The sequence below is a fragment of the Myodes glareolus genome, chromosome 8, assembly GCF_982192425.1.
Source record: "Myodes glareolus chromosome 8, mMyoGla1.1, whole genome shotgun sequence".
Lineage (NCBI taxonomy): Eukaryota > Metazoa > Chordata > Mammalia > Rodentia > Cricetidae > Myodes > Myodes glareolus.
The window spans coordinates 38991540-39279897 of record NC_142033.1 but is presented as its reverse complement, the minus strand read 5'-3'; the positions used below and the strand labels follow the sequence as shown (position 1 = coordinate 39279897).

Genomic DNA, 288358 nt, shown 5'->3' with positions numbered 1-288358 from the left:
GTGCCCATGAACAGTCCCTTCTCTGCTATGTACTGGGGGTTGACCAATAAGATCAAAGTTGCTGAGTGAGGCATCCCAGAAATCCCTGGCTTCCTGGTATGAAAAGACATGTCTGATTCCATGTCCTTTTATGTGTGCCTTGCCTTCCCCGAGTCCCATTCTTCTGTCTGTGCAATGGGAGTTGAGAGATGAGTGAAGAGAGGAAGATCTACATGGCAGGGATGCTGGAGCTGAGAAAAACACCTGAATAAAAAGACTTCGTTCATATTATAGTTGCTCATATTTTCTTACTTACTCCTAAACTCATAAATGACAGAGAAAGAAATACAGAGTGCTCTTTTGAAGAACATATAACATTTCAGTTGAGGTCTTTAAATTATGAGAAATATTTAGCTTATAGCTTGCTTCTGACTTTTTAAAAATCAGTTCACTCTTACATAAACATTTCCTATTAATCCCTAGGATAATATCAGAAAACAAGTTTGAATGTCTATAACAGTAATTGCTTAAAATTCTTTTTAAATAAAGGACTCCATCCTATTCAAATTGCTTGCTGTGGATTTTTCTCCCTCATTTCTCCTCTCCTGTCTCGATGATCTCTGATGATTCTTTCCCTCTTTCTTCCCATAGTAGTATGTGTTCACATTTCTAACCTAGAAAAAGACTATGTTTATTGCGGTCACTGAACACACACATAAGCACACACACATACTCACACACACACACACACACACACACTTACTCATATACACACTCTTACACTATATATATATATATAGTTTCTTAATATAATTGAAAAAGATGAGTAAAACTTTTGATTTATAGGTCTTAATCCAATCTTATTCCAAAACTGTCAAGCTTTATCATTTTCTATGAGAACAGGTTCACTAGTATTTCAGGTTACTTCTATGACCTTCCCTCCCTACCTCTTCTCTTCCCTCCTATTCGCTTTCCTTGGAGAATCTCAAAAGAAAAAGCTGGTATCTCTTGACTGGCAATAGCCAAGGGCCTTATAATTTATTTTCTTGAACAATTACAAACAGAGAGATAGACACAGAATTTATTTTATGAAAGGTAGTGGAAACTTTCTTCTTTCCACTAAGTGATCCCACAGACTTGACTGGAGTTGTCACTACCTGATTCATTCAGCATACTAATTCAGAAGCTTTCATGTGAAAAGATCTACATGTTTCATTATTGCTCCCAAAGAAGAATTATGTAGGCAAGTAGTATATAAGGAAGCCTAATTATTTTTAATAATAATCAGCCCTAGGAACAAAACGTGTCTTCTGCCGCCAGGTGAGGTATGGCCTCACCAGAACCAAAGAGATAATGGATAGAGTGTGAGTTGGGTGGTTAGCTATGTTTTCCTCGATGGCACAAAGGGGTCAACTCGCCTGGGGTTTTCCTGAAAATACAAGATCTTTCCCATTAGTCAAGCTTTTAGTTTCTCGTCTTTACAGTACATACCTCTAAGAAGTTTTAACAGATTGAGACAAAGCTGAGGTAGTTAAGGTCAAAGTAGATGATGTTTAAAAAGAGTATGTGGCAGTGAAAGAGACAGTCAGGAGGCATACATAGCCCCTGAGGTCATGAGGAGGAAGCTTCTCTGAGACAAAGGTTGTATTGTGTAAGTATTCATGTTGTGTCTACTCATTCAGGGTATAGATGCCACATTTGGGCCCTTCAGGAGAATTTCAAAGAAATGCAACACAGTGAGTGATTGAGTTCCTAGAATCATTTGCTTTTCTACAAAGATGGGTAATAGTTCTAGAGCCTCTTCCAAGTTCTTGGCTTCAAACTTTCAAAGAGAGTGACGAGTTCAAGTTCAAGGTACAGCTTCAATATGAAATACAGAGCCTGGAGAGAGGGCTCAGAGTTAAGGCTGGTTGTTGCTCACTCCTGCATCCAGGATAGGTGGCTCACAACCTTTCATAACTCCACCTGCAAAGGTCTAGTGCCCTCTTCTGGCTTTCGCAGACATCTGTATATATGTGGAACATACTCATGCAGATAGACACACATAACAGATAAACACACATAAACACAAATAAAAATAAAATGGATACTTAAAATAAAAAACAATAGTTTCACCCTTGGATATAGAACAGAAAATTATTGTGAGCATATTTCAATAGGTAAGAAGGTTAATATTTATGTATGGATTTCCAAAAATATTTCTATCTCTTGGTAGACATTCTGTGTGAAGCTGCAATAACCAGCCAGATTGATGAACATTAGCAAAAATAGCTATACAGTGAAAGAAAGTTGCAAAATACAGAGAACCACTTTTTGTGAAGAGTTGTGTTGTAATTGTGATGGGGATGGCATTGAATGTGTAGACTGTGTTTGGTATATTGGTCATTTTTACAATATCAATTCTGCTAGTCCATGAGCCTGGGAGGTCTTTCTTTCTTCTGATGTCTTCCTCAATTTCTTTCTTCATTATTTTAAATATTTTATTTTACAGTATTTTATTACCTTGCTTAGGTTAATTCTGAGATACCATTTTTTGAGGCTATTATGAATGAGATTGTTTTCCTGATTTCTTTCTCAGTCACTTAGTATATAAAAAGGTTACTGACTTTTTACATGTTAATTTTTTATATGTCCAATTTTCTGCAAATGTTTATCAGCCATGTAAGCTTTCTGCTCTTGTTTTCAGTGTGTAGGATCACATCTTGCAAATTACCTCTATCTTTCTTATTTGTATCCATTTTATCTCGCCTTGTCTTATTGCTCTAGCTTAGATGTCAAATCTACTTTGTAATGTAGATCTTCACTGTGTTTTTCTAGGATCATAAACATAGGAACCCGCAGAAATAGTTTGGAACAAATTATTATTTCATAATTAGTCAAAACTGGATGGTGACAACTCTTTTATTATAAGTGCATCTTAGTTTTGGTGAAACTAAATACAGGATGTAATCATTCACGTATCTGGAAGCATTTGTCTGTGCTTCAAGTTATTGTTTGTGTATCTTTTAAACAGATGCCAGCCAGAGAAAGAAACCTACTTCTCAATTACTTTGGGAAAATCCTGTACTTAGATGGCTTGGATATTGAGTTCGTGAATCACATAATACAGTCTTAAATGGTAGAGAACCCCTTTGCACAATTACTTGAGGCTCTCTGGCAAGATAATCAGTATAATTTTCTGTAACAACTGAATGCCTTTAATTGAGTGTTGCTACTACTTCTATAGGCATCCTTTCTCTTATATGCGAACAGTCATAAAAATGAAAGCAGTAGTTTAAATTAATCTAGCTCCACAGGGTCCCTTTAGTCACATTGTTAAAGAGATAAACGTTTTATGAACTTAAATGATGATTTTTTTGTATATACTCAAGCCTTGGTTTCTCAAAACGAAAGACTTAAAACTATTTCCAGATGTATTTACTCACACACTATCATTTTTGAAACAGTCTCATGTAGTCCAGCATAGCCTCAAACTCACGGTTTTCCTGATCCAGCCTCTTGAATTGTGAGTCTACAGGTGCACAACACATCATTTAGCTGTTTTTAGATTTTAATTAGTTTTATTATTTTTGTAAATGTTATTATTTAATTTAAAAAATTAACTGCCAAAGATCAACATTTTTGTCTATATGCACTGAGAGACAAAGTGTATTTCTTTGAATTTGCCAAGCATTATTTTTATCTTACTTTAAATAAAAAACAATTAAAAAACTTATTAAGTATAAGAGAAACTCCTAGGAGTAAAGGTGTATAAAAACTAGGCTGTTTCTGAGGTTTCTTGGGAATAGTTAGAAACCTTGATTTAAAATAGGATCTCAGGGTTGGGAAAAATGTGTATAAAATTAGACAGAATAAAAATATCATAAATCACTCAGAATAGTTTATCTTTCATACTCATTTTAATTTATAAAATTTTAAAAACATCAAATGAGCATAAAAAGAAGTTTAATTATTATTTTGTGCAAGACTATAATTTCAATAGAAAGTTCATAAGGAAACAGTAAAATCTAACTAAAAATGCCACACTTCCTAAAGTGTGTTTAGGAAGGTTTCATTCTCTGTCTTGGGGAAAAGATAGTTCAAGATCTGGATAGAAATTTTTATTGCCAAAAAAAACAAGTACAGTTTGAAATGTTCTGATGTGGTGTTGACAGGTCTCAGGAGCCAACTTAAAAAGAGTTCCTGCTGGCCAAGCTATGACAATCTGAGCATCAGAGAGAAAGTTGAAGTTGCATTTCATTAAAACAGCAGAGCCGAGAAGAAGGCATTATGTGTAAAGAAAGGGAGCTTGTTTTTGAATCTCAAAAACAACAGTATACTCAAGCTAACTTCTTCAGTGGAAAATAATGTTCCCAAGTTTTATTCTCTCTCTGTCTCTCTGTCTGCTTGTCTGTCTGTCTCTCTCACACATACACATTTCAGAAGCACTTTGTTATCTCAAATATACAAAGACTTTAAAATTCTCAATGAATACATCCAAGAACTAAGATGACAGAGGACATTCTATGCCGCCTTTTTCATCCTCCTATTTTTCGAAGATGGTGGTTTGAAACTTCTAATTTGAGGAAAACTTGTACTTCATCAATTAATCTTCAAACTATTTGCCCAAATAGTCTTTATGTCTTTATGTATCAGAATTTAAGATATATAGAGTAATTGTAGATGGTATCTAATCTGTGTTAAATATGGTGTTTTATGGTTTCATTTGGCATATTCAACAAGATTAGAATACTAATATCACTCACAGAATCCTATGATGTTTCATAAGGTGGTCTTTCAGCTTAGAACAAAATACTGATTTAAACTCAATATGTCCTTAATGTACTCTGCTAAAATGTTTAAGACAAACTAACAAATTAGCAGCAAACTTTAAACCAAACCAACCAACTAAACAACAACACAATACGGAAGTAAAATAAATCAAACCTCAAAGGCTTAAACAGTGAACCAGAGGGATGAAGGAGTGTTCTAGCTCCCGGAGAGTTCTTCATGCAAACATTGGGTCTCTCTAGCTAAGAACTTGACTACTCAGCCACATCTCTAGACCATTTTTGTTTACATGCATAGGGAATTAAAATAAACTGTCATTAGCCCTAAGCGTATTTTCCCTGTGTGAAGTGGTTGTATTGCATTTAGTCTCTTTTGTCTAGCCATGCCAAGGGTGAATGACAGTATGAAAGACAGCAGTTTTAGCAAAAGGCAGGCCTCCTCTGGCTTCCCTCCCTTGCTCCCATATGGATTATGTGCCCATTCTTGCAACCTCTTTTCCTCAAAGCGTGGCTCTTAGTACCCAGATCACCCTGTTCCTTCTCACTTCCACTTGCACAATCAGAAAGGTGTCAAGAGGGAGTGAGAAAGTCATGTTCTCAAGCAGCAGATGAATATTCTTTTTTTTTTTTTAAATGAGGAGAGATGAAACTGCTCTGGATTATTCTTTCTGGAGAGCTTCTCACTCTTTGAAGTCCATGATGAACACAGACAAACCCATGAGCTCCTAGACCACCATGTCTCCCCAGCAGAGTATGGGTGTCTTTTGTTTATTGTTGGTTTTTTTGTTTTTTTTTTAATTTTGAAATAAGAAGTTCAGAAAGGTAAGTTTTGTCTCTGGTGCCTTATTTGCAGTTTCTATTTGTTAGAAACTGACCTCAGTGCACAACCTCTCCACAGTGTTGCTTCATGTATCAAAGGAAGAAGAAAGTGTAAGTCTCGTAGATGAAAATTTCTTCAAATATTTATGGCATTCTTATTTATGCTGTTAGGTGAAAGTGATTTCATAGATGCCAATGAGTTCTATAATTTAATTTCCCCAACTGGCTAGTTTACTTTAAATCCATGACTTTTGTAGGGAGTTTTAAATTATCACTTGAGAAATAATCTTCACATTCATTTTTAGAAGGCAGAAGTCATAGGACCTCAAAGGGCATTATGGACTCATATAATTGCAGGTTGGTGAAGAGATGCAGTGTACATCTTAACATTTGCTGTGTATGACCTCTTAGGAGCCAATGGCAGTTACTGGTTTGGTGCAAGAGCTTTGGATTGGGGGCTCTGTCTTTAATTACACAGAAATAAATATTGGATAGCAAGCAGAAAAGACATTTATCAGCAAGCTGTAAAGATTTAACAGTTTGAAGGTTGGGAAAATCATGTTTTAAAACAGGAAGAGATGTATGAGACCAGAAAACAGAAACGGAATGAAATATCTCAAGGGAGAAAGGATGAGCTGAGAATGACTCCTGAATGAATGGGGAGTGGTTTCTTTGGAAAGAGTTACAGCGTTTCCTCCCACTCTGGTAATTATGATGCCCGTTCCAATGTCAGCCTAGTGGAAGAGTCTGGTCTTTGAACTCTTATAAATACTATCTATCTATCTATCTATCTATCTATCTATCTATCTATCTATCTATCTATCTACCTATCTATCCATCCACATATGTATTTATTTACATATTCATTTGTTTTTCAAGAGCTGGGTGTTGAGCCCAGTACTTCATGTATGTTCTGAAAATTCTCTGACATTGAGTTATACCCAGAGACTATTATGTCACTCTAGTATGATTATTTTTAATTAATGAGATGTGACTCCTCAAGAGGAAATTGGAGCCCTTTAGGAATAGCCTTTTTAATATATGATGTGTGTTCAATGCAAAATGAGGTGTTCACATGCAGACACAAGAGCTAGGTCACTACCTCTCACATGCTACAATTCAGAAGGAATTAAGGTAGGGCTGGAACTATAAACCTATTAGAAGAAAATGAGGGGAAAATGCTTCATATTCTGGAATGAGCAAAGATGGACTAAAAGATTGCATTAAACAACAAAATTTCTGCATAGAAAAGGAAACTATTGACAGAATGAAGAAGAACTTTAAAGGATGGGGAAAATATTTTCAAATTATAGATTTAGCAAGAGGCCAGAGTTTACAATACAAAACGCTATACAGAATATAAAAGGGAATTCCAAAAGACAATTGTAGAACAAATAACAAACACAAATATATTGAAAGATGAACAACATATATGTCTAGATATTTCTTACAAGACACTCAGGTGGCCTAGTGAGGTATGAAAATCTCCCTAGTGCCGCTAATCTAAGAAAAGCAAATCAAAACCACATTGCGATCTCACCACACTTTTGATAAAAGAACTTTTTATCAAAAATGCTGAAGACAAATTCTGAAAAGGATGTTGAGCCAAGAAAACCCTTGAACACTGTGATTATAGAAAAATTATGGAATTTCCTTTAAAAATAGAGTCATTATATGACTAGCAACTCTGCTTCTGAGTAAGTAGTATCAAGGGAAGTGGAATCAGTCTGCTGCAGTGAGGTCTACATGTCCATGTTCAGTGAGGTACTATTGACAAGAGTTAAGAATTGGAAACCACCTAAATGCCCATGAGATAATTAACTTATAAAGAAAATGTGGCTTATGTATACATAATAGAATGCAATTCAGAGAGAAAAGAGGGAAATCCTGCCTTCTGTGATGGTGAGGATGTCAGTGAAGACCGTTATACTAAGTAAAACAAGCTAAACACAGAAAGATAAATATTGTATAGCTTCTCACTCATGTGTGCACCCTAAGGAAGTTTACTTCATAGAAACTAAGAATGCAAGAATGATTGTCAGAGGCTGCTGGTGGTAGAGATAGGCAAAGGGGGTTGGATATTAAGTTGTAGTTGAGTCAAAAGTTCTAGAATATTACTGTGTAGTAGGGTTGCTATAGACACTGACCACAATCTTTATGTTTCAGGAAGCTGAAAGAAAGGAATTATATTCGACAAGGAGACTGCTCTGTCTAGCTTAAATATATAATGTATGTATGTAGAAACATCATACAAAAGTACTAAGTGAACGCTTAACCCTAACTCTCACCTATAATCATAAAGATGTACCACTAAAAATATAGTTTTGAGAATTTTTTACTCGTCAGTTAAAAAGAATTTTTTTTAAAGATGGATTTTCATTAAGAAATGGACGATGGACATTGAAGCTCAAAAAATAACAATAGACTGTTAAGATGGCTTAACTGTTAGAGAAACTACTAAATACATCTGATGATATAAGTTTAACCTCTGGATCCTCAAGATGGCGGGAGAGAACCAACTCTCCTGAGAGGTGTTCTCTGACCTAAGACACATTTCACTGCATGTTCACACCAACACACACACACACACACACACACACACACACACACACACACACACACTATTATTAGCCTGCTTATTAACTGCAATTATTATTAACTGCAGTATGGTCATTGGCTAGTACTAGACCTTCCTTGTTCAAGTTTTCTTATTATAATATGATGATCCTATTTAGTTGAATTATTTTGAGGGCTGAATTAGTAGTGGAAAATTCCACATACATAAGATTATTCCATAAATATTGGTTATCACCAGCATCATTTTGCAACTTACACAAATCTTTTACAGACATCTGCTTCTTTAAATCATTACGATATCCTAGAAGATAACTGTAATCATTTTTGATTATCTGGGTAAAAATGTACCCTTCAGAAAAGTTGCCCAGAGTCTCGAGTCTGATGTCCTTTTGACTTCCTCATGCCCAATCTTTCTGCAGTGCAGACTGCCACTGTAACGGTTCTGAGAAACAGGCAAGGGTTGAGACTGAGAATTTTCTTTATGATAAGCAGATAGATCTCAGTAAAATCCAGAGGAGACTTCATCAACAAGGCTGTGCACATTTGTAAATGTAAATCTCCTGTATCCTGAAAAACAAATAAGAGCTATTAACCTTGTAGTCCAGTTTTGTGACCTCACATTTTCTTGCAACGATTTCCAAGCTCCTACACTGACATTTTGAGGGTATAACATTGGCATTGTTAATCTAGTAAGAGTCCAGAAAAACAACCTGTCACATGCCCAGGAATTTTCCAAAGCAGTTCACTGCTGATTGTGTGGGCAGAACTGCATTTGTCTTCCCCTGGCCTGACACCCAGACACCTACACATGCTGTTCTGGCTTGATAGTTTTACTACTATCAAGAGACATCCCTGCCATGGTGAAGAGCCTCCCAGTGTAAGAGAATGTTTGGGGAAACCAGGAGGAAGCTAGCGTTGTCTGGCTTCTTATCTATGAAGCGCATGTTTCTTTGCTGCTGTTGCTGCTACCAGGAAGCTGGTGTCTGCTGGTTGTCACTATCATTCTCCAACTGTGGCAAAAACAGGCAAGAGAAGAGCCAGAGAGTTGAGAGTGCACACTTAATTTGTTTTGGGATCTATTGATTGGTGCCTTGGCAAGCTTTCTGATTTTTATATTTCCTTTTTAAAGCCTCTAAAGTGAGATGCTGGCAATGGCTCACATAACTAATTGTCTGCCGTCTGCTGAGACCTTGGGGCAGCCTGCGTCTCCAGCCTCCTGTCCTGCACTCACTCTCTGCTGTGATATGAGTCATTAGCATCTATGTCCGTGTCCCCTGCAAGACTGTGCACTCCAGACAAGTTACAAATTGGATCTCTTTTGTTTGGATTCTTCAGTGTTTCTCAAAGTGAGCTCTGTGACCAACAGCATTGACATCACCAGGGACTCTTCCAGGCATGAAACATAACATTAGGTTCTGTTTCCTGTTTTACTCACTGAATGGATTATTCATCTCAAGAAGCCCCTCCCCTCTCACCAAGCAGCATGTGTGCATGTGTAACAAGAGATGCTGCACTCCCCAGTGACAGAGTCAATAACACTAAAAATAACTGCGAGATAGGTAATTGCAATTTAGGGAGCATTTTTCACTGGCCCTTCTTCCTGTCTGTCCTGCCATGCTCTGAAGGAACCTTGGAATCTTTGAAGTGTGGAGATTTTGTGCTTATAGAGATGTATGAAGTGGAAAGTTTCAGTATCTACTTGCTCAACTCAGAAAACTTAAATTAAAATTGTTGATGAGGAGAAAGGGGGTCACCTCACATCAAGTTCGGTACTTTATGGTTATCACGATAAGCTTCATAATTAATAAGGCATGAAGCCAGGTCCTCACACCTCACCACCTCCACCTCATCTAGTTCATTCACTTTTAATACTTTTAATACATTAGCCATGGAAGTTGGAAGTGAAACACTAAATTTCAGCAATGTATACACACACACACACACACACACACACACACACACACACACACAACATGTGCACCATAGAAATCATGCCATCTGAAATATAAAATGCAAAGTTAAAACACCCTTTCCTAAACTCATACATTGTGATATTATAAATGAACAATTAGTAACTATTAATGTGATACATATAAGGTAACTGATATTTATAATGCTTTATTTTTATTGTTTGAGTATTTTGTACATGCATATATGTTTTGAACAACATTCTCTTATCCCCTCTCTTTTAGTTTTTCCCCTCTGCTCCCATCACTTTCCCTCCTGATTTCATGCTCTTAGAAGAGAAAACCAATTGAGTCTCCTTAGTGTTATCTGAATGCTCATGGGTGTAGGAACACCTGCCAGGGTATGGATAACTTCTTAGGGGCCAAATCCCTGATGAAAACTGACTTTCCATCCCCAGCAGCCATTGGTTAACTAAATTACATTCACTTATCTTATTTCTGTGCACACACACACACACACACACACACACACACATGACATCACATGTTATAGGATGCATATGGAGGCCAGGGGACAACCTGAGGGAGTCAACTTTCTCCTTTCCCTATGTAGGTCCCAGAGTTCAAACACTGGTCACCAGACTTGAGCCAATTTCAATTTTTAGTTAACTAATAGGGCTGAGTTGTAGAGCAGGAGTGTGGGAAAGACCCTACCTCTTCTTGGGCCACCAGGCTATATCGTTAGCTACAGAGTTCATTCTACTGTGATTATGATTGTTAAAACTCAATGTCTCGTTCAGGAGGTCCTTTCAGTTGGGTTGGTTTTTGTGCAAATATTATGGATTGCATGCTCTTAGGCAACCAACGTGGTGGGCATGCCATGGGTTGGTCAGGGGAAATCATTCTCTGTTAGGAAAAAAAACAAAGGGCAGTGTCTAACATTCAAAAACAATTTTTCATTGTAGTTTGGAAAATTACAGAAAAATAAGTGAATATAAGTTTATTGCTAAGTTCAAGAGCAATAACATGGTCGCAAATCTACTGTGGCTCTGCTGATATGTATATCAGTTCTTTTTTTTTCCCTCAAAGTTTATTAAAATACAAAAGTCTCCATTTCTGCCCCTCCTCCCAACACCCTCCCACTCCTCCCACTCCCTCCCCTCCTCCATCTCCATCCCCAATAGCAGTCAGGGTCTCCCGCCCTGTGGGCAGTCCCAGCTCCTCCCCCCTCCCACCAGGTCCAGGAAGGTGAGCATCCAAACAGACTGGATCCCAAAAATCCAGTATATGCAGAGGAAACAAGTCCCAGTGTCATTGTCGATGGCTTTTCAGAAAGACTCCCGGCCAGCCACATTCAGAGAATTTGACCTCAATCAGAGAATCTGGCTGGATTACGTGCTCGCTCAGTCCCAGACAACTGGCCTTGGTGAACTCTCATTAGATCAGTCCCCTTGTATCAGTGGGTGATCGCTCCCCTCGCTGACCCGATCTCCTTCCTCGTGTTCTTCCTCCTTCTGCTCCTTGTTTGGACTCCGTCCGGTGCTCCAATGTGGGTCTCCGTCTGTATCGCCGTCCACGTTGGATGAAGGTTCCCTCTGATCTTGCCTTCCTTGCTCACGTTCTCTTTCCTTCTGCTTCTCGTTTGGACCTACGGAGTTCAGTTCAGTGTTCCAATGTGGGTCTCTGTCTCCATCTCCATCCATCGCCAGCTGAAGGATCTTTATAAGTTACTTGACCTTTTTCCTTTGCAGCTCTTAATATCCTTTCTTTAATGTGGATGCTTTGTGTTCTGATTATTATATGGCGAGGGGATGTTTTTTTCTGATCCAGTCTATCCGGCGTTCTGTATGCTTTTTGAACCTTCATAGAAATATCGTTTTTTAGGATGGGGAAGTTTTCTTCTATAATTTTGTTGAATATATTTTCTGGACATTTGATCTGCAGTTCTTCTCCTTCTTCTATTCCTATTATTCTTAGATTTGGTTTTTTTTATTATGTCCCATATTTCCTGAATGTTTTGTGATGAGAATTTGTTGGATTTGCTGTTTTCTTTGGTCAGAGCGTTTATTTTCTCTATGGTGTCTTCATAATCTGAGATTCGTTCTTCTATCTCTTGCATTCTATTGGTTATGCTTGTTCCTGAAGTCTCTGTTTGTTTACCTAGATTTTCCATATCCAGCAGCCCTCGGTTTGTGTTTTCTTCACTGCCTCCATTTCAGTTTTCAATTCTTGAATTGATTCCATTACCTGTTTGATTGTTTTTTCTTGGTTTCCCAGGGTATCATTTACGAATTTACTCATTTCTTCAAACTTTTTGTTATATTTCTCTTCCATTTCTTTACTCATTTCTTCCATCTTTTTTGTTATATTTCTCTTCTATTTCTTTAAGTGAGTTATTCATACCCTGTTTAAGAGACTCTATTGCTTTCATAATGACACTGTTTTCCACTTCTTCTGGAATATGGTGTTCAAGTCCTTCTCTAGTAAGATCGCTGGGATCTGGTGTTTTCATGTTGTTTTTCAGATTGTTGGAGGAATTCTTGCCTTGGCGCCTGCCCATCTCTTCCTTCAGATGCTCTCCAATGGCTCTTCCCTCTGCTGGGTCTTCTGCTACCGGATTATTGCCCCTTGCTATCCAGGAATCACTTTGCCTGCAGTCCTACTTTGCTGCAGGCAGGCTATTAAAACAAAGGAACTTCCTCCCGTTTGCACTCACTACCCGTCCTGGCCGCGGTGCCCACCCAGGCTGAGTTGGAGGAATTTAAGCCCCAAAAAAGGGAGAGAGGAAGGGTAGGGGTTCCAGGCAGAAAGCCGGGATGGTGTAGGAGGAGAGGGGGTTTAGCTGGGGGAAGCCGCCCCTTTGGAGTAGCCAGGGAGATAAGGATGGCGGGAAGATTGTGTGTTCCCTTTCCGGACTTGTGTGGCGGTCAGGAACACACTTACCCCTCCATTGTATCCTCTGCCACAGGATCAGAGCACTCGCTGGTCAGAAGTCTCCCTGCCTGCAGCGTATATCAGTTCTTGTAAGAACAGATCAATAGGCTGGAGGAGCCAAATAGTGGCCCCAGGTTGGATTCATGTGTACATGAACCAGAAGCGAATTTACTGTGGAGAAACGAAAACACTCAAAGAATTTAAAGGTATAATTTAGAGAGGAAAAATTTCTAAATATGTCATATTTCAGAATATTCCAACAACTGATAATTAGGGACTCAAAGAGAAATGAGACTTCTCTGGTGTCATTTCCACTCTAAACTATCTGGATAATGGTAATTGTGTGTAGGAGTGTGGGGGATTAGGGGGTCTTCAGGCCCTGGCAGGGGTGTACCCAGGATGTATTCATTTTGGAGATGTTGATATTTAATAAAAACTAAGTGGATTTCTTCCATATAGCCAGAGAAAAATGTTCTTGATTAAACAGTCCATGAAATTATCACATCTAAAAATATTAATTGTGCCATTGTTTCTGGTAAAGGGGAAGTGAAGTGAACTACCTGCCTGTTGTTAGGAGTGACATGGATTAAATGGAATAGAAATCAATTTCACAGCAATGCTATACACACAGAGTAGTGGGGTGCATGGGGGTGGGGTTGGTGATAATACTGGGCTAAGAGGAGCCAATTAGAAACAGAATAATCGTTTAAGCATGCAGACTGTAGTAAGGATTACATGCAAATATATGAAGGTATTTGCTGACAAACATCTTATATATTGCTGCAAGAACCTGAGAACACTAGGAAAGAATTAATAAACCAGTCTTCACTCTAGCTCTACTGTCCTTCCCTAAGCAGTTCTGACTCGCAGTCAGACACCTTTCTTACTAAGAGCTGATAAGGCTAAATCTGGTTTGGCTGTTTTCACATCCAGACTTCATCAATGGATGGAGAACATATAAAATCCTCACTAGGAAAGGACTTTCCGTATCCTAGCAACTATAAATGGCAATAATGCCCCTAGTTCTTTCTCAGTGAGGTTTACCATTGTTTATCTAGGTGACTGGGGAATTTGGTAATGAAGAATACCCCTGCTTTTAAAGACCAATGTAGATGTTACATGTGGGAAGTGCCAAATACCGTACCTAGAAACTTTGAAGTTGAACCCTAGAAACCAGAAGCGCCATGATGGCCTCATTTAGAACAGGAGTGACTGAGGGAATGACAAGAGAGCAAATAACTTAACAAATAGTTATTTTCTTTCTTTAAAATTTTTAATTTATGTGCATTGGTGTTTTGCTTGCATATATGTCTGTATGGAGATGTCACATCTACTGGATCTTGAGTTACAAGACAGTTGTGAGCTGTTATGTGAGTCCTGGGAATTGAACCTGGGTCCTCTGAAAGAACAGCTTGTGCTCTTAACCATTGAGCCATCTCTCCAGTCCCCACGTTATTTTTATAAAGCTGTGAAAAGAGGGTCATTAGATGGTCAGGGACAAAGGGTATGGGGCACAGGCACAGGGTGGTCCTGTGCTAATGAGCACTAAGTGAGGGAGGATGTTCATGTTCAATGTTAATGTTCACCCCAAAGTATTAACTGCAAAAGAGCCTCTGAGTAATTAAAGGAACAAGACTGGTATGCAGATGTTAGCTGGCTTCTATTCTTAATTCTTCCTGGATCTGAGCGAAGGGAAAATGAAACACACAGTTACAGTGGCAAAAAATAAGACTTAAACATGAGTTCAGCTGCAAGACTATATTTCTTGCTGAATGTTTAAATTGTCTCCAATGTTGTGCCTCTGAATTTGGATTCATTCTAGGTTGCTATCTTAGGGTTTCTACTGCCGCAGCAAAACTCCATGACAGAAAAGCAAGTTGGGGAGGAAGGTGTTTATTTGGCTTATGCTTCATTATTGCTGTTCATCATTGAAGGAAGTCCAGACAGGAACGCACACAGGGCAGGAACCTGGAGGCAGGAACTGATGGAGAGGTGCTGCTTCCTAGCTTGTTTCCCCTGGGTTGCTCAGCATGCTTTCTTATAGAACCCAGAACCACCAGTCCAGGAATGGCACCACCCACAATGGGCTGGGTCCTCTCACATTAATGACTAATTAAGAAAATGCCTTACAGCCAGATCTTATGGAGGCATTTTCTCAACGGAGGTTCCATCCTTTCAGATAACTCTAGTTTGTGTGTTAACATAGAACTAACCAGCACAGGGGCCAACCAGACACACAGTACCTAACTGATTACTTAAGTCCTTTCACTTTAGGAAGGGCAATGGCATAGCCTGATGGGATTGGTATGAATTCTGGGTGTGTATATTTTGCACTGCTTGACCACAATACCTCAGTCAGCACCACTATTAACGTTCAGTTATTGCTAATAACTGAATTTTTATAGCATGTTATTGTGAGGTAATGGAGAAGAAATACATAATTTGGCCTGTAGATTTGAACTGCTCCCATAAGAAGAGCTGTACAACACATGGCCAGCAGGTATTTAGAAGCTTAGCTAATTAATCAATTAACGGATTACTTTGTATGCTGCTTGTATGATGTAGAATGTGTCAAATGGGGGGAAACATGAGCCAAATCATCCCACGGTAACTCCGAATAGAGTATTCTAAGGTTTTTCTTTATTAAAAGGGGCCATGGGCTGAAGGAAGTTCCCCATCACATCTCCCTTTTGTCTAAATAAGAGAGTTCCAAACCTAATACAAAACTTTATACTATAAGAACAGATATCAGGTATAAAAATTAGAATTACAACCAGCATAAACAATATTAAGCAAGAAGTGCATGTGCTAAAAGTTTTAATAATTATTTTATCTTAAGGAATCTGAGTCTTGTATTAGAAATGGCTTGGCTAGATCATAAGAGGAAGGAACTACAACTATCTAATCTTCAATCCCAATTGAAGGCCTGAGAAGGGAGATAATATTACTTGAGTAGCCTGGAAGTGCAATCAAGCGGCTTCCAAAATGAGCAGTAGATGACAGAGACAACTGGCTGCTTAGGTAATCACCCAAAGTCTCATTTGTAATGTTGAAACAATCAACTTTGGCTAAGGCCTAGAGTAATGGACAGACAATTTTCAGAGGCAGGAAAAATTTTCAAAACTGTCTTACCCTGTCTTGGCAAGGTTTGTCAGTCTTCGAACTTGTATCCTGCTTGTCCATATTGGACACCGTGCACTTTGTCAGTGGTAGGCATGGGCAGTTTCTTGCCCAAAGACCAGTTGTGCCGAGAAGAAAACAAGCTCCAAGTGCTCAACATTCTCTCAGGAATAGATTGGTGCTGCCAGGAGAAATCGTGTCTCACATCAACAGAACTCTAAGTTATTTAAATGCTATGCTCTACAGATCTTTTAAGTGGTTGAAGATTACCTATTTATGCAGAATACAATCTCTACGTGTCTAAAGAATCTAATTAGTCTGACTATAAGTATGACAAACATGAATGACTATTGACCTATAATTCTTAATACTTATGTAACTTAAAGACTAAGACTTCACATCAGAATATTAAGCAATCTTTAAACAACTGTGCAGTAAATGAGAACAATGACCTCCAAATGTAAACAGTGTACAAGTATCCTGATCATAGGTAGAAATATATAATACAGCATGATAAATATATCCTAAAATTGTATCGCTATATAAAATGTCTTAAACATATATAGAAACATGCATGCATACAATCTGATAAAATAACTTTGCATAGGTGTACAAATATTGTAAACAGAAATAGAAACATATTCAATATAACAAATATAATTTTAATTTGTATGAATATATAAGAATCTATACCAATGTAAATTGTCCATAAATAATAGATCACAAGTATTTACTCTATTACTCACTATTATTACTATTCGTGTGAATCAGCTCACACTAATCTACCTATTATCCCATTTGTATATATGCACATGTGTGTATAGGTGTATGCAGCAAACCCCAGTGACCCTCCTGTCTCTGACCCCCACAGTGTGGGAGTTACTGACATTTGAAGCCATAGTTGATTTTTTATGTGGGTCCTGGTGTAAATGGAGATTGCTTGTTTGTTCCTGACTGCCCAGACCTTCATAATCACACAGAATTAATTACAATATTTTTTGGCCTATTATCTCAGCCTTCTTACTTTTTTGTTTTTGTTTTTTAATTTATTAGATTTTTTAAAAAAATACCAATCCAAGTTCCCACTCTCTCCTCTCCTCCCATCCTCTCCACATACACTCCCACCCCACAGCCATCTAATTCTCAGAGAGGGTAAGACACACTGCTTTGGGGAAGGTCCAAGGCCCTCCATACTATATCTAGGCTGAGCAAGGTATATATCCAAATAGAAGAGGATTCCAAAAAGCCAGTACATGTAGTACTTCCCTCTTTTTCTTCTATCAGGTTCAGTGTGGTCAGATTTATATTGAGGTCTTTGACCCATTTGAACTTTTTTGTGCATGGTGATAGATATGGATCTATTTCTAATTCTTCTACATGTTGACATTCAGTTATGCCAGCACCATTTGTTGAAGATGCTTTCTTTTTTTCCATTGTGTAATTTTAGCTTCTTTGTCAAAAATCGTGTGTTCATAGGTGTGTGGATTAATATCCGGGTCTTTGATTCAATTCCATTGGTCAACCTCTCTGTTTTTATGCCAATACCAAGCTGTTTTTATTACTGTAGCTCTGCAGTAGAGTTTGAAGTCAGGGATGGTGATGCCACCAAAAGATCCTGTATTGCACAGGATTGTTTTGGGGGGGGATCGTGGTCTTATTCTATTAGCCTATAAGGAATCCACAGGTTCTCATCTTCTGTGGAAACAAAAGCAGAACCTCTTTTCCAAAGCAACATATCCTCAGACACAAATTTTGTAGTCAAGATATCTTTATGTTGGTTTAACTTAGCAGCATCCAGAATCAAATGTCTTTCTGCAGTCAAAATTCAAAGAAAACACAATAATATCTATAATTCAAACTCTATGTGTGTATTTTCCATCTTTCTATGTTTTTACTACTCTATTTCTTTTTAATAACTAATTACCTTTACTCTTTACTATGTTAGGGTCAGGGTTAGAGTTAGGGGTTTGGGTTAGGAATAAATCTATGAGTTTCGGTATTCTTGCCTATACTCTTTTTTTTTCTCTTTCTCAAGCCTATGTACATTTTTTTTGCTAGTTGCTAATAGATATTTTATTTCTTTTTTTCCTTTTGTAATTTTATTAAATTATAAAAGTTTCCATTTACGCCCCTCTTCCCAACACCCTCCCACTCCCCCCCTCCCTCTCCTCCTCCCTCTTTGTCCCTAAGGGCAGTCAGGGTTTCCTGCCCTGTGGGAAGTTCAAGTTCCTCCCCCCTCCCTCCAGGTCCAGGAAGGTGAGTATCCAAACAGACTGGATCCCAAAAATCCAGTATATGCAGAGGAAACTAGTCCCAGTGTCATTGTCAATGGCTTCTCAGAAAGACTCCAGGCCAGCCACATTCAGAGAATCCGGCCACATTCAGAGAATCTGGTTGGATCACGTGCTCGTTCAGTCGCAGTCCAACTGGCCTTGGTAAACTCTCAGTAGATTCAACCCCTTGTATCAGTGGGTGATAGCATCCCTCGCAGTCCTTCGTCATTTTCTTCGTCCTTCTGCTCCTCATTTGGACCTTGGGGGGCTCAGTTCGGAGCTCCAATGTGGGTCTCCGTCTGTATCTCCATCCAACGCCAGATGAAGGATCTATGGTGATAAGCAAAATATTCATCAGTATGGTTATGGGCCAAGGTTGGTTCAGGCACCCTCTCCTCTGTCCAGAGAACAATCTGGGGATCTCTCCTTGGACCTGGGATCCCATATATAATCAAGTTTCCTGTAAACCCTAAAATGACTCCCTTAGTTGAAATATATTCTTCCCTGATCCCATATTCATCCTTCCTCCCTTCCCCCCATCCCGGTCAACCAAGCTTTCTCCATTCCTCCCCTATTCCCTTCTCTCTAACCCTCTCCCCTTCCATCAACCCTCCCACCCCCCCCCCATGCACCCAAGGTTACCTGGGACTCTTGTCTATTTCCTACCTCCTGGCGGATAGCTAAATAATCTTCATCAGGTTCATCTTCTTATTTAGCTTCTCTAGGATCACGAATAATAGGCTCAAAGACCTTTAATTATGGTTAGAATCCACTTATGAGTGAATACATACCGTGTTCCTCTTTTTGGGTCTGGTTTACCTCACTCAGTAAAGCGTTTTCTATGTCCATCCATTTGCATGCAAAATTCAAGATGTCATTATTTTTTACCGCTGAGTAAAACTCTAATGTATATATGTTCCACACCTTTTTTAACCATTCTTCTATTGAGGGGCACCTAGGCTGTTTCCAGGTTCTGGCTATTACAAATAGTGCTGCTATGAACATAGTTGAACAAATGCTTTTGTAGTATGTTAGGGAATCTCTAGGGTATATTCCCAAGAGAGGAATTGCTGGGTCCTGAGGGAGGTTGACTCCCAGTTTCCTGAGAAACCGCCACACTGATTTCTACAGTGGCTGCACAAGTTTGCATTCCCACCAACAATGGATGAGTGTTCCCCTCATTCCACATCCTCTCCAGCATAGGCTATCATTGGTGTTTTTGACTTTAGCTATTCTGACAGGTGTAAGATGGTATCTCAAAGTGGTTTTGATTTGCATTTCCCTGATCGCTAAGGAGGTTGAGCATGACCTTAAGTGTCTTCTGGCCATTCGAAGTTCATCTGTTGTGAATTCTCTGTTCAGATCAGTACCCCATTTTTTAATTGGGTTAATTAGAGTTTTAGTGTCTAGTTTCTTGAGTTGCCTATGTACATTTTTAATACACACTGCAACCTGTTCAGAGGTTTATTTTTGTCTGAATCTATCTTTGTTGAGTATCTGTAATCATTTTCTGACCAGGAGCACCTATTTTTTTCTAAATACTAAATGGTCATGGCTAGGACCGACCCTGTGGCCCTGCCTGTTGGTTTCACCCAACCTAATATGGTAGAGGTATGTTCACTGCCTTTGTTAGCCATAGCTCCAGGTATGCAGTGCAGTTATGTCACCATTAAGCAACTAGTAGCATGCTTCTCATAAACCCTAAAAGTGCAGGACCTCCCAAAAGAGCCAGATCCATTTGAACCATGAACCAGGAAGTTGTCTCTTAAAGAAGCCATGCAATTTTTGGTGCTAATGCTGAGTCAGGAAGCTTTCTCTTAAAGGAGTCATGCCTCTGCTCACTACCAGCAAACAGAGTGGCTACTAAGAAGCTGCACTTGGCTCCTGTTTTTGTAGGTCTAGAAGCCCTCGTTTTCTGTAAGCTTCTTTTGTCTTGTGTGGATCTATGCCCCAGACTGTGGGTGCCATTTGTTTATGGAGACTGATGTTCATTCCCAGCCATCTAGACCCAAATATTCACACAGAAACTGTATTAATTACAACACTGCTTGGTCTATTAGCTCAGGCTTCTTATTAACTGGCTCTTACATCTTAAATTAACCCATTTCTGTTAGTCTACATTTCACCAGAAGGCTGTGGCCTACCAGTAAGGTTCTGGCATTCTAGCATCTATCTTCTTCAGCAGCTACATGACATCTCCCTGACTCTACCTACTCTCTCTATAAATCTCTGATCAGATTTCCTGCTTGGCTGAAATAGCTTTATTCATCAATCAATAAAAGCAACATATATACAGAAGGACATTCCACATCATGCTGGAATTTGAACTCAGGTTTTAATGCTTGTGTAGTAAAAAGAATTCCTACCTACTGAGTCATATCTCTGTCCCCTGTCTAATACAAATTTAAAAGTTCTTGAAGATCAGGTTAAGAAGATCAGAATTTAAGAGTCTAAAGTAGAATATTATTGAGGGATTAAGGAAGATTAAGGAAAACATGACTGAAAGTTGAAAGAAAAGATTCTTCCTGCATCATATAGGAAATTTACGCAGCACTGTTTCATATTGCAATATGGAAAAGAGAAGATGGATCTAATGGGTCTACTGATTTAACTTATGAGGTTTTTAGACAGAATGCACTTGCCTTACTGCAAAATATTGCAAATACAAATGGATGAAAAGAGACACTTTCAGTTTTGAGCATAATTTAGAAGAAATGCTTGGGATGAAGACTTTTCTGGATTCGATATGAACCTTTTTTATTTCAAGACTCTCTTCCTGACAAAACAATCATCAAAATTAGAAAAGTTATATGACTGATATAAAATCTAAAGTAAGGGAGCTTGCTTCGGGCCGTGGCAGGGTCCCAGTGAGGAGGAGCTTGGGTGTCCCCCGACCCCATAGACGCCCAGGTCTCCCTGCAGTGCTGGCTACCCCCTCCCGCCTGCCATCCTAGCTCCCATCCAGGTACGAATTCCTATATTTCTCCCTTCCCCCTGGGGCCATAAAATTTCCCCAGCTCAGCTGCCTTGCGAGCTGGGCCTGGGCTGTAGGCGCTGCTCGGCTGGAGGCAGTTCCTGGGTCTTAAAGGCCTCCCTGAGGACAGGTGGACCAGGTGCCAGCTCAGCCACATTCCTGACCAGCAGGGGCCCTGACTTGTAGCAGAGGGCCATCTGTGGGGTGAGCTTGCTTCGGGCCGTGGCAGGGTCCCGGTGAGGAGGAGCTTGGGTGTCCCCCGACCCCATAGACGCCCAGGTCACCCTGCAGTGCTGGCTACCCCCTCCCGCCTGCCATCCCAGCTCCCATCCAGCAGGGGCCCTGACTTCTAGCAGAGGACCATCTGTGGGGTGAGTGTGCTTCGGGCCGTGGCAGGGTCCCGGTGAGGAGGAGCTTAGGTGTTCCCGACCCCATAGACGCCCAGGTCGCCCTGCAGTGCTGGCTACCCCCTCCCGCCTGCCATCCTAGCTCCCATCCAGGGGCCCTGACTTCTAGCAGAGGGCCATCGGAGGGTCGAGTTTGCTTCGGGCCTTGACAGGGTCATGGTGAGGAGGAGCTTTGGCGTTCCCCGACCCCACAGTCGCCCAGGTCGCCCTGCAGTGCTGGCTACCCCCTCCCGCCTGCCATCCCTGCTCCCATCCAGGTACGAATTCCTATATTTCTCCCTTCCCCCTGGGGCCATAAAATTTCCCCAGCTCAGCTGCCTTGCAAGCTGAGCCTGCATTGTAAGCACATCCCGGAAAGAGGGAGTGCCTGTGCTTCAATAGCCTGCCTGAGGAAAGGTGGGCATTCTGTCAGTGAAGTCCCTGCCCAAGAAGGGAACCTGACCCAGTAACAGAAGTTCCAATAGAGAACATTTGAAGTAAGAGATGGGCAGACGCCAAGGCAAGACCTCATCCAACAATCTGAAAAACAACATGAAAACACCAGATCCCAAGGACCCTACAACAGAAGGACTTGAACACCTTAACCCAGAAGAAGTGGAAAAAAGTGCCATTATGAAAGCAATAGAGTCCCTTAAACAGGCTATGAATAACTCCCTTAAAGAATTGGATGAGAAATATAACAAAAAGTTTGAAGAAATGAGTATAGAAATAGATGAGAAATATAACAAAAAGCTTGGATAAATAAGTAAATCCGTGAATGAGACCCTGAGAAACCAAGAAAAAACAATCAAACAAGTAAAGGAAACAGTGCAAGAATTGAAAACTGAAATGGAGGCAATGAAGAAAACACAAACCGAGAACCGGCTGGATATGGAAAACCTAGGTAAACGAATGGAGACTACAGAATCAAGCATAACCAATAGAATACAAGAGATAGAAGAACGAATCTCAGAATCTGAAGATACCATAGAGAAAATAAATGCTCTGGTCAAAGAAAATGGCAAATCCAACAAATTCTCTTCACAAAACATTCAGGAAATCTGGGACACAATAAAAAAACCAAATCTAAGAATAATAGGGATTGAAGAAGGAGAACTGCAGATCAAAGGCCCAGAAAATATATTCAACAAAATCATAGAAGAAAACTTTCCCAACCTAAAGAACGATATTCCTATGAAGGTTCAAGAAGCATACAGAACACTGAATAGACTGGATCAGAAAAAAACATCCCCTCGCCATATAATAATCAAAACACAAAACATACATATTAAAGAAAAAATTTTAAGAGCTGCAAAGGAAAAAGGTCAAGTAACTTATAAAGGTAAACCTATCAGGCTTACACCGGATTTCTCTATGGAAACTATAAAAGCCAGAAGATCCTGGATAGAGGTACTGCAGAAACTAAGAGACCATGGATGCAAACCCAGACTACTATACCCAGCCAAGCTATTGTTCACTATCAATGGAGAAAACAAAATATTCCAGGATAAAAACAAATTTAAACAATACGTAGCTACTAATCCAGCCTTACAGAGAATATTAGAAGGAAAATCACTGCCGAAGGAATCCAACATTCCCAACACGGCCTACAATAACTCGAACATCTAGCGACCATTCACAAGCACAAATCAAAGAAGAAAAACACATACACTCTACTACCTAAAAAAAAAAAAAAATGACCGGAGTCAACAACCACTGGTCATTAATATCACTTAATATCAATGGACTCAATTCACCTATAAAGAGGCACAGACTTAGAGATTGGATACGAAAACAGGATCCAACATTCTGCTGTTTACAAGAAACACACCTCAACCACAAAGACAGACACCTACTTAGAGTAAAGGGTTGGGAAATGGTTTTCCAAGCAAATGGACCTAAGAAACAAGCGGGTGTGGCCATTCTAATATCTAACAAAATCGACTTCAAACTAAAATCAATCAGAAGAAATGGAGATGGACATTTCATACTCATAACTGGAACAATTCATCAGGAGGAAGTCTCAATCCTGAATATCCATGCTCCTAATATAAAGGCACCCACATATGTAAAAGAAACTCTTCTAGAACTCAAGGCAGTCATCAAACCACACACACTAATAGTAGGAGACTTCAACACTCCTCTCTCACCAATGGACAGGTCAATCAGACAGAAACCAAACAGAGAATTGAGAGATTTATTGGAGGTATTTAATCAAATGGACTTAACAGACATCTATAGAACACTCCACCCAAATAGGAAAGAATATACCTTCTTCTCTGCAGCTCATGGAACCTTCTCGAAAATTTACCACATACTTGGTAACAAAGCAAACTTCCACAGATACAAAAAAATATTAGTAACTACCTGTGTCTTGTCAGATCACCATGGACTAAAATTAGAATTCAACAACAATGCTTCCCCCAGGAAGCATCAAACTCATGGAAACTGAACAGTCAACTACTAAATCACCCCTGGGTCAAGGAAGAAATAAAGAAAGAAATTAAACTCTTCCTTGAATTTAATGAAAACAAAGACACAACATACTCAAACCTATGGGACACTATGAAAGCAGTGCTAAGAGGAAAGTTCATAGCACTAAGTGCCCAATTAAAGAAAGCGGAGAAAGCACACATTGGAGACTTAACAGCACACTTGAAAGGTCTAGAAAAAAAAGAAGCTGATTCACCCAGGAGGTCTAGAAGACTGGAAATAATCAAACTGAGGGCTGAAATCAATAAAATAGAAACAGAGAAAACAATCCAAAGAATCAATGAATCAAAAAGCTGGTTCTTGGAGAAAATCAACAAGATTGACAAACCCTTATCCAAATTAATCAAATGGCAGAGAGAGAACATGCAAATTAATAAGATCAGAAATGAAAAAGGGGACATAACCACAGACACAGAGGAAATTCAGAGAATCATTAGATCTTACTATGAAAGTTTATATGCCACAAAGTTGGAAAATGTAAAAGAAATGGACATTTTTTTAGATAAGTACCATATACCAAAGTTTAACCAAGACCAGGAGAACAATCTAAATAGACCTGTTAGTCGCGAAGAATTAGAAGCTGTTATCAAAAATCTCCCTACCAAAAAAAGCCCAGGACCAGATGGTTTCAATGCAGAATTCTACCAGAACTTCCAGGAAGAGCTAATACCTATACTCAACGTATTCCACAATATAGAAACAGAAGAGTCATTGCCTAACTCCTTTTATGAAGCTACAGTTACCCTAATACCAAAACCACACAAAGACACAACCAAGAAAGAGAATTACAGGCCAATCTCACTCATGAACATCGACGCGAAAATTCTCAATAAAATACTGGCAAACCGAATCCAAGAGCACATTAGAAAAATTATCCATTATGATCAAGTCGGCTTCATTCCAGAGATGCAGGGCTGGTTCAACATATGCAAATCTATCAATGTAATCCATCACATGAATAAACTGAAAGAAAAAAACCATATGATCATCTCACTAGATGCTGAAAAAGCATTTGACAAAATTCAACACCCATTTATGATAAAGGTGTTGGAGAGACTGGGGATACAAGGATCATACCTAAATATAATAAAAACAATATACAGCAAGCCGACAGCTAACATCAAACTGAATGGAGAGAAACTCAAAGCCTTTCCACTAAAATCAGGAATGCGACAAGGCTGTCCACTCTCTCCATACCTCTTCAATATAGTGCTTGAAGTTCTAGCAATAGCAATAAGACAACATAAGGCGATCAAGGGGATTCGTATTGGAAAGGATGAAGTTAAACTTTTGTTATTTGCTGACGATATGATAGTTTACATAAGTGACCCCAAAAACTCTACCAAAGAACTCCTACAGCTGATAAACACCTTTAGTAACGTGGCAGGATACAAGATCAACTCCAAAAAATCAGTGGCCCTCCTATACACAAAGGATAAAGAAGCAGAGAGGGAAATCAGAGAAACATCACCTTTCATGATAGCCACAAATAGCATAAAATATCTTGGGGTTACTCTAACCAAGGAAGTGAAAGACCTATTTGACAAAAACTTTAAGCCTTTGAAAAGAGAAATTGAGGAGGATACCAGAAAATGGAAAGACCTCCCCTGCTCTTGGATTGGGAGAATCAACATAGTAAAAATGGCAATTCTACCAAAAGCAATCTATAGATTCAATGCAATCCCCATCAAAATCCCATCAAACTTCTTCACAGACCTTGAGAGAACAATAATCAAGTTTATATGGCAAAACAAAAAACCCAGGATAGCCAAAACAATCTTATACAATAAAAGAACTTCTGGAGGCATTACCATCCCTGACTTCAAACTCTATTATAGAGCTACAGTATTGAAAACAGCTTGGTTTTGGCATAAGAACAGGGAAGTCGACCTATGGAATCGAATAGAAGACCCAGATATTAACCCACAAACTTATGAACACCTAATTTTCGACAAGGGAGCTAAAGGTATACAATGGAAGAAGGAAAACATCTTTAACAAATGGTGCTGGCATAACTGGATGTCAACCTGTAGAAGAATGAAAATAGATCCATATCCATCACCATGCACAAAAATCAAGTCCAAATGGATTAAAGACCTCAACATTAATCCGTCCACTTTGAACCTGATAGAAGAGAAAGTGGGAAGTAGTCTACAAGACTTAGGCACAGGAGGCCTCTTCCTAAGTAGGACCCCAGTAGCACAGACAATAAGAGAAACAATGAAAAAATGGGATCTACTGAAACTGAGAAGCTTCTGTAAAGCAAAGGACACTGTCAGTAGGACAAAAAGGCTACCTTCTGACTGGGAGAAGATCTTCACCAACCCCTCATCAGACAAAGGTCTGATCTCCAAAATATACAAAGAACTCAAGAAACTAGACACTAAAACTCTAATTAACCCAATTAAAAAATGGGGTACTGAACTGAACAGAGAATTCACAACAGATGAATTTCGAATGGCCAGAAGACACTTAAGGTCATGCTCAACCTCCTTAGCGATCAGGGAAATGCAAATCAAAACCACTTTGAGATACCATCTTACACCTGTCAGAATAGCTAAAGTCAAAAACACCAATGATAGCCTATGCTGGAGAGGATGTGGAATGAGGGGAACACTCATCCATTGTTGGTGGGAATGCAAACTTGTGCAGCCACTGTGGAAATCAGTGTGGCGGTTTCTCAGGAAACTGGGAGTCAACCTCCCTCAGGACCCAGCAATTCCACTCTTGGGAATATACCCTAGAGATTCCCTAACATACTACAAAAGCATTTGTTCTACTATGTTCATAGCAGCACTATTTGTAATAGCCAGAACCTGGAAACAGCCTCGGTGCCCCTCAATAGAAGAATGGTTAAAAAAGGTGTGGAACATATACACATTAGAGTTTTACTCAGCGGTAAAAAACAATGACATCTTGAATTTTGCATGCAAATGGATGGACATAGAAAACGCTTTACTGAGTGAGGTAAGCCAGACCCAAAAAGAGGAACACGGTATGTATTCACTCATAAGTGGATTCTAACCATAATTAAAGGTCTTTGAGCCTATTATTCGTGAACCTCGAGAAGCTAAATAAGAAGATGAACCTGATGAAGATTATTTAGCTATCCGCCAGGAGGTAGGAAATAGACAAGAGTCCCAGGTAACCTCGGGTGCATGGGGGGGGTGGGAGGGTTGATGGAAGGGGAGAGGGTTAGAGAGAAGGAAGTAGGGGAGGAATGGGGAAAGCTCGGTGGCCTGGGATGGGGGAGGAGGGAGGAAGGATGAATATGGGATCAGGGAAGAATATATTTCAACTAAGGGAGTCATTTTAGGGTTTACAGGAGACTTGATTATATATGGGATCCCAGGTCCAAGGAGAGATCCCCCAGATTGTTCTCTGGACAGAGGAGAGGGTGCCTGAATCGGCCGTGGCCCATAACCATACTGATGTATATTTTGCTTATCACCATAGATCCTTCATCTGGCGAAGGACGGCGATACAGATGGAGACCCACACTGGAGCACCGGACTGAGCCCCCCGAGGTCCAAATGAGGAGCAGAAGGAGGAAGAACATGAAAAACGAAATCAGTACTGCGAGGGATGCTATCACCCACTGATACAAGGGAACGGATCTAATGAGAGTTCACCAAGGCCAGTTGGACTGGGACTGAACGAGGACGTGATCTAACCAGATTCTCTGAATGTGGCCGGATTCTCTGAATGTGGCTGGCCCGAAGTCTTTCTGAAAAACCATTGACTATGATACTGGGACCTGTTTCCTCTGCATATAGTGGATTTTGGGGATCCAGTCTGTTTGGCTTCTCACCTTCCAGGACCTGGAGGGAGGGGGGAGGAACTTGAACTTCCCACAGGGCAGGAAACCCTGACTGCCCTAAGGGAGGAAGAAGGAGGAGGAGAGGGAGTGGGGGGAGTGGGAGGGTGTTGGGAAGAGGGGCGGAAATGGAAACTTTTATAATTTAATAAAATTTACTTTAAAAAAAATCTAAATTAATGACAGACAAATGGCACGGTCAAAAGAAAAATATAAGGGTCTGGTCTATGTGTTTTCTCAACACAAATGAGATGCACATTTGACTTGAAATATTTTGAATTTTTATTGTAGATTTTAGTGACAGATAGAGAGAGTCAAGTAAGCAGGTACCTATAATTCAGTGTGACAAAGATAAGTGTGGAATTCTGTGGTAGTACTTAATAGACACACTGGTCTTCCTTGGGAAGGAGGAAGAGGCTAGGGTAAGGCTTTCTGCGAAGGAGTCTGCATAAACCAAGTGAACCTTAGGAAGTTCACAGGAGTCGTGGATCAGGTGAATGTGAGCTGAAGGAGGAGATGATTTTAAGTGCGAAGAGCAGGAGATGTTACAGGAAGCTCTCAGCAGTCTCCTATGGAAGTATGAAACACCCTGGGCATGACTTGTAGTGGTTCCTCTTTTGTAGGCCCAAATGGTATTAGCAGGCTGTAAAGATTCTATTTTTAAAGTTTTTTTTAAATAATAGAATGAAAGAAACAAATGAAGTGGAGAGACTATTACAGGAAACTTTTCATGTATTTACCTTAAAAATAATCAAGTTCGTGGCCAATCTTGTTTTATTTGCTTGCCCCCTTCTCTAATGTATTATTTTAAAGCAAATTATAGGCATAAATGATCTTTAAAACTAATTTAATTTTCTGTTTCCTTTTGAGGATTATAATGTAATTATAAGACTTATCCCTTTCCCTTTCATCCCTATAAACCTTTCCACACTCTTCCTCAAATTCATGCCTTTTTCCATTAATTGTTTCTGCATGCATATATATGTAAATGTATATTTATTCCTTAATATAACTTGCTTAGTTCATACAATGTTACTTTTATGCATATTTCTATGGTTAGCCATTGGCACTGGGCAACAAATTGGTGTGCTCTTCCCTGAGAAAAAACATCTTTTCTGCCTCCAGCTTTCCTCAGAAGTCTATAGATCTTTGTGTTGGGTTGAGGCCTTGTGGTTTCTTATCCATTCAATTTGGTATGTCCATTGGTGTCATCCTTGTTTAGTTCAAGCCTGGGTAGTCATATTGGAGAGAATTTATGGGCATAATTTCTGATATTACTAGGAAATACAATCTCATAGCAAATTCTCAGATCCTATGACTCTTAAAGTCTTTCTGCCTCCCCTTCTGAAATATTTTCTGAGCTTAAGGTATGAAAGTTTGGAGAGGTGTCCACTGGGATTGGGCTCCAAAACTACTCTGTGTTTTGATTGGTTGTGGTTTTCTGTAGTGGTCTTTGTCTGTTGCAAAGAGAAGTTTCCTTGATGAAGGATAAAGATTACACTTGTCTGTGAGTATACAGACAAATGTTTATAGATTGTTGTTAGGGACTATATTAATTTAATAAATTGGAGGTTGTAGATGCTCCTTAAATAGCAATGACTTTACTATTCCTGGGTAGTTCTCTAGCATTCCTGTACCAGGCATGGGTTCCCTTGTTGAGTGAGTTCTAAGCCCTTAGAGAGCTGTTGGTTACTACCAGACTAAGTATGCTACTACTGCACCCTTAGGGTTATTGTGCCATATTGGTTATTGGTGTGGTCCCTACATGTCATATCTGGGCAGGATTATTGGTTGCCTTTCTTCTTTGAAATTTTGTATAGTACCTTCTGATTTTAAAAGTTTTGTTTTTTTGGTTGTTTTTTTTGAATCATTGAATTAAATAAAAACAATTTAATAGAAGCAAACAAAACAGTGAGACTACTATAATGAATCTTAATGTACTTGGCTTCAGAATAATCAAGCTCATGGTCAGTCTTGTTTCATCTGCTTGCCTCCTCCCTGTTATATAAAAGTAAAGTATAGGCATACATGATTTTTTAAAAGATTTATTATTTAATTTTATGAATCTTTAAAACTTACTGAAGTTTTATATTTTAAAATATCTTTCTTCTACATCAGATCTTTCCAGATTCTCCCTCTTTCTCTTTGTCCCTCCCAGATCTTTGAACCCACCAGCTTTACATTCTTTCATTCTCTTAAAAACAAAAGAAAAAATTAGGCACACACACACATACATACACACACACATACACACACACACACACAAAGTGGGAGTACAATAGGTATTTGCTAATTACTCCTGAGTATAAATATTTTATTTATTTTTTAAATTTATGTGTGTGGGTTTGTACCTGATGATATGTGTATACACCATGTGCTTGCAGAAGCCTGTAGAAGTCAGAAAAGTATATGGAATCCCTTAGAACTGGTATTTCAGCTGTTGTGAGACATAGTGTTAGTGCTCTTAACTGCTGAGCCATCTCTCCAGCCCCACAGTTTTTAAAATTAATTAAAATATAATTGGTGTGGGAGAATTGTCTGTATTCTGTTAATCATATTTTAATAAAACGCTGATTGGCCAGGCAGGCAGTATAGGCGGGAAAGCCAGACAGGAAGTAGGGGTGGAGCAAAGAGACTGGGAGTATTCTGGAAGCAGAAGCTCCCTCTGCCACTCCTGTGCAGACCACTGACTGAAGAGGCAGTATGTAACTTGCCCAGCTGAGAAAGGTACTGAGCCATGTGGCTAACATAGATAATGATAATGGATTAATATAAGTTACAAAGACTAACAAGAAGCCTGACCTAATGGACCAATCAGCTTTATAACCTTATGGAGTCCTGTGTGTGATTTCTCTTTGGGATTTGCCGGTTGTAGGGTACCGGGCGGGATGGAAACCCCAACAAGCCGGCCCCCCATGTTACATATAATCATATAATTTTCTCTTCCAATCCTTCCCATCTCAGCTTTTCCCCCATTCATAGTGTCCTCTTCTTAAACCATTGTTGCATACACATACAAGTAAGCAAATTGACATATAAATACAACCTACTGGGTCTGTTCAGTTTTGCCTTCATGTATATGTTTCAAGACACAGTCACCTAATTATTATTTGTAGATACATTAGTGATATACCCATTGGAGGGAGAAAGGTTCATAATCACACATGTGGGTATTTATCCTATAGACATAGATTAACAAATTTCTCAATTTTGGTACTTGTTTTGGAAGTCACTAGTATAATATGCTGGGTTCCTTTTGGGGAACTAGATAGCCTAGAATAATTTAGTTCATTATAAAGTAAAGAGACTTAAGCTTTAGTTTCTGAGGACATAGGCTCAAAGTTTCTCCTTCTCATCATTATCCTTGTTGCCCGAGGTTTTCTGACCCACCAGGTCCTCCAGCTGTTTAGTCCCATAAAATCACACAGAAGTCTACATTAATCATAAACTGATTGGCCCATTAGCTCAGGCTTCTTATTAACTCTTATAACTTATATTAACCCATTATTCCTATCTATTTTAGCCACATGGCTCAGTACCTTTTTCAGCAAGGCAGTCACATCTTCCTTCTTCTGTGGCTGGGAAAAGACTGTGTCCTCTTCCCAGAATTTTCCTGTTCTCATTGACCTGCCTCTACTACTTGTCTGGTTGTCCCGCCTATACTTCCTGCCTGGCTACTGGCCAATCAGCATTTATTTAAAATATAATTGCAGAATATAGACTATAATCCCACATCATATCCTCATCTTTATTCTCACCCTCCTGGTCCTGAGTCCTTTCCCTTGTTTTTATTCTCATAGTCTTCCTCATCATCCTTATTTTCTCCCCCACTGGTCCTCCTGGTCCTGAGTCCTCTCCCTTGTTCTTATCCTCATAGTGTTTCTCATCCTCATCCTTATTCTCATCCCCCTGGCCCTCCTGGTCCTGAGTCCTCTCCCTTGTCCTTAACCTTGTAGTCCTCCTCATCCTCATTGTTGTCATTGTCCTCCATCTCCTATTTTTCTTCTTTTCCTCTCCATTTTCCTTCCCCCCTTCTTCTTCTTTCTCTTCTTTTTCTTACTGATTATGGTTGCTTCCTTTTTATATTGATATTTATTAGTGAATAAATGATAAATCCAATTTCAATGCTACAAGGAGGCTCAAATTGTAAAAAGTAGAACTTACCATGGCTCTTGATTTTTATTACTAAGTAAAGTAACATGGAGTATCAAGACATCCCATTAAGTCCTAAAAGACTACCAACTCCAGGAAGACAATCTATGCTCTGCCCTCAATATTAAATATTTCTTTCTCCTCAGGTTGAATCTCTGAGATGACCTGGGAGGATGAGACTCTACCATTAGGCAAAGGGAAAAAAATTCAGTATGGTTAGTAACCAACATTATAAATAACAAGAAGCTAAGAGTAAAGAAATATATATCAAATTTACTAGATTATGGATTAAGTAGACCTTCTCTTGCTTAGTCACATTTTAAATTGCTTTAAATTGAACATATATAACTTATATATAGTACATTTTATATATAATATTACTTATATATAATAAAATGAAATGGAGCAGGAAGGTACAGACTTCCTACTTCAGTGTCTTAGATAAGTGTAAGAGTCAGAGTCCGTCACTGCTCTGAACAGCACTGATTATCTGAGGAGTAGTGGTATGAGGTGAGCATTTTGGCTGGAGCATTAACTGGGGAGTGGGTCAGGCAATCTGCACTGGAACAAAATGATTATTGATCCCATTTGGCTTCCTGCCTGTGCAAGAAACATGTCCTGGTTCAATTAAGTTATTCACAGCTCTTAATACTTTGGTGTTAGTTACTCTCTCATTGAAACAAAGTTCCATTTGGTTTCTCCAAAGTCTAGAGACTACTTGATCAAGAATAATAAGAGACACAGTTTGATTCAAGTTTAAATAAATCATTTTCCCCAGGCAGGTAGGAATTTATGTGCTGGTCTCCAGTCTCTTAGCATCAATCCTTTATTAAAACCTGAAAATGATCTTTTATCATTCCCTGGGGAAATAAGCACAGCCTTTGAGCTGTTTGCCTTCAGGCTAAGCCAGAAAGAGTGATATGATATTTAATAAAAGATTGTTCTGAAGCCCAGCATTCCAACAGGCCTTATAAGGAGGCGCTCTGCTTCCCCATATGGACACGTGGGCAGACAGATGTGGAACAAGATATTTTATTCTCAGCATCATTTTCTCTGACATTAACAGAATTCAGATTTTTGTTTCTACTATCTATTTTTCCAAATAATATTCCCACCTATATAATACATATTATCCAAAACCTATTGCTGAGGTTACTCACTCAGGTAAGCTAGGTGAAGGTATCAGAATGTGTAGAGCAGTTGTCAAGGCAGTAGACACATTTTCTTCTCATATCCTAATTTGTCAACTCTCTTCTGTTCTTCAAATAACACAGAGCAGAGTTAACCATATATACAGGGTGAATCTACTGAGTGTCTAGTCCTGGGGCAAGCATTTAGTCACATTTTAATTTATCCAGTTATAACCGGAAGTGAAGCATTCCAGAATTGATTGCAGTCTAACTTGCTGAGTTCTGGCCCTGATGATTGATTCACTATTCTATCAGTTACTTAATTAGAATGAATTATTCATAGCATTTCTTGATGAATGACCTAATTATTATGCTAATCATAATGATCTAAGTCTTCAGTGTTTTCTAAAGCACATTCTGCCTAATGGGGTTATTAAATACGTGTGTTATTATGGTCTTAGAAACACTTGGAAGGGTGCTTAGACAGATTTTTTTTAGATTTATACTAAGACATTGAAAACAGCAAATGTGAGATATCTTTTGCTTTGAGCTTACTTATTTTCTTCAGTGTCCTTTTCTTTTCCTAATATAAAATTGTGACCCAAAGTAATAAAATAGCAACTAACTTAGTAAAAAATAAGAAGTGAAACAGAATTTCACTTCCTACCTTTCTTTTGAGGAGTTTTGGCTGTGAAAAATGCAATTTTTCATTTAGGAAGGCAAAAGGGTAAAGTGATGGGTATTTGGTGTTATGTTGTTATTCTTGGTTGTTCATGGGAGGAACAACTGTGTTGGGAAGGGCTAATGATTGCTTCATGCCAGGAGCATCTCTTCCTTGCTTCCCTATTTTGTTTAAAGTCAGACACAAATTATTATATTTGAAAGTATTTGTCTTACTTCATGGTATATTTAATATTTAAATTTTAGAAAATTTTTGTTATCTTCAATAATAATAACTATATTAATGATCAACTCTGAAGGATAGCAAAACTTGAACTTCAGAAACAAGATCAAGGAACTAGAAAGTGAAATGTATGTAGTGTTAGACCAAACAATAACAATTAGCTCATGAGCAGGTCTTGCTCATAAGGAGCATGCTAGAATTGAAACATACACTGTGCACAGTTTTGAGGGAACTGAGTCACAATACATTTTTGAGACGTAAATGCAAGAACATGGGTTTTCACAAAGTGTTAAGGTGAAGCTTTAGAAATAAGACTGACAGCATTTTGCGCATAACTGATTTCATCTTTGAGCCCACAGAAACAGATGATAAAAATGAACATTTCGCAAGTTTTATTTTCGTGCAGTTTTGATTCAACTCCCCCCCATCTAATAATCTTTAAATCATTGATTTTCATATCGCTCTCTGGAGGCCAATCATAGTGTCATTCCCAGACCACAAAGTGTCAGACATTCTGGGACTATGGAGCATTACTGGTTCTCTTTTCTCCATAGTCATTTTGAGACATCTGTGACCCAGGTGGACCGGAAGCAGATGTTATATGTCTGATTAAGAGGTTTCTCTTTTTCTGTAACTGTTGAGATTGTACACATTAGATAAAACCCAGGAATGAACTTAGTAGGTATGCATAACCACAGTTTGAACCCAGGACTTTACCCATGCTGAGCAAGCACTCGACCTCTGTTACCTCCAAACTACTGTCACCCTAGCCCTTGTTTTTGTTTGAGAACTCACTAGGTATTCTTGGATATCCTGGAGTTCACTGTATGTGACGAAATCCTGCTTTAACTTCTTGAATGTTGAGATTTCAGCCATGTATGCTGTGGTCAACTCAAAACACATTATATGTTTCTCCGGTTTTGCCTCTCTCTACATCTCTATCTTTCTCTCTCTATCTCTATCTCTCTCTATATTTTGGTACTAGAACCTTAAGATGCTTGGTGGGTATTCTATTTGTGAGCTACATCTTTAAGTCTTGACTCTCTATAAAAGGACTCAGTACCCTCTGCGCAATCTCAGGTTGCATAGTAGAAAGAGTCAGAAGAAAGCTTCCCATTAATTAGCCTTTGTTCTATTAGTTTTCAAATTTGAAATACAGTGAGCTCTAAGTAGAGAACACATTCACATGTACAGCTTCTGGTGGGTCATTCTGAGCTCTCCCTGGTCATGATTCCCATTTCCCATGGTAGTCCATAAAGAATAAGAACTGTAGTGACACTTCCTTCCAAGATTTTCCTTTATGGCTCAGACGTGGACTTTGGCTCTGCTTTGAGGAAGTGACATGATGTAGAAATGCATCCTCCTTGGCAAATGAGCTTTTTCTTTTCTCGTTGTTGTTGCTTCTTCTTCATTATGGTAGAAGGATAGAATGGGAAAGCTTTCATTAATTGCCCAACAGTGATGGCTTTTCCTAAGGCCTCTTTTTCTCTTAATGCCTTTACTCTATGTATTTCTGCTTTCAGTTCCTTATTGACTCTTCACAAGGTGCATGTGAGTTTCAGAAGGACTTTAGGATAACACCGCACTGTTTATGTTGTGTATGGAGGAACCAAAGACGGGGGCTAAGTCCATGGCTATCCTGATGTTTAATGAAAGAATCAGATATTATCTTCAGCTACTGCTAATATATATTTGATTTCATACCACCAGGCAACACAGAGTTGTTCTTTTAAGGTAATAAAGAGAAAGAGAATCAGGAAAGTTTTATCTTAGGTTATAACCACCAGTTCAGAGACATGAGGGAAAGCAATTGGAGATGCTGGCTTCCCAGTTTCGCCCCCCCCCCCACCGCCACATGCACATTCTTCAATTTATTTTCTCCTCAGTAGGGTTACTTGACCAGATGTGCCCATTTCAATAGTAATGGACTAGGTTATGATTATATCAGAACAATGTGGAAAGAGATGAGAGTCACTTAGATTTCCCCATGCTCTTGCAGCACTCAATCATCCACCTCACAAAGCAGTTATAGGGTTTTGGGACTCAGGATTTTCATGACTCTTTATCTTGTGTATGTTTCGGCCCTAAAGTCCATACCCTCCTTCTCTAGCTTCTGCATTCTGCTAAGACCAGGTCAAGGAATGCTGCAGCCTGCACTACTTCACCATCTGCCCTGTAGCTGGGAGGACCATAACTGCGCTCTCTGTGTTGGAATGTGCTGACTTGGCTCAGTGATAAAGCTATGCTCTGGGGCTGTTAGACTCAGAGAAGGACTTTCTGGTTCTGGCACATTCCCAATGTTCATTGTTCTGGTGGGATTTGATTGGGGGTCTTGTAGTTAACTTATGTCAAATAAAATGTTAAGAAAAAGATATTTTCGTGTAACATTAGGAAGTGGTATATGTTTACCTTTTTACCTGAGAGAGGATATGAAGTGTTCTGTGCTGTCGATGGCTCCCACAACATTTTGATGAAAGAAAAGCTGACCCTTCAAAGATTTTTGTCAATCTTAGGAGTTGAACCCATTATTTTTTTGGCCTGACTCAAATACATCCAGCAAGCTATTGTGTATAATAATATCAATTATATGAATAGATGTCACAGTAATCAGCCACTGAAATACATAAAGATATCTGTCTGAAAGTTGTCTGTTCTGTTTTGTTTCATCTAGGCATGAGAAACATAAAATATTGGCCAGAATAACCATAAGCAACTGTCAAATAAATTCAGGACATTATCTTAGAGGGTAGTAGACCTTGAGGTTTGTATGAAAGGGGAAAATGACACGTGCAATATGTTTGCTTCACCAGACCCAATCACTCTCACTTGCAAATACTGGGTCTTCCCTTTCATGTCCCTACTATTATTCAAGTGTGGCAAATTTCGTGTTCAGAATGGTTTGTGGTTGTAAGAGGGTGTGCCTATTCTTACATTCAGAGAAACTGAGGCAGTTCAGAATATTTTTAGTAAAGTGTTAATAACATATAGATATCACTAATGAGTAGTTTAATACAATGATTAAAATTGAATATGGTCACCAGGTGAAAATCTCACCAGATATCAAAAGGAATAGCTACTGTGGTTCTTCGACAGAGATGACATCAAAATATTCTACTAATTGTACTGATTTAATAATACATCAAGACTTACTGAGAATTTGACATGTGTTTTCTGGACTTAAGGATTACTATAATAAAGGAGACAAAGTTATGTCATTACAGACTAGGCTAAAATGAATAAAGTGTGAAGTTATAATAACTCTTGAAAGATAATAAGATAATAAAATAGGGTGGGTGGTGGAGAAATGACTGGGAGGGACTGTAGCTTAAATAATTAAGAAAATCCATGCTGTGAAAATGACATTTAAGGCGGTGCCAGAACACTAGCTGGAAGCAGAGTATTCCAGGCACATGGAGGAACCAACCTAAAGTCACAGCCATTTGAGAAGAGAAATATGGTCACTGTGTACTGAACAAGGTGATGGGAAGGAAAGGTGACATGAACTATGAGTCAAGAAGTAGACCAGGGTCAGCCCTTTCAGTGCCTGTGGGCATAGACAAGGAACTTGGTTCAAAGGCCATGAAAAATACATCCACTCAAACACCAGTCTTATCATCTACCCTTTAAACATATATTTAAGATATGATCCTTATTTTTTCTCTATAACAGCAACACTTTTATTTCTCAAAACCCCATCTCACGAAATTACTATTTTTTTTCCGCTGGTCATTCCTAGAAACAGAAAAATGACAATATCAAAACAGAACAAATTAAAAAACAAAAAAAAATCACCTAGAATGCTGACAGAGGAGATTGTGGACAGGTGAGTGGAGAAACTGAGGTCTCATCTCAGAGATGTGGGGCTGCGGTGACTGCCACAGTGCTGAAAAATGGACACAACTGAGGTATGTACTGGACGGCTAGTCCACACAACTCCTGCTGCATTGGACATGGGGAAAAGAAAGGAAAGAAAGATATGAAGGAAGGAAGATGGGGTTGTGACTTTTAGGTTGTAGGACAAGGAGAAGAATGATGGGGTCAGACCAAGGTGAGAAAGATTGGAGTAAGTGAAGCAATCAAAGTTTGCTACGTGATGTGTATTAAACCCCCAAATGAGGGTGTCAGGTAAGTTATGGATACATAACTCTGGGCTCACTGAGTTGAACCCCCCCCCACATCATATTTAAATCAATGTTAACGAATGACACGATCTAAGAGGATGCAGTTGACAAGTTGCGGAAGACTGACACCAAACCCTAAGAAGTAGAAGGATGAGGGCAATCTAAAAGAATTTGAAGAGAAAAACCAAAAAGAAAATTCCAGGAAGGGAAAAAATTCAGAAGAGTTCTGACTTGGATGTCAAAGAGGAAAGAATTATGAGAAGGCAGTAGTTGCCCAGGTAAATACTTCTGAGAAGTTATATAAACGAAGACCCAGAAGTGACTATTGGCCTTGGCAAGGTAGAAAACAGTATTTATGTTGACAAGAAGAAAAGATATACAATGAGAAAGAGAGGTTAGTTCCCATAGAAAAATCTTAGGAGCTGACTTCTGTAAAAGTTTAGGGGACGAGTTTTGTCTGTATTTCATTTTAAAGCCAGAGAATATCAGAATAAGTTTGGCACTGATCCAAGAGAAAGACAAGTATTTATTTTGTTCTGTCTGTCTCAGAGGATCATCCTAAAACAGAGGATGGATGATGGGAACTCTGTTAACCAATCACACCTAGTTAAGGCGTGGCTACCTGGAACTCAGGGAAGAAAAACTGTGAAGGATCAGGTATGCACTCTCTCTCTGGGTGACTCCTGCCGGATACAGAGGAACTCGGACTTCCCATTCTAGTGGCGTGAGTTTCCGCTTATAACAATTAAAATTATAATTGTTTCTCTTTAAGCTGGCCTGGTTATTTCCCGACTGGAGCTATTTTCTACAGATGGAAAGATTGTAAGAGCCAGTGGATATGGAAGAGTGCAGTAAGATCATGTCTTCTGGATCTGACAGGGCTGTGGTACCCATGAACTCCTGACAGCTTTGGCATATTGAACAGAGGAGCCATTTTCTGAGGGAAAGAAATAAGTGGAAGAATCAATTTAATTTTTGGATATGATCCCTGGTGGGAAGAATGGGAAGCGAGCAGAGGAGGCCTGGGACTGCACACAGTGAAGTCTAAGTTTTTCAAAGCAAGGGGAACATGTTGTGAAAAGTAGGGTGTGGTGTGAATGTGGGGTAAACATAGTATGGTTCAAGAAGAGGGCTGTAAGCACGATTAAATGTGCCTAAAGGTTTTGCTAAACAACAGAGAACACACAAAGGTATTCCACAGCGTGGGCAAACTTGAAGGAGCTAATACTTGGCTGGGGACAGGGAATGTTGGGTGGAAGCAGTAGGGGCTGAAGTCGTCATGGTGTGGGTGAAAATAGGAATGGAAATTGGAAAGCCAACCACATGGAAAATTATTCGAAGATTTTATTTAATCAACTAAAGGGAGAAAAGATGATTAACTCGATGTGAAATTAGAGGTACGTTTGTAAGAGAAGGCAGGTAGGAAAATATTGTTAAATGCTACTGAAAATGAGAAACCAAAGAAAAAAGTCTGAAGACAAAGAGGATGGAAGAACCTCAGATCTTGGGTGTGTATAGTATTTGGGCTCTTACTAGGAAGAATAGTATTTTCTTTACTGCAACACAGGGACTAAGAATATTATTGCTGGTGGTAACAATGACAGCTAGCATTTACTGAGGTCGTTGTGTGCCAAGCCTCTCTGATGGCTTATCCTACTTAACCTCCCCACTGCATCCCTGCCATCCATCAGCATAACACCCTTCATTGATTTCCCTGCTGTGCCTGAATAATAGTCCAACTCCTAATTAATCCTGGGCTCTTGTTCTCCTTTCGTTATTATTCCCAGTGGAGATATGAGAAAAGCCGGATAGACAAATTCAGGTGGGAGAGTTTTGAGCAACAGAATTCACTCAAGAGTTCCCACTGAGCAACCGTGCACAGCTCCTAATCTGAGCACATACATAGAAAAGGGAATTGTCATCCACAAAAGAACTGGCTGTTGTGTTAAAGGTTCAGGTCTGGCTTGATTGTAATGGAAGTGACCTCAAGCCGCGCAACATTCCACAGTTCCAGGCACCTGCCTATCATCCTGAAATGACAACTGCTTTTCCTTCATCTGCGCTTCTTTTATTGATTATCTATTTATAATCTGGGAAAAATGGTATAGATTAGAGTTTATGTATAAACCAGCTGGTCTGGTTCAGATGGGTTAGGCTGACCTTTGGGTCAGATTGAGCAACTAGGGATGTCTAAATTTGAATTGGATTTCCTCCTTAAGTGATGTTTTCCGGATCTGAAGGAAATGTGTTACCTAATCCAAGCCCCAGTCTTGTTTTCCAGACCAGTCATTGTTAGAATTTTCGAGAGCTGAAGGTACATTTTCAATAAAGGGTGTTGATTAGCAGAGGAAAGAAAACAAACAAAACCACAGGCTTGCCTGGCCTTGGTCGTACTGTTTATGGTCAGAACTTTATCCTTAGAATATCAGGGTAGCTCTGTTTGAACCAGCAGATGATTTCTGACCATGGTGGCAACCATAACCTGACCTACTGAGGTGTTTTCTTTTTAGTCATCTTGTTAACACTCACTCAACGCCTCCCTTCTTCTCAGAGAGGAGCATCATGGGAGAGGGGATAGGAAGACTGTGAGGGCCAGAGGACAGGAGAAGTGCTGCCCAATGATGTCTCCTGGACATTACACAGCTGTCACATCCATGAGCTCAGTACATCTATGTCTGTCTGGGAGAGAGAGGACGTTGGCATTTTCTGATGAAAAGAGGAGAAATAAATGAGAGAATTATTTGGAGTTTTGTTTGATCTAGGCAGGTAGATTTACTGTACTGTCTTTTCATCTCACGGCGTACCTCAAATAATTTGGTTCCTTTCTGTAGTTTTCAGAGGAATCACAAACACATAAATTTTCCTTCCATCTACCTTGGCTGTTCCTTTTGTCAAGAATAAGGGTTCTCATGTCAAGGTGAATGAGGAGGAGACGGAGAATCCCAGAGAGAGTGTAAGGAAATCGGAACAGTGCTGTGAAGTTTATCTCCACATAAAGACACTTCCCTTTAATGCTAACAAACTATACATAAGAAAACACAGTGAACTAACGCAACAACCAAGAGAGAGAAGAAAAGACAGTAGAAGTTAGAAAAAAAGGTAAGCTTTATTCCCAACAAACAAGCGTGGCTCGATTGTTTAGTAGCACAAGTGTGTCTCACCAACATCCTCTTAAACTTACCTTTTTTTTTAAATAAAAGTTTATTAATTTATAAAAGTTTCCATTTCCGCCCCTCCTCCCAAACACCCTCACACTCCCCCCACTCCCTCTCCTCCTCCCTCTCCATCCCTAAGAGCAGTCAGGGTTTCCTGCCCTGTGGGAAGTTCAAGTTCCTCCCCCCTCCCTCCAGGTCCAGGAAGGTGAGCGACCAAACAGATTGGATCCCAAAAATCCAGTATATGCAGAGGAAACAAGTCTCAGTGTCATTGTCAATGGCTTTTCAGAAAGACCCCGAACCAGCCACATTCAGAGAATCCGGTCACATTCAGAGAATCTGGTTGGATCACGTGCTCGTTCAGTCCCAGTCCAATTGGCCTTGGTGAACTCTCATTAGATCAGTCCCCTTGTATCAGTGGGTGAACGCATCCCTCGCGGTCCTCCCTTTCTTGTTCATGTTCTCCCTCCTTCTGCTCCTCATTTAGACCTTGGGGGCTCAGTCCAGTGCTCCAATGTGGGTCTCTGTCTCAATCTCCATCCATCAACAGGTGAAGGTTCCCTCTGGTCTTGCCTTCTTTGCTCACGTTCTCTTTCCTTCTGCTTCTCCTTTGGACCAAGGGAGTTAAGTCAGTGTTCCAATGTGGGGTCTCTGTCTCTATCTCCATCCATCGCCAAATGTAGGTTCTATGGTGATATGCAAAATATTCATCAGTATGGTTATGGGCCAAGGCCGGTTCAGGCACCCTCTCCTCTGTCCAGAGAACAATCTGGAGATCTCTCCTTGGACCTGGGATCCTCTTTATAATCAAGTCTCTTGTAAACCCTAAAATGACTCCCTTAGTTGAGAAACATACTTCCCTGATCCCATATCCATCCTTCCTCCCTCCCCCCATCCCAATCCCCCGAGCTTTCCCCATTCCTCCCCTACTGCCTTCTCTCTAACCCTCTCCCCTTCCAACAATCCTCCCACCCCCCCATGCACCCGAGGTTGCCTGGCACTGTTGTCTACTTCCAATCTCCAGAAGGATAACTACATGATTTTCTTCAGGTTCACCTTCTTATTTAGCTTCTGTAGGATCACGAATAATAGGCTCAAAGACCTTTAATTATGGCTAGAATCCACATATGAGTGAATACATACCATATTCCTCTTTTTGGGTCTGGGTTACCTCACTCAGTAAAGCGTTTTCTATGTCCATCTATTTGCATGCAAAATTCAAGATGTCATTGTTTTTTACTGCTGAGTAAAACTCTAATGTATATATGTTCCACACCTTTTTTAACCATTCTTCTATTGAGGGGCACCTAGGTTGTTTCCAGGTTCTGGCTATTACAAATAGTGCTGCTATGGACATAGTTGAACAAATGCTTTTGTTGTATGATAGGGCATCTCTTGGGTATTTTCTCAAGAGTGGAATTGCTGGGTTTTGAGGGAGGTTGACTCCCAGTTTCCTGAGAAACCGCCACACTGATTTCCACAGTGGCTGCACAAGTTTGCATTCCCACCAACAATGGATGAGAGTTCCCCTCTCTCCATATCCTCTCCAGCATAAGCTATCATTGGTGTTTTTGACTTTAGCTATTCTGACCGGTGTAAAATGGTATCTCATAGTTGTTTTGATTTGCATTTCCCTGATCGCTAAGGATGTTGAGCATGACCTTAAGTGTCTTTTGGCCATTCGAAGTTCTTCTGTTGAGAATTCTCTGTTCAGATCAGGACCCCATTTTTTAATTGGGTTAATTAGAGTTTTAGTGTCTAGCTTCTTGAGTTCTTTGTATATTTTGGAGATCAGGCCTTTGTCTGATGAGGGGTTGGTGAAGATCTTCTCCCAGTCCGAAGGTAGCTTTTTTGTCTTACTGACGGTGTCTTTTGCTTTACAGAAGCTTCTCAGTTTCAGGAGGTCCCATTTATTCACTGATTCTCTTATTGTCTGTGCTACTGGGGTTCTACCTAGGAAGTGGTCTCCTGTGCCTAAGTCTTGTAGACTACTTCCCACTTTCTCTTCTATCTGGTTCAAAGTGGTCAGATAAATGTTGATGTCTTTAATCCATTTGGACTTGATTTTTGTGCATGGTGATAGATAAGGATCTACTTTCATCCTTCTACAGGTTGACATCCAGTTATGCCAGCACCATTTGTTAAAGATGCTTTCCTTCTTCCATTCACACCTTTAGCTCCCTTGTCGAAAATCAAGTGTTCATAGGTTTGTGGGTTAATATCTGGGTCTTCTATTCGATTCCATAGGATGACTTCTCTGTTCTGATGCCAGTACCAAGCTGTTTTCAATACTGTAGCTGTGTAATAGAGTTTGAAGTTAGGAATGGTTATACCTCCAGAAGTTCCTTTATTATATAAGATTGTTTTGGCTATCCTGGGTTTTTTGTTTTTCCATATAAAATTGATTATTATTCTCTCAAGGTCTGTGAAGAAGTTTCATGGGATTTTTATGGGGATTACATTGAATCAATAGATTGCTTTTGGTAGAATTGTCATTTTTACTATGTTGATCCTCCCAATCCAAGAGCAGGGGAGATCTTTCCATTTTCTGGTATCCTCCTCAATTTCTTTCTTCAAAGACTTAAAGTTCTTGTCAAATAGGTCTTTCACTTCCTTGGTCAGGGTTATCCCAAGATATTTTATGCTATTTGTGGCTATCGTAAAAGGTGTAGTTTCTCTGATTTCCCTCCCTGCTTTTTTATCCTTTGTGTATAGGAGGGCAACTGATTTTTTGGAGTTGATCTTGTATCCTGCCACATTACTAAAGGTGTTTATCAGGTGTAGGAGTTCTTTGGTAGAGTTAAACTTACCTTTCATATAAACCCTAGCCATTCAGGAGCTCCAGTACCATGAATGGGAAAACCATAGTTGTGATATTTGTCCTGAGTTCAAGGCAGCTCTAAGAGATGAAAAGTCTGGTAAATGGGAAGTATATTTGAAGCCTGTATTGTGGTTGACATTGTCATCTACAGGAGCTGGGCTGTATTAATAGCTATTCTGGGACCCATGACCTATGGGCCACAGCTAGACAGTCCTAGTAGACTTTTGTGACTAGTACTCCAGTTTTGGAAGGAATAAAATAAATGCTTACAGACTTTAAGAAACAAAGAATATTGGAGATAAAACTGATAAATCCTGAGATGTATAACTGGTCAAAACGCAGAAAATGAGTGACATCTGTGTTACACCCTTCCTCAGTGTTCCTAGAACACAGTGGAAGAGGGAATGGGGCAACTGTTAGAAGCTGAAAACAAGGAAGAGTGTTGGGAAACAGTGTCTGCTGGGCACCGCAGGGTTATTGTATGCATAAACCCACAATCGCTGTGATTGTCTGTATAAGGCTTAACCAGCCAACACTCCAACATGAGGGTGAAGGGGCTCATGACACCTCCACCTGCAGCTGATAAGTCATGGGCAGTTGATGCCTTATGTGAGATGAAGAGTCACTTGTCTTTAGGGATGTGGCCTGTGGCAAGCTGGTCACATTTCAAGGGACAGTCATATACCCAGGCACATATAGGCTGTATTAGCTGTACTCAATGAGCTATTAAAAGGACAACATGAGGTTTATTAAGTGGGGGATGGGGAAGGGGAAGGGGGAGGGGAAGGGGAAGGGGAAGGGAGGGGTCTAGGAGAAGTAGAAGGGTGAGTGATGGATGGATAGTATCAAAATACATGGAAGTTTGAAATTCATAAATAATAAAACAATAATTTTAAGAGCAAAAAAATTATAATAATTTCAGTTCAAGTTGAGAACTTTGGTTTAAGAAGCTTGACATTGCATGTGATTTATAAATTTTTTTTGCAGTTTTCATATATGTTTATATAAGTATATATCACATACACACACACTCTCACACACACAGACATATATATCATCCACAACAGAACATGCCACTCTGTTTAATCCCTGTTCCGTGATAACAGTTGACTGAAGTCTCCAGTCTGAACACGTTGTCTCAGCAGCTCCATTAACATCAATGCTTCAGGTCCCAAGTCTCACCTGACCTTACAGCTAACTGTTGATACCAGTGCAACAGTAGGAAAACTCTGGTCATGTTTAAATAGCAAAAATAGATAGAAAAGAGTGTTATCATTGGTTCTGAGTAAGTAGTTTATATTTTCCGTGTTGAAGTAGAAAGAACTTTGGTGTTAGATGTTAGATTTTCCCAGTGGTAACATGTAGATTTCCTGAAACAAGCTAGGTGACCTTCAGCAAAGTCTTTGACCTTTGTCATTCTCAGTTTTAATGCATTTGTTTCAGAGATAAAATATATGCATTCTATGATACCATTTTTTTATTCAAGAATTATATAATGGGTAGTTAATGTATGCCTGTACTAATTTAAATGTTGGGACACACGGTAGAATAAAGTAGACAAAAAAACCCTCTCTTCTTTAGATTAACTACTTTTCCTTGTTTGTGTAGCAAAATTTTTGACAACTGCAACTCAGGAAAGGAAAGCTTGGTTTTGGCTCACCATTTAATAAGGGTACAGACCATCACGTTGGGGAGGGTATGGGAGCAAGAATATGAGCACATCTGCAGTCTAATACAACTTTAAAAACACTCCTAGTAACCCCACTTCTTGCTATGAGGCTTCACCATTGAAAGGTTCCACAACATTCCAAAATCGTTCTAGTCACTGGGCTTAAGTATTCGAATACATAATCCTATGAGAAACATTTCATATTCAAATCCTAACACTCACAGGTCTCAGCTGAGCAAATACAGGCAAATACAGATAATACAGGACTGGTGAGTCCTGATAGTTTAAAATCTGATGTACCTAGGAAACGAAACATGATTACTTGGTCCTAACCGGACAGGCATCAGGGAGTTAAGGGGTCAGGGCTGACTGATGAATGTTATCTGAATGGTCATAAGACACTGGCTTTATAAGGGATCAGAGAAGCATGTTCTATACAGGAGTAGCAAGTAGGAAGCATCTGGAGTAGGAAGGAGCTTGGGACTCTTCAAGAATAGAAAGAATCCTGGTGTTAGTAGCAGTCAGGGGCCCGCTCACATAGTATATATGTAACACAGGGAAGGTTCGGGTGGATGCTGGGGAATAGAATGGAAATAAACAGAGCCTTTAGGGACTTGCTGATTTGTGTATGAGAAGTCTAATTTTGTGGAAGAACAATCAGGAGGTAGATGCTGACTCTATTCCAAGTCAGAGAGAATACTATTCTGACTAGACACAGTGGAGGTGGATAATATGCTAGCTACTTTTCGTTGTCATTTGACACTGTAATTTAATTATACTTTTCCTTTCCCTTTCTTTCCTTGAAGCTCTCCTGTATATCCCTTTCAGCCCCTCTTCAAATTCGTGACCTCTTTTTCCATTAATTATTGAATTTCATTAGTTATTGCATCTATATGTGTGTATGTATATATACATATTTTTTTCCTACATGTAACCTGTTGACTTCATATAAGGAGTATGTATGTATGCTTTCATGGCTATTTGGCACTGGACATACAATTTATATGCTCCTTCTTGGGAAAGACCACCTCTCTCAATCTCAGCTTTGCTCAGATGCCTCTAGTTCTTTGTGTAAGACTGAGGCCTTGTGGGCTTTCCCCTATCATCTTCATGGGGGTCGTCCTTGTTTGGCTCATGTTGGTGAGACTTTATGGTATGTTTCTGATGTTACTAGGAAGTCAAGTTCCTTATTCCCTGGCTCTTTTAGGTTTCCTTTCATTCTTACACCATGATTCCTGAATCTTAGGTACAAGATTGTTTTGTAGATTGTCTTAGTTAGGGTTTCTATTGGAGTGAGAGAGACACCATGACCATGACAATTCTTATGAAGGAAACCATTTAATTGGGATTAGTTTACAGTTCAGAGGTTTAGTCCATTGTCATCACGACAGGAGCATAGCAGCATGAAGGCAGGCATGGTGCTGGAGAGGCAGCTGAAATTCTTATATCCAGATTGGCAGGTAGCAGAAAGAACTCACTGGGCCTGGCTTGAGCATTTGAAACCTCAAAGCCCACCCCAATTGACACATTTTGTCCAACAAGGCCACACCTCCTAATGCCACTCCCTAAGCATTCAAATATATGAGCCTATGGGGGCCAATCTTATTTAAACCACCACAGAGATGTAATCATTGAGACCGGGCTCCATAACTCTGTGTTTTGTTTGTCATTTTCTGTAGTATCTCAGTCAGCTCTAAAGAGAACTTTCCTTGATGCGGGATAAAGACTATTCTTATTTTGGGTTACCTCCCTCCCCCTGAGAAAAGCATAATGACCAAAACAGATTAAGGAAGAAAAAGTTGATTCTAGCTCATGGTTCCAAAGGAAGAATACATGAAGGTGGAGGGAGGCGTGATAGCAGGTGGATAGAGCAGGAAGCAGAGCGATTGCTTCTCTAAACTCACACTGAATACAGAGAGCAAACTGAAAGTGGGGCGAGGCTATCAACTCTCAAAATCAGTTCCCAGGGGCACTTCCTTCTAAAGGAGCCATAACCTCCCCAAAGAGTACATCCACAGAGGATCCAGTGTTTAAATACGTGAGCTCATGGGGTCATTTCTAATTCAAACCACTACAGATACCAATGGGTTAGGGGCTCTTGAGGCAGAAAAATCAAGACTGGCTGAGGGGTTTGATGTGACAGCTGTAAGAAGAGAGGAAGCTGACTAGATCCTTGGCTTTCAGTCTGACAGAGATTTAATCAATAGGAGAACACTGGGAGAGAAACTGTTTTGGACAAAGACATAAAGAGTTCTATTCGAGCTGTGTCAAATTTTACTTCAGGAATGGGAAGCCAAAGAGCACATAAGCTGCAGCTGGAGTTCTTGGCTATAGAGGTAAATCTGTAAATACTTGCTGATATCTAGAACCGTGCAACTTGTAAAAAATGATTCAGGCACAAATAATATATACAAAACAGAAGAGATTACAGGGCCATGCTCAGGGCACTCCAACATTTAAACAACACCTTGAAAAGAACAATCCTGGTGAAGAGTTGGAAAAAGTGTTGATAGGAGGAAGTAAAACACTCAGGTATGGTTGATGTGTTTCAGGAGGCATCAAGTTGCTGCTACTGAATGAGAATGGAGAGATTGACTTTAAATTTTATGCAATGACACAAAAGAAGACAATTTCCAAGTATGCTTTCATCTGGGACAAAAGCAAGACTGGGATTTTCTGGGAATTAGAAACCACATAAGTGTCTAAAACACACATTTTTTTAGTCTATGGTAGCTGTTACACGTAGATTATAATTCAGTGGCAGATTTTATGGATTTCTTGTGTCAGTCAGTTTTCTGGCCTCCTTCTTTATTGTAACCCCCTTTTTTGATCAGTTATTTTCATTTTCTAGATGTATAACCCTTGCCCTGACCCTAGAGATTAAGTCCTTGTCATTCCTGGTGTTCTTTCACCTCTTGGAATTGACTGCTTTGGGTATAGTATAGGAAAGGCACACCATCTAGTGGGATCTTTGAAACCATATGCAGAGTGGTTCTTTCTTAACAAAAGGATATCCCTAAAACAACAAAAGGGAAGAGAAACATTGTTCCCTTTCACTGACTGTTAATAGGTCTGTTAGGAAACCTGTAATTGCTGAGTGTATTTATCTGTATATGACAGAAGGGAACCAACTGTGATTGATAAAAGTCAAATATGGAAAAACCATCTCTACAGACCAAGATCTCTGCCTCACTGGAATATTAAGTCATACATTTCAAACCAGTTTGTGTCCTCTCTCTTGAGAGTATTACAAACTGTGACACGCTAGGCATTGTTCTGAGACCTCATATTTTGCAGGTGAGTAGACCAAGACCTAAACAATCTTGTGCATTTGTGTAAGGATGTACAGCTAGTAGTGTGGGATTCAAAACCAAGTATTCTACTACGATACTAGCAGTTTCCCTCAGATTATATTATGTAGGCTGTCTCTAAGTGCTGGTTGTATATTTTAATTACAAATTTAAGATTATGGACTGGTTTCACCCAAATATATTTTGTCTTAAAGGAATTTTGCCATCAGCCTGAAAGCTACCTCGCCAGTGGAGATGGCATGGATTCTACAAAAGTGTGTCTAGAGAAATGAAGTAGACAAGAGAAATGATAGCTTTTCTATGTATTGATGATGACAGTTAAAGCTTTCTCTTTAATATTTTGATGTAAGTAAATGAAAAGCTTAAATGTGTCATTTTAAAAGATTAGATTTTTGAGTCTTCAGTGGAGGATAAATTTATCAGGTTAATTCAGGACCACTTAGCTCAAATCCCTCAGCCGATGGTTCAGTTAGTGTTTCTTTTATTTCTCCCATAGGATGTCCACTGTGGCTCTAGGTAAGAAGGTATCCATGTTTGTACGATTTTTCTCCTATGAATTTTGACCTCCTCTTCATGTCTCAATGTAAAGACTAATAAATGTTTCCTGTGGTGATATCATGCTTTATACATACTTTTGTTTTTTATTATGACTCATAACTCTATCTCTAAGGCAGGGCATCAAAGCTAGGATTTCACTTCATCAGGGTGAGTCAGAGAAGTGGTGTAAGCATACCCTGCCATTTGTAGGCCATAAGGAAATTCTGTGACCTGCTCTCTTTATTCCAGAGGAGTCCTGCTTTATATTCAGGAAGGAATGTTGAAAAATCTGAACAGACCATCCTGAATTTCCTTACCCTGCTGCAATTATATGTTTGAAGTGAAACTTCCATTAAAACCCTAAATGACTAAATTCAGGGAGCTTGGGGAAAGATGAGCACATAGCAATTCCTAAGGTGGGGTTTACTTGGAGAGGGTCTAAGAGCTCTGTACCACCTCTCCCACACCTCACCCTGTGTATCTGTTTTCTATGTGCTGTAGGATAGTTGATGATAGACCAGTCGATAGTAGGCCAGTGGACAAATATGTGTTTCCTTAAATTCAATGCCTGACTTAATCAAATTGATCAAATCCAAGGACAAGACACTAGAGACCTCTGACTTATATAAGGGGATCCAAGTCCAGCTAAAACTAGCCAGGGTTTGCAACTGGCTTCAACAGTAATAAGCACAGTCATGGAAATTGAATCTCCACCCTGTGGAATCTACTGCCATCCAGGTAACAGTATCAGAACTGAACTAGAGGACATCCATCCAGAACCTACAGCAGAATTAGCAGGCTTCTTTTTGGTGCATAGGTAAAACCCACCTTCTTTTTGATCATGGATATCATCTGTGTTGCTAGTGCTGTAAGAGGGGAGGACAAATAGGCACCTTGCTTTTTTCACACACCTGCTCTTTCCTCCCTGTTCTTAAAATTTTCCTAAGGACAGCAGGCAACAGTTTCTCAGCTAGCTATTTATCTAGTGTTGGATCAATTGGCACATCAAACAAGTGAAGTTATAAATTTATATTTCATCACATTAAATAAAATAGGCATGTGTCCTAGGTTGGAGTACTTTGTCTATTATATCCAGCTAATGCCACATATCAGCCAGAGAACACTGAATAATCGCTTAGCAAACAAGCTTCAGTCACCTCTTAGGTTTCTGCTTCATCAGTGTTTGCCTAGCAAACAGAAACTTGATAAAACCCAGAGAGATTGCAAAATGGATTTCCTGTATGTGTTGCCAACAAATTCTCTCTCTTTTTTTCCCTGGCAGCCTAGATATATTTCCCAAGTGTCTGCACCCTTCAAGATTTGCATCCTGCCTTTTCATACAAAGCCCTGATATTTACAGAATGGTGTGAGCATATTGTGAAACACAGGGGACTGGGTTGAAATTGAAACGCTTTTGTCAAGGGCTACCAGTCCCTGTGATAAGAGCTGAAACAATACTCTTAAATCCATGCGATTAACTGTGCTATGAGAAGGCACTAAAATCCCAGGATGTGTCCTGAATTACGAGCCATGAAGTGGTTATTTAATAAACAACATTGCCATTCACCAATGACTACCTTCTTATTTTACTCTACTTTATTAAATATTTAAACACATAAATATGCTAAGTTTATGCTTACTAACACATGGCTCATTTTTCTTTACCAATATATTACTAATTTTAGTTATTGCAATAACTTTTCTTTCTCTTTTTGAGCTTACTGTATAAATCAAAATGGCAACTTGAGCCCCATATTGAGGAATGTTTTCCTTTCTGCCTCTCTACAATTTTATGATGACATTGTTCTCAAGGGGAAGTGGCCAACAGGGAATTGGAAAGTTGGCTTTGTCTGATGTGCCTGATTGTCCAACCTCCTCCAAAGTTACTTCTGCCACGTTTCATTATGAGGAGGTTGAGACACAGAGAAGTTAGGGAGGGAACTTACCAGGCAGCTGTTGGAGGGCTCCCATGCGTCAGACTGACTGTAATCCCAGAGGCACTACAGGGTAGCCATTCCTCTTCTGGAAATTTATTAAAGAAATAGTTCTAGAATGATGTAATAGCTAAAAAGCATTTCGTTACTGAGATTTTTTAAAAATTTATTTACAGACAGGATGTGCCAATCTTCACTCATATCACTCTGTAGGGCAGCTTGTTCCACATGTTTTATTCATTAAATTTGTGGGGTTTCCTGACAATTGTGTATATTTGTACAGTGCATTCTGATTAATCTTCCTTCCAACCCACTACCATTTTCCTCCCGCCCCTGCCACCCTATAATCAATCGAGGGCCATCTGGGTAAGCATGGGTATGGAACTATCAGGTGAAATCTGGTGCCCTCACAAGTGGGTAAACATCTAACAATAGTGAATCATTACTTAACAGGTCAGCAAGAAGAAGTAGGGTCACACAAGTCTCTTCAATATCCTTGATTGACCGTTGACAGGCTCAGTGCAGTCAACCACATTTGTGGTGAGTCCCTGCTTACCATGGCTGTGTTGTGCTCAAAAGATAGTATCTAGCAGCCCATCTTCTAGTTCCTATATTCTTTCCACCCTGTCTTGCATGATATTACCTGAGCATTAGAAGTGGGTGGTATAAATGTTCCATTTGGGGCTGAGCACTCAACTACCCTTATTTTCAACAACTTGAGCATCTTAAAGTCCCTGCACCCACTATTGTTCATTTCAATAACAAGACGTTATACTAAGACTGAGAGCAGCTTTTGACAATGGGTATACAATAGATGTTAAGTAGGTAATTTAGCCATGTCAATTTAGCTAAACAACAGTAATAAATTAATTACTGGTCTTATGATCTTTCTAGGCACTTTAAAAATTTTAATGTCATTAAAAAGTGTTTTAATTTTGCATATATGTGTATGCCTGTGTGTGAGAATTTACACATGAATGCAGGTACCAATATAATCTAGAACCTCAGTTTCCCCGGAGCTGCATTTAGCTTGATCTGGCTGCTGGGAACTGAATTCTTGTCTTCTACAAGCATAGTATATGCTTTTAATTGAGCCATTTCTCCACACTAAATCATGGGGTGTTGACTGGGTTTACAGCACCAGGCATGAGTTCCTTCCTGTAGAGGAGGCTTTGATATTATCAGAGGACAATTGGTTACCTCTGTAACTGTGCTGTTATTCTACAAGTGGGGGCACACCTTGTCTGATGGGTTGGCATTGTAGGTCATAAGCTTTACAGCTGGATAAGACTACTGCTGCCTTTTATCCCCCAGAGTCCCTACATAGTACCATTTGGCTTTATGAAAGCTAGTCAATATGAAGGGAACTCCCAGCGTCCAACTCATCTTCAACTTGATTCTTCTGTATCTTAAAACCTAGGGTTGTGATATCATCCGCCATAGCTTCTTATCATCCGTTTCGGGTTGACAACCAAGAGGAGTGGCAAGAATTTGTATTATTTTGAAGGCTCTTTTATTAATACATGTCGCAAACAAAATTTTTTTGATCCACTTGAAAGTAAAATGTACTTTCATAATACTTTATTTTTAGTTCTTCTGTTCATACGGTTTGCAATTTCAGTATGGGCCCTAGTTTAGTTGTGTTTGGATCCATAATTATAGGATAGTTATGAGAACAAAATGAGTTAGTATGTGCAAGTCATTTAGGATAGTCCTTGTGTGTAGTGTTTAAAGGCAAATAAGGTACATTAAAACCTCAGGGTGTACATTTGAGGAGCGATTGTGATTTAGGTAGGTGGTTTGGAGTCTGCTAAGTGGGCATGCAAGGCATCCTCTTCCAGGAAGAACAGGAAGTAAAAAACACGTGAATGGATTAGGTAGAGCATTGACCTTATTTGGATCGTTCCAGCACAGGGTCCACATTGAGGACTCAGCTGACATTTCTGCTTGGTTAAGATCCTTGCTAGTGAGCTGAATTTCAGTTTGCTCATATTGGAAGCCAGGGCAGTTGAGTTGACTTTGGTCTGATTTCTTCTCAGTTAATTAAGTGGAAAGTCTTAGGCAGATGCCAGATACATAATTATTTATTTGCTATTAAGGTTATTTGTTCTTTTTTTGCCATTTGTATTTTTCTTTTGAAAATGTTTTGTTCAAGTGCTTATTTCAAGGATTTTATTGCTTAAAAAAGTCTTTGCACCATTCCTTTAAGAGAGTACTGCAATATTTTCTGTTTATTGAGGAAACAAAAGAGACTGGGCATTGATTGAATCAGAGTCAGCCTTTGAATGAAGCTCTAAAAATCTATAGAGTACATCTAAGAAATCCAACACTCAGCTCCCTGAGAACTACTCTTTTTGCTTCAGCAATCACCGTGAAGACAAGAGCTCATACTGCCTTTGCAGTTTAAAAGAAAGATAACAGAAAAGTCAAGTTTTGGTGCAATAAGAAATACAATAAACATATTTTACCATAGAGTTCATAGGACTGTGCAACCATTTCTTTGAATTACAGAATCAATAATGAATTTGACATTTTGTGGGGAAAATAGAAAAATTCTATAACTGGCTAATGTTTTGCAGGGATGGGAAGCACTTAGTATATAATTAATAGAGACAAGCCATTGCAGAGCACAAAAATAAAATTAAATCAAATGAGCATACATGTCAAGTGCTGGGGAGAAGTGAAATTAAGTGTGAGTCATTTATATTTGGATGAAAATAGTACTCTTTCTTAATTGCACTGTGCAGCTTTATTCCCACATGCTCACGTGCTAAGCATCGTCACAAAGTCGAAGAATATTAGTTGAGACTTTAAAACAATCAGTAGAATTAATGTGAACCTAGAGACAAAATATTTAAAGCAGAAAAGCAGACAAGAGTGGAAGTCTACAAAATGCACATGAGAGCTAACGAGCTCATCGAATTCTTGTTCTTATTGGATGCGTGCCGCACAAACAAACACACTGTGCTCACAGTGAGGAAAGAAACCCTATGGATCGGAATGCATTCGTTAACTTAGGTTGCTAGCAGTGTTTCCAATGTAATGGTGGATGCTGGTGTGTGTGTACTGGGCATCCAATTATTTACTCACTCATCCATTCCAGTAATCCACTGGGGAAGGAGGGTTATGATTGCCACTGCAGCTTGCAGACAGTGAGAGGCTTAGCTGAAACTCAAAGCCAGACATCCTTCTAAAATTCTGGTTATCAACTACTTATGGATACTGTCACAACCTCCCCTAACCCCATTGCTGCTTGTCATTGCCCACTTCTGTCTCATTCATTCATTCCATCTCAAAATAGCTGTGGAGCTTTTAATACATGGCAAGGCTTACATTGCATGCCATTAATCTAATTGAAAAATTGATACATAATGTTTTTTTTCCTAGTCATAGAACCTATAGTTCATCTAAAGAGACTGAAAAGACAGGAGTAATGATAAAGAGCATTTGGTAATTCCCTAGGAAATTACAGATCCATTTTTAGGCACTTTATGAACAGTCTGTATGAGTTTTATAACATTTCATTACGATGTTGTCTTCTCTTCTTTGTGTATGGAGAAACTAGAGTTTGACTCTATTTGGTCATTTGCTCAAATGCTCATGTGCTGTGAGGTGTCTGGTGCAGGACTCCAGCCTTGGTCTGCAGGGTGTTCTACTGCCTGGTTACCAATCCACTGCCTCATTACTGTCTTCCTCTCAACTTCTTCAGTGTTTTTTTCCCATCAGGAACATGCACAATTCTGATGCAGTTTGGGCACTTCCATGTTCTTGCTCTGCTTCTAGGCCACTCCTCTGGCCAGAGTTCTACCAATATCGAGCCATTTCTGAACAACATGTCTGAGTCTTTATCAGTCCCTACCCTAAACTCCAGCATCTCCACCATGAAACGTTCTCAAGTACAGAGGCAAGCATGCAGACTCAGGCACGCACACATACGTACACACACACACACTGGGCCACAGAGACATACATGTTTAGTGTATTGAACAGTTTCAGGAAAACCCAGAGGACAGTTAGTAACTTCTTGCCTTTCAAAGCACGCATAGCCAAACCCAATGCAATGTCTCTGTCCACTGCCCTGTCCACAACAGTCTTCAAATCAGTCTTCTTTAGGGTACCTCATAATCCTTTGTGATACGACATGAGTAAGATACACCTTTCCAAATGAGCTCACTCACTCTTGGAAACGTGGCTTGAACATATGTTAGCTTTCACAAAGTGACAAATGTCTCCTCTGTTGTACACTATCTGCTTAGACTTGTGGGAGTATCTGCCTGAGGCAGTCACAGGCTACAGTAAGCAGCAATCTCCTATGCTGTGAGATCTCTAAAGAGCATTGCGGCACCTCCGCACATGGTGTCGTGATTAAACAGTTGATTGCTATGCAATGAATGTGCCCTCACCAGACCCATGCTTGGGATCCCCACTCTCAAAGGAGTACTGTTTGAAGGGAGAACTCTCGGAAAGTGAAGTGGAGACCTCATGGACTGGATTCGTATCCTTCAAAGAGCATGGGAGATATCACCACCCTGCCTCACCCCCGTCCTCCATCTCTGCCTCTCTTTTTCCTTCTCCCCCTTTCCTTCTTCCTTTATATTGGTAATGCGATGACAGAAGAAGTTACTATCTTCAAGCCAAAGCAGAGCCTGGATCTACAGACAGATTGTACTTCTGCTTCCTAGATTCCAGAACTGTGGGAAATACACCTATTATTTATCCCACTCAGGTCTATGGTAGTTTTGTATAACATGTAGAATAGTTTTACTATTCATTGTTTTGGTTTGCTAATGCATGCATCCTTCTCCTAATTTTCCTGGTTGGCTATTTATTTATTTATTTATTTATTGCCAACTTAATACAAACTAGAGTTATCAGAGAAGAGGGAACTTCAGTTGAGGCAAGCCTATTGGGATATTTTCTAAATCAGTGATTGGCATGGGAGGATCCAGATCACTGTGGATGATATTACCCCTGGGCCTTGGATGGTATGAGCAGGGTGATCGAGCCATGGAAAGCAAGCCAATTAGCATCCTTCCTCCATGGCCTATGTTTTGTTTCTGTTTCCAGATTTCTCCTGAAGTTTCCAGTCGTGACTTCCCTCAGTGATGGACTGTGATGTGAAACTTTAAGCAGAAATCAATTGTCTTCTCTGCAGGTTGGGAGAAGTGTATTTTATCACCACAGTGCAAAGCATAACTGAGGCGGAAATTTTAATTTCAGTTTTCAAGTAGATGGGAGCAGCCAAGGACTTCTGCAGACTCTGAGGATGAGCGAATGCGCCAGACATCATGTTTTCCCTCACATCAGTGTGACTAAACTCTTCGGGTTAAGTCCTGTACTTCTGCTACAAATTGAACTCAGTTGCCCTGCAGACTTCCATGTAAGAAAAGAGCTTGCTTTGACCCATCTCTCCTCTGGTTGCTTGTTCCCTCCATGAAAGTGGTTTTCCTCTTTGGAAGTATTTTTTCTCTAAGCAAACTCCATCTCTCTATCTTTGTAACTCAAACCAATTAGGCTTCGGCCTCATGCTCTCTGTGATAAAAACGTCCACTCATCACTAATTTCAGTGGTCAGATACTGGCTGTCAGCCGTGTTTTGGACTTGGATGTTCATTCCTCTTTGAAACAGTTTTTCAAACTGACTTCTAGCTCATGGCTCCTGATTTTCATCTTAGGCAAATAGTTCCTTGTTAATTTTTTAATTGCAAATTTCTCTTCCTCTAATGAACACACCAGTATCAGAACTCTGGTGATCTCTTATTTTGAACTACTTCTCACTCTGTCTCTACTCACTCCATTAATGATCTGCATTGTCATGTCTTTTAAGTCTGAAGCATAAACCGTATTGCCACCTTAAACCACTCTGCTGAGCTACAATTCTAGATACCATATTATAATCTACATTTGTTTACCTAATAACACTATCAACTTATAATCTTGCAATGCAAGTAAAATACAATAAGAGGGAGCAACAGAATAATACATTTGAAATTAAGACCAGGGAGAAATACTTGTAAATAAAGGTGTAAGGGGCAATGGCAGCGAAGGAGTGGGGGAAAAGAACGTTAAGTTACCCATAACTAAGATTATATGAAGGAGTCATATGAAACTCCATTAGTTGATAAGCAAATTAAAACTATAAATTTTTACTTTAAAAAGAAGTTGGAATTAGAGGTACTCTACATGGGAGAATAATGTGTCCAGATGACATGGTTATTAAATGAAAATCTAAGTTGAAATTAGAGGTACTCTACATGGGAGAATAATGTGTCTAGATGACATGATTATTAAATGAAAATCTCAGTGCCAGGGATGAGATATCTCCTTATGAATTATGGTTCAGAGAGGCCCCAGAAGCACTTAAACAGGTGATTGCTATTGCTTTTAGTTATCCACCATGACCGGATGGTAAGATCCCATTGCTAAAGAGATCACACACTTTGGTAACAGTAGTAATAAAAATCAATCTTGAATGGACAAGGTAACTGTCTCACTGTTGGTTAGCTTTCCTAGTGTTTGAAGATGTTGTGTGGGCTGCTGGAGGATAAAAGGCATCGATGGTCTTAACCAGTAGGGACTTTGCATGCTACAGTATCTCCATATCACACAAGATATGACCACTGGTGCAATAGGGGCAAGGCTGTTTACAGACTTAAGTAGCTACTCTCTTGACTGGGTCTGAAGCCTTCTACACAGGACAGAATATCATGCTTGGAACTGTAAACAGAGTCAAAAGGCAGAGGCTTAAGAGTAGAATCTAATTAAGTTGTTTGCTGAATGATCATGTTATCAGACTGTCTTCTAAATATTTATGCTTATGTCCATAGATATGAGTTGTTTTCAACCTTGAACTGAAAAGGATTTTATTCTTTTCAGTGAGTAATGTAGAGGCTATTATTCAAATTAAGTGCACAGCCATAGATGAGGCCTATATTATTCCCGCCACCCCAAGGTTAACAGAACATTCTGGAAAAGGGAGGTGAAAATAAAGTTTTAGGATGTTAGCTGCTGTCCTGTGGTCATGATGTTGTCATATGCATGAATCACAGAAGCTGTGCTCACCTACACAAGAGCAAGCCAGTGAAAAATTCTAGTGTAGAGTGGAGGGAGAGAGATCTTCAGGAGAGGACCAGGCCAGCAAGCAGACAAACATCTAAAGAATGTGCTCCCTTTAGAACGTACTATACTTTCTAGATACAAAAGGCCAGATACACATATGAATTTAAAGAGATTATGAAACCGTGCATGAGATCTGAGCAAATGCCATCCAGACAAAAATCTCAGCATAGAGGGGGAGAAAAGTGTATATGAAATGTCACACTAACTGAGGATCTATTGGCATTTCATAGCTGCTATGAGAGGGAGAGTCACTGTTCTTTAATGATATAACCCCCACTACAATGACCATACACAGACCCCACTCCAAGGATGATGATGATGATGAAGAAGATGATGATGAAGAAGAAGAAGAAGAAGCAGCAGCAGCAGCAGCAGCAGCAGCAGCAGCAGCAGCAGCAGCAGAAGCAGAAGCAGAAGCAGAAGCAGAAGCAGAAGCAGAAGCAGAAGAAGAGGAAGAGGAAGAAGAAGAAGAAGAAGAAGAAGGAGAAATAATATCAAAGTTGGATGGAAACTCTACAGGAAGTAGAGATGTTAATGAGAAAAGTTGAGGAGGGAGGTGAATTTGTTCAGAATACATTGTTTGGAATTCTCAAATAAATAATAAAAATAATGCTAAAAATAGAAATAGGCAGGTAATATTAGACAAGAAAATGCAGTTGTAAAACAGGGCAGTGGGCTGAGTTTCCCCTATATTTTGCCCACTTTCCCCATTTACAGATGATGAGATTGGGAGGAAGTCAGGGTTTATACTTTGGCATCTATGAAGAAAAGCGTACCTGCCATACCTGTTTATCACAGGACAGTAAACCAAAAACATAGTGTAAGAGAATTTCACAAATTCTAAAGTGCTATGCCAGTTATTCTTTTCTAAATCTAATTAAAATGCTTTGTGAGTTTCATGTATAAGTACAGTGCTTATACCTTTTCTATCCCTCCAGAAAGATTTAAGAACCAGAGTACCAGACCAGCGTACCAGTAGCCCTGCTGTTAAACAGAGTCTTTCTGACCTAGTTGGAATGCTGTACCCATAGACGCTCAAGAATATCTTTTCTCAACAAGACACACATAATGACCATGCCTGTTGATATACCCTTGTAGGTATGTCCAATGAATGTGTCTGTTATTACCAGTTTGCAGTATCCACTGCCCCTCCCCCAATTCCTCACTGCGTCAATCACCTGCCCAGGGTTCAACATTTCTTGTTTCTTCTTCTTGGTATAACTTTTCTGTTCTGAGTTCTAAAGCTTGGGAGACTTGTCTAGGTGATTTAGTGGGCAATGTTTTCAGGTAGGTACCACCAATCAGCAAACGTGTTGTCTTTTCCAAGTCAAGTCTGTGACTCTTATATTGACTCATGTAGAGGAAATGACGATTTATAGGCAAACCAGAAAGGAGAGAGATTGGAACATCATATGACCTCTGATTCTGTCATAATCCCATGCCATAATATGTCTTTGAAAGTAGGCATCATTTAGGAGAGATTTACAGCACACTCGTGGGGTGCTATAGACAAAGAGGATTGCGATTATTCCTTCACCACCCAAAGTTTCCAAGTACAGGTTATCCACAGTGAATGCTCACACAGTGCTTGCTAATAAACCACACTGACAGAATAATAGAAAATTCTGTCCCACAATGACATCTGTTGTCACTACTAGTGACACATGCAACATGCGGTTGATGGAATCTATAGCTGAAATGTGGAAGCAGATTTTGCTTTCCTACAGATATTCAGAGTCAAAACTGACATGAGACCTTGCCCCTTAGCTTAGTTTTGATATGATTGGAATAAGTGAAATATTGTCAGAGCTCCACCTAAATAGTGAAAAGTAAATTGGATACGGAAGGAATTTTAAGAATTCTAGGAAAACCTCCTTGCACTGGGTCCCCCAAATACTTTCCTTGCATTTTGTTGCTTGAAATTCTATAAATGAGAGAGGCAACCTTTTAAATGCTTCGTTTTCCCTACGCATATCAAAAAACAAATTTGGTTCAATCAGAAAGATTAGAAAAAAAAATGCCATGCTGTGTTCTAACCCTAGAACACCTTGGGTCTCTTTGCGTGGGTTGGAATCCACATACTAGTAACTTAAAGCAATTCTTCAGTGATTATTATTCAAGTAATGCTGATAAACCTTGTGATAGTGATTACATCTTTTCTGCTTTGTGCTAACAATCCTGCATGAAGTCTTGTCCTAGGAAGAGGCTTATTTGGTTTGTAATACTGGTCGTTCCCTGGCTGCCTTACAGTTTGGGAGATGGCACTACATGGTGGTTAACTGACGCAAGCATCGCCTAGGTGGATGCAGCTCAGGGGCAAAGAAGGAAGCAAGAGACCGAGGCAGGGGCCGTACTTCCTGTTTCATAACCACTACTCACAGGAACTAGTCCACTCTTGAGGATCTAACCCACTCTGTGATGCCAGTGTCTCTCCCTTCCTAAGGGTGTTCATAACCTAACCCCTCATCTTAAAGCCTCCACCACTTTCCAGCATTGCTATTGGGGATTAAGTTTCTAGGTGATGGGTTTGGTGGTGGGTACACTTCAATCATGGCTAGACCACAGAGGACACCATCTTGTGTTCATCTGGACCTGAGATAACTAAGTGGGCATTTTGTTTTTGCTTTTTTTGAAATCAAACATCTTACTGAATGGCTTGCTAATAAAGGGGTGTGGGAAAGTGACTCATCACACCACCAGCAGAGCTCAGTGGGGCACCTGGGGATTCTGGCAACACACATTTTCCGGTCTACATTATTGAAAAGCTGGATTGTGTTGATCTTTTTTTTTTTTTTTTTTTTTTTTTTTTTTTTTTTTTTTTTTTTTTTTTTTTTTTCAGGTTGAAGAACAGCAAGCTTTATTTTGCCCTGACCTAAAGCCTTTTATACCTCTACTGCTTCTGTGGAAAACCTCCGGCCAGAAAGGACACAAACATCCTTGTCAATTACAGACCACAAGGAAGTTCTGCTGTCCACCTGGGGGAGCGAGGGCAGCTAGATCACAACAACTCCTCCCTCCCCCCATTTTATTTTATAAAGTAAACAGTGCCTGTTTTGTTACTTTGGGTGAATACCTTGCCTGCCGTGGGGAATAGTCCTCTAATATTCCCTGTCTTAGGTGGCATCCTGCCCCGAAAGTATCGCCTGTCCATGGCTACCCAGATACATAGCCCTAAACCAAGTATCGCCAGGACTTACAGCACCAACGAGACAGACCAGCGCTGCAACCATCCCTCTACTTTATCCACCCAGGCCCATTCATGCACTATTAATGGCAAGCTCGGAAGTAAATTCAGCCCCCGACTCCTTCCGCCTTTCCTTTAACGGGCCTTCCATATGTGGATCAGGGGCACTGGGAAATGGTGCCCTCACTGATCTGCAGGCAGAGATGGCACCTTGAAAAGATGCTTCTGCTACAGTTGTTACAGCTTTAAAAATCCATCAGGGAGATGCGTGGTCTCTTTTGATTTGAAGTTCCAGATTAATGGGCCTGAAAATTGGATTAGCTCAGTGGCTGCCTGGAGAGCCGTGGTGGAATGGAAACAAGTCAGAAGGCTCTAATGTGTGGCTGGCTGCTACAGCAGCCTTTTAGCTCGGTGTTTGCAACGTTAGAGGGAATTTGCAAGATGAGCACAACACGAGCAAATTAAAGCTGTAGCTGTAGCTGTAGCTCAGGCGCTGAAGGCATTTCGTATGTCAAACTGTCACGAGAAGAGCAACTAAATGGGCTTGTTGTTTTCCTTCCAGCAGCAAGGCATTGGCTCATCTTTGCTCAGGTCCTTCTCTGGTTTTTCAAACCAAGAGTCTGGTTTACAAGGAACACTTAACCCTTGTGTTAGCTTTTCATTGCCCTGATCCACCGCTTTCAGCTAGGCCTCATCTTTCACAATGCTCCTTCCCCCCCCACCCTCACAAGAGTCTGCTCAATTATAATTCCATCTGTGGATTAGGTCAAGGCCCTCACAGTTTAGTCACCCTGTCCCATCCACTCTGAAATTTACACTGGGGACCAAATGTTTAACACACGAGCCTTGTGGAGGCAAACCCAGTATCTAAACCGTAGCATTATCTTTTAAAGTAGCCTGAGCATTCCAAATATGTTTCTTACAGAACTAAAGTTGAAGAATCTGATTGAACTGCCTCCCCAGCATTACCTGGTCTGGTCTGCCCTTGAACTGGCTTTTCTAAGAAACTGATGATCTTGCAGGAGCATGAATGAAGACCAGCCCAACTGAAGGAGGGGATTAAAAGCTAGCCCCAACTTCTAGTAGGCTTGTGGAAGACTAAGGAAGCAAAATCCAGTGTGTATGAGTTTCTTGGTTACCTCCCTTGTGGCAGTGACCAAATATCTGATGGGCAGCAGTTTAAAGAGGGAAGGCACTGTTTCGGGTAACAGTTTGAGGGGATACACGCACCATAGCAGGGAAGACACAGCAGGCAGAGAAGGAGGTAGCTGGTCACATTGTGAGTGAAGTCAAGAAGTAGATAGGTGTAAATGCTTATGCCCAGATCTCTTTTTCCTTTTCATGTGCTCTAGAACTCAATTCATAGGGTTTTTTTTTTGCCCGAATTAGCATAATCTCCCTTACTCCCAGGCATTTGTATCATGGATAATTGTAGAGCCAGTCAGACTGGCCAACCATATAAGACCTTACAGAGAGCAAATATAGGTCCACAAATCAAAATTTGAAGATGAATAAACTAGGACCAGGACAAAGACTATTCCTTTGACAGACATGTGCAAAAGAATTATTCATTCTTCACTGAGAAGGAACTTACAGGAGATATCAGAATAACAGCTTAGATTTATATACAGTTATTATCACTGTTTTTTTTCTTTTTGGTTTTAACATGGGCCTTGTGCGGAAGCCTTTGGTAAAGTTAGAAGAGAAGAATGACTTAAATAAACTTCTTGCTGATCATGTAACACAATGCCATGATATCTTTAACCCTGAAACATAGAAGTTGGGGAGACGGTTCAGTTGGTAAAGTGCCTGTCACTCAAGCAGCAACATGAGGATCTGAATTTGCAACCAGCACCCAGGTAAAAGCTGGGTGTGAGGGATTGTGTCTGTAACTCTAGTACTGTGGGGGCAGACACAGGAAGATGCTTAGTGCTTGCTACCCAAGTAGCTTGGTCAGTTGATGAACTCCAGATCAGTGTCTTCAAGAGGAGAATAGTGTGATAGAGGAAGACATTAGAGACTGATCTCTGGCATCCACACACACGTCATGTGTGCACATGCACAGATACATGCACATGCACACGCACGCACACACACACACACACACACACACACACACACAAACAAGTAAAAACTGAGAAAAATCCTGCCTCAAGAAAAAATAAAGCTGAAATTTAAGAAAGGTTTTAGATTATGTGGTGGTGATGGTGGGGGTAATTATTTTTTCTCAGAAATAAGTACCAGATCCAAAATCACATATTAACTCATTAGCACAATATCCAATATCCAAAACGTTTGTCAAACTATTTTCTGTTTTCTTCAGTTCTTTTATTTCCTCACTTATATTCCTTAATTTATAGATATCACAGGATCCCAGTATTTCTGAAGCTTCTTAGAAGCCATAGTTTGTTAAACTAAGTCCCTCAAGCTCATGTGCAGATGGTGGCTAGCTTCATTCAGCTTCAGAACCTTTGCTGACTGTTGGTATTAAACTCTTTAAAATTAGACTAGAACAATAGGCGATGCTTAGGATTTTAATGTGACTCTACTCTATGCATGACTTTACCCCAAGTCTCTACTAGATTACACTTTGTCTAGCTCCGATTTTTTTTTAATCTCTTTGTGCTTTGCTGTCTTATTGAATGTCTTCTGTGGTAAATCTTATTAAATCTTTTGTGGAAAGTGATAAGGTATAAAACAGACAATATTGGCTGTTTCAGTGTATCTTGCCTTCTGCTTTTGTTATCTTTTCCATCTAACACACAGTCACTAGAATTCAGACAAGATGCAGCCTCAATACATGTCCCTGTTTCCTTGACACCCAGTCCCAGCTCTGTCTCCATAAAGAACAGACACTGTGACTGGGGAATTGGTGCGATGACTCACTGCTAAGTCGTGAGCTTGGGCTGACTTCAGTTCTGGGTGCTGCAGTTGGACAGAAGATCTAGACTCGTGTGCAGGGAGAGAGATGCAATTCTGGGACCTGTGAATCACCAGAGGAAAAACTGTGTTCACCCATGCAAATGAGTGTAGGAGAAAGTCTGACCTTCAGGTCTCCTTGTTTCTCTGGAAATTCATTGAAGAGACCGAAGGCTTTACAGACTGCACATCTCTGCCTGTGAGCAGCAACTCTGGCTACTGTGGGAGAGTTTCCATTCCACTCTCTGTGCTATTAATCTGGCAATGAGGTATGATTAAAAGGCAGGGAAAATTTGGGGAGGATGAGAATGAAAGACATTCTAGTAAAGGGAATCTAGTCAAAGTCTTTGCCAGCAGCAGAGCACATCTTCCTTTCTGCCTAAATCAGCAACTGCTTGTGGTCTTTCTTCCTTCCTAGCCACAAACTTGCATTTCTCTAGGAATCTCATGGAAGTTCCCACAGGAAGGGAAAACACACCTGTCCGATCCCTTGTGGCCTCTAGCTCTACTTTATAGGTTTTGACCCCATGCAAGGCCTCCCTGAAACCATCTGATATATCTCTTTGAGAAGATGGGGTGGGGATGGAGGGAAGAAAAGAAGGGGAAAGGAAGAAGGGAAGGAGGGAGGGAGAGAGAGAGGGGTTTCTTAGCAATGTTTCAAAATGTATTCTGAGAGTCATCAAAACAGTGTACATGTTTAATGCTAAGACATTACTTACTTTTTCTTGGACAAACCTGTACCCACCCTTGAGTAAATTTGCTTTGTGTGACTCTTTTGAGAAACTCACACTCACACTTAGGTGTGTCTAACTTTCTTGTAAGTCCTCTTTTTCTCTTAACCATGGCTTGTGTATATATCAAAACATTTTTTACAGTATTTCCAGCCCTGCTTTGTTACGCCATTCATTCCCACTACTGTATTTGGTGCAACAACCACGAATCTTTGTTTAGCTAGAGCTGAGATGCCAAAAAGTCTTGGGAAACATCTCAGACCAATGAGGTGGCAGTGTGGAGTTATGTCTCTGTCCCCTCACTCCTGACAGCAAGAGAATAGAATCCCTCATATGCGAAAGAGATCACAACCTAAGAGGACCCTGCAACCCCTTTGCAGTAAATCAAAGGAGAAGAAAAAGGAAAGAAAGAAGGGAGAACAGGAGGAAGAGGGAAGCCAGAGCAAATCACATGACTCAGGAGATTCTGTTGTATTTCTGAAGAGATTCTTTAAAACTGAAGGTTTTGAAGTTTTACATTTAAAAATGAAAAGGGCATTAAAGAGAGATTAGTCACTATGAGATCAGAATTGGAGCCTGGAGGTCAAGGGAAAGACACATTTAAAAGTAGAGAAAAAGCACACAGACAATGAGACCATGTTAAAATAAAATGAGATGGGGGTGGCAGCATTAGAGGTTCTAAAATTAGGATGGAAGAGACAACACAGAGAAAAAGAATCCGAGAGATGAGATAATGATTCAAGTAATACTTTGTAAAAATAAGGATGGTCTAGAACTCACACAATAGGATCAGAGGAGCCGTGTAGGCCTGACTGCTGTGTCTGAGGGCTGGTGGAGCCATGCTTGCTCCTCAGCCTGAGATCATCAACCCAGGTAGCACCCACTCTGGTCACAAGTTTCAGTGTGACTAAATCAGCTGTACGAAAATCCTGTGTTAAAAACATTTTAAGAACAATAAAAACATATTTAGTCTATTAGTTAAGAAGTGGTTTTTTTTTCTTTTTAAAAGTGGGACATTGGGAGATAATCACATCCAGACATTACAAGGCAGTAAAGGAAGCTGAGTCAGAAGCAAAGAGTTAGTGCCATTTCAAAAAGTCTACGTGGGGACCAGAGAGACAGCTCCTGAGAAATGGTCCACAAGAAACCAAACTTTTCCTTGGAATCTCATGCTGGAGAAGAAAGTTGAATACTAGTGCCAGCCAGAGGAGAAACTTGCCTCATAGGAAGAGATTCCATAGATTTAACAACTTGTCAGATCACTTTGAAGAGGAGAATGAAGCCCAGACGGTGACGGGAGGGGCCATACCTTGACCATCATTGTTTGACTATGACCCTCTGCTTAAACCTAAACCTATGTCAGTAAGCCCAAGATGGACATTGGTGTGTGTATGGGATAGTGTCACAAGACAAAGACAGTGAAATCCTGTTGTTTGAGTCAATTGATTTTAAAGAAACTTGTTGCCTCTGTACCTGGCTCTCTTCCTCCTCTCTGCCCGCCCCCCCAAGCCACTCACTCTGTAATTAGCCTGTTCCTTTCTGTCAGCCTGAGTATATGGCTTTCTTCTGAGTACTCTGTCATTTCCTTTATCTTGATCGAGTTTTATTGTAGTCCTTCCATTCCGAATAAAGCAGAGGCTTTGAATGGTAATTAGAGAGGGGAAGGCAACTGCATAGGTAAATTTGTCAAGCCAGATGCTCTAGAGGCCGGCAGGTGTGCTGTGGAAGGGAGAATAATGGAGAAGCAGGTGCCCAGCTCTTATCAGGGGAGAATAATGGGAAAGAGAACCCCCAATAACACTGATGGCCTCAGTAGGCCATATATTCAACAGGGTACAGAGCGTGTCAATAAATAATGTGAATTTAAGATTTAATTTGAAGAGAGTAAATATGATCTTATAGGTACTAGTGAGTCATGGTACCATACACCAGTGGTAAGGGGCAAATGTGTCCATTGAGAGTCAGTTTCAATTTGCAAAGTGTCCCTAATTATCCATATGGCTTCCTTGATTTTCTTCGTTGAGAATGGAAACAATGGAGTTTATTTCTAAAGCTCTCTTCTCGTTCTACCTTTGAGCTTTGCCCGTGGCTCATGCCTACAATTGGCCCCAGTATTACTATGGATTCAACCCACTGCTGTTTCGAGCCCCTTAAAGGAATACAAATATCCTAGAAATTGTAGAAAAATGCCAATGCCAAGTAAATCCTGGCTCCTCTTCTACTCTGAGGAATTTTATTTGCTCCTCTTTGATCTTCCAATAGGTTTGTAAGAGACAGTGGAGTGAAATCTTGCCCTGCACGGCCTGAGGGAGCATGGTTCACCACATACAGAAACACAGAAGATGAGAGGCTCTTTACACTTTCCAGAAATAGAACAAACGGTTTCATTCAGCCAGAAATGTGAGAGAAAGCGGCATTGAGGAGCTGGTTTTTCATTTCTGATATCCCAACCTTTTAAAGCTAGACTACAGGAACTAGATTTGCATCTGAATCCTTACTCTGCTTCGATGACTTTGAGCAATACCTTTAATGTCTCTGGACCTCAACTTTGTCATGTGTGAAGTGGAGGCATATATTAGTTCACGCAGGCTATTTTGAGGGCTGAAATAAGTAACATATGGAACACTTTTTGGTGAATAGCAAATAAAAAATGTCATTACCACTGATATTTACAAAGCATCCAAAATGGAAGTAGCCCGAATAGAATGGAATAAGGTCTTACTCCAAATAATTTATACACAGCCAAATTCTTGTCTTCAGATACAGTTTCACAATTGGATAATATGAATCTTGGCTTCTGACAGAGTAGAAGTTTACAGACAAAAGAAAACATTTAAGCTTTAAAAACATCAAACATTTAAGTCCTCTAAATAGGCTACAAAAATGGACTCTGCTTGTCTGTCTTCCCAGGATGAAAAGCAGGTTCTTAGTTGTATGTTCCAGCAGTGGTATCTGTGTGGAAAAAAACATCAGCAACAAAGCAAAATTCTAGGGACAATTTTTGCTTGGAGAATGAATCCTATTTCCTGAGCGGTGACCACCAGCAGGCTGATTTCTCTTCTTACCTGTTTGCAAGGAACCAGAATGCTTAATCAGTGGAAATGATAATGATGTAGTTTTGGAAGCAAAATGCTTTAGATCTGTGTTCTGTGCCATAGTTACATCAGCATATCCCTTCTCGAAAGAAGGTGACAGAAAACTAGGTGGTGTACATGGGATGTTAATAACTCTTTAGAACAACGTACATGAGATTCAATATTCTAATCTACAGTCTATAGGGGTAGGTTGAGGCATGAAAATAATGAGAGAACCACATAAACTACATAAGAATTTTAGTGAATTTGGTGTACAACTCTTCTAATAATCTTTCAACAATTTGTGTGTGTGTACGCATGCACACACACAATTCCATGACCTTGTATGTTTATTTATGAAAGGCAGTACCGCATCTATCCATTTCTATATTCCTCTCTAGTTCATTCATTCATCCCTAGTCTCTCTACGCTAGTGGCTCCTTGAGAGCAGGAGCCTAAGGAATTTTGACAGGACATAAGCTGTATACTCTGTGTTCATTGTTCTGTCGAAGGAGTAAAGCCAGCGTTCTGGGGGAGGAGCCATGGAAACACCCAGAGGAAATGCCGATTGTTCTTACGAGATTTCCAGGGAAGGGAAGCATGTGGGAATCCTAAAGCACCAGAAAGCCCTGGGTCTCACAGGTACCACTTTTCCAGTCTGGAGTAAGTTGACATGATCCAGGAGAAATGAAGATGAATTGCGTAAGTGCCTTTCAGTAAGGGAAGCACTGCCCCCTGGGGGGCAATCCGGAAGCTGTGGCATATTTTTGCTTAGACGATCGGGTAGGTGGCCGTGAGTGATGTCATTTAGGAAAGTCTTGTCTAGAAGTTTAGGTGTCTTGTCATGCCTGGGATAGCCCTAAGGAACACCCGATGCCTCATATGTTATAATGTTTTTGTTGACATCTTGACCTGTTTGCATGGGTGTGCGTTTGTAAGCCAGAACTGTTTCCTTGTCATGTGTAATGACAGCCAGGTGCACAGCACACTTGAGTATTGTTACTGGGTCAAAGTCAAGGACTTCCAGAACTCCATATATACAATGTAACAGGTTGCTGGAACTATTTTAGCAAAATGCTACAATCTGGGTATTTCACAAGACTAGGGGTTATTTTCTCAGTTTTGGAGATTGGGCAGGACGAAAAGCAGGCCTATCCACAGCTCCTCACAACAGAAGTCCAAGCTTAAGATTCAGGAAGGGTTGCTTTCACCTCATAATTCTCTCCTTAGTTTTAGGTGGCCACCTTGGATGGCTGTCTCTGACCATGAAGAAGTCTGGCATCTGTTACTGAACCCTAATCTAGTCTTATAAAGCCCCCCCAAATACTGGTTAAAGGCCCATACAAAAAGACTCCATTGTAGCCTAACTAACTCCATAGAGTCCCTACTTGGGGTGCCAGGAGAGTTCTTAGTACTAAAGATGAAGGCTTCAGCATAAGAATTTTAGGGAAACAAAGTTCAACCCATAATGCATTGCTTCTCATTTATGTGTATGATTTTAATTTGTCTCTTCTTCATCACAGAGTTCATTGCAGAACCAAAGTACTATATCATAGTTTTGTGGGAAGGTAGGTTATATAGGTATCAAACTGTTTTCCTGAGTCTCTAAGTTAAAATCATTTCAGCCTCTTTTATATTTTGAGTAGGTTATGAAATATACACAACCGATGCAATGTAATACTTCTGTAAAACATGAGTGTAACATGATAAGGACAGGCCTGCTTGTTGGGGTTCTTGTCCTGCCCTGTTCCCCCAGCTGTTTAATCCCAAAGTAAAATCACACAAGAGATCTCTATAAGTTATAAAGCTGATTGGCCCATTAGGTCAGGCTTCTTACTAGCTAACTCTTACGTCTTGATTAACCCATTTTTCTGATCTATGCTAGCCATGTGGCTCAGTACCTTTCTCGGTGGGGCAGCTCACATCCTGCTGCTTCGGTGATCTGGGCAGGAGTGGGAGGAATCAGCTTCCTCCTCCCCAGAATTCTCCTGCTCTCCTTACATCATTTCCACTTCCTGTCTGGTTTTTCCACCTACACCTCCTGCCTGGCCAATCAGCGTTTATTTAAAACATGATTGACAGAATACAGACAATTCTTCTGTACCACATGAGGGTATATTATAATCAAACATATTGCATTTACTGTAGCAAATTTTCATAAGTAAGTATGATATATCCTTATAAATGTGACACACACAGACACACAGACACACAGACACACACAGACACACACAGACACACACACACACACACACACACACACACACACACACGTTGTACTCTTCAGTCTGGGTCAGATGCTGCATTGTGAGTTTTGTTAGCACACATCAACACTGTCTGCTTCCAGAACTTGACTTTTTGCTTAAGAGTTGTGGAGAAGAAACTGCAGGATGAATGGAGCATCTCTATGAGGTAGGATTTATAGCTATGCATTTCCTTTCAGAATAGTAAAGGGAGTATAAAACCATTAACGTAAAAGGGAGTTTAGGCCATCATACTGTATGATATGCCATCATACAGTTGGTACAGTTTAAGAAAGACTTTTAAATAACCATATTTTGGGAATCACCGACTGGGTTAAAGCCTAGATTTGGTGGATGAAATGGTTCTCAGAAGTAAAAGCCCATTCATAAAATATTGAAATATACAATTAACATTATTCAGCCCTACCTGCTTTAATAACAATGCATTGCTCTCAGGGCCATGGGCGCTCTGTTGATATGAAAATGTTGTTTAGTCCTTTATACAATGAATCGTAAAGCTGAGTTTACAAAGATAGACAAGGTCTCAGATCATCAGGGCCCTTGCCCTTTTCCATTTCCCATAGAAAGCTGCACCTTTTATGCACTGCATTCATAGGCGGTACTTTAGAAGCAGTAGGATGAATGGGCTATCTCTATGGGAAGCTGTACCACCGCCTAAAGCTGAACTGTACTCATGTGCTCGCCAGATGCCAGAGCACAGAAATCAAAGGGGATGAAAGATGGAACAAAATATGTCACAAAGAGAAGAGATGGGCGTAAGGAAAGAGGTAAATGAAGAGAACGAGATGGGGGATGAGGAGGAGGAAGACTCATATGGGATCAATTTGCAGGGGGTAAAACTAACCACAGAACTGTATTAAAGAGTTCTTTTGCTGTATGAGAAATGATCATTATTCCCTCAAAAGTTTTACATGGACTCACTAGTCTACATTTAGCCATTCAAACTCTTTAACCTATTTTTTTAAAATTTAAAACATGGAAGTCAAAGCCTGTTTATCGATAAACCTAGATCTAGTAATTCAGAGTACAGTTTTCATACAAGAAGTTGGTCTGAAGTGGGGACTCAGTGAAGAAAAGGACACACCAGTGATGTTTACAGGGAGGCACAGGTGATGCTGTGGCATTGGTAGCTGTGTGAAGAGAAACCGAGCTAGTGTCAGTAGTACAGGAGACAGGAAGGGGGAGCAGTCAGGTGACAAGATCCCATTTATCATTAACGGCCACTCAGCACATAAGAACAAGAAAATCAGGAAGTAGTTTAAACTATCAATATCTTTTCATTCAAATGCTTCATTTGCCCAAATTCAGTTCACAATATTTGCCAGCCGCAGACAGGCAGCACATTTGCATTGGAATTTTGGTTCCAATAAAAAGGAATAACCCCAGTGGAGAAAAATGTTTAATTCAATAAAAACAATTTAAAAAGATGCGTGCGCACGCGCACACACAGACACACACAGACACACGCAAGAAATAACCCCTTTGATGAGGTTTCCCTGCCAACTCAGAGGCTGTTGTTGGAAGACACCAGAAGCTTCAAACCAATTTAAGTAAACAGTGGAACAATCTAGAGGTATAGAAGGCAGGACAGAATGCCAAGTTTTGAGAAGAGCCAAGAATCAAGGCAACCATTTTCTCCATCTTACTCTGTATTTGAAAAGCCCAATTGCTATGCTCTAATTCTCAGTAATCTGATTGGACCACTTACGGCCAGTCAATCAAGCTGCTAGATAGGCCCTGAGGAGAATGGTGGGCTGTATCTGTGCTTGCTCATGAGTGTGGGTGTGAGTGTATGTGAATCACTGCACATGTACATATGTATAGAGGCCAGAGGGCAAACTCTGGGTGTTGATCTTTACTTTTCCATCTTGTTTTGGACAGGGTCGCTTTGCCTCTGTAGGCCATGTTATCTGGCTCACAAGCTTCTGGAGATTAACCCCGTCTCCACCTTTCATCTTTGTTGCAGGAAATGTACTTTGGTTGCAGATTTACGCTACTGTGCCTGACTTTTAAGTGGGTTCTGTGTACCCAAACTCACATATTCAGGCTTGCATGACATATATTTTCACTCACTGAGCCATCTCCCACTTCGCTATAGAGGGTCTTCTGAATTTTCGAGTTTACAAAACAGAAAGAGACCACCATGGCTTTTGACTCTCCTAGGAATGTCACTTCTAGGACCAGTTCCATGAACACTGGCTAGCCTGCCCTGTCTGAGCCAGGACCATTCACATGGGACCGTGGGTGGAGAGCCAGTCGGAAGCCCTTTGCAAACTGTGGGCGGAGCAAAGGGACTCACTCTGTGAGGTTGTGCTGCTCTTTGACAGGCTGGACTCAACTGTGGCTCCACTTAAGGAAGCACTTTCTAGCCAGTGATTTGGCTCATCTCAAGCCTGATGACGTCTGCCTAGGTTGGGGGGGGCTGCTGCATCTCTGTTCCGAGTTTGCCTCTTGTCTCCTCTGTGTATCTCTGATTCGGAGTGTTCTTATAGGGCCTGGGTTACTCTCACTGTCAGTTCAGTTTGTGATGACCTGTATCTCCTCTCATGTGGCCACCCATCCTCTATGTGTCCTGGAAAAAAAACGGTCCAGGGAGCTTTCATTATTGTGAAAAAAATACCCAAGAGAAACTATTTCATTGGAGAAAAGGTTGATTTTTGACTCACCTTCTGAGACTTCAGTCCACGGCAACGCTGCTTGCTTTGTGGAAGGATCAGTACAAGTGTATCTGCTGGAAAAGGAAATCATAGATAATAGATAGATGATAGATGGATGATAGATGGATAGATAGATAGATGATAGATACATACATAGATCAATAGATAGATAGATACATACATACATAGATACATAGATAAGATGGGGACAGAGATAATATGTACTCTTCAGGGGCATGCCATTAGTGATGCTTTGGTGATATATTTCTTCCACCTTGATCATATCTCCTAAAAGTTAATTCAGCCATGCATACACTGATGGATTAATTCATTGATTAGGTTAATGTTCCCAGTATCTACTCATTTCTTAGTAATGCTGCTAACTGGAGTGAATATCTCTACTAAAAGAGCCTTTTGGAGAGGCATTTCATATCTAAACTATAATGGGGAGTTCATGCTTTTTCTGTCTCCCTAAGTCCTTTTCTTTCTCATCATAAAATAGCTGTGGGCACAAAAACAGTGTGTTAAATAGCGACAGTAGCAATTCATCAAAATTACAGAACATTGTTCATTGGAAATACCTTTACTAAGTATTTACAACCTCTTTCTTGCTCACTTGTGAGAAAGGCACAATGCTGCTAGGTAGATCTGTGTGGCATTATTTATACTCTAATTATTTTGACGTGTAGGAATGACAGTTTCTTCTGATTAGAAATAATGTTTAGAACAAAACAAAACACCCTACCACAAAAACTATATTCAGGATAAGACTTGAAAAAAACGTGTACTTTGACTCAGCTAGCATTTGAATGAAGGACTGTTGGCTCCTAAGTCCATAGTCCATATTCCTTCTGTTGTGCTCACTGACTGTTGAATGTCATTTAAAGTACCAGAAATTATTCAGTTCTTTACTAGCAGGGAATTCAGGCTAGGATACACTGATGCAATGGATTTCTAGATCCCGGGAGATTGCACAATCTATAAAACACCGAGCTAGTGCTCAAAACAGGGAACAGAGAGTGAATTTCTGAGCTCACAAATACTAACAAGGTCCACAAAAACTAAGTGCGTGGTTCAAGAAGGAAGCCAGGGAATGCACAAAAGGAGAGCCAGGAGGAAATCTGCTGAGAGAACCTGTGAGGACCTCTCCACGTGCGATCTGGACATCAAACAAGAGCCTGCTGGGAGCGAAGTATCATTTATAAGTATAAAATAAACTAAGAAATAAATATTTCTTTTATTTTTTGAGATTATAATTATATAATTTCCTCTCATTTTCCTCCCTCTATACCTTCCCATATACTCCTCCTTGCTCTCTTTCAGATTCATGGCCTCTTTTTTTAATTGTTTTTTATATTTATATATTTACACACACATACACACACACACATATATATATCTATTTCATATATATATGTGTATATATATACCAAGGCCGGGCAACCACAGACCAGACTAAACAGCCTAAGCAGACTAAGCAAACTAAGCCTCGTTCTCCTCCCATTTTATATTCCTCTAGTGCTGGGGTTAAAAGTATAGGCCACCACCACCTAGATTTGTTTCAGTGTTGATCTTATATAACCCAGGGTGGTCTTCAACTCACAGAGATCCATCTGCCTCTGTTTCCCAAATCCTGGGATTAAAGGTGTGTGAAACCACTGCCTGACCTCTATTGGTTTAGCTTTGCTCTTCTGATTTTATTTATTACCATAGCATTTTCATTATCCTGGCTTAGCTCATTTTTAGATAGTTGTGTTTGTGAAAGTTTCTGGATGTAGCTTCTGATGTTGCCAGAAGAAGACATCTGAATCCTCTGACTGTCACAACCTTTCTACCCCCTCTTCTACAATGATCCTGAGTCGCAGGCGTGGGAGATGTTTTGCAGATGTAGTCATTAGGTTGGTGTATGAGACACACACACAGCATGTGAGCGTCTCTTAGAAAAGACAGCAAGAAAAAAAGGCAAAATTTATCACCATCACTTTATAATGAATTGGGTCTCCTGGGAAGCTTGGAGTCACAGATTCTAGGACAGAAAGAAGGAAACTAGAAATGTACTTAAAGTAGCAGCAATCTCCAGGTCCCAGGCCTCACTTCGGAGCTACTGGGAGGTGGTACCCGCTTGGGAAGGGAAGGATGTGGCCACTGATAGGTTTTCTGTTGCCACAGTGGATGTCCCACATCCACGCACGTATGGACAGCACTGGTTGGACTCAGTATGCTATCAAAAAATGAAACTAAAAATCAAACCAAACAAAACCAACCAAACAAAAAAATTCTTCTCAAGATGATATTTTCATCCAAACAAACCAGGAGGTGGGAGGACCTTGGACTTCCCACGGGGCAGGGAACCCTGACTGCTCTTAGAATTAGAGAGGGAGGGGGAGGTGGGGAGGGAGAGAGAAAAGGGAGGTGGGGAGGAGGTGGAAATTTTTAATAAATAAATAAATAAATAAATAAATAAATAAATAAAAGATGGTATTTTCAACCACCGTTGCTTATCTTCTAGCCTACAGCACAACACAAAGGGTCTTTGCAGGTCTTTCTATCAGATGTAGGAAATCCAATGATGGACAGAACTCCAGGTGAGGGCTCGCTTCCTGAGGCCACTAGCGGAGACCCCCGTGGAGTATTCATGGTTGCAGCCTAAACTGGGCCGACTTTGATCCATTCTGAGCACATGCCTGGAATGACGAGCTAGCCGGGCTTTCGGGACAGCTGATGTTTCCATGGGCTACACAGAACATTATTAAGGCTTGGTTGCAATCTCCTGACGTGACAGAAGAGAATTCAACCACAGAAGCTGCCTGCTTGACCGCTCTGTGGCTTCACTGGGAAGTTCAGAGCAAACATAAGTATGAAGAATACTTTCGAAAGCAATTGGGCAGGCAGACGGGACTCTTGCACTCAAAGCTGTGCACATAAATTAATGTATTTGGGGTCGGGATGTCTGATTTCTGTGTAGGCTACAAGCTGACACCAGTGTAGTTAGGGACAACATCTCAGCAGCTATGGGGCTATCATGCACTGTCTGAATGGGTGACCTCATAACACATCCATCATCCTGTGTCCACCATAGCTATACTGTGTTGGTAGGGTACCAACAGCTCATTTGTATGACCTTTCAGCCTTACTTTTATGCCATATGCCTGGATAGTTGTGTGTCTCTACTCTTGATTTCTCCAAAAGCTTGCCTAGACCCTTGAAATTACCACGGCAGGTAGAGCAAAGAAAATCAGGAATGAATTAGAAATTGTGACTCTCGTTAGAATGACAGAATTTTAAATACATGAAGTATTGGCATGCTATACATTCAAGATGGTTCAAATAATACCCAGAAAAAAAGGTCTAGAAAGGAAATTCATGGAAGAAGAAGATGTTAAGCTTTCTGCTTTTTCACTGTCAACAGGACATTTTCTTCACATGCAGAAATAAAGAATGCTCTCCTATTTGTAGCTATGGAAGCATTTATTGAAGCAATTAATTTTCAAGACTCCAAATGATGTATTATAAAATTCAAGTTGAAGTGAGTGTAAATTTTTGAGTAATGTTTAAAAGTCTTTGGATGTAAAGGAAAAAAAAAAACTCCAGGTTTTGGCAAAAAGCCGGTAGTAGTAAGTCTCTTAAAAATTGGACTTTTGTTCAAACTCATCCATATGTAGTATTATAAGGGTATATTTTAATGTTTGTAATTTATATCTCTGTAGATGTGATGGGAAAACAGTTCTAAGAAATACCAATATTCTATCAGCTACAACGATACAGTCTGTATTTGAAAATATACAAGGAAAAAAAGCTCAAAAATTAATGTAATTTTAAAATGCCATTTTTAAAAAGTCCCGATTTTACTAATTGATTTTGTTTACATGCATCAAGTGTTTTTGTAGCTTTCCTCATGAAGTTTAGGCAGACTAACCCAATATTTACATTCATTCTGTAATGATTCAGTATTTTCAGCTGCTTGATGGGCCTCTCAACTAGTCCTGTTTTCTCACACCGTCTCTGATAAAATTCTTCCAGGGCCAGGGTGGTTCTTTTAGACCAATGAGTGGCCTGCTGAAAATCAGCTTTGAAGAACTTATCACGGACATGCTGTTCAATGTACCTGAGGTGAAGAGAGAGTCGTTCCACAAAGTTACACAGATGCATGGACTTCAGTTCTTTGAACCTTTACCGTCAGTGTTCTCTGTGTAGAGTGCAAGGTTATAAATATAAAAAGGATTCAGAATTCCATGTTATAGGGGAAGGAAGCTAATTGGCTGATTGTAACTCCCTCTTTCCCACCCTCCCTTCCTTTTAGAGTGGTGTTCTGCACTGATATGAAACTTTGACTTTTAGAGAGAATAGGGAAATTCTGAGAAAGATGGAATAACTTTCTGTGGAAATATTTGCTTGACAATAGACTTTTTTCCTCCAACATACGATGGTCTGTATGTGGATAGCATACTCTATTTATGAAGGACAAATACATTCTTTAACAAGATGTTTCAAGCAGACTATGAACCAGGAAATGCCTCGTCTTTTTTTTTCCTTGTGTACTTTACAGAATGAAGAAATGTATTACACATAAATACTACTTTTGTAAGCATTCTTCTTTTGTTGTTGTTATTTGGTTTTTGTTTTTTGAGACAGGTTTGTCCTAGATGTCCTGGAACTCTCTTTGTAGATCTGGCCTTAAACTCACAGAGATCCACCTGCCACTGACTCCCAAATGCTGGGATTAAAGGTGTGTGCAATCACCGCCAGGCAGCATCATTCTTTTAATGAGTGACTGTGGATATCCTAGGAGCTCGTGGAGGTTAAATACAATTTAATAGCCCTGTGCTGGTATTTTTCCTGATGGGCTGGAGAAGGAAGACATAGAGCAGGCTCTTGCTGCATTGGGCAAGCACTGGGCTTGTCATCTGTGTGCTGGGTCTACCTAGGGACCTGTTAGATGCATAAAGTATGCTTGGAAAACATTGACTGAATAAATGAATTGATCAAAGAAATGAAGAGAAGGGCTTTATAATAGGGAAAGTAAAAATATAAAAAGCTGGATGCTAGGATTTTTCTGATTGACATGGGACTTTGATTTCATTGTTTCTTAGGATAATATATGATAAAAGGGGAGAAACAATAAATAAAAAGTTTTACCTCATTAGAATCTGTATAGTAACTATTTCGGTGTTAACTGCCTAGATTTACTTTACTATCGTTGTGATGATTGTTTTAGATGATATAATTTATATTATAATATAAACTATCTACGCATGTCTTTGTAACCTTCTTAACATCTTATTATAATTGAGTACACATAAACATAATAAATTCAGATAAATCTACTCATAAGTAACAATACTTTTTAGTTTAAAAATCAAGTCAGATTCCTCTGTCAGTAAACTTCATGAGACTCAAACACTTTTAAACATGTGAAGGACCATTACTGATGGTAACTTATTTTCCTCCAACGAAAGCTAAGCCAATGTACTTCAAAAGTCCTTCACTCTATCAGTCCATGTAAAAATTAGCAAGAAATTAAATCACTTAGCTCAAGTTTTCTTTGTAATATCAAGTTTTCTTTGTAATATCAAGTTTTCTTTGAATTCTCAAGTTTTCTTTGAATTCTCAAGTTTTCTTTATAATTTCCAAGTCTCATGAATATTTTAAGTTGAAATAAAGCAGCAGGAAGCATTCTCTAGTAGTTCCTACAATTCATCCCTTCCCATCCTCATCCTAGCCAGAGAGGACTCCTTCACAAGCCCTTACATTTATACGATAAGATACCATCAGTGCTGACAAAGGCATGTCTTGGGTAGTTTCTGAGATAATTATCCTAAAATATCAGTAAGACCTGAGTCAGTTCTCCTGGAGGATAAGGAACCAAGTTTTATGACTTTTTATACAGAGTCACAACCGAATAAATCTGGGACCCTGGAGGGATGCATGAGGGGCAGAGGAGGAAGAATTAGTGGACAAAGTGAAAGAAGAGAAGAAAATTCTGGATGCTTCTCGGAGGACCACTTTATTAGATAGCGCAGTGGTTTCCATGGAGATAGAAAAGAAAATGGATACTGGTCCTCTGGACCATAATGAGTTCCTGACAGAATGTTAGAAATATTTCCTTTTTGATCAACAGGGTCTTTCTTGTTGGTCCCTCTGAATGATGGGAAGCATTGTGATACATACCCACATTTTGCCGAATCTAAAGATGCTGACAGCAGTCAATAGCATCTGAAGTTTAGTATGGAAGATGCAACCTTATTATATGAATCAATAAAAATGAAAGTCAGCGTGCTGCTAACTTAATGGTGGCATAGATTTTATTGTCATCTGAAAGGGTTTTGCCACTTGAAAATTTCCTTTTAAACAAATGGAAGCCATTTGGATGTCTATAGACATAGGTTGCTCTCATGTGTAGCTTCTGAGCATAAAGATGAGGTCGAATTCATGTGAAAGGAGTGGATTTGATGGCTGTCCTACCTAGTTTTATGTCAACTTGACACAAGCTAGAGTCACTTGAAAGGAGAGACCCTCAACTGAGAAAATGTTTCCTTAAGATTTAGCAGTAGGACATTTTCTTAATTGATTGGTGGGGGAGGGCCCAGCCTGTTGTGGGTGGTGCTGTCCCTGGGTTGGTGGTCCTGGGTTCTAGAAGAATGCAGGCTGAGCAAGCCATGATGAGTAAGCCAGTAGGCAACATTTCCTCCCTTGCCTCTGCTTCAACTCCTGTATCCAGGTTCCTGGCTTGCTTGAGTTCTTATTCTGACTTCCTTTCACGATGTATAATGATGTGAAAGTGTAAGTCGAATAAATCCTTTTCCCCCCAAGTTTATTTGGTCATGGTGTTTCATCACGGCAATAGTAACACTGCCTAAGGCAATGACCCTGGGTTCCCACCTAAAGTCACAGTCCTCTGGACTGTGTCTCTGATAGCAGGACTTGTGTGTGTATTTCTTTCACATGGTGAACTCAGTCTTACCTGCAGTTGAGAGCATTGGTGGCAATGTATCACTTTTTACAAATGTGCTTTGGCATTGTCTCCGGAAAATTTTCCCGAGCTATGCCTTTTGAGTTTTGAGGCAGCAATGACAAACTATGTCATGATTGTCACTGATGGATCCAAGACCCTAGTGTGCAGTAGTCTCAGAGATGTTAAATGGAAAACAAAACAAAACAAAGCAAAACATCAGAGCATTTCAATTGATGAAACATGCTAGGATATCTCTTCAGTCCTAAGTTCCCAAGGTCTGTCCTTCACAGACTTCATACTAGATGGAGCTTTTCACATAGGTGCAACAAAAGCTACATGTTGAAGGCTTCCATGGTCTGGGAGAATACGATTCATAAATTACAGAGGCAGGACCTCAGGTCTCTCAACTCCAAACCTCAATGATGGTTTCATGAAAGGAAATTCAGTTAATCTTGCATGAAAAGCCCCCAACAATCTGTTGGGTTAGCCCCATGGGGCCTGATTCTCCTGTTGACTTGTGCTGATTGACGTTGCCTAGATGTCAGCTGTGATCTCCACCCTGCAAAGCTGTAACATCTGTGCCAAGAGGGGCAGTCTTCTAATGTTCCCACGAATGCAAATCACAGATGTAGCTTTTGTGAAGAGATAGTAAAAAATGGCCCTTTTCCTGTCACATTTTGTTTTCTGGTTTCTAAAGCGGCAAGGTGTATTTCCAGAGTTTGTCGAGTTTGCCCAACTTCAACTGTAAAAGCTACAGCCTTTGGGCTTCAAACCAGCTGAACCTTAGAAAAGAGATAGGTTTCGTGATAACATTTCTAAAATTTCCTGGACTCTCTCAGCAGAATTCTTTCTTAATCCCGCACCATGAAAAATAATGTATAATATAGTCCCCGCTCTCTGCTCACGGAAGCATCTGTTATCTACAAACCAGTAGTGACCCCTGTGCATATTAATTTATGTAAAGTACACAAACACTGAAGATGTGGGGGCCCATATCCTAACGTGCTGGTTTAATGCAGGGATAATGGACTTTTCTTAATTAACAAACAGCCTCTTTTCTCTGTAATGAATTTAAGATTCCCAATATCTTGAAAGTAAGCATTTTCTCAAATGTACTTTATGAATATTTTCACATTCTGGTAGTCAACATAAATGGTCAGTGACTGGTACTGTTTCTAGCATGACTGGCAGAATCATTCTGGAAAGATTCCCTATGCCAAAAAGAAGATCTGAACTAATTAAGACAAATTATAGTAGAATTCTAGATTTACATGTGCAAAGAATGTGTGTCGAATTATTTTATAAAATCCCAATGGGTCACACAAATCTATCTTAGTGCTTTGTGGCCCTCACCGTCTTTGCTGCATAACTGTCATTTTGGGACTGTTGAATGAGCAACATCTTTTTTGGCATGATATGTCTTTCCCAATCAGAAAATTCATAATTCCTATCCATTATGCTTTCTCTTTAGAGAAACTTTTTTCTTACTGACCTCTCTTGGGTACCTCTCATTCATCTACTCTTTTTTTAAAAAAAAATTCTTCTCATTTATTTGTAGAGTCAAAAGTGCAATCCTAACAGAAGAGCAGAAACATCTTTAGTTCCCTAAATGAGCAAAGGGTTTCCCTCCGCCCCCGGCTTGCTGCCTCTCTAATGTGCCTCTCATTGCCAGTTCTAACCTTCTTCTCAGACAGTGGTATCAACAGTCCCTGTTACCTTGGCAACGCTGATAGGCTAATAGAATTAGAATGTCTCGGGGCATCATTCTAGCATCACGCTCTTGGATCAAAAGAAAACAATGCAGTTGTGAAATATAATTTGTAATAACCTAGTGTCTGCTAGCTATTCTTCTTAGATTTGTGTCATTTACTGGTACAAGGTAACAAAAGCTAAAATTTTAGTATTTAAAAAATGTCAGCCATAAAAATAGCATAAGAAGTCTGTCTTAAGTTAGGGATTTCTGTTATGTAAGTTTATTAATTGGATACTCTCTAAGGTAATCTTGTTGTTCTTCAAAGGGTTGAAAACTCTACTCTTTCTCTGAGGCCATTCTAAGCAAGGACTTGGCCTCCCAAGCTTCCTCACTTGGCCCTCGCATTTGTTTGAAACCTGTTTCGGGAAACTGCATTTTGTTCCCATCTTAATTGTCTGTTACGTAAGTACTGGAGATAACGACAAAGAACAAAGGTTTGTGTGGTTCATAGCTTTTGAGGTTCTAGCTCATGATTGGTACAGTGACCCACTGATAGACTCCAGCATAACCCCTTCTCCTTCTAAAGACTTATCAGTTTTACCTGATCTACAGGAGAATTCTTTCCCACATCCTTTCAAATTGTATCTACTTTTTTTTTTGTAATTCGTCTCACATTTTTATTTTGTTTTTATTTCTATATTATATGAGTTTATCCCCAAACGGGTATAATGCCTATTTTATTCACCTCTATAGACTAGATCCAGAAATTCTGATATGGTAGATGTTCAATAAATGTTGCTTAAAAGAATAACCACAAGTGTACATATGAAAGAAGTACAAGAAATTCATGAGGATGGCGCATACAAGGCTGTAAAAGGACTAAAGTGTGATGAACAATAAATGGATCCTTGAAAATGAGTGATGAGTGAGACAATGGCAGTTGGCACACAGTGGCCAGGGGCCAGTTTTGAACAGAATGAGCTTGCCGAGTATACAGGAAGATATTGAAAAACAAGAAACTCAATTATTTCAAGGCAACGCCATTCATATACACACAAAGTACTCTGGGTTAACTGGAGACAATTTTTAAACTAAGAAAACATGCCATAGTTTTACATATTTATATTTACTGCATCTATTCTAGGTTTTATATTTGAGGAGTGCTTGAGATACTTATGGAATATTCATTACCTGAGTAAACGAAAAAATGCAAAGAATTATCTACTGAGCATAACAGTATGATTTTATTTTAGCTTAAGACAGGTGTGGATTATAATAATATATATCAAGCATATAGTTTATCATGCTAAAGACATTTCTGTTAGCGTGAGAAACTTATGTGAAGGATAGACATGCTTCATTAGAATGATGGAATTTTAGATCATGTTAAACATGCATTTCAAAGCATGTGTTATGTGTACATGGATGCACATGTGTGTTTAATAGTTTATGTTTTAAATGAATATTTTAAATGAATCATCTCCCTTTTAAGAACAAACTGAGCGTCCAGGAGGCTCAGAGAGATCCTGCCATAGCAGGTAATTTAGTGAGGGAATACTTATGTGATACAAAAAAATAGGCATGTTACATCCCAAATGTCCAGATTTTCTAGACTGTACAGTAGAAAATAGGGAAGGTGTAGATATTAGCATAATTAAATCAAATTTATGTTTCTCAGAGATAATGGCAGAGAAAGATATTCTATGTATAAAACAGTAAGATAGGGGCTGAAGAGATGACTCAGAGGTTAAGAGCATTGCCTGCTCTTCCAAAGGTCCTAAGTTCAATTCCCAGCAACCACATGGTGGCTCACAACCATCTGTAATGGGGTCTGGTGCCTTCTTCTGGCTGCAGGCATACACAGATAGTATATTGTATACATAATAAATAAATATTTTTAAAAAGAGTAAGATAATGAATGTAGTAATAATAATATAGTAAATTAAATGTAGTAAGTTAATAAATGTAGTATGAATTTGTATTTGACTCTGTGGTCTAATATATTATATATAGATGCACACACATTATATTATATATGCATGTTATAATTTCTCAATACATAATCATGCAGAGTAGTGATGATTGTAAAGTTCCCTTTGATTCTCTCTGGCTCTCTGTATTAGTTTTAGTCTTTTAATAAGTGATCTGTAATTCTTTGGCACTTCCATACAATGAATTTTGATCATATTTACCAACTCTTCCCTTAATTCCTCTCAGATCCTCTCCCATCCGGATATCCCTCCAACTTCACGTCTACTTTTTGTGTTTTTGACTTAATAGCTCATTGACTTCAATTTCTGCTGTCCATGGAATTCTGAGCGTGAGGCCAACCAACTGCAGCATGAGTGACCCACCAGGAGCTTCACCCTTAAAGGACACTGAATCTGCCTTCCCCAGAAGCCATCCACTGTCCACAGTACCTCAGCTAATGGGACTGCGAGAACCCAAGGTTGGGGAGCTTGCAGGCCACAAGAATAAGCTGCCAACTGTTATTTTGATAAATGGACATATCAAACCACCGTATAAATCCATACCACACTTCCCACAGGTTAGTACAGTTCTCAGACCTCATAAGAGAAGATTATTTTACATGTTGCGGGTGGTAGTTAGAGTAGAAACGCACAGCTGGTCAAAGAGCGGAGAGTAAGTGACCATGGAGTGCTCAGCCATACAGCGTACGTCTGTACCACATGCCCTCTGCAAGGCTCAGGGACCTTTGCAGAAAAGGGAGAAGAAAGATGACGGGAGCTGGAGGCCAGAGAGACCAGCAGCAAAGCAGTGGTTTTTGGGCATGGCAGGACTGCTGGACTCAAGAACTCATTGTGGTTGTTGCTGCTGGACACTACCTGGATGTGACCAAACCAGTATGGGAAGGGGGCATATGCCTGACGATTTCTTGAAATTGCAGACAGAAGAATCTCTGTCTTAACTGTTTTGGACCATAAGGGGTTAATAACTTTTGTTCATTTCTTATTGGCCAAAGCTGGCACTTGATTACTCTTGTCCTTAAAAGCAAAAACATAAACAATTGACTTTAAAATGCACTGTGGGTTAGTTGATTCTCCTCTTTTCTAGGTATTCAGTTAGCTTACCACACTCACTAGCAACATTTCAACACAATCTGACAACTTTAAAAAGCTTCTTGGATGTTTGCCAGAGGGGTAGAAAACACACCAGGCAGGTGCAGAGGGCCGTCTCTATGCAGGAGTGACTGGGTGGAGCATCTATCAGTGCCCATCGCTTGGATGGCTGTTGTTGATCTGGCTGACTTGGAGGATTTTCCATTCTTCCTTCATCATTCCACATCTCCTTTCCAAACCCCTCCCTGTGTCGAAGAGAACACTCCCTCCTAGCAGAAGTAGGAACACGACCGACCAACCTGAAGTTCTTTCTTTCGTAGTGTGAAAGATTACCTTTAGCAAAGTACTACCAAAAACGTGTTGAAAATTTGCCTACGCAATGGTATCGGAGTCTCATCAGCTACTTAACTAGAGTTAACCCTGCAGGTTTCTGCAGGCATCGAGCACACTCACTGTCCCTTTGAAAGATTGCCTGGAGAGAGTGGGAGAAGAAACTAGCACTTAGGGCACACATTTGATTCTACGTTTTATTTCAGACCACTATTCTAGGCAGTAATAGAGTTACTGTGGAGTTGTTTCTGCTAAGATCCTTTCGACACCCATCATCTGCTTTGACATTCAAGCCCCTTACATCCTTGTCGCATGCTTACTGTCTGTCTCATCTCAGGCCACTTTCTTGCACTTGTTCTGTCAGAGCCCACCCTGCATGTTTAATATTTAAGGGCTGGGATCGTTTTGCAGGTTTTAGTTTAATGGTAACCATAGCACACATGCACATGCATTATTGATAGCCAAGGCACACCGCATGCCCTTGGGCATCCTCTTTTCTTTCACTCTTAGAGCCACGGGAGAGCTGCCGTCTTTGGAAGTCAGCTCTGCTGTGTTGCTGTGGCCAAGGGATGAACTGACAGCAGATCCATAATGGTTTAAACTGTGCATGTGGGTGGAGGTGACCATGCTAAAAAGAGAGACAAAGGCAGAAAGTGACAGGCCGCGGAAAGTCCGGTTTCGGATTGCCTCGTCTCACAGTGGGAGAGTTCTGAAAGAAGTCTATGAAGATGGACAACCCCCGGGCTCTCTGGATTCTGAATGTGCCAGTGTCTGTGGAGTAGACGGACTCAGAGACTCTGAGGGACAGCCAAACGGCCACAGTGGACCAGAAGATAGCGAACATGAGAAAGAACAGGATGACTTGCTGGTATTAGCCAGGACAGCCAGTGAGAAGGCTTTTGGAACGAGACGAGTCAACATTTTAAGCAAAAATGGTACAGTGAGAGGCGTCAAATACAAAGTGAGTGCTGGCCAAGCTCTGTTTAACAATTTGACCAAAGTGTTACAGGTAAGTCATTACACTTTCCCGCTCTGAGCTTTGTTCCTCACTCACGCTCTCCACCTCTCTCAGTTCTCCAGGACAGCATCTCATTCCTCCAACTTCCTGGGGCTCTCTCCATCTAAGACCCTGCGTGCACAGGCGCCCACTAGGCTCATTGCTCTTGGCAAACTACATTGCCTTCTCATAACCAAATTTCTGACCTGTAAACCATCTCCTCTGATTGTGATGACTAGCACAGAATCTATTTCTTAACAAAGAAAGAAGATGGCAAACTAGAGTGTTTAAAACATTTCTTCATTGCCTAGAAGTTAATTCCTTTCTGGCCTATTCTTAAATCAGCATCCTTTGCCGCTTATATTGATAGCTACACCAGAAAAGTAGAGTGCTCTTGCGTTTGGTATAATATGTTCAGTAGTGCAGTTATAAAGACCAATGGGTCTTCCTCCCATTTTCAAGGCTGGTGTACTCTTTTTGAAGCCCAGTTATTCCATTAATTTGCTTGTAATGACTTTAGAGCAGTACTTGGAAAAGCTTTAAAAATATAGAGATTCAACTGCTCTCTTTTCCAGTCTCTCTATTCCATTTGCGAATTTTGGTTTTAGACTTCATAGTAAACAAGCTTAAGATGTGCTAGGTTCTGCACCCGAACATAGGGATGTGTGATTTAGATCTGATGCCTTTGACAACGATCTAATGCTCAGGAAAATGTTTCCAATTTCCTGGAAGTGTTAGTAGGATTATCTTTCTGATGTTTAAAATATCAACCCAGGGAATAGTATTTATAATCACTGTGATTACAGTGGCAGCTCACCGCTTTCACTGCAATTGCATTTTCTATTATTTCTGATACTTAAGCAAAATGACCTCTTGTAATAAACTATTCCATGCTTCTATATATAAAGAAACAGGGATGATAGGGAGGAAGAGTTTCAAACCAAATGTCGCTCCAATATATTTTACTTCAGAGGAAGTTTGTGAAAAGATCAAATCATGAGACTCTAAAGAAGCAAATTTCGATCTTACCCAAAGAAAAAAGAGCAGCAAAGAGTGGTGGTTATTTACATATGTAGAGCATATTCATGAATGACTTAGTAGGTTAAGGATGAGAGTCAAAATCAGAGACTGATAATTATGCTTTATGAGATAGGGTATGGTCTCACAGAAATTTGTAAAGATGTGACTTCTGGGTTAAAGAAAACCTTACAGGAATGAGTTTTTTTTTTTGTTGTTATAAACATTTTTACAGTCAGGCTCAAGACCAAGCTTCTATATGGCAATAGGTTCTTCAACGTGTGCATTTTCAGTGGTTAATCAGTTTCTTATTATTTGAATTGCCTTATGGCTGAAGGTTTTATCATCAAACTGCTATTTTAGTTTTAGGACTTTGACTTGCACTTGTTTACCAACCTCTCAAAAAATACTGTCACTTATGAATAAACACCACAAACCCCAAAACCTACAAGGGAAACTCTAGCTTTCTCCTTCTGTTTTCACCCAATAGTGCTACAAATGTACAATCGAGCATCAAAGGAAACTTCCCAGTCAAAACTCTGCCACTGGATTACCTTAAATAATTACTTGCATAGTTTTCTTTGCATGACTTGGTAAACAATTTTGTGAGCACAAATTCAGTACAACTTTTTTGATGATCTCGTCTACTCCAAGTGTTGAAACAATTAGCATTTGCAATCACAAAGTTTTGACATCATCTTTAGTTTCATCATAATTATCATTACCATAAAATGAATGCTATTTGATCTCTCCAGGGAGAAGCATAGGTTAAATGGTCTGTGACTTTGGACCAAGGCTGCCATTTTCCCTACTCAAAGGGCATCCACTGTAAGAACAGTAGCTCTATGCAATATGAGCAAAAAAGACATATGGGGCACTATGTAGACAACAGATTTGAGTCCCTGCTACTTCATAAAGAATGTGCACATCATAAATGGTACCTTGTATCTTGTCCTGGGATGCCTGAGGTAAATAGGTTTCCATAGGTATGGCTTCTTGGATCTGCCCTTTTCCATAACTTTGGCAAACTGTGCAACAAACTTACCTGAATGTCACCATAACTTAGTGATTTAGTTCAGGGAGGAAGGAAAAAGTGAACAACCAGTTTCTCAGACATCTGGTTCAGGTTTTGATATAAAGCTCCCCTCAGTGAACAAGGAACCATGATTGAAGAAACAGTTAGACCTTTCTTCCTGTTTCAGGTTATAAAATCTTAAAGCACTCAATTTGAAACTTGAGGGGAAGTGCCAAATAAAGATAAGGCCATCCAGAGTGCACGTGAGATGCTTGGCTTCCTCTCTGTTATTTCCTTGCATAGTTACTGCTTTGTCAAAAACTACGGGCTCCACTTCCAAAAATTTCAACTCTACAGAGACGAGTTGATTAAATGATTCTTTAAATCACTTTTACTTCTTGGTGGTACTTATTTAGACTCTCAAGTGGATAGCTGAACTAGTTTCTATTCTGTCTGTTAGTTTACATCACAGAACACCAGACAATGGAGAATGCACAGTATTTATCGGGGTGATGGTTGTAGTGACACAAAGTGAGGAGACTGTGGTTAGTCACCTGGTGGCCAGGTGTGCTTGGAAGAGAAGTGGAGCTCAGATGAGTCAGTCAGGGATCTCCAGTTGGTCTGGATTATAGGTCTTCAAAGGCAGAGGCTGGCTTTTGTTTCATCCCTGCCACAGGTATCCAGAAGGCAATGCTGGAGAGAGGCGAGTCCGGACATCTGAAAACCTCAAAACTAGTTTTAGCATGGAAACATGTACTGATTAGAATCTCTTAAGCAAAAACTTGGAATTTTCTTCTGTTAAAAGCTTTTTAGTTTATTCACACACATCAAGGTTTGAAGATAACTCAACAGCCATGCTGATGGCAAATTTACCTGGGTAGTGTAAAATAGGAGTCCTTCCCATTGCCTATGCTGTCAATATTTAATGGGGAAAAATGAAGGAGACTTGCATCGAGGTGAGATTCTGATCAGGTTGGGTTACTGGGAAGATCTCCTGGAGTTGAAGATGAGCCATGTTTCTTAGTCAAAGCTAAGCTCATCAATTAGTCAAGTTGAGACAGGCCCACAGGTGTTACCACAGCAGACTAAGGTAGGTGACCTCTGTAGCACTAGCAAGTTTACTCTAAGGATATTTTTCTATCTACCAATATGAATCTAATCCAGATTCCTGGAATAATTTACAATACCTACAGTACTTATTTTTCCTCTTCTCCCTCACTCCCAACGCTAGTCAGCGAACATATGCAAAGCAAATTATAAGGGTTCTGGGTGGCATACAGCTCTTATGGTCCAGTTGGCAGCATGAAATGGAGGTACTCTTTGTTCTTAGCAGCAACATTAAATGAAGTGTCTTAGTGTGGATCTGTGATGCAGATAATCAAGGTTCTTAAGTCTTGCCAATATATTGTTATGAATCTATATTTTCGATGGTTTTCATTCCTTGATCTTATCCTCAAACTATGTTACGATATTCTTGTAGAATATACCTTTTTAGTTTTTATAATTTTAACTTCATGTTCAAATTTAAAATTATCAAAGAAAAATGAATCCAAAGAAGGACCTTGAATGCATAGATTATGTTTGTATGTATACATGCATATCTATTGTTATTGTAGTTGCACCTAGGATTGATTTAATGTGTTAAGACAAAAAAGTGATATCCTAGCATAGTAATTTGCATCACGCACAGAACTTTCTTGTGTATTATTTCTTAGTCTAAAACTCTTATGAAAGATGCAAGGAGACTTTTGTTATGTTCCCAGTGATAATTAGAAAAATTCATTCTTACTTTTTCATAACTTTTGACAATTATTCTTATAATACATGCAATCCATACTTTTTGATAATGATTTTAGTGTTATAGGTAAAGGATCTGGTTCAAAGCTAATAATACATGAACTCTAACATTTCTTCTTCTTTTAAAAATATATCAAATATAAAAATGCCCAAATTTACCTTTTAAAATTTAATAATGATGAACACAAATATTTATAAGGCTAAATATATCATATTATGATATCATCTAATCTTTTAAAATTTCATCATTTGTTTGTGAGGTTTTAAATTTTACTATTGGTTTAATATTTGGTTTTCAGCTAGGGAAGGTCTGAAGAAATAGACAGTATTTATTCAGCTTTAACAATTTTTTTAAAAAATTATCACAGTCATCATTTCCAATTGATTAAGTAGTCATGAGATTGCAATCTGACTCTCTTGGTTGGACGGTGGTGGTGCTGCACACCTTTAATCCCAGCACTCAGGAGGCAGATGCAGAAGAATCTCTGTGAGTTCAAGGCCAGCTTGGTTTACATGAACTAATTCCATGACAGGCTCCAAAGCTACAGAGAAACCCTCTCTTGAAAAACAAACAAGCAGGTAAGCAAACAAACAAACCAAAAAAAGAAAGCCTGACTCTCAGACTTGTCCACTGAGTCAGGATGGATGATAGTGACAGAAGTTTCTGGAAGACTTTTCTCTATCTTTGGTTCATAGAGTATAGGTCTGGTAATATACTATAGTTTTCTGGAATACTCTTGATGAGTCCATGACCTTGCTGTCTTACTTGAAGAATTCTGTAAGGCAACAACAAGCATTCTGAGTTCTGATTAAGTAATGCCTCAACACCAGACAGTATTGCTATTATATATGTGTACTAACATATTAATTTCTCACAGGAATCTTAAAAACATAGTATTGATATTAACAAATTAGTTATTGTGAAGCTCTTTTTTATATATGAGAAAATATTAATTTGTAGAATTTAAAAGTCATTTGTCCATAAAAATTGCTACAGACAACTTGCATGGATGTACTGCCTTCTTAGTTATCAGGAATTAAGCGTGATCCCTAAGGAGATCTGATATGATCTCAAATATTGTAGACAACTACTCTAAGCACACTCTTTATTTTATTTTACCTTTTTTTTTTTTAAAAAAGCAAGACATCACTTTTCATTATATATACTAATTGAAGTTTCCACTCCCTCTCCTCCTCCCATTCCCTCCACTTACTCCTCCCAACCCCCCCCCCCCCCCCATCCACAGAGAAGGTAAGGCACATTGCTTTGGGGAAGGTCCATGGCCTATATCTAGGTTGAGCAATGTATCCATCCAAAGAGAATAGGTTCCCAAAAAGCCAGCATAAATAGTAGGCATAAATCCTGGTGCCACTGCCAGTGGCCCCTCCATCTGCCCCGGCCATGCAACTGTCAACCACATTCAGAGGGACTAGTTTGCTCCTATGCTTGTTCCTTCCCAGTCTGGCTGGTGTTGGTCGGCTGCATTAGCTCAGGTCGACTGTTTCAGTGGGTGTACCCATCATGGTCTTGATCTCTTTGCTCATATTCTCATTCTTCCCACTCTTCAACTGGGCTGTGGAAGCTCAATCCAGTGCTCTGATACGGGTCCGCTTCTGTTTCCATCAGTTGCTGGATGAAGGTTCTATGGTGATATTTAAGATGTTCATCAGTCTGACTACAGGGCAAAGCCAGTTGGGGCCCCCTCTCCTCTATTGCTTAGGGTTTTAGCTGGTGTCATTCTTGTGGATTAAGCACTGTGGATTAAGTGCTTTTTTATGGATGATGGTCCAAAACAGGTTCTGAAAGAATTTGTCTGAATTTGGCTTTATTTCCCATTCTCAAACGGTTTTCTAGTTTTTCTTTTATTATTGTTGTTGGCATAATATTTTCTGCTACTCATTCTTAATTTCTTGAATATGTTTTTCCCTTTGATTTTCTGTTGGCATGTCATCATTCCATTTGGTCTTTTTTCTTCCTTTCTCTAGTGTTTTTTTTTTTTCTTGTTCTTTCTAATTTAGCTCTTCCTTGTAGACTTAGGACTCAGGTTAATTTGTGTAACCTAGGACTTTTAATTCTGATCCTACAAGTCTTCAGAAAATTAGCACTTTTCCAATTTCTGTGAATTTTATTGAAGTTGTTAGTTCCATCAGTATTGACTACTCTCCTTACTTTGTGAGACTCTTCTATTGTTATGATATTTGAACTTGTGTAACGTTGGTTTTGGTTACATGACCTCAGCCTCAGGAATCTGCCTGAGGTCATACTCTAGAACAATATGCTGAGCACGCACACACTCTCAGCAAGATGACTTGTAACCATCAATAAGCTCTTACAAATAATACACAGTAACCATACAATTAAGGAAACTAGCCCATGATTTCTCAAATTATATTTTTGTAATAATTGTATTGAAACATAAACCATATGTAACTTTATTCAACCATTCAAAGTGTACCACCAGATGCTTTTAGTGAGTTAACTAAACTGTACATTCATTATTTATAAGCTATTTAAGAATGTTTTCATCATCTAAACAGAAATCTGTAAGCATTTGTCTTCATTTCTCTCGCCTCCCTCCTGCATTTCCTTTCTTCACTATTTTTCCTTGCTATAAGAAATTGTTTGTTTATTTCCTAGTTATCTGCCTAATGTTTTCATTTAAACGCACTGTTCCTACGTAACTGTAGTCATACATCCATTGGCAAACAGCTCCACATTCCTCAATTCTTGCTAGTCACTCAAGTGTCTGATAACCACTCTTCTACTCTCTGGAAGGTAAACATTTTGCATCTCATATATGAGATCATGTGTTATTTATATGCCTGTTTAGATTAATTTTAGATAACCTGAAAGGCTATCAGTATTATTTCAAATTTCCACTTTTTATGGTGGAATAATATTCTATTATCAATATATCACCTCTTAATATTCATTCCTTCACTAATGGTGACTTAGGTGGGTTATATGTTTTAGCTGCTGTGATTAGTACTGTAATAAACAATGTGTGTAGATAATACTTTGTCTGCGGTATGTTTTATGTGCATGCAATCAAAGGTGTGTATTTTACAGCTATTGAATGGAATGGTCTATAAATATCATGAGGTCTGTTTTGTCTAGAGTATAGTTTAAGTATGTGTCCCTGATAATTTTGTGTCTGGACAACCTGTATCTGTCCACCACAGATGAAATGTTGAAATCTTCTCTTGTCATTGAATATGGTCTAACTCTTTCTTCATACCCATTAGCACTTGCTTTATGCTTCCAGGTCTCATGCTTTGAGTATATTTTGACTGGGGTTTCTGTCCCACCCAGTCATATAGCCGTTTCATCCCAAATAAACACACAGAGGCCGACATTAATTATAAATTGCTTGGCCTATTAGCTCAGGCTTCTCATTAACTCTGATAACTTATATTAGCCTATAATTCTTGCCTGTGTTAGCCACGTGGCTTGGTACCTTTTTTTTGGCGAGGTAGTCACATTTTGCTTCCTCTCTGTCTGGGTGACGGCTGTAGACTGAAACGTTCCACTTCCCATTGTTCTTGCCTCTACTTCCTGCCTGGCTACTGGCCAATCAGCATTTTATTAAAAATAATACAAGTGACAGGATAAAAGACCATTGTCCCATAGCAGGTATATACACATTTGTAACTGTTAACTGGTTAAACTGGCCTCTGCATTATTCTGTAATTACCTTTGTGGTATCATTTTTACAGTTTTTGTTGGTAAAGTTTACTTTGTCTGATGAAATATTGTCTATTGGTCTCCATTTGCATGGAATATTTTTCTCCATCCTTTTACTTTCATATGACATAATTCTTTACAGGAAAAGTATGTTTCATTTACATTCCAGATGGTTGAGTTTTGGTTTTGTTTTTTAATCCAGGCACCTACTGTATATCTTTTAATTTCAGAATTTAGTTCATTTATATCCAAAGTAATTATTGGTGGGCAAAAATATACCACTGTTATTTTGTTCATTTTTCTGAATTGGTTCATGCTTGCTTATGATATTTCTTTGTGGTTAAACAATTTTTCTCCTAAAGTAGTATGTTTTTATCTATTCCTTTTCTGTTTTTAGTGTATCATTATAGGTTTTTACCTTGGAATTACTATGGTACTTACAAAAACAGACATTTTAATATGATAGCAACATAACTGTGGTCATAGAAATACTCCACACTTTCATTTTACTGGTTCTCTCACATTAACTTTTTGATGCTATGTATTATATATGTCTTTATATTGTATATTCCTTAATGAATTGTTGTACTTACAATTTTTTCCCTTTATTTTTTGAGTCAGGGTTTCTCTGTGTATCTCTGGCTGTCCTGGAACTCACTCTATGGATCAGGCTGGCCTCAAATTCAGAGACCTACCTGGCTCTGCCTCCCTGAGTGCTGGGATTAAAGGTGTGAGCCCCTTAAGGCCTGGCTGATTACTTTTTTCTTTTTGGTGTATGTGTGTGCATATGGTATATGTGTGCACATGTGTATGTGCACTTGTTGTGTAACATGTGGAGGCTAAGGTATTCCCCCAGGTGCTGTCTGTCTTGTTTCTTTTGAGACAGAATCTCTCACTCGGACCAGCTATGCTGGCTGGCCAATGAGGTCCAGAGACTCACCTGCCTTTGCCTCTCCAGGTAGAGAATTAAAACTGGAAGTCACCATGATTGACTTAGTGTATGGGTGCTTGGGTTGAACATCCATCCTCATGATTGCGTGACGCTCCTTTTTTTTTTTAAATAATTTTGCTTTTTAAATTTCATATTAGCACATAAGATTAGGGGAGTCTAAGTTTGATTCAGCGTTTCCATTTATCACTCTCCCCAGCATTCCTCAGAGGACAAGCTAGGCAGTGGGCTCCCTCAGTTGTGTGTCTGAGAGTCTTTGCTCCTCATTGATATCTGAATGGCACCTTTTCTGGCTGTAGTGTTCTTGGTAGGCAGGGATCCATTCAGTACTTTAAGTGAGTAATGCTACCCCTCTGTGCCCTGTAATGTTTCTGCCAAGATGTTTGGTACATAAGCAGTTCCTTGTATTGCTTTTATTGAGCTATATATTTTTTCTCCACTCCCCTCACTTTCTCCTTCTTCCCCTTCTACTCTCTCCTGTGATTCTCATGCTCACAATTTACTCAGGAGATCTTGTCTTTTCCAACATCTCATGTTGATTAGATCCATGTGTGTCTCTTTTTGCTATCTAGATTCTCTGAGATTGTGGATTGTAGGCTGGTTTTTCTTTGCTTTATGTCTAAAAGCCACTTATGAGTGAGTACACATTACATTTGTCTTTCTGGGTCTGGGTTACTGGTTTTCTAGATCCATCCATTTGCTTGCAAATTTCAAGATTTTTTTTTGCTGTGTAGTACTCCATTTTGTAAATGAACCACATTTTCTTTGTTCATTCTTTGGTCAAGGGGCATTTAAGATGTTTCCAGGATCTGGCTATGACAAATAATGCTGCTATGAACATAGTTGAGCACATGTCCTTGTGGTACGATTGAGCATCCTTTGGGTATATTCCCAAAAGTGTATTGCTGGATGTTGAGGTAGGTTGTTTTATAATTTTCTGAGAAATTGCCATATTGATTTCCAAAGTTTACACTTCCACCAGCAATGCAGGAGTGTTCCCTTTACTCCACATCTTCTCCAGAATAAGTTGTCATCAGTGTTTTTGATCTTATGTTACTGTTTTCAGAATTCTTTCTTGGAGTCTGAACATTGATAGTTTTATTGGAATACATTTCTGGTGATTTTATTTTGATTAAACGTGACTGGTGTCCTTTGACTTTTTTGAACCCTGATATTTATATCTTTCTACAGGTTTGGAAACTTTCATGCTGTTGCTTCTATAAGTAAGCTTTCTATTCCTGTCTCTCAGCCCTTTTGAATGCTAAAATCTTGTAGTTTTGGTCTTTAGATGCTATACTATAAATCATTTAAGCTTTCATTCCTTTTCATTCTTTTTTTCTTTTTCTCCTCTGATTGGAAAATTTCAATGTCTGGGTTGCCATCAGCCGGTCCATGCAGAACCCCAGGCTAGAATTAGTAAAGATCTATTGCCACCAAAGAATGCCAACCAAGGTTCAAAGAGGCCACCGTCTCATCAAATGTACAGGCAGCAATATAAGGATAACCGGATGATGAAAAGACAGAGAAACACAGCGTTATTGAAAGACATCAAGAAACCTCTAGAAACAGATGAAGATGAAGAGGAAATCTATGAAATGACGGACAAACAATTCAGAATTGTCCTTTTACAAAAATTCAGGGAATTACAAGAAAATACAGACAAAAAACTAAGCGAAATTCGGGAAATAATTCACCAACAACATGAGATGTTTGACAGAGAAATAAAAGTTAACCATTTCAAAATAAAAATTCTAGAGATGAAGAACAGAATAAGTGAATTGGCAAATTCAACAACAGGCTTTGACAGAAGACTCGATAAGGCTGAAGGAAGAATCAGTGAGCTGGAAGACTGGGCATACGATTCTAGACTTTAAGAAAGCATTGTCACCACAGAGCCAGACAGCCTCTTGTTGGTGGCTTGCTCATGCTGGCAGAATTTCTGATATATTTCAAAATGTGTACACCAGTAATATAAGCATTTTGTCTATAAAATTATATATTTATATAAATATGCCAATGCCTGAGTCATTACTACCTATAGAACATTTACAAAATTATGAACTAAATAAAACATACAAAAATTTTAATTAAGAGAAGTTTATTTATGCGACAAGTACACTAATAGCTTGAGGTCTCTTTCGTACATTTGTTTTCCCAATAACCATTATTTACCAATCTTCTGACAAATTATGCCTTATAACATTTCCTTGGGAGAGAAAAATATTATCATTTTTTTCCTGTAACTTTGCTACAAATTCAATAAACAATAACAGTATTTGGTATCTTATCAATTTCTAAGGAACAAGTTGGGATTGTGAAAAAGTTAAGTTGATCTTTGGTCTTTTCCTCTTTTATAAAATTTATGCTCTGTAACTTTTCTTTTTTTCTTCTTTCTTTTCTTCCTTTTTTGTTTTTCAAGACAGGGTTTTTCTGTGCATCCCTGGCTGTTCTGGAACTCTATATATTTGTAGACAAGGCTGGCCTGGAACTCAAGAGATCCACCTGCCTCTGCCTCCTTAATGCTGGGATTAAAGGCGTGCGCCATTACCACTCTATAATTTTTCTTCATGGAAAGCCTGTAGAAGTTTTATTAGTATACAAGGGTAATAGAAAAGTGAAAGCCAGTGTCTTGATTTGTCCCAGATAGCTTTTGGGAAAAGCAAAGAGGCAACAAGAGAGTCTGAGCATGTGGTAAGGCCCAAATGATGATCATCTTAGGTTGAATGGTGAGAAGATCCAGACGGGATGCAATCCCAAGGGGAACTGATGGGTCTAGAGAATGAGAGAAGTGACTTCATCAGTTAAAACCAAAGCAGTGTGGAAAGTCCCAGTACCAGGACATGACACTGGACATTCATTCTTATTTCCATATTACTGAGAAAATGGAACCAGGTTCATATGTCCTCATGGACGTCTAGGGAGTGCTTTCCTTTGAAAGCTATCAGCATTGTGGTTGTCTGGCATCTGGAAGAAATGATTACCTCCCCTGTAATGAAGATTGTTGTGAATTCCCTTTAACCTGTTCCGATTAAACATGTTTGTCTGCATTGATCCAAGACTCATGACTTCCCCTGGATAGAGAGCTGTGACTTTGCGCTCAGATCAAACAAGCTGATTACATAAGAATTGAGGCATAGCATCTATGCTTAATAAAGGGTAAATAATGATCACTATTCACTCTAATATGCTAGCCTTCTATTGTTGCTAGAATGAGTGCTGTTTTGTGGCTTAAAATAATGCAGGCATATCACTTTATAGTGATGATTATCCAAAACACACAAAGTATTATGTGCTACAATATTAAATCAAGGTTTTGACATAGCAATCTCTCTGAAGATCTAAGAACATTTTACTATTATTTTCCAGCTTCCACAGGATGTACACATTTCTTTGCTCTTAGCCCTGGACAATTTCCACTTTTGCTTTCAAATAGCACATCTTCTCTCACTTTTCTTCTTCTCTCCGTTTAAGCATTTGTGATTGCTCTGGGCTCATTGAAGCAATCTAAGATAACATATTATTATTATTTGGATCTGGAATAATTCCTCAAAACTCATATGTTAAAGACTTGGTCCCCAGCTGGTGGTGGAAACTGTAAGTTGTAGAAGAAGTAGGACCTGGGAGTTTATGGAAATAGGTCGCTGGGGAATGCTTTATGGCTTTATTTTTCACCCTGACACCTCCACGCTTTTTTCTTCTATTTCCTTTTCATTACAAGGTGAGTTACTTTGTTCTACCACACTCTCTCTCACATGATGCGTCATCTCACCACTGGCTGAGAAGCAACAAAGCCAACTGACAATGGATTGACACCTCTGAAAACAGGAGGCAAATTAAACTTTTCCTTCTGAAGTTGTCTTTCCCGTGGTTTTTTTTTTTTTTTTTTTTTTTTTGTCTCAGCATCAGAAAGCTTGCTTAACAGATACACTAGGACTGATAAGTGGAGCCATTACTGTGACTGTGCTCAGTGATGTGGTCCAGATGCATGGGAGTTGCTTTACAGAAAGAGCTTAGAAAGGATTGGAAATGCGGACGAGAGAGGCACAAGAATGTTGTGAGTGCAGCTTAGTGGAAGACCGTGGTGGGCTCAGAAGACCAGAGTGCTGATGAGAATACAGATAGTGAAGACCATGCTCGTGAAGGTTCACATGGGAACAAAGACTCTATGAGGAACTGACTAGAATATTCATGCTACTTTGTAAAGTAACATTCTACATTTAGGTCAGGCCCAGAGACTTTCTGTTTAGACATATTTAAAGGTAACTGACTGCTTAATCTGGAGGAGAAAATGTCAGTACATTCAAGTAATGTCAAAACCAGAGTTGGCTGCATAGAACCTCTTTACAGTGAGAATATAGATGAAAGAGCAGAGTAGAAATATTTGAAATATTAAAAGTTTGTCAAGAGAAATACATGTAATTTGGGGCTGAGGATGGTGGGGTTGCCAATAGGTTAGTGCCATTAGAAAGAAATAAAATACTTGGAGAAATAGGTCAATAGGAGTTTTACATTTGTACATTTTATTCCTACCCATTCTTGTCTTTCCCTTCATTGTCTCGTCACCAAGAGTCAAGTCATTTCTCACCGCCACTTGCTCCTTCCCATGATGTTGTTTTCAACAGGAATTGAGAAGCAACTAACACAAGTAATGCTGACAGAAACCCCAGAAACCACAAGGCAAAATAAATCCTTTCTTCTAAGCCGTTTCTCTCTTATATTTTGTTGTAGCAATTAAGAGTTACCACACCAACATGTCTGGATCCGTATTGTCTACAAAATATTTTGTCATGTAAAAGAATATTCTTACAGGTCATCAGGATTATGATATGGGCATTTGGTCACTTATTATTCTGCCTACTCTTTCTGATATTAGGCAATTTTGCCAGAGTATATTAAGGTTGTGGAATAGACTAAAGTCTTGTCCCATGCTGCTTTGTTTCTATATAGAAGTATTATATTACCATATGTGTCATAGCTACTTAAGAGCAGAATGCAATTCTAACCTTTTAATACAGGTGTTGACTAATAAGATAGTAACAGATACAACACACTTGAAGGCTCAGAGTAAACATACATGCTTGATCACACTCATACTTTCTACATTGTTTCCACTCTCATCAGAAGGATATATTTGGAAGACCCAGTAGTCCCAGAAGCAGGAGAGAGAGAGACAAAGACCTAGATTCACTAATAGCTTGAAGCCAGCCCTGTAGGGCTCAGCCTTGGTCACCTAGTAGTCTTCATACTTGTGAGTTAAGTTAATGGTATTTGGCGACAAAGAGAAAAATGTGGAAGGAGGAGAGAGACAGTGGATGTAGCAGTAGCTCTGACAAAGTCCACATCAGAACTTTCCGTGTCCCTCTTACTGAGTTATTTAAGAATGATCTTTAAGAACAACTCTTATGCATTACTCTTGCCATGGCAGAAATTTTACTCAGTATAAGAGTCACCAGTCCTCAAAGGCTTATGTATCACTGCTATTACTATGCTAAATGTCATGTGTTGAAAATACAGTTTTTTCATGCGGTAGTGTTGAAAGATGGGCCGGCTCTATTAAGAGGTTGTTTGAGTCCTCATGAATGGATAAATTCTTTTATCTTTGAAACTGGTTAACTATCACAGTAGTTTGTCTTAATTTCTTCTTTGCTTCCAACCGCCACCAAGTTATGAAGCACCACAAGATTTCGACAGATATGATTACATAATCTTGAACTTCCAAGAAGCGTGAGCCTAAGAATAAACTTCGTTTTTTGTATTTACTCAGTTTCAGTAATTTACAAAAGTGATAGATAGTGGAATAAGAGAAGAAATCGGTCCTAAAAAAGTCAGCTGTTTCTACATAAATATCTGAAAATGTGAAATAGCTTTGTAACTGGCTAAGAGCTAAGGGCTAGAACTATTCTGGAATACATGGTAGAATAACTAGTCAGAGCTTTAAGGGCAAATTTAGTGAAGGCTCAGAAGAATACAAAAGACTTTGGAAAGTCTGGGAGTTGTCTGAGATTGCTAAGTGGTTGTGATCAGGACACTAATAGAATCAGGAACAGTTATGGCCATTCTCATGATGTCTCAGATGTGGTCATTTGGAAAATTTAAAACCTGTCCATACAAATGGAGGGAAAAAATAGTCTAGAAAGCAATTCAAGGTCTTGTCCAGAGAATAAGTTATTGAAAACATCAGTGTGAGAAAAAGTACATGCTAGTTATAACAATAGGAAAGTGGAATCATCTCAGAGATCTTTCAGGTTGCCTCTCCCAGCATCTTCGCCCCAATGCCTTTGGAAGGTAGAGTGATTTTCAGAGAACCGTCTATAGACTTCTCTATCCAGTTCACCTCAGGACTCTATTCCCTACTGTCTGGTGCAGCACTCCACAGCCCTAACCATAGCACAGGCGTCCAATGCATTCTGCTGCAGAGGCAGAATTATCACAGAGAATCCACACAAGGGCAAGGTCTTGTGGAAATATGAGCAGATCTCTGTTATAGAGAAACCCAGACTCTAGATTCTCCACATGAAAAAGCTGCAGAACTGATGTGAAATGCCAACCTGAGACATCTGAATTGCTGACTGACTGCAGTAGAGGCATAGGGTCAGGGGTGCTCCATCTGCCTAGGAGGTATCACATGAAACAAAAGACTAATTATGTTCCAGTTCTGAGATGTAATATCTGCCTTCTTAATGTTTGAACCTTCTTGGGCTTGTTTCTACTTGTTGTTCTTTATTGAGGGTCTTTTTTTCCTTCTCTTTCTCCTCTTCCTCCTCCTGTTCATGCTCCTCTTCCAGATTTCCCATCTCCCACTTTGGAATGGTAGCATCTGTTACCTATCTCCTCATTGCATTTTGGTGGTATATGGCCTGTTTTGATTTTATAGTTGTATAGAAGGAAGTCATTTTCTCTTAGTCTTAAGAAGAACTTCTTACTTTTGAGCTCACTCTGGAATGAATTAAGACTAAGAGATTACTGGGAAGGAAGAATGGTATTTTGTGTTGTTGAAATACATACATTTTTAATGTGGGGGAGATAGTATGGTATCAGCACGCTACCTAAAATCTTCACGTGTTGGGATTCTTCAGGATCACAGTATTGAAAGATGCATACTAGTGGGGACTGAAGCTTGTCATGGAGTTGTGTAACATGAGGGGGCCTGCTTGTTTGTGTTTTTTGTCCTAAAATAAATAAAGAGAGTAGCCGTTTGTGGTGGCACATGCCAGTAGGATTTACTTGGGTGCCATTCTGTAACATGAGGGGCTGGCTTGTTGGGAGTTTCTGTCCTGCCCGGTTACCACACAGCTGTTTAGCCACAAAGAAAATCACACAGCGATCTTTTTGAGTTATAAAGCTGATTGGCCCATTAGGTCAGGTTTCTTATTAGTTCTTGTAACATATTAACCCATTATTCTGATCTATTTTAGCTACCTGGTGTTGAACTAGAAGTCCAAACATCAGGAAGGAGTTGCTCCAGACACCACTCTCATAACCACAATTGATGCAAAAGCAAGAGGATTTTTATTCTGTCATGATAGGGCCCTTCAGGTCCAGGATATGAAGGACGTCCAATAGCTGTTACAGTCCATCTTTTAAAGCAAAAAGCCACAGACACAAGGGGGGAACCTGTAGGTTGTTTTCCAACTTATTGGATTGTCTTATTTAAAAGGTCACTAGCAGTGAGTCATCTATTTCAGGACAGGAGAATAGCTGCGTGGTCAGGTGAGATAAGGGAGAGCATCTGTGGCCTTCCTGACTTTGTTCTAGTGACTAAATCAAACATCAGGAACTGAGTCAACATCTGTGGGTTGTCTTTGCCTTAATTCCCAGAATGGAGTTATGTTTGAAGATTATTCACAAGGACACAGGAGGATGAGCAGCTCAGCATGTATGTGTGTGGGCGACTGTCCTGTTTCCAAGAGAGAATGAATGTAAGGTTTTAGAAAAATGTCTTAGGATTGAGGGGGCTTACAAATGCATTTAGAGTCTTTCACTGGCTCAGTACCTTTTTCAGCTGGCAGATCACATCCTGCTTCTTTGGTGATCTGCACAGGAGTAGGAGGAATCAGCTTCCTCCTTCCCAGAATTCTCCTGTTCTCATTGTATCACCTCTACTTCCTGTCTTGTTTTCCCGCCTATACTTCCTGCCTGGCCAATCAGCATTTATTTAAAACATGGTTGACAGAATACAGACAATTCTCCCGCAGCAGAGTTAGCACCTTCTCAATGAATCCATCATTTTTTCATAGTAGTAGCCTGCTCTCCCAGTAGTTTGGTCTCATTTCTCCTTGAGAAATATTGAGGAGAAATGTTCTCTCCTCTATTTTCTCTTATATTATGAAGCACCATGAAACTATTAGATTCAATTGCCCAGTCTTAGACTTCTCAGCTTCTAGCACCATAGACCAAAACAAATTTCTTTCTGTTATAAATTACTCTGTTTGAGTGTTCTGAAGAGTTAGATGGTGTAGAGCAAGAGGATCCCAATTCTGTGGTCTGAGGATGTTAACTGAGGTCTCTGGGAAGCACATAATTTGTTTTCATGGCAAGAAAACTGTTGGGTGGATTGAGGGAATAGTCACTCCAACTCTGTTAGTGGGGGCCTGGAACTCAAGCAGCTTACTTTGCAGTCCAAAGAAAGTAGAAGGAGCCTACAGGTTGAAGGTTCTCCTCCCTGATTTTCTGTCAGGCACAGTAGTACAGTCATGTATTACTTTCTGATTAAAAGAAATATTCAACACTTGCAATGAGGCTACCTTACATAAACAAACCTTTCACCAGGGAGTCCACATCCCTTTCTAACTACACTGAAAAGCTAAAAATGGAAATATGGAATACGGTTTTATAAATTATCTTAATTAACACGAACTTTTCTATTTTTGTTGAAAATATTTTTTTCATTAAATATATTCTGATTACAGTTTCTCCTTCCTCATCTCCTCCCAGATCTTTTCTACCTCTTCATCCGTCCAACTCCACACCTTTCTCTCTCTCTTTAGAAAACAAAAAGGCAACTCTCCCAAACAAATAAGCCAGGATAAAACAAACCAACCAACTAGAGAAAAACAGCAAAAAAAAGCATCAGAAACACATATATACACAAAAAGACATACACACATTCATACAAGCAAAATGCAAAACATAAAATCAGAAACTATAAAATAAGAGGGAAAAAAGCCCAAACAAAGTATTCTGAGATAAAAAAAGATAAACAAACAAACATAAAAACAAAGCCTCCCAAACCACCATTGAGTTCATTTTGTGCTGGGCATCTACTGCTGGCAGGAGTCCTGTACTTAAGTGTGGTTTGTCTACCCGATGATGCTCCAGTGGGGAAAACTAATTTTCCTGTGGGAGTAGTTGACACTTAGAGGCAGCTTCTGTGTTAGGGACAGGGGCTTGGATCCACGTATCTCAGTGCTGGGATCCGTCAGGCTCAAACCTGGGCATGCGGCCACAGTCTCTGTGGGCTCAACTGTGTGTCAGTTCTGTGGAGTCCTGAAGACACTAACGCTGTAGCCATCCATTCCCACTGGCTCTTGCAATCTTTCTGACTCCTCTTCTGCACATCTCTCTGAGCTCTGAGGGGAAGGTTAACCCCAACTATATCTATCACTGTCTGTCTGTCTGTCCCTTTATCTCTTGGGTTTCTCTTTAATTATCATGAAAAGTCAGTATTTCCCGCCTCAGTTATAAGTTGATCTTCTCAAGGAGATCTCTTCTATTATATAAATAAACTTCTGGGGGTAGAATTGTGACCCCCAAAGACTAGGTTTGATGATGGAAGCTAGTGAGAACGGAATTAGACACAAGGACTGGGATAAACTGAGTAACTGCCAGCACTGCCCGGATGAGCACTTTTCTTGCATTTTCTCCTTTGCATTGTTAGTCATTCGGGACATGGCAGGGACATGATTTGACATTATGAAAGGGACATTATTTGACTTGATTTTTCTGTGTCATATTTAAAGTCATGCTTAAATTCTATTTTTCGGAGTGGGCTGGAATTTCTGTTTGTTGTGTTTCAGAGACTTTCCCTACTCAGTGATAAACAGCACAGTAAGGGTCCAGGAGATTGACAAAATAGTCCTGGCCTATGAGTCCTGATGCATTTATATCCTCACTGTCCTCAGCCCTGTGATGTGTTCCTGGTGCCGTAGGCAGCCCGTGAAGTTCTTCCACCATCTCTTCCCATGGTGCCCATGGACTATTCTAACTCTTAGAACTCTCCAATTTCATTGCCTCCCTGTCCATGGTTCTGACAATTAATGAGAAGCAAGAGGAGACTCAGGAACCAAAGGCCCATTTTTCCTTGTGAGAAAAAGAATAGAAAGAAGATTACTCCCTAGTAGTATCTTAAATGATTAATGTGCTTACTTCTCCTCCTTTGGTAAGTAACGGCGCTGTGCTCTGGAGGGAGATGGCCTCCTTTCAGATGCAGTCTGTTTCTGGCTGTGTATTCTGTAGAAATACACTTCTATAAATCCTGGTTTCTTTGTTGACAAAGAGAAGATTGTAGTATGTATTTCTTTTCATATTATTAACAAGCTTTTTTTAAACAAACATTTTGCCCAATATTTGGCTAATTGTAAGTGCTCGATAAATCCTGTTATTATTTATATGATCTGTCTCAAAAATTATAGGTAAGGTGCTACTAGAATGCTGAGAGCAGGAGAAATAGAGTTCTCCAGGGGAGCACATCAACTGATTATCCAATATCAAAGTATCAGCCCTGAATGCACAAATAAACAAGTAGTATTCAGACTGATCTGAGCGTGTGTGTGTGTGTGTGTGTGTGTGTGTGTGTGTGTGTGATGTGGAGTTCTCCTCTGTATGCTGTGAATACCATTGGTTAATAAAAAAGCTGCTTTGAGCCTATAGCAGAACAAGGTGTATTTAGGAATATATATATGCATATGTATATGTATGTGTGTATTTATATATATGCATATATGTATGTATGTAACAAAAAATTAAAGGAAAAATAGGGCATGAATTTGAAAGAGAGAAGGGAGGGTATATGGCAGGGTTTGGGGGGAAGAAAAGGAAAAAAGAAATTATGAAATTATATTATGTTCTCAAAAAATTAATGGTTCTCTGAATGTATATTACAAATACATTTTCCTGTCTTAAAAATTAAAATTGATGTTATGGAGGTGGGAGAGAGCCCTGTTAAACAATGAGGGTGCAATGATTAATAACACATACTTCCTATCCTAAGAGGATCTGTTTATTTTTTATGAAAACTATCACACTTTTGTAGCATATAACGTGAAGTCAGGAGCTTTTAAGGGGACAGAGGTCGGGCATCTGACCCAGCTGTGTAAACCTTAGTGAGATCCTGTTGGCTCCAGACAGCATCATTTAACCTGAGTCTGCATGGACAGCAGCCTGTCCCTGAACCCTCTCTTGTCAGAACTTACTTCTCAGCTGCTTCCTCTAAATTTGGCTCAGTTTCTGCCACAAGAACCTGCTTTCCTGAGGCCAACTCCTCTTTTGGACATTCTGCCTTGGCTCTGGGCCTCTGCCTTTGCTGTGGATGGCATAGTTTCCCCCCCTTGGCTACCTGGCCAAGCAGTCACCAGTGTAAGCCAGCCACCCACACGCCTTGTGTCTTTGCTTCCCCCCTCACACCTGTCACCCCAAAGCCTAGTCTGCACTTTCTGTGTGGAGGCAAATATGATCTCTTCTGGGTTGGTTTCCCATGCTTTTTTTTTCACCAATCCAGAATTCTTTTGTCTGTATGGAAGGTTTTCAGCTACAAGCCGCAGAGGACACTACTAGACAGGGCTTAACACACGCGGAGTTTGGTATATGACAAGAATTTAGGAGCAGCAGCTGCCGAGTCTATTTGGTGAATTGATAATATGATAAAGACCCAGACTTTTTCTGAGGTTCCACTTGATACAGGGGAAATTATTATCTCTCTCTTGGGGTTTCCAGCCTCATTACTAAAACAAATTAAGAATGAGTTCATATGGAAGCTTAAGGACAGCTTTATTAGAATTTAAAAGAAAACCCCAGGGCAGGCAAGCTATACACTTAAGCTGCTTCCTGGCAGAGGGAAATGGAGGAGAGGGAAAAATAAATCTATGCCATTTAAACTGGCACACCTGGCAGACAAGACAGGGTGGGACACTGGGGGATGGGGAGCAGTGGTAGAGAGAAAGAGGAAGGAAGCCCACAGGTTAGGGACAATCCCAAGGTGTGAGGAAAGGCATGGTTATGATAGAGAAACAGCAAAGGCCAAATAATTCATCACAGTGGACAGACGTTTGATGCTACACCGGTGTGGTTCATAAGCTACAGCTCTAGATGTGGGGATTCTGGGGAGAAAATGTACACTCATTAGGACTTATTCCACCCACCTCTTCAGTGTGGTGTCAGGTGAGCCCACCTTCCAGGTGTGGTCTCTTAGTGTGACTGAAGTTGTCCAACTGGAATGTTAGATCTTAACCAGGGTAGAGATTTTAGTCTCTTAATCAGAGGTTTTCCTCAGTGGGCCGTTTTTGACACTGGATCACACTCTGTGGCCCTTGGGGTATACCCTTATAGATTTGGAAGCCTGGACAAGATAATAAATAGATTGAAGAGGGGGCAAATAAGAATATTCTGTATAGGTATGACTGTTTTATTAGGAAAGGAAAAGTCTAGAAACATCCTAAGTATGCTGTCGTAGGGTTACTTCTCTGTTGCTTTACATGGCTATAAGAAGCAGCTAGGGATGAACTTGGTGCTGCCTTTGCTGTAATGGCAGAAGGTAGCACAGGAAGATGGGCTTGGGATCAGCTGTTGATAAACAGGCAGGACTACCTCTCCATTGTGCAAGAACTTTGACATACCTAGTTTTTATTTTGTCATTTATTCCATGTTAAATAATGCCACCATACCACCTGAATTACAAAAGTACTTTTATAGTGTTTTTATTTTATAGCTTCTATCTATCTATCTATCTATCTATCTATCTATCTATCTATCTATCTATCTATCTATCTATCTATCTATCTACCTGTCTGTCTATCTATCTATCTATCTATCTATCTATCTATCTATCTATCTATCTATCTACCTACCTACCTTCTCTCTATGTATCTATTAGCGATCCCTACTCATCTCCAGGTCTAGAGCTTTTAAATTGACATGTTTACACATGTAATACTATATTTGCAGTAGCTTCAAATAATAGTAAAACTAGAAATAATTTTATATTAATGACTGTGAGTGTTAGCGTATTAGTCATCTATTTTATCTAGGCTCATCTATACTATTCCTATGATCTACTTATAGTTATATGTCAGTTATATAATTTTTAAAAACACACATTTAGGTTAGGGACATACTTTTTGAGCATCCGAATCCAATCACCATGAGTATCAAAGGAAAATGGAGCAGTTGACATGCCAAGGTTGGTTGGGAAAATCTCAGAAGGCCCCACTTCTAGATGAAGAATTTCAAGTAATTAATGTCTGGTAGTAGGAGGAGAGTAGGTCTTCCCCAGAGATGAACCTGCTAATGGGTTATACAATATCAAATATTCAGATCTAAAAACATACATCTGGGCAACACTAAACTATTTGGTTTAAACTTGTGGGTTGTGTGTGTGTGTGTGTGTGTGTGTGTGTGTGTAGCAATAATAATTCAAGAAAAAGAGGCTATCAATTTGTGGGGGAGTGATGGGCAATGTGGGAGGATTTGGAGGGAGGAGAGAGGGGGAAATGACATAGATACAGTTCACATATGTAAATTTAAAATTAGTTAAAATTAAGAAATTAAGAAAGGAAAAGGTGCGCACTGTAGTTGACTTGGCTGGAGCAATCAAAAGAAGGAAACAGCTTCTGCAGCACAATGCACGTGGCTTTGTCTCTTTCTGGTGCTTACCTACAGTAAATCAAACAACACACAACAGTGTTCACTCTCACAGCTCCCCCCTCCGCCCCCCCCCCCCCACCCCCCGTCTCAGAAGCCGGTCCCTCAGGGGCTCTGCAGGCGCTGGGCTGGAAGCCCTTTCCCATCTGAGAACAATGCTAGAAAGCTTTCTGCATGCAGAGCCAGGCAGAGTCATTTTCAGAGAGACCAAGCAAACTCCTTTCAGCTGGTCTCCTTCTGCTACTCACAAACAAGCTTGGTTTTATTTCTGAATTACTTGAAAGCATGCTTCCACATTAGAAATAAGAGAAAAATCTTTTACTGAATGCCCGAATGTATTAGAAAGTACCTATTTTTTTCATTTATTGAAAATAGATTTTTTTCTCACATAATATATTCTGATTATGGTTCCCCTCCCACCACTCCTCCCAGTCCCCCCCCCACCTCTCCTCCCATCTAGATCCACCCCCTACTCTCATTAGAAAACAGTTTTCTAAGGGATGATAATAAATAATACAAAGCACACTGGAGTTGGACAAGACAAACAGAAGGAAAAGAGCCCAAGAGTAGGCACTGTTAGGTCTCAGATCTGGGACAAATGGCTGAGGTGCCTATTTAACTTATCAAAGTGCACCTCCCATCATTCATCAGTTCTACCTGTTCCAGGGTATGACTGGCATCCCCTACCCACATTCAAGTTTCCCATTAAAATACTAAACTGAAAGCCATTATATATACGCAGAGGATCTGGTGCTGACCGATGTAGGCCCTGTGATTATTGCTTTAGTCTCTGTGAGTTCGTATGAGCTTTGCTCAGTTGATTTAGAGGGCCTTGTTCTCCTGGTGTCCTCCATCCCCTTTGGTTCTAATACTCTTTTTTTTTAAATCCATCATTTTAAAACTTATTTTACATACCAACCACAGCTCCCTCTCCCTCCTCTTCTTCTACTCCCTCCCCCTGCTTCCCCTTCACCCCTCTTTGTTTCTATTCCGATGGGAATCAACAAAGCTGAGGCAGGACCAAGCTCTTTCTTCCTGCACCAAGGCGGAATAAAGCATCCCACCATAGGGAATAGGCTCCAAAGAGCCAGACCATGCCTCAGGGACAGCTCCTGGTCCCACTGCCAGGGGCCCCACAAAAGATATACAACTGTCACCCAGATGCAGAGTGCCCAGATGGGTCCCATGTTGGCTCCACAGCTGTTGGTCCAGAGTCCGTGCGCTCCCACAAGCTCAGGTCAACTGTGTCTGTGTGTTTCCCCATCATGATCTTGACCCCCCTTTCCCTGGGAAGAGGAAATGGATGGGATGTCCTGAGTAAACTGGGGATGGGGGAAAGTTGTCAGTTTGTGGAGAGCGATCTGTAGTCTTGACAACAAGTAACTATTATTATTTATTAACCATTATTAATTATTTTTTGACAGGGCTTCTCTATATAGCCTTGATAGTCCTAGAAATCACTCTGTATATTAGACTGGACTCAAACTTCTAGAGATCTGCCTGCCTCTGCCTCCCAAGTGCTGGGATTAAAGGTGTGTGCTACCATCCCAGGAGGTAGATTTTTATCCCTTAATTACACCATATAAGATGAAAACATACCTCAAATAATTAAAAGGACAAGGAAAGCATCTCACCCCAAGTGTTCCCACCTTCCCTTATGTTCTGCCACCTGGAATTCTTTCTGTTGCTTCCTCTATTTCTTTGTTCCAAAGATCTTCCTTGTCTTGAATTCTTAAGAAACAGATCTGAAGACAAGATGCTTGTGAAAAATGAATTATAAGGGACAAATAAAAGGATGTACAGAAAGCAGCTAGTGAAGCCAGGAGGCTGAGCAAGGGGTGAGCTGGTACCAGCATCAGTCCACACATTCTGGATGATGTAGAATACAAACTCAGCTTGCCTGGAGGTCCAGGTTGCTGTTTCACCTGGTCTTGTCAATTGTCCTTGGCTCCTAGCTCACGGCAGCTTAGGAGTGGGTTGGCCAGCTCGGAACATCACCACTGCACACCTCTTGTCTGATTTGCTTCCTGGCACTCTTTGTCCCAGACTGGTACATCCTTGCCACAGTTGGTGGAATAGAGTATAGTTCCTAAGATGCTGTTGGCCTTGGGGTGATAACCTAGATTTAGTTCTTTCTCTCTCCATTCACTTTATTTATGAGCCTACTGCACTGAGCTAGGACTTCTGCTCATCTTAATGGCATCCATGCTTGGATAGCCTATCTTGTCAATGCTGCAGTTTCTGAGCTCTTAACACCATACCCTCATCTTGCAGTGGTTGCTGTATTTCTTTGTTTTTATTTAAATCCTTTTGAGTTTCAAGGGAGGTAACCAAGCATCAAGTATATTTTCCCCTGCTCCTTACTTCTACCTCTTTGGGACAGCCATGGTCAATTGCCTTTGCTGTTATGGAAACTCCTTTTTTATTTTATTTATCTAAAAAGATTTTCTGTTGTTGTTGTTGTTGTTGTTGTTGTTGGTGGTGGTGGTGGTGGTGGTGTGTGTGTGTGTGTGTGTGTGATGTGTGTGTTCCTATAGAGGCCAAAAGAGGACATCAAATCTCCTCAAACTGGAGTTACACATGTGGGTTCCATGAACTAAAATTGAGGTCCTCAGAAAGAGTAGCACGCATCCTTAATTGCTGAACCATCTCTACAGCTCCTTGCAACTTCTTGCTCTATCAGTTGAATCAGTGTCATGGTGTGCACTGGGTGATGGTGTGTGCAGGGTGACAGGATGCCCCCTGGAGTTTACAGTTTGCTGTATCTCTATCTTGTTACCTGGAAGAAGAGTTTCTTTCTGGTATCAAGCACTTAGACTGCTCTCCCATTGCAGGACTGTAAAGCAGAATTCTTCAAGTGTGTGACTGGGAGTGATGAGGGAATGGGGCTCCTTGCTATCTCCTACGGTTCCTGACCCCATGAGTGCCATTGGCAACAGTGCTATGTGGTGCAGGCTGGTTAGATATAAGTGTGAAACTGAAGAACCATGCTTCTTTCCCCCAGATAGACCCTCCAAACAGACCCTGCAGCTTGCTGCACCTTCGTGGTGTTCTTCTAAAGCTGTTTGGTTGCAAGTTGTGGTAGATGTGGTACATGTGGTATATGTCAGGGCAGTGTGCTTTCCTGTACATATAGCTTGAGTCTTTGAACCTTCTTGAGTCCTATCTTAGATTAACCTCTCTCATTTTGGGATGAATTTATACTGTGCCTGCCTGACCTTGTGACTGTAAGGGTGCCCACATACATGTGAAAGGTGCTGAGGGGGAATTTTCATGGCCGGATATGGCAGATGTTCACATTCCCCAATGCTCAGGTCATGCCAGTAGTTTTTGCTCAAATGTCGGGAATGTTCTCCTGTTTATGATGTGGTCATGCTACCGAGCTCTAGGGTACTGCTATGACTTTCTTACTGAGATAGACCGGAGGGAGACTCCAAATGGTGACACTCCCTACTGCCGACAATTCGAGTATCATAAGACCTATTGACTGTGTGAACTAAGTAAGCTTCAGGGATCCTTATGCCTCAGTTTGGAGCTCTCAAAATCCTTTTTGGATCTTACACCAGAACCAATAAGCTTCTGTGTCATTGGATAGAGGGTTCTGAAACCCCAAACACCTGAAACATCCCAAACATCCCAAACACCCCACTATCTTTTGTGCTTCTTTGATACATCTGGAAATTGAAAACTCGGATAACTGGTCTTTAGCTGTTATGGAATGGTTCCAGTGTACCCATGCCATTAGACTCCCAATTACGTCAGCAGGAGTTAAAAGTTCTTGGCTTTTTGTTGAGATCTATGTTTGGTTTATCTCAGTCTCTACACAATGTGCTTGTGTACCAAATCATCTAGAACTGAAACATGCTTAATTAAAACTCAGAGACAAAAACTGGGGTTCAACCTGAATGTCAGCACTGCAAAGCAGTCAGTCACTGGTTCTTACCTCTACCTCAGTCCAAAATGGTGATCCTGCTTCAAGGAATCTCAGAATGAGGCTGAACCTGAGATCTGTCTCCTCCTGTCCTATAATCCTTTCTAGTTCTGGGACTAAGGGCATGTATCACCACTGCCTGGTTTCTATGACAAACTAGTGTGTCTATGGGATTAAAGGCCGTGTCATTGCTGCCTGCTCTGTAAGGCTGGCCAGTATGACTGTTTTACTTTCTGAACCACAAGCAAGCTTTGTTTATTAAAATACAAATAAAATGCCACTACGCAGAACCTTAGGGTTTCTTGCTCCTCATTACAATGATGTAACTGCAGCTAAAGGACCAGTGTGAGTTCTGTGGCTTATGTTTTTGGCTGATCTATCCCACACAGACTTTCATCATCTGAGGAAGCATTTCTCTGCCTGGAGAGAGAGGTAGCTGAGAAGAGTTGGTGGTGATGCAATAGCTTGGTTTTGGAAATAATGGAGAACAGAAACCAGTAGACGCTACACACTGTCAATGTAAAGTTACATCATCTGGAGACGAAAGGTGGGATCATGGGCATAGAGAACCGAAGAAGAGTCAGGATGCTTGGATCTCTAATGGACACACTGCACTGGAAAGCTGAGAGTGGTACATACGCATTGGAGAGAAGAAAGGAGGGAGAATTGGTCCTCTGGAAACTCAGAAGTTAGTGGTTAGATCCGTGGAGGTTACAGTTGGTCATGGCAGCAGTCTCACAGGGCAGGAATCAGGAAATGCTACAGATTAGGGATCTTCCTCTGAGGGAAACCATTTACTATTGTCACAGCACCTCTTGCTTGCCTCCGCTTGGCTCCTGCATTCTTGTGATCTCCATCGATAGAATTCTGAAGAGACACAGAGAGCAAAGAGCAGCAGATAGGTGGAGGAAAGCAGCTGTCTTCAAGGGAATCGAGTGAGCTGTGGCCAAAGCAGCCACGGCAGAGAACATTCTCAAGGGGGACAGTGGGCAATGGCTGAGGGGACCCTGTGCCAACCTACATGTAGGAAGCCTTTACACTATTTATAAAGGTGTTGGAATACTCAGCTCACCTGAGGGACATTTTCCTTTTCAGGTGATTGATGGGCCTGTTGAGGTTGACTCTTAGAAGGACAGACAGTGGCTTATGGTTGCTCTACAACAAAGCTTCTTTCCCTTCTGTTATCTTAGAAGTTTCCTGGAACCGGGTTTAGGTGGCTATCCATTAAATGACCTTCTGTCCAGTCTAATCTGTCACAACTGCTTTCAGGGCCGACGACATGACTTATGCTCCATTCCTCTGGCCAGTAATTAGAGATCTGCAGTTTCCAGTGCTTTCTCTTCCAGGCTGTTGGTTATAGGAGAGGAGGCCATTCTGTGTACCTTTCAAACCTCCCAATGTGTAGCTAACTGCCTAATGCTGCCATTTCTCTTCCAGGCTGTTGGTTATAGGAGAGGAGGCCATTCTGTGTACCTTTCAAACCTCCCAATGTGTAGCTAACTGCCTAATGCTGCCAAGCTCTGGAAGTGAGACTGCTAAAAAGTTTGTCAAAACAGGAAAAGGTGCAGAACAATAGTGTCTCTTGCCTACCCTCCCAAAACCAAACCAAATCAAACATACAGTTCACAAATATACTGTATGTACTGAATAATTTCTCCAGCCAGGGCTAGTGCCTGCATTTTCCCCTTTCCTAAAATACAATCAGAAAGTGCCATCTGGCTAATCAGATTTTAGAGCCATTATTGTCATTTTCTCATTAAAAAAGTCATCTGCCTCCTGGGTTTGATTAGTTGCTGTCTATCTACCTTACAGAACATAGAAACACGGTCACATTTCTTTTTCCGCCTCTAGTCTCTGGGTCCAGATGATTGCACAGTCTAATTGCAGTTCTCCTCTGTTGAAGACAGACTCTTGGTTCTCTGTAACATTTACATTTAAATCAAACATACCAGTTTGATGTAGATGCCTGAGTTTCTCTCAAAGGAAGAGTAGAAAACATGGACTTGTGTTCAGGTAGCTTTCTGAGGTGGCAACCCTGGAGTAAGAGGTAGTGGGTGTGGAGGAGTGTGGGAGAAGGATGGAAAAGGTGAGGCATGGGTGCATGCATTGCTGCCACAGGACTGCTGGGGCAGTCTGAGAACTGTCCAAATGCTTTTCAGAATCTGTGCCACCAGGGAAAAGAGAGAGGCATTTGTGGTCTTCCTCTCTGGTGTTATTCAGTGTTTCTCCAAGAGACTAAACTTTTGGGGATGAACCCATGTACACACCCAGTGGGCTTCAGTGACAGCAACCTTCTGGGGAGATGGAAAAAATCCAGGGCAGAAAGCAGTGTCATACTGCACAAGCTTTTACTGACTTTCTAATTGTACAAGATGATTTTGTGTGTACATGAAACTGTTCGTTGAAGTTATGGCTGGAACATGACATGGGATGTGGAGGATGTGTGGTGTGTGAGGTGGGACTAACAGGTGTGAAGTTGTGGTTAACAGGGAAAGAAAGAGGGAGAGAGAGAGAGAGAGAGAGAGAGAGAGAGAGAGAGAGAGAGAGAGAGAGAGAGAGGGAGGGAGGGAGGGAGGGAGGAGGAAAGGAGGAGAGGGGAGGGAAGGGAGGAAGAAAGAAAAAGGAGATAATATGAAACCCTTATGATTTCCTATTCTAACTCCTCCAGCCTCACTCTGGACATGCTAATTATTGTAGCCTTACAGCACCAATGCAGACAAGCTTTTTTAACCATAGCATACCTTTTCATACTGATAATGGAAAATGTGGGCTGTGTTTGAGTTTTAGAGAGGTTTTTTTTGCCTTAAGTAGGCTTATTTTGGGGGATCAGGATCTTGGAAAACTTGATGGACACCAAAGCCACCCCAAATCCAAGTGGTTTGGGGGTTCTTACATTGTAAATTCAAAGAATAAAGTTCATGGACCAAGGAGGATGAGTTTTAGGAGAAATTTAGTGTAGACTCATTGGTAGGAGTTTAGGAGAAGGGTCTGGGTCAGAGCTCCTGTACAGTGAAAACAGGCCCCAGGAAGTAGGGCACTGTCAGGACAACAGTCTTGTGCTCTTTGAAGGAAGTTAAGGTCGAAAATGGGACATGGCCATATGGGGATTGGGATGAGCTGGTCAGTCCATATGGCTCAGCCACAAGGTGTCCAGTTGCCTCTGTCTTGACACGTCCTCGTGTGTAGCTTGCAGGCAAGGGTAAACGATTACAGGAACCAGAACCCTTTTCTAGCATTTCTAGCCTCCAGCAAAGATTTTCTCAGAATTAAACTGTTGCTTTTGGACCCTTATCCTTCCTGTTCAGCTTCTACGCCTGTTCTTCTCAGTAGAACCTAAGTTTTGCTTTAGTGCGTGGTGGTGTCTTTTATTGAAAGTTTGACCCTTATTTTCTGCAGTTCAGTCTTTTATTTGACCTCAGATGGAACACTTTGTTGGAAGCTTCCACGATCCTTGATTCCTTTATAGCTTTTGTAACTTATATCATTGCTCCACTGAAGTTCTCATTTCAGCATCTATAGCTCCAACACCGAAGCTTGTTTGCTACCCAGGCCGGCCAGCCTCTGGGAGGGATTGTACATTTTTGTTTCATATTCTAAGTGGCTAAGGTACAATCTTGGCTATATAGTGAGTGTCCTATGAACCACTATGCATCACATGAAAGGTTACATTTTGATATTGTCAGCTGATAGTTAAATTAAATATTTCCAAAATTAGAACCCAGTCTAATATAAGCACGTTCAAAACAATCAAATGGATATGTTTTTAAAATGTACCAGGTATCTAAATAGGCCTCTGATGAACAGAATCATCAAAACAAAGACAATATAATCAAAGGAAAATCCAAAAGCAATAATCCAGTATAACAGACTCATGCTCCTAAGTTTTAAAGATAAGATACAAATGTATGAAATGGTAAATAATGATTATGAAAGAGAGGCAGCGACTCAGAAACCTAGATGGGTACATTGTATGGGTGATTATGGACAAAAATAGAAAATACATTTGCTGTGGTAACTGGGTGGGTCTTTTGTAGATAGAAGGATAAGGAGGCTAGAGTTCAGTAGTTAGTGTAGTGGTTTGCCATAGCGACTGGTCACGTCCTTGTCCCGCGCTACCGTCTCGCCAGCAAGAACCACGCGGTACACATAGGATCCTTCTGCAGAAATGGCTTTAATCCTCTTGGGAGCTAGAGCATAAGCCACATGGCGGAGACCCAGATATGATGGAACCCATCCCTTATATAGGAAACAGACCCTGCTTCGGACGTGTCATTCTTGGATTGGTCAACTGCTCCCAGTCCCAGGTGAAACCTTGGGAGTAGTGGAAAAATACCAACACGTGTGAGCGTTCTAGCTCACCTGGCGGTGCAGCGCCATCTATGGTGGAGAGTGTGGTTGCAGCCTTCTACATCTCCCCCTAATTTACTTCTTTGCAGAAAGGCAACTCCCTCAAAAGGTAAAGATAGAGGTCGCACTTCCCAAAATGAAAACATTAAAATGGGCTTACACGGAATCTGCCCCTAGGTTCATGACACCTGGAACCTATCCGGCCTGTCCTCTGCCATTTTTCTGGGAAAGGGAATATACGGCAGGAAACCCTTAAGCAGAGCGACTTATCTCTCAGAGAGGGCCATTCTCTGTGCGATGCTTTTCAGCTCGACAACCTTTAGGGCTAGCTAAGCCAAGCACTCCACCCTGTGCAATGGACCATAGTCCTAGGGGTGCAGGAGCTGGTTGGCATAAACCTTACTGCTTTAACATAGATAACCACACATAAGTAGAGGCTCCCAGTTCCAGGGCAGCCAGCGCTGTGCAAAAACCACTTTGTCCCTAAGACTTTGGGATTTGAGTCAGCAGACCATCCAGAGGAGAAACACTATTCCTTAGCATAGGACTGTTCCAAACATTCCAACCCCCACCCATTCTTTGAAGTAGGAGATGAAGGACACAATCCAGGACTGGAATTCTTCGGCCAAGCTTATGTCCACTCGCGTGGAGTTGATTGTCATGATGGACCGTCTCAAGGAGGACAGCAAATCATCAAAATTCTCCTGCAAGATACAAAGACAATTCTTGGGACAAGTTAGCCACTTTTATAAAGTTCTCATATGGTACACTGGTCACACATAAGGCTGGAGTTTTCCATTCACAGCCCAATTGGGCAAGCTGTCATAAGATATCCACCTGTTCTTTATTTTACCTCTAATAGATGTATCTATGGTAGCCTGTTGATCCAGGGCTGTAGCCGCTGTGATAGATAACTGATTGAGGGTCTTTGTTTTTCATGGTAAAGGCCGTGCTGTCCCAGTGGCGCCTAGGAAAAACCCAGGCCCTGTTTGTTGATATTAGGTTTAAGATTTATTGGCTCCAGTATTTCTTGCTGGTACAGTGGCCTCGGGCTCCAGAGCCCGCCCGCCATCCAAGGGCTGTGCGCGGCCCTGGGCCTGCTCACTGAGCAGCTCCCTGTGTCCCAAGCCAAGAAGTGGCGGCCCCACCCCCAGGCGCCCCTGCCTTCCCCACGGGGCTAGCCTCGTTCTCTGAGGTCTGAGGCTGTGTTGGTGGCAGAGTGTGGCGGGAGCCGACACTCAGACCGAGGCGGCACAGGCGGCAACATCTCAAGGTCCGCGCCAGAGCCGCTGCGGCTCAAGGGGCCGATGGGAGAGGCGGCGAACAGGGCCGCTTCCCTACTAGCCAACTCTCAACACCTGTGCCACAGCAAAAGCGGCTGTAAACTCTCACAGATCCAGCCAACGACCCAATCACCCCAAAATCCAAGGGCCCTTCGCATCCACCTCCCTGCGGAACCCGAAACACCAGACAAGCCAAGCGTATACACAGCAATCTTTCAGGAGGACTTGAGTTCTTAAAATGTTAAGCTGTTCTTAAAAACTTAAGTCGCACTATGTAGATGCAATACGGTACTGCCTGTTTACTGCGTCTAAACCTTAATTGCGCTTTTATTATGATAAATACGACCAGCCCTGCCTGAAGTCAGCATCATTTAGCATAGCCAAATGGAACCAGAGCCATTTTACCCTCAGAGACCCTCACAGTTTTAGGTACATTGTAAGCCCTCTGGCCCGGCTGCCTGTGGCACCGCTCCCACTCTTGGCACCATCGTGACACCCTCCAGGCCAGGCACCAACCGAGCCGCACCAATTGAGCCGGCGCAATGTGCTCCCCACCATAGCCATAGAGCAAAGCTCCGCTCCAGCTGCCCTCCAGCCCCAGCTGCACCCACTCCGCGCCCAAACCGGTGTACGGAGCAAAGCGGAACTCAGAGAAGCAGGCTTGCAGATCTGTAATCACTGAAAGGACCTCATTTAATCTTTTAGGGAATTTGGGCGTCGTTTAGTCTCTTTGGCTGCTTCCTGCTGTTATTGGGCCGTTGCATTCTTAGGGGTATACACTACAACATTTCAAGAGGTCTCGGTGATTCAAACCACATAAATCCCAAGTACACCCTTAGGCTCTCCTTTTCTGTGGAGACGAAAACAGAACCTCTTTTCCAAAATACCATATCCTTAGCAGTTTCTAAGTTTAAATATCTTTCTCCTATCCAGTACACAAAAGACAACACACATAACATAACATAAAGCTTCTGACCTTGTAAATCAGCCTTCTCCCCCATTTTTACTTTCTTAGAATAACTGGGGGGTCCTTTTTAACTTATTTTCTTTTCTGTCTCCCCCATTCTTTACCGGAGGGTCATTTTTTAACTTATCTGGGTGCGCGCACAACCTCCCACTGCTGCTCAGTTTCTGATATGCTCTCTGGACTTTAGAACGTACCTCTCTGAGCACGCATGCCTGCAGTTCTGAATCCTCCTTGTGTCCAAGGGGTCTCCGGCGGTACAAAGTTCTTCTTCTTCTTCCTCCCGGGTATGGCACCAGATGTCCCGCGCTACCGTCTCGCCAGCAAGAACCACGCGGTACACATAGGATCCTTCTGCAGAAATGGCTTTAATCCTCTTGGGAGCTAGAGCATAAGCCACATGGCGGAGACCCAGATATGATGGAACCCATCCCTTATATAGGAAACAGACCCTGCTTCGGACGTGTCATTCTTGGATTGGTCAACTGCTCCCAGTCCCAGGTGAAACCTTGGGAGTAGTGGAAAAATACCAACAAGTGTGAGCGTTCTAGCTCACCTGGCGGTGCAGCGCCATCTATGGTGGAGAGTGTGGTTGCAGCCTTCTACACGTCCTGTTCATTTTTTGTTTAATAATAGCCAAATTTTAGTCATGTCATCTACAATGTGGAGTTAGTAATTATATGCAGTCCATGTGGTTATTGGGAGGGCCAAGTTCATTACTAACTCTATAGGGGTTAGAATAGTGGCTGGCATAGTACTTAGGTTTCCTAGGACGTATGTTACCTTATCTAAAGGAAAGATGGTCTGGAGCAGAGAGGTGGGGTATGTTTAGATGGCGGTGGAGGACTGATTTATGTGTAGCAGATTTTGTATGGGAAATGGGAGATACAGCTGCAAAGTTGTTTGGATTCATAATGAGGACCCAAAGGTCAGAGAGAGTCCATAATGGGACTCTGTGCCTAGTTTTCCTGAGAGATTGTTGTTTAGTGATTATTATAGTATGATTATTAAGAACTTCTGTCTTAACATCCTGTTTAGACTAAAGATATGGCCAATAGAGATATCTGAGCAGGATTGCTGGGGACCTGAAGAGACGCTCTACCATTAGAATGCGTGTAAGATCCTTTGGGAAAGGAATGCTTTACAGGTTGGGAGAAAACTTGCAATCCAAAGAAGGCAGATAATCAGAAAAAATTCATTCTCCATTTTATGTATCGGCAGACTGGAATATGCTCTCATTGTAATTTGAAATGTCAAAGTAAACACGTGAATTTGATTTGTGAAACAAAAAGTCAGCACTCAAAGGTTAGAACTCGTTGTCACTGAAGTACGCAGCTCCTGTGTTTGGGGTGGGCTTTACTTTTTACTCAAAAGACAGTCATGAAAGGTTTTCAGTTGTGGGGTTGGGAGCTCCTCCGCACTCCAGCTAGGACAGTGACAGCACCTGCAGTGTCTGAGTACTCTTCCGTCCTTTGCCATTGTCATCCGATACACAGTCCAGCACAGAGGGGAACTCCAGCATGGATGCTTGTGCTATGAAATAGAGATCTCAACGCCTTAGAGACGTGAAATAGAAATCATCAACTATGCTCAGAAAAGCAAGCCTATAGCCCCTATGTTGAAGGGACCTGAGTCTACTCCCTGAAATGTGGGAGACAGGCTTGTGGTGAACCTTATTATTTAGTCCTTCCTTAACAGTGATCAGAATTCAAGCAGAGCTGAGCACCACAGCAAGAATCAGGTTGGGAGAGCTATGGGGCCACGAGGATCTGAAATGGGCTGAGTGGGGTCTTTGACTCTCCAGATGTGCTAGCATTTTCATGTCATATGCACAACTCTCGGATGTGTACGGTTGTCTCTAATACTATTCTTCACTTCCCCATCTGCTCTCCCGTTTACTGGTTTTTGGCATGTCCACCCAGACTGGAACCACATCTCAAATGGTGACTGAAGACCGTGGTGGTTTGGGGTAGGGCTTAAACACAGTCATAAAACAAGTGTGTATCTTGTGGAAGTCCTACGTGCGAGCTTCTGTTTGTTTTCGGTCTGTGGTTTTAGGCCACCAGTGGGGCTTGCTTTCCTTCCAGCTATTAAGACCAGAGGGATCCCATCTTACCCTGATCCAGACAGACTCTGCCTCAGCCCAGGGCTTTGGCGTACTGGACTTCATTTATTTACCATGTTGCTTCTCTTCCATTTCTAGTTCTTAATGTCATGTTTTGATTTTTAAGAAATTTCCTCTTTTCCATTTCATCTCTAATTTTGAGGTCCTTGGGACATTTGATTGAGCACACCTGTACTTCACTGTAACAGGACGCCTCTCCCAAAGATGATTTTGAGAATTCTCTGTACTGATTTCCACAGTGGGGGCACCAGTTTGCATTTCACCGACAGTGAATGAGGGGTCCTTTCTCCCTGCCCTCCCTCTAGAATTTGTTGCCAGCTTTTCTACTGATCTCTGCCATTATCACTGGACTAAATGATGGTGAGAGATCTTCAGACACCAAAAAGACAACCTTATCAGTGATGCACAGACTTATCAAACAAGAGAAAGGCCAGTAAATAAAAAAGTGCCAAACAACGCTGCACATGCTAATAAAGAAATCATGGTCCAAGCCAGTGACCTCTGCCCCAGGCCCGAGCCAGCAACTTCCACAGGAGTAGGTACAAGGGAGCAACCTCCAAGGGAACAATCCCAAGCCAGCAACCTCCTTGGGAGCGGGCCCAAACAACATCTGGGATTACAGAGCAACCTCCAGGAGGACCAAGTGACCTCTGGCAATGCCAAGTGGCCTCTGGAGTGACTAAAACCTTGGCCTTGACTCTACCACGAGGAGCAGCCTTCTCAGCCTCGGATCCACTGGTACCTGGAAGAGTGAGTGATCAGGAGAGACATGACCCCAACTCAATCAATTAGAGGAAAAGATGGGTAGACAAGGTAAGAATACACTCAACACCACAAAGAGCAACATGGTACCACCAAAACCAAGTGACTCTAAAACAACAAGACTAGAACACCCAGTACAAATAAAGCAGTTGAAAATGACCTAAAAATAACCTTAGGAGATTGTTTGAGTCCCTTAAAGAGTAAATAAGAAATTCTTTCAAAGAAATGGAGAAAAGACAAACAAAAGAATGAAAAAAAAAACCCAAAGCAAATTCATTAAAGAAAGCCAAGAAAAAAGCAATCAAAGAGATGAAAGAAATGATTCAAGACTTGAAAACTGAAATAGAGACAATAAAGAAAACACAAACTGAGGGAAATCTGGAAACAGAAAATGTGGAAAAATATTCAGGAACCACAAATGCAAGCATGAACAGCTGAATACAAGAAATGGAAGAGAGAATTTCAAGCACTGAAGATATTGTAGAGGAAATAGACTCATTGTTCAAAGAAAACATTAAATCTAACAAAAACTTAACACAAAATATCCAGGAAATTTAGGATACCATGAGAAGACCAAAGAACAGAGTTAGAAGAAGTCCAACTCAAAAGCACCGAAAATATGTTCAACAAAATCAGAGAAGACAACTTTCTCAACCTAAAGAAAGATATGCATATGAAGATACAAGAAGCTTACAAAACATCAAATAGATTGGACCAAAAAAAAGAGCAAAAAACAAATAAGCAAAATGTCCTCTTGCCACATAACTAAAATACAGAATAAAGAGAGAATATTAAGAAGTGCAAAGGGAAAAGGCCAAGTAACATTTAAAGGTAAAGGCAGACCTATCAGAATTATACCTGATTTCTCAATGGAAACAATGAAAGTCAGGTCCTGGTCAAGCATTATGCAGACACTAAGAGACCATGGATACCAGCCCAGACTACTATACCCAACAAAACTTTCAATCATCATAGATGGAAAAACAAAATATTCAGTGACAGAACCAGATTTAACCAATACCTAGTCACAAACCCAACTCTACACAAAGTATTAGAAGGGAAACTCTAACCCAAGGAAGTTAGCTACATTCACAAAAACTCAGACAATAGATTACCTCACAGAAATAAATCCCAAAGAAGGGAAAAACACACACAATAACATCACCAACAATGAAAACTAAAATAGCAGAAATTAACAATCATTGGTCATTAATATCCCTTAAAATAAATAGACTCAACTCATTCATAAAAAGACATAGGCTAACAGATTGAATACGAAAACAGAATCCATCTTTCTGATGCATATAAGAAACATACCTTACTCTCAGAGATGGATATCACCTCAGAGTAAAGGGTGGGGAAAGATTTTCCAATCAAATGGACCTAAAAAACAAGGTAGCTATCCTAATATCCAAGAAAATAGACTTCCAACTAAAATCAATCAAAAGAGACTAAGAAGGACATTTTATATTAGTCACAAAAGAAATACATCAAGAGGAAATCTCAATACTGAACATCTATGTCCCAAATACCAGGGGACCCTCATATGTAAAAGAAACACCACTAAAGTTAAAATTACAATTAAACCCCACATGCTAATAGTGGAAGACTCAACACCCCCTCTCACCACTGGACAGGTCTGTCAGACAGAAACTTAACAGAGAAATAAAGGAACTAATAGATGTTATGACTCAAATGGACTTAACAGACATCTATAGAACATTTCATCCAAACATAAAGCATTATAATTTCTTCTCAGGATCTCATGGAACCTTCTCAAAAATTGACTACATACTCGGTAACAAAGCAAACCTCAACAGATACAAAAAATTGGAATAACCTAATATACCTTTTCAGATCACCATGGCTTAAAATTAGAATTCAACAGCAACCCTAATTTCAGAAAACCCACGAACACATGGAAGTTAAACAATGCTCACTGGAATCATCAATGGGTCAAGGAAGAAATAAAGGAAGAAATTAAAGGTATCCTGAAATTCAATGAAAATGACCACACAACATACCTAACTTTATGGGACACAATGAAAGTGTTAAAAGGAAATTCCATAGCACTAAATGTCTACGTAAAGAAGCTGGAAAAATCCCACACTAATGAATTAACATAACATCTGAAAACTCTAGAATAAAAAGAAAACCAACTAGCAAAAGATTAAAAAAATAAAGAAATCATAATTCAAATATGAGCTAGATGCATGTCCTTGAGATGATTGCAACTCTCTGCTTTCCTTGACATGGTTGGCATTCAGGTGACTTTATAGACTATTACTCTATCTGAAATTTTCTGGAATTTCGTCATAACTGGAGTTAGGTTACACAGTTTTGACTAGAATGCCAGGTGACCGCATCCTGCATGGAAGGTATCTGAAGACACATGGTTTCTATTGTACCTCAGCTAATGAGGTTAATTTTCATAACTGCATATGGTGTTTTAATATTTCTCTTCTGTATAGTAGGTTTTTCTTGTAATTAATTTTTGGAGATAATTTAAGCATGTATCAATATTTTATTTCTATGGGCACACACATGTAAATTTCCTCACCAAACATATATGTATGTATGTATGTATATATATATATGTACTATATACAAGATTTTTAAAAAGTAACTGGTGATTTTCTCCTGAATGAACTTACAGGATCATATTTGCAAACCTGACATACTAGTGACACAGATCTGTAGTCGCAGTTACTCTGGAGGCTGAATCCAGACCGCTGAGAGTGTGAGGGCAGCCTGGGCTACAAGAGGGCTCAAAATTATTCAAAATCATGATTTTCTTTAAAAATACAGATATTAGCTTGTATTTTTTATAAGTAATATGATTTACCCTCTTCTCACAGTTTTATTTATCTTATATATACATACTTGTGGCTTCTTATTCACTGGGCTGTAATCTACTTATTTAATTTTCCAAATGTTCCAGGTTTTGCAGGTGGGAACCCCTCAGAACAGATTCTAGTCAGATAACAGCCAGCCTACATGGGACCTAGACCCTCTACATGTGTGTTATGAAGCTTGGTCTTCATGTGTGACCCCTAAGAGTGGGAGCAGGAGCTCTCTCTGACTTTTGCTGGCTTTTGGGACCTGATTCCGCTTACTGGAGTTCCTTCCCCAGCCCTAATGCAAGGAATGGGGGTGCTTAGTCTTGCTGCATCTTGATATGCCAAGTTTTGTCGGTATCCATGGGAGGCCTGCCCTTTTCTGAATAGAAACAGAGGAAGAGAGGATGTGGGGAGCAGAGGGGACGGACCTGAAGGAGTGGAAACTGAGGTCAGGATGTAAGATAGATAAGTGAATAAATAAATAATAAATAAATAAATACACCCATAAATAAATAAATATATAAATAAAATCCCAGATTTTAGTATTTTTTCAACATGTCCCTGTCAATTTTCTGAGCAGACCCAAGATTGCTGCTGTTGTTTGACATTCATGCTACTTTTCCCTTCCTACTCTGTGAGGAAGGTCAGGCTCACTTTATTTTTGCTGCTGTTGACTTCATCATTTGGTGGATAATGTGACTCAGATCCACCAATTTCCTGTTATCTGATCACTGGATTGGTCTGAGGTAGGTTTGTGAGTCAGAGCCACCAAATTCTCTTTATCTGATCACCGGATTGATCTGAGGTAGGTATGTGACTCAGATCCATCAAATTCTCTTTATCTGATCACCGGATTGATCTGAGGTAGGTATGTGACTCAGATCCATTAAATTCTCATTATCTGATCACTGGCTCCTTCTGAGATCCCAAATCTCTCTAGGTTGTAGGTTGTCCTTATCCAGGCCTTGTCTGTCTTTAGGATAATTAAAGTTCAAATGGAGACTTCAATAGATAAGTGTGCATGCTGTTGAAAATTTATGATCTCATGCCGTATAGCATTTTACCCTAATGTGGTTGCTTCAGGGTCAAAGAAGATAATTTTATGTAACAAAACCCAATAATTTATCCTTTAAAAATAGGACTTATGTTAGGCTGGCTTCTGAAATTTGAGTTTATTTCCTGCCTATGGAAGCTGCCAATGTCTTCCCAATACATGTAATATATACCATAAATAGGTATATATTATCTATATAATACATGATATATATGTATATGCTATACACATATTGTGTTGCATATAGGCTATATATGTGGTTTATTTATGGCACACCATATCATATATGGTATATACACACCATAAATAAACATATATAGTTTATATTATGTGTACCAGAAATATACATATCATCTGAAGGTGCTGTACCTGGTGTTTATGAAAGTCTGGACTGGATTATTGCTAAAAGCAGTATGGAAAAGGGAAACCTGTGTCCCGTTTTCTCCAATGTTGACAGTACAAATGAGAGCTTAGTGCCTCATTCCAGTGAGCTCGTGGCTTTCATTAATCTCACACCCGCAAATGATGAATGAAAATGGTTTTGTCACAGTAGGCAGACAGCTCCTGCAGAGTAAGTAATCCCAACTGCAGGGCTGGACGAACTGCCAATGAAAATGTCGCATGTCTGCAGCTCAGCTGAGACACACCAGCGAGGATTTTACTGGCAGTAATTCCAAACATTATGGTTATTCTCCTTTACATGAGGGAGAGTGACAAATGAAGCCAGGCACACTTGTGTTAATTAAACAGTGTCCAGAAACAGGTGGCCAGTCAGGATGAAGGTTAACAGGTTTCTCAGCTAAGTTTCTCAGGGTGAATGAACTCACTATAAAAAATAAAAAAATCTTCCTTAGAAGAAAAGAGACTTTAGGGATAGCACTCAGTGTGGAAATGTGACTGCCACCAAGTCCTATCCCAGGGATTCACATGTTGAAAGAAAGAACTGGCTCCCACAGGTTGTCCTTTGATCTATATGCAACACAATAAATGTAGTTAAAAAATTAAAAATTGACTTTGATATTTCTGGGTAGAATAAGATTACCTGGGATTTTATTAGGTCCAAACCAAATTCTACAGTAGGGAAACGAGCATATTTGAACAATTAAAGAGAACAGAAAACACAAAATAGTCACACTAATGTTTAGTTTTTTTATATTCTAGGACCTAAAATGGAACTTAACTGGAACATTTTCAGAGTCCCGGCCAGCTGGCCCATATTGACATCTGCGTGTAGGGTGCTTTGACTCCATCATTATAGGTACATAACATTTCTCCAAGACCTATCTGGTGGGTATTGCCCTTTCCATACTAACTCAGAAGGGCAAAGACTATTGTCTTCATGTAGTGCTTGAGCTTTGCTTTCTATCTAACTACACATAAATTTTGGTTCTAAACCATTTTGTTTTTAGCTACAAAGCACTAACATTCCTGGGTAAATACAGGGTCTACCTTCGTAACCAGTCAGCTGAGGGGAGCAGCATCAGCACCACCAGAGAAGAGTTTGAAAGGCTGATCCTGGTGTCACTTAGACCTCTTACATCAGAGTGTATACTGTGATAAGATGCTCAGACAAAGGTTTTTACAAAAAAAAAGTAAGCCTTGAGAACAGTGCCTGAGAGCATAGCATGTCTCCATTGGTAACTTGTCTCCATTGGTAACTTGGTCCATTTTAACCCGCCCTAGCGAAATAGCCAAGACTAGCAAGCTTATAAAGAGTGGAAGATTATTTCTCACAATTCTGGAAGCAGAGAGGTTCAAGATCAGCAGTTTGGTAATTTCCAGTTTCAAGATGGTACCTTGAATTCTGGATCAGCCACAGGGGAGAAACATTCTTTTTTTCATTGCAGAAGGACATTAAAGGGATAAACTCATTTCTGAAAGCCATTTTTTTCCTGTGGCATTAGTTAATTTGTGAGGGAAGAGCCCTTGTTATTTAAATACCTCTCAGTGCTGCTTTGCTTCTAACACTGGGGTCTTTTAGGAGACATTCAGTCTGTAGCACTGGGCATCAGGACCATTCTCTCCCCTTGTCCCAGCTCTGCTTTCTTTTCTCACTGTGACAAAGACTTACCCTGTGCTAAATCACTGCTTTTGATTGACAGACATTGTTCTGAAAGTGGCCATGTCACATGCACTGAAGTTATTTGTACTTAACATTGACGGGGTAAAATCACACTAAGGTGTTTGTCCTGACCCCTACTGTTTCTTATTATTTTTGCAATATTTTCTCACTTTCAGCCTTTCTGTTTGGGTACATGAGCTCTTTCTGAGCAGGTGTTCCAATTCCACTCATGTAATGCAAGTCCTAGGAGGTCTTTCTTCCTGCTGCCCTGCACATACATTATATGCTAGGACGAATCTATTTTAGGCTCAACTTGTCAGCTCATTAAGATACCATTTTAATAGCGTCCAACGACCATCTAAAAATATTTGGGCTAAAAATAACTTTCATAGTTCCCAATATTTTTAAATCAGGAGAATTTACATAGAATCTGGACTAGTCTCATCTCTTGACAGAAATGGGACATGGCAAAATGAAGGTGTCCAGAATTTTCTCATTTGGTTCCAGAGGGAGATGGATCGAGGCTAGCCCACTTTTACTCTTTCCATTTCCCAAACTGAAGGTCTGAAGGTCCCAGGAGTTCCCGTCGGTCTACTCTGTTTTTTCCTGACCCCAGCTCATGTAGAACCATCAAAGGGCTTGCTAATCTCCCATAGGTGCTTGAATTTGAGGGTATGGTCAAGCTTCTCAGACATGATGTTTAAAAAGCATTTAGCTTGCTTCTGCTCATCTTCTTACAGCATGCTATAGAATTTAATTCTTTTCCTGTTAATCAGGGATACTGTGGTTCTAGACACAGAAAGATTGGAGCCCTTTAGGCCACTGCCTTGAGCGGAGAGCTCACGATGTGAAAGGCTGCCTTTGGATGGCACAGAAGCTCACCAGCCCATGGTTCTTGGTAGTTCACACAGTATCTCTTAGAATGCAGTATCTCTTTTGAATTAGCAGGTACATGGCCATATCAAAGAATATGCCACAAACTTGGTGAAAGATGTCAGGTCTTAGAACTTGTGTTTTATTTTATATCTAGAAACTACAACTTTACATTCATAGAGGCTGGTTTCTATAATTGCTCATCTATTTATACTACTGATTTGAAAATTGATTGGATAACTTGGATACCAGAAGCCAAATGCTGTGATAGGAGATGTGGCATCATTATCATCTATGTTTTCAGTATACCTGTGGGTCTTTGTCCTTCACAAAGCTCTTTGGCCTTTGTGGCATATGGTACCATGCCCTAGGTTCTCCAAAAGAGTAGGGAACACCTTGCTGGTATGTAATGAGAGGGTAGGGTGTTGACACCGCTGGTTATTAATTGGTAGATATTGCTCTAATATGCTTCCTCAGCATCACTGGTTGACAGTTTGTTGTAAGGCAGTAGGCACAGTGATGAAGGAACTCCAAGACTGCCTTTGTTCTCTGGAGTCAGCAATCTGTAAGGTGAAGGCGAGGGGCAGGAGGCAAGCGTGGAGCAAAGACAGCAAGCATGGACCACACAGCTCGCCAGCAAAGAGGATTCCTAATATTTCTGATGACATGGTTAGTCATTCGCCCTGGGAGGCTTTTGGTTTACAGCTTATAATGATCTAACGTGAGCACTCATTTATTACTGCCGCCCTCACGCCTAGCGCACATGGGGAAGAATGATGTACAGAGCCAAGTATGACATTATGATGTGTGTGTTGAGACAGTGTGTCACGTAGAAATAGCAGACAGTACTGTAATGTAATAGCATTACAGTACACACAGTACTGTAATGTGTGGCAAACATTCCCAGAGAAAATGGAGCTGAGAAACAAATTACATGGTGGTGGCAGACAATTGCGTAACAAGGAGTAGAGCCTCTACTGCAGATCCACTTCTGTGTGGCACAACCTGGGCTTCTCCTCTCCTATCAACTGGAGAAATCCTACAGGGTTGAGATTTCCCCCCTTTCTCTCCCATTCCCTTTTAACTTAGTTTTAAAGTAGTTTATGTAAAAACACTATATATATGTATATACATGTGTACATGTATATATATATATATATATATATATATATATATATATAAAATTATTTTTGGATAGAATTTCATGAAATCAAATTTTGGGAAATCGTGTGTTTTACTTTTCTCTTACTTCCCATACCAAGCCATCTCTTTAGACCTGGTTAGATCCTTATTATCTCTAATAATCACCTCTGATAATTCTTCCCCCTGGCTTTCTCCCCACCTTTGATCTTTTCAGCAAGTAGAGACTAATAAATCATCCCCAGTCTACTTGAAAGTAGGATTATCTGTCATTCAGATCAGCACTAATCTCTTTTCTAACCTCTATTCCAGAAAAAGAATGTCACTGAGTTTCCTATAAAGAATCCATTTGCACCTTCATTTAGATTTCTCTCTCTCTCTCTCTCTCTCTCTCTCTCTCTCTCTCTCTCTCTCTCTCTCTCTCTCTCTCTCTCTCTCTCTCTCTCTCTCTCTCTCTCTCTCGGTCTTCTATGTTTGTAAATCTGGGATTGTATCATGTTTCTGGCAACTGAAAAGTTCATTGCAGAAAATGCTCTAATGGAGGACAGAAGTATTTTTTTTTAAACCGAGAATTTGCCACTCATATAGAGGGTACTAACACACACACACACACACACACACACACACACACACACACGCACGCACACACACACATACGCATGCAAGCATGCATGAACAAACCCACATACACACTAGGTTCACCTCTAAACAGTTTATTGAATACTGTGATTTGGTGAAACAAATAATAAATAATTTTATTTTTCAACTGCTTAAAAATGTCATTTTGATTGACAAAATATGTATTTATGGTTAGGTTTCTCAAGTTATGGAACCTCATATTTTGGCGCATGTGTGTGTATGTATCTATATGCATATGCTCATGTGTATTAATGCATATTATAGAGTGGCTAAATAAAACCAACGTCAAGTACATCACCTCATGTACTTACCACTTTTGTGTGTGCTAAAACACTTAAAATCTATTCCTAACAATTTTAATGTATTTTGTATTTTCAGGTATATGAATGCTGTTAATTGTAGTCACTAGGTGTTATAATATCTCAAATTTATTCCTACAGTTTTTTCCCCAAGTTTTGTAACCTTTTACTAACACCCTCCTTCCACAAACATCTGCCTCTGGTACACTGCTGTGTTTTATTGTTTTCTTGAGTTTGACTTTTTCAAGCCTCTGTCTTTCTACACATTTCATCTAATGCTTTTTAAAAAATTATTTCATTAAGATTTCAAACAAATACCACCAAGACCCCACATCTCTCCCATTGAAACATTGATTTGCTTGTGTATGGAAGGCTAGGCAGACTAAGACAAACATGTGGGTGGCCTGTTTCTGAAACACACACTGGCTTCCTTTCCCTCCTTCCCTCCCTCCCTTTCCCAGGTTCCCATGCTTGGGTGCGAGGAAGAAAATGAAACCAAAGTGGTTAGTGTTTTCCCTTTACGTTTTGATCAGCTCTGCCATTGCCACAGATGCCCCTCTGTTGTCCATCCTCAACATCTGTGGAGTGTAGAGTGAAGGGGAAAAGTGAAGGCATAGATTTTTATCTTAAATATATTAAAGAATAATTTGTCGAGACAAAAACCTGCTACATCCACTGTGTTCTTTGCCTTTATTTTAACAATTATCTAATTTACTGACCTGCAAAGCCAGGTTAGGTTCTCCAGTTCCTCAGGTTCTTGGAAATTTGTGTTTTAATGTGACAGCATAAGATGAGCAGTCTCTGCCCCTGCCTCATTCTCCATCTAGGGTCCACGGTCTAGTATCCTATCTTTTCTGTCTTGGCTCTGCCTTCCATGATCAGATGCTCCCCACAGCTGTGTGTCACCACCCATCAGGATGTTCAAGCTTTATTTTGCCTTTTCTCATGCGCTCCAGACAGCGAGCTCTTGGATTAAAAATTGTGCTCCTGTGGAGAACAGACTCAAGAGTTTCTGTAGGTTGTGGAAGCAAGACTGACAGGGAGGGAACATTCTGGAGTATTGCGCAGTTAGAGTGTGAGCTACAAGAGGATGCAGGTGTAGATGCATTTGCCCAGTTGCAGAAAGTCATGAGTATAGGAGACCCAGGGCAGGTTCATCCTTGTTCTCTTTCTCTTCATTTTTTTCTTTTTCCTTTTTGAGAATTTTATACATATAATGTGTATTGATCAAACCCACCCCACTCCCACCTCTCCAATTCTTCCTCTATTCTCTACCAGTTTCCCCACTTGTCTTCCTAATGTCATGTCCTCTTCTCCCAAAACCCAGAGTCTTCTTGGTGCTGCCTGTATGTGCATAGGTGTGGGGCAATCTTCTACAGCATGGGCCAGGGCACATATCCCTGAAGAAAAATGGCACTCCCACTAGCCATCAGTTGCTGATAACTGTCCAGATAAGGGTGGAACTTCTGAGTCCTTCCCTCATCCATGTAGGGACATTGGCTGGCTTGATCTAGTGAGGCTCTTGTGTCTATAAACACCGTTTACCTTGTGAGTTCATGTGTACAGTGTCACTGTCATGTCTGGCTCCTCGCTTCCGTTTTCTCTTTCCTTTCTCTCCTCTCACGCCTTTCTGCCTCTCTTCTTCTCCCCGCCCGCCTTCTTTACAGACGCACATGATAGATACAATTCACACACCAGTGTCATCTCATGGATACCACTGAAGCCCGTGCCTCACTCACAATGTGTGGCCTTCACCCCATTCTCTCCCACCAAGGAAACATTTTAGAGTGCTAAAGAGAGAGAGAATGTAGTGATTATTAGTGATGGCCTTGAGTTTTCTCTACCTGTATCAAAAGGTAAGCTACTTGTAAATGTCGTTGCTAATATTCATTAAAAAACTACCCTCTAAAAGCTGTAGAATTGTTTATAATACTAGTGTTGTTACTAATTCCCTGGATGGGGTAAAATAAAACAAACCATACACAGCAAAATCCTCTAATGCAGGGTGAGGGTTTGACTCTTGAGAGAGACCTTAATTTATTGTCCTGTATTATTTGATGTCATTTTCAACCCATCTGCAGTTTTATTGAATTCTCTAAATTGGGCTATTGCTCTGTAAGCAATATGCTTTCATTAACAGGATCTTTTTTAGCTGCGTTCTGTAGTTTATTCAAAGCTTTTAGTTAGCATTTATTTTATATGTGGCAATGTATGCATTTTTCTCTGAGCTTCCCTACAAAGGAAAAAATATAAAGCTTGTGAGATGTTTCTCAAAGCACAATAATTTCTGAATGCATGTAAGAAACATTTTATGTTTTGTATGGTGTGATGAGGCACATAGATCATACGTTTTAGCTGAACACCTCTTTAGCTAGAACCAACATCAAGTGTTTTGTAAGGGAAAGAATAGGATAAAATTTTGGAGGGGGTTAGTGAGGGCATATTGCTAATGGATCAGAATATGAAAACCAGGTATTGCTAAATAAAATAAACCCCAATTTCATTTTACACAGCTCTACAAAAGCCATAGAATTATTCAACCATAGAAGTAAATTAAAAGTGAGGCATTTTATAGACTACATCAGTACCTTTAATTAGTGGTTCATCTAAGGATAAATTATGGCAGACAATTAAATTTCACTGATTTCAACAGATTTTTGTTTTGCACCCATTTGTTTATGATTATAATTTATTTTCTAGCATTTTGCTTAATGACCATTTCAAAAAGGCAACCTTGAGTATAACTAACATTTTTTTAAATGTTATTAACATTAACATGTTTTTAAATGTAACAATTTTTTAAATTTATATAGTTAAAACCTGCTGTCCATCTCCTTCCTCATACTAACAGATGAGATAGAATCATGTGGATTTGTGCCCACCCCTTTCCTGTTTCTTTACTGGAGACTTAATTGGAAAGAGGGAGTGAGCTGGAGAGAGAGGAGGAGTGAGTTGGAGATGAAGAGAGGGAGAAAGAGAGGCAAAAGAGGGACAGAGAAAATGAGAGAAAGAGAGAAAATGTGTGTTCCAGAGAATGCGAGAGAGGGAGAGAGAGAGAGAGAGAGAGAGAGAGAGAGAGAGAGAGAGAGAGAGAGAGAGAGAGAGAACTTGTTTGATAGGGTCTAAATGCCAAGAGGCAGGGCTGGTACTGAAGGAGCAGATTCAGTTAACCTCCTCAAAACCAGTTTCACCCCAAAGTTGTGCTCAGAAGTGGAGGTGGCTGCTTCTGGAAGGCAAATGAGCAAGTACTGCAATGCAGGAGCGATGCGACTCACTGACACCCCTCCAAACACTGCGAAGGGATCAGTTTTAAATGAGTATTTCTAGTTTCCGGAAGAGAAGCCATTTATTTCCCTCTGGTGGTTCCTACCCAAAACTGTTCAATGGATGCTGTTTTCTTATTGCTCTTATTGAACAAGCTGGGTAAAATGCTCCAAATATCTATTAGATGGTTAGCTTCTTATGAGAAAAAGAGGGGCTTTTTGTTTCTTTGTTTTGCTTCTGTAACACCAGGATGGGGAGGGGGTAGTTCTTGGAATATGATAGATGGACAATAAATTCAAACTATAAATGGACAATTGAGCTAATAGTCATCACTATTCACCTTTAAAATTTAAGAAAATCACGTAGAAAGACCTAGTATAACCTCTGGCACATAAACATGCTTCAGGAACATGAATTTCTTCTACTCTTTTCCTTAGCTACTGGAATTGCCAGAGGTTGGAAAAGCCAGTAAATCTACTTAGAGATGAAAGAAGTGAATTAAGTTGAACAGAAGATCTAGGCTGAGCAGCCAGCCTCAGTAACGAGGGTTACATTTGAGTGTGACATGACATGTGAAATAGTAATATTTCCCTGTTACTCTAGCCTTCTTGAATGATACATACCTTTTGAAGTCCCCCCCACCCCGTAATGGTATTTGAATCCTGTGGCTCTTACCTAACTTGTCATTGAAAACAACGCAAGTTTGTTTGACAGAGATGATGTAAAGTTGTTTATCTGGTTGAAAGGTTTATCACCTGGCTGTCTCCCAGTACCCTGAACACTTGAGAATTTGTAGCAGTGGAACATCACTGTCAAAAGAGGACCTACCTCCATCTCCCAGGAACTAAGCATTACCAATAGCTCCATGATTAAGGGTGGAGTGCTGAGACTTCATCTGGTTTGGGATTGCACAGTTTATAAATACTGTGCCAACTACTGCTGAGTTCATAGGTGCAGCAGACCTGCTGTGTCCAGGAGACAATGTTTCCTTGCAGCTATTCACTACTTCTGGATCTTATACACTTCTACCTCCTCTTCTGCTGTTATCCCTGAGCTTTGGGGGTGAGTGTGTGGTATATAGTCTCCTTTTAGACTTAAGCATTCTTCAATCTCTTATTCTCTACACTTTAGGCAGTTGTGGGTCTCCATGTTAATCAACATCTACTTCAAATAAACTTCTATAGCTTCTTTCATGAAGGTAGAAAGATTATGGGCATGATAAGTCATTATGAATTGGTTTAGTACTATGTCCATTTTTATACCACAGTTAGAAAGTGGCTGGTTACTCCCATGATGTTCATGCCACTACTGCATCAGTGGACATAACTTATCAGGCCAGTGCATTTTATAGTTCACAGGGTTCATAGCTAGGTATATTTGTTGATTAACTTTCTAGTTTGCATAGCATCTTTCAGCTCTATAAAAACTATCCACAATGGATGAAGTTTTTGTGTCTGAGCCAGTTTGATATTTTTCCGTGTTCTGTGACTGAAGCACGTGTTTTTAACATTGTAATTAATTATGGTTGCTATGTTATAAAACAAATAGCTTGGACTTATTTCTCTGTCAAATGAAATTCTATTCCTTGGACCATAATATCAATTGTCATACTTTTTGCTACACATTAATACTTCCCTAGAGGAGTTTGTACTGATTCCTTCTCTGGCTTTTGCCATCTGGTTCCCTATATACTGTCTCTGAATATCTCTCCACAGTGGTGCCACACTCAGACAGGATTCACATAGCTCCTGGATGCTCCTTGATTCCCGGTTCACATTTGATCTACAAGGCAAAGTACACTAACGCTCAGAACTGGTTTGAGAGCAGTTTTCTGTCTACTACCACAGCTTTATTACACAGCCATTAACACTTAGCCAGTCTCTTGCCTGCTGACTTTTTAATCAATTGAAAGAGAAAAATTTTAATTTCTCAGCCAAATTCTGAGTGTTTCTTTTCAAACTTCCCTTCTGACTCCAGCTAGGTAAAGGATAGAAAGCGACTGTGCCCTCCAACAGCACATTCCAAGGAAATTGCTGTGTTCCTCCTCTTTTAGCTTCAACTTTTTAAATCCAGTTTAGATGAGAGAAGTTAGGGATGATGTAGCTTCATTCCTTAGCGTGTACTTAGCATAGAAACACACCAGGAAAGCTGCTGACATGCAAGGTCTGGTTTAAAAAGCCTGGCAAAGACTGAGGGTCTGCATTCTAGCAAGCTCTTGGGCAGTGCTTCTGTTGAAGCTTCATACACACCACACTCATTGCTTACTTCTGAGGAGAGCCTTTGGGACACGGGGTCTTTTGGAATCTGTTCACTTATCCCCACCTTTCAATCACAATGAAAACTAGGACATAAGTAGTACCAGGTCAGCATCCTGTTAAATGCCCAATGGTGAAAGAATGGCCAGGAAGTCCTCGAGCTGTTACCATGCCAGATGAACACTGTCCTATTCAGCTATTCTGCCTGTCTCTCAAAGCGCTGCCTCTGAGTCAGGAACAGTTCTGGAGCAGGGGGATTACTATGCTATAATGTCTACATGGGGTTATAGCACATTCCTTTATCTCTTCACCCTTTATGAACATTATCTCCTAAAATAGGAGAGGGGTGATCAACATCCTTCTTACTCAGTGTCATTTATAAAAACTTGAAATATTAAAAGGCGTATCAGAATTCACAAGGCAGTTTTCAAGATGGATCAGAAAAGGTCTTTACAAGCCAGAGACAGTTCATTGATCATCACTGCTGAGACTTGTCATACAAGGAAGGATTGAGCTGCACTGTCAGGGTCACTCAAAGTAGGGTGGAGAGTCATTGAGTTATGAATTCTAAAATGGCTTCTCGATCAGGCACTGTGCTGATGGAAGGTCTCAGAAGAACCTGAGCCACATCTGCTTGTGGCTATGTTTTATTTGGTGAAAGAAGATTTCTTCTCTTTTCTAGTGAATTGCAGCTATAGCCAAGGTTAAGAATAAATGGAATTAAGTGTTCGCAGTATTATACAGCTGGGAATCCGGCTGCCAATGTTGACTGAGAGGAAGTATTTCTCACCAGACCACCCTCCTACTCTTTAAAGGGAAGAAGTACAAGTTAGGTCAATTGCTCTGTTTTGATGAACTCAGTTCAGTTTCCAGATCCTACATGGTAGGGGGAGAGGATTAACTCCTGAAGATTGCCTTTACTCCTCATTAAATCTCTTTATTAAGGGTTATAATGTGAATATTTAGTCAACTGTGGGATTTTTTACTTGGTCTACTCTATTGTGTTGGGAATGGTAATTGTTACAAATGTAAAAATGTAAGTGGCTTCTCTCTGGAAAATTCCTCATTCTCTGTGCCTTAGTTTTTTTCTTATTGAAAAGGGAATTTTTTTTTATAATAACCCAATCTTACTGGGATGTCATGAGGACCAAAACGAGTCACTGTAAGCACAGCCTGCAAATTAGAGCCTGATTAATGCAAACACTAAATAAGTGTTAATTTTATTATGTAACAATTGCTAATATTTGCTTTGGTAATAATGAGGCTAATACTGTGTATGGTTAAAGCTGGAAGATACGTGAAAAACTCTCACATATAGTAATCATAGCTAGTCTGAAGACTGAATTTGACTTCCAGAAACTTGATTATAACAGTATCTTAAAATATTCTCAACCCAATATCTTTGGAGGACATAGAGAAATCTAGTCCTTCAGAGTGTCTGCTAGCCTTTATTAAATCATATCATCACTTGATCCCCATTTCATTCACCTGCTTGGCTCCAGAAAAAAAACCCTGTGAATTTGTGACCCCATGATTTAACATACTCTTCTTTAGTATTAAGGCAAGTGATGGCCTACACAAAATCCTCCAAGATGTCACCCAAATGGTATCTGGCACTTCTGATTCCCAGCCCAAAACTGTCCCCACACCAGGGTGTGGCTTACTCAGGGCTGCTTCAGCCAAATTTTTCTTTAATGACATTTGGCGAAGGGCTTAAAATCAACCCCTCATATTAAAATACATAGAAGTGGGGACAGGATGGGAATTTTAACAAAGACAAAAGTATCTTCACTGTTGAAAGTCAAAACCACCACCATCACAGCAACAACAAAAAGCATTATTTCAAAGGTATGTGGCAACAATCTCACCACCCTCCTCATCTTTCTTTTAGGTTAGGGGTGGGCTCAGCCTGGGAACTATCAAGAGAATAAAGCCTTTGTCTGAGGAATATGCAGTGTACCCACTGCCAAGAGCAACTTGTGAACATACTTTCTAAATCTTCCTAAGAGATTTAAATTCACAGCTTGGCCTTGTTCTGCCTTCCAAAGAGGGAGGAAAGCTCACATTGTTCGTGTGGGACTACAGCTATTCACAGCGAGCTATTCTGGTAGCTGGTATGGTAACAACAATGAAATCACTCGTAAAATATAACCGGCAGCTAAGGGAGATTTTAGTGTCTTTTATCTGATAAACTGGGAATAACATGATCCATATTTAGCTGGAAAAGCTAAGCACACTGAGGTCTCGTTCCAGGAATATGAATATTGTGAAGTGAGGTGTATTTTTTTGTGTGAGGTCTCATGCTATGTTGGTTCACAGTTTGTTAAAAATATAAAACCAAGAAAGGAGAGCAGTGTACACACAGTCACCTGTGTGGGAGGTTTGAGTTAGGAAGTCATCTTCAGAAAGGAGGAGAAACTGAGGGGGAAATGTGACAAGTCCCATCCCCTGATGGTCATAAAAATAAGCAGAATATGCTATTTTAAAGTTCAGTTTTATCACAAGAACATTAAGAAACTTCAGAATTCATTACTAGTAGTTTTCACTGAGCATTTAAGACACCTCTTACTGAGGTACAAGTACTGCATTAGAACTAGTGCTGAAGTAGCCTGAGACAGACACTCAAGGACTGCTGATGCTGTGATCCATGGACCACATTTTCAGACACTACAGCAACGCATCTTGCATCTTACAGGAAATTTAGAGGGTCGTTTAGCCACTCTTTTTTCCCATCCTTGGCTTTATTTTAGGAGTGAAATCATATGTAGTAAATAGCAATAATAGTAAAACCTCAAAATAGAAAGACATTTAGACTCAGAACAATCTGCTCAGTACATCCAAGAGCATTAATAAATGGCATAGGTGACTACGCATTTTAGGGGTGGAGAACCTGCCTAGCATGTATAAGGCTGTGGATATGAGCCCCAGCATTGTATAATAATCAAACCATGTAAGACCAACAGAGATTGAAGAGGAAATTGTGAGAAGGTCCTTGGAAGCAAGATGTTACAATGTTTTTAATAGAAAGGCTGAGTTTTGACAAGTGTGTGTATAGCATTCCATTACTGGGTTACTTCATGTCTTTGAATTTCAGCTTCTACATCTTTTCAAAAACTGAAACGGCATCACAGAGCTGCAATACTACTGGAAATTACTTGCAGAGTGATTGATGATCTTCAGAGTTGCCTCATAAATAGCTATTGTTCTTATACTCAAAAGGAGAGTTAGATATAAAAATATAAAGAAAATGTACTGAAAATGAAGTCTTGGGGGGTTCAGTTCCCCACTATCAATCTGTTGTTCTGGTCTTCAGAAAGAAATTCTGGCATATTGACTTCAAGTTTGGGGTTCATTCACAAACTTCAAAAAGACACAACTATCTCAAGAAGGACATGAGATAAATAAAGGGCCTGGGCTTTGGTTCTAAAGTTGCTGGATCAGAATCTTCACTGCAGATCTTGGACACTTAGCTTAATAAATACTCATGCCATAATTCTGGAAACCATATGGCCAAAGTCACGGGAAAGTGAAATAAGGAGAACATTTGTGGAGAACAAGAGCACAGGTCTTATTAAGGGTATGGTATGTTCACATGTTCCTTCCCAAGGTATTCTTTCAACACACATATTTCCACACATTGACCCAGGTCAGTGGTTCTCAACTGATGGAGATCTGCTTCTGGAAGGCACTCGCCAATGTCTGGAGACGTTCTCTCTTTCACCATGTGGGTGTTGCTATCGACTTCAATCATGTAGTTAGTGATGTGCTGAACACCTAACCACGCACAAGACTGTTCCCTAATTCCCCCCACATTATTATGTGGCCCACAGTATCAATAGTGGTTAGGCAGAAAAACCCTTATTATTACTTTATTTTTTTGATACGAACATATCTGGAGTGATTAAGGTAAAGGAAAATTAAGAAGTTTGGAAAAGGTTATCAAGAAGTTTAAAAGCCAAGCTAAGAAGTAGGATTTTATGTGGCAGAGAATACGGGCCACTTATGATTTTTTTTTACTAATTAGGTATTTGTTAAGTTGAAATTATACCAAATTTGTTAGTGAGTAAGGATAAAAATCTTCCCTGCCACTTATATGTATATACATGTGACATATGTATATATGTATACACATTAATTTTATAGAAGGAATTTTTGAAAATTATACTGATATTGGTAAGGTGCCAATACTATATTGGGAAAAGCTTGAATTAGACGAGGCAAATGTAACACAGTGATATAGGCAGTACATGGTAGGGGCTATGGGAATTGGGACCTGTATGTTGTGACAGGATGAAGGCAAGGACAGGAGAGGTTATTCATAAGGATGTAGCCAAGTGGTTGTGGGTTTGGTACCACCAGTAGATTGGATGAGAGGTGGTTTTCTGACTGAACAGAAGATAAACAGTTCAAAGAAAGAGAGAGAGAGAGAGAGAGAGAGAGAGAGAGAGAGAGAGAGAATCATAGGGAATACAGAGTTTTGTAAAAGCTTGGTTTCAGACTTGCCAAGTTTGAGGTTATATCAAGATAATTTAAGATTTTAAAAGACAAACATCCATTAGACTGTAAACTGATTTAAAGAAAGAAAGGGAATGATTAGCTTGGGAATCAGGAGCAAAAGGGTGATGGTATTGGGCAATCAAGTAGATGAATCATTCATGAGAGGGATCATGGGAAAAGTCACAAGGATTGCCAGTGATGGCAATGATGACTTGAGTATCCTTGGGCAAATTGTCAGTGTGTCCCCACATGTATTCCTTGTAGGTGATAGATAAGGTGGATGTGTAGGGAGAATTTACTTACTATTTTAAGTGTGGAAATCAATTGATTATGAGTCACCTTATTGGGGAGAACTGAAAGTGAGATTCAAGATGAGGGCTTTCTCCTTCTAAATTGAGAATTCTGATATCATGACCATCGGAAATCAAGAGGAAAGAAATTAAAGTAACAGTCCTGAGATCTGTATTCATTATCTTTAAGTCCTTGTGACATGTGAGCAAGAGGTGCATTTATGTCCCCAAATGTGGAAACTGCTGTAGCTATCTTTCCCTTAAAAAAAAAAAAGTGCAGTTCCGGAAAAGTTGTTTTAGGTTTTGTTTGTTTCTGGTATTAGTTATGTAAAACAAAACCAATCTGTGAAGTTCATGCACTCTGGTAGAGTTCAAGGTACTGTATCAGTTAGTGTCTTGGTTAGTTACGGGATCTGAATCTGTGTGTGGATGTGTGTGTGCGTGCGTGCACGTGCGCACGCGCACATACATGTGCAGGTAAATATGCCCTAACACACGTGCATAGGTACGCTAGATGACAACTTCAGCGATCATTCTTAGTGTCACTCACCTTTTTTTTCACACTCACTCATCTGGACCTCATCGAATAGGCTTGGCTCTGTACTTTATTGACTGAACTATTGCCCCGAATTATGGTAGTAAGAGATGGGGCCCTTGGAAGGAGATGGGGTCCCTCTGTTTCACATTCACAGAGGGATTAGTGAGTGCCTTTCTCTATAAAGGACGGCTAGGATAGCTCTTCTGCCTCTAAAGCCTTGTTAGGAAAAGTGAGACGCTACTGTCTATGAACCATGGGCCTTCACTAAACACAGGAGCTATTTATGGAGCTATAGGATTTCCCAGCATCTAGAATTTTGAAAAAGTAAATTTATGCTGTTTATAAACCACCCAGACTACAATAGATTGATACAGTGCTCTAAATGAACAAAGATAAATTTGTTTTTATAGTAATGTTAAAAATAATTTTTAAAACAAGTAAAGATGATAAAAAGAATTAGAATCTTAGGTGGTCAACTAAGACAAGTGGCAATAGCCTGTGTTGTCTTAGGGGTTTCCATTACACACCTGACCAACAATTCAAGGGAAGGTTTCCTACACTTAGCACTGGGTACTTTATGTGGTAACCTATGGCTTCTGTGGGGAGCATTATCTTCTGTGTTGTCTAACTCCAGATATGAATACAAATATATATTCCAATATGGATAATGAAATACATCATATTTGTAACATATGATAATTGCGAAATAGTTTTTCATATGAGCTTTTCAAATATTTTTAGTCTTAGTTATCTCTCACCCTCCTCCATATTCTTCCCTATTCCTTCATTATGCTTCTACTTATACCTCCCTTTCCATTATTCCGCACACTTTGGACATAGAATGCAGATAAATGAAACTGGTATGAGTAGGAAGCTTCTACCCTGATAGCTAGATTCCACAGTGCTGTAGGTGCTATGCAGGCTGCTGCTGTGTGAAATAGTCATCAGCAGTGTTACTCAGCTGGGAGTCCTGGGAGTCACAAGAATGGTCATCCTGTCAAGACATACCATGTGTGCAATAGTGGAACAAGTGTAAGCAACCACTTCTGATTGAATTTAAGACCTGATTCATAGGAGGAAACATAAGTCTGGACTGTAAATATGACCATGACCATGATCCCATATCTTAGGAACTCATAAATCCCAGGGATGAATTTAATACTATTATTCTGCTATATGGACACCATATCAAACCACCCTCTAAATTTCTATTCTCATCTCTCTCCATTCATAAATTAGTATAACTCTCAAGTCCCATCAGAGATTTTTTTTTTCCGTGAATGGTGGCTAATGTAAAACTTCACAACTGATCAAAATACAGCAAGTAAATGTTAGTAGAGTGCTTAGCCTTAATTGAGACATAAGCATCACGCCCTCTGCAACACTCAGAGACCACTGTGGAAGAAGGGGCAGAGAGATTGTAAGAGCCAGAGGTCAGAGAGTGCCACATGCCTAACAACGACTTCTGGACCTAAAAATACGTGTGCACTCATGAAATCCCAGCATCTGTGGTCGCCTGCAGAAGACGTGCACAAGATAAAGTCAGTAAACTGCTACAGCGGGGGAGGAATTCTCAGGCCTCTAGGTGGGGAAATGGAGACAAATGGTGGCTGTGGGGAAGGACAAGTCAGTTTTCTGTAGGAGCATCCTCCCTGGAAGGTCAGCCATCCAGTGGATAACCTCATACCTGTGCCTAGGTGGGCAGCACAAGCTGAAATTGATGGGTTATTTAAAAATAAAGGATGTGAAGTTGCGAAGGTAGGAGGAGGGTAGGGTTGGAATCTTGAATGGTTTATTTGGAAGACTAAGGGATATATTTGGCCAAAGTACATTGTATAAGGGATTCTGAAATAATTAATAAAGAGTTTATTAAAAATGACAGAACAAATTACACAGAGATGAATGTGTTAATGTGTTAAGAGAAACAGCTACCATGGCAGGGAATAGAGAATGATAATTGAGACACTGTCACAACCCTCTCTCACTCTTATTTCTGTTTCTTTTCTCTTTTTCCACATTTGCAGTTAGTTAGGGTACCATTTTAGGCATTTGCTATGCCTATGTTCTCATAGCTTTAGAACCAGAAGGAAAGATGCTTTCTTTTCCCACAGAGTGGCTATATAAGACAAAGTTGGACTGTGTACTGACTATTTTAGCACGTAGCTTTTTCTTACAGGGTTTTAAGATCCCATTTCAGCAGGTCTTTCCATGTGGGCAATGGTGATCATGAGGGCAGAAGACTGGGATTTCTTCAGGGATGCAAGCCTTTGTATGGTCATTAAACCACACGTTAGTGCAGAATAATGCTACCCTCACTCCTGCTATAGGGATGGCAACCTGTCTTACTGCTCTGTTGTCTGTGCGTCACTACACAGCAAATCATTTAGTTCTTTTTTTCTAACATCATCGACTTGAGTAGAACTTAGTTAATTTAAATTCCAATCACTTGACTTTTTCTTTTACAAACCTTACTAAAATGATAAAATGTTGCACCAAGAATTTTTCTAGTGGCTTTGAGCACATATTGATGCCAAGACCTGGGTTGGTAATTATATAATACTGAACCAGAGGAAGCCTTTAGGATGGAATTGGAGTCTCAGTTTAATCAAAGGTACACATTGCATGTCTTTACTGTCCCAAACAATGTGAATCCATTGGAAAATACTCAACCCACACCAAAAACCCTAGTTTTTACTTTGGATATGAGAAGAGAGAATGTATATACAAAAATTGTTAAGAAAACTGGGAAAAAGTCCATTACAAATGTCTCCTTAAGTGACAATTGTTGTGATATGTGTTAATGAAGTATTACTGATTTTTAAATTTTGGATGAAAACGTTTGGAGATTTTTCTTTTCCTTTTCACTGTATTTGCTATATTAGGTCGTTATACTATAGTGGGATGTGCACAGTGTCTTTACACGTTTGAGTTACTGAAGCAAACTACCTTAAACCAGCTAACATTTGTTCCTTTTGGTGCTGGAGGCTTGGAACTCTGAGAACAAAGTGTCAAAGATCTGCTGTCTAGATTTAGATTTTGACATACCTTCATGGTAGAAGATACAAACCAGCTCCTTTCCTGATGGGGAACTTCAGCCAATCACATTCTGTTTTGTGTGGCCCCCAGGGGGACACACCCTAAGCAGAATGTGATTGGTTGAAGTTTCCCATCACTTGCCCTTCCTGTGTTATGAAAATCCTAATCCCATAATCTCCCAAAGACCCCAAACCCAATTACGAAAGACCAGGTTTTAACATGTGAATTTTGAGACGCAGTAATGTGAAAAACATTACTGAGTCTGTGATCACGTGCCAGACATTTTATTGAGTCTAAAGGATGTAAAACTTAATAGCACAGACCTCTTTTCTCAGAAGACCATGGTATGCAGAAGTGATGGGAATGTAGGTGACAACTGGATCATATCCCATTGAATGAAAGGCTTGGAGAGTCTTGGAGCTGGTGCTACTTTATCTGAACTTGACCAGTGAGAGGACAAGATGTCAAGGGAGCAATGGAGGCAAGTGTATTCCAGTCTTCGGAGCTGCCTAGGGAATTCAAGACATTAAAGGATTTGGTACACTTTGGAGAAGGACAGCAGTTTTGTTGGTCTGCAGAATTTTGCCTATAGAACTGATAAATGTTCAAACATAGAACTGTATGAATATTTGTCAAATAAATAACAAATGTGTTTGAAAGAGTGTTATAAGAATCGAGGGGGAGGGAAAAAGTAGGGGCCAGAATAAAGACATCTTTATGGGTGTTTAAATTTCATTCTCAAGCTAAAGGAAGCGATTCTTTTTTGCCAAGGATTTACATGCTCATCCTTTATGTACAAAACCAAAAACAGACAAACAAAACCCTCGTGTAGCTGGAGAGAGAGCTCTGTGTTTGTGAGCACTTCTTGTTCTTTTGTAGGACTGGAGTCGGGTTCCCAGGACCCATACTGGATGGCTTATCACTGCCTGCAACAAGGCCGCATCTATACCAATAAGGCCACACTTCCTAATAGTGCCACTCCCTATGAGCCTATGGGGGTCCTTGTCAATCAAACCACCACACCAGATAGTATATAGGGCTTGTAGCAAGCAACTCTAAATGATCATCTCGGTGCAACGGCAAGCATTTAGCTGAGCAGGTTTAGTGGTGATTAGCTGCTAGCTTTGGAAATCTGAACTCAACCTCCAGAGAGTATATCCAGATGAAGATGGTATAGCTGGAGTTCAGGTCTTTGCCATGGGGGAAAAATCTGAGCTGAAGATACACATTTGAGGTTTTCCAGCCTTCAGTTAGGTGCTAGAATTCTGCAGCAGGTGGAAATAGAGACGGAAAAGGCATCAAGTGGATATATTCAAGAGTTCACTGAAGCCAGGATGCTAAGAAAGAAAAAAAAAGTGATTATTCCAAACATGAAGAAGGAGCAGACATATATGCCACAGAATACTATTAAAGGCAGGCAAATAGTTTATACACCAATGAGAAAAGTTTCTTAAGTTTTGTGACCATAAGAAAGCTAGCAATATCTTAGTATTAAATTTTCCATGTCAATGAAAAGGAATAATAGAAACTATTATATAGTGCATTGTGAAAATTATAACAAGAAATGCATTCAGTTGATATTATTGGAATATAAGATTCATCCAACTGCATGTTTTTATGCTATCCATGTGGACTGGATTATTGGTAAAATTGTTCACAACGAAATCCACCACTTAATGAGACTTAACTGCTTTATTTATTTAGTAATTTAGTTAGATCCCTTTCTTCATGGCTTAATCTCTGGCATCTATTATCAGCTTTTGTATGGGCTTGTACTAACAAGCTAGACAGACCTGATGCAGGGAATTTCTGGAAATAATTGTTTTCTTCCTTTGGATAATGACACTGTGATCCAATCACTCTTGTTTAAAAAGCCATGTTCATTTCTCATTTGAAGCTATAATAATGGAAATTAAACTTCTCTTACACAATTCTGTCAATCCTCTTGAATTCTAGAACATATATTTAAGAAGAAAAGACCTTTAATGCTTTGTCCATTGCTCTGTTTATTTACTCCCGTAGCCTTCGTGTGCCCCACAGTTTAGGTGTTTTTATTGCTGTAATCTAATTTAGGGAAATTTAAGAGTGGAGATGTTAAGACAACACTTTTCTACTTTTGGAATCTTATGGATAGTGATTTGTTCTCTTTGAAGCTGAGTTGCATTATTATCTGGACTCATTGTGTGCCACTGAGTTAGTCTCAGCCTATGGCCTAATGCAGACAGATGAACTCTTTCCATTTTCTTTTCCTCTGCCATTAAAAGGATCTCCCACACTCAGTCACGCTTTGTGTCTGACTTTGATAGCAAGGTCCCACGCTTCTCTGACAATAGAAGCACAGCAAGAGACAGAAGCGGTGAGTCATGCCTGATTGACAAAGACAAACCATCTCCTCTCTTTAGGGCACTTGCTTTGTGTCTATATTCTTCCCACTACTTATGTAGCAACTTGAAGAAAAGTCTTACTCATGGATGGCTTTATGGAAGGTTTAGGTTTAGAAGAACAAGATGCTGTATGCTTACCTACTGCACTTGCACTCAGATTGTAGTTTTAAAATATGTGTATGCATGTCCTACAAGGAAGACGGCCTTGTTTGAGTGTCCTTGAACACTGCATATTTTGAAAGCTGTATGTTGGCTTGCACTGTACTGGATTAATTTCAGGTTTCTTTTTGGCATTAACATTGTGTAACTTGAAGTCTTTTCATTCCCAAAGCTCTAGTACTTTCAAACTAGTATCTATCTATCTATCTATCTATCTATCTATCTATCTATCTATCTATCTATCTATCTTTCATCTATCTATATCTTTTATCTGCATCTGTCATCTGTAAATTTGCCTCTCTGCTTGTGGAAGGCAGCTGGATGATCATTATCTATCCTCCTTCCAAAAGCTGTCTGTTTCACAATCCCCCCAAAACAAGAGCTCATTACATTTCAGTCAATGTATTTCTGAGATATAATGAAACTAAAGATCTTAAAATGAGAAAAGTGTTCTAGACTATTAGACAAACCTGCTATAATCACAAGGAGGGTATAAAAGGGAAGCAGCAGGGTCAGAACCAAAGATGAAGCAAAGGCTGGGTCACATGCTTTGAAGATGGGGGAAAGGACCATGATTCAAATTGTATGGCCCCATCAAGGACCATGGCAAGGCTTTGAAAAGCATGTGGCCCTGCTGACACCTTGATATTTGCTCATGGGAGACTTTGGACTCCAGTTTTGTAAAATAATGTTTGCCTTTCTAGGACATTAAGCTTGAAGTTATTTGCTACAATGAATTGAAGAAGTATGCTATTTAAAACTTCTATCTATAAAAGTTTATGGTTCACAAGTCCTGTATTGGTCCCTCTAATCTCTTACTCTTTACCAAATAAAATGGAATGTAAAAACAGTCACAGTCAATAAACAGTTAATAAGCTTGTTAAACTCATGAATTCTATTATTTGGATTAAGTACAAGCTTTGTTATTTTCTTTTAGTTTTATGGCTTTAGGCAGGACACCTTGCTTCTCTGTACCTCAGTATTTTCTCTTGCACATTTATATACTGTGCACACACACACACACACACACACACATACATATTGTATGAGTCTTGTCACACAGTCAGCTCCTAAAACACACACTTCTTACACATACTTCTAATATCCCATACTATTCTCCAGTAATCACTTCTCCCATGTGCAATATTAGAGTCTGAGAATGAGTAGATTTGGTTGAAGTTAGGCCCACTATCAGTCACACAGTCCAGGGAGAGAAGAGTTAAAGACGGAAGCCCAAGAAAGAACCAGGCACAAGGAATTTGCCTGTGGCTCGGTTCAGTTTTCTGAACTTCTGAATTTTCACTGGTTTTGTTGTGTTCCATTCTCCATCTGTTCTGGGAATTCCACAGAGGCTGAGATCACTTCTCTTCACCACACTGAAATGTATGAAAGCCTGAGCTAAAGTGGGGTACAGGTATTCCAGCCCCCAAAGGAGAGTCTTCTCATCCAAATCCACTGGAGGAAATTGGTTACATTTACATGATTATTCAAACATTTTCCTTGATTTGGAAAATTGAGGACATTCTCTTTGATCATTGAATATTGGCGGGAGGGTGAAAAGGAAAGAGTTGCTTTGATTTTAAGTAAAAGTACCAAGGACATCTAAAATAAGATGAGGGGTTAGCTATGAAAATGGCTAGTATGCGACATTCTGGTCACTTATTCCGATGCCACTGTCCAGTGTTTTCTTCTGGGTTTACAAATTGCTTATTTCAAAGGATGCAAAGCAAATAGACTTTAAAAAAATCTCTCTGTTGTCAAGATGTAGCTGATTGATTTGTTGTCTGGCCTTTTGCTGTTGTAAGCCCAGTGTTCTGGGACCAGATGCTATTGAATATCATTATATCGATACAGGTTTTGTCTGTGGAGATAAGAAAATATTAACCACCAATCGGTCGTGTGTGCAAATATCCTGACAGTGGCCACTGTCCTATGGGGGGAAAACCTGGCTTTTATTGGAACATTGTTTCCAGAAGAGGTTTTAGATTTAGACAGTATTTTTTCCCTAGCCATTGGATTGAGCAATACTGACACTGGCATGCTTGTAATGTTATATAATTAACAATGTGTGTCTAGGTACATTTTACATTGTGCGTTACAGTTTCCTTTTGGCTAGACTATTGTGACTCCCATATTAGAAAAGAGAAACCCTCGTTCTAGAAAAGTCACTATCTCCCGAGTTCATGTGGCTGCTCCATTAGTGTCCTCCAGAGAAACAGGATCAAGAGTGCATCTGTTTGTGCTGCCTAGTGTTCTGTCAATTTGACACAAGCTAGAATCATTTGGGAGGCAGACACTGCAGCTTAGAAAATGCCTCCACCAGATAAAAGCCGAGCAAGTCGCAAGGAGTCAGCCAGTAGGTGGCACTCTTGCATGGTTTCTGTGTCAGTTGTTCCTTCCTCAAGCTCCTGCCCAGTCTTCCTCTCTATATCTTCATCTCTAATATTCACACGCTACAAGATGAAGTAAAACCTTTCTTCCCCAAATTGCTTTTGCTCATGGTATTTTACCTCAGCATTAGAAACCTAACTAAGACCTGGTCATTACCTATCTTTATACAGAAAGGTATTCATGTCTAGCAAGGGATTTTCGTATGTTTTTAGCCTTGGGATTATGGAGATTGTAAAGTCTTATTATTGTACATTTGCAAGTTGGAGGTCCAGGGAAACCTCCATACAGTTGAAAGCCCAAGTGTCAAGTCTACAATCCTGAGAACAAAAAAAATCACAAGGGAAGTAGAGGGTGGATGTCAAGTAGCCTGGTAGAGAGCATGTATTCTGCCTTGCTCTACCTTTTTGGCCTGCTCAGGCCCTCTCCAGACTTCATGGTATCTGACGACATTCTTTTGTATACTGACTTAAATTTAAATGAACATCTTCTCTAGAAACATCCTTATACACTAACCCAGGAACAGAACTTGATCATTCAGGTTCCTGGTCCCCTGAACAATGACACTATGATCATAGCTAAATGCCAAAATCACGGTTAAGGTGGACTTCATCCCAGCGCACAGTGTTTGCTTTCTGAAACAAAAGCTCAGACAGGCATGGTGGCTCATGCCCATATCCAGCATGTAAGAGTCTGAAGCAGGAGGAACTACACAGTGAACCTTTGCCTCAAAAGCAAGCAAACATGTTTGTTCCAAATAAATCAACTGTGTATGTCTGGGTTTTCTCAGATGTGAACGTGTGTATGGGCTAACCTTGACACCACATGTGAACACAAATATAAAGGGTGTTGTGAACAATGCCAGCACGTGGAATTGGGGTGTGGGGGGGTCCTTCTGTCTATGTGTTGTCTTTATTGAAGCTGTCTTGACCTGTTGTAAGGCAGAACTTAGATAGGCGGAGGGAGGGGGATGACTGGACTGGATGCTGGGAGAAGGAAGGCAGAGAGGGAGATGCCATGGAGCCTCCAGAGATAGACGTGCTGAAACTTTGCTGGAGGGCCATGAACTCGTGGTGATGCATAGATTAATGGAGATGGATTAAACTGGGATGTAAGAGTTAGTCAATAAGAAGCTAGAGCTAATGGGCCAAGCAGTGATTTAATTGATACAGTTTCTGGGTGATTATTTCAGAGCTAAGCTAGCTGAGTGACCGGGACCTGGGCAGCAGGACGAACAAACACCTCCCTCCTCCTACAGAATTGTCTAGATACAGAAGGATAAAATGGAATGTGGCATGCAGAGGTAAATGCTGGCAAAAGGGGAATCTGGGTCAAGCTTCAGTTACCACTCTGGGCTAGAGAACAAGTCATTCCTCCTGCCTTATTCTTTGGTTTTCCAAAAGATTTAAGTACAGGATTTTGCCTGAAACCTTGAGCTGGCTTAGTGGTGAATGGCAGAGCTATAATGTCCACCCCACCCCCACCAGTTTTCTGGTTGGGGAAGGAGGCTTCTTTCTTCATTCTCCCAAAGTCCGATGTTCTACAAGATCAGCACTGTTTCAGGAGAGCTTTTTTTGAACAGCCCTTTTATTTTTGGTGTGTAAGATTGTATTGACTTCTCAGTTACTGTCTGAGAAGGCTCAGCAATTGATGTGAACAAATAAAAAATTTCTTGGGAATTCATTGACATTTTTATTTCACAGTCTTGGACAATTAACAAGACAGAAAGCTTCGTTCCCAGGAATATTCACCTGCAGAGTGTGCTTGCTCATTTGTGCACATCATAAAGGGGCCATTGAACTTGGAAAAGAAGGGGGTTTTGTGACATCTGATATGTCCAACTTGACTATTTCCATGTGCCGAAAACAAATATAAATAACAGTTGTCCTCAGTAGGAGAGTTGGTTTGTAGTCAGTGCATAACAGTGTAAAAGCCTGCCACTGGAGTGTGTGAGCTGAGCATCTCTACGTGGGATCTTTTAGTTTACAGAACAGTGATGAAGCCGGCATGCCAATGGCATTTTATGTTAGGAATGAGATTTACAACAAAGCACATCTTTTGCTGAGACTTCATTAGGCATCAGGGTTTTTTTTTTTGTTATTTTTCATTTGTTAAATAATCTTACCTCACAAATCAACATAAGATAGACTCCAGGGTCCCTATTTTACAAGTAAGAGACAAAAGATTGAATACCTAAGTTAAGATTACTTAATAAGAAAGAGACTAACAAAATCTATCTGAATTATGGAAAAGCATAGTCAGTGTTACTGAGCACCTACTATGTGCTAGGCTGTATCATGTGATCTTAGTCCTTAAGAAAAATGTATGTCTTTGCTTCAGTAGTGTTATGGTTTTTTGTAGGTCAGGGTAGTGAACAGATAAGTGTGCACTGTATAATATTCCACATTCCTGCCTATTTTAAAGGAAAATATTATGTAAGAGGACAGAGGGCTTATGTTCATGGTGTAATGAGTAATGGTTGCCCATGTGTGGTGCCATTTAACCAAGGATTAAAAGTAGAGGGAAGGAGGCAATTTCAGGATTGTCCCTGGGACAATCATAGCCTGGTATAACTTGCCATTCAGTTCTAGAACAGTGCCTTTCTTTGGTCATTTATTATTTGCAGGGATCATATAGCATCATCTTCTGGAAAAAGGACTGTGGTGGTTTGAAGGGAGTGGCACTATTAGGAGGTGTGGCCTTGTTGGAGGAAGTGTGTCACTGTGGGCTTTGAGGCCTCTTTTGCTCAAGTTTCCCTCAGTGCAGCACTCAGACCATTTCCTGTTGCTTTCTGATCAAGAAGCAGGGAGCATGATGTCTGCCTGCATGCCCCCATGCTCTCCACTGTGATGATAATGGACTGACTAAATCTCTGAACTGTAAGTGAGCCACACCAACTAACTGTTTTCCTTTATAAGAGCTCTCATGGTCAGTGGTCATGGTGTCTCTTCGCAGCAATAGAAACCCCAGCTAAGGCAGGGACACACTCAGATCCCACCTTGCTCCTTTTCTTATAGGTTACCTGGGCTCCTTACACTTGTTAGCAAGCTTAGCCTTCCCCGTCTGGGTCATTATCCTCATCACTCATGGTGATGCAAACAGTGCACAGGATCTTCAGAAGGAACTTCAGAGCTCTCCACTGTCACTGTTCCTCACATAACAATCTGTGCAGGAAGGGGAGTACAGGGTAGAAAGTCATCATCTCCTGGAACCTGAACAGGGAGAATAGTTAAACTGGAAGCTGACTCGAAGTCTCAGCTGACAGGGAAACCTGGTGCAGAAGGACAGGGGGCTCTCGAAGACTGTGACCTGAAGAGAATGAGAATCAGGGTGGGGGTTAACTTACTCCCATAACATGATGCTAAGATGCATTTCCTAACACATTCTCAACTACAGGAGTTTACATGGTCTCATGGAGAAGGAAAGTGAGCAATAGGCAAACTAAGCCTGTGCTCCAGCCCAACAGCACGACCTGCCTGCTGATTAAAGTCTCCAGACTGGTTTGTTGTCAGGTCATCAAAAAATCTGGGTCTGGTCCCAGGCTGCCTTCTGACATGCTGTATAATTCAGAGCCAATCTCTTTGCCTGTTTGCTCTCAGGAGGAGGACAAAAGATATCCATACATTACTTATCTCAAAGGAGTCCTTTAAAAAGACGAATGGCAATACACACACACACACACACACACACACACACACACACACGTGCGTGCACACACACACAAGCCTGAAAATGTTCCTGGTGTGATGTGACGTACTTGTAAATGTGGGATGTAATTTGGAAAGGAGGCAAAGATTTTAAGTTACAGTCTACCTCATGGGCAGTGGGGTCTGTCTAGCAACAGACTGTGACTTAGTGACAACTTCGGGATGAAGAAGAAAAGGACACAATAGTGAGCTGCTGGCTTCAGCGGGGTTGAGTGGGGAGCCGGGCAGTTCCCAGACTTTGGAAAGGTAATTGTCTGGTTTCCTATGCTGACTTGGTTGAATCTATGTAACTCTGTCACCTAATCAGAATTTTGTCTGAATCCAGAATTTAAATTCGTGACCTTAAACAGTTGCACCGTGTAAATGGCATTCAGAATTAAATACAAGAAAATGTATTAGCATTGTGTCTATGTAGACCAGGCAACTATGAACTCAGAGATCCACCTGTCTCTGCCTCTGTAGTGCTGGCATTAAGGTGTGTGCCACGGCTGCCCAGCTAATTAGTTTTTAGTGGGTGCTGAAGACTGGGGTTCCTGGATTCTTTAAGGTCTTGGGGGTACACCTGAACAAGGCTTAGAAGACTATATTAAGAAGTCTTTCTAGCTTTGGCTGTGACACAGCTGCTCACAGAAGGCTATGGAGGGATAGTCCAGTGGATTTGCTCCAAGCTAAGGCACTAAGCTTGAATCTCACTGGTTCCCTAGAATGCCTAAAGACGAACAGGGATGCAAGTACTTCATGGTCCACTGTGGCTGTTGCTTGGTAACACGGGGCAGGGCACACAGACTGACTCACAACCCCTCAGTCTCATTCATAGCCATTCTCCCACCTTTCTGCCTATTTGCTACCGGTTGTGGGGAAGCTCCTGGGCATCTGTAAGACTCATCTTTGTAATCCATACAAAGGAGGAGAAGCCTGACTTTGTTACTCTCTTGATCTCCCTGGGAATCAGCAGGCAAAACAAGAATGGCCTATCTCTGCCATCCCAAAGACTTCTATCCCTTCTATCTTCATGATATTCCCATGGTAACCCTCTGGGAGGGAGAGAAGGGACAGTGTGCCACAGAGAAGCTATTTTTAGATTCCGGACCAGATGCTTTGACAAATCTGTTGAGGGATAGAAAAATGAGTCAAATATAGACAATTTTTTTGGTCAAAGAAATTCTCATTTAGAATTCATATTATAAAACTGGAAAATAAGAATAAATAAAACTGGAAAATATCTTCAAAACTCAGCCCAAATATTCCTACCCCTAGGCAGGTATATCTTTAAGTTATACCTAACACCCCATTGTAATATGTAACCATAAGCCCCAACCTCAATCTAGCCCATGTACATTCATCTCTGCTCTCAGACTGAAGGCGTTGGCATTGAGAGTGAATATAATTATTCAGAGTGTGGACTACATGACTCTGGGCAAACCCTTCATTTAGACTGTGCTGCCATTAACACTGGCTAACTCTGTGCGGGGCTCGTCTTGTGCACTGTGTCACTGGCCCTTCTCCATTCATGTTTTTGAAATGTAAGAATATGATTTTCTGCAAATTGTAGCCTCCCTTATGAATATCATATTACTCCTAGGTTAAAGGCACTGGAGATTTAAAGTAGCCGTAAAATGCATGATATGAACCCTTCAGACACTTCTAGAGGAGTTTAGTAATATGTAGTTTCCCCTTCTTTATGTTTCATCCAAGGAAGGACATCTCTATTCCTCCCATCCTATTGCACTTGTATGTAGTGTTTCCCCTGGATTTTTACGGGGATAGTTGAGTTGGGTCTGGGCCACTGGGACGACTCCTCCCAGGTGAGGGGATAGAAATTAAGGTATCAATGCAAACCTTAGCTTAGATGAGGCCACGGACCCAGGCATGCCCCTTGGCAGCTGTTCGCTTCAGATCATATAAATCTTTTGTCTTTTATCTCCATTCCATGGCTGTGAATGTGAAGAGGAGCAGATGACCCAAGAGTAGCTGCTTAGGTCCTAAGATTCTAAATTTAAAATGTGGAGATGGTCTATTTCTGTGGTTGATTGCCCTCATTTCCCCCTCATATTTTGTGTGTTTTCATTCTTAAACATCCCATACTTTTTATCTGTTTAAGTTTGAATACTGAGCTGCCATTTAAACCCTTCTCAGCCGTGTCTACAGTCTCTCTCAGCCTTCTCAGCAAACCAGCTAGACATATGTCATAACTGTCACATTTTACAAATAATATAGCTCAGGCTTACTAACTCATGGGCTTCCCAAGCACATTCAGAGTCTGGGTCTGTAGCTAACTGTATCTAATTGACAAGGCCCTGCTCTCTCTACTCTAGTAGTTTGTACTACAGTAAAAATTGCATCTTGATGTTCCCTAACAGCCCGTGTATTAAGAGCTTGATTCCAAGAGAGGAGACGCTGGGAAGCAGTGATATACTTAAAAGATAGAAGGCTTGAAGATGGACTTTTGATCGCGGAGGTGCGCCCTCTAGCGTTGTTACGGATGGAACCACGCCCCCTTGCTCACTTTGCCTCTCTTAAGTAAACTGTTCAACTCCACCACATAATCCACCATAGGCCCAAAGGAATTGAATCTGTCCGTCCGGGACTGAAACTTCTCAACCTGTGAACTAAAATAAACCTTTTCTCTCGATACATTGATTTCCTCAGGCATTTACTATAGTGACAGAAATTGAACATATACCATATTTAGCTTTCAGATACTTTGGTCCATATAACGTTCTTTAAAGCAGTTTTTAAAATTAGGTAAAACTATTTACAAATCAGATAATCTCCTAAATTCAGAATATTATATACAAACCAATTATGTTTGACAACACTAGGGTCACATGCCTACAACCTGATGACTTTCTGAAACCATTTAATCTCTTATATGTCATCTCCCTGTACTTTCTTACCATGTTTTTCTTCCTCCTGCCTTTATAGTTCTGAAATCTCCTCCTGTTCCTTCCATGATTCTGTTCTTTTTGTAAGCTTAATTGCTATACTCTATTGGAGAAAAAAAGTCATCCCTATATTCTTATTTTTTTAATCTTTGATCACTTGATATGGGTACACAATGAAGAATGATCATGCATCACTCCCAATGTGAGCCCTTCCCAATTCCAGGAGAGTCATTTGGTTTTGAGGATGTGGCCGCTGTAGATTTTCCATATTACAGTGGGTGGTCCTACTGTCATGCACATGTGGGGACCACCTTAATTTAGTAGGTCCATTCCTGTATCTTTATCAAAATTTGTCATCAGGGGAAAGTCCTCTCTTAATTTGAGGGGAGGTCATCATATTAATATCCTTGTGACTTGGATTTGTATACTACTGGTTTTCCTTTTGTACATTGAAAGATTGATCTGACTTCTTCAAATCCAAAGTAGAGAGGCTCTGTGTGGCTGGTTTTAGCGTTTAGTTGTCTGGAATAGTTTCTAATTTAATTTTTGACATCATAGGAGTTTCACAAGGTGTGTTGTTGTTTGAAATAATCTTAACCCTGCTGTATTAGTTGGTTTTACATATCAGTGTGATGAAATGTCTACAATAAGCAGCTTAATAGGTGGGAACATTTATTTCAACTCATGTTGCAGGACTTTTATTCCATGGTCGGAATGTAAGAAAGACTAAAGTTCTCGTTGGTTCACTCTGGCATTTCTGGGGCGGGGTTCCCAGGCAAGTGGCTTCAGGTGTCTGGTTTATCAGAAAGCATAACAAAGACTCTTAGAACAATTGCCACCTTGCCTTGGGGTATAGTTTTCCTCTTCTGCTGTGTGTCCCAATACTCATTTTTATTTTCAGTTCCCCAATTGGCCCCTCTGCCCCTTTGTGCTGGGGTCTATAGACTCATTCTGTACCACCCAATCCTTATTCCTTGTGATAGGGCCTTTTTGTTGCATGTTCCTCATCAACATCCACAGATGCTGTGCTGTTTCACCTTTAGAATCGTCCTGTGGTTCAGAGTTTATTAATTACGGAATACTCTGAATCATCTAAGAATTTCCACCTGGTTAAATGCTAACCTTTTTGGCTTTGTAGCAGCATCTCATCAGACATTCAGCCTTCTCCCTCCTGGATTGAAGAGACAGATACAGATATTGAACAACTTCTCCATACTAAAAATTCAACTACTTATTACTTTACCACATGGTATCCCTTGTGTGTTTTCAGTAATAGGAAACTTATCTGACATGATATTTAGAAAGAAAAAACAGTCTAAACACATCACTTAAATTATGTTGTTATTTTTTTACTAAATTATTTTTTCTAGACAGGGTTTTTCTGTAGCGTTGGACCTAGCTCTTGTAGATCAGGCTGGCTTTGAATAGAGATCTGCTCGCTCCTGCCTCCCAAGTGCTGAGATTAAGGGCATGCACAACCACCACCTGGCGCTAAATTCTAAATTGCAATAATATGCCTCAGTTTTTTCTACATTTTATTTATTTGTTTACTGTTTTATAAATTATTTTAAAGTTACCACACAAAGTAATTTGCTCTGTTGTGATCTTTCATTTACACACATGCACGTGTGCACACATGCGCGCACATACACACAGACACACACGCACACACTTTTTAAATATTTCTTTTGTGTATATATGTACCTATATGGAGGTCAGAGGAAAACTTGTGGGAGGTAGTTCTCTCTACCATGTGGGCTCCTGAGATGGAGCTTAGGTCGTGGGGCATGGTGGCAAGCCTGTTGAGCCATCTAACCAGCACTATTGTATTTTATTCTTATTTATTCTGACATTGTGTGAATGTCCTTTGCCTCCTTCACCACTTAAATACTCATTTATGATTTTCTGTTCCATACGTTCCATCTTCCTTCTTCACCTTCTATCATTTCTTTTGCCCTTTATATAATAAATAAGTGCGCACACAAATGTAATCTAGATTCGGCATATGACAAAAAACTTCTGGTTTCATCAACTCTTCTACTAAAGAACGTACGACTCCTGCCAGGCGGTGGTGGAGCACAACTTTATGTTAGCACTCAGGAGGTAGAGGCTCCTCTGTGAATGTGGTGTCAGCCTGGTCTGCAGCTCGAGTTTCAGGACAGCCAGGGCTACATGAAGAAACCCTGTCCAAAAAAATAGAAAAGAAAAGAAAAGAAAAAAGAAAACAAAAAAAAACCCCAAACAACAACAGCAACAAACATGACTCTGGATTTACAAAGTGCTCCTTCAACTTCTGTGAGTGTCTTTAATACATAGGATATTTACTCAAAGCCGTTCGTTCAAGCTGTGCACGCAGAGTAAGATCTAAGAAAGTCAAAGCAAATTGGTTTACTCTGGTCTGCTTTTTTTCCAGCAACCATCAGCTGACCTGGAATTTGACCGGGTGGTGATTTACACAACCTGCCTTCGCGTGGTGAGAACAACCTTTGAGAGATGTGAACTGGTTCGAAAGATCTTCCAAAACCATCGAGTAAAATTCGAAGAGAAGAACATAGCTCTGAATGGTGACTACGGGAAGGAGTTGGATGAACGATGCAGGCGTGTCTCTGAAGCGCCTTCCCTCCCTGTTGTGTTCATTGATGGCCATTATCTCGGGGTAAGTGTTCTGCAGAAGGAAGCAACCTTTGTCATATGTATCTAGAAACTGTATGAAAAGATGACATGTGACATGACCACCGCGACATTTGCTATTTGGAGGAGCTCAGACCAAAAGGCTTGGAGTTTTATTTCTATTCCAAACAATGCCCTGCTAAAGTTGCTTGTCCCAGGAGCCTGGTGAGATAAAATCAGTGTGAAATTGCTTTGTTGAATAGCAATCCATTCCTGACATGCTTTTGACTTTTAAAAGCTGACCCAAGATGAAACTACATTTTTAGTGTAAGCAAGAAAAATAGAATATTTATAAGAGGAACATTTGCAAATTTCCTTAATTCTCTGTAATCAAATATTCAGTTTCTTACCTAATTATACAAAAATGGTAGCTTTCTAATGAGGTCTAGAGCCAGAGTTTTATCTGCTTGTTGTTTAATATTTACTTTTTGAGTTTGGTAATGTGGCAGTGTGACACAGATTCAGGCTTGCAGAAAGAACCCAACTTCCAGGAATGCAACAAATATGCCTCCCTCCTTCTTATACTTTGATTCTCACTGCTAACATTGTTGACTCCCTTGGATCTATGTACACACTCGGGGGAAACACCCCAGGATGAGGCTTTTCAGAGGAAGAGCCTAGGGGCCATATTAACCGCTGAGTAGTGCTGCCAACCAAATGATCTCTCATCAGAGATCACAGACTTTCAAACCTTAGAAGGATTTTTGGATCTTGGTCACCCTCAGCGTCTGATCTTAACTTTTAACTTTGAGGGATAGAGGAAAATCCAGATTGGAAAGGATTCCTGCTTGGTTTCCAGGACCTTGTGTTTCTTACACCGATGACTACAGCCCTTGTTGTTAGAGGCAGCCTGTTATCTAAGAGAAAGATAAATGTCATGAATCCAGGATTACTTAACTTTGGTGATGTGCAATGTTTTTTAAACAGAACTGGATAAGTACTACCTTTTGAAATAAAGGAATTTTGACTTGAATATTGATCCTCTATCCACTGTATTTATACATTCTTAGGTCCCACAAAATAGTGGCTTTGGCAGTAGTGTTAAAAACAAGGACAGTAATGGCATTATCTTCTATTGCCTTCTCAATCTTATGCTCAGCATATGTCTGACCCTCAGGATGCTCAACTCTCAGCCCTTCCCATGGCTATTGGAGAAGCAAATAATGGACTCCAGGCAACATTGTTTTAAATCCTTGCTCTGATACTCTTCATGTGACAATGGAATGACAATAAGGCTGACCTCATAGGTTGATTACAAGAATTCAAAGAGAGAAACAATGCAGATTTACAAAAAATACTAAGAACTTCCTCTTTCCCAAGTAGTAAAAGCCTTTACTTCAAGTAACAGCTAACCAGGAGGAATGGATGGGAGTCTAGGTTAGCTCTGTCTGACTTCCTTACCCTTGCTTTGTGAAAGACCTTTATATGGAAAGGGACTCTACTATGTAGTGCCGGCACTTAGGAGAGGGCTTGGGATGAAGTAGACGTTCCAGGGAACTAAGATTGGCTGGACCCATGACTTGTTATGCAGCTTCCTCACATTCAATTCTTCTCTCCCTGTCTTCCTCCCTAAACAAAGGATAGGATCCATTCACCGGCCAGGGGACTGTCACTTACAAGGATTGTAGACTGTGGCTGAGCTGGTAACTCCAGTGGTAGAGTGCTTATCTAGTAACAGAAAGTCCCAGGTTCCACCCCAGCATTCCATAATATGGGGGTGGTAACACATGCTTGTAATTCTAGCATGGATACTGGGGAGAAGTCAGAAGTTCAAGGCTCTCAGTTATGCAGTGAGTTTGAGGCTACTCCGGGATTCATTGGACCCCATCTTAAAATACAAGAACAAAAAAGCAAGCAGGCAAAGAAAGATAAATGGACACTTTTGTCTTTTAACTAGGGAAGTATTCTGATAATGTAAAATATTTTTTACTATATGTTTTGGTTAGGTTTATATTGCAGTGGAGAGACCCCATGACCATGGCAGCTCTTATGAAGGAAAACAGTTAATTGGGGCTGGCTCACAGTTCACAGGTCTAGTCAGTTATTGTCACGGCAGGAAGCATGGGAGCCTGCAGGGAGACATGGTACTGGAGAGGTAGCTGAGAGTTCTATCTCTGGATCCACAGGCAGCAGGAAGAGTCAGTGAGCCCCTGGTCTGTGTTGGGGTTTTGAAACCTCAAAGCTCACCTCTAGTGACACACTTCCTCCAACAAGACCACGCCTACTCTAACAGGCCAAACCTCCTAATAGTGCCACTCCCTATATACCTATGGGGGTCATTTTTGTTCCAACCACCATACTGTGTAAATTCAATTACAGTGAAACTATAGGACTAAAATTAATGGAAAACTGCCAGTGTAGTTTTTATTTTTATTTTTTAACTCTTTGCTCTCTGGAGTCTAACACCCAGCTCCTTAATGAATACACGGAGACTTATTCTTACTTATGAATACCTGGCCGACTCTAGTTCGGCTTGTTTCCTGTCAGCTTTTCTTAACTGCCTGTCTACCTTGTCTCTGGGATTTTACCTTTATACACCTTTATTTTCTTCTTACTCCATGGCTGCCTGTGTGATTGGGTAGTTGGCCCCTGGTGTCTTCCTCTCCTTTTCTTGCTCCCCCCTCTTCTCTTTTTCTCCTTTAATGTATTCTCTCTGCCTGGAAGCTCCACCTATCCCTCTCCTGCCTAGCTATTGGCCATTCAGCTCTTTATTAGACCAATTAGATATTTTAGACAGGGAAAGTGACACAGCTTCATGGAGTTAAACAAACACAGCATAAAAGAATGCAACACATCTTTGCCTCACTAAACAAATATTCGACAGCATGAAAGAAAATCGCACATCCAGCATCCTTAGGTATGAGGTTGGTCCCACTCAGATGCTGCCCCCCATTGCCATCCAATGCAACAATGTCTGTATGCTTCTGAGGCAATGTACCAGGCCATGGTACCTGACCTCCCATTTGTCTTTCAACTGGATGGACAGAGGTGATGGCTGCAAATGAGGTTGTGATCCTGGCTCTTTCTCAGTTGTGGCTTCCCTCTGATCTTTCTGTGCACACTCAACACCAGGGAGAGGGAGGCCACAGTGGGTAACTCTGCTGCTTCTGCACCTGGAGGGAGTCAGGAAAAGGAGGCATTTTCTTCTTCCTTCTCAGAAGGGGAGAATGATTTCTAACCCCACAATTCAGGATGACGGGGCCCTGAATAACTTGTGTACCAGTCCTCCCAACCCAGCCAGCAGTCATTTGCATCTCGATGCGGAACCGTCAGTGACATACACTCCACTGTGATGGGTTGTTGCTGCGCAGGTCATGGATCTGAAATGGAAGGATGCCCTCTGCTGGGTTTCGGCAGATTATGAAACATTGTTCTTAGGGAGGAAAATTTGGCTGCTGCTGCTGCTGACTTCCTAACATCTGTGGTGCTTTAAACTGCCACAGGAAGCCACTGAAGTTCGTTTTATATTAGGTAAGTGAGAATGATTGGGATGTGGGAATCTTCTATACAGTACAACTTTCTTTAAAGAGGGATGAATAAAACAGCCAGAGAGAGAGGAGGGGGGAGGGAGAGAGAGAGAGACAGGAGGACAGGGCAGATGGAAAAGAGGGAGACAGACTTCAGACAGGGCAGGGAGAGCAGAGCAGTGTTTGGTAGCTTTCTTGCTGATTTACCATCATCCCCAAGACCTAGGTGGGTGATGCTGGCTGAATTCACTGTGTTCTTCCAAGAGAGGCCACTGAGCTCAACAGGCAAGAATGGGAGAAACATGAATACTTTTTCTACAGTTCCTGACTCCAACAAAACTGATAACTGAAGACTAAAAGACTTTATGAGAAAAGATTAGTTTAGTAAATAAAATTTTTACTGCCTAGGGATGCTTTCTGGTGGGGGTAGTGGGGGTACATTCAGCTCAGAAGTGGTTTCAGCAATTCTTCTGGTCGTTTGGCATCAGAACATAGTTCCACAAAAAGATTAGACTCTTCAAACTTAGTCTAAGTAACCTTAGAGATTCCACTAAGAAATGGGCTAGCAATCATGACTTTTCTGCACCAACCATCAAATCTACAATGGAAGTCTATTAAGTTCACACTGGAATGGAGCTACAAACAAAAATGAGCACCAATGGCATCATGGGAAACAGTCACTGATCTACAGAGACCTCTTTAAGAAGCTGATGCTGAGGTCTCACAGTCAATAATTTGTTATCTACTTAAAGTATCGTGTTGCTTCATTTAAGAATGAAGGCATTTACTGTTGAGCTCAGCTTTTCACCCGAGGAAGAGAGACTTCAGGAACATTTCTAAACATTTCTAAGGATTATTCTGGAACTGCAGCAAATAAAACTATGAAGACAGTATTCCGGTAGGAGCTGCACAGTTTATGTCTTCAGTTGTATTTACAAAGGAGATAACAAGTCTTTAAAAGGATGTTATAAAAGAGACAATAATTTCAGTGATCTAAAGTTAATTTATAACGAACAGAGAATTTTTGTTAGGAGTTTGGTGTAGACTAAGTGGGAAGTGAATGTATAGTAATGTGCAGGTATCCTGGGCGTTCACACTCTTCAGCTCACTATTCACTGACTGACTTTCCCAGAACAATTGCTGGTCCATACATGGTAAGTATAAGTAGTACCAGAAAAAATATTTAAAATCATATATGTTTTAGTCATTAATAAAGACTAAAGACTTCAACCGAGAAGAGCAAAGCACCTATATGTTTTTTCTTTAAAATTTTTAAAATTAAGGCATAATTACATCACTTCCCTTCTTCCTTATCTCCCTCTAACTTCCCGTTTCCTCTTCACTCCCTCTCAAACTAATGACCTCTTTATTGTTATCATATTTATATTATTTATTCCTACATGAACACCCATACTTAACGGTTTGAGGCTAGGACTCACATGAGTGAGAAAATACAGCATTTGTCTGAGTTTGGGTTACCTCCCAAAATGCTTTTAATTCTTTCCATTTTCTTAAAAGTTTCATAATTTTAGTTTTCCTTACATCCGAATTTCATTAATTATATGTACAACATTTATTTTTGGTTTTTTGATACAGGGTTTCTCTGTGTAGCTTTGGAGTTTGTCCTGGAACTAGCTTTTGTAGACCAGGCTGGCCTCGAACTCACAGAGATTCACCTGCTTCTGCCTCCCAAGTGCTGGGATTAAAGGGATGCACCACCACTGCCTGGCTATCTACAACATTTCTATTACCCAAATATCTGTTGAGGAATATTGAGAGTGAGTCCATTTCTGTGCTATTGTGACTAGAGCATCACTAAACCAGAATGTGCTGGTGTCTCTGTTGTAGGATACAGAGTCCCTTGGGTACACGCCCAGGAGCGGTGTAGCTGGCTCATATGGCAATTGTGTTTTTAGCTTGAGATGGCCTTCACAAGCCTCTCCAGAAACCAACTCTTGTGTGCTAAATGCTCCAAGGGTTTTCCAGCAGACGTTTTTCTGGTCAGCCCCTGTGACATGAGGGGCCAACTTGTTGGGGTATCTGTCCCGCCCAGTACCCCACAGCTGGCAAACCTAAAGAAAAATCACACACAGGACTCCATAAGGTTATAAACTGATTGGTCCATTAGGTCAGGCTCCTTATTAGTCCTTGTAACTTACATTAATCCATTATCATTATCTATGTTAGCACATGGCTCTGTACCTTTCTCAGCTGGGCAAGTTACATGCTGCCTCTTCAGTGGTCTGCACAGGAGTCACAGAGGGAGCTTCTGCTTCCAGAATACTCCCAGTCTCTTTGCTCCACCCCTACTTCCTGTCTGGCTTTCCCGCCTATACTGCCTGCCTGGCCAATCAGCGTTTTATTAAAATATGATTGACAGAATACAGATAATTCTCCCACACCATTTCCCTCTTTTTTTTTTAAACAAAGGAAAATATACATAGTCCATTTGTTAGGAATGTGGGCATAATATTTCAGGCTACTTCCTGCTGGTTGGGGGCGCTGATGATCTTATGGGGACCTAAAGAAAATTTAGAGTTATAATCAAGTCCTGACTGGAGTATCCTGTGAGTCTTGATCATCTCAGGCAGGAATCTTGAATCAGTTCTGGATGTAGAACTCTGTCATCTGGGCCATCTGTTCCTACCAGAGATTGCTCAGGTGGCCTTCCTTGATCATACTGGATTTTTCTTAACTCAGAATGAATTTACAACCTCTCATTTTCTGTGGAAACAAAAGCAAAATCTCTTCTCCAAAGTAACATACCTTTTGACTTCAATTTTGAAGCAAAGGTATTTTCAAAATACCTATCTTGGGTTAGTTCAGCAGCATTTATAAACAAAAGTCCTTTAGCAGCTTTTGCTCCTTCCTCAGCATTCAAACAATTCAAAGAGAGCATAATAGCATACAGTATCAAGATTCTCTGTGTATTTTCCATCTTTATGCGGCTTTATTTCAACCTCTATTTCTTTTAATTTTACTTTTAACTTTTGGCTTTTTGAGACAGGTTCTCTGTATATATCTTTGTCCTGGAATAACTCTGTAGATCAGGCTATCCTTGAACTCACAGAGATCCTCCTGTCTCTGCCTCCCCAGTGCTGGGATGAAAGGTGTATGCTACCACACCTTGAACTCACAGAGATCTGTCCATCCCTGCCTCCCAGGCATTGGGATTAAAGGTGTGCACTACCACACCTTTAAGTCACAGAGGTCAATCTACCTCTGCCCCTTGAAGTCACAGAGGTCAATCTACCTCTGCCCCTTGAAGTCACAAAGATCAATATACCTTTGCCTCCCAGGCATTGGTATTAAAGGTGTGTACCACCACACCCTATGTCTCCCTTTTCCTTTTTATTTTTAATGACTTTAACCTTTAGCCTGCATATATTTTTAACATACTGTAAACCATTTAGAGGTTTTCTTCGTCTTTGAATCTCTCTTTACTGTATATCTCTCTTTTTCTGACCACATGAGTCTTTAAGGAGAGTACTAAAACTGTGGCTTTTACGGCTGGAACTAGGCCATTCCTTAGCTTTCCAGCCTCATGGCAGAGGTACCACCAGAGCCATTTTTATTGTCACAACTCTACAGTGTTTCAAGGTCCCTACCAACAAGCAAATTGTTGCAGCATTCTGCTCACAGACCATACTCAGTCGGACTGCCCACCTGAAAGATTTAGAGTTTGCCCTGGCAGGACGGCCCAGAAAGCCGGCATTTTAAAACAGCACAGCTTTTTTCCTGCTACTGCTGAAAACCCGAAAAGCATGCATTCAGCTTTTCATTAACACCGTTTAAGTGCTTCACGGCAGGACCTCTTAAAAGAGCTGCAAGGTTTTGCAGCTAAAGCTGAGTCAGGAAGCTTCTCTTAGATGAGAGTGCTTTCTTGCCTCTAGCAAGCAGAGCAGACCCGAGAAATTGCTGCTACCAAGAAAATATGCTTTATTTTCCCACGCTTTCTCAAGCTTTATGTGGATGCAGTTGTCCACACGTTGGCACCATATGTGACATAAGGACAGCACTTCTTCATCATAAAGTGCTTGGACCTGTGGATCAGTATATGCTCCTGCACCAAGAATTTGATCTTGGGAAACGTCCATACCTTTTGTTCTTCCTTGCTGTTCCATATGTTTGGATTCTTCTCTGAAATAAATTCCAAACATCAAGGAAGGTCCATCATCTAAAACTGTAGACACTAGCTGAGAGAAATCATGGGGGGTAGCTCTGACGTTAGAAGCCCAAGTCCTTATCATTTCCTAAACAAATGCAGAGTGCAAGCCATAATTAATGACAGCTTGCTTAATTTCTTTTAAATCATTCATTGCTATTGGTGTCCATCTAGCTTCTTTAACTCCCTTTGAGCCTTTGGAAGTTGACCCTTTGTCAGAATAAATGACAGGGTATGTTGTTAGAACCCTGGGTAAGCCAGTTCTAACAGCTGGTGGTGGCATTATATCCTGTCCTTGTGCCTTCTTACTCTGTTCACCAGCTCCAATAATTTCTTCAATCATTTCTAATCTTTTTATCATTGTCTCCCTTAAATCCTGAATCTCCTGACCTACCCGTGTTTCTAGGAATTTCACTAAGGTATCAGTTTTTTGGTTCCCATTCTGGAGGTACATTCTATCTGTTACCTTATCAAAACTTTGTGGTAACGTCTGAACGTCAAATTCAACAGCCTGAACCCTTTCAGGTAACTTCCTAGTACCCTTGGACATGGAGTCAATTTTGTCTATCATAGTATCCACTTGTTCAGATAACCCCTGATTTTCAATAATTTTAATCCTTTCAACTAGTTGTTCATTATTAGTCCATAAAAATTGTATCTTTCTTAATGATAAAATATTGAAAAGAAAACTGAAACCTAGTAACAAGTAAATTAATATATCCCCATAGTCATATAAACCTTTGTATTAATGTTTTAATTAATTAATGGATTATGTCATTAATTTAATTTAATTAATGACATAATCCATTGTATTAATAAAGAAAACAGTAAAATTGGCATTGGAAACAAAAACTGCCATATTACCTCTTGTCTAGTAGACGGCGCTGTTGCCAAGTTGTGACTAGAACCACTGCAAAGGTGACAGAAATGGGTCCTGTTTCAGTGTCTGCCTTAGTATTTGTTAAAAACTAGGAAATATAAGTTGCTCAACAAAGAAAATGTAATTAAATCAATTTCATACACGGAACCAGAAACCCAGAATCCAGGGGTAGAAAAGAGCAACCCTGAAGCCACGTATGCCTCCATGTGACCAAGTCGTTCTGATTCACGCCACTAAAGCGCCGCACTTACAAGGGGAATTTAAAAACAACTCAGAAAAGAGCAAACCAGGCTTGCAGAGATTGTCCCCAGCCTGTGGAGCTTGGGAGGCGTGGGGTTTAATTGAACTGCTGACTCCACACACAGGGCACAGGCCGCAGCTGAGGGAGGTCTCGTGACTAGCCGAGCTGGCAGCAAGCAGTTGAGTGGGGGGGAAGGAGGGGGGTTCTACAACCAAACATGGGGCGCCAGATGAAGGCATAAGTCACAGACAATCCCACACCAGTTTGGAATTATGATTAATAGAATGGTTATTTATTCAAAGGGGAAAAAACTTACAGATTACCGTCCCAGATAACAGCCCCTCAGCGCAAACAGGAATGGAGTCTAGGAGCCAGAAGCGGAGCCGGAAGTCAGAGAGGGAGAGGATGACAACCGCTGCTTTTTTTAAAGAGAGAGAGACCACGCCCCAATGGGCTGGTAACTCAGCAGCGACTGGCTGAAGGAGCGGAAGGAGCTCCCACAGCAAGCCCCAGGGAGCAAAGACCTCCGAGTCCTCTTCCTGTCACTTGTGCTTTGATGCCATTGACTTGACTAGAACCTACAATCAAGTCCAGGTTGAAGACGGAAATGTACCTGTTTACGGGAGGGCTGTCTGCTCCTATATTGTGCTATGCCTCATAGCATATAATAAATATGTGCACATTTGGAGTTATACCTGCAACAAATTAGGACTTTGCTTTATTTAACCCCAGGCTTTTGCCTGACCCAAATGTATTCACTCTTGCCCTGAATTTTCATGTTGAAGGATACTTTTGCTTGAGCAAAGCTATTAAAAATGTCCTACTCCACATGCTCATAACTTGTGTTTGTGCTTGCTACTGAACACCCAGCCTTGTAGATGTAAATTGAAGCACTATATTTTCTCAAATTTCCACAAGCACATACCATCAGCTTACCATTTCATTTTTAAATTCTATAATGTGGCCAGTGTTATGCCCAAATCCATGAAGACCCCACACAAGCCAACAAGGAAACTGAGTGCCATATGTAAAAGCAAAGAGCCTTTATTTTAATCAAGTTTGCAAACTCCGTCTCTCCGCATATCCAACATATTGGAATAACCAGAGAGCCCTGAGCTCAGTTTAAATTGGGTTTTTATAATAGTAAAGGTGGGGGTGAGGGGTCTCGGAGGTTCAGGACTCCTGATTGGCTGACATTTGTCTAGGGGTGTCCTGGTGAGTGTGCACTGGCAGGTGATCCTATCTATAGTGGTCGGCATGTTAGGCATTTCCTTTGAATGGTCTGTTCTTGGGCGATGGTAGGGTCCTGAAACCAGGTATTGCCTCAAGGTAAATTTCTGAGATTCAGGCCTCTTATTAAATTTATCATAATGGTTGGAAAATGGGTGACCTGTTCATACTTAGCTTATCATAGCTGGCACCCACAGCCAGCAGCATCCTAGTGCAACCTTGGCCAAATTTTCCCTTTCAGCCTTACAATTTTATCTGCTTATTACTCTTTACCTCTAATCTTTTTCTTTCTTCCTTTCTTCCTTCCTTCCTTCCTTCCTTCCTTCCTTCCTTCCTTCCTTCCTTCCTTCCTTTCTTTCTTTCTTTCTTATGTATACAATATTCTGTATACATCTGCGTGTATGCCTGAAGGCCAGAAGAGGGCACCAGACCTCATTACAGATGGTTGTGAGCCACCATGTGGTTGCTGGGAATTGAACTCAGGACCTTTGGAAGAGTAGGCAATTCTCTTACTTGCTGAGCCATCTCTCCAGCCCTCTTATCTTATTCTTACAGAAGAAAGGAAAATTTTCCTTGCCCCCTGACTTTAGTCTCTCTCTCTCTCTCTCTCTCTCTCTCTCTCTCTCTCTCTCTCTCTCGTATTCATTGGTGTGCAAGTGTAACTGTTTGCAGGTGCATGTGGAGGACTGAGGTACCCTCTGGTGTTTGTTATTCAGGAATGCTGCCCAACTTCTTTTTTTTACAGAGTCCCTCACTGTTTGGAAACTCAGGCTGGCCAGCCTGTGAGCTCAGGTATTTGCGTCTGCTTCCCAGTGCTGGTATTACCAAGTCCACCCCATTAGAACATGGGTCCTGAAGGATCAAACATAAGTTGCCGTGCTTCTTTGGTGTCTTAGTCACTCTTCTGTTGCTGTGAAGAGACACCATGACCACGACAACTCTTGTAAGAGAGAGCAGTTAATGGGGGCTTGCTTACAATTTAGAGGCTTAGTCCATTATCATCATGGCAGGGAGCTTGCATGGCCACAGGCATGGCAGGCACACTGCTGGAGAGGCAGCAGAGAGCTCCATCCTCGTTCACAGGCAGAGGGAGCAAGACTGGTCAGGCCTGGGCTTTTGAAATCTAAAAGCCCACCCCAGTGACACACTTCCTCCAACAAGGCCACACCTCCTAATCCTTTTAATCCTATCAAATAGATACCAAACAGTTCTACTCCTTTGTGACTAAGCTTTCAAATATCCGAGCCTTTGGAGGTCATTCTTATTCAAACCACCACACTTGACAAGTACTCTACCTACTGAACTCTCTCTGCAGACAATGCCAAAGTTCTGATTCTAATTTATTCCCCCATACTGCTACTGTCAACTCAATATTTTGAAAAGTCAGAAAGTAAGGACTTTGAAACCTGTTAAAACACAATTCAGTTGTTTACTCCTGAAACTTAATGACAATTAGAAGAATTTTTGAGGCAGGCAGACACAGTCTTCTAAATTACACAGGAACAGCATCACCCATACAGTGTCTGGGTTTATTTTTTTTGTATTTTTTATCATTTTACACATTGAAACACATTGCCACATAGCGTAGGACTTCGTTCTTTCTTACTGCTGTAATTCTCTGTATGGCTGATGAAGTGCCTTGTGGTCCATTATTTAATACTCTACAGAATTCACAAACCCTCAGGCTTAATTTGATGAACTGGATTTGCCCACAATAAAAGTCTCATATAGTTGTGCCTGTTTCAAACTTGGCTGCAAATTAATGAGGGTCACACCGTGTATTAGAGCCCCAAGGAATCAAACCATGTGCTTTTTTCTTTAGGTATTAGTTGTTGATTATTCTCATTCTGTTTGGACAGGAAATGTATTTGCATGTTATCAGTGTTTTCTTAGTTTTAAAGTTGCATCAAAAATATGCCAGACACTTTGAACACTATCAAATTCATGAATTTAAGTAAGGTGAATGGAAATTAGTAGAGAAAACTTCCTAGGCATCTATTTCCAATCAAACTTTAAATCAGTATTTCAATGAAGAAAAGTGTTAATTGGTTAGAATCTCAATTTTGTCTCTAATGAGTTAATGTCTTCTCAGCCACCAGAGGGCTCTCTCTCAACAAAAGAACTATATTAACTATATAAGAAAGCAAAAATAAGAAAAATCATTTGTAATACATCTTATTATAATGTAGATCTTAATAAAAAATAAATGTTTTAAATATATACATTACAATCAAATTTTCAAATTTAGATTCAGAAAACAATCAGACTAGAAAGAACAATTTTAACTACCAACTCTAAACCTTTAAAGACTGGAAACTATTTTGCAACCTAGGGCTTAATTCTGGGTCAAACTTTCGCAGCATTCAACAACCTGACAAACTGAGAGAAAAGTGTGTGTTGTCTCTGAGCATGTCTGGCCCGAAGCACTCATTTTCTGTCAACAGACAGCTTGTAACTCGGAGATTATATATGATTACAATTGAGTGAGTACCTTACCCAGGGATTTAACAAACTACAGCCCCTGAGCCCAGGCACAGGCTTCCTTCTGCCTAGGTGGAATCAGCATGCACTGTCTTATGGTTTTGTTTTTGTTTTAATCACACCTGGGGCTCCCAGTTTGATTGAGCTCAACCCAAGATACCTCTCCCTCCAAAAAATAAAACAACAAAAAAATTAAGCTAAAGACCCAGCCATATGTTTCATCCTGACGGAGTCAGATGAGGAGAATGGCTGTAATGAGCCGAATGGTGCACGCCATCTGGCCAACAGCAAGCGCCGAGGCTGGGCGAGTGGCTCACAGCCTCATTGTGGGCTGCCTCTAGAAGCAAACCTACAGGGGCTGGTGTTCAGTCTCCAAGGGCCAGTGAGCACATCTCCTTGTTTTGATTTCAGCTTTTCTCCCTGATTCATGCTGCCCATCTGAGGCATTAAGAGTCTGGATGAGGAGTTTTGCTTTGCAGATTACTCTCTGTGGTGCCCTAACAGCGCCTTCCTTTTTTCCGTTGGGGGCCTTGATGGAACGGAGAGGGATTTCAAACTCTCTTACAAATGGAAATGGCGTCTTGCATTCCACACACTTTATTGTATGCTACATATGTTTTCCCTTGAAAGACTTAAAATGAATAGAAAGATTTGGGGGAGTAAGTTGAAGTAACAGTAAACCAAATGTCTGAACCTCTTTCAGGCAATCTTATGTCATTTGAGTTTCCCTGGCCCTTGGGCCATCGAGCTAGCCCTCTGTGTGGAGTGGCATCTGAATCCAGTAGAACATTTCCTTTTTGCTCTATACTTTAAAATTAATCATATTGAAAACCTCGACCGAGCAAGCTGTCTAGCTGCAAGCAAATAGGGAGCACTCTGGGTACAAAGCACTGGGAAATGTTCTAGACAGTCCAAAGACTTTAACTCACAGTTGTTCTCATTCAACTAAAAGGCAAAGGTGCTGGGGTGATGGACACCACTGTCTCATTCAGTGGTGTTCTATTTGTGGTAAGTACTAAATTAAGAACAGGAATAAGCTTTTAGAAGAAGGAGGGACACACGCTTTAACTAGGAGCATTAAGGAAGATTCCAAGAAGGCAGCATTTGAGCTGTGCTTTGGAACATATGTGCTGCAGGGCAGGGGGCCACTTGTTCGTCCAGGCCACTCAGCTAGCTTAGTCCCCAAATAACCACACAGAAACTGTGTTAATTAAAACACTGCTTGGCCCACTAGCTCTAGTTTTTATTGGCTAATTTTTGTATCTTAATTTAACCTATTTCTAATAATCTGTATATCACCATGAGATAGTGACCTACCAGCAAAGTTCCCGCATGTCTGACTCCGGTGGCAGCTCCATAGCGTCTCTCCCCTCTGTTTTCTTTCTCCCAGAATTCAGTTCCATCTCCCCACCTACCTATGTTCTTCCTTTTCAACAGGCCAGGGCAGTTTCTTTATTCATTAACCATTGAAAACAACACACAGACAGAAGGACTTCCCACACCACACACATAAATTAGCAATAAGCAGATGGGAACGTGTTCCTAGTTCTACACCACTGGTTTCCTTAGCATGGGGTTTCAGGAGAGAATAATGGTCACTGTGCCTGGTTAATAATAATCCTTGGTTCTCTCTAAGGAAGTGTGGTTCTTCTTAGTGCTGGGAAAGATCTATGTGATGACGTCTATGATAGAAAATTGTGAGCAATCAGGAAATTTTTCTGAAGGACTTCCTGAACAACATAGATCTCTATGAATCATCAGTATAAGAAAGAAAAGAAAAAGAAAAAGAAAAAAGAAAGAAAGAAAAAAAGAAAAAAGTTGTTGACTTTTCCTGACGCAGCACAGATGAGGATAATTGCTTTCTATTGTATCCAACCTTAGAATGGGGCTGTGAAATCAAAGACCAAAGGTATCAGAGTCTCTATCTGCCCTCTCACTGGGGATCCTGAGGTGTCTCCCAGTCACTGGAGTGTGCTGTGCTCTCGAGCTTGAAGAGAGTCGGGCTTTAACTTCAGTCTTCAAATTTTCCCTTGAGTGATTCCAAGAATGGAAGACAGGCACCCGAGGACCCAGGGGATGTGGAGTCCTCTTAATAGTAAGATATTCTCTGAGAATCTGCTTCCACTGCCTATTGAACTCTGTTACTGGGGGAAATAGGGAAAAACCTACTTTTATGAGTTTTGCAAGTCAAAATAAGAAAGAAATCAACTCTTTTCTCTGGACTGGAAGCAGTGATGCAGAATGACTTAGACGTTTGTTAGACCAGGGGTGCTGCGACCCTGTAGTGAGGTTCCTTAGAGCAGTGGCTCTCTGCCTTCCTAACACTGCGACACTTTAGTTCAGTTCCTCATGCTGTGGGGACCCCAACCAAAACATCATTTTCATTGCTACTTCATAACTGTAATTTTGCTACTATTATAGATCATGATGTAAATGTCTGACATGCTGATGGTCTTAAGTGACCCCTGTGAAAAGGTCATTCAACACTCAGAGGCATTGAAACCCATAGGTTGAGAACAACTGTCTTAGACAACGGGTACAATAAAAATGAAAATAAGGTCTGTCCTGAAGATTGCCATGTTCAGTCATTCTAGGGACAATAAGATTCAGGTTAAAGAGCAGTTCTTTACTATAATCATTCAATGTTATTTAAAAACATACTACAATGTGTTCTATCAGAAATATTAGCTTAATACAAACAGAATAAAATATTCAGCTACATTTTCTAAACAGTATGTATATGTTTATATATATATACATATATACTCACACTTCGCTTCATTGTTGAATAACTTGACACTTTGTGAAGTAACTAGTTAATATGTGCATGAAACCTTTTCATACTGAATGGGCCTTTAAGAGAATTTAGTAGTTCTGTGGCCTTTACTTACCAGAAGTCTGCACCAAGACGGAAGATCAATGTAATGTCAATATGCAACTTAAAATTTATCAGAATATGATCAAGTTATGACCAGAAGAGGAAGTGATGAATGAGAAGGTTGTAAGAAAAGCTGGGCACATTAGGCTGGGCTCTGGAGACTCTCCCACAGGATGTTGTTTTGAGGGCTTGTCTGTCATGAGCCCATTTGTGGTACAGTTCCCACCCTGGGTGGCTGACTGGTCTGTGTGTCATGTGAACATCTGCAATATAGTTTCCATTCTTAGTGGCTCACCCACTCCTCCCATCTTTCATCCTGGTTTTGATGGACTGAAACTGTCTGAAACTGGGCACCAAAAGAAACCTTCCTTCTCTTCAGTCTCATTTGTCAAGAACTTGGTCAGAGCCGTGAGATAAATGACTAAGAGAAAAAGCAGAAATCCAATCACTCTTTCATAACCCCTTGCTCTGCAGATAGAGTGTGCTTTCTAGAGGGATGGCTTCAGGCCAGTGTGAGCATTACTCTTTGCCTCGGGGTTCATGTCTACAAAGGGGGCAGTTATGAGCTATTTCTTACATGAAGCTGGCCGGCCTTTTTGTGTGTGCAATGGATCCAGACTCTGCTAGGAAATGACACCAGGTCATATGTCCCCTTACTTTCTAACAGCTGTGAATAGCCTTGAAAGGATCTTAAAGTGTCTGTGACATGACATATTTCAAAAGTGGTTTATAACCTTTATAACCGTATATGTAACCTATATAACCTATATAACCTTATATGTACTTAAAAAGTTACATGCCCGGACAGTCTAGAATAGTCAGGATAGGAGTACTTCCTGTTCTCTGCACGACCAGTTTCACCCTCCTTTATATGATTCTCGTGTTAGGGATCTAGGGACATTGATATACAATGACACAGACTGAGTGGCCCAAATAACAGATCTGGGGAGTCAAAATTCAAGGTCAGGACTTCATCATGTTGGTCTCTCCCGGCCCTCTGTGTTTCGTTTACAGATAGCTGCCTTCTTGTGGTGTCTTCTGAGATTTTTCCATGTCTTTCCCTCCTCTAATGTTACAAGATTAATTTCCAAGTTAAGATTGAATGTAGCCCAGTTATCTCCTTACAAATCCTGTCTTCAGCATCTGGAGAGATGGCTCGATAGGTAAGAGAATTTAACTGAGGACCTGGGTTCCCCCATAAAATATCAGGAATGCTCACCTGCCCCATAATACTGTGTGGGGCTACACATCATGCTGGGGAGGAGAGCAGCAGAGGCCTTAGGGTCTCTGGGACTTACTGGCTGCCATCCCCAGCTCCATGTTTGATGAGAGACGCTGTCTCCAAGGAATAAGGCAGAACATGATAGAACAGGGCACCTAATGGTCTTCTCTGGTCTCTATATGCATAGGCTTATATACACCCACATACATGTGTGTAAAGCACACACACACACACACACACACACACACACACACACACACGAGAGAGAGAGAGAGAGAGAGAGAGAGAGAGAGAGCCCTGTCTTCAAATATAGTCTGTCCCACTCCATTTGTATGACATGCTTGAAGCTTTCATAAAGAAAAAAAGTCCATTTAGCTTACAGTTTTGAAAGTTCAAGAACATGGCACCAACTCCACTCTGATGAAGAGATGTCGGGTGGAGACATGACTGTGTGACAGGCATATGTGGATGGGTTACACACTATGAATAAAAACAAGAGCTTTGGGGGAGGGTAAGTTCTCTCTTTTTATAATAATCCAATCCAAGAGTTACTCTACTTCTAGCAGACCAGATCCTCTCCCATGAGGCAGCATCAATGTACTCATGAAGCCCCTATGACCTTCCACTAGTTTCTACCCCTTAAAATTTTCATCACTACGATATGGAGACATATTGATTGATTTAGTGTACAGGTAATACATGTTGATGCTGGTGAAGGGTCAGAGGACAATTTGGTTCTCTCCTTCCTCCACTGGGTTACCACTATATATTGAACTCAGATTCTTGGATGTGGCAGCAAGTGCCTTTACCAGTTGAGCCAAATGGCTGACTCCTTCATGATCTATCTTCCCACATTTTCTCTCCAGGCCGACAAATGCGCCCTTCCTTTGTTTTCTTAGAACACTGGTTCTCAACTGTCCTAGTGCTGTGGCCCCTTAATCCAGTTCCTCATGCTGTGCAGACCCCAACCATAAGATTATTTTGTTTCTTCATAGCTTTAATTTTGCCACTGTTGTGAATTATAATGTAAATATCTAAGATGCAGGATATCTGATATGTCATGCCCAAAAGGGTGGCACCCACAGGTTGAGAACCACTGTCTCCGAATGTTCTTCCAATCTCTAATTCTCTTAAAGCACTATCTTCCACTTGCAAACACTTAAACTCTTTTTCCTGGCATGGATAGGACACTTCCTACAAGAAATTCTGACACCAGGTGTAGATATAGTGTGCATCTCCATATTTGTATTAATGATTCCTCCTGGTATTGTACAAAGCTTTGAGTTAATAACTGAAGAAAATAATTATTTGAAAACTTCAATAGCTTCCAGGGAAGCCCAGGACAGACTAGTTCTAAGGTAATTTTTGGCTTTGTAATTGATTGATTCTATTCCAGCCTTTATTATTTTCTGTTTCTTGTTTGCTAGGATGCTTCTGGTGTTCACTGTGCAGTTTCTTGAATTATTAGTTCATTTTTTTCTCTAAGATGTGAAAACTCATTGATGTTAACTTATCTCCTAAAATAACTTTCATGATACAAATGAATTTGATCTGCCATATCTTTATTTTTATTGTAATTAGCGTCAGTAGAAATTTCAAATTTTTTTGATCCTTTGTACAAAAGTTCTTCAAAGAATCTATTAATTTCCAAGAAAGTGAATGGGTTTTGTTTTATAGTTATTACTTATAATTTTATTACATGTGGTCAGACAATATGACCTATGGGGTTCTTACTGTTTGGAATTTATTGACATTTTCTTTGCAGTCTAAACTATGGTAAGGTTGTTGTAGAACTTTTGTAGTCTTTTGCAAAGAATGCATTTCTTTTACATTTGTATGTACACATGTGAACATGAATACCACACAGTTTTCAAATTGTGCATTTTTTTATTTTATTTTATGTTGTTTTATTGAGAAAGGTTTGTGTAGCCATGCTGGCCTCATACTTGCTGCTTAGCTAAGAGTAGTCTTGAACTCCCGATCCTCCTGCTCCTTCCGTTGAGGTTTGGGAGGACAGACAGGCACCACCACATCCTGCTTTACGTTGAGTCTTCCAGCTGCGTCACTGGATACTTTGTTCCAGCTTTCATCTAATAGCTTTATCAAATGCAGTGCTGTGATTTTATCAGCTGAGATGCGGTTGTGAAAACATTTGCAGGTGTGTCTGTTGTTAGTCCCTTATCCTTCTGCTTTAATATTCCACTACTATAATATATAATATCTTACTATTGTTAGTAGTCAGCTTTAGTTAGCTAATGGCTTTTTGGCTTGAACTTGTCCCTGTCTCATATTAATACATTTAACTTATGGGGTTTGTTTAGTTAGTCTTATATTTCTTTGCTTATAATTAGGAGTTGATAATCTGGTCTATGAACAAAAATAATCTTGTATTTCATATTACTGACGCAGTTTGTAAACATTTATGTTTCAGCAGGGGAGTTCAGCCAGTTAAATTTATTGTTTTAAACAAAGTTTTATTGGTACTGTTGTCATTTCATCTGTGAGTGAATGAGTGTGTATGTGCATGTGTGTACACATGTCTGTGCTTACAAATATATGAAAGCATGCATGGGAAGGCCAGATGCATGTTGGGTGCCGTTCCTTAGGCACTGTTCACCCTAATTTTTAAGAAAAGACCTCTTCTTGACCTAGGAATTACAAAGTAGGCTGCCTTGGCTGGTAATCAATCCCTAGGAACCCATCTCTCCCAGTGTCATTATATTTTACATCTTGTTATTCAGTTTTTCTTAAAATTTATTTTTCCCATGCTTATATGTATATATTTAAAACACACACACACACACACACACACACACTCACACACACACACACACCTTATCTCTGTTTCTTTGTAGTTTAAGGGATTCTACAAGGAGACGGCGTGCGACAGCACAGCTTCCTGGATCATGGCTCCTCAGTGCTCTTTCTGCTGTTGGTTCTTCCTGTGCAGAAGGCTTCCCCAGCATTTGTGCTGCCCATGTAATTCCTCATTCTTTCACCCATCGTCCCCTCGTATGAACTCTATGCACGTCTGTTGCACATACATAGAAATATTAAAATACTTTTGTCCTTCCTTCTCCCCAGCATCAATTTTCTTCATATAAAAACTACTAACATCAAATGCATTATTATGATGATACATCCTAGAATGTTTCTCTGTTGTTAGACATGAATATTTCCAGCAGAGGGGTTTACCTCACAGATAATGCCAGATGTGAAATCTTGGTGCTGTGGAATTGTGTTCTCAGCACAACCCAGAAGAGATGAGAGCATCGCACAGCATATTTCCACGTAGAGCATTTAATCGTGCATTTCAGTGTCTCTGGTTTGGACAGTTTACTAGATGTTGTTTTTATAATTTTAAACACATCTTGCATGTATGTTTTTCAAAGCAGAGATGATCCATGGGGATAACTCTTCTGTTTAGAGAGGAATAAAAGCAGTGTGCCGTGAAATGCTTTCCTATTGTTTTAGCCTTTTCTGGAAATAGATATCTTCACTGTTCACCATTGACCATTAGGAGGCGCTAGGTTCCCACTTAAAAACGAATGCACGGGGTAGACAGCTGAGTCGTAGTATTTACTGAGGAAAAGCCACAGGCGGAGTGAGTCTTGTGAAACAGAGAGGTATTGGAGAATTCATAGTACGTGTATGCTAGTTTTCACATTAATAAAATGAACTTTCGTAAATCAGACAGAGACATTTCAAATATTTGATGATTTCATTCATCTAAGGAAAGGAAGAACTTGTCACATGCCCGGATAATTTAATCAATTAAACAGAGCATCAGTTTGAAGAATTAGAAGAGTTATTCACAAAATTGTAGGATCAAGAATTTTGCAGCCAGATAATGACAAGGTTTTATTGACTCTGAGAACTCTGAGGTGCTTCAGACTAAACTTGGTACTCAGCACTGATGCAGACAATAGCTTTGGATGTTACCCCCAGGCTTCGGAGAGATCATCGCAATTATAAAAATTGCTCAAGCCTTTAGATTTCTTCTTCATGCTATTTTATCACAGACCATGTTCTTTCGGACATCCAATTGTATTTTTTATAAATGTATTTACTTTTTATTTTATATCCCAGCTTCAGTCCCCTCACCATGTTTCTCCCCAATCTCCTCTTCCTTTCTCACCTCCCAACCCACTCAAAGATAATTTTTAATCAATTAAGAGCACAAACATTTTCTGTTAGCTTACTGTTTGTTACATTAGAAGCATGAAAGAAAATTACACATTTTAAAGGATAAAATCTAGGGGTCGAAATGACTTCCTTAGAAGAAAAATTACGAAGGAAGCGAAGTGGAAATTTAATTTGACGAATAAATCCTGTTCTAGATGTAGCGCCACAGAAACCCATCTCTAACATAAATAAAGTTATAGTCCTCTGTCCTTGTGACTTGTGGTTTGCTCTGCTGTGGCTAATCCTGTCTGATTAAAAGTATGCATTATGGCAGGGTAGAAATAGCTTTGGTTACAAAATGACAGGGAACAAAGCAAAGCCATAAATTTCAACATCCAGTGTGATTTTTATGACCCTAATAAGTCATGTTTAACTTTGACCTAAAGGTACTTGGAGAATAAATCATCCTATATTTTCTAACTTGTGTTTTTAGTGTGTGCGAAGAAATCTTGACATATAAATATTCTGTGCAGTTTGAAGATAAACTGTGTAATTCCAGCAAGCCTATAGATTTTTTTTGTGACCAAGTTTTATTTCTTTTGTCCCCCAAATTATAGTCAAGTAGTCACTTCCTTGTGAATTTATATAGCAAGCTCAGAAATACTGAGTGTAGATTTATTGTAGAGAGTCAGCATCCTTAATTATGATGTTATGAAGATGACTCTGATATATGTTCAAAATTGTAATTACTGAAGTTGCCAAAATAATATACTGCTCGTATGAAAGTATAATCGTCAATAAATACCACAAATTTTAAGTCAGTGCATTAACAAAACGCCAGTAGATTACACTGTGGATATATAGGCTTGCATCTCTGCCTTACCATAACAAGGAAACCTTTGGTCACACTCTCTTAAAGAAGTACTTTATATCTTTCTATAGGTGCTCATGTCTCTCTCTCGCTTTTTTTTTAATAACACCCTGATGCGAGAGAATTGTCTGTATTCTGTCAATCATATTTTAATAAAATGCTAATTTGCCAGGCAGGCAGTATAGGTGGGAAAACCAGACAGGAAGTAGAGGTGATGCAATGAGAACAGGAGAATTCTAGGAAGCAGAAAGGTTCCTCTGCAACTTCTGAGCAGACCACCAAAGAGGCAGCATGTAACTTGCCCAGCTGAGAAAGGTATGGAGCCATGTGCTAACATAGATAAGGATAATGGGGTAACATAAGTTATAAGAGCTAATAAGTAGCCTGACCTAATGGACCAATTAGTTTATAACCTTATGGAGTCCTGTGTGTGATTTTTCGTTGGGACTTGCCGGTTGTGGGGTACTGGGCGGGACAGATACCCCAACAAGCCGGCCCTCATGTTACACCACCCATATTAGCTCAACCTATCACCGTGTGTAGCTAGTAGCCACTTTGACAATCTTTGTGTAAAACTTTCTTGTATGTCATTTATACTTTAAGTGATATGCATATACAACACCCTATATTAAAAGGAAATGACAACACATAGGTGAAGTGCCTGTTATGTGAATAATGTCTTGTAATAGGCTTGAATTATATTTATTCTCCATCTTTACTTGCCATCTATGAGAAACTTCAAATACTTGGTGAAGTTTATTTTATTTATAGAATAGTTTGACAAATTGTGATTTTATTGAGTTGAAACTGTATTTAGTCACACAGGTTGTATCCTGCCTCACATTCAAACATTGACTTAAATCTATGGCAGAAGAGAACAGTAGAAACATGGAGCCGAATATGGCGATTTTGAATTCAACTTCATTTGATTTTGAATTTCTGCACTTTCTGATCTCAAGTCTTACTTAAAGATGAGGCTGCCCCTCCTGGGCTACAGTAGTTTCTAGAAGAAACAGCACGACCATGTGGAGGCTGGAAGTGCACCAGTGTCTTTTTCTCATTCTCTACTTTTTTTAGGTAACTGAGCCTAGCACTTATCAGTAGGTTAGACTGATTAGCCCCTGAGTTCTGGAGCTCTCCTTCAGTCCACTCTGCCACTCTGTCAGCAGTGGGGTTAAAAGTGCATATCATTACGCCTCTTAAATGGCTTTGTAAAGTGGAGGGAAAGTAGAAGCATTAATGAGGTCAGTTTGGAGGGGTTCCAAGCGAGTCAGGGCCGGCCATGTCCCTCTTCTTTGTGTAGTGCTGGGGATCTGATGGCAGGTCTCCAGCCTTGTGACCCAAGCACCTTACCCTTGATCCTTCTCCCCATTACCCCAAACTCCCACTTTAAAGTAGAAGAGGTTAATAGTTGTTTTAATGTTCCTGTTTACTGAGTGTGAGGTTAACAGATACCCTGGTGAATCCTTTTCATGCAGGATCTTACTGGGTTCCTCCACTTTTAGGAGGAAGCCATTATTATACTCTACTTTTGCAACTGGAGGACCAGAGGCTCTCTTGTAGAGCATGGTCCTCTATCTCCATGAAATCAACTGCTTGCCAGAGTTCATCACCAGGAACTTGGCATTCGCTCACAGAAGGATGGGTTGACTGATCTTCACCAGAGTTTCTAGTCCCTTCTCCCAGCCATCTATATGCAATTATGACCCAAGACATGTGACTGCAGTCCTGAGAGGTAATCGAGCATATAGTCTGAGGAAGTGTAACAGAAGGGAGCTCCAGTGTTGTGGGTGGGGAAGTCATCATTCATGCTGGGTAAAGATTTCCTAATGTTACCCACTACATTGGGGTCACCCACACTCTTGCCAGGAATTCTTTATCCACTGTCTTTAAGTAAGTTCTATAACCTCATTGGTAAATTTAGGTGGATTTGTACTTGTGTTTGTTTTGGGACCTTCAGAGAGGAGACTTAACATCTCTTTTGAAGACTCAAGGAACCCTCTCAACAGTCTGTGGCTAAAAAGTGAGGGAACAAAATTTTGAATAAGATCTTCTTAACCAGAGTTTATAGTCCTAGTCCCAGAGCTCAACCATGCTTCTTTTCATTTGATGAGCTTTGTAAAAAAGAGCCAAAGCAAGCAAGCAAACAAACAAACAAACAGAAAAACCAAAAAAAGTCATTAGTAACAATAACCTAGCAAATGCCCCCTCTTTAATTCATACTATGGGCATTTAGGCTAAAGATGGATGCTCCAGTGTTACAAAAGAACTTTGGGTGACTGTCCAGGCAGTGAGATGTCTCTGTAAATTCTAGAGTTTTAAAAGTTGCTTACAATGCACTTCCTACTTACTTAGGTATTATATCCTTCAAAAGTCTTTAACGGAGTCAAGAAATAGATAGATAGAGTTTTCCTTAGTTATGATAAAAATAAAGTACATATAAATATTGTAACTGTAATTCTTGCTTGATAACTGCTTTGTTATATGTTATTACTATATTAAAATTAAAACCTTCCCTTTTATTTAAACAGATAAGGGGAGGTGATGTGGGATTCCCCCTCTATATCCTGTGAATAAAATTGGTTAATAAAGAAATTGTCTTGGGCCTGCACAGGGCAGAAGAGAGGTAGGCATGGAAAACTAAACTGAATTCTAGGAGAAAAAAGGTGGAATCAGTGAGAAGCCATGTAGTCCCTCCTGAGACAGAAGCCAGATGTTAGATGGAACTTTACCCGGTAAGGCACAGCCACATGGTGATACACAGATTAATGGATATGGGCTAGTTTAGGATGCAAGACCTAACAAATAAGAATCTAGAGCTAATAGGCCAAACAGTGATTTAATTCATACAGTTTCTGTGTTGTCATTTAGGACTTGAGTGGCTGGGAACAAACAAGCAGCCTCCTACAAAAATGCACCCTCTTCATTTCCCCATGGCCTGTCCATCTACAAAGAGATTCTATTCATAACATATAGATAAACTTGTCCTGGATATTCTACCCTGTCAGTGTTTGCATTTTTATTCATATAACAATGTGCTCTATGGACATATAACTTGGTAGAGCATGAAGACTACTTCAGTGTATCTGAGAATGGCAGACACGGAAATTGTGACTCTTAAAGACCTTATCACAAACATATTGATGAATGTCAAGTTAAAAATATTCAATGATTTGATACAAAGCCATCAAAATGATCAAGATTTGCAAAGGAAAAAGAGGCATTTGGCAAGACTTCTCAGTGTTTAGAGGTTCGACATATAAGCTTGACAATCAGAGTTTGGATTCCCAACTAGTTAGTGATTAGTTGTCAGTCTGATGTAGTCTTTAAGATGATGTAGTAGGATTGCCTTGGTTGCACAGATACACACACAGATGTGAAAGTTAATTAATGTAGGAGAACCCAGTACCCCTGCATCCCTAGGCATGTGTTCCTGAATTATATAAAATAGCTAGTTGAGTTTAATCTAACCTGAGTACCAGCTAGTAAGCAGCATCTTCCATGGTTTCTGGCATACCTCTTTTGTTGTGAATTCCTTTGTCAGAGGTAATGCTATATGGAATAGCAAGCAGGCCTGCCTTCAAGTTCCAATTGAACTCTTGCCCTGAGTTCATTCAGTGATGGACTTGCAAGATGTAATCATATTTGCCCTAGCAACAGAAGGAAGCTAGAACACCACAACCTGACTCTAGTTCCAGCCGTAGAAAATGGAGACAGGAGATCCCTAGATCAAGGTGGTAGCAAGATTAACCATGCTGGTGAGTTTTGGGTTTGATTGAGAGAGCTTGCTTCAATGAATGAGGTGGAAGAATAACTGAAGAAGATTCCTGACATCACCCTCAGGCCTCCACATGCATGTAACAGACTTGTGCTACACAATGAGCATACATAAACATGAAAACACATGTGTGCATGCACACACACGCACACACACACGCACACACACGAAAGTCGAAAAAGAACAAAATAAAGAAGCAAAGGGGAAAATGAGAAAAGTCCTCATTGATCTTATTGTAAAGCCTCCAGGATTTATCTCTGGGCTGATGTGCTTAGACTTTCACGCTTGAACTTTTCCTGAGAGAGTAACATCTGTGTTCCCAAAGTTTTCTGTGTTCTGTGTTCTCCATAATGCATAGAGAGGGTCTTGCTTCATGAAAAAAATGTCTTTGAAATCTAAGTTTAAATAGAAGGTATGTTTTTTCAATGGTTTGATTCTTGGTTAGAGCTATTGGTTAGAATTTTGTATTTCACAGTTAAATTTCGAGAACTGACTTAAAAAAAGTGGTATGAAAATTAGCATGTTTAGGTTTCCTGCCAGGAAATAAAGTTTATCCTATTGATTTGTCTATATTAGACCTCTTTAAGTTGTCATAAAATATTTTGAATCAGCAGAACATAGAAACAAATGACTTAACGGGAGAACAGTCAGATGTCGCGTAATGCCTGATGGGTAAAGATGAACTTCATCCTTAGCTCAAAGTCCTCAAGATCCTCATGGATTCTTGAGAATGAAGGGGGCTGAGGGTAGAGAGCTTTGTGTTCTGACGATTGCTTGTGCTTTGGGTGTACTTCACCTTCTTGCTGCTGTTTCCTCTGTATGACACCTTTATAGTATATATGACTACTTAAATTTGAGAACCAGGGGTCTTGTGGAGAGATAGAGGAGAGACTTGCGTTCAAAGACGTGAGAACCACGGCTTATCAAGGGCACTTTGGTCTGCAGGGATTCTTCATGTTTCTTCACCCTTGCATTGATCTGTTTCTTTACTGCACTCTTTCACATCTGTGCACAGATACACACACAGACAATACGTCAGGGATGTGTGTGTGTGTGTGTGTGTGTGTGTGTGTGTGTGTGTGTGTTTGTGTGCAGAGTCTAATGTATCCCAGGCTGGACTTGAGCTTGCTATGTCACTGGGGATGGTTTTCCTGCCTCCATTTCTTGAGTGCTAGGACTATAGGCGTGTGCCAAGTCACCCTGTAAAGCTGGCTGTAATTTGACTTTTACTGCTGTAAAGGATTCAACTTACAATGCTGAATTTGGGTATCAATGATATTTACTTCACATGGTGAGGAAAGGTGCCATTTTCTTGAAGGATAACTGTTTTAATCTATGCTCTTAAAAATGCGAATCCTTTCCAGGCACGATAAACTCATGCCTATAATCCCAGGTGCTCTGCAGGTTGAGACAGAACCATCTTGAATTTGAAGCCAGCTTGGGTTGCAAGTTAAGACCCCCATCTTAAAAACAAAGGGGTTGAAAGTGTATCTCACTGGCAGTATGATTATTTAGCATGCTCAAGTCCTGCATTTGATCATCAATATGGAGAGAGAGGTGTTCAGTGGATTTGGGGGAGTCTTTCGGGGTATATATGTTTACCTGGCAGTTTTCAAAGAGCTTGTTTATAATTTCCGGGCACTTGTGTTATCTGCCTTGCATTAGATGTAGATGCAAATTAGATGTACTGGTGCTCTTTTCTCCTCCAAGTCCCTATGGATACAGGCTATAATCCCATAAGAAAAGTCCTCCCAGACACATGGAAAAAGTAGCTACTGGAATGTGTGGTCTGTATTGAAAGAAATTTAACTTTCAGGGTCTTTTTCAGGATCTTCAAGTTCTAAATATACCCGGGGTTGTATTGGCCTTCAGAAGGCTGTTTGGGTATGTTTCATTGTTTGCAGTGAATTCTTTAGTTTTAGTTCTGTGATTGCTTTCAGAATGATTAAACATTAACTGTTACAAATTATTGATGTTCGATCATCTTTGACAATTCCATATTGTTCAAACTTATGCTACTGAAGAAAAAGATGCCACTGTGTGAGGGAATCTATTACAAAAATTGTCAAGATGCCAGGCTATATATAAACCTGCTTTACTCTGCAGGGTTACCCTGACAATAGCAGGTAGATGGGGCTTGTGTGAGATGTCAGGCATAAGGCTACCAGTTAGCATCTTTCCCTTGAATTTATGCATTCAGTCTGATTGGCATGCAGACTTAGTGATGGGTTGGGTGTGGGGTGAAATGAGTCTGGGTGCACCACTGTGATACTGATGCGAACAAGCAAGTAACTGACGTATAGGCACAGTTTATTCAATGTGAATGTTCATCTTTGGAGCTCAGATAACTTCCTTGCGGACAAATGTGCTTAGGGCTTAGAGGCCCACTGACTTATATATTGTAAAATTCTTTGTCTCTTATTCACCTGCTTTATAATACCTTACTGGCTGTTGTATATTTTCAACTATTTTATTCATTTAAAAGTATTTCTAGGGCTCTCTTTATATTAATGTTCTCAGTCTCCTATGGTTTTGGTCATAACACTTTATATCACTAATGTCTTTTCTCCAGGTTTTTCTTGATTAGTTATCGTTTTCAATGATTCAATTAAACGTTTTATTCTTTGAATCTAGTTTTTAATTTAATCTTTATTATCATAAATATATTTTTATCTTCTCTAGTTTTTTGTTGTTGCGGTTTGAAAATATTGCTTATTACCTCTAGATGTGTTTAAATTACGAAATGGATATTAATGTCAGTGGTAATTATATGGGTAAGACCCCATCTAGTAAGAAGGGTGTCTTTTCAGCTAGCTCATCTTGTAAACAAAGGAGCTTCATATTTTGTCTCTGGGTGGATCTGATACAGACATAAATATGCGATTTTAATAAACAGCTTGTATTCCCACCCATCACTGGTGACTTAAACAAAACACGAAAAGTCAGTGAGGCCCAAGAAATGGCAGGATCCAAAGCCTGTTCTCTATTGCTAGACATCATAGTACACTTAGCAATATTTATAATGTTGTACTCTCTAAGTGTGGGCTAGAGTCAAAGTAATAATACCAATACTAATATTCAACAGCAATAGATATCTTTTATCAACAGCAATAGATATTGTTTATCAAGCACTTAATATTTTCTTTATTAAACTGTGCCTTGATATATGTTAATATAGTACTTTCCTATTGTATACACAGAGGTAGGTGTTATTTTAAAAACATTTGTTAACTTAAATGAACAAAAGTCTGAGCTTTCATGCTAATCACACCTATATTTCAGCTCTGGCCTTGCTATCTGGTAACTCTGTCATCTTGAATACATGCTTTTGTAACTCTGGATTTTTTTTTCTTGGTATCTTTATATTCCAGTTTCTGTAATTTTAGGACTTAAGATTTTGAGAGACCTTTGCAGGATGCAAAGGAGATTAAGTAAATGGTGCTTGGAGAACATCAAGGGTCTTTCTTGCGGGTCTGTCAGCTCCTATGATGCTGAACAATTTCCCTTCTGCTCTATCCTTAAGAAATTCTCCTGGCACTGTTCAAACCACTCAGACACAGGAAATCCTCAGGAGATGGATCACAGAGCCTTGTGCTTTAAAGATAATCCCAAACTTCCCTCCTTTGAAGATTGTAGAGGTCAAAACAGAGGGATGATGGCAGAGGACTGCAAAGATTCGCTACTGGGGGGCAGGGTTTATCTATCCTCTGTGAATTATAGAATTCACAGAGAAGAATTATAACTTCTTCATTTCCAAACAGAATACCTCCTGGCCAGAAATATATCTATATATCTTTATGTCTATATATAGATATTTAATATGTAACTTTCTGTAAAGGTTATTACTATGATTATATTTTAATTCTTAACCCAGAAGTTAGATTATTAAATTTTGGTAGTATCCAGGAGTTTGTGCCAGATTCTGTTCTCTCTGAACCTATCTGGCTCTGCCTTGACAACCTCCTTTTTACCACCAGTACGTAAGTATTTACGTTTAAATGCACACATATAGGCACATGTCTTAGTACAATGCTTGGTAGCTTAGAAACAACAGAAACATATTTCCTGTAGCTCTGTAGGCTGAAGGCTGAGAGGTTCAATCAAGGGGCAAGCAGATGATTGTGTTTGCAGAAGGACATCCTCTTTGGTCATTGACGGTCTTTTTCTCTCCCAACTTAGCATGGTGTATCAGGCAAGGCAGCCTTTTGGGTTCTCTTTTACAGGGACAATAATGCCATTATTCATTAAACTGCACCCTCATGCCCTAATCATCTCCCAAAGGAGATGTACCCCCTAAAACAAGAACACTTGGATTAAAAATTCAATGAACGAAGTATTTTGTGTGCGGGGGGGCAAACATCCAAGTTACACTTCTCTCCATATAAATGTAAGTATACATACATATGTTTTTGTCTTATTATACATTTACATGGCTATGTATCAATCATTATGAGTCAGAAACTTTGATCCACGTGAAAGACTGATTTGTCTCTCTAATAAGCCTGCAGTGCTGGGTGGGGACTCCCACGAATATAGAAATCTCTACCCATGAGCGGTTCTTTGATTGTAATTCCTTTGGAGCAGCCCACCTTTATAAATAAAGATCTTTCAATTCTATCATGTTAATGGAATTTTAGATAGTTGGAATTTACAAATAGGAAGTAAAGGATGAGGGGATTGTCTGGAAGAGAATGGCCTAGGCATTGCATGCATGACTTCTGCGCATAGTGCAATGACAAGGACGTATTCCAGGCTGGTGGATACACTCAAACATCGCAGAGCCTGGGGAATTTCGTCCTTCATTGAGCACTGTTTCAGATGACTTTCAGGGGGTGTTCTCACTAAAAGGAAAGATGGACAATGCTGGTGCCATGGGGATCAGCTAATTTAAAAATTAGGAAGTTAACGGAGCCTGATGATATATCCTTGAAATTACTTGGAAAGGCTAAGGCAATGGACTTGCAGTTTAAGGATTGCTTTGGCAATTTTGTGAGACTATGTTTTAGAATTTAAAACTAAACAAAAAGTGTGTTGTGTATATCGTTTAGTGGAAGAGCAAGTGCCTAGCACTTATAAGATGAGATTATTAGGTAGATCCCTACTATTGATAAGTAAAAGAAAGTTTATGTAAAATTTCAGAAATCATTTTGGATTCAGGCTCAGCAGAAAGTTCACAAATAATAAGCTTATGAAAAAAACAAGAAAGTATTTGTGTTACAAAACATCTATGTGGGGTAGGCCATATGCTAAAGTGCTTACCATAAATTGTCTCACTCGTTTCTCGAAACTCTATACACTGGAAATAGTTTTTCCAATTGAAAAGTCAAACTGTGAGGGATTAAAACATTTATCCGACTTCAGAGAGCTAATTATCAGAGGAAACAGGATTTATTGTGTGGCTGAGGCCACAACTGCCATTTCAGCGCTAGAGCTCTCCCAACATCTCATGCGATCCCCCTTCCTTCATTTTAGGACTGCAGGGAGATTTTCACAACTGTATTACCTTCATTTTAAATATGAAATAAATAAAACTACTCAGTGTTGGTCTCCAAAGAATGAGTTCATTTGATTTATTGGTACTTTTTTTCTTTCTGATTTCCAGGGACTTTGTGCTCTGCCTTCTACCTGAACTTAGGCAGAAGGAGAAGGTTGTCTGGTGAGGCAGGATAGAGGCTTGAGGAGTTAGTTTGGGCTACTCTTGTTATGATGAAACACCATGGCTGAAAACAACTTGGGGAGAATAGGGTTTATTACACTCACAGTTCCATATAACAGTTCAAACGCAATGAAGGTAAAAACACAAACAGGGCAGAATCCTAGAGGCAGGAGTTATGCAGAGGCCATGAAAGAACGCAGCTTACTGACTTCCTCTTCATGGCTTGCTCAGCCTGCTTTCTTACAGAACCCATCAGCCAGGACCATCAGCTCAGGGGTGGCACTACCCACCCACAGTTGGCCAGGCCCTCCCAATTCAATCATTACTTAATAAAGTACCTTACAAGTTTGCCTATAGCCAAATCTTATAGAGGTATTTTCTTAGTTGAGGCTTCTGCCTCTCAGATGACTATGGTTTGTGTTAAGTTGACATAAAACTAGCTATCACAACTAACCCCTTGTCATCGTAACACACAAACACACCCCTCTCAAGAAAATTTCCTTTTTCATTTATGCCCAAGACGACATGTTAACATTAATATTTCAATATAAAACAGAAACAACTTTAAGATCTGACTCTCTTTGCAAATTCAAACACATTAAAAGTTTAGTTTCTTTAAAAATTCAAAATCTGTTTGAAGAGTTCAAACTCAATGTGTACTCCTGTAAAATCAAATTTAAGTTGAATACTTTCTTACTTCAAGAAGGAAGAAACAGGTCACACTTACAATCATATTGAAGCAAAACCAAATTCCAACAGTGTAAATAACCCAATGTTCAATATTTGGAATTAATTTGTGATCTTCTGGGTTCTCAAAGGGTTTGAGTCACTTCTCTGGTTCTGCCCTCTGCAGCACACACAACATCTCAATAGGCTACTTTCCAATCAACTAGGCACAAGCTAAAGTCATCTGAGAGGAGGGAGCCACACTGCGAAAATTTGCCTCTGTATGATCTAACTGTAGGTAAGCCTGTGGGGCAGTTTCTTAGTTAGTGACTGACTGGGGAGAGCCTATTCCATTATGGATGGGGCCATCCCTGGGCTAGTGATTCTGGGTTCTTTAAGAAAGCAGGGTGAGCAAATCATGAGCGACAAGCCAACACCCTTCCATGGCCTCTGTACCAATCCTCTGCACCTACCCCTGCCTCCAGTTTCCTGCCCTGCCTGATTTCCTGTTCTGACTTCCTTCAGTGATGAACTACTGAGGAATATTCCTTTACATTGTAAATTATGTTGTGATTGGTTTCATAAAGGCCGGTCAATAGCTGGACAGGATAAGGTTAGGCCTGAAAACCAGACTAAGGACACCAAGAAGAAGGAGAAGGACAGAGTGAGAGGAATGGCCAGCAAGACTCAGACAGGAAACCGGAGACCCAAGATGAAAAAGAGATAAAACCACATGGAAGAATGTAGATTGATATAAATTGGTTAATTCAAGTTGTAAGAACTAGTTAGTATTAAGCCTCAACTATTGACTGAGTATTTACATTAATATTGAGTCACCATGGTGGTTATTTGGGAAGCGGTGGGCAGGAGAGAAAAGTCCACCCCTGGAATAGCATCTGTGTGCTGACCCAGAGGAAACACTTCACGGAAGATTTCACCTTAATGATATTGGTCTCTTTTCAGTCACTGCTAATTCCTTAGCTTCTTCTGAACAGCATCAGTTTTCTCAGTAAAGCAAGGTTTTTACTTCAGTATCTTCCGGAGGTGGCTGCCTGACTTGTCATGTGTTAAGCATCTCCTAGATGGTACTGGATTTGAAAAGCAGATGAAGCTTAGCACCATAAAAAGATCCCAGGAGAGGTTATTACTGAATTTGTAGCCCAGTTCCAGCTGAGACCCCAACATTTTGGAGATTCCAGTACCATGAAATGACCAAGACAGCCGCAAGAATGAAGTAGAGCCAGAAGGTTCCCAGTGAACCTTTAAGCTTGGTATAAAAGTTTTCCAACACCGGCAGGTATTTTGGGCATCACCACACCTGGTATTTACAAAGCCTTGTCTCCGTTTCTGAACTGTGAACTTTCACCAAAAGTTCTTTAATTATATGTTTTGTGTATGTCATCAGTTTCCTGCTAGGACCTTACAGGGTAGATTGTGTTTTTATTGTGAGTCTAAAAAGAACTCTCATTAGGTGTTCCATGTTTCTTTACTGTTGCAAAATCTTTAAAATGTGATACTCTATTCTTTTTGACCATTAAGTGCACCATAGAAAATTCCTCTGAGGTGGCATCTGGGTATGGTGTTTGTTGTTCAGGGCTTTGATCGTTTTACTGTGAGTTATATGAATAATGCAAAAGTCTGTTGAATGTGAACTCTGCAGTGCTGTGTCTTCAGTAACCAATCTATGTTCAAATATCCCCAGTTCTCATCTGGGAAGAGAGCCCATTCAAGTTGGAATCCCTTCCAATGAATGGAATTTTAATTGACATTTTGATCATCTAATTATATTTCTCAATTACTGTCTCAATGTGAGTCTTCCTCAAATATTTTTTCTGCTGACTGATTAAATACCCATGCTGTTCCAGAAAAGCAATCAACTCAATTTTTAGTTTTCAGCAGTGTTGTTAACTAATTATTCTTAGGTTTTGATTTGTTCATGACTCTTCAGGGAACCCTAACTAAAAGCTAGATAAATCTCCCATAATAAGTAACACTTCACCCGTCTCTCAAGTGAGCTGAAAACTTTCATGGCCTGGAAAAGAATCCTCAAAATTCATGTCACTCTTCTTACTAAAGATTTATCGATTGAGTTTGTGTGTGTGTGTGTGTGTGTGTGTGTGTGTGTGTGTGTGTGTGTGTGTGATGTGAGTGCATGTGCACCATATACCTGCAGAAACCTGTGGAAGCCAGAAGAAGGTGTCAGTTCCCTGAAACTGTGGTTAGAGGGTTAGAGGTGATTGTGATTTACCATTGAGTTCTGAAAGGCAAGTTCTCTGTAACAAAGGGGCTCTTAACCTTGGAATCATCTTTTTAGTCCCATCACTTTTGTTTTGAATAAACCACAAACTTAGGTATTTGTTTTCAGTATCTATCTTGAAGAATAAGTACCTATTAAGCTCAACCACTCATTCCCCTTTAAAAAACATCATGTTCTATTTAAACTTATAGTAACATCATCTTAGGTAGTGGAAAATACTTTTTGGACTCTATGAATGTTTCATTGTTTATTTGTGGACTGACCTTGGTGAGCTTGGCATGGATTCTTAAGGAATTTATTCCTTGATGGCTACTCTTTGAATTCCCATTCAAGTGTGATGTACATTTCTAGACTATTATCTATCATTTCATGTCAACCCTGCAACTTTGTCATCATCATTATACCCCTTTTATTCACAGATACATTGATTCTTAGAGTACATCAGTTAACTGAAGAAGGACACTAAAAAGAAATCCCACACTAGAACAGAATTGAGTGTAATAAGAGGTTATTTATTTAGGGGTAGACTCACAGATCACAATCCTCTGCTCGAAGAGAGAACTGCAATCAAATCCCGCAGCTGCAAAAGAGGCTGGACGCGCGCTTTACATAAGCATATATAGTATAAGAGGCCACACCTAAGTGGGCAGGTAATTTAAAGGCTACTGACTGTAGCAATACCTACAGCACCACCTTTTTTGTTTAAATAAAAGAGTTCTAAGCCTAATACAAAATTATATGCAATAAGAACAAATATCAGGTATAAAAATAAGAATTAGAACCAGGATAAACAATATCAAGCAAGAAACATGTAATAAATATTTTAGTCATATCCTATCTTAAAGAGTTTGTCTTGTATTATAAATAACTTGGCCAAGTCACGAAAGAAAAGTAACTATAACTATCTAGTCTTCATCCCCATCAAAGGCCCAAGAAGGGAAATAATATTACTTGAGTAAGCAGGAAATACAATCAAGCAACTTCCAAAATGTGCAACAAATCTCAGACAACTGGCTACCTGGGAAATCACCCAAAATCTCATTTGCAGTGTTGGAGCAACCAACTTTGGCTAAGGCCTAGAGTAACTGATAGACCATTTTCAGAGGCAGGAAAATTTTCAAAACTGTCTTACCCTGTCTTGGTAAGATTTGACAGTCTTTTTTCTTGTATCCTGTTTGTCCTCTCCGGACAATTGTACATTTTGTCAGTGGTAGATACATGGGCAGTTCCTTGTGCAAAGGCCAGTTTTGCCAAGAAGAAAACAAACTCCAAGTGGAGTGTCTTTGGTGCTCAACATTTTCTTGGGACTAGATTGGTGCTGCCAGAAGCAATCGTGTCTCACTTCAATAGAACTTAAAAAAATATGGAAAGACAACAAACCTTGGCAAAGAGCTTGTGCTATTTTTCTCTGTTCTTTTCTTGTAAAGATATAGTGAAGAAATAATCTTCTAAATCAATAACTGTTAGATGCCATTCTTTTGGTAATAGAGAAGGCAGAAGAATTCCAGATTGTAGAGGGCCCATAGGTTGAATTATCTTGTTGACAACTCAGATCTGTCACCATTCACCATTTACCAGATTTCGTTTTAACAACAAATACAGGAGAATTCCAAGGACTGGTTGATTCTTCAATATGGTGAGCATCTTGTTGCTCCTGTACCAGCTGTTCTAAAGTCTGTAGTTTTTCTTCTGTTAACTGCTTTGTCTGCTTTTTGTTGATCTGCATTCATTGGTCCAATGTCAGCCTTTGCTACACCTTTTGCATTTACCTGAAAGCTGTGTCCTCCTATTCTTGCCATTCCCTGAGGAGATACTATTCCTTGGAATTCATTATCTACAATACCTTCTCAGATGTCCTATTCTACCACAATTAAAACATTTGGTATTTGATGTTTCCTCATACCTTTGGGAGTTGTTTTTCCTACCCAAGATTCAGAATTATAGTCAAATGTCTCAATGTTATTTGTATGCAGGAGCCATTGGTGCTGATCAAACTTTTAAAAGCCAAAGTATCTTTTTGCATTCTATGTTGGCATTTTAAAAAGCCAGAGATTCAATAAGTACTCATCTGGGTCTGTTACTCCTATTTGTACAGCCTTACTTAACCTTTGTAGAAAGTCACCAAAGGGTTCTCTCTGGCCCTGTTTAACCCTGGTACATTATTCAATTTGTTTTCCTAGTTCTTTAATCCTGTCCCAAGTATTTAAGGCTGCTTTGTGGCATAGGGACAAGATTTGTTCATCATAACGAGCTTGAGCCTATGGGTCAGCATAAGTGCCCTCACCATGAATTTGTTATTGGGAAATCTCAAGTCCTTTTGCTTTTCCAAGTTGTTTTAGCATTTTAGCCTCTTCCCTGAAATAACATTTCCAAATCAGTTGAGACCCATTATCAAGGACTGCTGAAACTAACTGAAGCTAATCATGTAGTGTCACCTTAATGCTAAAAGCCCATGTCTTTATTATCTCACTAACAAAAGCAGAATGTAAGCTGTAAGTTACTACTGCTTGCTTAATTTCTTTTAGATGATTCAGTCCTATAGGTATCCATCTACCTTCTTTGAATCCTTTTGGGCCTTTAGAACTTGATGCTTTGTCAGAGTAGACTACAGAGTAGGAAGCTAAAACCCTGGAAAAATCTTCTCTTACAGCTACTGGTGATGTTAAATCCTGTCCTTGTACCTTCTTTCCCTGCTCATCAGCTCCAATAATTCTCTCAGTCATTTCAAATCTTTTTACACTGTCTTTTGTAAAACCTGAATCCCCTGGCCTGTATATATGTCTAGTGATTTCATTGAGGCACCTAGCTTCTGGTCCTCGTTTTGTACATGTGAGTCCAAGGTCTGATGTTTTTCCTTTAAAGATAACATCTCATCCTTGGACATTATTTGGATAGCATGCAGATTGCCTTTATGGAGAGATACCCTATCTGCTAACCTGTCATAACATTTTAACAAATTTTGATCGTCAAATTCAACAGTATAAATTCTTTCAAATAATTTCTCAGTGCCCTTTGACATGGATTGAATTTTTCTGTCAAATTAATGTTATCTTTTTTAATCATATTAAGTTTTTAGGTAACTTTTGATTTTTGATGGTATTAATTTGTCAGCTAGCTGTTCATTATTAGTCTGTAAGGACTGTATCATTTCTAAAAGTGCCTCATTCTTGGCTCTGTTACCAATCCATTTTCTTAAGAATATAATATGAATAAAAAACTGAGTTCTAATACCCAGTAAATGGATGTATCACAATAACCATATAAGCCTTGTAAAATACAATCCATAGTTTTAGCAAAAAGGTTACTAAAATTCTCTATGATAACATTGTCTGCAAATATAACTTTCAAATTTATTGATTTATTAATTAATAAAATATTTACCTGTGTTATGAGGTCTGGTAAATTGTCTTAGGTGTAATAATCTTTATTGTTCAACAGGTGTTGTGGTTTCAGAGTTGCAACTAGTGGTGTAACCTAGTGCCATAAACAGTCCTTAGCCGCTTTGGTTTTTTTTTTTTTTTTTTTTTGCCTTGGTGCTGGTTAAATACTAAGAAATATGCTTTGCTTGAAAAATGAAAAGCAATTAAATCAATTCTGTACATGGAGCAATAAGTTCACAACTCACAGGCAGGGTGCACAAACTGGAAGCTCTGCAAGTCCCCACGTGGCAGGGAACGCAGCAGTGGGGGTGGGATGCGCGTATGCTTTGGATATTTCCAAGTTACCACATGCTGCTAGCTCTGACGTGGCGGGGGTTTTACAAAAATCTGCTTAGTAGGTGAAAGCAAGTCAAGTGGGTGGGTGTGGGAGTCTTTCTGGGCTGCGGACAAGTTAGGGCTTTAAGCCAGTCCTCCCAGTAGGTGTGGAGTGCCAGATGAAGAAGGACAATAAAAAGAAATCCCATACTAGCTCAGAACTGAGTATAATAAAAGGTTATTAATTTAGGGGTAGACTGATAGATCATAATCCTCTGCTCAAACGGGGAACAGCAACTGAATCACCCAGCCAGAAAAGAGGCTGGACATGCACTTTTCATTGGCATATATAGTAAAAGAGGCCACACCCAAGTGGGTGGGTAATTTAAAGGCTACTGGCTGAAGGAGTTCCTACAGTTGTTAATTTTCAAGGTTAACTTGTAAATGGAGGCGTTAGAATTTAAATCTTCAGTGTTTTAGTGACTTTAATGATTGCATTAAAAATCAGTTTATGCAAAGAGAATTTGGGCAAGTCACAAGTAAAAATCTTGAATTTATTATGTAAAACAATCCTCATATTTTTGCTAACCTAATCATCAATATTGTCACTTAAAAAACAACTTACTGGGCCGGGCAGTGGTGGTTCACGCCTTTGATCTAAGTACTAAGGAGGAAGAGACAGGTAGGTCACAGTGAGTTTGAGCCCAGCCTGGTCTAAAAAGAGAGTTCTAGGACAGCCAGACCTACATAGAGAAATCCTTTCTCAAAAAACAAAACAAAACAAAAAAACAAACCCTAAACAAACTAAAACAACAAACAAACAAACAAACAAACAAAGTAAACAACTTACTGACTTGTTCATATCAAGTTCATTTAGTGGCTTCAGTGAAGGAGGAAATAATTACTCCCATGATCCTCTATTTTGATGATGTAATTTTGTTATGAAGTTAGAATTGGCCTCACTGGAAAACTGTCCTTTTCAACTGCACTGAAAATAGTGGCTCAACACTAATTACATTAAACTAAAGACATCGGCTTTGGCAGGAATTTGACACCCAAGGGTCTGTGTTTCATAATTGCTCAATAAGTCAATTATCTTAGTTAATTCTGCCCCAAGTTTCCCTGCAGGGACATAGAAAAGCCATGTTTTTTTTTTTGTTGTTGCTGTTGTTTTATTATTAAAATACCCACAGGAGCCTTTGCTGTGTTTTTTGGATATTGGTCGGATACTGCTACACCTGTTTTGAACAGTTTCTTGTTCTGAGTGTTTGATGCAGAACTCCAGAGATGCCATGAAGCTTGCCACACACTGGAGGAGATTCAGAGCTTAGTCCGAGAGGAAATACTCACTTCATCAGCAGAGATCAGGTGGCCTCTTTCCAGGCAGAGTGGATATGGGCTCCCATTTCCGGTGGGCACAGCCATCAGAGCAGCAAACACTAATTGAGCACATCCTTTGGCAGGCATGAAGCTTGGTTCTGGTTGAGCTCTCTCAGTGCCAAACGTGCCATCTGCTCTCCTGATTACACAGCAGAAGGGTTACTTACCAGGCAGGATCTCCGAATCCTAGCTTCCTGGTCCTCTCCAGAGAGTGACCTGGGAGTGGCTCCACGGTCTTCATCTGTTTTTCTGTTCATCCGACATTCTTTCATGACGTCACATTAGCATGATCTCCCGCACCTCACAAATACACGATCTGATATTCCCCAGGCTTGCTTACCTTTCTTGAGATAGTATTGATTATAAGAAATACTTGCTTAAAATTTAGTGAGGTGTTACTGCCCCATTTTGAAGATAAATAATATAGTAAATATTCATGAGTTGTTGATGGCACATAGAACATTGAATACCTAAGGATGTCATCACAGCTTGCTGTGCAGTGAGGTCTAAAGACGGCCAATTCTCCTGAGAAACTCAAGGATGCTTTACCATTTTAATGGAGTTTGACTAGTGTATTAAAATTTTCCTAGTGGTGAGTGAGGAGAAGGACAGAAGAAAGTTCAGGCAATGGATGGAGTCTGTGTGTAAAATTTAAAGAAGGGAGGAGGGGAAACATTCCAGAACGTACAGTAGGTTGAGACAGCTCTGGGAGGATTGGCCAGCCAGCAATGCTGCCATTTGTGGGCCCTGCTGAGAGTGTGGGTTTTATGTTAGGCATGAGAAGACTGTTTAATGAGCAGTGTGGGGCATGCAACAAAATGGAGACAAATACATGGCAGGGAGTCAATTAAGTGAGAAATAAAAGAATCCGCTTTAAAGCTAGCAGGAGGCTAAAAGTTTTACTGTTTGGTTTCAAGAGCCATTTCTCTAACAGCATTTATTGAAAGCAAAATTTTTATGGTCAGTAAAAAGTAAAGATATTACTTGTTGTATGATCCATTTCACCTCTTATCTGAGTTGGTGTCCAGACTCCTGTGCTAAGACAGACTTTCTTTCTTCTGAGGATGTAATTGAGAATTCAGTGTAAGCCTTAATCATAACTGTCATTTGGGGATGTATTTTCCTTTTCTTTGCTTCATTTTCTTTTTCTTGAAATTGTATTCAATATATTTTTATTATGCTGTGATATAGGTCTGTTACTCAAGTTGTGTTCTCAGTAAGATGAAGTATAAATAAGTAAATATGAACAAAGTCCACAATATAGGTGCTTAGGCGTTACACAACGAATATGTGTATATATAAGTGAACATTTGGGAGACAGAACCTACTCGGGTACACACAGTGTAGTCTACATAATTGGATAAAACACAGTGCTGAAATGGATTAAACTAAGATAGTTTTCTCCAATTTTCTGGCCTACTCACTGTGGATGTGGGGTTTTTGTGGTACAAAGTGCCATTCACTCACTTGAACTTTTTGGGAATTCAGCAAACAGCTAGTTCTAAGCACGAATATCCCCATCATAGTTCCCAGTTCCCAGACTGAGTTTTGGATACTGTTTTCTCACTGCTCAACAAGCCTTTATGGTGGAGGGGGACAACAGCCTCTCTCTCTCTCTCTCTCTCTCTCTCTCTCTCTCTCTCTCTCTTTCTCTCCCCCTCCTTTCCTTTCTCTCTCTTCCTTTGTGCATACTCTTGCTTCTCTTCAAACTTTAGTTTCTTTCTTTTTAAAGTTTGTGATAATTATGATTACTTCGCAGCAATGACCAAATGCCTATAATCTACCTCATGTATTACTACTGTCCTATTTTCATCATTTTCAGGATTATATTTATTTTCAGAAAAAATACGGAACAGAAAAAAATACTGAATAACAAATAAAATAAAGTTGCCCTGGTAGTTTTGATGAACTGGACCACATAATTGTATGGTTAATATCTGGTAGCTTATGGTTGAATGGTGGAGTGTAGACGAAAGTGTCAGATTCTGATATTCTGTGCCAAACAAACCAGAAAATGTTATTTATCAAGAGTGTCAATGTTTCAGGTGGTACACTCTTTGTTGTGAACACATGGGCATCCTTGGTAAGACAATTGATGGTTTGGATTGATTTGACTGACAAAAAGGAATGGATGAGACTTTTGGAGTTCTCAAACACAGTGACGAGCAGGCCAATCAGAGAACTCCATGACAAGTGCTTTGAACCTCAGCATGGAAGGAAATGGCCCTGTGAGCTGAGATCACCCCTCTGGCTGCTGCCCTTCGGATTAGACAGAGGGACCCTAGAACACTCTTGTCCACCCCCACTCCTGTATCTTATACTTTCAAAGGGTCTAAGGCAGAGATGTGGGGACCAGTATAAAGTCAGAGATTTTGGTTACCATTGTGGCTTAGCCCATGGTACAGAGACTAGAAACTGGCTTCCCGGTACAGATCTGAGCACTGGTTGAGGAGGAATTGTGGAAGCCTTTGAACGGCAGCTGGTGATGGAGGAAGCAGGTATTCAGCTCTTGGCTCCCTGTAACTGGGAAACATTTTTGAGCACTGGGTACACCACCTATCCACTAATCATCCGGTTATATCTTGCCGATTGGGATGATGCCAGACCTTGATATGATCAAAGCTTAGCCATCTAATGTGAAATAGAATTTATGCTCCGGAAATTTCCATGCATATAAGAGCAATGAACTAGATCTTTCCTCAGCATATAGTGTATTCTACACCATTGATGGAGGCAAAATGCATTGCTTAGAAAAGAGCTGGGAAGCCGACTGGCCGTAGCTTTTATGGGGCATTTATTTTGTTTGCCATCACCGCGGTGCATTTTCTTTCATTTGAGAAAAATGAGGTGTATATTCTCCTTGCTGCCTTAGTTCTTGTGCCCAATTCCCCGGAGGATTTTTTCATTTTAGCCTGGTTAGCTCAGGAAAGGAAATGGAAAGCTGCAAATCGAAAATATTACCGGTTCTTTCTAAGTTTCTACGTTTAATGTTCTGGCAATGGGCTTCCATCACCTGTGTTATGTTGACTGTCACATCTGTCTGTGTGCCCGGTGAAACTATCAATGAATGAATGGATATAACCTGCTTCCTCTTAGGCTCTGTGCATTTTCTGTCTCCCTGTGAATTCGTCTGCAGTGGGTTTTAATATATTGACTTGACATTTCTGATGTTGATATGTTAGAAGGCAGAGCAAACTAAGATGAAATGAGGGCTAGAGTTCCTAGACAACATGGGGAAATAACCAGCACCTACTTAAATAAGCCACACATTCTTCATGGCCTGAACAAGTGATCAAGTGACCAAGTATCACTAACTCCAGAAGGCATTCTGCAGCCTTAGCAAGTAGATCTTTAGTCCATGTTGGGATTTCCCAACACATCATTCTATCATTCTCTTAGCATTAACATCTTCTTCAGTAAGTGGATTATTCTTTTATATGTATTCACATAAAATATGCTTTGATTCTCATGGGATCGAATAAGATCTCATTATTTCTTTAAATGAACATTTGCCATGCTTTCCATAAATAGGAATATGAAAATATGATCTGATCTTTGTTCATCACTTGTTCATTAAGAAAAAAGTGGATTAGACTCTTACTTGAAGGAGTGCAGAGACAGTGTGAACAAGGTCAAAGTGAACTCAGCCTTTTGTTCATAATAATTTCCCAAACTGTCTTTTTCCGCTCTCTGTACTCTGAGAAGTTGAATGGAAGAGTGCTAAGAAGAATATAGAAAGGAGAGACAATGGGGATAGTTCAAAGAACCATGATGAATGTATAGGAAAGGGCCTACATGTTTCCTATTCTTACTTTCATAGTAGCTTCAGCTCTGGAGCAATTTCCCTGCCAGCGTTCCAGCTGCCTTTATGCTTTCTCTTGAGGACACTTTGGGATTGTTCTTTAATTTTACTAAGGGTCAACTTCTGCTAGCAGCAGAGCACACTGTATCAAAGGAGATGGCGCTTGCTGTCTGACAACAGCGTTGGGTTGATGATGATGATTTTGTTAGCTGTTAAAAGGACAAATATGGCAATAAGGACGGTCATTCCAGGATGATTAGGAAGGGGCAGAGATAATCTAGGCTGTGGATTTTTCTCAAAGCTCCCTTCTCCAGATAGAAGACCTGGTGCTGGCTTCCATGGGTGTGCTGTACGCATCCCTGTCGGGCCTGGTGTGAGAGCTAGTACTTCCCAGACCTTGCCCCCTTTGACAACCTTCTCAGTGCCCCAAGTTGACACAGGAGTGGGTATGGGACAGTAGAACATTTTGGCTTTTGGTTCTAAGTTTACTCAGAGCTGAAGGGGAAATTTGTGCTCATTGTTTGGTAAGCTAAACTTTCCCGGTTATGACTTTTGGCTTTCAAATATTAACACAATGGATTTTCTCTTCTCCCTACCCTTCTTGTTAACAGGGTGCTGAGAAAATTTTGTCAATGAATGAATCGGGAGAACTGCAAGATCTCTTAACCAAAATTGAGGTAATTGTGTTTTTAACAACTTATTTTTAGTAATCAAAAATGGTAGGCATATTCTGGTTTTACTTGGTTTCCTAGTAGAAATTTTATTTCATGTTCATACAAATGTAAAATGGTATATGTGTGAGAGTTTAATTGGGTACCACCTGCCATTGAATTTGCTCCAACTAGGGTGATTTAAATATCTGCTTCTAAAAACCTCATCCTATTAACTGAACTTTTTAGTTGACTTTATCTGAGACTAATTCTCCATAATAGAGGTGTTGAGGAAGTATTAAGCTAGAAAATTGATTTAAAGCACACTTATTCCCATAGACTTATTCTTCGTTTATGAAGGTAAAGGAAAAATCATTTTTCTGAGACACACATTTTAATTTCTGTTGGTACCCTTTACAATTATAGTGTAAGAGACACAATTATTCAAATAAATAGTGTAATAAATTGATATGTAACTGGAAAACCCTTAGCATTTCTCTGGTAAATGATTGTATCAGCCTGCTTCTTCCTGCTCATAGGAAGATCATATGCTGTATTGTCCAGATGGAAATGCTTTTAAGAGTGAAAATTATACATTCATGATTGGCCAGAGCTTTACCAAGTGAACAAGGCAGACCATCATCCACATGCTTTTTTTTTGTAATTTTATTAAATTATAAAAGTTTCCATTTCCGCCCCTCCTCCCACCACCCTCCCATTCCCCCCACTCCCTTTCCTCCTCCCTCTCCATCCCTAAGAGCAGACAGGGTTTCCTGCCCAGTGGGAAGTTCAAGTTCCTCCCCCCTCCCTCCAGGTCCAGGAAGGTGAGTGTCCAGATGAACTGGATCCGCAAAATCCAGTATATGCAGAGAAAACAAGTCCCAGTGCCATTGTCAATGGCTTTTCAGAAAGACTCCGGGCCAGCCACATTCAGAGAATCCGGCCATATTCAGAGAATCTGGTTGGATTGCGTCCTCATTCAGTCCCAGTCCGTCTGGCCTTGGTAAACTCTCATTAGATCAGTCCCCTTGTATCAGTGGGTGATCGCATCCCTCGCAGTCCTTATTTCCTTTTTCATTTTCTTCCTCCTTCTGCTCCTCATTTGGACCTTGGGGGGCTCAGTCCGGTGCTCCAATGTGGGTCTCCGTCTGTATCGCCACCTATCTTCGGATGAAGGTTCTCTCTGATCTTGCCTTCTTTGCTCACGTTCTCTTTCCTTCTGCTTCTCGTTTGGACCTAGGGAGTTAAGTCCAGTGTTCCGATGTGGGTCTCTGTCTCTATCTCCATCCATCGCAAGATGAAGGTTCTATGGTGATAAGCAAAATATTCATCAGTATGGTTATGGGCCTAGGCCGTTTCAGGCACCCACTCTTCTGTCCAGAGAACAATCTGGGGATCTCTCCTTGGACCTGGGATCCCATTTATAATTAAGTCTCCTCTAAACCCTGAAATGACTCCCTTAGTTGAAATATATTCTTCCCTGATCCCATATCCATCCTTCCTCCCTCCCCCATCCCAGTCCACCTAGCTTTCCCCATCCCTCCCCTACTCCCTTCTCTCTAACCCTCTCCCCTTCCAACAACCCTCCCACCCCCCCCCATGCACCCGAGATGACCTGGGACTCTTGTCTATTTCCAATCTCCAGGCAGATAGCTACATGATTTTCATCACGTTCACCTTCTTATTTAGCTTCTCTAGGATCACGAATAATAGGCTCAAATACCTTTAATTATGGTTAGAATCCACATATGAGTGAATACATACCATATTCCTCTTTTTGGATCTGGCTTACCTCACTCAGTAAAGTGTTTTCTATTTCCATCCATTTGCATGCAAAATTCAAGATGTCATTGTTTTTTACCGCTGAGTAGAACTCTAATGTGTATATGTTCCACACCTTTATTAACCATTCTTCTATTGAGGGGCACCTAGGTTGTTTCCAGGTTCTGGCTATTACAAATAGTGCTGTTATGAACATAGTTGAACAAATGCTTTTGTAGTATGATAGGGCATCTCTTGGGTATATTCCCAAGAGTGGAATTGCTGGGTCCTGAGGGAGGTTGACTCCCAGTTTCCTGAGAAACCTCCACACTGATTTCCACAGTGGCTGCACAAGTTTGAATTCCCACCAACAATGGATGAGTGTTCCCCTCATTCCACATCCTCTCCAGCATAGGCTATCACTGGTGTTTTTGAGTTTGGCTATTCTGACAGGTGTAAGATGATATCTCAAAGTTGTTTTGATTTGCATTTCCCTGATCGCTAAGGAGGTTGAGCATGACCTTAAGTGCCTTTTGGCCATTCGAAGTTCATCTGTTGTGAATTCTCTGTTCAGTTCAGTACCCCATTTTTTTAATTGGGTTAATTAGAGTTTTAGTGTCTAGTTTCTTGAGTTCTTTGTGTATTTTGGAGATCAGACCTTTGTCTGATGAGGGGTTTGTGAAGATCTTCTCCCAGTCGGAAGGTAGCCTTTTGGTCTTACTGACAGTGTCTTTTGCTTTGCAGAAGCTTCTCAGTTTCAGTAGGTCCCATTTATGCATTGCTTCTCTTATTGTCTGCACTCCTGGGGTTCTGCTTAGGAACTGGTCTCCTGTGCCTATGTCTTGTAGACTACTTCCCACTTTCTCTTCTATCAGGTTCAAAGTGGTCAGATTAATGTTGATGTCTTTAATCCATTTGGACCTGAGTTTTGTGCATGGTGATAGATATGGATCTATTTTCATTCTTCTACAGGTTGACATCCAGTTATGCCAGCACCATTTGTTAAAGATGCTTTCCTTCTTCCATTGTATACCTTTAGCTCCCTTGTCAAATATCAGGTGTTCATACGTTTGTGGGTTAATACCCGGGTCTTCTATTCGATTCCATAGGTCTACTTCTCTGTTGTTATGCCAATACCAAGCTGTTGTCAATACTGTTGCTCTGTAATAGAGTTTGAAGTCAGGGATTGTAATGCCTCCAGAAGTTACTTTATTGTATAAGATTGTTTTGGCTATCCTGGGTTTTTTGTTTTTCCATATAAAATTGATTATTGTTCTCTCAAGGTCTGTGAAGAAGTTTGATGGAATTTTGATGGGAATTGCGTTGAATCTATAGATTGCTTTTGGTAGAATTGTCATTTTTACTATGTTGATTCTCCCAATCCAAGAACAGGGGAGGTCTTTCCATTTTCTGCTATCCTCCTCAATTTCTTTCTTCAAGGACTTAAAGTTCTTGTCAAATAGATCTTTCACTTCCTTGGTTAGAGTTACCCCAAGATATTTTATGCTATTTGTGGCTATCATGAAAGGTGATGTTTCTCTGATTTCCCTCTCTGCTTCTTTATCCTTTGTGTATAGGAGGGCAACCGATTTTTTGGAGTTGATCTTGTATCCTGCCACATTACTAAAGGTGTTTATCAGCTGTAGAAGTTCTTTGGTAGAGTTTTTGGGGTCGCTTATGTACACTATCATATCGTCTACAAATAACGAAAGTTTAACTTCATCCTTTCCAATTCGAATCCCCTTGATCCCCTTATGTTGTCTTATTGCTATTGCTGGAACTTCAAGCACTATATTGAAGAGGTATGGAGAGAGTGGACAGCCTTGTCGTGTTCCTGATTTTAATGGAATGGCTTTGAGTTTCTCTCCGTTCAATTTGATGTTAGCTGTCGGCTTGCTATATATTGCTTTTATTATATTTAAGTATGATCCTCGTATACCCAATCTCTCCAACCAACACCTTTATCATAAAGGAGTGTTGAATTTTGTCAAATGCTTTTTCAGCATCCAATGAAAGGATCATATGGTTTTTTCTTTCAGTTTATTTATATGATGGATTACATTGATAGATTTGCGTATGTTGAACCAGCCCTGCATCTCTGGGATGAAGCCCACTTGATCATAATGGATAATTTTTCTAATGTATCTTGGATTCGGTTTGCCAGTATTTTATTGAGTATTTTAGCATCAATGTTCATGAGTGAGATTGGTCTGTAATTCTCTTTCTTGGTTGTGTCTTTGTGTGGTTTTGGTATCAGGGTAACTGTAGCTTCCTAAAAAGAGTTTGGCAATGATTCTTCTGTTTCTATATTGTGAGATACATTAAGGAGTATAGGTATTAGCTCTTCCTGGAAGTTCTGGTAGAATTCTGCATTGAAACCATCTGGTCCTGGGCTGTTTTTTGTCGGGAGGTTTTTGATAACCGCTTCTATTCTTCGCGACTAACAGGTCTATTTAGATTGTTCACTTGGTCTTGATTTAACATGGTAAATGGTAGTTATCTAAAAACCAATCCATTTCTTGTACATTTTCCAACTTTGTGGCATATAAACTCTCGTAATAAGATCTAATGATTCTCTGAATTTCCACTGTGTCTGTTGTTATGTCCCCCTTTTCATTTCTGATCTTATTAATTTGAGTATTCTCTCTCTGCCGTTTGATTAGTTTGGATAGGGGTTTGTCAATCTTGTTGATTTTCTCAAAGAACCAACTTTTTGTTTCGGTGATTTTTTGGATTGTTTTCTGTGTTTCTATTTTGTTGATTTCAGTCCTCAGTTTGATTATTTCCAATCTTCTACTCCTCTTGGGAGAGTCTGCTTCTTTTTTTTCCAGAGCTTTTAGGTGTGCTGTTAAGTCTCCAATATATGCTTTCTCCGTTTTCTTTAATTGGGCACTTAGTGCTATGAACTTTCCTCTTAGAACTGCTTTCATTGTGTCCCATAGGTTTGAGTATGTTGTGTCTTTATTTTCATTAAATTCAAGAAAGACTTTAATTTCTTTCTTTATTTCTTCCTTGACCCAGGGGTGATTCAGTAGTTGACTGTTCAACTTCCACGCGTTTGTAGGCTTTCTGGTATTCGAATTGTTATTGAATTCTAACTTTATTCCGTGGTGATCCGACAAGACACAGGTGATTACTAATATTTTTTTGTATCTGTGTAAGTTTGCTTTGTTACCGAGTATGTGGTCAATTTTCGAGAAGGTTCCATGAGCTGCAGAGAAGAAGGTATATTCTTTCCTTTTTGGGTAGAATGTTCTATAGATATCTGTTAAGTCCATTTGATTCATTGCCTCTAGCAATTCTCTTATTTCTCTGTTGAGTTTCTGTTTGATTGACCTGTCCATTGGTGAGAGAGGTGTGTTGAAGTCTCCTACTATTAGTGTGTGTGGTTTGATGACTTCCTTGAGTTCTAAAAGTTTTTCTTTTACATAAGTGGGTGCTTTTATATTAGGAGTGTAGATATTCAGGATTGAGACTTCCTCCTGATTAATTGTTCCTGTTATGAGTATGAAATGTCCATCTCCATCTCTTCTGATTGATTTTAGTTTGAAGTCAATTTTGTTAGATATTAGAATGGCCACACCAGCTTGTTTCTTAGGTCTGTTTGCTTGGAAAACCTTTACTCTGAGTAGATGTCTATCTCTGTGGTTGAGGTGTGTTTCTTGTAAACCGCAGAATGTTGGATCCTGTTTTCTTATTCAGTCTCTAAGTCTGTGCCTTTTTATAGGTGAGTTGAGTCCATTAATATTAAGTGATATTAATGACCACTGGTTGCTGATTCCGTTTATTATTTTTTTGTGTGTGTGTGTAGTAGAGTTTGTGTGTTTCTCTTCTTTGAGTTGTGGTTGTGAAGGGTCGCTAGATGTCTGGGTTATTGTAGGCAGTGATGGCAATGTTGGATTCCTTGGGTTGCGATTTTCCTTCTATTACTTTCTGTAAGGCTGGATTTGTGGCTACGAATTGTTTAAAATATGGCATGATCTGGTTTCCTAAATTTTTTTAGCATACACAATATGATTTATGAAGTATTATGGTCTGAAAATTTGAGAATTTACCAGCAGTACAGTTCTACTGATAGCCATGTGACTTTGAACATGTTCCTCTCCTCTGGAGTCCCCACAGCTAAGGAATCAAATGAGAGTGTGCACTTACAGGTCTAAAATTCCATTCTGCTAAAAATATTTGCAAGGGTAGATTTCTTTCTTTTTGTGCTTATAGACAACTTCAATTCTATAAAGCCATTAATTAGGTTAATGAGTATCTTTTATTTAACCCACAAAACTTTTGTAGTGTATAATATTTATTCATCATATAATTTTCTTAGCATATCTTAATGTTATGTACATGATATTACAGAATATACATGATTTTATTTTTCTATTGATATGTGGACTTTGGAGGTGTTTAGTTTAACAACTATATACCTCTCCAAAACAGTCATTTCTAGTAGTTCTTCTTCCGTGATGGAGACACTGCTGCCTGCACTGTCCAAGATAGTAGCCATTGACTGCCAGTGGCTATTGAGCAAGTAACTTATGACGGTGTGACTGAGGAACTGATTTTATTTTTGAGATGGGGGTCTCATTTAGCTCAGGCTGACTTCCAAGTTACTGCATAGTTGAGAATGACCTTGAACTCCTTCTTATCTTGCTTATATCTCCCAAGAAAATGAATTGTTAAATTTTACTTAATTTTTTTTCCGAGACAAGGTTTCTCTGTATCTTTGGTGCCTGTCCTGAAACTAGCTCTTGTAGACCAAGATGCCCTCAAACTCACAGAGATTTGCCTGCTTCTGCCTCCTGAGTGCTGAAATGAAAGGTGTGTGCCACCATCACTGTTGTGATGTTTCTTCACTGCAATAGAAACCCTGACTAAGATAAGCATTCTTTTAGAGTATTATAGGATAAAAGAGCCTTCATAGTTTTCTTTGTACAGATGTATAAGTGACTTAGATGTGCTGCGGGATAATGCTTTTTTATACTGTAAAGACTTGTCACTTGTATTGGTTTAAAAAATGCTGATTATCCAGACAGGAAGTATAGATGGAACAACCAGACTAAGAGAATTCTGGGAAAAAAAGGTAGAGATGTGTAACATGAGGGGCCGGCTTGTTGGGGTTTTTATCCCGCCCAGTACCCCACAGAAAATCACATGGAGTCTAGCGCCCAGACATGGATAACTGAATCCACAGAAAGCCTGAGAAAGTTCGGGAAAGAGTAGAGTAAAGCGTGTTTTCTTGGTAGCAGCAATTTCTCAGGTCTGCTCTGCTTGCTAGAGGCAAGCAAGCGCTCTCATCTAAAAGAGGCTTCCTGACTCAGCTTTAGCTGCAAAACTTTGTAGTTCCTTTAAGAGGTCCTGCCACGAAATACTTAAATGGTGTTGATGAAAAGCTGAATGCATGCTTTTCGGTTTTCAGCCGTAGCAGGAAAAAAGCTGTGCTGTTTTAAAATGCCGGCTTTCTGGGCCATTGTCCTGCCAGGGTAAACTCTGACTTTCAGGCAGGCAGTCTGACTGAGTGTGGTCTGTGAGCAGAATACTGCAGTTTGCTTGCCAACAAGGACCTTGAAACGCCAACGAGTTGTGGCAGTGAACACAGCTCTGGCTGGTATCTCAGCCATGAGACTGGAAAGCTAAGGAATGGGCTGGATCTAACTGTCAAAGCGACGGTTTTAGTCCTACTTATTGAAGACTTGTGTGGTCAGAAAAAGAGAGAGAGATACAGTAAAGAGAGATTCAAAGACAAAGAAAACCTCTTAATGGTTTACAATGTGTTAAAAATATATGCAGGCTAAAAGTTAAGTTCTTAAAGTAAAAAAAAAGAAAGAGAGAAAGAGAGTAGTTGGGTGTGGTGGTACACACCTTTAATCCCAATGCCTGGGAGGCAAAGGTATATTGACCTCTGTGACTTCAAGGGGCAGAAGTACATTGACTTCTGTGACTTCAAGGTGTGGTAGCACACACCTTTAATCCCAATGCCTGGGAGGCAGAGACAGACAGATCTCTGTGATTTCAAGGTGTGGTAGCACAGCCTTTAATCCCAATGCCTGGAAGGCAGACACAGGCAGATCTCTGAGTTCAAGGTGTGGTAGCACACACCTTTAATCCTAGCACTTGGGAGGCAGAGACAAGTGAATCTCTGTGAGTTCAAGGACAGTCTGGTCTACAGACTTATTCCAGGACAAAGATATTGACAGAGAACCTGTCTCTAAAAGTAAAAGTAAAAATATAAGAAATAGAGGTTAAAGTAAAGCCACATAAAGATGGAAAATACACAGAGAATCTTGATACTGTATGCTACTATGCTCTCTTTGAATTGTTTGAATGCTGAGGAAGGAGCAACAGTGCTAAAAGACTTTTGTTTATAAATGCTGCTGAACTAATCCAAGATAGGTATTTTGAAAATACCTTGGCTTCAAAAGTGAAGTCAAAAGGTATGTTTCTTGGAGAAGAGGTTTTGTTTTTGTTTCCACAGAAAATGAAAAGCTGTGGATTCATTCTGAGTTAAGAAAAATTAGGTTCGATAAAGGAAGACCACCTGAGAAATCTCCGGTAGGAACAGATGGCCAAGATGACAGAGTTCTTCATCCAGAACAGGTTCAACACTGCTGCCTGAGATGATCAAGACTCACAGGATACTCCAGTCAGGACTTGATTATAAGTCTAAATTTTCTTTAGGTCCCCATAAGATTATCAGCGCCCCCAACCAGCAGGAAGTAGCCTAAAATGCTACGCCCACATTCCCAACAAATGGACTATGGATATTTTCCTTTGTTTAAAAAAAAAAGAGGGATATGGTGCAGGAGAATTATCTGTATTCTGTCAATCATATTTTAATAAAACACTGATTGGCCAGGCAGGCAGTATAGGCAGGAAAGCCAGACAGGAAGTAGAGGTGGAGCAAAGAGACTGGGAGTATTCTAGGAAGCTCCCTCTGCCATTCCTGCACAGGCCACCGAAGAGGCAGGATGTAACCTGCCCAGCTGAGAAAGGTACTAAGCCATGTGGCTAACGTAGATAAGGATAATGGGGTAGCATAAGTTATAAGAGCTAATAAGTAGCCTGACCTAATGGGCCAATCAGTTTATAACCTAATGTAGACTTCGTGTGATTTTCTTTGGAACTTGCCGGCTGTGGGGTACTGGGCAGGATAAAAACCCCAACAAGCCGACCCCTCATATTACAGAGATGCAGTTGCCATACAGACACACAGGAAGCAAGATGAGAATGCCTTACTGGGAAAAAGTACCAAGCCACATGGATAAATATAGATAAGAATTATGGGTTAATTTAAGTGTAAGAGAGCTAGTTACTAATAAGTCTGAGCAATAGGCCAAGCAATGTATAATTAATATAAGCCTCTTTGTGTTTCTTTGGGACTTATTGGCTGCAAGACCAGACAGGACAGAAACTTTTGTTTACACAGATGCTCTGAACATTTATCGTTTCCGTATGCACGATTCTTTTTTCTGCCACTTACCGTCTACTTACTAGATTAATGTAGATGCTGTTTCTCTTTCAGCTTGCAAGGGTTTGCAAAAACATTTTTCTCTTTTTAAAATTTATCTCAAATTTACAATCAGTAAATTAAGGTGCAGATATTAAGATTTTTCCTGATTTTGAAAAGAATGGTGTGCTACTGGCTTTACGGTTTTAGCAATTATAAAGTGCTACAATTTGGCTGGACATCTTGTCCCAAGGGTAAAATTTGTAGTCAACCAGAAAATCCTGCCCATGAAGGAACTAGGTTTAATGGAAGTCAATCTAGATAAAGAGACAGACCCTAGAGTTGCATTAGATGATCAATCAAAGTGAATGAGGATGCAATATTCAAATATGAATATCTATGTCATAGCCATATGTTGAGGCAACATCTCTCAGGGTCCAGCCTTGATCGACTCATATGTTCCAGGGTAGGGAAATGTGGATTAGAAATATTAGGCAAGCGGAACAGAGATGAAATAAATACAGAGACAGAGAATTGTACCACGAGGGCAACCCACTGAATACTGAATCCACTTGCATTTATTTTCCGTATGCTTCTATACTCCAATTTGAAAAGAGGGAAAGAAGGCAAAAACTGATTTAATGTGACTCAAAGGACAAATGAAACAATTCTTCAATACTTGAGACATAAAGTATTTCCTGAGTTAAGCATTCTGATGCTGACTTGTAGTGAATACACCTTGGACCAAGTATCTTGTAGGCAGCTACTCCTTGGGTCAAACTTTCTGTCAAATTCTTGAAGGAACAGGAATAGGTTGAATTCTCTGATCTTTGGTCAAGGTGGAGCAGATCTACCTCTATGGGCTATATTAATACCCAAAACACCAAGTAACCACACCCTAGGTCAGGATATCTTGTTTGTAGCTACCCCTTAAGGCAGACTTCTTGTCAGTAACTTTGAAAGAGCAAGAGCAGACTTAAGTTCTCTGAGCTTCAGTCAAGGTGGAGTGGACCCACTTTTGTGGGCCCCCACATATCCAGTACTCTGGTTAGTTTTAGTAGGAGTTAAATATTCACAGGACTGAAAGCATTTAAATTCTGATCATGTAGCAAGTAATATGCTTGGTGTTTTTATATATACTGAGTGATTAAAATATGTTATTATTCTCATGATGCCTATAAGGCAATAGGCACAGAAAGAAACTATATCATTTGTTCAAGATGTTACAGAAAACGTTTGATTCCTGAATCTGATCAGTCTGACTTTAAAGCCCATGATATTAATCATATAGTTATGCTCCTATGACTTTCAATTCAGATGACATATAGGTAAATGAGTCATATGACTTTATCATGACAAGACGCAAGGCTGGTTCAGAAATTTATCTAGTGTATGAGGTTTAGAGAATAAGCTGTTCTAATACTATGATCTGTTTCTTATGGAACATCCTAGAAGACAGACAACTGGCTATTCTATAGTAAGACATTAGACAGGTTCTAATTTGTATTATTGGTTGCTACATGTTAGCCATACCACTGACTACCTTTTGTTTTCATAGTCCAAGTCTAAGGCTTAGTGGTTATCCTAAGTGAAGGTGATGGATAAGGCTTAGCAGTTGTATGGGGCCAGAAAAAGGAAATCAAGTAGTTTTACATTTTTCTGCCTCAAGAATGCTATCACATATACTGTTCAAGTGAACAGTTCTCTGGCAAGCTGAATGGCTGGGACTTATTGAAGAATATTGCCCATGTCCCCGCACATGAGCCACAAGCCAAGAGGAGCAGATTTACATGACACAAAAGCTATGTCTTGACTCACCTTGATTGTTGAAATAGCTATTTTTAAAATTGAGAATAGAAGTGGTCTCATAATAGCTTCACGACTGTGCCTTAAGCATCAAAATTAACAGATAAAGTAATATTTACTCTTCCATTACAGAGGCAAGCTCTTAAACCAGAACACTAATACTGATGCATTTAAATCAAATAACCCAACATAAAAAAATATGGTTGAGTCATGTAGCTATAATTTATCTGGAGACAGCAACCGGGACATATGACTTAAGGTAGTGAGAGATTAATAAAAGACTGGCTTACAATACCTAACCTTATTGTGTGCCAGTCAGCCTTCTATCTGTCCAATGTGAATAAGTTCACTAACTCCTCTTAATAACTAAGTAATTAAAGAAAGATCTCACTTTACAATTCAAGGACTCCAAATACAGGATTTTAGGATGGTCTTGATAAACCAGTGGCTCTGTTAATATAAGAATGTAGGTTAAGTATTGATATGCTAATTTTCTCTTAGAAAATTTATTAGTTGTGACTTTCAGATATATTATGAAGTCAGGGTAAACTTTTGGTAATAGTGAATTTAGCATTTGATGTTTTTATTCATCAAAAGTAATTTTGTAGGCTCTGTTTCAAATCTATGATGTAAAATAAATTCTAATTCTTTTGCATTACAACTTTGAGTTATATGTATGGACAGCTCAGTGTTGAGGGTGAGGGGATGACAGAAAGGACGAGACGAGGTGACTGACTGGAACACACAGTTTATTCCAGCTTTGCTATTCTTTGTCATCATAAACACATTCTTTGGGAAGACCATGTTATTTTGTTCATTCACCAGTGTTCCAGGACACAGTGGAGTTGGTTACAGATAAAGTCCACCTGATGCCCTTTTGTGTTTGTTACTGAAATGCTGAAGCACATTTTAAAAAACTACCAATTTACATCAGTTGATAAACAGCTTCTTTCCAAACATCTCTCCTGCTGCCTGACAGCACCTGCCCTGTTAGTCTGCCAAAGCTTCATTCCCACTTACCTTTTAATCTCACATAAACTATAGTTTGTCATTGATTTCCAAGGAAATATATATATATGTTTCTATAGAAATTATTTATGATATATCTTAAATTCAAATTTATGTGAATATTCTTTATTTTTATTTTTTAATATGTGGCAATCTTGGTCTATTAGGAAGTCAAAACTTGTTATAATATTACAGTAATGGATGGAGTCCTGGACTTCTGATCCTGTTGCTCTCTTCTAAGCTATAGACTGAGTTAACATCTACTTTGTCTAGTTGATGCAATTCTTATATAAGCCATGCTCTCTGTCTGTCTGTTTGTTTTTCTTATCTATCTATCTATCTATCTATCTATCTATCTATCTATCTATCTATCTATCTATCTCTCCGTCCGTCTGTCTGTCCATCTATCCATCCATCCATCCATCCATCTATCTATCATCTCCCAAACTTGCCAAAAGCTCACTATGTAGTCAAAGATAACCTTCCATGTTTTATCTTTCTACCTCTACTTCTAAAGTTCTGGGTTTACAAGTGTATACTAACAAGACCAGCTTGGTATTTCTCAGTGTATCATTCTCTCACAATTATAGGGATGTATTAAAATGATCATCTCACTTATTCCTGAAATTAGACTATGTTAATACTTGCTAATTCCCTTATATTTAGCCTTTAAAGTATATCACCCCCCAAATATTTACAAAGACATTTTAACATTACAAAAAATTTAAATCCAGCTTACTTTTCTTTATAGGGACCAATTTTTGCACAGAACTATTACAAAATCATCAAATTATCATTTACATTCAATCTGTCTGTTTGGGAGACTTTTAAATTTCCCCAATCTTTAGGTCATTCCAAGTTTCCAATTTGTGTCACTGAGATGGGCAACACCTACTATCCATCAAAATAATTCTGTGCTGTTAAAAATGAGACATTACATAGGTTTTGTGTTTTACTATAACATCTAAGGCAAACAATAGTGGGAAGTGGGTCTTATTAAAAATATATACATGATAAGATATCCAACTGCATGTATGAATACATGTAGGTGATTATATTCTAATGTTGCTTTCCAAATTGTATTCTGAAATTACTTATGAGGCTAAAGTTGCATTTACTTATTTGTTTTCTAGATTTTTTTAGTTGGATATAGTAGGAAATTGGAAAATAATTTAAGTTAGTTCAGGTTCCTATTCAGTTGAATTTTTTTATAGATTTTAATGTGCAATTTTGACTCTCTGTTGCAATATTGTATATATTTATGTGGGTCAAATATGTTTGTTTGAGTTTGTCATTTTGCAGGTGTGTGTGCACGTGTGTGTGTTTTGTCTTCATATTTTAACTTTGCACAAAGTCAGGCTTTCAAACATTGTTGCCAGTTCCTTTATTGCAAGTCAGGAACTTAGCATCCGTTCTGTTTGTGTTCATTCTGTAATGGTTTCTAATCACCCTTGGCTTGGAGAGTTCCAACAGTGGATTTTGAGAAAGCTTATGCGTGCAAAGAAGCAAATTGAAATGCTTGTGAAGGTTTTATGAAATACTGTCTCCCACACAGGGTCCAGTTGTATTTATTCTATATTTGAGACCTTTTATCATTGCTTGAAGTGGAAAGGCTGATAGCTATTAAGAAAGGTTTATGATGTGCATAAATGTCTCAAGATATCCGTGTCTGTTTTCTTAACTATCAAATGAGGATAATGATGCTTGCATTGTGTCTCTCTTGAAGATGATGTCTGTATGTACATGGGGAGGGTAGAGGGAGTAAATAGCATATAATGATACACTTGAAAGAGCTTTGCAAAGATTAAAGAATTATTCAAATTGGCAACACAATGATGAATCTTCAGTAGACATTAGCTTCTTCAAACTTTAGCTCCTAGTTTTCTGATTTTTCAAATTCTTCATTGGATGTATTTTTTTTTCTAGAAGACAGAAAAATCTTATGAGAGTCAAAAGGGAAAGCTAAAAGTATTTTCTTCTCATGACAATAACTATCTCTTGCTTTATTTAGTTCACAAAAATGTTTTCATATGATGAAACTCTTGAAAGTATGTACCATGCAACGCACTTAGGCTAAAATTTACTAGACTTCCTAAACCAAGCCTGAGCCATAGATGGTCATCAAGGAAGGTAGTGGAAGAATCCTGCAGCAGTCTTCTCCTAGCTCCCAAGGATAGTAATGGCGGGTAATGTCAGGTGCATAGCCACAATTATATCTTACCGATGTTGTTTTACAACCTCTCACGATACTGACTGAATTGCTTACATTAACATATTTTCCGTTCTCTCCTGTTTCTTGCCACCCTATGCAGAGAGTACAGCATCCACATGAGTGTCCCTCCTGTGGAGGCTTTGGCTTCCTTCCATGCTCCGTATGCCATGGAAGCAAGATGTCAGTGTTTCGAAATTGCTTTACGGACGCTTTCAAAGCCCTGAAGTGTACAGCTTGCAATGAGAATGGTCTTCAGCGCTGTAAGAACTGTGCTGGCTAACTGGAGCTTCTGCCCTGAGAAAGCCTCATTTTATTAAGCAAAGGCTAAAATCTGGTTTCTAAGCTTTTTTTTAAAGAAAGTAATGTTTTTGGATTACAAAATAAAGTTTGTATATTATAATTACCTTTGTTTTAATTTTTGGTTATGCTTATTTTTCTTGTTTTATTAAATAAGCACTTATTCAGAAACTTCAAAGACCAAGCCCTGTGCTAGATAATGGCTTCTAGTGGAAATTATGGAGAACTCAATATCATTCTAACATATCCAAAGTCTCATTCCTCAAATGTTTCTGATTCTTAAAGAAAAGAAAACATATCTCAATGCTTGTTGCAGTGGTATTCTCTTCTTTTGGATGGTCTATTAGAACTCTTTGGATGTGTAATACATGTTATGCATTCCTTAACTTCAGGGAAGTATAAGCATTGAACAATGGGGAATAATGGACCAAGTATTCTTAAGCCATATATTTTTAAGTTATATAATAGTGCCAATGACTTTATATAATAGATGACTTTAATTATACATGATCAGTGTTCTCAGATAGATCTTTGGAGGATGTTATAAAAACTGCCAGAACAGTTTTTATGTTTTTATCTCCCACAGAACATCTGGGGAGATGGTCCAGTGTGCAAAACACTTTCTATGTAGCCTGGCGACCAGAGTTTGAACTCCCTAAACCCACAAAGTGGTACATGCAGTAGCATGCTCCCACCTGTAATCTCTGTGTCTCTACAGTGAGCTGAGAAGCAGAGGCAAGAGAATTCTTCAAATCTTGCAGTACAGCTAACCTGTTTATGTATGCTTGAACAAGAAACTCTGTCTCAACCAAGGTACATGATGAGGACTGATAAGAAGGTTGTCCTCTGGCCGTCACACACATGACATGGCATTCATACACCCCCTACTTGCAGACAGGAGTAAACACACACACATAGACACACACTGACACACACACACACACACACACACACACACACACACACACACACTCACACCTGCACCACATATACACATGTTGCCATAAGATATTTCAAGTTATTTTGTGTTTAATTTTTAAAAATAAACTTACTTTGAAGCACCTGCTTTGTGTTACTGTCATGGAAAGCCCCTTGTAAAGTTATGGATACTCATGGGTCTTTTGAGAAGGGCAGAATAACTGCTTAAGCATGAATATGTGAAACAAAATAATATGGGCAGAGTAGATGACAATACATTGCTGTCTGCTTCTATCTATAGCTATGGATTCTCTTATCAATAGTTTGAAGAAATCACCCCTGTCTTATTTACTATTCTAATGCTATGAGGAAACACCATAACCAAGATGTTTATAAGCTAACTTATAGAAGAAAGCCTTTAATTAGAACTTGCTTACAGTTTCAGAGTGTTTGTCCATGACCATACTGATGGTGGCATGCAGACAGGCGTGGTGCTGTAGCAACAGCTGAGAACTTATATCTAACCCACAAATTGAAGGTAGAGAGATACACTGGGCCTTGCATGGGCTTTTGTAACTCCAAAACCCACTCCCAATGACACTCCTCCTACAAGAGCCCACACTTCCTAATCCTTCCCAAGCAATTCTACTAACTGGACTTATAGGGAGCATTCTCATCCAAACCACCACAACCTCCCTAACATCAATCATCAAAAGAGCAACAAATGCCTGTGAGAATGTCTCTAGTCAGTTAGGCATGGGGGAAAGCAATTTTGCTTTCATGAAGTTTATAACCCTAGATGGAAGGATCAAAGGACACAAATATAGAGAAATGAGCACCATAACACAAAGGCATTAAGTGGGCTATGAAATGTACAACTGGAGGACCTACACGCATGCAACAGAAACAGACAGAATGTGTTGGACAAGTGATACATAGACAATTGGAAGCTTGTCAGTCAAAAGTAAGAGAACACCATATCTTGCAAAGGACTAAGTTACTCATATCCTAAGGTCAGAAAAAAATTGTATTTAAAGAAGGATTAGGAATCTTATGGATACAATGACCATCTCATGAGAGTGGGCCAGATTATAGTGTGCCTGATTTCCTGCCAATGCCACATAAATACATTTTAAAGCCCTGGAGAGCAACTAACACTAGAAAGGAACAAGAGGGTATTCAAATACTAAAAGGGTATTTCCTGAGGTTTTCTGTTCCACCTGGTCCTGCAGCTGTTAAGTCCCAATTAATCACACAGAGGTCTACATTAGTTATAAACTGATTGGTTCATTAGCTCAGGCTTCTCATTAACTAATTCTTATAACTTACATTAGCCCATTATTCTTGTCTATGTTAACCATGTGGCTTGGTACCTTATTCAGTGAAGCAGTCACATCCTGCTCAGTGGCTGGGTCACAACAGCAGATGGCAGAATCTTCTTCCCAGAATTCTCTTGTTCTCATTGCCCCGCCTCTATTTCCTGCATAACCCCCTGGATAAACCATGAGTCCCTCCCCCACCCATCTCAATCACACTAGCTGGTCAACAGCAAGCCTCTTGCAGTCAGGCTGTTCCAACCTCCCTGATCAGATCCTGTAATCTGCAAATCCTACTTTACTGCCAAACCCACCCATTCCTCCACAATCTCAGTGGCTCCTTGAGACACAGAAAGCAACTACAACAATCAGAACAAGAGGTAAAGATGCTACACTGGTTAAAGGAAGATTTTGGTTGATGCCAATGCAAGAATACATTCAACAACCTAAAGAACAATATGGTATCACAAGATCTTAATGGTCCTACAACAAACAGAAAGATCTGAACATCCCAACACAGAAGAAGCAGAGGAAAACAACCTTAAAAATCATGATAGAGAGCCTTAAAGAATTTCCTTAAAAAAAGCAAGGAAAAGATAAAAGAAAATAGATGTAATAAAGAAAACACAAAGAGAAGAGAGATAAAGAAGGACATTTCATACTCATCTCAGAAAAAACCTACCAAAATGAAGTCTCAATCCTGAACATATGTGCTCCAAATAAAAGGGTACCCACATTTGTAAAAAAGATTTCTGGAGGTGTCACATTCCCTGACTTCAAACTCTACTATAGAGCTATTGTAATGAAAACAGCTAGATTTTGGCATAAACACAAACATGTGAACCACAAAGAGCAACAGGACACCAGTAAAATCTAGTGACCCTACAACAGCAAGACTTGAACAACCAAATGTAGATGAAGCAGAAGAAAATGACCTAAAAATAACTTGGGGAGAATGTTTGAGCCTCTTAAAGAGGAAAAGAGAAATGGCCTCAAAGAAATGGAAGAAAAGACAAACAAAAAATTAGAAGACATCAACAAATCCCTTAAAGAAAACCAAGAAAAAGCAATCTGATATATGGAAGAAATGGTTGAAGACTTGAAAACTGAAATAGAGACAATAAAGACAACACAAGCCGAGGGAATTATAGAAACAAAAATCATGAGAAACCAATTAGGAACCACAAATGTAAACATAAACAGTAGAATACAAGAGATGGAAGATGGAATCTCAAGTGCTGAAGATACAATAGAGGAAATAGACTCATTATTCAGAGAAAATATTACATCTCACAAAAGCTTAACTAGAAATATCCAGGAAATATGGGACACCCTGAAAAAAAACCAAACCTAAGAATAAGTATATATGGAGAAGTTCAAATTAAAAGCACAGAAAATATATTTAGCAAAATCATAGAAGAAAACTTTCCTAACCTAAAGAAATATATGCCTATGAAGATACAAGAAACTTACAGAACAACAAATAGACTGGATTTTAAAAAAGTCTCTTTGCCACATAGTAATCAAAACACTAAACATACAGAGTAAAAAAAGAATTATAAGAGCTGAAAAGGAAAAAGGCCAAGTAACATATAAAGGCAGACCTATCAGAATTACACCTGATTTCTCAATGGAAATAGTGAAAGCCAGAAGGTCGTGGTCTAATGGCGAATCAATCCCACACCAGTTAGGTTTTAAAGGGGTGTTTATTTTGGGGGGTAAAACTTACATACACACAAACCATCAGGAAAGGAACCTAGTCACTGGAGCAGGAGCCAGAACCAAGTGCCGGAACCAAGAGGCCGAGCCGAGGCTTGCTGCTCTTTTTTAAAGAGAAATATGCCACACCCCAGTGGGCTGGTATTTAAGTGGCTATTGACTGAAGGAGCGGAAGGTACTCCCGCAGCACCTCCCCCTTTTGTTTAAGTAAGAGAGTTCTAAGCCTACTACGAAATTATATACAGTAAGTACAAACCTACAAAATTATATACAATAAGTACAAAAATCCTATTCTAACTAGCTAAAGTCTTGTATAATAAATAACTTGACCAAGTCATGAGAGGAAAGTAGCTACATTTATCTAGTCTTCAACCCCATAGAAGATCCGAGGAGGGAAATAATGTTAACTCAGTAATTATGAAGTGTAATCAAAGAACTTCCAAAACATGCAACAAATCACAGAGACAACTGGCTACCTGGGCAATCACCAAAGACCTGTTTGCAATGTTGAAGCAACCAACTTTGACTAAGGCCTAGAATAACTGACAGATTATTTTTAACAGACAAGAGATTTTTCAAAACAATTTTACCCTGTCTTGGCAAGATTTAACAGTTCTCTTTATCCATTTCCGGATTTTATCCATTTCCAGATTTTAACAGGCAAGAGATTTTTTTTTCAAAGTTTATTAAATTATAAAAATTCCATTTCCGCCCCCTCCCAACACCCTCCCACTCCCCCCACTCCCTCTCTTCCTCCCTCTCCATCCCTAAGAGCAGTCAGGGTTTCCTGCCCTGTGGGTAGTTCAAGTTCCTCCCCCCTCCCTCCAGGTCCAGGAAGGTGAGTATCCAAACAGACTGTATCCCAAAAAATCCAGTATATGTAGAGGAAGCAAGTCCCAGTGCCATTGTCCCACACTCTAATAGTGGGAGACTTCAACACTCCACTCTCACCACTGGACAGATCAATCAGACAAAAAATGAACAGAGAAATAAGGGAACTAACAGATGTTTTGACTTAAATGGACTTAACAGACATCTATAGAATACTCCATCCAAACAGAAAAGAATATACCTTCTTCTCAACACCTCATGGAACCTTCTCAAAAACTGACCACATACTCGCTAACAAAACAAACCTCAACAGATATAAAAAAAATGAAATAACCCCATGCATCTTATCAGATCATTATGGCTTAAAACTAGAATTCAACAGCAACACTAATCCAGAGAGCCCACAAACACATGGAAATTAAACAATGCTCACCTGTATCATCAATAGGTCAAGGAAGAAATAAAAAGAGAAATTAAAGACTTCCTAAAATTCAATGAAAATGACCACACAACATACCCAAATTTATGAAAGCAGTGTTAAGAGGAAAGTTCATAGCACTAAATGCCTACATAAAGAAGCTGGAAAAGATCCCACATTAGTGAATTAATAGAATATTTGAAAACTTTAGAACTAAAATAAGCAAACTCACCCAAGAGAGCTAGATAACAGGAACTAATCAAATTGAGAGCTGAAATCAACAAAATAGAAACAAAGAAAACAATACAAAGAATCAATGAGACAAAGAGTTGGTTCTTTGAGAAAATCAACAAAATAGACAAATCTTTATCCAAACTAACCAAAAGGCAGAGAGAGAATATCCAAATTAACAAAATCAGAAATGAAAAGGGAGGCACAACAACAGACATGGAGGAAATACAGAGAATCATCAGGTCATATTTTGAAAACCTGTACTCCACAAAATTGGAAAACTTAAAGGAAATGAACAGCTGCCTGGATAAATATCATCTACTAAAATTAAATCAAGACCAGACAAGCAAATTAAACAGACCTATCATTGCTAAAGGAATAGAAACAGTTATCAAAAGTCTCCCAATAAAAAAAAAACCCAAGACCAGATAGTTTCAGCTCAGAATTTTACAAAATTTTCAAAAAAGATCTAATAACAATACTCCTCAAATTGTTCCATGCAATAGAAACAGAAGGAACATTGACAAACTCTTTTTATGAGGCAACAATTACCCTGGCTCCCTAACCACATAAAAGCGTTATTAAGAAAAACAATTACAGACCAATCTCACTCATAAACATCGATGTAAATTACTCAATAAAATACTTACAAATGGAATCCAAGAACACATCAGAACCATCATCTACCATGTTCAAATTGGCTTCATCCCAGAGGTTCAGGGATGGTTCAACACACAAAAATCTGTCAATGTAATGCAGCATATAAATAAACTAAAAAATGAAAACCACATGATTATCTCATTAGATGTTGAAAAAGCTTTCGACAAAATACAACATCCTTTGTGATAAAGTTCTTGGAGAGAGCAGGGATACAAGGAACATACCTAAACATAATAAAGACAACATACAGCAAGCCAACAGCCAACATCAAACTAAATGGAGAGAAACTCACAGCGATCCAACTGAAACCATGAACAAAACAATGTTGTCCACCCTCTCCATATCTATTCAATATAGTTTTTGAGGTCCTAGCTAGAGCGATAAGACACCAAAAGGAGATCAAGGGGATACAAATCAGAAAAAAGAAATCAAACTCTCATTATTTGCTGATGATATGATAGTTTACATAAGAGACCCCAAAAATTCTACCAAGGAACTTCTACAACTCATAAACACTTTCATTAATGTAGCAGGATACAAGATTAACTCAAAAAAATCAGTAGTTTTGTTTACACAGATGATAAATAGGCTGAGAAAGAAATCAGAGAAACAACACTGTTTACAATAGCCACAAATAGCATAAAACATCTTGGAGTAACTCTAAACAAACAAGTGGAAGATTTGTATGACAAGAACTTTAAATCTTTGAAGAAAGAAATTAAAGAAGACACCAGAAAGTGGAAAGATCTCCCATGTGCTCGGGAGGTAGAATTAACCTAGTAAAAATGGCAATCTTATCAAAAGCAATCTACACATTCAATGCAATGCCCATCAAAATCCCAACAAAATTCTTCACAGACCTTGAAAGAATAGTACTCAACTTCACAAGAAAAAGCAAAAAAACCCAGGATAGCCAAAACAATCCTGTACAATAAAAGAACTTCTTTAGGCATCATAATCTCTGACTTCAAACTTTACTACAAAGCTAGAGTACTGAAAACACCCTGGTATTGGCCTAAAAACAGACAGGAGGACCAATGCAACCAAATCTAAGACCCAGATATCAATCTACATATCTACAATCGCCTGATTTTTGACAAAGAAGCAAAAAATATCAAATGGAAAGAAGAAAGCATATTTAACAAATGGTGCTGGCATAACTGGATCTCAACATGTTGATGAATGAATGTAGATCCATATCTATCACCATGCACAAAACTCAAGTCCAAATGGATCAAAGACCTCAACCTAAAGCCAGCCACACTGAACTTCATAGAAGAGAAAATAGGAAGTACACTTGAATGCAATGGCACAGGGAATCACTTCCTAAATAGCACACCACCCCAGTAGCACAGACACTGAGAGAAACAATTAATAAATGGAACCTACTTACTGAAACTTAAAAGCTTCTGTAAAGCCAAGGACACAGTCAACAAGACAAAACTGTAGCCTACAGATTGGGAAATGATCTTTACCAACCCCTCATCAGACAGAGGGAGGTCTTATCTCCAAAATATACAAAGATTTCAAGAAATTGGTCATCAAAAGAACAAATAATCTCATAAAAATGAAATACAGTTTACACTACCTAAACAAAGAACTCTCAACAGAGGAATCTAAAATGCTGAAAGATACTTAAGAAAATGTTCAACATCCTTAGTCATCAGAGAAATGCAAATCAAAACAGCTCTGAGATCCCATTTTACACCTGTAGGAATGGCTAAGATAAAAAAAAAACACTAATGAGAACTTATGCTGTAGAGGTTGTGGGGTAAAGGGAACACTTCTGCATTGCTAGTGGGAATGCAAGCTGGTACAGCCCCTTTTTGATATCAATATGGTGATTTCTCAGAAAATTAGGAAACAACCTTCCTCAAGACCCAGCAATATCACTTTTGGGTATATATCCAAAGGATGCTCAATTGTGCTACAAGGACATGTGCTTAGTTATGTTCATAGCAGCATTGTTTGTCATTACCAGAACCTGGAAACTACCTAAATTCCCTTCAACCAAAGACTGGATAAGGAAAATGTGATGCATTTACACAATGGAGTACTACACCAGAAAAAATAACAATATTTTAAAACTTGCAGACAAATGAATGGAGCTAGAAAATATCATTTTGAGTGAGATAACCCAAACCCAGAAAGACAATTATCACATGTACTCACTCATAAGTGGTTTTTAAAAATAAATCAAAGAAAACCAGCCCAGAAATCACAATTCCAGGGAATCTAGACAACAATGAGGACACTAGGAGAGATTATATGGATCCAATCTACACGCAAAATAGAAAAAGACAAGATCTGGTAAATTTGGAGTATGGGGACCTAATGTGGTATTTTCCTCTGTATGCTGTGATTAACTTGAGTAAAGAACTGCTTTGAGTCTACAGCAGAGCAGGGCAGGGTGGAGCAGAGCTAGGTGGAGAGGGCTAGAATGAACGCTGGGAGAACGCTGGGTGAAGTCAGGGAGAAGCAATGGAGCCAGCAATGGAGAAGATGTTCTGAAACTTTGCTGGTAGGTTACAACCTCATGGTGATGCACAATTTAATGGAGATGGGTTAAATTAATATGTAAGAGTTAACCAATAAGAATCTAGAGCTAATGGGCTAAGCAGTGATTTAATTAATACAGCTTCTGTGTGATTATTTAGGGGCTAAGTTACCTGGGTGGCCGAGAAACAACAAGCAGTTACCTCCTGCAACAAGGATCATAGGAGAGGGTTGAAAGGCAGGGAAGAGCAGGGAGCAGAGCAGAAAAAAATGATGAGCTCAATAAAAATCAATAAAAAAGAAAAAAGAACTCAAGCAAATAAAAACCAAAATACAAAATAATCCAATTAAAATTGTGGTACAGAGTTAAACAGGGAATGTTCATCAGAAGAATCTCATATTTATGAAAGGCATTTAAGGAATTGCTCAACATTCTTAATCATCATTGGAATGCAATTCTAAGATACCATCTTATACTTGTAGAATGGCTCAGATCAAAAATACTGAGGACATCTTATATTGGAGAGGATGGAGAGCCAAGGGAACAGTCCTCCACTGCTGGTTTCAGCGCAAACTTGTACAGCCACTTTGGAAATCAGCATGGCAGTTTCTCAGAAAATTGTGAATAAATCAAGACCCAAAGATACCACCCTTGTGCATATACCCAAAGGATACTCAATTATACCACAAGGACACTTCCTCAAAAATGTTCATAGCAGCATTAGTTGTAATATCTAGAGCCTGAGAACAACATAGATGCCCCTCAATTGAAGAATGGAGGGAGAAAATGCGGTACATGAAAATTTCAGGCAAATGGACGGAACTGAGTGAGGTGACCAAAACCCAGAAAGACAAACATGGTATGTATCACTCATAAGAGGATATTGGACATAAAGCAAAGGATAACCAGACTACAGTCCACAGCTACAGAGAATCTAGGTAATAAGGAGGACCCTAAGAGAGACACATGAATAGCCCTGGGAAGGGGAATTAGGTGAGTTCTTCTGGGTAAATGGTGGGTAAGAGGGGGTGGTAAAGGGGAGGGGAAGGTTAATGAGATCATGAGGGAATGGGAAGGTCGAGAGGGGAGGGAAGGAATGTGGGAGCGATGAAAGATGTTTTGATAGAGAGAGCCACTGTGGGGTTAGGGAGAAACCTGGTGCTAGGGAAAGTCCCAAATTTCCCACAAAGATGACCCAGCTAAGACTCCTAGCAATGAGAGAATGCCCGAACTGTCCTTCCCTTGTTTTATCAGATTGGTGAATATCACAGATATCATCATAGAGCCTTCATCCAATAACTGATATGACAGATGCAGAGATCACCAACCAAGCACCAGGCTGAGCTCTGGGAATCTAGTTGATGAGATGGAGGAGGGAATATATGAACAGAGGAGATCAAGGTCATGTTGGAGAAATCTCTAGAGCCAGCTAAAGCAATCTGGTGGAAACTCGTGAACTCTAGACAGCTGTGGATCCTCCATATGGCCCAACTAGGCCCTCCTTATGTGGGAGAGAGTGTTGAAGCTCAGATTGTTTGATGGGCCACTTGCAGTAGGACTAGGATCTCTCCCTGGTGCATGAGCTAGTTTATTGGAGCCCGTTGCTGATTGTGGGATGCCTGCCATTCTCAGCCTCAATGCAGGGAAGAGGGACTTAGTTCTGCTCTAACTTAATTGTGCCAGACTTTGGTTGCCACTAAGAACATGTGATAATGAGATCTGACCTAGACTTCATTCATTAAGCTAAAAAGCAAAGCAAAACAAAAAGAACCAAGAAAGGATCTTGAGGTGTGTGAGTAACCTTCAGAAGTCAGAGGAAGGTTTCCTATTAGTTATAGGCAGTTATGATCCAGTTGACAAAGGTACTAGGAACTGAGCTTAGAAGCTCTATAGAGCAGAAAGTGTTTAGGATGCCAAGTTCTCTCTCCAGCCATCAATAAGACACTGTTTCAGAGAGTTAATTTTTAAAAGTCTTAAAATCAAAGTTAATTCCTTGTGTCTTCAGTGTTCATATAAACTGCATGTGTTTCTGGCATCAGACAGGAAATCAGTCAGGCAAAAATCAATTTATTAAACACAAACACCAACATAACCAAAAGAATTGGAACAAAAGTAAAATTTTATTTTGAGTCGCTATGCTCTTAAACTTCATATATTCTCTGTAACTATTGATTTCAAAAGACAGGCAACACTGGTTGTCACCAAAAGATATTTAATAATGAGATACCATTTATACTTCATCTATCAAGCTAAAAAGCAAAGTAGAGCAAAAAAAACTTGAGACAGGATCTTCAAAATGATCTAACATATATAACTACATATTTATTTAAAAATTACTTTTTACATAAATTTATTTTCTAAAAGCCTTTTAGAAAATAAATTATTAGCATCCATCACATAAATTTTTGGAACTTTAATCTTGTTTTTGTCTTTCATGAGCAGAATTTAACAAGTGGTACAGAAGCCAATTTGGGCTTCCTTATAAAAGAAGAGTGAGGCTCTAAGTAAATCCTCTCCTTATAATATTATTTCATAATTTTGTGTTCATTTGTACTAGTCAGGGTTCTCTGGAGTTAAGAACTTATGGAATCAATCTCTCTTTTTTTCATTATATGTATATAATAACACACACAAACATATATATGTATATATAGGAATTTATTGGAATGATTTATAGACTGCAGTCCAAAAGTGACTAGTTGTGAATGGGAGGTTCAAAAATCTAGTAGTTGCTCAGTCCCACGAGGTCAGGTGTCTCAGCTGGTCTTTTGTATATGCTGGAATCCTGAAGAAGTAGGTTCCAATGCCAGTGAAGAAATGGATGTGCTGACAAGGTAAGGACAAGTAAGTGAAGAATGCACCCACCCTATTCCTTCTTCCCTTGACCTTTTATAGGCTTCCAGTAGAAGGTGTGATCCAGATTAAAGATGTGCTTTCTAGTCTCAAGGTCTGGATTAAAGATATGTGTCTTTCTGGTCTAGGAGGTCCCTCTTCCTTTGTGTTGCTTTTATTGGTTAATAAAGAAACTGCTTTGGGTCTGTTGATAGGGCAAAACTTAGGTAGGCAAGGAAGACAGAACTGAATGCTGGGAGAAAGAAGGCCAGAGTCAAGGGAACGCCAACCATGCTGAATTTTACTCAGTAAGCCACTGCCACGTGGCGATATACAGATTAATAGAAATGAGTTAAATCAAGATGTAGGAATTAACCAATAAGAAACTAGAGCTAATGGGCCAAGCAGTGATTTATCTAGTATAATTTTGATGTGGTTATTTTGGGGCTAAGCTAGCCAGGCAGCCGGGACAAACAAGTGGGCTCTCCTGCAACATCTTTTCATTTCAGGATTCAGATCACAAGTGTCCCCTCATTTTCTGGGTTGTACTTCATTCCAGATATAGTGAAGTTGACAACAAAGAATAGTCATCAAACCATTTCTTCTGAAACTTTGATTTCCTTATTCATTATTAATGTGAAAGTAACCTTTTCTTAATATTCAGTCTTACAGAATAATCTTCAGTGTCTTGAATCTAGTTCTCATAAATTTGACAGCTTTCTTTCTCATTGTTCTTGAATCTTAATGATTCCATGTAATGTTTAGTTATGACAAGTTCTTTGATTTAATTAAAATTACTATGCCTTTTTAATCACATAATTACATGCAAAACAATAATAAGAACACCAGATGTGGGAAGAAAGAAAGCTGCAGGCAAACAGACAAGGGTGGTGCTCTTGGCTGCAGACAATCAAGAGGCAGGAGGTATCAGAAGAAATGTACTACGCAGAGCTTGGGGAGGTCCTGCAAGTCTTGTAAGTATGGGGAATGGAAGTTTGCTAGCAAGGCAGAAACTAAGTCTTGGGCCATAACAGTAGCTAAGGGCACTGTGGGTAATATGCCTAAGGCAATTCATCATTACTTTTCTCATCACCTTTCAGGTTTTAAGCAGCTGGATTTAGGCCATCAGCTAATGAAGGCAGTGTTTAGTTGGAGGACCAATTATGCTGGGAAATAGGGTACTCTTTGCAAGTATTCTCTTAGAGATCTGTCTCATTTTCCCTTTTAGGAAGAGAGTCTCATTGCTCATGCTGCTGTGTTGGTCTTCCATTTGATGGAAGTGACCGTAAGGTTTTTTATCAGGAAGCATTTTTTTTTCTTCAGGAAGCCCTGACCTTGTTGGAGATCATTTGGCAAACTGTGTAAACTCACTGAGGGGAAATGGTTTAAACTGTAGTGAAGTATCTGTGTATTAAAACTCCATCTCTCTTGGAGAAGAAAAAGCATTGGGATGGCAACACTTGCTATAATTCTATTCTGCACTTTCTGAACTTTTCCATTCACTGTAGGACAGAATACATTGGAAAATTAAAAATGTACAATTTAGAGACAAAGTCAGTTAGAATAAGAATATATCTTTCATAGAAGAATAAAGATATAATGAAAAACATTGCTTATAGAAAATAAAACTGGAATTTAATATCAGTGCTAATCAATACCTAGTAAACGTCCACACTGGTTTCTCACACTGTTTCATTTAGAATTCTGTGCCCTTAAGTTGACACCTTTTAGTCTGTGTATTTATGGTCCCCTTATGTCTAAAGTGTAAACACACAGATTAGTTATAAAGCAAAATGTTGCATAAGCAATCCAGACAATGGTGTTTGGATGCAACATCAATTTATGGCAGTGGATGAGAAATGTTAAGACTAATAGAAAATAACTGCCTTTACATTGTCAGTCATCTATTACCTTATTTCCTGTGTTGCTTTGCATTTGCTAAGTAAGGATGTGAAACCCAGAGATCCTAGAAAAACTATTACACAGCCTCAGAGGTTCATCCTGGAAGACCATGTGGTACCTGATTTCTCTAAAGCACAGGCCTTTTTTGAGTTTTCTGTCTGTTGTCGATTTTTCACCTGAAGACAGACCTGTCTCCCAGTCTATTTCCTATCACATTTTTGTTGTTTTGCTAGTCAGTTTTAGACCATGTTTTATTATTTGAAGAGAGAATTATAACCTGTTTATTCCCCTCAAGGTACAAGTTCTTTTTGTGTTCTTCAGTAGTTGCTATGGCTCCTTGAATTGTTATAAATATGCAAGCTGTTCTGGTATCTATGTTTCTCTTTCTGTATTCTTCTCTTGCCTGTGTCTGTACAAACACAGAGGAAGTGTTTGTAACTTGCTTACAGAGTTCACACAAAATAATCTGAATAAAGCACTAAAATTTGCCAATAATGTTATGGTGATAATGATAGAAAAGAAACGCCAAGACCAACTATAAACCAAGTGAGAGGAAAGTAATGTGTTTGCTATGATGTCTGGCTGATGTAAGGATTCACTGCTGCTTCAAAGCAAAGATTGGAGTGTTAGGCAAGCATCACAGAACTTAAGAGAAAGCACCTGGTTTGGATTTTGCAGATTCACCATTTATATGTTGTGTGACTTAACTTATCTGTCCTTTATCTTCTTCTATTTCTTAGTTATAAAACTAGATGCAATGCTAATACCTACAAAATAGGCCTGCTGAAATGATTAAGACGTACATAGTAAGTATTTATTTTAGTACTTTCCATACAGAGTTTAAGATCATTCTGGTCCAGATGGTGAAAAGCTTAAAGGAGCCCATATTCATTATGAAGGCGATGAGAATATTGGCAATCAAACTGCTCTTGCCATGCCGTGCTAATTTGTATAAGGAAAATAATTATATGCTTGACAAGTGCAAGAGTTCGGAAACAACAACTTGAGACTTGCGGAGCAGTGTGAATGTCCTTGTGGGGAAATGGTGCTCTTTAGTAAAAAGAAAAGCAGGAAGGGGTGTCTGGAGAAATGATGCAGCAGTTAAGAGTGCTTGCTGCTTTTCTATAGGATCTGATCAGTTTTCAGTACCACTTGGAAAGTTTTCAATCACTGTAGCTCCAGCTCCAGGGAACCTGATATATCCTTTTCTGACCTCTGTGGGTACCCACATATAGGCACACCAGACACACGCACACACACACACACACACACACACACACACACACACACACTGGAGAAGAAGAAGGGAGGGAGAGACAGAGAGAGGGAGAGATGAGCAAGAAAGAGATAGATAGATACACATAAACGAGAAAAAGAAATCTTTATAAAAAAAAAGCACAAGGCACTGTATTTTGCATAAAAATTTATGCAAAACGCGTTCCCTTAGTCTGAGAAGGAAGAGACTGAAGAGGAAATAGATCCTGCTTGGCACAGTGAGCTATTGATATAACCGTTTTAGCAATTTCACCTAAGTCCTTCCATCAGGGACCAAAATAACAGCGACTCCATTGAACTAGAAGTTGAAACCACCACAGACCCATTTTTAGCTTCTGTTGTCATCAGACTCAAAGGCAAAAGGTTAGTATGTGGCCTACTGGTGGATTCTACTTGTCAGTATGAAATAGTGCTATTGTAGGAAGGAGGACATCTTGAGCACAGACAGCTTTTCAGAGATAAAGGGTAAAAAGAGAGTATTGTGCTATAACAAAAACAGGACAGGCAAAGGGTTGAGGTCCTGGGGAGTCGGTTTTGGATGGGGAGAAAACCCCAGTTCACTGTGATGTTAACTGACAGCAGCTGTACCATGTAATAAGATGAGGAAGTTACAAATACAGATGAAAAGTAATGACCCGCTGCAGAAGCAGGGGAGAGCAGCTACCCACAAGATGCTGGGCGACCAGGACTTAGGTAGACAGGAAGAGGGGCCGTGACTAGGTAAAGGAGGTTGTGAATTTCCAAAATGGCCAGTTTCTTCCTCCTGCTTGAGACAAAAGCCCGACAGCTTAAAACAGAACCCTTGTTTGCTTTTGTCTCCCACCAGCAAGTCCCTGCAGGTTCAACAAGTTCAAGGCCAGCTCAGGACCTGTTACACGCATCACACAGTCGTGAACCAATTGACCATCCTATCTCTCTTTAAACTGACCATCCCTAAATTAGGAGGGGGAAATTCTCCAGAGACTTAAAAAACCCCAGTCCTCATGAAGAGACTGGTTTTCAGATCGGCAGAAGATTCTTTTTCTCCGTGTCTGCTGCACGTGTGTTTCCACACTCCCAGTCAACAATTTTCTTCAGCTGAGAATTCTGCCTCAGTGCTTGAGATTTCTTTGCTGTTGCCTGTTGAGCTTGAGAGGTTTCCTGACTTCTAATTCTTTAACTGACAGAGAAAACCAAATTACGACCCCCTAGACTGTACTATAATCATCCCTTTCTTATCTCTAGATGTATCTCTATAGGAATAAGCCAGCATCTCTCCATTCTTTTTCCCTCAATACCTTTTTATGTTTGAGGATGTGATTGACAACTTCCTAATCAAATCTTTATTTTACTTTATATTCATATCTAAGCTCTATTAACCCCAACCGATATCTCTCTCAATCAGCTTCCTTCCCTTTATGTTCCCTATGTGCTATCTGAGAAATCTCAAAAGTTTAAGAGCTCTTGCTTTGTATGGAATCGTTTTCAGCTCAAGAGTCAACTGATGAGAGCAGTCAGTCTTTGGTTGATGCAGCATCAAGCTTTGGAGAGTTGCATTTGGAGACCTGAGTGTGAACTAAAACGAAGTGCAGATTCTGTTCCTTTGCTATGGGATGGTAGCAAGTACAGCATGACAGGAAGTGAAAATACAGAAAACTACATGTGTGAAGCAGGGATAACTATGCAGGAACTGACAACTCTGCTGGGCATGTCTTCAGCCAGGAGCTTGAGTCGGTATGAGGATCATTCTGCTAACAGACTGGCGAGGCACTAGATTTTGAAACACAGAAGTACTTGAAGGAACACTCAAATGAGACTCGTGTAGTACCTGCTAATAAAATGGGAAATGCAAATAATTAGATAAAAAAATCAAAGTAGTGTTGTAGCAAGTTTATACCTGAATATTTCTCTTCACCAGAGTAGAAATGATTTTTAGTGCATACCACTAGTTCTTTTAATATTAAATTAATATATGACTATTGTAGATTTTTTGGAAAGAGATGAAAAGGTATCAAAATATGTTTCTTGACATTATTTATTTCAGAACTTTGTGCTTGCATAAGTTGTATAAAGTTGGGCTTTTCTGTATACACATGCACACCAGTAGGAGGACTTTTTTTGTCCTGCCACTCGTTCCCCAAATAACCACAAAGAGACTTAATATTAGTTATAAGTACTTAGATGATAGCTTAGGCTTGTTTTTCGTTACCTCTTATAACTTAAATGAATCCATTTCTATTACTCTATGTGCTAACCTTAGGTTCATTTATCTCATGTATTTACTTTCCATTCTGTTTGCCCTGTGTCTCATGGCATCTCATCCTGACTCCCTGCACTCAGCCCTTCTTCCCAGCATTCTTTCTGCCCTGAAAATCCTGCCTAGTCATAGGCCAATCAGCTTCTTATTAATAATGAAAGCAACACATCTTCACATTGTACAGAAGGATTATTCCACAGCACACACCACTGCCACCACACACAAATACCTTCTCACTTCTTTTTGATTAAGTCTGGCTCAAATGTAGCATCAACCAGACAGAGAAGAGTGGAGGAAGTGAGGTGAGGGGCTAAAAAAGATTTTGAAAGAGATCAAGAAATCAGTAAGCACAAATTAGAAAGGAAAAGTATCACAAAAATTCAAAAATTATAGAAGAATATCAAACACTACTACCCTGAATCACCACATTGGTACTTAGGATTGCAATGTATTTTTAGTTATTTATTGCATGAGGGATTTTAGTCATTGTCTTAATCTATGAACAAAAGCAATGGATGCTGTCCATTATAATAAAAGTAAATATTTATCAATCACTTCTTTAAACTCTGTATGTCAGTCAGGTTATATTTATTTATTCATGTAGGAAATGTAAACATTTGTTATATAGTTTACTTTATTATTCTTACCTTTATGAACCAATTTTGTTTTTAGTGATAAATTATTATGTCTTCCAATTGTATTCGTGAGTGATTCTGAGGCAATTTGGTTTTGAAAAGCTGATTGTAAAATTGCTTTGCATGTGATCATTAATGGACTCTTATTTCTGATTCTAGAGATAGTATTACAAACCATCTAAAAATAAAATAGAATAATTTTGTAGCTACATTTAAATCATTGTGTTCTGGGAATACTGACTGATTAGAAAAACGTATGACATCTTCTGAAGAGACTACAACCTTGCTTGTTTTAATACTACCTTTTAATCTTTGTATCGTCACTGATAATCATAACACGAGTCAGACTATATTCCTCACTGAGATCTGCAGAATGAGCATTCCATTATTGTACACCTTTACATTTATTATCTACCAAAGCTGGTAAAGGGGGAAACAGGAATGGCTAGAAGTTCCAAGAAGACTGACTCTGACTACATTGATATCTGCAAACGTGTCATTTCTTCTGTTTTAGCTCATTCAAATAGTCCCACAACAAAGAGAAAAAGGAAGAAATGATGACAAAGTGAATTATTTGATATGTACTCAAGATACACAAACAGCTAAATCTGCTGTCAGCTTGAGGAATCTCAGGCTCGTTTTTTCCCCCGTTTAATCTCTCCAGTTCTGTTCTGAACAGAGCTTAATGACTTGGAAAAAAAACAACAACAAAAACCAGGATTAACGACACCCATGAATACAGTGTTTATCCATCATCCCACGTGCAGTTACCCCCTGATACTATCGTAATCAGAAGAGGCCTTGTGAAACACACTCTGAGTTTTAATCCTTTCAGAATAGGCTCGTTGAGAATGCTTGTGAGTATGAAGTGCTAGAGAACTCGTGGCCTCACATAGGAGACCCAAGGAAAGGACTGAAATAAGACACCAAGGAGAAATGTGCAAACCTCGGAGCACAAGGAACTTGACAAATCTCACGTTCTTCTTACTTCAGAACATCTGATGTCTCTCTCAATAATGGAATATATTAATTTCCTCAGAACACCATAAATATTTTATAGAGTAGAATGTAGCAAGAATAATACAAGGTAAGAAGTGAGTGTGTAGAATACAGTGGAGTGATCCACTCAAACTTCAACTTCATGGACAGCAAAGTGGTTAATGATCTATATAAAGAGATATACTAATTCCAACTCGGATTGTACATGTGTATTTTTCTTTTTATTAAAATTATTTTTCTTTTCTTATTATAAATTAATATATAAAAGCATCATGTTTTCTTCCCCTTTCCCCTCAGACCCCTTTTATGTACCTTCCCTAATTCATGACTTCTTTTCTTTAATTATATATATATATATATATGCATACATGTTAACAATATGTATCTATATTCCTATATACAAACAGAATCTACTTGGTCAATACAATGTTACTTTATGTATAATTTCAAGATTGACCACTTGATACTAGATAACTAAATGGGGCTTTTTCCCTGGAAGATTCTTTCAGCTGCTACGAAATTTCTCATTTGCCTGTAGTTCTTTGTCTAGGGATGAAGTCTCCTGAGAATCCACCCCCATATTTGCATATTTATTCCCATCCCTTGCTGTGTCTTGCTTATACAGTCATATTGATGAGACTTCCCGGGTGTAGCTTCTCTGAAATTTCTAGAAGACCCAATCTCACAGCAAACTGTCTGTTCCTCTGACTCTTAGACTCATTCTGTTCTCTCTTCTGTTATAATCCCTTCCCTGCACCAAAGGCTCATGAGAGTTTTTTTTCTGACAATATTTAGAATTTTTCAAACACAAGCTCAGTCATACAACTGAGCTTTTATTGTTCCTCAATGAAATTGTTGTTGTTTGCCAACTCGTCCTTAATGCTCTGTATAGGACAATGAAATTTACCTGCTGAACCTGGTTGAGATGCTACAGGCAGGAGATGAAGAAAAACTTTTCGAATACTCACCTTGGAGCTGAACATTTCGAGAACAAACTTAAAGAACTTTACATTATAAAACAAAAGGAATAAACTGTCTTGATCTTTGCATGAAAATTTTAAGGAGCACCAGGTGTATAATGTATTTGCAGCTTATGATGGCTCTGTTACTTTCTTCATTCTGAAATATATTGATCAAAGTGCAGGTTTTCTACTTTTCTTGGTGCTCGAAATTCATGTGTCATGAATACAAACAAATGTATAGCTGATTAATAGAATATGCAAATTATGCTCAGAGTTTATTGTTGCACAATTATTTTTTCGTAACTACAGTATGCATTGAAACTTTTCTTTTACCCAGATTCTTTAATGCGGAATGTAAGAGACAGTGCAGGTGACCTGAAGTTTTATTTATTCATTTTTATGTGTATATCTGTTCGTACATGTGAGTTTACGTACATTGCAGGCATGCGGATCCAGTGGAGGCTAGAATAGAGCCTCAGTTCCTCTGGAACTAGAATTACAGGTAGTTATGAGCTTTCATATGAATTCTGGAATATAAATCTAGGTCGTCTACATGAGCAGTAAGGGCTCTTAGCTAAGTTCTAAGCCATCTCTCCATCCCCCTCATCATTATTTGAGTAGAGCAGAGAACTTTATAAACAAACAAACTGGGAAACCATCACTTTGTACTTCAGGTAGTTTTGCTTCTTTATCTGTTCCTAATGCTCCAAAGAAGAGGTAGAGTGGAGAAATTCACATGTGTAGTTAGTATTGTTTAAGTGGTTTCTGTGACCACAATTGCAAAACAACTTTATTAAAATTTCACTGATTTTCCCTTGCAAAAGCAGTAAATATTTGGAAGCTGAGTTTTTAACAAAACACATGTGCTTTGATACAATTTGCAACACTTTAGTGTGTAGACAGGACCTCATTTATGATTTTACCTCTTTTTATGTTTGTGGCTTGTAGACAACGTATAGAGTAGTACATCATGTTAGCTCTTTGAGGAACTTTCAGTTTTATATAATTTTTTTTTGATCAGCTATCCTCCTGCAACCTTTGTTCTTACTTTTATATCTTTCTTTTGTCTTTGCAGATTAATTTGGAGCATACAAACTGAAATCTGACTTTTCATTCAAGGTTTCTTTTCTTCCGAGCAGTTGTCTTAAGAGAGTTCAAATATTTCACCAGAGTGTATGCAAAACTGGCTGTTTAATGACATTCATATTTCTAAAAGAAATCATCTTGGGTTGTTTGGTAAATGAAAATGCTTTAGAATTAGTTATATCTTAAAAACATTAAAATAAAAAAAACACGATTCTGTTCATAACATCTTTCCCCCGAAGAAGTAAGCAATAAGGCTAGTCAACACATTGAAAGTTAAATGTAGCTGAAATAAAAGCATTTTGTTTTTCACTCTAGCTGATATTTTTTTAAAATAATGCCAATATTGCAGGTCTGGGTGAACTGTTGGGGACATTTTTCATGGCTAGAGAGTGCTTTGCTTTTGAATATTAATGAAATATGCTTAAGATACCAAAGCATGGATGTTGCCTTTGTTTGAATGCTGACATTGTTCTATCATAAGAGATCAAGAAAACAACTACCATTTGAAAATCAAAATTTCTCTTAAAATTGTAGAACGGCTGAAACAAAATGCTACAAGCAGCAGGTAGGTGTAAAATTTTGCAGAAAGAAGCCTTGGGTAAATGTCAATCACACTTGTCACAAACTTGACTTAACTATCAACTTCATTCTATCACTTTTGTAAATTCTAGTGAAGAGCACAATAAACTATTAATGAGTATGTTTATTTAATGTTTGAAAGTCAGGGTTGAAGTCATTGGTCTCAAAGTGAAGAAAAGACGATTCAACAGCTGGGCTTCAAAGACCAACTGGATTAACTACTGAAGTGTGATAAGACTTGTTGCCTTTGACCACTCATTGGGAGTCCTTGCCAAGCTGTGCATGTGCTCTCCAAGGCCATCCATCTTCTGTGGAATTTCATGCCACAGAAAACACTTCCACCTCATTGCACAGCCCACATAATGCCTTATTCATTGTATTTGATTTATTTATACTGTGGCTGTTTCTCCCAATGCTTCAATATGAATTAAATATAATATAAATTCAACACCAAGGCAAATCTACCAACCTAAGATGGCTTTAATGAAATCTAAGCTTTACAAAGAATGCTGGAAAGATGAATCTTATTTTGTACTGTAAAGACACAATCAACAAGGAATAGTGAGGTTTTCCATGAAGTTCTGAACACAAAGATAGTTTGTTTCTAAAATGAAAAAAAAAGGTCACTTCTAAAGTGGAAGAGAGAATGTTAATTGTTTTGATCATAGCTGTTTATAATACCTAAACATTAGTCTTTGGTTTTGATTTTTTCCTTTTAGACAATCTTGTTCTATAGTCAAAGTTAGCACAGGATCTTCAATTTTCCAGTCTCCACCTCCTAAATTCATGGATTACAGACATGACACTATGCCTAACAAGCAACAGTCTTCACAATAAATTTATAACCACCCATCACATTTTATTTCTAGAATATCTTGCATATTTTAAAGAGAAGTAACATGCTCAAAATATAGTATACTCTTCTCAAAAGAGTCATCACCAACAAATGATAAAAATTTGAATACTTTAGAAAAATTTGAATCACCATATGAAGTCATCAGACTGTACACAAACAGAAGGGATGTTTGATGTAAAAATGAAACCCCAACATCCATTGAATTTAACTTCAGAATTATTAACGTACACTTTAGAGAAGAAATATTTTTCCTTCTTTTTTTTCGATGGGAACTTTTCTTCTTCAGTTGAAAGAAATTTTTATTCACATTGTATATTCTGATCACAGTTTTCACCTACCCCAATAATAAAACAGGAATTTGTTAAGAGATTAAACAGATCGTTTTGTTAGTCATGGTTTGATCAAGAACAGAGGCCATTCATAAATTCTACGTATGGAGGATTAAATATGTTTTTTAATTGTTTTTTTATTGAGCTATATGTTTTTCTTTGCTCATTTGTTAAGTAGATGTGTTATTGACAGAAGAGCTGGTGTTAAGGCTGCTAATGCAGAAGAGCTCAGCCTATGATTTCAAACTGATGATTCTTAGGTCCTCTTCCTAGGGATCTGCCACAGTTCTCAGGCATCATCGTGACATTTGCTTCAATATGTTATGGGAATTGGACACTGTACATGTTATGGAGGAGCCTGAATACCTTGGTCTACTATGAATTACTGAATCTCATTTTATGTCTCTGGGAAATATTGGATTATATTTTAATCCTATAAATCTCATTTGAATTTCTGTCATTGGCAAGTCCTAACCTAGAAACATAGACAGAAGAAGGTCATAGGTTATAACAGTTTTTCCCAACTGGGAATGTTGTGAGCTACAATAGCAACTTGCTTGGCAAGATATGCCTACTGGTGTAATAGTGGCACAAGGTTATAGGAATAACCAAACACTTTTTTGGTTGTATTTAAAACCCAATCCACAAGGTGGAACTCATGTCTTATATTTTTAATTGGGTCCAAACCTACACCCCTGGCTGGCTACATCATAGGTACAGGGGATTCTGCTAAATGGACATAGAAATAAACTGCCACTTCAGTTTCTAATTTTATACACTCAGATAAAAGCATCTCGCAACCTTCATCTAAAAAGCTTTGGTTTGCAGTAGCTGACAATGTATCTCCACAATGGTTAATGTGTAAAGAATAAGCATTCAACTCTAAACCACACTGCCTCTCAAAGCTAAGAGATCATCATGGAAGAGACGGCAGAAAGGTTGCAAGAGTCAAAAGTCATGGGCAACTACAGAAAAATGATATTTTCCAGACATGACATGGGTGTTGTATACATGAACCATAATGGTTGGAAATGCATGTGTAGTAACTATACAAGTCTAGCACATCCAACTATTAACTTTGATTGGGGCAGGAGCTCTTATAGGAAGCTAAAAAGTTATTTTTAACTGATGGCTGCTAAGGGTGAAAAAGCCATTGTTCTTTAAGGATATACAGTCAAAAAAAAATCAAAAGACAGCAAGTTGTTAAAGGAACTAACTTGAAAGTGCTTATTTACCTTAAAATTGATCAGGCTCAGGGTTCTTTGACGATCTACTTTTAGTATCTGTTCAACTAATAAGTGAATAAATGATCCTTTTATATGGAAACTTTTGATACCTGCTATCTCCCAAGCCATACACTACTCAGGAAATCTTTGCTGACAGTTGTTTGACTTATGGGAAGGTATTTGACTCAAATTGGTGCAACAAGATTCTTCATCATATAGTTTTATGTAAATTTGGCCTTCTCTTGCCCGTATCAAAATCTGCCTAAAGAATTAAAGTCAGTCCTGGTCTCCACACACACCAAGAGAAGACATGGAAAAGGAAGGAGCAGAAAATCAGGTCAGGAGGTTTGGTGAGAGTTTCCCAAGTTCCCAATCCTTTCCTGAGTCTTTGGAGACCTAGAACCTTGGGAACCAGTGGTAACTTGTGTTTGTACAGAAAATTTCTTTTTGCTGCACATCTCACCTATTTTTTTCTTTAAAGTCCTATATCTTGAGTTGGTTTCTGACTTACAACCATGAAGCTATAACAGAAGAATCTCACTGTCTAAATAGTAATGTTCACTTCATAACATCAAAAACAATTCAATAGAGAGGCTCAGATGGAAAAAAATACAATTCCACTTCTTTTTCTCTTTCTAAACTTAGTATTTTATAACATCTTATTTTTCTTACTTCCCTGTGTTTCCAAAATTTCCACTTGACCTCATGTCTTTAATTTCCATCTCTAAGCCACAAGAAGATAATGTGAGACAAAATCTGAAATTCAGAACATGTGTTTTGGGCTTGTTAAAAATCACTAGTAAATGATAGACAATTAAATTTAATGACAAAAATGAGGTTCTAGTAAGCCTTCTGAGTAGTGTGTTCTTACACTAGGGGGCAAATGAACCATAGCACTAATTTTTAGCAATGCAATCAAAGCTTTACTCCAGAGAGAACACACTGGATTTCACATAAAATGACAGATTGCCTTCTTCTCTTCTGCAAGGTAATTGGCCACACTGGTAACTATATTATTACCAACATAAAGTACTGTAATAGGTATGGAAACCTGTGCTAGCAACAGCAGACTTAGCAAGCAGGTTAAGGCAGAGGAACATTTATTGCAACTGGCTTTCATACAAGGTGAGAGACACACACCACAGAGGAACAGTATATTCTTGGCGCAAGACTTTTATTCAAAAAATTCCAATGCATATTGTTGACAATATCTGTTTCATCAGCTTCATAAGGACAAACACAGTGACAGCTGCTTAATGTATCATTTTTAGACATTGCTTTTGTAACATTGCATTAGTGCTAATTTTACTCCCTTAGGGCAAGACACAAAATACGGCCACAAAAACATCCAACAGGAAATGTTTACAACCTTGATCATTTGGTCTGCAGAAAAATTTAGTTTGTTCAGTTTCCCTTAAATAATTTAAAAGTGGCACTCGAGGGCACAGATGATCCACCCATGAATTTAGGAACAAAATTTTGTAGCATGTTTTATTTTTAAAATCTTGAAGAGCTTTCTTCTTTCATTCCATCATAATGAATCTGAAAAAGAATAATGTAAAAGTGTGAATATGTGCTCTAAATGAACTTCTGAACTACCAACTCTGTGCTCCTTACAGTGAGCACTCTGCAAAATACTCAGAGTACAGTCCAAAATAAGGACAGCCCGGTGGGAGAAAACCCTTGTGATTTCTTTGCATGGCCTAGGTCTCATAATCCATTTTCTTCTTCTGTGTCTTTATTTTTTGGAGGGTGGATACTATATATTTCTATAAATTAAAAAAAAGATATCTGTATGAATGTTTTGCTGGCATGTATGTCTGTACACATATGCATATCTGATATCTGTGGAGGTCAGAAGAGAGCATCAGATCTCATGGAATTGGAGTTACTGGAGGTTGTGAATGCCATGTAAGTGTCAAAATCAAACCTGGTGAGAGCAGTCAGTGTTCTTAATTACCAAGCCTACTCTGCAGCCACAGATACTGTTCCTTTTGTAAAGGAGGACTGTGGTTGCCTGTGATGTTTGGTGAAATGTTCTGTAAAGATAGTCCTATGGCAATTAAAAATAATTTTACTTTTAGGAAATATAATAACATGTTCATTTAACTTAGAGTTATAATAAAGCTTTTGGTATTTAATATTTAAGATACCTTAACACTAATGGATAAAGAAGTTACAGGATTCTTTTCCTTGACCAAATCAATAACACTAATTAAATTTGTGGTTTCAAAACACGTAACATTGCTTGAACAAAGCATAATTAAAATAAATTCAACCTATGAGGATAAGCAACACATTAAATACACACATTTACTTAATGAAATGGTTTAGTTTAGAAACTGTTCTACAGTAAAGTTCTATTGAATATGTAACATGAAATTGAAGAGAGATAAGCAAGCTAAATACTTCCCAGGTTATTACACTTGCTAGTTGATGAAGTTCCAGCTAACAAACAGATGATTGGGCATTTACCACTTGGTATTGAAAATGCTTCATGGAGAAGAAACTTTAAAGAAACGATTTTGTTGAAATTTTGGTGCTGTTTTTTCTTTTGTTTCTTTTACTATAAGCAATACCTATTTTATTCTAAAATCAGCTTTAATGAGGTAAAGCTTACAGAAAATAGGATTTAGATTTTTTTTACAGATATAGCTTGATGGCTTTAAATGATACACACCTATTTAACAGCATATTACCACATACAGAACACATACAGAACACACTCCAGAAAGCTCCCTGCCCTGCTGCAGTCTCTCAGACACTCCTCCCCGCGTCTCTAGGGCCACATGACTTCATATTCACTCTCTTAATATAAGGTAGCTTTGGTAGTTCTAAGATTCATTATACAACAAATCTTACTCATTGTACATATGTGTCATATTTCCTTGAACATCATGCCTGTGAGATTCCTCATGTTAACCGCATGTATGAATTCTATTCACTTATTTATCAAGTACTATACATGTTTTATGAATACACTAATATTTATTTGTTATTTACTTTTGATAGACATCTCATTTCAGTTAATTTTTAGTTTTCATATAATTTTATTTAAAGATAAATATTGACAGACATTCAAGACTAAAGAAAAACATAGATTTTAGTGTTTCATTATCATTTGAAAATTGAGTTAGATGTAGTGGTACATACCTGTAATCTCAAAACTTTGAAGGTCAAGGCAGGGGGATTGGGAGTTAGACCTTCCAGGGTGGTAGGAGGAGGTGAGAGAAGAGGAAGGAAGGTTTAATTTAGTCAATGTTACTGTTTTCTGTTAACATTAATACTTTGTTGCATAGTACCTATAAAAAAGGACATTCTCCTACTTAAGCACAGTCCAACTCTTAAAGTTAACTTCATTTATGATCATCATCAAAAGACAGATCCTTTTCACACTTACTGAGTGGTGCCATTCTTGGAGCACAGAATACACAATGAAGTGTGTTTGATGTCTTTCAGTCTGAGTCCGTTCCTCCGTTCCTAGCTCTTCCACTATCTATTAGGTCTTCACAGCTTTGAAGTTACCTGGTAGAATGCTCCTTATAAGATTACCTTTTAAGATAAGTAATAGGTGATTGGTCCTTTCTTTGTAATTTCAAAATAGCCTGCCAGTGAAAAAATATCTTGCTTGCCTATAACAAGTTGCTTGGATATGAATGTATGTGGTATGAATGTAGGTTCTTGGGATAATTTATTTTTCATCTTTAATATATAAAATGTTTTATCATGTAAGGAATATGGTAAATATGCTGTTTTTTACTTGTGTTAATTGTAATCATTCACTTAAAAAACAGAATGTATGATATTGTAATTTTTATATTTCCTGAAAGAGTTTGCTGGTGTATATAAAATGTAAGAGAAAGAATAAAGATAGTTAAATTGAGCTAGAAGGAAAAAAAGCAAGAATGAGAGTTAAAATGAGTTGGAAAGAAAACATCAAAAGTGAGAAAGTTAGAAGGAATTAGAAAGAAAACATTAAGAATAAAGATAGATCTAGAAAGAAAGCATCAAAATTGAGAGAAGGAAATCACCAGAAAAAAAGAATAGAGAATGCAAAGAAAAAATAAAAGAAAGATCTGAAGGAAATCATCAAGAGAGACTGTGAGTGTCTTTTCCCCAACCCCCACAGAAAAAGAACTCATAGTATGAGCCTACTCTATTGATTCTCGTCGAACCCTGTGATACTGGAGCCTGGGTGCCCAGGCAGCAATAATCATTAGTATGTGAAGGAAGGCTAAATGGAGCTGTTTGTCTGTGATTTCACCATCACTGGAACATTGATCCACGCTCTTTTCACATTACCATTTAATCCAGGATGTCTTCTCCTGGGCATTGCTAAACTTTTGACCTTTTACTCTTTTTTTTTCTTTAGTTTTTTTTTTTAACAATCCATCATTCACTTTTTAATACATTTTCAGAAAGGAAGGCACATGAAATAGGCAATTTAATATGAAGAAGAAAAAAAGCAATGTGTAAACTAAAGCTATTTTCTCACCGACTTTGGAAGCCTTTTCTATTACAAATTTGGAGTTCCTTCTAAACCCATTGTATGTAGGTCATTTTCTTTTTCTTTTTAAACATTATTGCATAAACTGTATGTTTTTTACTATCTCAGAAATGCCTAAACTTTTGAGACATGTGGGATCACCCATGAGTCATAGTATCTGGGATCCAATCATTGTTCTTTTTCTTTACCTATTTTGCACATACAAACTAATAGTTTAGGCTTTCCAACTGCCCATGAGAACCTTCTTTACATTAATAGCGGATCAGTAAGTAATTTAGTTGAACCAGAACATAGAATTACATACATTTATGCTATTTAATTGGCTTTGCCCAAACTTATATCATGACCTTAAATAATAAAAAGATCGTGATGTTTGTAGCCTCCATTTATCACTGATCACATTGTTTCATTTTGTTACCATATTATATACCATTGTTATGTATCAATAATAACAACAATCTACACACCACAGCATTTAAGGATCTATGATCATGTGTTCTGGTAGCTAGCTAGAGATATAGAAATTATTTGGGGATGAATTGCTCTAACCCTGTGTACTGAAATGATGACCACAGGGAAGTTGCAGAGGAAGTCATGCTTTACCCTTCCCATAGACCTAAACACAGTTTCTAGAGTGTTCCAGAAAGACATTCCAGGAATATCAATCTTACAAACTCTTTTTCAAGTTTTCAAAAGAATTTATACTCATTTCCAAGAAAGAAGAAAATACATGTTCTAAAGCAAAACTTCTAAGAAATTGGAGAGATAAGAAATCATTTCCTTCTCCCTAGAGTTGTGATTAAAGGCACGCACCACTACTGCTTGACTTCTATGGCGAACTGGTGGTGCCACTAGGACCGAAGATGTGTACCACCACTGCCTGGTCTGTATGGCTCACTGGTATGACTGTTTCATTCTCCGACCTTCAGGCATGCTCCATTTATTAAAATGCAAATTAAATAAAACTGTCCTTCTACTTTTTGACCAAAATAAAAAAGAAAGTTGTAACTAATATAAGAAAAACTATATGTAATAAGTACAATGATTATATACAGCACACATAGGCACTAAATACATCAACAATGTCTACTTATTTTGCATTTTACAAATTCAGAGAAAATACTCCATATCTATCCTATCTTGGTGAGTCCAAAGTATTTTACCTAATTTAATTTAATGTAGTGATATTTTATTTGCATTTTAATAAATAAAATACCTGAAGATCAGAGAGTAAAACAGAAACACTGGCCAGGCTTCCAACCAGGCAGTGATGACAAACACCCCCAATCCCAGAAGGAACACCAGGTTGCCCTAGAAGCCAGGCAGCAGTCACATACGCCTTCAATTCCAGCACTAGAGAGGAATACAAGACGGGAGGAGACAGGTCTCATCTCTCACTTATTCTGAGGATTCCTGGAGGCAGGATGGCCACCTCAGACTGAGACAGAGATAAGAGCCAGTGGCTGGCAGCTTTGCTTTTCTTACCTTCAGGCTGGAACCCTGATTTTTATTATTCGTGCTACAGAGTATACATTGTGTCATGAGACCTTCTTCTATAAGGATTAAAATAGACCTATAGTTTTAAAAGACTGTATTTTTCCTAAAAGTTTTTGTTTATGAGCTAAGATTTAAGCCTGTGAGAGATGCAGCAGTTGTACAGTAAGCCCAGGGCAAACCTTTCCTAGATTATACTTTCATTTTTTAAAAAAAGAGAAAAAGTCAACAATATTTAGATATTGCAAAATCATATTTGACTAGTCAGTAATCTTAATAACAAAGCAAGTTGTAAAATATATTGACAATTGGTGCAGAGAAATTAGAAAGTTTTAATTTGAAGAAAATAAAATTCAACCTGCAGTATGTGTTTAAACCCTCATGTAGAAAAAAATATCTGAGAATGAAAAAAAACAATAACAAAAACAAAACAAAAAAAACTATACACACACACACATTTTCAATTTAATGGGTTATTTTTGTAAATAATAGGCTCTATTTCAAAAACTTTGGTTTGCTTATCATAGCTCACAACTCTAGGGAGGATTGTGACACAGGAGAAGACAGGTCTCAACGTAGTCTGTGTCATTCTGAGGATTCCTGGAGGCAGGATAGCCATTTCGGCTGCTTTGCTTTTCTGGTCTTCGGGCTGGACCCCAATGTCTGTCTCTGCGTTTTTGTTATTCTTGCTACAATGCTCTATGAAATGAAAGTGATTTTTTCATTAGTCACATGATTTTAAGTCAACATCACTTTATAATCTTCTTCCAAGGGCCAGTTGCTATGATGATTCTGTCCAGAGAATTTCTGACCATAGTAGATATAAATATGGGGGCATAGGTACTGTCCAGTTTTATTTCACCTTGTCCACCATTGTAAATTCTCTCTTTTCTGTGTGACTTAACAAAACTGTATATATTTGCATTTATAAATATTTAAAATTTATAAAAAATATATATCATTTCATTTTTAATAAGTTCTCTTTAAATACCTTCCAGTTTATTTCTTAATTTGAATCTGACTAATAATTGTCTTTTTATGTTATGTCTTATTTTCCTAAATTTTGGTATTTATTTTCTATTATATTTCTGTGTAATTTCATCATGGATATGTGACTGTCAAAACAATAATCATAATTGTTGAGATTTTATTTCAAACATAAATACTATCTAAACAGTGACTTCAGAGAAATAAGTTTGCATTTCAAACAGATGAATTTACATTTCATAAAAAAAGAAATCGTTTCATTCTCACAAGGGAAATTAAGTTTCCTTACAGTTATGTTTGTCTGGCTTTATCTGAGTGTATATAATTTATCACTTTCTAATTTACCTGATTAATATTTTCTCTCTGTCTTGGTCAGTCTGTCTTTCTGTCTCTCTGTCTCTTTCTCTATCTTTCTCTATCTGACTCTCTATGTAGTCTTACACTTCTGGTTTCAAAGCCAAGGCTAGCCTTGATCTGTGATCCTCAAGCTTCCTGTGTGCTGGGATTAGGCACGTACCACCACACTTCGCTTGATTCTTACTCGTAATATATGTTAAAAATAAGGCTCTTCTGGGGCCCTGCTCTTGATGGCATATATTGTGTATTGTTAACTGTGACCTTTTAGCCGTTGACTTTTGGTTTCTGGACTTTGTTATGAGAAAGCTGAATGTGTGGAATAAGTAATGACCCAGGCAGATAAACATGATCAATGCCTTAATTGGTCTGTATCAGCTCTACATATATGTAATAGTTTTTAGCTTAGTGGGTTTTTTTTTTTTTGGACAGGGTTTCTCTGTAGTTTTTGGTGCCTGTCCTGGAACTAGCTCTTGCAGACCAGGCTGGTCTCGAACTCACAGAGATGCTTGCCTCTGCCTCTCGAGTGCTGGGATTAAAGGCATGCACCACCATCGCCTGGCTTAGTTTAGTATTTTACTGGGATTCTTGAGTGTGAGAAACAGTGGGTCTGTTGACTCTTGTGACTGCTCTTGAGTCTCTTTTTTCTCCTCTTCTCAACCCATGGGACATATTTTGTCATGTACAACTTTGATATAATAATTTTTGTTTCAATATATTATATTATATTTTGTCATGTTTAGATGTTACCTCTCAGAAGTCTGAAAATGGTGAGAGAAAGAACTGGAAGGAGTGGAGGAAGGGGAAACCATAATTAGGACATATCGTTTGAGAAAAGAATATGTTTTCAATAAAAGGAAAAAATGAAAAAAATGGGATTAAATAAGACTTTCCTAAGTTTATGAAATATAATGAAAGCAATCTTGGCTTCTATTAAGCTGCCTGCTTGCACAAACTTCCTCCTGTAGCTACATACCAGGATATGATTTTTACTGTTAAAAACATCTTGCTCTAAATGCTCAGGGCTACACTTAAGTCCAGAATACCTGAGTGTAGTTCCAGCAGGCTGGGATAAAAACTTACATTTGGGGAAAAAAAGAATTAATGATGCCACATAACCTAATAACTCAGAGCAGAGAGAGTTGAGGAATGGATTCTCAGCTTTCTTTTTCCATTAGCATGAATTTGATATTATTTGTTGACATAGACTACAAAAGATTTCTTTTTGACTGTTGGTTTATTAGTGACAATCTTTTATTTGAGGTTTCCTTACAAACTTTGTATTTTCTTTTTTAAGTTTATCAAATATTTCTGACACATATATTTCAGACATCATAGGGATCCCAGGGAATACAACACTGGACATTCTCTTTCACTTCCTGGAGTAGAGTTTCTATTGCAGTTCTGCAGAGAAATACACAAAACTAAAGGTAAATTATAAATTCTGAAAGTGAGTAACATCAGATCATCTATCAGGAAAATAAGTTAGAGAGTTATTGAAACTTTGCCCAAGGTAGTAACTTTCAACTTAGGACTTAAAGAATAAGTGTAGAAAGTCATGATTTAAAGTCTTGGAAGTGAATTGTGGTGAGGTAGGCAGTCTTTTGGATGTCAAAAATTCTTATGTTTTCACAGAACAAGAAAGGATATGAATCATATTTAATTTAATTCTCAAAATTCTAGAAAATCTTATTTTCATTATTTTAGAAGTAGATTTCATTGTTACCACTATTCTTCCCCTGCCCCCAGATTCTGAGATGTCCTAGTAACCTTGAAAAATTAAAAAAATAAATTTGAAAATTTTAATGAAGTAGTTTGAGTTGGCTTATTGCAAGGTAATTATTCACAAGTTCTAAGACTTAAATTTTCTTTTGTGAGAGTTACTCAACTTTCAGAGGTTTGTAGAGAAAGAATAATTATACCCTGATTCTGATCTCAAAATGCCACTGAGAATAATTAGCCAGAAATGACAGAAGAGGTATTGCATTCAAATACAATACGCCAGGATGACAGGGAAAAGTGGTTCTTATTCTTTTGGGTTTTGAATATCATCTGCAAGTGCTCTTACCCATATTATTTAATATTGTTAAATATTTAAATGCAAATATAAGGAGATAAGATTTTAATAATTGTATGTGAAACAAGGTTTATGGTAGTTTCATTGATATTGGGCACTACTAAAGTATTACTTATAGTTTTGATTGTGAGCCTAGCCTTTAATGGCTGAGCCATCTCTCCAGCCCATAATAAAGTATTTTCAAACTTATAATGGAAATCTTTGAAAAGACAATTGATATAAAAGTGTAGATTTCTTATTGTTTAGAAAATAAAAGGCAAAATCAAAAAAAATGGCAGGCATGCGTACATCATTAGTTAATATTCTAGTATTCTCTTGATTGCTATGATAAAGATATGACCAAAGTAACTTGGTGAAGAAAAGATTTATTTGGCTTCCAAACCCTGATAGCATCCCGATTACTGAAGGAAGCCAAGGCAGAAACTCAAGCAGAGACCAAGAAAGAATGTTGCTAACTGATTACGCTCCTTTTCTTGTCAGCTCCTTTTCCTTTTTTGCTTTTGCATTTGGATGCTGGCAAAAGACTGACTAAGCTTGCCCTTGCACATTGGACTTCTTGACTTTTTCTATACAAATCTCCTCTCTGCCATGCATCTGCCTGCTGCCATGTGGCTTACCAGGATGCTAGTTTAACTTAAAAGACATGGTCCCCCTTCTGTCCCCTCCTCTACCCTACTGCTCTCTCTCTTCCTCTCCCCTCCCTCACCTCTTGTGCCCTTCCCTTCCCTATTTACCTTCTCTGAGTAGCTGCTAAGGTTGATGCTTGCCTATTCTGGAGTTTTTCTTTTAATCTCTAATAAAATTGTCCCTTAGCTTTCTTCTTAGTCTATTCTGAAATTCTTTAATCAAGGAGACCAAGAAGATTAGGAGGGGTCCCAGTTTTCTCAATATCATCTCATGACCATGAAAGGAATTCCCAGAATTTCTGGTACCATTAAGAGAGGTTGGATAGGGTTCTTACTAACTGTAACTAAAGCACTGTTTTCATTGACAAGCTGGGAGATCGGAAGAGTAGAATGTCTGTCAGTGGAGGTTTGGAGGAAACTGAACGCAGTCTGAGTGACATTGACATCATTGGGATATATGACCTTAGACAAGTGACCCAAGTTTTCCGGATCTTACTATCTAATGATGGTTAATACCAGATCCCCATAACTCATTGTAACTGTTAAATGACAAAATGTGGGATTCCTTTTTAAGCAGTCCTCTAAGAATGTGAGACTATGAGGAATCAGTGTTACCTTTTGCTTGGCTTCTCTTGTTTTAAAACATCTGTCATCATCACTACTTATTTCTCATTTAAATTGATTTGTTTTGAAAAAATATCTCCTCCCTCAATGCGTTCAGGGAAATATTAAACCTAATGCAAGGCAGCCGGGATTTCTATGGATTCAATTAATCACATCACCCCAATTCAGCACTCTATCATTTATCTTTCTTCACTGTTGATTGGATGTCAGCCAGTCTTAGCCCATTCATGGAGCCCTACCAATACTAATCCATCTTAATTAGCGAGACTCTGTCACTGTGGCAAAGCCAGGGGCATTTTGTTCAAGATCAGTCTTGCCCATAATGTGGCAAACATTTCTTTTAATTGTCTGTTTTGTTGGGTGTAGTTAAAATGGTCTGAGATTAACATTTTTCATTGACTACTCAGAGCACTTTCTCAGGTAAAATCACATTTTGGGGTCTGAGGAGATGGCTGTTCAGCCAATAAATGTTTGTTGTGCAAACACAAGGGACTGAGGTGAAATCCTCAGTACCCAAATAAAAAGCCAGGATCGCCACACCCACAACCCCAGTTCTTTAGATGCAATAGGAGGATTACTGGAGCTTGGTGACTTTCAGGTCAGCCCTAGGTCCTGTCATCCGCCTTTGCTTTCTGCACACATGTAGAAAAGCTTGCACCCCACTTCCACATTTACAACGCATCTTCGCTCATATTGAAAACCCACCTTTTACTTCTCTTTTTACAGAAAGCAATGCACTATCATTTAGAAATGGAAAGGTTGTGAATACACGTGGGCCTTGCAGCAGTCCCCTGGTGCTGACCTGCAGGAGCACAGCGCCTGCAAGCCCTAGTAGTAGTAGTTAGTAGCCTGTTTGGAGAGCTATTGTTGCCAGAAGCGTAAGTAAAGATGAGCATTGCGTTGTGTGGAAACAAGACGCCTGCGCACATCTGTTACTGCACACCCTGATCTCTTCTTGTGGAGCAGACATTTCATTACCATTCTACAGATGAAAGAAATGAGGTCCTGAGAACTCACGTTTTATATAACTATTCAAAAATATCTTTGGGCTCCTTTAGATCTTATAGAAATCCTATGGATTTCCCTACAAATCTGAAAGTCAATTCTATAAAAGGGGCAGTTGTGTTAACTATTTAAATAAACCTTGAGCTAATTAAAATTTTTATAATATTGAGTCTTCTAATTTAGTCTAGTTTAAAAATGTTCTCTTAACAATACTTTGTGGTTATTCGTGTATGGGTCTCTTATTCTTTATTTCTTTTGTTAAATTATCTCTAAGCATTGTCAGTATTTTTGTGTTATTTGTTAAGTATTCTTTGAAAATTTCAATTTTTTGCTCCTGTTATATGGAAACAGAACCACTGATTCTATATCCTGAATGTATCCAATAATACATTCTAGTTGATTATATTTCATTTTTGGTTAGATTCACAAGATCTTACACATGTAGAAAAGATAATTGTATGTTTTTCTTTTAAATGTGGTTACTATTTATAATTAATTAATTAGTTAATATACAGTTGACTCTAGTCAACTATATAACATATATATATATATATATATATATATATATATATATATATATATATATATATATAGTAACTATGACCTTTCAAAGCTCCCGAGTAATGAATTAGCAATTATTCAGCCAGTGCCCCTAGTGGAAAACACAGGGTTGAGGTCCTAGGACACTGTTGTCACAGTTTTCATCAACCCATGCACACATACGCTCAATTGACGCCTCCTGTACACCGTTACCAGTTCATTAGCATTGAACTCATAGTCAATGTAACTATAACTTGCATCTTTAAGAAACTCATCGGACAGGCGTGCTTTCTCAGTAGACACCCAGTCTTCCGTGTGCACTAACAACTCTTCACCACTGTGCTCGGAGACCTTGGTAAGCAAATCAAGCACCAACAAGCTCAGAAGTGTGGAAAACTATTGCTAAATAGGAGATGGAAATGGCACCTGCTTACACGATTAGAATCAGAGCAAGCCTTGGCTGGGACCACGTGACTTAATTGGCTAAACTTGTTGTCACTCCGAGCATGCTTGTGAATGATGTGATGTGGAATTGAAGGTGAAAATGGAATTCTCTGCTGCTCTGATGCTTAGCGTTTACTTTACTGTTTGCAGTGAGGTTCTTTAACTCTTGCCCAGGCAGGCCCCTGATGAAAAAGCCGGGGACACTGATTTGCAAGGTATCTTTTATAATGTGATGGTTTTCAAGAAACCCTGGTTTCCCAAAATAACTGTGATGATGTAAAAGCCCCATCAATGGTTAAATAGTCTCATGACCACCCCCCTCCCCAATACGTGGTATCATGATTTTCTGTAAATCGAGTCATCCTCATGTGTGTAAATATGTTTCCATGATTGTCTCCAGCAACTAATCACAGCAAGAATCTCTGCATATTTTTGTTTGTCACTCCTATATCTTCTCTAGTGAAAACTTTTCAAACATTTTAATTTGCCCTTTTTGTTATTGAATTTATGATTATATATGTATATACTATATGCATACAATAACAATTAATAATAGACAAGGCCATGAGGACATATGGGAAGGCCTTTAGGGAAGAAAAGGTAGGTGAAATGCTGTAATTACAATCTTGCAAATAAAAAAAATAAGAACAATTAAAAAAGAATTTTGAGGTTAAATTTGCATCATACATGTAACTTCTTTATCACATATTCAAGTTGCAAGTATTTTCTCAGTTGTTGGCTCCTTTTAGATTTTCTTAATGTTTTATTTTTTAAAGAATATCACTTTTATTTTTTGGTTAGATGTATTGTCTTGATGCGTGATCTAAGTCAAACTTGCTAGGTTCACGGGCATGCATTACCACATATGATAAATTTATTTTTAAATTAACTGTTTTTATTTTTATACTTTAAATATTTACCTAGCATAAAATTATGAAGATATATACAGACAAAGTTTTATCCAAGGATATAATAATGGCTTTTGTGAAAACTGAGAAACAATGCAAATATCTGTCAATAGCAGCAGGTGACAGGGTATACTAAATTGTGGTATATCTATATCACGGAGTACTACTCAGCAGTGAAAAGACAACTGTCAAAACATGGGGTGACATGGATAAATATCCAAATAGCTATGCCAAATAAAAATATGAGGGAGCAAGTATCACCCACATCATAATTCTAAACACCTCTGCTGTATAACAATAGAAATGTATCAGTGGTTATCTGAGGACTGAGGGTGAGAAGGCAAGAATAAGTGGGGCATGCTATATGTTTTGTGGAGATTTTCTGCCATGAGTCTGACAGTGAGTTTCAAAGCATATATTTAGACTGTTGAGATAACTTATCTAATTACAATATTTAAATGTATGTACTCTACAATTTCAGTCATTCATCCATAAATTTATTAAGGTAATTAGTAAGCTAAGGTTTCTTCCAGGCTGATAGAAAGAAACTGCAATGTTTGAACAATGAACTGCAAACAGTTTGTTTCCCAAATAGATTACAGGTATTCTTACTCAGTATATCTCTCAAGTAAATTTAAAAACTAGAAATTAACATAAGGCTCAGCAAAGAAATATGCTTCATGATCACACACACACACACACACACACACACACACACACACACACATACACTATCCTTTACCTTTCATGGTTCTGTCAAGAACTACCCAGACATATGTATAGCAAGGATACATTTTCAAGAAATAGCAAAGAAGAAAATCAAATGAAAATGTAATTGAATATGATAAAGCCATGGAAACAATGTGTGAGTTTTTGTTATATTATAAGGAAAACTGGTTAAAAAAAACTGAAATGATGCAGAGTTTTGTAAACTAAGTTGTAATGAAGATAATTATATATAATACAGATAAGAAAGCATGGAAATTTGGGAAATTTTGCTTAGTAATTGTTATGATTTATAGTGCATGTTGCTTAGCTATGCAGTTTGACAAAAAGTGATATCTCTATCTGTTCACCTGTTTGTCTGCCTGTTTGCCTGTCTGTCTGTCCATCTATATCTCTCTCTGTATATATGTGTGTGTGTGTGTGTGTGCACATGTGCTTGCCTGTGTGTGTCTGTATACTGCAATTATTAAAACTGAATGGAACTAGTGGTGACTATATTAACTTACGCCAACCGGTATACAACATTTTGCAATGTCCTTGATGCTAGGAATGATCCTTTATATTTTAATAGTAAGCTAGTATTAACTCCTTTAGCTAGAATAGCCTTGTTTGATTCTCAACACATATCACACTCTTAAGGTTTCCTTTGTAAAGCTACTAATCCGTAAGGAGCCCATTTAAAACAAAAGAAAAATTCATGAGATTTCTCTTTCCATTAGGAAAACAACAACAAACTGGTATTCAGTTCACATTTGCATCATTCCAGCTAAGCAGAAGCTCCCCAGTCTGCCCAGAACTAGTGTTCTAGGACTTAGCGAAATCTCCTTTCTGACAGAATGTTCAAAGAAGGAGACATCAGAAATTGTACTATTTACTCTGGCTCAGATTTCTATTACTTCAGCTCTGAGAATCATTTCCATTTTTTTTTCTTTTCTTTCACCATCCTTTTCCATTTGGTCCTCACCTATCAGAGGTTTTAGTTCCAGATTTATTTAAATTGTTCTGAAAAGATAGAACTCATTCCAGTCCTGGTGTAGAGTGAAAAAGAGAGACTAGAGATAGATCAGTTTTATGCCTGAGTGCTAGGCAATTTGTTTTCAGTTTCTTGAAGTATGAAAAGTTTGTTCAATACTCTCTTCTAGTGTTACCAATGTTTGAAGCATCAAATTTGAATTGGTCATAAAAAGGTTTGCATTATTATATCAGGAAGAACCCATTAGACTTAGTGGGGAAACACAGTAGGAGGACCCCTCATTTTCTCTAACGTTAGCTTCTCATGACTTGGTAAAAGCATAATAAAAAACAAATGCCTATCTTGATAGAATTGAGTAAGAAAATTGCAAATATTTACTTTGAAGATTCTTATTATAACTAGATAGTAGAAACAATAAGATTCTAAAGAAAATTCATACAACAGAGATAAAATTTATAGCACTATCTCATTTGCACGAGGAAACTAAAAATGGAAGAAAATATTTATCTCATAGACAGTAGAATAGAAGTTGCTAGGGGCAAAATAGAAAACGGATATAAGAAAGTTTTGAGTGGGTACCAAGCAATCAGATGAGCGGGATAATATATTATTTATTCGGCATAGATCGGTAACTGTGCTTATAATGTTATTATGATAATATACAATAATATTATTACATTTTTAAAAAGAAAGAACAGAGCCCAAAACTTCCCAATGTATTGAATTACTAAATATTTAAGAAGATGGAAACATTGATTGCTGTGGCTTAAATTCTACTCTTTCCTTTTCTTTTTTTTTTTTTGAGTAAGAATTTTTTAATACAATCTTTTCTCAATTTACATAACTATCCCCATTCCCACTCCTTCCCCTCCTCCTGTTTCCTCTATCTTCCCCACCCCCATTTCCCCATTCACTCCTCAGAAAGGGTAAAGCTTCCCAGGAGGAGTCAACAAAACCTGACACTTCAGTTGGAGGCAAGATCAAGACCCTCCCCCCTCTATCTAGGCTGAGTGAGGTATCCCTCCAAAAAGAATGTGATCCTAGATGCCAGTTCAAACACCAGGGATAAATCCTGGTCCAACTGCCAATGCCCCCACAGACTGCCCAAGCCTCACAACTGTTCCCTTCATTCAGTGGGTCTAACTTGGTCCTATGCAGGTTAATAGTCCAAAGTCAGTGAGCTCTCATTAGCTCAGGTCAGCTGTTTCTGTGGGTATCACCATCATGGTCTTGACCCTTTTGCTCAGATTATCATTCCTCCCTCTCTTGGGTGGGTATTGTGGGTATTCTGGAAGCTCGGTCCAGGCTTAGCTGTGGATCTGCTTCCAACAGTTGCTGGTTGGAGATTCTACAATTACAATTAAGGCAGTCATCAGTCTGATTACAGGCTAAGGGCAATTTAGGCATCCTCTCCACTGTTGCTTAAAGTCTTAGCTGGGGTCATCTTTGAGATTCTTGGGATTTTTCTCTAGTGCTTATTTCTCAATAGCCCTTTAGTGGCTCCCTCAATCAAGATAGCTCTTTCTTTTTTCTTCCTCAATGTCCTTCCCCTTTCTTGAGCATCCCATTCCCTCATGTCTTCTTCCTCCCTCCCTTTTTCCCCTCCCCATCCCCTTCCATCTCCTCCCTTCCCCCCGCCTCGTATTTTTTTCAGGAGGTCTTGTCTGTTTCCCCTTCCCAGGGATATCCATGTATGTCTATCTTAGGGTTCTCTTGGTTACCTAGCTTCTCTGGGATTATGAACTACAGGCTGGTTATCCTTTGCTTTAAACCTAATATCCGCTTATGAGCAAGTACATACCATGTTGTCTACCCTTTCTAACAATATAACACGTTATCACACTGTGCCCCATACTTATGCCTAGTTATACATATCAATTAAAGATATATGTCAGTCAGGCAGTGGTGGCACACACTTTTAATCTCAGCACTCTTGAGACAGAAACAGGTTTGAGTCTGAGTTTGAGGCCAGCCTGGTCTACAGAGTGAGTTCCAGGATAGTTAGGGCTGTTACACAGAGAAACCCTGTTTCTAATGCCCCCCAATAAAAAGGAGATGTCTGTTAGTTGGACCAATGACAACCAGGTTGAGCTATGATCCTCACATGGCTGTATAAATCTACAGCTGTATATATTAAGAGTAGAGGGTGGAGGCAAGAATATGGGAAGGTACGTTATGTATACATTTCAGGGGGGACTGGAGGTGGGTTGGGATGTGAACAGGAGGGATCAGGCATGGGTTCGGTGGGAGCTGGAAAGAGAGAGTACTGGGAGAGATGACTGGAATTTAGGAGCATTTTTAGGGTGATATGGAAGCCTTGTTCAGTGATAACTTCCTGTAATCTATGAGGGTGACCCTAGTGGAGACTTCTAGTAATGGGAGATATAGAGACTGAACCAGTTACCTTCTGGAAGCAGGCAAGATTTTCCAGAGTGGAACTGGTGCATCAACCCAGTCACAGAACCTCTGATCTATAATTTGTCCTGCCTGCAAGAAGTGCTGGGGTAATGGTGGTGCAGAACTTTTGGGAGTGGCCAACCAATGACTGGTCTCTTAGGTATTTTAAAGATAATTTCTGTGTCCTGTGAAGTATTTTGTCTAATGGGCTTTCTGTTTTTAAGTGAGAGATCACATTTTATACAAAAAATATATATATCTGAAACTTTGCATGTATAAAATATAAAATGAATATTAAAGCATCTTTTCAATAGAACAATGCATGCTGGCCTGTACCTGGAAGCTGTGTCAGCCATCATTCGTTATCCTTTAGCTATCACAGTGCAGGGCATGCTTTACCCCACCTGTCCTTGGGAAACGCAGAAATCCCAAGGAAGTCATTCATGCTATCTTCATGCTGATTTGTTACTGAACATTAGCTCAAATATGAGAAAAGGACAGAGACAGGCTTTTTTCTTCAACTTCTTTTGCTTACATTTTATTTCACAATTTCATGAAATTCTTTATATTTTAAGAGAAAACTTAAATATGGTTCTGATAAGATGAAATTCATCCTGCTTAAAATGAGTATTTAGTTATTTTCTCCCATGGGAGTTGGCACCCTGTTGTAAATACACAGACTTCAGAGTAAGTGGAATGTATTTTTCCGTGTGTGCATGCCTCATAGATTCAATTTATTGTACTGTTCCATTAGCTGTATATTTTTGGGTACTTTTGGAAACCAAGAAGTCATGCTTTTGACAGCTAACAAAATGTTCAGAGTAGAATCTATCCCTAAAGATCATACAAAATAGAAGTGCATTGGTCAATGCCAATCTGAAGTATAGAAATCAATTTAAGAATTGAAAACTGCAAGTCAAAAGAATGGCTTTATGACAGATGGAAGGGCAGCCACATCAATCGGAGCAGAGAGGGCAGAAACAAACTATACGAAGAAGGATAATTCTCTTCCAGTGTGAGGAGTGGTATGACGACCCTAATTTGACAATTCCTTGCTTTCCATGCTTCACACTATCATGCTGTTCTTCATAAAGATATACAATTATATTTTAATGATAATATTTTTTCAAAAAATCAAATAAATTTAACTTCATAATAAGTTAAAAAATACAAAAACTTACAATACTAGGTCTGTTACTACATTTCTGTATGTTAACCAGCAAGCAGAAACCACAACCACAATTGATGGACCACAGACGTGTGGGAAGAGAAAAAAATGTCCTGGCTTCTTCCTACATCTTTGAAAGGCCTCCCACCAGGAAGCCCATTTGAATGCCATCTTTCTGAGGAGACTGAAAGACAGTTTGTGAAGATCAAGTCTCTGGTGACAAAGGGGAACAGAGGGATGGGTCTGAGAATGGATCCAGTATCATCACAAGAGTTAAGAAAGTCATCTTTTAATGTGTTTCCACAGACACATAATACTAAAGTCATCTCAATAAAGAAGAGGCACATTAAAAAAGAATACAGGATGATATAGCAGTTATTGAGCAACTTTAAAACGATTACAGAAAAAGAAATGAAGAGAAAATTAACTCAAATGGTAAAAGAAAAAGAATGCCTTGATTTGAAATTTCCAGTGGATAATAGATGTCGGATTTTGTTATTGGTGTCATCATCATTTAAAATTAGAATAACAAGCGGGAAGATGAAAGAAGAATAGGTATTACAGAAAGAAGGAAAGGAGTTCTTTTCCTGTAGACTGGGGATCTGCAAGTGTTCTATGAATGTTGATGTCAGAGATATCTTAGTTTTGGGGAGCATGTGGTCTCTGTGCCCTGTACTCACTCAGTACCACTCCTATAATGTTACACATGCACAGAAAGATGAGTACGAATATCATGACAAACTATTTCTAAAAAGACCAAGGATGGGAATTTGCTTTGTTGATTCTGTGGTAGAATAATTGCTATTAATAGGACTATTCTTCTGATTTTAAGGGGTTAACATAAAAACAGTCCAACATTTCTAATGTCCAGACTCGGTAGACCTTTCGCATTTCAGGTTACTGTCCACTGAGCCCAGCTATGGTTTTCCCACCTATGTGATCCTCAGCAGAAGTCTTTATTCTCATCTCAATTAGCTCTATTCTTGCTCCTTCATTCCTTTAGAACTCCGGAGTATTCAACTGAAGATTTCAAGATATTTTAGCAGTCCACGTTACTTCTTAGTGTCTCATGGTTGTAGAAATCCAGTGAGTGCATGCGTGATGCAGGGCATTTTAACAGATCCAAGTTCATGGATGATTTAACATCAGGTAACTTTTGACAAGCCATTTCTACCCCTTAGATAAACACATTGGCACTTTACAAAGTGAAACTAATATATATCATATCCCCAAATATATGTCATGGTACAATAACAATAATCTCTGCTTTTTAGTTGAATTAATCAAGGGCCATTGAGGTTTTTCTAACCTTTTGCATTGAAGAAAATGTCTTGAAGCAAAATTATATGTTTTGATTAAAATTATAGCAGTAGGATATATTTTCCAACATACTCACCTTCATCTTACTCTAGGGACCATGTTTTCGCATGTTAAATAAAGACTTGTTTGGTGCAACCTATGCAACTATGATTCCCATTGAAACTCCATTAAGCGAAGAAAAGCTGTTGAGTGTAAAACTTGCTGATCCAGAGAGTATGGAAGGCAGCTTTGCTTTAATGACTTCCTGCCTCGCCAGACTGTAATTCACCGTTATCTCTGCCAACAGCTTCATCAGGGTGTGTGTTTGATGTTTTTGAGAATGACATGATGGCGGCTTCCCTGGCTATGTGAAGCTGCCCTGTGAAAGCTCCAATGTGGGAAAAAGAAGTTTGTAGGCAGCCTCTGTGAAGAAAGATGTTAGAGAGTATGGCTCTCTTGACACAAAAAAACATTTTAGCTTCATATGAATCTTCAGGTATGAACTAGAATGCACCATCTAAGTGATCCCAAACACCAGAGATTGTTGTAATTCCCTACAGTGTTTTTCTCAGACTGCTTTCCTAAGCATTGGAGGGCGAATTTAGTAGACAAACACTGGTAGAGTCAACAAAGTGAAATTGTCGGAAAAGAAAGTCCACAAAAGCTGTTGGACTGTTGTCTACCTTTTAAGTTTGAAACAATGCAGGGAATACCAAAGTGATGTTTTAAATATTATCTATCTACTAAAATGAAAGACGTGCTTTTTTTTTTTTTACTTCACCAGAGAGTGAATTTCAGGTACTTGATATTGAAAAGAGATCTTATAGTTATATATAAAAGACTTAAAAACATACACATGTGTAAATATATGTGCATATGTGTGAGCACATTTGTTTATGCATTTAGTGTGTGCCATATCTAGCAGAGCACCTGGGAATTTATTATAGATGTGTGTAGCACTGATGGAAGGAATTTAAATTTATGTGTGTATATATATGTGCATATATGCCTCTATATTTATATGTGTGTGCATATACTATATTAACCAAGCAAACATACACACACACAAAACAAACAAACCAAAACAACCCCTCAAAACCATCCAGCCAAACAACAGAAATAATTTAATAAATTTGTGTGCTACTGTAAAACAAAAAAAAGCAGAATGCCAGAATGAATATTGGAACATATAATGCAGCATTAAAAAAAATGGAACATATGATGGAATATAAATATATAGGATTTAGAACAACTTCCTAACTAATTGTGCTAAGATGGAGAACAGTGTCAGTCTGGAACTTTAACATCTCTTTCCAAACTCGGTAGAGATGTCTTGGATGCAACGATTTATGTTTCTTGTTGCCGGTTTTAGTGTCTTCATTTTTCTCTTTGCCTTAAAGAGTTATTTTCAGAAAGAGCTTCGCTCTTCCTTTAGAGGACCGCAGGGGGTTATAAAGCACTCTTTAGACTAAAAGAACGAACGTATTTGAAGAGCAGATGTTGAGGGGAGGGAATGCCTATTGTCAACGATTTATAGAAATTACAATGAACTTATGAGAGCCAGGGGAGAAATGACATATCTAGGACACCAGAAGCTGCTGCTACTAGTTGTACTACAAACCGTAAACCACGAGGAAACAGAGTTAGGTTATTTTCCCACAAAAAGTATCTTCGTCAGTCGGCCATCACTGTGCACTCAAGAATGCTTCCACAGGGCTTTCCGAGCCACAGAGCCGGAGGCATGTGTTCGGGTGCACGTGTGGCATTGAAGAAGAAGGAGAGACTCTAAGTAAGACTGCAGACCCATCTCGGGAAAGAGGTGGTCTGAATATGAACACAGTGTGTGCTGCACCCAGCAGACAACCCCGAGATGGCACTGCAGAGTTCCAGAGCCTTGAACCAGGGGACAATGTTTCAGAGTCTGCAATCAGTGAGTTATTGCTTTAGGTTTTCATGACTGAGGGTACGGGAGAAAAACAGAATGGAAATAACACGGTGCAGCCGTGACCTGTTAGTAGCCAGCAAAGAAAATGAGACCAGACCTGGGTATTGGACACACTTACCAAAGCTCTCCTTAATGAACCTTGATATTTCTTGTGGAGGAAAAAAATGCATCAGAAATTCATCTTATCTTGTCCTAAAAGTTATGGAAGTCCTAAGGAATCCTCATACAGTAGAAATCTTCACCTGTATATGCATGTAAATGGAGTTATGCTGTAATGTGCTAACACGAACAATGTCCCTACCAGACACCATAGGATAAGAAATAAAAAACCCAGTGACAGGGCTGGGCTACCTATTTTGGAGTTTGTTCGTTGGTGGGGCCTCATGTAATAGTTTTCTTTTTTTTTTTTACTTTAAATTTACAGGGTTTTTTTTTGCAGATTGAGATGTTTATGGTAGCATTACTCTGTCACAGAGGCTGAGTATCCCTGTCTTCCTAGAAGGCTGATTTGGAATATATGTATTCTCTCATCTTATTAGATGAAGTTCAAGGATCTTTCCCCTAAATCATCTGGCTTAAATCAATAGATACTGTCATTTATGAAAGGAATGCATTTATGATAGTTTAACTTTGCTCTGCTGGGCTTTGTTCATATCACACACTATTTTTAACTACTGTTAACATTTTATGGGGAGTTGTACGGGTGAGACATACTGCTGCCCTTCTGTGAACCATGGAACCCAAGACCAAACCCCAGTTGAAGAACAAAACACACTCCTGTCCTTCTGTGAACCGTGGAACTCAAGACCAAATCCCAGGTGAAGAACAAATGATGCAAATGAAAAGATAGTTTGTGTTTGCTTAGACACATCATTCCTACAATTTTCATTATTTGCTGATAAGTATTTCTTCTGACATCTTCTAGTTCTTATTTACTCTTTTCTTTACCTGCCTATGTCACTGTATCAGCAGATACACTTTGGTGATCTTGTTCTCTATTATACCTCTATTCCGCAGAAGAGTGGTGTGTAGTACTACGTGACTATTATTTTCGATACCTCATTGGCTCAGCATATATACTCTTAGCCAAGCTCAAGTGTAGACAAACTCTCAGAGATATAGACAAAAACACCCAGCTGCACATTTGCGAAAGGTTAACTTTAAAAGAGGGAAGGGAGTGGAGAAAGATGTACAGCTCAATAAAAACTAAATGAAAATTATAAAAAGAGTGGATAGTAGAATGCTTTAGCTACAATGTGGGTTGTAAACAAGAAAATATCGGCAGTACAATGGGGACTAGAGAAAAAGATTAGCAAACTGTGGACCACCCCAGTTTGGGGGATGGTTTTTCCCATCCTTATTTAAACAGAGTGACATAGAGATTTTAGTGTTTATATCAGTAGACAACTTATCAACTTTGGACAGTTTGCTTTTTATTAGACATGGATGAACATAGAATTTCTGGTAATTTTTTTCTTGAACTTCACATAAGCTAGAGACACCTGGGAAGAGGGAACCTTGACTAGAAAATTATCTCTATCAGATATTCTCCACAGGCTTATGGGCATGTCTGGAGGAGCATTTTTAAAATCTATAGATTTGTGTGGGAGGACCTACCACATGGTGAGAGGTGCCACCACCTTGGTAGGTGGTCCTGAGTTGTAAAAGAAAGCAATTTGTGCATGCCATGGAAAGTAAACCCAGTGTGCAGTCTTCCATGGTCTCTGCTTCAGTTCCTGTCTCCACATGCCTGCCCTGATCTCCCTCAGGATAGACTGTGCCATGCAAGCAGAATACCCCCCAAATTACGTTTGGTTGGTGTCTTGTCACAGTAACTGAAGTCAAAGATAATAGATCTGTAAGTCAGTCCGCATCTTCTTGAAAGATTGATAGAATTCTACACCTTCTGCATCTACTCTGGGTCAACTGTATTTTATAAAGAAGCAAGGAGAAGCTTCTGTGAAGGAGGGTAAGAGCTATACTAATTTGTGGGAATAAAGATGGATATTTAGAACACAGTAATTATGCTGGTTGAGTAGAGGGAGAGTATTAAGTTTGTTTTTAATATCTGTAATCTCATAGGATCTGGGTACTTGGATGGACTTCTAGAACCAGGATGGTTTTCACCCTGTTGAGCAGGCATTAAGTGTTGGTTACTGCCCAAATATGAATGCCATTATTATACCTTTAAGGATATCTTGCCAATGTGGTCATTGTGATTCATAAAATCAAAATTGCTTCCTTTCTTTGACAGCTTTCATATCTCTTTCTAGTAGGAAGTTTTCAGGTCAAATCCAGCTCAAATCGTCCAATTCCTTTGTCTGAAATGCATGGCATATTCAGAAATAGGGACTTACTTTTAACCTCTGTGAGGCAGCCAAGGTCAGCAACACCATCTTGTTTTGTTTTGGGAGTCTCTTGAACTCTCCTGACTAATATTTGAAATGATGTTTCTCATTCCTGGGAGTGGGTTTTAGTCTATGGATGTTGGGGGTGGATATTGCCAGCCCAAGTGACATGATTTCATTGAAGGTGTGTGTGTGTGTGTGTGTGTGTGTGTGTGTGTGTGTGTGTGTGTGTATGTGTGCGTGTTGTGATATTTAGATTATATTTAGATGATTATTTTATGTATTTGGATAGTCAATTTGGAGTTCATTACTGGTTCATTACCAGGTGACTTTTAACAAGGCATTTATACCCATCCTCAATAAACACATTTTTGGGTGAAACGGTACTTGAGTAATATATATCATATTCCCTAATACATAGGCCATAGTACCACAAAAATACTGTATGTTCTTTTAATTCAGCAAATTCTCCAGAAGTTTTCTAAAGACAAGTGCCTTTTCAAGTACTGCTTGATGAAGTCATCTAATAGAACTCTTTTTATCTTTCAAAAGTTTGAGTAAGTCCGCTTTTGGAAAGTATACGGACTGTTGTCATCTGCTGTTGGGGACATTGCCATTTTCCACTGATATTATCATTTCTGTGTGTATGTTTACACCATACTTTTAAATGCCTCAGTATAACATTCATGGAATATTTAATGAATTATTCAGATGAGTTCATTAAGAAGCCATTTAGACACCAAAATCAGCTCAATAAAGTGGTGTGCTCTAAAGCTTCAATTTCTGCATTATTCCATTTACTTGTTCTTGCACACACAGTGCTGATGTCAGCCTTTTCTGTGAGAATAATTGTATGTGGTTCCGACGGGCAAATACATCTGCACTGTGAGCACATTAGCCAAGCCAATTCCAGACCCATGAAACACCTGACAGCTGATGTTCTTTCCAGAAAGACTTAATGTTCTCACGGTTCAGACAGATGAATGAAAAGTCCTTTGCATAAAAGCCAATGAACCTCAGGATGAAATACGAGTTTGTATTGACTACTTTTCCCTTCCTAATGCCAAGAAAAAAGTTGGGATTCAAAGACCCATCAGTTACGCTCTACTGATTGAAATTTTACTAGATTCATTGAAGACTGTCTTTGGGGTGTTAGACTCCTGTCTCCACTAACAGTGTCCCACATGATCATCAGGGCAAAATGGGCACATTAAGGTTTCTGTGCCTCAGTTATCTCTTTTGTAAAACAGTGATGATAGCAGTATCTAGTTTAAAAACTTGTTGAAGAGATTAAATATGTTGGTATTAAGCTTTCAGAACAGTAGTGTGTGTAGTTGTGGTCTGTATTTGTAGCTGTCTTTATTGTTTTTGCTTATTTCTAAATTACCATAGGCTACCTATTGATTCATGTCTGGCCTCTGACTTTTATGGCTGTGTGAAGCTTTAACTTCCAATCTTCTTTTAAGGTTAATTTTATGTTTTAAATTTCCTTTTGCATTCCATCCACAGTTCTCCTGCATTTGAATTTAGAAGCACAGGAAGGAAAATAAGGCTAAGTGTGTTCTTAAGAGTGGAGCCAATTTGCTACAAGTAGGAGCTTTAAAGCAAGGGCAAAGGTACCAACACGTGTGTGTGGTCATGTTTGTACAGAGGTCCCGTGCTAACTATATGCTAGTAAGTAAGAGAATCCTCACAAGACATCTAATTTGCTGACTCTTTTACTTTGGTTTTTTAGAACTGTGAGAAAAATATGTTTGCTCATTAAAATGTGCATGAGGATATTTTACTATCTCATTCTCGTCAATCAACATACCAGGTCTACTTTGAAGGTTAATGCTTCCTTATAAGCAAAACTAGAATTTTCTTTCAAAAATGTTTGTTTCTATGTACAAAAATAAAATAAAGTGCATGCACTAATGTAAATACACTATCGAGACTCAATACACACATTCTATCACTTATGTTAATTTTCTCAAACAACCATAGTAGATAGCTTATTAAAAGTTAGAATTATTTCACAGGAACAATTGACCTGGTTTAATTATTCAAGTAGTTTGTGAAGGTATAAATTGTTGGATTTCAGGGACATGTGAAAAGGAGTCTATTATTCTAGCATATCCATATTTTACTGTACATTTTTGCTCTTACCAATTTTTAATTTAATTAAAATTTTTATTCAATTAAAATGTAATTACATTATCCCCCCCACTTTCCCCTTTCCCTATCCCTCTCATGTCCACACTTGCCCCTGATCGCTTCAGAATTCATAAGCTCATCCTCCTTAACAATTTTTATAGTTATACATGTAAATAAACAATCATATAAATACAGCCTCCTAAATATGATCAGTATTGTAACAGTTGCTGGTAGTCCAGAAGTTGGAGATGTGATAGAGTGACAGGGGTGGGTGGGTGGGTATGAGTGATGGTAAGCGAATATGGAATCTCAAAAAGATAGGCAGAAAACTTTTATTGAGACAACTAATAAAGCATGAAAAGGAAGAATAAATAAGTAAAGTGCATTGACTATTCTAAAACTACAGAGGACAATTTTGAAATGTTCTTCCTGTGTCTGCACATCATCTTACATGTGCAATGCCATGTGTATCCAGATGTCCACTTTTAATACAACCATTGTCACAGGACTGGGAACCATCCTAATAATGGTATTTCTTTAACTGGTTTATATATCTGATTCAATTGTCTGGGTTTTGCAATGAAATTAAAAATCAGGGATTAAAATAAAGCAGAAAAATGAATCCTAGTGATTCTGTTAAAACAATATAATTTTGTCTCTGTTTTTATAAATGATACCATTTTTCTAAAATTAACAATTTAAAACTAGAATAAATGTAATTTCTTAGTAATTGTATTTAAGAGACAGAAATAATATGAGTAAATTTCATGATTTCATTTGCTATAATAGGTAAACTTATTATAGAGATTAGGAAGCACACACTCTGAGAGTATTTAAAGGAAACTTTTCTCTGATGGTTTTATTTGCTGTCTTAGGAAAGTCATGATTGTCCTTGAAAATATTTGCTCTATTTGAACCACCTCACAAGCCTTTATTTCTGCATAGGCATGAGGGGATTTTCTGTTTTGTTCTAAACCATTCAATACTGAACTGCAGATATGTGTATTGATAATACACAAAACAAACAATTGGTTAAAATACAATACAAGTGTAATTATCAATAACTATTTTCAATGTTTCCTGTGCTTTCATTGTATAGAATTTTATCTCAAAGTCGCTGTATATTTTGACATAGTCTAAAATGAGAGGGGGGAAAACGACCAATCCAAAATCTCAGATTTGTTGGCTAGAAATCCAACCAAAGGCTCTCTCACATAAATGGTTTCTTCTCTGGGCCTGTGGACTCCATCACCACGCGACAGACAGCACCCTTTGGAAGCAGATTAGACTCAGAGGGTGTCATGTGCAATACAGGAAGCAGTGCTGGGAGAATTGAATTTGCCTTTTCCCAAACAGTCTTCTTTTTTAAAATTTATTTATTTATTAAAAATTTCCACCTCTTCCCCGCCTTCCTTTTCCCTCCCTCTCTCCACCTCCCCATTCCCACCTCCCCTCCCCACCTTCACCTTCCCACCTCCCCTTCCCTCTCTAGTCTTAAGAGCAGTCAGGGTTCCCTGCCCCTTGGGAAGTCCAAGATCCTCCCCCATCCATACAGGTCTTTAAAGGTGAGCATTCAAACAAACCAGGCTCCCACAAAGTCAGACCATGCTGTAGAATTAAATCCCAATGCCATTGTCCTTGTCTTCTCAGTCAGCCTTCATTGCCAGCCACGTTCAGAGTGTCCATTTTGATCACATGCTCCATCGCTCCCAGTTCACCTGGCCTTGGTGAGCTCCCATTAGATCAGTCCCACAGTCTCAGTGGGTGGATGCACCCTTTGTGAGACAAATTGCCTTGCATCTTTAGCAGTGGGATTTTATCTTTTCTCATGATAGTAGACAAAAGAGCCACTAAAAATGCAGGATTGCTCTCAGTCAGACCAGTTTCTATACAGGCAAAGTATGGAGGTTATAATCCAGAAACTGAGTTCCCTTAACATCTTTCGCATCAGTGAGAAAGAAGTGCATGTCTGAGTTTGCTCATCACTGGCCTGCCAGAGTCATGGCGCGAATCCACTCTCTTGGGATGTCAGAACCCAAGGTGAGGTGTCCTATAATGAATTGTTCATTTACCCCTCTAACCATGTCCAAAAGAGGTCTCTAGACCTACTTATCAGATGGTAGAAAAGAAAACAACTCTTCACTGTAAATCTGCAGATGTGGGACAAAATGATCATAAGAGAACACTGAGTGAGTATCTGATCAATTCTGTCACTCCTGTCTTCCTCAACTTCCGAGATTGAAAAACTAATTGACCCTGCCCTCATTCTTCTTGCCTTGGACAGCCAGTCTCACAAACCAGCTGTAAACAGCAGGACTTTGATGTAGGAGGTTCTTAATAAGTATTTGTTGAGTGATTTCATGAAGTTCTGAAAACTTGACAAAATGTATACTTAGAAGTAATGAATAAGTAATGGATAGAATTGAATTCTTTTTTTTTTTTTTGAGACAGGGTTTCTCTGTAGTTTTGGTGCCTGTCCTGGAACTAGCACTTGTAGACCAGGCTGACCTCGAACTCACGGAGATCTGCCTGCTTCTGTCTCCCGAGTGCTGGGATTAAAGGCGTGTGCCACCAACACCCGGCTAAAATTGAATTCTTCATACCAAGTTATGGGCACAATATTATAATTAATTTAAAGATGAATGTCACAACTAAATTTTCTTATATTACTAAGATCAGAATATTGCCATTTTAGTGATTATAGACCAATAGAGTAAAACCATCCTATGGGGCTAGTCTTTCCTTTTTCAGAAGATTTTCTCCAAATACTTGCATCCTAACCTTATTTAACATGATGTTTTCTCCAATAAAAGAAACTATCATTGATTCCCCTTCCTTCCATCTCTCACACCAAATCTATAACTTAAACTTCTGATTTCTACCTCAAAATCTCAGAATGTATATTGGGTCACAGTATATTTAATCTTATTTTCACTGTTACTAGTCTTGACACAGGTCACTGCTGTGTCTTTCGGTGTTATTTTCTTAACTGAAGTCTGAAATAGGCATTTCACACCTGGTTACTTTTTATTCTGTTACTCACTTTCCTTCATTGCATTCTTTATAGTGCTTGTTACGCTCTTAAATATGTCATGTTGTATAATAGGCATTCAAAATGCAGCATAGAAATGAATAAATGTTCAAATAAGACAATTCTGACAACAGGAGGGAGACTTGGAGATTATTTGAATAGAAGGATGATAGATCAAATAAGTCTGTTTTGATGGAGCATTTTTGCAATAATAGAATTGGAGATCAACGATCAGTTTGTAGAATTTTGTAACAATGCACACAGGAAATGTTGATGGCTAAAGTGAGCATGTGCCAATGTCTGCACAGAGATGAAGGCAAGATTGTTAAATTTAAATGATTGCACAGTATTTCTTTTCAAACTACCATAATATATGGAGCAGAAAGAATGAAATCTAGGGCTTGACTTGGGACTGAGTAGAGCTGATTACTGTGAGAAAGAAGACAAGACAGGGGGTATTAAGGGTAGGAATAATAAATAGTCATTAGTCTTTGAAATGCTGCTAGACCATGTAGTTAAAGATATTTGGAAACTTGTTAGAACTTATAGTTATGAATATAAAGAGAATAGCATTAGAAAGTCTGCTTTTTGTGTTATTTACTTAAATTTGCTTATGAAATTAGGTTGACCAAGAAAATAAGAGAGTAATGAAATGTGAAATCTTGAAGAACATCCCCTTTAAGGATTGGGATGAGGGGGGGATCTTCAGAAAAAAATACAGACCTATACTTTTTCCAGACACACTATTCCTTTTCAGACTCCCATTGCTTATTCACTTTGAGCATTGCTCAGCATGTCTTGTATTATTTTCACATCAAACCTGTTTACAATCTTTCTTCTGCCAAGGATAGTTTCTCCATTTCCATTTAACAGTGTTTGTTCAGTCATATACTCTTTGTGGATATTTTCTTATAAACCTTTGAATGTGCTTAAACAGACTTTTCTTATACTGTACTTTTTGTGACAGAAAACATATCTCTTTTGGTGTATCGCAAGTTTCCAATTAATATTTAATGGCTCAACTCAGTCTATGACATACTGCATGGATATCACTGACTCTTCTTTCTTGTACTTCTTCCTATTGCCTGTGCCCTCCACATCGAATGCTGGGCTCCACAACGTGACTTTCTCTGAGCAGAGTTATGTATAGGGAATATTATGCCTAATTCTCAAGAGAGACATGAGGTTCATTTATCTTTTTCATGTTTCTTTATTATCCTTTGCTTCTGTAACCCTTCTGAGAATGACATGCCTCAGTTCACAGGAAAAAGGTTTGGAAAATTTTTGAACCACACCAATGTATCTAGGGTAGAAATGAAGTCTTCAAATATGATTGCTGTATGCTACTAAAATTGCTTTAATGATAGCAAATTTATTTTCTGAATGTAGAGTAAGTTAATCTTAATAATATTTGATAAATACTTTCCAGAACAGAGTTGGGTAAGCAATTTTTTTTGGCATGGAAAACTATTCTTTCTGCTTTGATACAAGTTTAAACTTGTTTATCTGTTTATCTGTCTATCTATGGGCCTCTTTCTCAACAACTTTACCATTAACTTTACCATAGTTAAGACTATGACCATATCTATCATCCCTTATTATTTAATGCTACTTTAGTTTAGTTAGGGTAAGAGCTACACTCCTAACACATTTTTACATGCTTGTGATAGTACTGTGGACGACAGGAGCTATACTCTTATGTCAGATTTCTAAAGCTTAATCCTAAATTTCTAAATTTCTAAATTTCTAAATTAATCCTAAATATCTAAAGCTTAATCCATCCAATAAATAGTAGTTCCCTGTTCTTGTCCCCTTAGTCTCTTACACAGCCACCATTCTCTAAGTGAAATTAGGCACCATTTGTCCTTCTATAAGTGGATTATTGCCATTGGATATTTATGTTGTTGTATATGGTGAAATTTCTATATTCGATTAGGCCGAACAACATAAGTGTGCTTATTATCATTTTCTTCATCCATTCTTCTACCAATGCATATTTAAAAGTTTCCACAATTTGGCTTTTGTGAATAATGCTGCAAGATGTGTGTTTACATATATAATTTCAAGAATTCAACTTCACTTCCTTTAAGTATATGGTAAGCCCCGTATCTTCCTTTGAAGATTGCTACTAGGACACCCTGAGGTCTAAATAGATTCTCAAGTCCCTTCTACAGATAGCATAGTATATTCATGTAACCTGTAACCTATGTACCCTCTCCAATATAGCATGAATCATTCTAGATGACTTAACAGCTAACACATTGTAAGTGTGTTGGGGGTTCTACTGTCATGATAAAGAGTTGGGTACCAGCTTGACTGGCTGGAAGGATGCCTAGAGAAGAGGCTTTAGAGAGTCAGTGAGTGTGTCTTCAGATGTGATTAGCACATCTGAAAAACAGCTCTACTATCTGAGATGGTTGGAAGGAAAAGGAAACAAAGGTGAAACACATTGTCTTCTTTTGCCCTCTTTCCCCAAATGGCTTACATTTGTGCTGATATCACCCCTTCCACAGAAGATTGTAAGTTTTTCACTCTTTAATGTAGAATTGTACTGCTCTCAGGCCTGGGTAGTTTTAGGCTTAGGCCTGCATTGGGGTTGCAACATTAAACTCTGCTATCCTGAGGCTTTTCCTTCTTGATCTTTGACTTTCTGCCATACTTATTGATTATGGGACTACCGGATATATGGGAGCACAGAGCTCACCTAATAATGCACTTCAGAATTTGTATATGCATTATTTATTTGGATAACCTAAATAATGCCAAGAGTAATAACAAGAAGAAATTCTACAATGCTCAGAACAAATACTTACTAAGGCTGAGTTTTTAATATTTTTAACCTATTCTAGATTGAATCCATGTATGTACAAGTTCAATTGCATATCTAGAAATGACATTATTAGATCATATGTGACTAATACTTACAATTAAAATATTTCAATTGATAAATTAATTTGTGTGTATGTGTTTGTTTGTCTACGTACCTGTGTGGCAGTATGGGCATATTTGCATGCAACTGTTCATGGAGGCCCAAGAGAGTGTCGATTTCTTGGAGTTGAAGCTTTGACAAGTGTAATCCACTGGAGGAAGGTGCTGGGATTTGAACTTCAGTTAATCCAATTGAGCTATAAACCTTTTGAACTATTGAGCCAGCTCTTTAATATCAACTAATATTTGTAACTTTTGAAGAAACAATGTTTTCAGAAAATATAAGAGACAGTTCTATTCATTGATCTTGATAATTTTTTATTATGCTTCCTAAAACACAGGCAATAGCAACAAAAATATAGACAGATAAGATTTCACTAAACTGACAAGCTCTACACAATCAAGGTAACAACCAACAATGCGAAAGAGACAACTTACAGACTGGGAGGGCATTTTTGCAAAGGATATATCTCTTAATGTTCAATGCATATAAGAAAATCCTGTAAATCACCAACAGAAAATGAAACAGACCAGTTAAAAATGGGCAAAGAACATGAATTGATACTTCTCTAGAAAAGATGCAGTAGTGATTCAAAACACGTAAAGACATGCTCACATCAACATCTGTATTCACAGCAAATCACAAATCAAGCAGCAATGAGATTTCAGATCTGTTTGTTAAGATGACATTAGAAATAAGACAAGACTATAAATGACAAAAGACAATAGGTGCTGCTGAGTATATGAAGATAAGGGAAGCCAGTTATATTGCTGATGGGGATAGAAAATGGGTCAACCACCTTATAAAAATTGGCACAGACAATGATTTTTGTATAATGATATTATAACCATACCTAATTAACCTAATTTCAACATGAGTCATTCTAAAAAATTAAGGAATGAAAGGAACTCTTAAATTTCAGGGAAGAAAGAGATAAACTTACGTGGAAACAAAGGAGATTTGAGATTGTCTTATAATGTATTTGAATCACATTTATTTCCCTTCCCAGCTCTTTCCTGATCCACCTTCTAGCTCTACATAATTTTGTGTCTCTTTTAAAAAGAAATAAATCACGTACAACTGATGTTGTCTTGGATGTGTGCCCTTCTGCTGGAGTATGGTCAACTCATCAGGGGCCATGCCCTTGAAGAAAGCTGACGCCTCCTCTACCAGCAGCTTTTAGTGGTGAAGAGCTACTTAGTTCAGGTGTGTCTCGTAACCAGCTCCTCTCTTCATTCTAGGATCCTTGTCTGGCTTGAGCTTGTGCAGGTCTTGTGCATGCTTCTCAACTTCTGTTCAGCTATGAAGAAAGCTACCGTTTAGCTACCTGGTGAAAGAGCTGGGAACCGAGGAAGTCTTTCGAGAAAGAATGAAAAAGCCCATAGTGGAAGAGAATCTTGTTTAGGTTTTTGACCAGTATCTGAAAGGAAAAAAAAAGAACCCAGAAAGAAAGAAAAAGGAAAGTTATGGTTTCTGCCTCAAACTGGGAAAAATGCATAGGGTTAATTGTGCAGGTTCCTTAGGTGACTGCCTGGGGGCAGGGGCTTCTGGGAAGCATGACCTACAGTATTACATTGGGAGAGTAAATATTCTTCCCATCTTCTTAGTATGCTCTCTCATGAGTCAAATTGCCTGTCGTGCTGGCCTCATAACCAGATAACTGAGAGTCATATCAGAGGCCATCTTAATTCGGGGCTAGAGATGTTTCATTCTTTTTCCCAGGAAGCCTAAAGGGAGGCAGTTGTGATGTCTTCCTTTCTCTTGTTCAGGCAACGAGAGATGGATTTCAAAGATGACTGTGAGAGGTGGGTTCATTTTTAATATTCTCCAAGTCTGATGACACCAGCCTACCTAACTAACAAGCAGACCTAGTCACACTCACCAGCTTCCCTTCCCCATGACCTCTGGTATTTTCCCACCAGGGCCCCCTAGTCTTTTGATTTCAGCAAGATTCTGTTCAATCTCTTTCCTTTTGAAGCAGTCCTGAGTAAAATCTTTGCTGTTTGAGTCTGATGTGTGCAATTTCTTTGCAAATGAAGAAACAAATTCAATCAGAGATTAATTAGAAACTAATCAAACCCTGAATGTATACACGTTTTTTTAAAAAAATTATTGTAATCAAATCAAATATGAAGAGTAAAATGGAAACAATTTCATGCAAATTCTTATCTGATCTTTTGAAGTCAGTTTCTCATTGCTCTCGCTTCATTAGAGGATTTCATGTTTAGCCATTTCTTCGCACAATAAGTTGACTTGCCAGGATTTTGAAGGTATGTGTTATGTTAGGGAATTAAATTTCTTTTTCTTTGAGTTCAACCTTTGAAATTTTACTAATAGTGAAGTAATAGTATCAGTTCATTAGAGAATGGCAGTGTCAAAAGGGAAGACATAGGGATTTTCTTCAGGGAGCATCTAACATAAAGGTGTTGGTAACAATCTCTTCCTCCTCCTGCTGCATTTCCTCCTTCCTCCTCCTCATCTTTTATGTTGTGTAGTATTCCAGAGGTGAAATTTTAGAGTAGCCAATTGTATTTTTTAATGATGTTTCTTTTATGGATGCAGAAATTAATCACTATGATTAGGAAAATAAACAAAAAAATCAAAGCCAGAAAATTATCTTTGCCAACTTTTGGAAACACAGAGGGTTTGGGGAAGAAAATTTGAGATTCAGAGTCATTTCAGCTGGTTTTATTATTCCAGCTAGCATTGAGTTGGCCTTGGTTCCTATGGGTTTCAAAATAGTTGCAGTTTTGGAGGCCGATTACTGTTCTCTTCTGTGTGAGGAAATACGTAGCAAATTGTCTGAATGTAAATCAGAATGGAGGAGAAATAAATAAAATGGAAAGAGAACTTGCCTTCCTGGGAGAGAAAGGGTATTTGTGTTTGGTGATATTGGTTCTTCTTAGGCTGGAAATAGGAGGAAGAGCACTTCCTTTCTTCCAAACACCAACTATGGAAGCATCTTCCAGGCCTCGAGTACTCATGCTTTGAACAGATTAATTCCATATTATTCATGATTACTAGGCTCCATCTCTCACATTGATCCTAGTACGGATTTGTCATAGACTGAAATACTATTCTTGACATTTACATATCTGTGCTAATGTACTTAACAATAGGTAGAAGCCCTTTTATGTTGAAGGGGGTTGTAAGATCTTTCCCCTGCGGCTATAGTGAACGAAGGTGAAAGTACTCCTAAGTATCATAAACACAGGAAAAATGTTGCTGGGAGAGGAATCAGGACTTGGAAAAGGTGATTACTCAGCAGTAAAATGTTAATGAAACTACTACCTTGATGGAAGGCAGCCAAGAGCAAAAAACTTCGCTGGTTTTCCTTCAACAGCTTCAGCAGGTGGCGCTAGTGCGCTTTTAATGACATTCGGTACAAAAGTTGAGCAATAACTGGGCTAGAGTTCTGATCTGCTTTAACATTCCGGTGGGAAGCTAAGGTACATATCCACTTACATATATGCATAAACACATGAATATATAGGTATCATTGTAATCACAAAAGTGTTCATGCATTACTGCTGAAGGAACTGCCAAACAAAAACTGTATTTGAAATTACCAGGTATAAGATTAAAACAGGTCCTCAGTTTCCTGGATTTTGAGTTCTAGATTAATTCAGCTGACAAAGGCTACATTGCTTTGCCAGTGGGTCATTAAGAAAACTGGCTGTTTGCTACAGACCACTGTGTTTTGTACAATGTGGATTTGATTCAGCATACCAGAGCAGGGCCTGGGAATCTGAATTCCTAACACGTGTCCTAATAATGTTAGAGCAGATGGTCCTCATGTTACACTTTGGGTAGCAAGGCAAGAGAGGGCTATGTATCAGATCTACCTTCAAGTTCTGTTATGTTTCTTCAACTGTGACCTTGGCAAGGTCATTTCATGACTTTAATTCTGCAGTTATGGATCCAGGAGATAAATAAGGTAGCATGAGCCTTCCTTTTGGAGTTTTTGTGCACAATAACCATCTTAAGATCATACAGATTCTGAATTATCTTTTAATTTGAATCATGGTCTAAAAATATGGTTCTGTGGTTAAGAATGCTTATTTTCTTTTGAAGGGACAGAGAAGGTCAGTTCCTCCATGTGGGGTAGGTGTTAGCACCATGTCATGCTCAGGGGACTTGACACCTTTGCCCTCTGTGGGCATCTGTGCACTTGTCCATGTTAAGTTGTAATTAATTCCTCTCTCTACCCCAACGTAGACATTATCAAGATGATCAAAATATATCTTAGAAATTTAAAATAATTGGGTCACCTACTAAAGTAAATATTATTTTGTTTTGTATGTTTTCAGATGATTTTTAATTGAACCTACCAATTTCAAAACTTTTAGCAATGATTGGCACACAAAGTAGCATTTTATTTCATTTAAATTTTAGTTTATGGCTTGACTTTTCACCACAAAGTGAACATTAAAATATGGGTGAATAGAATGCAGGGTATTTAAATAAGAGAAATGACAGCAAACCTAAAATCTGGTGGCAACCACTTCTCTGAGAGGAAGAATTAGGAGAAAGCTCTAAATCACTTCATTATGCAGCAATGATTAAACAATATCATTCCAAGAAGAATTGAGAATATAACTGTGAATCATTTAATTCTGCGACATTAAAAATAAATGAGTATTCTAAGGGTACATGGTAGACTTCTTAGCTCCTTTCAGTGCCAGAGTGCTAGCCTGGACTAACACCAGTCCTTCTCAGGCCTCAGGCCTTCCTGATATATGGTTTCTTATTGCCCTTAGTAAAACTCTGCTACCACATGGAGTCTGTCCATCTGTGTCTCAGTGGAAGCAGTAACTTACAGCAGTTTTATTGGGTTGGGCATTTGCTCCCTTTGCAATTAATGTTTGAGTGTTCAGCAGCTGAGCAGTTTGGATAAATGACCTTTTAGATGTGCAGGCAAATTGAGGCAGGGCACATAGGTTTGAGTAAAGAGGCGGTACTCTGTGTTTTTCAGTCAGTACAGATCTTTCTTTTCTTAGTGTTAACTTTGAAATCTTACCAGCTCGTGTCTTATTTCAGCTCCAGAGTTCAGAGTGTGGTATGGGCAAGTCACCTGACCTTTCTGAGTTTCAGTGTCTTCCTGTAGAACCTTACGAGGTAGGGCCATCACAGCAGTGAGGTTTAACAGATGGAAGGACAGTTTGGAACTGCAGTAAATCACTAGTACGTGTTGCTTGCAGGTATTTGTCATTATTTTAAAGGAAAGTTGAGCTGGATGGAGAAAATGGTTTCTAGATCATTCTCTGAACTCTTTAGTTGTTGGTACGTTGGGGTTTATTGAAAGCACTAACTTTCAACTCAATTATTATTTTTTAGTTTTTTTATTTATTAGATTTTTTTTTAAAAAAAACTATATATGTTTCCACTTCCTCCCCTCCTCCCATTTCCTCCACAAACTCTCCCATTCCACCCCCAACTAATCCTCAGGGAGAACAAAGCACATTGCCTTGTGAAAGGTCTGAGGCCCTCTCTACTATATCTAGCCTGAGCAAGGTATACATCCTAAAAAGAATAGGATCCCAAAAACCAGTACATGCTTTCTGAAAGTGCATTACCTCAAAGACGAAAGGAAACGTTCCAAGTCAGCCACATGCAGAGTCTGCGCATGCTCTCTGCTTTGCCGGAGGGGTCTTCATAAACTTGAAGCCACTCCACAGCATTGACCTCTGAAGCCCCCAGATTTCCTCAGATCAAACAAAGAATTAGTTTTAAAGTGCTAGCAAGGTTCTCATTTTATACCCACACAACTTGGATGCAGCAGGAAAGAGTTTCAGAGCTATACCTTGCTCTTGAGAATCTAGTGCTCTTTTCAAAGCCAGGAGGAGGCAGCTGCGAGATCTGGGAATGCGCTGTGAGAGAGTGTAACATGACGGGCTGGCTTGTTGGGGTTTCTGTCCCGCCTGGTACCCTACAGCCGGCAAACCCCAAAGAAAATCACACACAGGACTCCATAAGGTTATAAACTGATTGGCCCATTTGGTCAGGCTACTTATTAGTTCTTATAACTTATCTTAACCCATTATTCTGATCTATGTTAGCCACATGGGCTCAGTACCTTTCTCGGTGTGACAACTTACATGTTGCCTCTTCGGTGGTCTGTACAGGAGTTGCAGAGGAACTTCCCTGCTTCCCAGAATTCTCCTGTTCTCATTGCTCCACCCCTACTTCCTGTCTGGCTTTCCTGCCTATACTGCCTGCCTGGCCAATCAGCATTTTATTAAAATATGATTGACAGAATACAGACAATTCTCCCACACCATTTCCCTCTTTTTTTTTTTTAAACAAAGAAAAATACCCATAGTCCATTTGTTGGGAATGTGGGCGTAATATTTCAGGCTACTTCCTGCTGGTTGGGGGCGCTGATGATCTTATGGGGACCTAAAGAAAATTTAAAGTTATAATCAAGTCCTGACTGGAGTATCCTGTGAGTCTTGATCATCTCAGGCAGCAGTCTTGAATCTGTTCTGGATGCAGAACTCTGTTATCTGGGCCATCTCTTCCTACCGGAGATTGCTCAGGAGGTCTCCCTTGGCCAAAGATGATTTTTTTTAACTCTGAATAAATCCAAAGCCTCTCGTTTTCTGTGGAAACAAAAGCAAAATCTCTTCTCCAAAGTAACATACCTTTTGACTTTAATTTTGAAGCCAAGGTATTTTTAAAATACCTATCTTTGGTTAGTTCAGCGGCATTTATAAACAAAAGTCTTTCAGCAGCTGTTGCTCCTTCCTCAACATTGAAACAATTCAAAGAGAGCATAAAAACATACAGTATCAAGATTCTCTGTGTATTTTCCATCTTTATTTTAACCTCTATTTCTTTTATTTTTATTTTTACTTTTTGAGACAGGTTCTCTTTATATCTTTGTCCTGGAATAACATTGTAGACCAGGCTGTCCTTGAACTCACAGAGATCCTTCTGTCTCTGCCTCCCAAGTACTGGGTTCAAAGGTGTTTGCTACCACACCTTGAACTCACAGAGATCCAAGTATCTCTGCTTCCCCAGTGCTAGGATTAAAGGTGTGTGCTACCACACCTTGAACTCAGAGATCTGTCTGTCTCTGCCTCCCAGGCATTGGGATTAAAGGTGTGTGCTACCACACCTTGAAGTCATAGAGGTCAACTACCTCTGCCCCTTAAAGTCTCAGAGGTCAATGTACCTCTGCCTCCCAGGCATTGGGATTAAAGGTGTGTACCACCACACCCTATTTCTCCCTTTCTTTCTTTTTTATTTTTAATGACTTTAACCTTTAGCCTGCATATATTTTTAATACACTGTAAACCATTTAGAGGTTTTCTTCCTCTTTGAATCTCTCTTTACTGTATCTCTCTTTTTCTGACTACATGAGCCTTTAATTTACTAAGCAATATGGAGAGCCATGGCTTTGACAGCTAGATCCATCCCATTTCTTAGCTTTCCAGCCCCCTGGCTGAGATACCAGCCAGAGCTGTGTTCACTGCCACAACTCTATGACGTTTCAAGGTTTTTGCTAGCAAGCAAGCTGTAGTATTCTGCTCACAGACCACACTTAGCCAGACTGCCTGCCTGAAAGAGTCAGAGTTTGACCTGGCAGGACAACCCAGAAAGCCGGCATTTTAAAACAGCATAGCTTTTTTCCTGCTATGGCTGAAGACAGAAAAGCATGTGTTCAGCTTTTCGTCAACACCATTTAAGTGTTTCGTGGCAGGACCTCTTAAAAGAGCTGCAAAGTTTTGCAGCTAAAGCTGAGTCAGGAAGCCTCTCTTAGATGAGAGTGCTTGCTTGCCTCTAGCAAGCAGAGCAGACCCGAGAAATTGCTGCTACCAAGAAACCATGCTTTACTCTATTCTTTCCCAAACTTTCTCAGGCTTTCTGTGGATTCAATTATCCACGTTTGGGCGCCAAGAGAGAAGGAACAGCAACCGTGTGAATATGATTTGCGACTGTGACGTTCCCAAGATGCCCGAACAGCATACCTCTCATGCTTAATTTTTCAAAATATTCTGTCAAAAAGCATCAGGGTGCCCCCCACCCACCCACGCCGCACCCAAGGTTTAAGCAACACTAATTCCCATTGTTTCCGTACAACTTTCTTTCGGTAGCCTGACACTTATTACTAGATGTTTAAGACGCTAAAGTTGGAAGCAATCTGATCACCTCATTAGGCTAACTCTGATTTATTTCCCAAGTACCTGTCATGTGAGAAGAGAACATAGGGGTGCAAATAGTTATGCAAATTTCAAAATCCACTGGGTAAACAAGAATTGCAAGTTATAAACATTTGTAAAGACAAGGAACTGGTGGGGCGTCAGTCTCCTGGCAGAGATGGTGAACTGAAGGTGAGGGAAATATGATTAGAAGAGGACTTTCAGCATTCTTGCCCGTCCAGATTAGAATGCGAAATCTCAATGGCGCAAGCCCCTTGCAAGGACTGCTTAGCTATGCTAGGCAGGACAGTGCAGGGACCTGTGAGCTATCTGTGCACAGAGGATTACCTTGAACTGCAACTGTTCCTGCCTCTTCCTTGTGAGCTCTGAGATTATAGGTATCTAGTACTACTCTTGGTTTAGGTGGTGCTGGGAGCCGAGTCACAGTTTTGTTCATGATAGGCAAGGACTGTAATGCTTTCTGAGCTACATTCGCGGTCTGAACAAAACCTTTCTACGTGATATCCTCTTACATGTGCTCTAGTACTTTAAAAAATTCAACAGCTATTATTCATACGCACATATCATTTTAAACTATGGATTAGAAAGAGGAAGGAAAATCATTTAAATACAAGCCAAATAAATTAAGTTTGGGCAGTAGAAACTTCCTAAAATATATGAAGGTGATCCTAATGTAGTTTCCAAATAATGAGGGAGACAGAGTCTCAAATGCTCAATTCTTGTCACCTAAGAAAACTTCAGGTACTGGGAGTGTGCTGTATCCAATTGAGTTCTAGGTCAAAGAATTCCAAGGAAACCCCCAAACAACCCAGACAACTGCCAATTGGGGCATCTCCTGGCAATGGGATGAGGACTTATTCTGCTGCATGAACTGGTTTTTTGGAGCCCAGCTTTGATACAGCTGGTCTTGCCTCGATTTGGTATGCCAGACTTCAGACTTTGTTAACTTCCCACTGGAAGCCTCACTCCCTCTGAGGAGTGGATGGGGGAGGAAGGGGAAGAGGTGAGAGGGCAGGAGAAGGGTAGAGAGGGGGAACTGGGATTGGTACGTAAAATGAAAAAAAAATCTTTTTCTAAAAAAAGAGAAAAAAATAAAAATTTACTCCTCCAAAAAATAACCCAACATTCAAATGAAGATAGATTGCTATAATGAATTGACTCTTTTTGGTTGTGCTAGTGAACATATGGCAATATATACAATCAGCTTGAGTAGCCATGAGTTCTGTAATTGTAGTTGTAATAAAACATGGATGAAAAGTTTTGAAAACTATTGCTTCTGTACCAGCATGTGTTGATGTCATGTCAAATAATGGAATCTGACCACTGCTTAATAGCACCCGTAATGTACTGAGTGCTACCCTCTTTAGTTATTTTAGAATATGCGAGAGGCTGCATGTAGGAAGCACAAACACTGTAGCATTTTATATAAGGGGACTGACATAATTCGATCTTGGTATTTGACAAGCATCCTAGAGCAAAAATATGGCAAGAAAAATGAACATATTTTCTTTTACACACACAGACATGAGAGAAAGAGAGAGAGAGAGAGAGAGAGAGAGAGAGAGAGAGAGAGAATATTATATTATTTCAATGAATCACTAAGTAGATGCCAGCTACACAAAACTGAATCTTTAACCAGAGCCTGTTGCAAAGATTTTCTATGGTGTTAGGAATGCAGTTAAATGAGATGTCAGAGGTTACAGGCATGGTGCCTGTGATGTGACCTTCCGGGAAGATAGCCTCAGCGAAGTTTATCGGACTAAGAACGGGGACTCTGGGGTTATATCATTCACTGACATTGTCAACAAATTTTGACACCCACATAACCTCACTGTAGCAAGCAACAACTACATAGAAAATGGGATTCGCCTCACCATAATCAGGCAAAGAAGCATTAAAAATGAATGACTTACAAAAATGTTGGCATGGTTAGAGGAACGAAAAAGAAATATTCTAGACTAGTAAGATTAGTAAGAGGAGGGAGCTATTTCTACTTTTAGGCATGCCAACACACAACTGAAAAGACTATCACAAAGGTCCGTAAAATTTGGAGCGACCTAGGAAGCCTGGAGGCTAAGAGATTTAACTGGGGGATGTTATGGAGATCCTAAGAAATGCAGTACCAAAGTAGGAAAGAAGTGGGGAGGAGGCTTACAAATCCTTCTCACTCCAGATGGCCAGTCTATTCAAAATGCCCAAATGGTGGGATCTAAGAAGGAAATCTACTGGTCCTGCCATGAAGAACAGCTTTCCTGGCCTCACTTGCTGGGGAATGTGAAAAGTGGAGAATTACTAGCATATCAATTCTGATCTTACTTGAGCATCTAAACATAAAGTCTGCAGATTATTTTTGTGGATAATAATGTTCATATTTTACATAGCTTGATTTAATATTTAGGAGTGACATGGAAAAATATCATTAACATCATGTAAAACTTAGTGCTTAACTTGGCCAAAGGTAATAACATCCCTCCAAATGCGAGAGCCACACAATTGTGTGTGTACTACTGGCTTTGCTTTTGGAGCCGGTGAAGTATTTTTCTGCATTGCCACTTTTCAGATCACATCTTCTATTTCCTAAAATAATGAGGCTTATTAATATTGTTTCTACTTTTAGAGGAAGACAGCACAGTGATTACTCTCTCCTCATTTTGTTGCAAAAATATTGATACTAGATTTTAAAATTCTTCCTCCTTGGAAGATATGAGAATTATGAGGAGCAATCATAAATCATTTAGTTTATTAAGTCTACCCCAGTGTGTTCTGTGAAAATAACAAAAAAGCAATTTCTATGGTCCTCAGCTCAATGGCAAATTTCATTTCTGTCTAATCAGAGTTCTTCAGAGTCTGATCCATGTCTCCTGCACCAAGCAATAACCCAAGTGCTAAAGGTATATTTGTTTTACACACTAGTAAATGATATTGTTATACACTCTTGTTAGTCCACACAAAATGTGTGTATTATGTTCAGCTCCCCATTAAATTAGCTTGTTTCTACCCACTTTTAGAAGCACACAGACAATGTAGTTAACACAGTTCTCTAGTACTGCTACGAGAAAGTCAAATAACCACTAGATTTAACAGCCAATATTTATCCTTTAAATTTAGCAGATGACTCAACTTCCTTCTATGACAACATGGCTGCTAAGTGGTGTGGGGGGCCAGGGAATGGCTGGTAAGGAGAAAGATTTATCAAAAATATCCCAAGGGCACACATGATTTGGTTTGTGGTATATTTTTATTTTATATGTTCTACACCTATTTTCTTTAGAATATATAAGACCAGGAACCAGCTGTGTTGGGTTCTCTCACTGTAACTGCACTGAGATGGAGGAGCAAGTTTCCATGCTTATGTTTGTTAGTTAGCTGAATATTGCATACCTTACAACTTTTGTCTAGCACCACTTTAAATTGAAATCTGTATAAAAATGAGCAATTATTTGACACTTGCTTCTTTGAGCAAATTATTTTCTTTTAACATTAAAGTAAACAAAGTTAACTTTATTTCATAAGGAAGAATTATAAGTCATATGCCTCAGGTTCCCTACAAATAAATGGGGGATGAATGAGCCCTCTGAGTTGTGAGCATTAATGCAATGGGGGTTAGTTGTTTAGAATAATGCTGAGCACAATGATCAACTGGTTAATATCAGCTATTAATATTTAATTTCTTCTGGTTTACCTAGTAGAATGGCTAATAATGTTATAATCTAGAAGCAGTACCCTGAAGTAGTCATACATAAGAAGATACTGAGAACAACGGTCAGTACAACTTGAAGTTGGAGCATATTCAGGGCAGTGCATCGCTGTCAAGTAGAGAAGCATTAACCAGAAGATGATAGTCACTGAATGACAGGAAAGGCAAGAGTCATGCCTGAGGGATCAAACGAAGAAGCAGTAAACACAGAGATGGGAAAGCATGAGTTTGACTTTAGAGTGAGTTTGATGTGTGTGAGTGGAAATGGGTCTTCTGAAGTGAGAAATCAAGGACCTACTTAGCTACTTCTTTACCTATGAATATTCAATCAAACACATAAATATTCTGTGAATCCCCTGACCATCAGAGAGTTATTTTCTTATGTCCCAAAGTAATGACTTATAAATGTTCTGTCTCTGCAACTGGAGATGGGCCAAAGACCATTATCAGATGAACCTATGGGGAGGGAACCTGTGTTCTTGATTGCTATATATTAATCTTTATGTAAATAACAGGAACTAATTTACATATATATTTAACACACATAAGCATATATATGACTATATTCACATATATGTACACATACCCGCATATATATGCGATACTAACACACACACATATATATATACACACACTCACACGTGCCCACCTATATATGAGACCCATATGTACACACACACACACACACACACACACACACACACACACACACACAGCACACAGTTTCCAAAGTCCTAGTCCAGGCTTTAAGAAAGGTTGTGCTTTTTTCTTGCTGTTTTCTAATAGCGACATTTTTCTGGTATGCTGGAAATAAATACACAAGACAGGGAAGGAATGATGTGGGGTTTTGAAAAAAGACAGATTTGGATTTGGTTAATGAGAAATCTAATTGAGATCCCATTATAAGGAACAGGGTGTTCATGGGAATATGACACAGAACAACTACTCCTAAAATGTTCAAAGGCTAGTAGTGTTGGACAGGAGTTCAGAAGGGGGAGTGGGAAGTGTGTGGCCAATGGCAGGGGGTTATGTATTATTCTGAATATCCTAAAATAAGGCATTCCTGTGGTTGTGCTTAACTTAGTAAAATATCACACAGGCACGGGTGACTATATTTGATATCCAGCTCTCATGTAAAGGGTTGGCTTAAATATACATATATACTTTTTATTCACATAATTTTTATTGGTTATTTGGGAATTTCACATCATGCACCCCAATTCCACTCATTTCTCAATCCCTTTGTACTCACCCTTCACCCTTATAGTGATCACTAAAAAGGAAAATTAAATAAGAAATAATAAAAAATAAGATAAAAGTAAAAAAGGAAATAAGATTATTAATTAAAACCAGCAAACAGAACACACAACTGTAACATGATGGGCCAGCTAGCTTGGGGTATCTGTCCCGCCCAGTACCCCAAGCTAGCCGGCACATCATGTTACATATGGCGCCAACGTGTGGACAACTGTATCCACATAAAGCCTGAGACAGCTTGGGAAGTAATTCTAGAACAAAATGACAGCATTGCGCGTGGTTTCTTGGTGGCAGCAATTTCTCGCGTCTGCTCTGCTTGCTAGAGGCAAGCAAGTGCTTTCATCTAAGAGAGGCTTCCTGACTCAGCTTTAGCTGCAAAACCTTGCAGCTCTTTTAAAAGGTCCTGCCATGAAACACTTAAACGGTGTTGATGAAAAGCTGAATGCATGCTTTTCAGTTTTCAGCCGTAGCAGGAAAAAAATCTGTGCTGTTTTAAAATGCTGGCTTTCTGGGCTGTCCTGCCAGGGCAAACTCTGACTCTTTCAGGCAGACAGTCTGACTAAGTGTGGTCTGTGAGCAGAATGCTGCAGCTTGCTTGCCAGCAGGGACCTTGAAACACCACAGAGTTGTGGTAATAAAAATGGCTCCTGCAGTACCTCTACCATGGTGCTGGAAATCTAAGGAATGGGCTAGTTCTAGCCATCAAAGCCACGGGTTTTTGACTCGTGGGGTCAGAAGTAAAGAGAGATTCAAAGATGAAAAAAAAAAACCTCTAAATGGTTTACTATGTGTTAAAAATACTTGCAGGTTAAAGGTTAAAGTCCTTAGGGTAAAAGGGGAAGAAAGAAAGTAGTTGAGTGTGGTAGTACACACCTTTAATCCCAACACTTGGGAGGCAGAGGTACATTGACCTCTGTGACTTCAAGGGGAAGAGGTAGATTGACCTCTGTGACTTCAGGGTGTGGTAGTGCACACCTTTAATCCCAATGCCTGGGAGGCAGAGACAGACAGATCTCTGTGAGTTCAAGGTCTGGTAGCAAATAGCTTTAATCCCAGCACTGGGGAGGCTGAGACAAAGGGATCTCTGTGAGTTCAAGGACAGCCTGGTCTACAGAGTTATTCCAGGACAAAGATATATACAGAGAACCTGTCTCAAAAAGCCAAAAGTTAAAAGTAAAAATAAAAGAAATACAGGTTAAAGACACATAAAGATGGAAAATATACAGAGAATCTTGATACTGTATGCCATTATGCTCTCTTTGAATTGTTTGATTGCTGAGGAAGGAGCAACAGCTGCTAAAAGATATTTGCTTATAAATGCTGCAGAATCAATCCAAGAAAGGTATTTTGAAAATACCTTCGCTTCAAAATTGAAGTCAAAAGGTATGTTACTTTGGAGAAGTGATTCTGCTTTGTTTCCACAGAAAATGAGAGGCTCTGGATTTATTCAGAGTTAAGAAAAATCACCTTTGACCAAGGGAGGCCACCTGAAAAATCTCCAACAGGAATAGATGGCCCAGATGTCTGAGTTAGACATCCAGAACAGATTCAAAATGCTGCCTGAGATGATCAAGACTCACAGGATACTCCAATCAGGACATGAATATAACTCTAAATTTTCTTTAGGTCCCCATAAGATTATCAACGCCCCCCCAACTAGCAGGAAGTAGCCTGAAACACTATGCCCACATTCCCAACAAATGGACTATGGGTATTTTCCTTTATTTAAAAAAAAAAAAAGAGGGAAATGGT

General features: G+C 39.3%; 1 protein-coding gene across 1 annotated transcript; it reads left to right on the top strand.

Annotated features, from left to right (window-relative positions):
- The first annotated feature begins 86409 nt into the window (after positions 1 to 86409).
- Positions 86410 to 217445, top strand: Grxcr1 (glutaredoxin and cysteine rich domain containing 1). The gene is made up of 4 exons (XM_048415286.3): positions 86410 to 86793; positions 159234 to 159476; positions 202896 to 202961; positions 217266 to 217445. Exons 1-4 carry the CDS (start codon positions 86410 to 86412, stop codon positions 217443 to 217445), a joined length of 873 nt encoding a protein of 290 aa, XP_048271243.3.
- Positions 217446 to 288358: the final 70913 nt, after the last annotated feature.

Excerpts from the sequence above, each read along its gene's own strand:
- Grxcr1 (XM_048415286.3), top strand. The coding sequence starts at position 86,410 with ATGCTAAAAAGAGAGACAAAGGCAGAAAGTGACAGGCCGCGGAAAGTC. Across the intron at positions 86,794-159,233 it reads ATTTGACCAAAGTGTTACAG|CAACCATCAGCTGACCTGGA; the intron begins GTAAGTCATTAC and ends CTTTTTTTCCAG. Across the intron at positions 159,477-202,895 it reads TTGATGGCCATTATCTCGGG|GGTGCTGAGAAAATTTTGTC; the intron begins GTAAGTGTTCTG and ends TCTTGTTAACAG.